A 223257-nucleotide genomic window follows, 5' to 3' on the forward strand; every position below is an offset into this window, starting at 1 on the left:
GAATATTTTCTAGTAGTGCATCCCACTTCCAAAACTTATTTCCCACCATTAACCTACTTAGAACCAATAGAAAAGCCTTGAATCCCCCCCATCCCAGTGACATCAGAAGAAGGAGGGCGCTGGGCTATTGATCTGTTTCTTTAGCATTGCTATTAGTGAGTCCAATGTGACCATGATGGCACTTGGCAGACTTGCCTGTCGTCAGTCGTGTCCCTCCCCTGTAGATGTGTGATGCCCTGTCCTCCCCATCACACAGGCGGCCTCAGTGCGCAGGCACCAGGCTGGAGATAATACGTGTGTGTGAGGCTGGAGAGCTCAGAGGGATGGGACCCGGGCGAGGACAGACCTGCAGCTAGCAGCACAGCTCCGCCGGCACAGCAGGTCCCAGGAAAGGTAACCAGCAGGGCAGGGGGGAGCACGGACCACCCTGCGCTTACAGATGCCGGCAGCAGCTCATCGCGCTCATGCATCGCGCCAGCTGCCGACAATAGTGCATAGCAGATAGTGCATGCAGGAAAAGTTGCATATACGGAGTCTATATAATGGGTAGGTGCGATATATAGAGGTCACTGTGGAGGGTCTGTGTGTAGCGGGTGCACAGATGGTGGCAGTGGCGTCATCACTTGCGTGCACCGAGCTGGATATCAGCACCATGGAGAGCAACAGGACAGCAGCGAAGGACAAACCTGGGAGGAAGGGACAGAGGAGTTGTCCTTCCAGACGTGATGGAGGGGAGGCATTAATATGGTTATCAGATGATACAATCCAGATGCATCAGGCTGTCCACCCTGACATACCTGCAGATCTGTCATGTTACATGATGTCTGTATGACATTGCCATTTACAGATGGAGCAGTCATCATTTGTGTATTATAATCTCTAAAAACCATAGATTAGACATAAGGTGCTAGCAGACAAACTCAGCTCTGCTACCTCTATAGGAGAATGAGATTTTTAAAAAACCTATGTGGAAGGTATACTGTATTTGGGAGCAGTTCTGCAGATTACAAGCTGTCGGAATTGTGTCTGTCGCATTTATGAGAGATTTGGGCAAAGATATTTGATTTTAGGGCGTAATTAAAATCAGTGAAGAAGCATAACATGGAGCGAGCAAGGAGCTCAGGATGTGTTTTATTTAGGCCAGGGCCTAATCTATAATAGCATGTGGGCCATCTTGGGCAGTCATGTCAAGTTTCCTTAGATGCAGCAGAACTAAAAGTGGATTATTTTTTTTTGTGGATTTACAGAAGACTACAGTTAAAACAGTACATTATCTCATTAGAGAATTCTCAAACAGTGCAATGCCAGTTTCATGGCTACATTTAACATAGTAACATAGTACGTTAGGTTGAAAACAAGACATATGTCCATCCAGTTCAGCCTATGCCCCCCCCCCCCCCCCCCATATCGATGGGTTCGCCATACTTAACATGTATCTGTGTATAATTCTTTGTGATGGCAACCCAAACTGAATAAAGAGGATGTGACTCCAGTCTGTGTATATTTAAAGCTCCTATGAGTTAATTTGCGCACAGATGTCACAATCTGACTTCTTAGCACCCTGTAATACTATAGTGGAAAATGGGCTCTGGCAGTTTGTTATTTATTTGCAAGGAATACTGACTTCTGTGCTAACCTTATTTGCCTGCCTAATTTCTATGCTTATTAGCGTTCCCAGCTTACAGTCTTTAGTTGCTAAGGAGCAGAATGATCAGTGCTAAACCTATATGACTGGATGTTGGGGGAGGAGTGACACAAATGTTAGCTTTCCACCCACCACTTCCTCCTGGCAGATCTGTTTTCCACTGACTATCTCCCCACATCCCTCTGTCTTTGATTTGACTTTCTCTTTGTGTCTGCAGCTTACTATCATTTCTATTGTTTTGCACAATATGAGAAACATTGTATCCAGCAGTTTTTGTTCATCGGCGTGAAGAATAAAATCTCATGGCCTCACAGTGACATTGAGAAATAATAATCGCAGCAGCTGACATTGGGTATATGCCAAGCTAGAGAAGCTGCTTTCATGCACTAAACATTTTATACACTTCAGTGAAAATGCTTGCCTGGAATATTATGGGAATTAGAGGGCTGTTTTCTATATTGTTCCTTCTGTTGCATCTACTTTTCCACAGTTTTCATTGTGACGTGGAGTGAAAATGTCATTTCAATCTAGGATACTTAAAGGAGGTTTGCAGAGGTTGTAAGAAAAGTTCAGAAGTGCCAAACTTCATGATACAGTCCCTTTATTGAAATCTATGATTTCTGACATGTGCATCACAGTTTAGTATATGTCTTCTGCTGAGTATAGTCTCTGATTGCTTGATCCCAAGGACCACACTTTATAGTAATCTGTATGTGTTTGTAACAGTTAGCCAACGCCAGTGTGCCATGCCATGATTGGCCAACCCTGCCTGCTGACCACATGGTCCTCACTATTGATAACCACACTGCATTGCTATCTTCTTTATTCATGATGTCCGAGATCAGAACTAAGAAGAAGAAAGGAAGGGAGTGAAGGAAACCCAAAAATGTCAGAGACTTGAGTCTGAGGTGTATGACCACACCTCAAACAATCTTGAGGAGGGTTATGAATAGCCATAGTGAATTAGAATCATAGAATGATAAAGTTGAAAGGGACTATCAGGGTCATCGGGTCCAACCCCCTGCAGGATTTACTAAATCATCCCAGACAGGTGTCTGTCCAGCCTTTGTTTGAAGACTTCCATCGAAGGAGAACTCACCACCTCCCTTGGCATCCTGTTCCACTCATTCATCACCCTCACTGTCAGAAAGTTTTTTCTAATATCTAATTTGTGTCTCCTCCCTTTCAGTTTCATCCCATTGCTTCTAATCTTTCCTTGTACAAATAATAGGGCTGATCCCTCTGCACTGTGACAGCCCTTCAGATATTTGTAGACAGCTATTAAGTCTCCTCTCAGCCTTCTTTTTTGCAAGCTAAACATTCCCAGATCCTTTAACCGTTCCTCATAGGACATGATTTGCAGACCACTCACTGTCTTGGTAGTTCTCTGAACTTGCTCCGGTTTGCCTATGTCTTTTTTAGATAGCATTGCTACCTTTTGTACTCATGGTGGCCGAGATCAGAACTAAAACTCTCATAACAAAGGCCATATGTGTAATCAGCGGGCTGTGACTCCGGACAGGACGAATTTCTGCACAGATCTACTTTTTCCAATCTCTTCCAGTATAAATTGACATACAAAATGAGTAAGTTTACAAGCACTTCGCTAGACTTATTTTCCCCTTTCTATTCATATCAAAATTAGTTTTTTCTTAAGAGATAAAGTAACATTTCTGCCAATTGCACCACCTGAAATTTGAGTCACTTGACCCAGTAGCTGAGCTCTTACTGCATATTTGTTATCTCAGGCCTTACAATACATTATATTCATTGTAAAAGCGGAATACCGCTGTGGATGTCAGAAGCTTTTGTGACAAAACTATGCTAAAATATAATTCAAAAATGGACTTTCCCCTTAAATCTGCTCTGTATTTCATTAAAAAGTCCTTCAGGAATTGATGCGTGCTACCCCAGGGCAATAGACAACAGCATCTATTGCCAAGTTTTAGCTGCAACTGGTGTATACTCTTTTGCATAGATATTCTGTGCATGAAATGTATCAAGTAGATCAGTAATTTGTAACCCTTTTACTAAAGAAGAACTAGAAAACCTGTTATCCTTTCCCAGAAAATGCTACCTCTGCTTCAGTAAACCTTGATGGGGGCGTTCGGAGTATTCTATAATTGTCAACCAGTGCTGTGTTTTGGCCAAGATTTGTTGTGCGCTTTGCTTGCCTTCATGCCAAACCTTTTGGAGCAGCCTGGAATCAGTCTACCAGCCCTAATGCAAAAGTGGCAGCTGCTGCCGTGTTCTTAGGAACCCTGGTTGGGAAACTGCTGTATACTAACAGCTGCGTACTATTACAGCGCTATCATCAGGAACGTTTGCTCATTGTATCTTATCATCATCTCATAAATATGTTGGATGGGTCCATGTAATATAAATTGCAATCAGTGCAATAATATTAAGTTCATATTTTAGTTGTCAATGATTGACAGCTGTGTCTGACAGCGGTAATTGTCAATCACTGATAGCTCCGCCCATTGGACTGTTCAGCCCAGAATGCGCAGAGATATAAATGAATAAAATACAAGTTCTACTGAATCTTTCCCCATAAAACTATATATCAATCCGATCATCTCTTTGCTCTATAACATGATGCCGGCAGTTTGTACAGCATGTTCTAGCTGACAGATTCTGTTTAATTACTAATATAGAAGAATAAAGAAAAGTTAACAAAGTTTTCAACTCTAGTGTATTTCTTGCATATCGACAGAATATGACAGACAGGTCTCACCCCTGCACTAATGCTTCATCCATAGAATTCAATGGATGGGTGGCTCTGATTGTGTATGGCCCTCATTGAAGCCTATGGAAGTTACATAAAGTGTAAGCAGCTCTTTCATTATCTCCTATAGATTTCAACAGAGAGGTCAGAAGTGGGATTTGCATCTATTAGGCATTAATTTCATCTATCGTTTCCATAAATGCTGCAGATGTGAATTCTCTTTCATATACATTACATTAGGCAATGCCTTATAGGCATTCCAACTGAGATGCAAAAGAACAAACTTTCCTGTATGTTTTTTTTAAGATGACATTATGATTCTGTTTATAGGACTACCTATAAAAGTAATAAATATTTTCATAAAACTATGTTATTATAGAGAAGGTTCACTTTAAAACTGACGCTTATAGTCTACTTCCTATAGTCCTATATGTGTTTTGCTACTGATAAAATATAAGTTTCTGCTATATAACCAACTACTAGACGAAAAACTAGGCGACCATCGCCCCAGGTGGGTGGGGGCGTGGGAAGAGGCGCTAGGCCGGCCGGTCCCAGAGGAGCTCTGGTCCAGGGCTTTTCTGCTCACACATAAGATGTCCATCGCGAGCAGAATCCAGGAGCTAAACTTCAAAATTTTATCTAGATGGTACATGACTCCGGAAAGATTGCATACCATCTTCCCATCAACCTCGAGCACCTGCTGGCGCTGCAAAGCAGAGACCGGCTCGATGCTTCACATTTGGTGGGAATGCCCCATGGTCGCACCCATCTGGCACCAAATGAAAAACCTGTATGCGAGTACGTGCAGGGAGACTCTGGACATGACACCGGAGCTGGCGCTTTTGTCGATTGCCCCCAACACCCTGTCCCTCAAAAAAGGCCTCTTAAAATTCTTCATTTTGGCAACCCGCCTGTCAATCCCCAGGTTCTGCAAACAGGACAGGGAGGTTCCCAGACACGCGTGGGTGGGGGGCAATGGACGAAATAGCCCGGATGGAGAGACTGAGGCTAACTGATGACCCCCAGGGCTATGATAATTTCTATAAGACCTGGCCATTGTGGATAGATATACAGGAGACACCCTCATTCACCAGATGGCTACAAACAGGTTCTTGCACATAAAACCAAACGACCAAGGCTGGCCTCCATACCATTGTACCCAATACCTGGACCCCCCCTCTTCCCACTTCTCCCTCCCCCCCTGGTCCCAAACCCCTGTCTTGTCATATGTTACTGTTTACGAGATGACAAATTACAAGCAAAACGCATCTTTGTTTGAATAGGAATTTATTGCAATAAGATTCATAGGGCCATGAGTGCTCTGTCCATGTTTAATATCATTTACGTGTCAATGTAACTGTTTTGCCTTAAGGTTAAAATCCAATAAAATTTATTGAACAAAAATATAAGTTTCTGACAAACTACTTCACAGATACAGAACCAGTCAAAAGTTTGGACACAGTTTTTCATTCGATGGTTTTTCTAGATTTTTGTCATACCTTGTAGATTCATATCAAAACTATGAAGGGACACATATGGCATTAAGTAGCAAATAAACAAGTGTTACACCAAAATATGTTTTATATTTTAGATTCTTCAAAGTAGCTCCCTTTTGCCTTATTGACAGCTTTGCACACTCTTGACATTCTCTTAATCAGCTTCATGAGGTTGTCACCTGGAATGGATTTCAATTAAGAGACATGCTTTATCAAGAGTTAATTTGTGAAATGTTTTGCCTTCTGCCTTCTTAATGTATTTGAGACCATCCATTGTGTTATGCAGAGGTCGGGTTGGTAGACAGTTCTATAAGATGTTTAACGCTATTCAGCTACTGTTCTAATCCCCAATATGGCAAGAACAACTCAACTAAGTAAAGAGAAACGACAGTCCATCGTTACTTTAAGACATGAAAGTCAGTCCGGAAAATATCAAGAACTTTGAAGATATCCTCAAGTGTCCCCATGAAAACCATCAAACACTATGACGAAACTGGCTCTCATGAGACCCGCCCCAGGAAAGGAAGACTAAAAGTTACCTCCGCTGCAGAGGATATGTGCATTAGGTTTACTGGCCTCAGAAACCACAAATGAACGGCACCTCAGGCTAGAGACCACATAAATGCCCCACAGAGATCGACTACCAGACACATCAGCTGTTCAGAGGAGATCCATCTCCTCAGGCCTTTATGGCCAAATTGCTACATAGAAGCCACTACTGAGAAACATCAACAAGAAAAAGACAATTACTTGGGCCAAGAAACACAAGGAATGGACATTAGCCCAGTAAAAATCTGTACTTTGGTCTGATGAGTCAAAATTAGAAATTTTTGGTTCCAACTGCCATGCCTTTATAAGGTGCAGAAAAAGTGAATGGATGTTTTTTACATGCATGGCTCCCATTGTGAGGCTCGAAAAACGAGCTGTGATTGTGCAGAGGTGCTTTGCTGGTAACACTGTTGGGGATCTATTCAAAATTTAACCATCATGGCTACTACAGTATTCTGCAGCGACATGCCATCTCATCTGGTTTGCGCTTAGTAGGACCACTCTTTTTTTTTCAATCAGGCAATGACCCCAAATACACATCCAGGCTATGATGACATACATGATGGCTATTCGACCAGGAAGGAAAGTGATGGAGTGCTGCGTCAGATGACATGGCCTCCACAATCAACCTTAAAGGGGTTGTCCCGTGCCGAAACGGGTTTGTTTTTTTTCAATAGCCCCCCCGTTCGGCGAGAGACAAACCCGATGCAGGAATAAAAAAAAAAAAACCGCCAGTACTTACCCGAATCCCCGCGCTCCGGCGACTTCTTACTTACCTAAGTAAGATGGCCGCCGGGATCTTCACCCACGGTGCACCATGCGGTGCACCGTGCAGTCCATTGCCGATTCCAGCCTCCTGATTGGCTGGAATTGGCACACGTGACGGGGCGGAGCTACGAGGAGCCACTCTCCGGCACGAGCGGCCCCATTCAGAAAGGAAGAAGACCGGACTGCGCAAGCGCGTCTAATCGGGCGATTAGACGCTGAAAATTAGACGGCACCATGGAGACGAGGACGCCAGCAACGGAGCAGGTAAGTGTATAACTTCTGTATGGCTCATATTTAATGCACGATGTATATTACAAAGTGCATTAATATGGCCATACAGAAGTGTATACCCCCACTTTGTTTCGCGGGACAACCCCTTTAACCCAATTGAAATAGTTTGGAATAAGTGAATAAAAAGCAGTGAACAAGTGCTCAGCACCTCTGCAAACTCTTCAAGACTGTTGGAAAGCAGTGACGACCCCATGAAGCTGTTTAAGAGAATACCAAGAGTGCGCAAAGCTGTAATCGAAGCAAAGGGGGGATGCTTTGAAGAATCTAAACTATAAAACATATTCTGTTTGTTTAACCCTTTCCAATCCACTGCCTGACGTCTGCAGACATTATGATTTAAGGCTGTACAGCTCCGATGGTGGAAGACATCCAGCGGGGTTCTCTTACTGTATATTGCCAGCCTCTCTGCTGTCGGAGCCTATCCAACGTGTCACCTCATGCAGTACTGGCTTTAGCCAGCATATAGCGCCGTTGTATAATGGCAGAAAAAGAGTAAGCCCCCTAGGAAAACCAGGATACAAATTGGATTGGAGAGGGTTAACACATTTTTACTTACTATCTTATTCATCGTATATGTGTTTCATAGTTTTCATGTCATCAATATAGATGTGCAATGCAGAAAAAAACTGGAAAGCTTCTTTCCAAACTTTTGACTGGTGCTGTACATAAGGCAGATATGTCGCAGTAAGCAGCATACTTGTCACTGTCTTGCGCTGGCTTCAGAGAAAGCACCTTAAAGGTGGTGACAGAATCCCTTTAAAACTTCTAAAGGAATCTTACAAATATGTCTATCTTTAGGTTTACATGTTACCTATGAAAAGTCAACCTTTTCTAATGTCAGATGTGTGCAGGACTTGTATGGTGTGGGTTAAGGAGATAAGCCCACTCCATACACTACAGGTGTTGGCTGTCACACTGACACCCTGCCCCATTGGCCACAATTGGAGATAACTGTAATCATGGCCATTAACCATTTAGATACTACTGGCAATTCGGATAACGGCATTTAAATGGCCTGACAGATGGAGAGCGCTCCCTTTGTCACTTGAACAACTCACTCACGATGAGATTCTGGGCAGCCGCTCATTTGTCATGACAACCTGGGAGCTTGTTAAAATCCCTAAGGCTGCCATTGATGTTTGTTTTTTTTAAGTTCTCGCCGTGGCAGGGCTTAACAGAATGTTTGCCAGAAAACAATACACTGCAATACCGAAATACTGTAGTATATTTGTATAAGCTATCAAACGATTAAGTAAAATAAAGTAAAATGAATATTTTTCTAATTATTGCAAAAAATAAAAAATATTAAAAGTTTTTGAAAAACCCTCTTCCCATTTGTGACATAAAAAGTAATACAATAAAGGCAATAAATATATTTGGTATTACTAGGTCTGTAAAAGGCAGGGCTATTAATAAAACAAATTATTTATGTTGCTTGGTGAACACAGTAAGGCAAAAATATAGAACGGCAGAATTTCACTTTTTTGGTCACTAATGTCTCCAAGAAAAGTTTTAGAAAACGTGATCAAAAAATCAAATGTACCCCAAAATGGCATGGACATAGACTCCAGGTCATCCTGCAAAAACTAAGCCTCTACACAACCCCATCAACAGAAAAATAAAGTTATGATGGTCAGAAGATGGTGACAGAAAGCAATTTTTAAAAAAAAACATTTTTTTAAAAAGTAGTACAACAAAAAAACGCTATAAATTTGGTATCGCTGTAATCATACTGACCCAGAGAATAAAGTTAAAATGTCATTTTGGCTGCAGACCATAACAATAACCCCCGCACACAAAAAAAACACGGGTTGTGTTTATTTCCATTTCACCCTACTTAGAAATTTTGAAAGTTTTTCAGCAGTTTATATGATACATTAAAAAGTACCGCTAGAACGCACAACTCATCTCACCAAAAAAAATAATCTCTCATATGCTTATGTTGACGAAAAAGTTAAAACGTGATGATTTTCTGAAGACAGGGAGGTAAAAAACAAAAAGCAAAAATGGTTTGGTGCCTTAGGGGTTATAGGGAACCCGTCACCACTATTCTACCCCTAAGGCCACTTTCTGATGACAGTATTATAACACGTCCAATGAAAAATCAATGACTTCTATTTTCATAATGAGCCCATGTGCCTCTGCAATTAGGCTCTTAAATTATCCCATTCTGTATGCAACTCAGCAGAGAAGAGTCATCTGGCCAAGAAGAGTCACTTTGATTCATGAGCTGCCAAGCAAACACTGCCCCCTTTGTCTTGATAGACAGCTTGTCACATCTCCTGCTACGCAAGAAACGTTGTCTATCAAGAGAAAGCTGGCATAGTTAGCATGATAGCTCATGAATCAGCGGAAATCTCCTTGGCAAAGTGACTTTTCTCTGCTTATTTGCACATGGGGCGCGGAAACTTTTGAATCTAATTGCCAAGGTACATGAGTCTATTAGAGAAAGAGATTGCATTAGTAGTCACTGATCTTTCACTCTCTGTTGGCCAGCGGTCACTTTTAGGGGTGAACCGATGGTGATAGGTTCCTTTTAAGTAACATTCACTTTGGGGAACCCTTAACCCTTTCCAATCCACTGTCTGAAGTCTAAAGACATTCTAATTAAGGGGGTGTACAGCTCCGATGTCAGAAGATGTCTCGCAGGGTATTCTTAGTGCATATTACTGGCCGCTCTGTTGTCGGGGGCCTCTCCAGCATGTCACATACTGCTGCACTGGTTCTAGCTAGCAGATGGCGCCATTGCATAATGACAGAAAGAGAAAACCCCCTAGGAAACCCTGAATCCAAAATTGGATTGCAAAGGGTTAAGCCTGTTTTGTAGAACCCCAGGGATCTTTGGTACCCAGCCTGCGAAACACTGGTTTATTTTAAAACTGCAAAGGAACAAAAAAAGTTTCATTTAGTTATGATCACCGGCCCTATGAAAAGGTAAAAGCTCTGTGTTAACATTAGAGCACATGGAAATATGGTCTTCTCATAGAGAAGCTGTAATTTTGACAATGGATTAGATTTTACATCAATCACATTTATCCACTTAGTTGCACCACTGTACAACATTATGTGTGCCAATGCATGTCACTAGTACAACATAAGCACAGAACTAAACTTAGATTGCCCATACTTAAGCCATTAATGCATTACTGATTCTAATGTTCTGTCTACACCTAAAACCTATATGTGAATAGTCCAACAGCTTTTGCCATTCGATATTTCATAAATGTTTGTCATTTCAGGTTACAAGGATGAGTTCGTGCGCTGACATCTGTGGGTCCAAGCAGTCCCAAAATACTCCCGAAGGAGCTTACCATCGCTATGGAGTTCGGTCCTATCTGCACCAATTCTATGAGGACTGCACAGCTTCAATATGGGAATATGATGATGATTTTCAGATACAGAGATCGCCTAGTAGGTGGAGCTCAATTATCTGGAAGGTAAGTAGTCCTCATTACCTATTATTATTTTACAATGAAAAACACACTCTGCACATATGGTTACTGATGCCCCAGATCATGGGTATGTTTTTGGCCAAAAATAAGAAATATTTAGTTACATTTTGTATTTTTTTCTTTATGACAGTTATTCTGTTTTTCAATCTTCCAGAAAGCATGCAGTATTTCAAAGGATCAAGATTAGAGATGAGCGGGCGTACTCGGTTCGGGTGTTTTTGCACTGGAGCACCGCTTTTCCAAGTAACTGACTACTTGGACGAAAAGATTCGGGGGGCGCCGGGGGGGCGGGGGGCGGCGTGGTGGAGCGAGGGGTAGCAGTAGGAACAGGGGGGAGCTCTCTCTCTCCCCCCCCCCCCACTCCCCTCTGCAACCCCCCGCTCCAGCACGCCGCCCCCCGCCCCCTGGCGCCCCACGAATCTTTTCGTCCAAGTAGTCTCCCTCATCTCTAAACAAGATATGGTGGGCACTCTGAACATGGTAGAGTACTCATTCATTATTAAACATCTACCAAGTATTAGACCTACAGTTTTTATTAGCCATATGAGAATCCAGAAAATTTTTATTTCTAATGATGTAATAAAAGTTCAATTGTTTAGGAAGAATATTGACTTTGCATCGATATCTACACTGCAAAATACAAAGTTCCAGAAGGGAAGCTGGCCAAATAGTATGCATTGATAATAGGTTTACTAGGCAGGATAGCTGAAGTCAAGGTGACTGCCCCACCGGCTTCAAACATTCCTTCAGAGTTCAATCCAGGGTGATAAAAGAAGAAGCATATGTGGAAAACGCTATTCATGTTGCAACACATGGATGGATTGAGGAGTCTAATTGTCAGATAGCCCTAAATTTTACTAAGTACGGCACATGGCTCAACGTGAAGCCACTCACACAAGTAAGATCACTCATGTTGTGTGTTGGAAGTGTGGCATGTTCTGCAATGTCAGCAGGCCTATCGCTAAATCTTGAAAATCTCCAAATCAGCATCACAATATGACTACCGGTAGTAATTATTAGGCAATTATAGTACCAGTGTTTCTGGTGGCACAATGCACCACACAGCTATACTATATGCATGTCACACACACAGCACTGCTACATACATTTAAATCCCATACAACAGGGATCAGAAGCAGCAAAGCACTGGAGATGAAGGACCTGTGATGACGACACCATCATGTTCTGGCCCCTGATCACATCACAGTGACATCATCAAAGGTCCTTCACCGCTAGTGCAGGAGTTACATGCTCCACCCCTTATCATATCATGGTGACATCATCAAAGGTCCTGCATCCGTGTACAGATTACTGCCGGACTATAATCCCCTGGCAGCCTCAGTTGCTATGGAATACTAATGAACACCTAGCCGGAGAGCAGCTATGTGCATACAGGACCTGTAATGATGTCACCGTCCTGTGATCAGCAGCACAGCATGTAACTCCCTCAATGGGGATAAAGAACCTTAGGTGACATCACCGTCATATGACCAGGGGTGGAGCATGTAAGTCACTCACAAACCCACTCACGCATTGACGGACAGGTTGTTGTTAGTAGTTTGATTACAATCAGGCTTGTGATCAATGACTACCTGGCATTTATATGATACTGAAATAACATGGTCTGCACAAAATGGATAGAGACATACATGTACACAAACCGGAGCCTTGTCCCTGCTCCTCATCCCTTATGCTGTTCTCATCAGTCTTTCTTTCTTCTTCGTTTTCCAAACTGGTGGCAGAAGTGATTTTGAACTTATGGATGACTACTTCCTGATGGTTAACCAAATGCAGGTTTTATATACTGTATGTATATATATATATATATATATATATATATATATATATATATATATATATATATATAACCTGTGACTATTCAGAAGTGCAAGTGTGAATGAAGCTCCAGTACGTTCTTTTACTTGCTTTTGTTTTTTGGTGGGGGGGGGTGTCCATTATAATAGTTTTTGGCCATTTATATTAATTTCTACGAGATCCTCTTTTTATTTATTTATTTTTGCTTATTTAAAAGTACGATTTTAAAAAATGCTAGTCTATTCAAAGAAAATACGGACTTTAAAACTGATGACACAACAAGATACCTATAATGTGACATCCTGTTGCTATAGATTTGGATTGTAAAAAGCTGATCCAATATTTTCAAAGGGACAGAAGACTAAAGCAGTGTCTACTTGTTTATCTTCTTAGAAAAAGGAAATTGCCAGAAACTTGACAGATGTAGACAAACGAATACTTTTAAACATGATGGAAGCCCTATTGAAAATTTAATGATCCGTTCACAAATCTTGTAAAAAAAAAAAAAATCAAACAGATGTTATGACGGGATAGCCAAATGTGATATGAACAGGTCCTAAGTGAGTGCAGCTTGCGGAAAATTAAAATATGTGGACTAAAGGCACAAGTCTTTTAGCCAAGAAAATCACTGAAACAAGGAAATTAACTCAATTCTTCTTTATTGATTTACTAAAAACAGACAATTTAATGTGTTTCGGGGACGCAGCCCCTTCCTCAGAAACGGCTGTGTATAATACTATAATAACCAGTAAGAAGATGTAAGAATCAAGAGTAAAGAAACAGTAAGGGAAGGGGATAGAGAAAAACATAAAAAGGGCAAAACATCAATGAAAGTAAAAACGGAATAATATTTTCTTTACACATATGAAATGTACAAAATTGATGTGTAATCATCCTATTTTTAGGGTAATTTCCTTGTTCCAATGAGTTTCTTGGCCAAAAGACGTGCGCTTTTAGTCCGCATATTTTAATTTTTCCCAAACTAAATTATTACGACCCGTTTCACACGGTGGCGAATAATGAAAAGGTAGCACCTTAATTCCCCCCTGCCCCCCCCCCAAAATTTTTATTTAATTCACACTCCCAGTAGACGTTGCTCCGCCCCTTTGTTCTTCTTCAGTAAGTGCAGGATCTTGTGAGCATGCACTAGTCTATAGTGTGCAGTGTTGTGAGTTGTGGTTCGGTGACTTGAGATAAAAGGGACCTTGGATGGTAGCTGTTATTTGTGGGTTGCTTTTTTAAATTTGTGCTTACTGTGTTTTACACCGCTGTTGGAGATCTGCATCAGTTGTCAATGTTACCCAATGTGCATCCTTTGGCATGTACAATATGCTCTCCTGAAACCTCCGGTTAAAGGGGCATACTGTGAGAGAATTGCTCATGCGGAGGCCCCAATTCTGGATCTAAATTATCAACATTCACACTATGTGCAATTAACAGCGTGGTGATGAGTTTGCAGCTCGATGAGCAGGCTCACTGGGGTATATAGGGCTAGGGATGGAAGCATAGAGGTGCAGGATGCTAAGGCAGCTGCCTGGGTGACAGATAGAAGGTGGGGTAGAGAGACGAGTGTCAGGCAGACTAGTCCTGATCTGGAACACCCAAATACTTCCATAGATGCTCAAGTCATCCCAGCCAATCACATCACAGCAAGGGAGGAGGGAAGTGTTTGAAGGGGAAGAGTGGGCCAACCATATGGCTCCTGCTGTGTTGCGTGCCAGGAACTGTAGTTTTCTCGCATAAAAGAAAGATAAAGATCACGTACTATATACACACTGAGGCAAAATATCTGAACATTAATGTAGCAATATACAATATATATATAAAAGATTAGGTACAAAATAATGTATCAAGCAGCGTTATAAACAACTGGGACTAAATTCCCACTGAACCACGGGGATGAAAACGGGGATGAGGTGAGAGAACCCCATGGGTATCCCCCCGCTGTGACTTCTTCAGTCATCCCTAACACATAATGGTGCACTTTGTTGATATTCGATATGCACAACAGTGTTTTTAAGTGTTTTTAATACTGTCTATGGTATAAAAAGAAAAGATATTACTTTTTCCTATATTTATGTTCAGATATTTTTGCAGTAGTAGCTACATGATCCTTTTCTCTGTTCTGAACAATTCTTGTGCATATGGTGTGCCTACATTAGTTAGGTAGTGCCAGTCATTTGTTTATTTTTGACCACAAATTGTAGTTTTTAGCATCATGCTGAAACTACCAAGATGCTACCCATAGGAATACTGGGAAGGAGTGCTGATCAAAAGCATGAGATCTGGGCTGACTTTGCTGACCAGAATCAAAACTCCATAGCTTGAAAAGCTATATAAATATATGTACTAACCATCTATTGGAAAGAGCCAAGTGCTATTTTTTTAGCTCTCATCAAAGTGAACGGGGAGAGCACAGCATGCTACACTGTTTCTGCAGCTCCCATTCACTTCAACAAGAGCGACGGAAACTCTAAGCTCTTGGCTTTTTTCGCGACCCGGTGACCAGTAACCATGGCAGCAGTTTCCCATCTCGGCTATAAAAAGCCAAGATGGGAATATCCCTCTAAGGCACCACCTATTTTTAACCTCTTAAGTCTCCATGATATAGATTAACATCATAGACTGGCTCTATGATGATCTTTTATTATAGGTCCTGCACCCGCATGATTACGGCAAGAGCTATGTGCTGACTGACAGCCAGGCTTTCACTGTAATGGCCAGGATCAAAGCAGAATGAGATCCCAGTCACTTATCTCCCTAGATACCATGGCCAATAGTGACTATCTAGATGGTTAGACAGAGGGAGGAGGCTCCCTTTATTCCCATCAGCCCCCCACAAAGGCAATCACAGTATGTCAATGGGTGATCATGGCAGCTAGTGGCCTAGGGAAGGCCTCCAGGTATCCTACAGCTGGATGCCTGTTAGGCTGCGCCATCAGTAAAGCCTACTAGGTTGTTTTGCATTTTTAGACTTGCAAGGAATAATTATTTGCTTTACTGAGTTTACCAAAGCATAATAAACGCGATCAAATGATCACATTGTGACTTCCCTGGTGGGACTAAATAATGTAACTAGCAGGACAAATATTAATAAAGTATATTAAAAAAAAAAAAAAAAACGTATACAATTAAAATTACTTTTGCAAAAGTGAAAAAAAGGCAATCTTTATGACCCTTATAAATACTTCCATACTGTCACTGTGCAAAGCCAACTATACCAAGACCAGTATTTGACTATATTTGAGCCAGATAAAACCGTCACACCATTAACACATATAACGATCACATAGCAATTAATACCAACATACTGTTACTGAATAAAGACCGCAGCAAAGATCAATATTACCAACATCACTATATGAAGGCCAAATAATTCTCCAGACTGTGACCACATAACACCACTGGTGTTACTGAAAAAAACACTGTACTAAGACCAATATTACCCTATACAGTGACCATATACCAGTACATACCAGCTCTATATAGGCGCTAGAAGACTACATAAGTGATTACAGTACCATTATATAAAGTGATTACAGATGATATCCTCACTGACTGGAGTCATTCACTTTCCCTTTTCTTCTCCTTCTGGCCCAGATGCCTAGATATTTTCTCCCCATCACAACTTATCTGCAGAATTAACACACAGACATCTTTGACTCCTTAATTTTTTAGCCATGTGGCTGTGTTTTCCCAAACTTCTACACAATTTTCCCATCCATAGTGCTACACTCAGTAATAATGCCCCTCATAGCTCGCACTACATATTAATGCCCCTCATGGCCAAAATTACAGTACTTATGGCCCTCATGGCCTCCATTTAAAATTAATTTCCTTCATGGTATAAATAAAGTAATCATGCCACTTACAGCCTCCAAAAATAAAAAGTAAATGCCCCTTATTGCCTAAATTAAAATAATAATGCCCCTTGTGGCATAAATTAAATAATAATATCATTTATGGTATGAATTAAATAGTAATGCCCCCTCGCTGCATACGTTTAGTAAAAATGCCCCTCAGGGTCTAAATTAATATTGTTCCTTGTTATGTACATTAAATAATAACACTCATAACCTAAATTAAATAATAACGCCCCTGTGGCCTTCAATAAAGTAATAATGTCCCTTGTTGCCTCCAATCTGTAGTAGTGCTCATTATTAGGGATGAGCGAGCATGCGGGGGGAGTGGCAGGGGCCAGCAGGGGGGAGAGAGACCCCCACCCCTCCCTATGCCCCCCCATTGCAAACAGCTGGAAGGGACGAGAGAGGGGAAGAGAAGAGGGAGGGAGTTTAGCAGTCATGGAGAAACAATTCTTAAAGGAATTGATCAAAAATTCCTTACCTACAGTGTTGCTATTGAGGGACGTTTCATTATTTTTAATATTTAGGCAATATTTACATTGTCTATTCGTAGATTTAAAAGACCCCTTAAATGGGTAAACAATAGGTTCCTCCCATTATGTGTTTGGTGTCCTTTTTAAAGTTTCCTGGGGCCAGTAACACTGAATATTACAATCTCATTCATACCCATCCCCCGCAGTTCTGGATAATTCCAGTACCTTCTTTGACCCAGCTTTCCATGACCAGATAGTCACCAAGAAGGGGAGGAATTTTATCATTATCTCCAACCTTTGTTTTCCAATTTTCTATTATTTACCAAAAATCCACAAAAATCTAGATAATATAGCAGGCAGACCCATCATTTCTGGCATTAAAGGGAGTCTGGCGCCTCGAACTTGCTGTCCAAACTGCCGGCATGATGTTATAGAGCAGGAGGAGCGGAGCAGATGGATATATAGTTTTATAGGGAAAAATTCATTATAACTTGTAATTTATTCATCACATCAAGCAAAAACCTTGCAAAAAGCAACAAGGGAGATACAGACACGTGCAACAGGACAGCTGTTTCACATGACACCACGCTTCTTCAAGCTTGTTGCACGTGTCGGTCTTTCCCCCGGTAGCTTTTTGCATTTATGAAATAAAGAAAACCACATTTTAAAATAACCAGTGAGTGCTGCTTTTTGCATTATTTGATGCGATGTTTGAACTGTCTGAACCTAAAGCTGAGCAGCATCCCTAATAAACCAAGTGGATGTTTGCACATGCAGTGCTGGCACTGATTTTTCTTTTTGTTGGACTTATTGTACTTTATTCATTTAAATGTCTGCACATTCTGAGGTGAACAGTCCAATGGGCAGTCCTATCAGTGATTGACAGCTACCCCTGTATGTACAGTCATCCACAGATAGTTGACAATCACTGATAGGACCGCCCATTGGACTGTTCAGCTCAGGATGTGCAGAGATATAAATGAATAAAATATTATACTAAATCTTTCTTCATAAAACTCTACATCAATCTGTTCCACTTCTCCTGATCTATAATATTCTGCCTTCAGTTTAGATAGCGATTTCGAGCTGAGAGATTCCCTTTAATTCATTGACCAGTAATTTATCACAACACATTGACATATGAACACAATGTTATGTGATCAAATTAGAGGTGTGTGCATGAACACTGTCTACCTTCACACAAGATCTCTATAGCTCTCTATTATAGAACTGCAGTCAGTCCATGTTCTGCCATATGGCCTCTAGGCTCACAGAGGTACACCTTGGGCCCATAGGGTGCCATAGTATAGGTAAGCATTATAGGAAACATCTCTAATGGGCCTTCTTTAAAGTCTACAGAATGTGAAGGGTGGAATCAATAAACATGAGTCACAATCATTTTAAGTGGAATTCATTTGTATGTTCTTATCTTTATCTGCAGGGATGTTTTAAAATGTTCTTGAGTCCCGTCGCGGTGCAGGAACTCCATGATCTGAAAGTCAAATGACAGCTCAGATCATAGAACTTTGCCTGGAGACCAATCAGCGTGGTCTGTAGGCATGTGATGGCTGTGACAGCCAATCACAGCCATCACAGTGACAAAGCACTGCTGTTCCCTCTCCCTCCATCTTCGACGTCAGGAAGCTCATCTCATAAGTTAAAGGGGTTGTCCCGCGGCAGCAAGTGGGTCTATACACTTCTGTATGGCCATAATAATGCACTTTGTAATGTACATTGTGCATTAATTATGAGCCATACAGAAGTTATAAAAAGTTTTTCACTTACCTGCTCCGCTGCTGGCGTCCTCGTCTCCATGGAGCCCGCCTAATTTTCGCCGTCTAAAATGGTCGAATGGCCAAATTAGACGCACTTGCGCAGTCCGGGTCTTCTGCTTTCTTCAATGGGGCTCCGTGTAGCTCCGTGTAGCTCCGCCCCATCACGTGCCGATTCCAGCCAATCAGGAGGCTGGAATCGGCAATGGACCGCACAGAAGAGCTGCGGTCCACGGAGGAAGAGGATCCCGGCGGCCATCTTCAGCCGGTAAGTATAGAAGTCACCGGAGCGCGGGGATTAAGGTAAGCGCTGAGCGTTTTTTTTTTTAAGTCCCTGCATCGGGGTTGTCTCGCGCTGAACGGGGGGGGTTGAAAAAAAAAAAATAAACGTTTCGGCGCGGGACAACCCCTTTAAGGAAAGTAAAAAAATGATGCTGAGATAACGTGGACATAGAGTAAATGTCATTTATTAGCTGTCTTGTGTGGTGTAGCTATCCGTATTACAAGCAGAAAGTGTCCTATTTTGGAAAAAAATGCAAATTTTTCCAAATCATAACCAAAATTTACCATGTGTATAAAGTAAAATTTGTCACAAAAACAAGCTCAGAATCATTTGAATAAGTAATAGATAGAGATGAGCGAGCATACTCGTTAACTCGAGAGAGCATAGCCTTTTTCGAGTATCTGCTGGCTCGACCCTGAAGATTCAGGGGGGCTGCAGGTGGCGAGGGGCGGCAGAGGGGAGCGGGCTGGAAAGTGAGAGAGATCTCTCCCTCCCTCCCGATCCCCTCCGCAACCCCCCGCTCACCCCCAAGGCCCCCCCCCCGAATCTTCAGGGATGAGCCAGCAGGTACTCAAAAAACGCGATGCTCTCTCGAGTTACTCACCTTAACGAGTATGCTCGCTCATCTTTAGTAATAGACTTTCCAAAAGTTATTACCAAATAAAGTGAAACATGTCACATTTAAAAAATTGGGCTTGGTCACATAGGCCAAAACTGGCTTGAGTGTCAAGTGGTAAAAAGGCAAAACAATGGACAGCATATGGTACCTCTTAGTATTCTGACCAGTACCACTCACCTTTACCATATGTTTATATATATTCATTGTGTGCTCTGGTGCAAACATTTATTCTGCCTAACTGACCTTGCATTCATTCCTTTCAGGTCGGACTCATATTGGGCGTTGCCCTCATGCTGACAGGTGTAACGGTACTTTCAGTTGGGTTTCTGATGTCACCAAAAGTGGAAGCCTTTGGAGAAGATGATTTTTTTGTGGTGGATAGCCATGCAGTTCAATTCAATGGAGCTCTTGATATTTGTAAATTGGCAGGCGCAATCATGTTTTGCATTGGAGGAACTACATTAGCAGCATGTCTGTTAATGTCTGCTTTTGCTAAAAGTTACTCCAAAGAAGAGAAGTATCTTCAACAAAAATTTAAAGAAAGAATAGCAGACCTTAAAGCTCATGTGCACCCCGTGACGAAAGCCCCGGCTCCTGGAGAATCAAAGATACCTGTCACTCTATCCAAGGTTCAAAATGTCCAACCTTCATCTGAAACCTGACATTTACCCATCATTGTACGCATAATTAAATTGAAAAGGTCAGCTTTTTGTGAGTGTTACAGTCAAGTCTTTTGCCATACAGTCAAACTGTACATGGCTGAAAATAATGAATAGACCAAATAATAGCAAAATGTGAAAAGATCTTGAATTTCTGTGTGTTATTGTTGGGAAGTTTACCTGTCCTAAATGGTAAATCTTCTGAGCTGAACACTGCTGTTAACATTCAGTGTGTCCCATCAATAGTCCCCAGTGGTGGCAAAATAATATTTGTGTTGTGATGTTCTTTTTTACACTCGCTCATTATGTTCTTCTAAAACCTTAAAGTCAATGTCAGTATAGTAATAAGGTAAAATTGATTTCAAGTTTGGAAGAAAAAGGGGACACATATCTTATACGATAAGGTCTTGATGTTAGGTGGCCAAGAAACCATCGAACATCCATTGGCAAAAGTTAAAAGGATTTTCTGAATTTTATGTAAATAAAGATTCCTTTAATGATTAAGGCCAGGATAACAAAGTGAAAAAATTGAGTAAGTTCTCAGTCTACATAGAGCAACTCAAAGAGGTGTTCTCACCTCAGCCAAACATGTCCGAAATGGGAACACTACTCTTTATAAGATGGTTGGGTAATCAGGATTACGGAAACAGAGGAGTGTAGCTGAGCTACACTGTTTACGTACCTACTATAGAAGTCAATAGGAGTTACATAAAAAATCATAGCACAGTGGGCTACGCTGTTTTTCTAACTCGAAGAACACTCAACTGTTATCGTAATTCTGACCACCCATGTAAACCTTGCATAGCCGGATCAGCAGTGGTTGGGAACCAAAGCAGGAGATGGGTGCAAGTCTCATAGGTAGAACCTGCCCTTATCTAACTTTTGCTCTATTTACATCTCATTTGCGGCTCCATCCAGGGGTTCCATCAGGGTGACTGTTTCAAAATCCCCAAAACAAAACCACTCGATATTGCCGGGAAAGAACCTATCTCAGGAATTATTGAAAACTGCTGATTTCCATTCATTTTTGGTGTTTTGTGCCAGAAAGAATAGCGTGGTGGACTGTGCACAAAATGACAGATATGAATGGAGACACCTGAAACAGAGGCCAATTGGTCTTCCTTTCAACAGCTTTCAGTAATGGTCAAGGGGTTCCATTTTTGGGCATTTTGATGGGGCATCCAAACAGGACCCCTGAATGGAAGCAAAACCAAGATGTGAATGGAGTCTTACATGGCATATTCTGTGGATATGCCATACACGTTTGAGACAAAAATACCTCCTATCACGTATGTCACATATCCCATAATTGTTCTTTGTAGAAATCAATATTAGTGCAGTATATATCAGTATTTTCCAAATGGACTAGGCAATGGTGTTTCACGTTTTTAGTATGGGGACTCCTTGCTCTATTAAATCATTCAGCTAAAAGGATTGTCCCGTTAATAATGAATAATTGCGGTGGGGAGGAATTGAGTGGTGGCCGAGTATTGTGCTGCTGCTTCATTTAAGGTCTATGACTCTGAAGGAAACAGCTGAGCTGATGGTCACTTCCACCACCAGCGAGTCTGAAACATTATGAGGGTAGAAGGAGGTCTATACAGCTGTATAATGATTGGAGCCCCAATGGAAGGAAATAGGATCTAGTGTTTAAGGACTTGACAGTGAAGGATAACAGAACAATAGCATTGGATGGAGTTGAGAAAATCATTTGCCTCTAATTCACTGTTTTGCCGATTCACAGATTTGCCAATGCTTAGAATATAATAGAATAATTAATTTACTTGTTATTTTCTTAAATTTCTAAAAAGAAAATATCAAAACTTAACAACTTGATTCTCCAATGCATTCGGTTGGCAGCAAAAACTGTGCATTGTTCCGTGTGTGTTCTCTACTAAGGGTTTAAATAGAGTATAATGAACCAGCATGTACATTTCAATTGTCTGGCTTCTGTTTTTGTGCTTAATTGTTTTATCGTTAGTTTATATTGTGCAGGGTTTTTTATGCTATCTACTTTTTCAGGGATGGAGTTTTACTTTTTGACTCTGTCCTGCTAGAACAAGGAGACCCAGTAGAACATTAACATTGAGTAGCAAATCAAACTACTTTAAACTATCATTTATTAAATTATGGGCTTATAGGACTGGGAATGAGGAGTCTGGGGATGTGCTCTGTATACTTACCCAACTCCCCATTTACCGATAGAAGTCAGTGCTTGATCAGTCAATGCACACACGCTCCCTTAGAGGACAGTGTGTGTGCATGCACTGGCTGATGAAAAGGGTCAACTGACTGACCAAGCGTTGACTTCCACTATGACAGCACAGAAACGGGTCAGTATACAAAGCGCATCCACAGACTGCTCATTATCTGTCCTACAAGCACTATAATTTGGCTTATGGAGCTTATAGGACACAACAGATTCCTTTTGAAATATTTAGGGACATAATGACAAATTTGGCGAATATTTTGAAAAGTTTTTTACTATACATTGGATCCATTATATATAATTGGTCCAATCAGTATGGTAGAATTAGCTTGAATTAAAATGCTCTTGGTTAAAGGGGTTGTATCAGATTAGAGAAATAGTCTGCTTTCTTACCTATCTAGGCAATATGTCTGCTATTGTAGCTCAGCTAGCATTCAAATGAATGGGGATGATCTGCAAAACCAGACAGCCAATGAGCAAGAGGGTCAGTATTTTTAGAGAAGAGAAGACCCTTTCTTTTACTACCATAGAATCCTTTAAATTGTAATGTTAATTAAGTACAGTATCAGACAAGTGATAAGACATATCAGTAGTAATTTGCTATATGAGATACTTTAGACATATATGTCTGATACATTCACACAAGGGAACAAACTTAATGTAAAATAACCATAGAAAAGCTCTATAAAGGGCAGTTTGAAACGAATTTTTTTTTCCAGAAACAGCATTGCTTTTGCATGTGGGTTATGTCTCATATTGTAGCTCGGTTGTATTTTCTTTAGCGGGGCTGAGCCACAATTCTAGACACAGCCTTGAGATCAAGAGTGGTGCCGTTTCTGTAGGTAAAAACGCATTGCTTTTAATCTTAAAGGACAGCTTTAAAGGGGTTGTCCAATAGTAAACTATTGATGGCCAATCCAAAGGGGAGGCTATCAGTAGTAGATTAGTAGTAGTGGATCTGTTGCCTGAGACCTCTGCCAATCAGCTGATCTCTGCTGATTTTTGCAGTGGCTGGACTGGGTATTACAGGCAAAGTTCTCATTGCAATGCGTAGGAGCTTAATTTCATACGAGCGGAAATGAAAGATAATCGTTCTGTGTAAACGCAGCCAACGATTGCATGCTTTTCATTTATTGTTCATTTTATGCAGGCATCTTTGGCTCATTCACTAATCGATCAGTTTAAATACTGATCGTTCAGTTGTTCTCATTCACTTATACAGTGAATGTGAAAGACTGAGCGATTTCTCATTTGAATGAGCCAAAGATGTATCGACATGTATAAACAGTAGAGATGAGTGAACGTACTCGGATAAGCACTACTCGTCCGAGTAATGTGCTTTATCCGAGTACCGCTGTGCTCGTCTTGAAAGATTCGGGGAGCGCCGCTGCTGACAGGTGAGTTGCGGCGGGGAGCAGGGGAGAGCGGACGGGAGAGAAGGAGAGAAAGATCTCCCCTCCGTTCCTCCCGGCTCTCCCCTGCAGCTCCCCGCTCCGTGCCGGCACCCGAACCTTTCAAGACGAGCACAGCGATACTCGGATAAAGCACGTTACTCGGACGAGTAGTGCTTATCCGAGTACGTTGGCTCATCTCTAATAAACAGGCTGCACGAGCGAATTGAGCGAATTCTGATATCATTTGCTTATTCAAACAATAAATTGTTTGATGTAAATGGACCCTTAGCCTACAATACTGAGTCAGGTCATTGCAGTTGGAAAAGAGCTGCCTGCTTCCCGCAGAAATCAGCTCAGTACCTGAGTACACCAGCCCAGCAAACAACTGATCAGTGGAGTCCCAAGTGACAGACCCCTGTTAATCAACTAATGAAAACCTACATACACATGCTTCTTGTGTATATACTGGACCTAGAAAATTCCACCTAAAAGTGGTCAGAATACAGTACATTACAATCAGTGAAGAGACCATGCTGCCTTCAGTAGGAGTGCCACCACAACAAAGATATTATTCCAGGTAGTGTGCATTATTTCTTATTGCTTAGTTATGGTCTAATGTAAATTAGGACTCGCGCATCTAAATAAACTAAGCATTCTCAGGGACATTTATTAAAAGAACATATTGTTAAAACGCTTCTATTAGAGGTTTACGGGAACTATTTTTTCACAATTTTGAATGCATGGACAGAGCAATTTGTTTTAGTTTTTGAGATACAATTATGCAATAATATATACAAATTTAACCTTCTCATATGAGGAAATCTTTCCCTTGCCCAATGATGTTTCTAAGCCTCACAAATATCCTGTGTAATTTGCTGTGTGTGTTAATCTTTCTGTAATACTCATTTACACATATGCCCTTTATCTCTGTTCCTGAATCATAAGCAGATGTTGTATTCTTGACTGTGCAATGATCTGCAAAGATATTTGCAGCACTTTGCACCGTGACTCCAGCACAGTACATGTCTGAGTGTTAGAAACGAAGCATCAAATACAGCTAATGCACTGTTAATGTCTTTGGTTTGATTATTGCTCTTAAGCTGCCTTGGAAGTGCTTCAGTATTGCTCAGTTTACAAAAAAAAAGGCATTTTTATGGTTTATGACAGGGCAAAATGACCTAAAAAATGAGAAAAAAAGGGTTGCTTCAGAAAACTGCGGTGTCTGGTATTGCAGCTTAGCACCATTGAGGTAAGTGGGCAGTTGTAATACTAGACATGGCTTATGGGTGATAGTTTATGGTTTTCAGAACCTAATTTTATTCATATCTTAGTTCACAATAATGCAAACACTGAAGCTGCCACATCTTCTGGTGAAGTAGGCAGCAAGTATTGTACCAATCGTCTACCAAAAAGAAAATTCTGATCACATTCTAGATGCCTTTTGCACTCACAGCACATGGCTAATAAGTTTACTCAGGCTATAAGTCAACAGGGCTGCAGCATCAGAAATTGTGGCACTGCTAGCATAGCCCTTAGCACAAAGTTTCCCAGCCCTACCCCTACCTGCTGAGCCACATCCAACTTTGAGCGAACGTCAAGAGCCACATTCAAGTAAAACATGTAACATATTTAATTGGGGGAAACATATAATAATCACTTTAATTAGCAGATAGATATTTTAGTTTGAAATATGTCACACTAGTTTTACAGTACGTCACCCAAATTGGCACTATTTTGAGGATAGGATATGTCTGTAATAAGTCAGGGTTCTTATGGTGAAGTGAGGGGTGTGAGCCACATATGGCTTCCGAGCCACTGCTTGAGGACTATTGCCTTAGCTAATGCCGTGTTATTTGCAGGCAAGAAAAATGGTTTGAGACAATAACAACAATAGAATGATATATTTAGGGCAGAACAACCCATAATAATGGATGAGACGTCCCGTAGCAGCACTACATGCTGTCCCTATTGTGGCACAAAGATGCTGATATGAAGGCAACTAATGCCAGTTTGTAGCACCAACTTCATACATTGCAATGAAAGCATATCTGTTAGGGTGGTTTTACATCTCCGAGGTTCTGTTGGAGATCCGGCACAAGGTATCGGAAGAAAAAGCACTGTTTGGTTCCGTCATAAGACGGATCGCTTTGGCCAAAGGATTCCCCTTTTCTGTTCCCCAAATGGAGCAGGAAACTAGAACCCCTGAGATGTGAAACCACCTTATTAGTACTTTGCTATATAAATCAGTAGTACATGTGAATACATGAAACATGGAATAACACTACTGGAGTATTGTCTCTTAGAGTATTGTCTCTCTGCATAGAGAGACGTTCCTCCTGGGACTGTCAAAATAAACTTCCAACTGTGTATTACCATTCGCTTGTCAATATGGCGTATCTCTATACACTTTGAGATTGTCAAAACTGATTGGATAATGGCAGATTGTGTAGAAACACATCCTGTTGAGATGAAGAATGGTAATGCCCAAGTGGCAATTTATGCATAATAGGGACAAGCGAACACAAAGTAGAGTTCTAAAAAAAGATGCTCTGGAGTTACTTGAGGAGGAATACCAGTGTTTACTACCACAGACAAGTCAGAAGAGCTGCCGGGTCCTCTTTAAGCTGGGCAGATAAAAAAAATAATGTAGGTGGATCCTCTTGAATTTAGTGGTATCCATTGTCAAATAAATGTCTATAAAGATGTCCAGTGTCTGGAAAACAAGGATCTAAGGAGCTGATTTTTAACATGAGTGACCCTTTAGTTGTTCTAAAGATAGATATCTGATAACTATTTACCCCCCCCCCCTCCCTATTACTGAAATGGGGAATGTGCATGCTTATAAAGTAGTTGAACAATCATAAAACCAACTGCTATCAAATGTCTGAACTTTTAAAGGGACTGTGTAGGTCCGAACTACTGATGACTAATCTTTAGGATAGTTGATTGGGAAATGTTGGGGGAAAAAAATGATCGAGCCGTTGCTTGAAACTTTTTGTTCTCTGGGGATCAGGTTCTCTGTTCTCCCATTCAGAATACATACACACTCTGTCATGCTTGCATGTACATGCAGGGTCAGGAGGAATAGCTGTTCGGCCAACAGCAATGTAAAGTATATGAACAGGCTAAATCCTTTGTATATCCTTAAAGGACGTGTAATTCGTAACTTAGAATTGGTCTAGTAGAGTAATACATACAGTATATGTACCGAGCAGGGAGTGAAATATATATTTGTACATCTTTTATTTTTTATATCCAGTAACTGATCCCTTTCCAGGATATATGATAGATTAGTGCTTTCAATAGCAATTTTTATTGTATGATGGTTACCACCAGGGGCATAACTAGAGAGGATACAGGGGATGCGGTTGCACCCAGGCCCAGGAGCCTTAGAGGGCCCATAAGGTCTCTCTTCTCCATATAGGGAGCCCAGTACTATGAATAAAGCCTTATAGTCGGGGGCCCTGTTACAGGTTTTACATTGGGGCCCAGAAGCTTCAAGTTATATCTCTGTGCAGCATGGTTTAGGTATGGGTACGGGTACAGATACAGATAGAGGGAGGGCCCCAGCTCACATTGTGCATCAGGGCCCCTGAGCCTTTAGTTACGCCCCTGGTTACCACAGTCACCTTGCACCCTCAATGTTTCCCCATGGGGCATGGGACATTGAGCACACCAAAAGAGCCCTAGCCTTCATGAGATGGGACAATTGCTATTTTTGGATTTATTTTTTTTTGCATAGACTTTAAACCTACAGAATATTGAATAAAATAATGGTCTCATCTGCTCATTGAATCCACTAGAGCTATAAATCTGCATTTTCTCACACTAACTGGTTACTGCCTATCACATCAGCTCTTCATTCGTCTTGTCACTCTTGGCAATTATGGAACTAGGCCACAACACAGCAGGAGCTCACATAATCCTTCAGGAGACACAAAATAATTTCTAATTCGACAATATCAGTTGTAGGAAGGAGATATTTGGATTGTTAACTCTAATAGCAAAGATAATTAATATCAAAGGAAAGCTTCATCCTAAAGTGAATTCTCTTGTTGTAAAATTGCCTCTCAGTCAAGTCTGTCTGAACAGTCACACGTTGTGTTTCCTATCATGTGAAGAGTGCCGTCTGGAATATACAGTATTCAAAATCACAATGTTTCTCTGTTGCGTTTCACATAAGTGATCCTTTTTCATTTTTATTGTCTGGAAATAAAAGATCGCAGAGCAAAGAGAAAGAGGATGAATGTGTCAAATGGCTTTCTACGCGTTAACTCCTCTTGACTCGTCTCCATCTGAACCAATGATTTCCCTCTTAGATATTCGATTAAAAAGGTTACAGTAAATGTATATGTAAGCCACACTCTATACCTATATACAACCTAGAAGTCAAGAGGCAATCAACGTTGTATTACAGTAGTGTCAGTACAGTCTTTTTGAAGGAGTCATAAAGATGAAGTCTTTCTTTTTGGGTCGTGTTCACATGGCTGAAACGGACGTTGAATCAATGGAGAATCCACATTAACTCCGTGTAAAGTCTGTGTCCCATGAAAATCTGAGTCACCTCTTGAGGTGGATCCCACATTTGGATATCCATAGGTGATCGGACCCATTGAATGACACTAATTGTCATGCAAATCCACATCATTTATAAAGGCAAAATTGCAGCAGAAATCTGAGGTTCGGCCTCAAATTTCTGCCATGGGTTATGGGACAGATCCGTGTTGGATTTTTTCAATGCAGATTATGTCATGTCAACTTGCCCTTAGTGTTCCAATTCCCCATTTTTCAAGAAGTTATAATTAGTTGTGAATTAGTCTAACGGGTTGGCCTATTGGGCAACATGAAATACTGACAAGTTCCCACATTACAAAGGACTATATGGCAGATTTATTAAGACTGTCATTTTATATACTAGTCTTAAACAATAGTCTGAAGGAGTAAATTAATAGGGGTATTATTGTAGCTTGACGCCACCGGAAGCTAGGGGTTTGACAGGGCTTCCATGGAGGAACACCCCTGTCACACCCCTAGCTTCCGATTGGTGGAATTACTGAAGGTCCTAGCAGCGTATGTATGGCAGGCAATCCACACTGCTAGGATCTTGCCAGCCATCTCACCTAATGTCCCCTGGAGGCTGTAAGTTGTTCCGGCCCTCTGGCCCCTCCATTTGTGCCCTGGAGCCAGTAATGTGTTCCTGTCCTCTCGCCCCTCCATTACTTTGTCCCTGAGCTGCAAGCGGCTTGCCCGGCACGGCCGCAGAAGGTGCCCCCCTCCTTTCTTTCCGCTCTGTCTTACAACGCAGAGGGGGGTCGCCAGCAGGGATAGCAGAGCGCCATGAAGCGGCTTCCCCCAACGCCACAGCGCATTTGCCAGCAGAGAGGCCACAGCAGTAAAGGACACTCATTCACAGCCGGCGACCGCAGACTGCAGCAGGAAGAGAGCAGCGCAGGGGGACATGAAGTGAGTGCCACATGCAACTTACACTGCCGGCGGCCGCACAGTGTAGGAGGACACCAGGGCGGGCCAACTTACATGGAGGCGAGGGAGGAGAGTAACCTGGGTTGCAAAATCCATCCTAGCACCTTCAAGAAACTTCAATAATTCCACCAAGATACAATAATATCATTAGTAGATTTGTGCTTAAATTTGCGCCACTTTTTTGTCTTTAGAATTGATAAATCTATCAATAGGATTCGGACTGTTCTCCCTTTCCATTTAACCCCGCACATTTTTCTTGCCATTTTTAAAAAGTGATAAGAAGGTAAAAAAGTCCAATTTTTACGTACAGAATCTAATTCTCTCACTTTCCAATGTCACAGAAACTTGAAATTTGGCACGAGCATTGATTATGTCATAAATAGGAAAAGCTAATGGGTCCCAACTCGATTATTCAATTCTAAGCGCCAAAGAATTAGCGTCCAAATTTTACGTACGGAATCTAAATTTCTCACTTCCCGATGTCATCTATATTATATATATATATCTATATTATATATATAAATGTATGTCTGTCTGTCTGTCCTTTATGCATTACTACACCATTCATCCAATCGCCATGAAACTTTGGGAAGTTCTTGAGTACACTCCTGGGAAGATTACTGGCATAAATACATCTATCCTACGATAGGTGGCGCGCCTGCGAGCATCGCCGACAGTTATGCCCCCCAGACAAAGATCGTTTCATTTCCATCTCAAGCACAAAAGTAAAAGGCATTACGAGCAACGGGATGCGTGTTCAACTACAAAATGATGCATCCGCTGAACGTTTCGCAAGGCAATTGCTGGATATTGAGAATGCTGAGGTAAAATGAAAGCTGTGCTGTGATTGGTTGCTATTTCTTATACTGCTGAGGTAACATGAAAGTTGTGCTGTGATTGGTTGTTATATATTATACCGCTGAGGTAACATGAAAGCTGCGCTGTGATTGGTTGTTATCTATATATAAAAAAACGAATGTATGTATGTCTGTCTGTCTTCGCAGCAATGCGCGACGGGTAAGCTAGTCCTTTATAAATCTTTTAAGTCTTTCACCAAAAAGAAGACACTCATAATTAAAACATGGCAGGGAGTTCTTTTTGTAGAAAACTAACACAAAGCATAAATTCCCTCCAATGTTTAACTCTCAAATGTTGAAGTGTTTCAGAGAAAACATAGACTTTGTAAAAGTTAAGGGATGGGAACAGTGTCCGCTGAGCAGCAACTCCTCAACTAGGCTTGATAGGTCTCCTATATGCAAATGGAGACCTATTAATTAGGCCACGTCAGACAAAGAGGAGAAAAAGGGAAGTCATTCAGAGGATACTTCTTCCTGTGCCCTGCTGTTTTTCTGAAACGGCATCTCATTTCAGAGTAAAACATTATTCCTTGTAATGAGGGAGCTTGTCGGTATTTCTTGCTGCCTGTGGTTAGGGCAGAATGAATCAACTGACAGATTCCCTTAAAATATGTGGGTAGAGCTTGCAGCCCATGGTCTCTGTTGACAGTGTAAGTCAGGTGATTGCTAGCTGCCAATCAGAGGCCGCAGTGTCACCCTTCCAAAATGCTGGCATCATGGCACCCAGAATGTGGGTGCTGAGACCAGGAGAACTGGTGGTGATACTACGGCTTCTAATTGGCAGGCAATAGTCACCTAACTTCTGCTGTCCACAGAGACCGGGAGAACCGTGGGGCTGGCATGCTGAATCGTCAGGGCTAAGGATGAGTAAGTTTTGCTGTTTTTGGTATTTTCTCACATCTGTACCTGATATTACAATTTCAGAATGTAATGTGACAACATTTTTAATGTGCATGGGGGCCAATGTCAGATGTCAAAGAAAAGGGTCAGGCATGTTAAATTTAAATACCACCAATCATAGGAATGAAGAAGCCATGGTCCTTTAGACTTATTGCCTGCAGAATGGTGCTTCATGCCTCCTGCTGTGCAATAAATGACCAGGAGTGTGACTGTGCAAGGAAAATCTATTCAGTTGCAGCAGCACTCGCTGAAGGAAACTTTGCTGGGTCTTCATCCTCGAACGTCTGCCATTGGAGGATAGCTGCCGTTGTACCAATATCCAAGAAGGGTAAAAAGATGGAATCATGCAAGTATTGTCCAGTAAGTTTCACATCTATGGTATGTAAAATACCATAATAACCTTGTGGATGGGATTGAAAGTAAAGTGTTAATTTTTGTTGATGATCCAAACCTTGAAGGATTCTTAAAATATTACAGAAGAACCTGGATAAGCTCTCAACACTCGCAGGACCATGGCAGATGAATTTTAATATTGAGGAGTGTAAAGTGATACACTTGCAGAAGTCATATTAAGGGCTTCTTCACACGGATGTATGTTCAACTACATTCACTGCTATGGTTAAAGGATCTGGGAATGATTCAATTGCAAAAAAGAAGACTGAGAGGAGACCTTATAGCTGTCTACAAAAATCTGAAGGGCTGTCACAGTGCAGAGGGATCTATGATTAAGCATAACCCATTATCCCAATGTAATATCACCCATTTATAGGCCCCATGTAAAATCACATCTCCAGTATGGGATTCTGTTATGGGCTCCATGTTTTGAAAAAAATCTAGGAGAGGTGGAGACGTTTTAAAGGCAAGAAACTAGATTAATAAATGGTATGGGTGGTCCCTCTTCATTATAATGAAAGGCTATAAAAAATGGGCTTGTTCAACTTGAAAAATTATTCACAGCGGTATTTCAAGAGTTAACAGCTCTGATGAGCAGCGCAGCTTATCGGAGCTGTTGCAGGCGGGCGTCAGCTGTAAGAAACAGCCTGCACTTGATGTTGTATGGAGCGGGATCCACCCGCGATCCCCTCCAAACAACCATTTGTTCGGACATACGAACAAATGCACTTACGAACAGCTTCCTGGAACAGAACCTGTTTGTAAGTAGGGAACTATCTGTATAAAAAGGGGTATGGCATCTTGGGAGAGGTTGTGGCTTCATTGGGAAAGAGATGCGGCCTAAGGGCATCATTATGTGCCAAAAATGTGTCAAAATTTTGGTGCAAAAATGGGCATAAGACTAAGCTGAATAATAGCCGGTATAAACTTAGACTAGACTGTCTAAAGATATGACAAACTTATCATCCAGCGTGAGCCACAGTGATAAACCCGGCGCATTTTAAAATAGTCTAAATTGGCACTGCTAGACTACTAATCTATTAGTAAGTAATAGTAAATCTGCCTCATTTTTTAAGGAAGGCGGGGAATATATGTCTTAGATGTTTTAAGGCCCTTCTGACTGCTATTGCTGCATAAAGGAGTCACCTAAGATATCCAGCGATGCAGAATGTTCTGGGCAGACCAGGGCTAAGATCCACGAAGAGTAGTTGCAAGGGGGCGCAAAGTGAATTTTTGCACCAGAGTCCATGAATACGTTCCTGACCATTACTGCAATTTCTGAGCATCTCTTCTGGCTAGCAGATGGGAAATTGCAGCTTAGAAAGCAGCCAAATCAACACCCCAGGGTTCCCTCTGCAAACCTGATGGACCAAAGAGAGAAGCAAGACTGAACTTTGTTGACCTCCTCAGAACATTTACAGAGTTGACACAGAAAGGTTATTCAATAGATCCAGCAGGTGACAATTTTCTAACATTATCTGGGGAGATAAGCATTTTTTTTAGTAAGCATAAATACAAAAAAATGTTTATAATTATGGGCTGGATTTAACAATATTCTTCAGGAGACAACCCCGTTAAATGGTAATGTTACTCAGTTACAATACATATAAATGTAGCTTGCTTCGGTTTAATCACAATCAGAGCATTAGGCATGAAAAAAAGATCAGCGGATGAACTAACTGGAAACTAAGGCAGGCAAAACATACACATTGAAGGTCACTGCCTGATTAGCAATGCCACCTACAGCTCCTATCAATAGAACATGATGACGCCGGCATCTTGCTTATTATATGACTCAGACTTGGCTTGCTGTGAGAATTAAGGAAAAGCACCATTTTCTATAGGTTTCCAATATAAATTATAGTACAGATTTAGAAAGAACATATGTAATAGCATAAATATTACTTAATAATGGGATTAAAATGAACATTAATGTCAAGAACAACCAGACATCCATGAATTTCTTACGAGAGAGCAAAGTCTGTGTGGTACTTGTGAAGTCAACTAAAGCCTCGAATAGATATTATTATCAATCAGATACATCAACAATAAAAATGTATCCCCGGTGTTATGTCCCAGCTCACACAACTAGTGTTGTCACATCACAGCATGGGTGAAGTGACATTGTGGAGCGGTCAAGCATAGAATAACAAACACGATGCCAGCTAGTAGACTTTAGTAATTACATAACACAAGCGCAGTCAACTGGAACCAGAATCAGTGGATCCAACCTGGAATCATAGAAAAAAAATGTGACAGCACCCAGGATGAAAATATCAAAAAGTCTTTACTCTTCCAAAGACAAAGCAGTGTTTGGACCAAAGGGTCTTCGTCATGCATATAGATACACATGTGTGTCTCATATATATAGTAACCCAAAATATTAGACAAACATACCACGTCCCATAAAGAACCAGATGTACTTACACCATTGCACATCAGTCTTCACTCCCACGTGCATAACAAACATGGCGCCATCCATTCCTATTAGCATCATTGTTCTATAATCATACAAGTGCGAGAAATCAATCACGAGACTCTGCAAAATTGTGGTTGTTGAGGCACTCCAACATGGCGCAAAGCAACTTCACCAAAGACTAGTTACACTATCAATCGCACATGCACGGAATGCATTCACAATATCGTGGGATCAATGAACTGCAATACCATGCAAAAGAGCTCTATTAGAGATGAGCGAGCATGCTCGGATGAGTCAGTTGCTCGAGCGAGGATCGCTCTTCTTGAGTAACTGCATTCTTGTCCGAGCGTGCTTGGGGGTGGCAGGGGAGAGAGTGAGAGAGAGCTCTCTCTCCCACCCGCTACCCCCCCGCCGCTCACCCCCTCCCCCGAGAACGATCGAACAAGAATGCAGTTACTCGAGAAGAGCGAGGCTTGCTCGAGTAACTGACTAATCCGAGCGTGCTCGCTCATTTCTAATCTCTATCAATGTATACAACCTTGCGAGATCAATCGAATGCAATCCCGCAATAATTAAAAAGCGCTTCCAAGACAATTGGTCTAAAAAAGACCATACAACTAGGGTAGTGTATACTGTTACCGAACTACTCATTCAACATTCTTCAAATAAAGGGCTTCTAAGCCTTAACCCCTTGAGTGGCAGGTTTCTTACCCCTGTCAGACCCACCAGGGCAGGTTTTTTAAATGGTCTAATCATTGAATTTCAACTAATTTTGCAGTCGCGTTCCAAGAGCCATAACTTTTTCATTTTTCCATTGACACGGCCATATGAGGGCTTGTTTTTTGCGGGACAAGTTGTACTTTTTGATGGCATCATGTTTGGGTATATATAATGTATTGCATAACTTTTGTAAAAACATTTGTAGGGAGATTGGGGGGAAAAAAGAAATCCTGCCATTTGTTTTTTGGATTTCATTTTTACGGTGTTCAATGTGCAGAATAAATAGTGTGATAACATTATTCTCTGAGTCACATGATTCCGGCGATACCAAGTTTATACAGTTTTTATGTTTCGCTATTTTTGTACATTTTAAGCATTTTTTTTTTAAAGGTTTGCTTTTGTGTCGCCACATTCCAAGAGCCGTATTAATTTTATTTCCCATTCCCAGAGCCCTAGAAGGGCTTGTTTTTTGCAGGATGAACTCCAGTCTTCATTTATCTATTTTTTTGGAACATGTAAAATTTTGATCGCTTTTTATTCCATTTTTTCTAGTGGCAAGATTAACAAAATCTGCAATTCTGGCATGTTTTTTATATTTATTTTTCACTGCATTCTCTGAGCCATATAAATAATGTATTAAAGTCATTCTACAGGCCGATACGATTATGCCAATACCACATTGTAATAGTTATTTTTCTTTTTCATGACTTTTTTACACTTTAAAAAAAAAAGTTTAAATCGCCCTCCTTTTGCCATATCTATAATAAAAAAATCTAAATCCTAAAAGAAAAATACAAATTTGGTATCGCCGTGTCCATAAATGTCTGATCTATCAAAGTAGCACATTATTAACCAGCACAGTGGTCCGGAAAAAAAATAAAGAACGCCACAAATGCACTTTTTCAGTCACCCTGTTCCCCAGAAAAAATGCAATATAAAGCGAACAAAAAGTCGTATGTATTCTGGATTGGTACCAACATAAACTACAGGACATCCCGCAAAAAATGAGCCCTCACTTAACTATGTCGACGGAAAAATAAAAAAGTTATTGCGCGCAGAATATGCAGCAGAAAATAATTTAAAAAAATTAAATGTCTTTGAAAAAGTACTGCAGCAAAAAAACTATACAAGTTTGATATCGTAGTAATCATACTGACCCATAGAATAAAGTTATCATGTCATTTTTGTTGCAGTTTGTGTGCCATAGAAACAAGACGCACTGAAAGATGGCGGAATGTCATTTTTTTTTTCATTTTACTCCACTTATAATTTTGTAAAAGTTTTTCAGTACACTATATGGTTCATTAAATAGCATCATTGAAAAGTACAACTTGTCCCGCAAAAAGCAAGCCCTCATACAGCGATGGCAATGGATAAATAAAGGAGTTATGATTTTTTAAATGGGGGAATGAAAAAATGGGGGAAAAAGAAAAAAAGGGGCCATGTCATTAAGGGGTTAAATAAAGTACCAACTTCCTTCTCTGGGTCATTATGACGCACTGATACCACATGTGTGATTTTATTTTACATTTTTTACAAAGTAAAGGGAGACAAGTGTTTTTATTTTTTTATAATTTTTTAACTTTTTTTTAATTTTTGTCCCTTTAGGGGACTTCCACAGGACCTATCAGGACCCCCTGATTACTTTCTGGGGGTCCGATGGTGACAACCCTTTACATGCTGCAGTCACATAGACTGCAGCATGTAAAGGGTTAACACAGCAGAGATCAGAGGTTTTCTCTGATCTCTGCTGTAAGAGCTGGTGCCTGGCAGTCCTCTGACAGCCAGGCACCAGCTCTCCCTGCCACAGAGACTGCGGCTTGCTTCTGACAAGCCGATGGTCTCTATGGCAACCTATAAACAAAGCAGGAGACTCAGAAGCAGGAGATTGCCGGCAGATCGGCAATATCTTCTGCTTCTGTTGTTCAAAGCTCTTGCTTTGTTCTCTCTGGGTCTGTGCAGGCAGAGCACACTGCCACAGCTTGTGGCATTGTGCTCTGCAGCTCCCATAGTGATACATAGCCCGGAAATCTTCCGGGCTATATCACTATCCGCAGTGGAGCTCATCCCGGAAAATTTCTGGGCGTGCCACTCAAGGGGTTAAATGGTAATCAACCTCATCAAACCCCTCCAAATAAGATCTATAATCTAAAAAGAACAATCAGGGCAACCACAATCAAAATGCATGGCCAAAGATTTTTTATAGGAATTATCAATCAATGAATATAAATATATCCCAACACAAAATCAGTGACCTCATCTTATTCTCCATGGTTGCCATGTAAATATGCACAGGGAATCCAGCTGGCCATCACATAAAACTAAAAAAAAAAAAAATAAGAAAAAAAATTAAAAATAAGACACTATTAAAAATACATATACAGGTGTAATGGCTCAAGAAACCCCAGACCTCATATAGGATGATGATTAACCATTCAGTCGTTGACGACTCTGGGTCACCCTATGGATTACCTCTCGCCATTTTCGTCTACAAAGTACAGCTTCTTTTAACTGGCAAATCGTCATGCCAGTGTCTGCCACGATTGTGTCTGACCAGTGAGTTGACAGCCTGTTCTTCGTGAACCACTAACAAACCCCAGCATAATATCCTTCTCCTGTCCATTTGCTCGCATGAGGTGTCCAAAATAAGATAGCTTTTGTTTTGAAATCTTCGCCTCTAGGGCTGTTTTGGGCTTGACCTTCATGGTGGTTATACCATTTCATTGTCTTTTTGATGTTTAAGCTCACTTCTTTTTTTGACTGCCTTTATTAACTGTTCTTGACGTTGCAAGAAGGGCGGTATCATCAACATATTGCAGATTGTTTATGTTCTGATCTGCTATTTTCACACCAGTTTCTGACTCAGTCAAGCCGATTTTCCTCATAACTGCCTCAGCGTACATGTGGTGCATTGTGCATCAATGTGCTGAATGCTGCATTCCGCAAAGTATCGGGCACTGCGCTCACTCCGGGAAGATACATCTAAGACATGTCAGCACAGTACCAAGGAGCATCAGGCACGATACTTTACCAGATACTGGATTCAGCATGTCAAATACACGATGCTCCACTGAAGTTAAGGTGTAGACACATCTTCCACACCTCCATCGCCTTTCTCAGCCATTGATGTCAAGGCATGCCACGGTGCGATTCCACACTTACACTGTGTGGCCCTCTTTAGACATGTGCCAGCAAAGTCAAAGAGTGAGGTAGTGCAGCACAGCTCAAACACGAGATTTCACATCGGCTTGCATTGACGTCAGCGGCAGAGCTATGACTCGGGGCTCATGTGGCCCACCTCCGTGACTCAAGGCGGGTCAGTTACCATATAGCGCAGAAGAATATAAACTTTTCTGCTGACATGATTATTCTGCTCTTAATTACAAACACATGTTCAGGTTCTGTCACATGTGGCAGGTAGTGCTATGGTGACACCTTAGTAACAGAAATTCTGATGACAGTGTTTTTTTAATCCATAAATGTGTACAGACCTCCAATCAGGTAATTAAGATTTATCTTGTTAAACAAAACTTAAAGGGATTTTCCTGGACTATCCTCAGGACAGGCCATCAATATCCAAATGATGAGAGGCCACCATTCAACTGAAGAGGTCTTGGTGCTCAGGAGAGCATCCCAACTTCTTCACTGTATATCAGGCACAGCGTTGTATATTTCCTAATGATCGTGCTTCATATAGCAGCCCAATCCCATTCCTTTGAATTAATTTGAGCTGCTCTCGGGCCACATGACGAATGAACATGACAACATTGGCCTGAGAAGAGGTTGCGCCTTGGTCTCTTCAAATAGCTGATCTGATTGGCAGGGTTCCTGAGCAACAGATCCATACTAATTGGATATTGATGACCTATTCTAAGAAAAGGTCATCAATATTGGAGTCCCAGAAAACTCCTTAAAATTGTTTCACAGCCACTCTGTACCTCCTGGTTGCTGCTGACCAGGACCTATGACAGCTGCAGCCAATCATTGGCCACAGTAGTGACCTTCTACAGCGAGTGATTGGCTGCAGCAGTCACATGTCCTGGTCAGCAGCTATCAGGAGGTACAGAGTGGCTGTGAAACAATCTTAGGTAGTGAGTAGAGATGAGCGAGCGTACTCGGATAAGCACTACTCGCTCGAGTAATTTGCTTTATCCGAGTATTGCTGTGCTCGGGTCTGAAGATTCGGGTGCCGCTGCGGCTGACAGGTGAGTTGCAGCGGGGAGCAGGGGAGAGCGGGCGGGAGAGAAGGAGAGAAAGATCTCCCCTCCGTTCCTCCCCGCTCTCCCCTGCAGCTCCCCGCTCCGTGCCGACACCCGAATCTTCAGGGACGAGCACAGCGATACTCGGATAAAGCAAATTACTCAAGCGAGTAGTGCTTTTCCAAGTACGCTCGCTCATCTCTAGTAGTGAGAAAACCTCTGTAAGTGTTTCAGCATTGGATCGAATATGCCTTTATATGTCATGTAAATAATTTTATGATTTTAGGGTCATTCATTTTAAATCTGGAGATGAGAAAAAAATAATGTAATTAGCATTTTTGTTGCAGCAACTTCTTTTTTATTTTCAAAAACTTTTCTCAGGCAGCCATATAGAAGGGTGTGTGTGCTTCATGGCAGCTTCAATGAATTGACCGAAAGAAACTCACAAATGATCATATTACAGTCTTCAAGAATGTGTGTATATAGTGCTGCTGGTCCACCTTATCTAGGCCTCCAACAGTACCAGAGAGCTGTCATTAATTGCCCACCATCATAATGATACTGAGATGATTGTGGGCATTATTTTATAGCTGATATAGCAAACTTGACTGATAAGTCAGTAACATAAAACAAGAGGTGTCGGACCATCATGGCTGCTCTCTGTTTATAATAAAAATGTGATTTGATTGATGTTATTTCCTTATGATAAAGTTCAGTATATTAAAGGGAACCTCTCACCAAGTTTTTCTGGTTAAGACCTGTTGGCAGCAGTATATCAGTCAGAAAAAAAGCAAAACCGTCTCTTTTAACCCTTTGCAATCCAATTTTGTATTCGGGTTTCCTAGGGGGCTTTCTCTTTCTGCCATTATACAATGGCGCCATCTGCTGGCTAGAGCCAGTACTACAGTATGTGACATGCTGGAGAGACCCCCCGACAACAGAGCGGCCAGTAATCTACAGTAAGAATACCCTGCCGGATGTCTTCCGACTAAAGATGAGCGAGCACCAAAATGCTCGGGTGCTTGTTACTCAAGACGAACTTTTCGCGATGCTCGAGGGTTCGTTTCGAGTAACGAACCCCATTGAAGTCAATGGGCGACCCGAGCATTTTTGTATATCGCCGATGCTCACTAAGGTTTTCGTTTGTGAAAATCTGGGCAATTCAAGAAAGTGATGGGAACGACACAGCAACAGATAGGGCAGGCGAGGGGCTACATGTTGGGCTGCATCTCAAGTTCCCAGGTCCCACTATTAAGCCACAATAGCGGCAAGAGTGAGACCCCCCTCCCAACAACTTTTACTTTTGAAAAGCCCTCATTAGCAATGCATACCTTAGCTAAGCACCACACTACCTCCAACAAAGCACAATCACTGCCTGCATGACACTCCGCTGCCACTTCTCCTGGGTTACATGCTGCCCAACACCCCCCCACGACCCAGTGTCCACAGCGCACACCAAACTGTCCCTGCCCAGCCTTCAGCTGCCCTCATGCCACGCCACCCTCATGTCTATTTATAAGTGCGTCTGCCAGAGGAAAAGCAGGCACACACTGCAGAGGGTTGGCACGGCTAGGCAGCGACCCTCTTTAAAAGGGGCGGGGCGATAGTCCACAATGCTGTACAGAAGCAATGAGAAATCCAATCCTGTGCCACCTCCATCTGGAGCTGCACACGTGGGCATAGCAATGGGGAACCTATGTGCCACACACTATTCATTCTGTCAAGGTGTCTGCATGCCCCAGTCAGACCGTGTTTTTTTATAAATAGTCACAGGCAGGTACAACTCCGCAATGGGAATTCCGTGTGCACCCACAGCATGGGTGGCTCCCTGGAACCCACCGGCTGTACATAAATGTATCCCATTGCAGTGCCCTGGACAGCAGAGCTAACGTCAGATTAAATGCAGGTGGGCTTCGGCCCACACTGCATGCCCCAACCTGACCGGGGTTTTTAATTCATAGACACAGGCAGGTACAACTCCCTATTGTGAAGTCCCTGTGGACCGACAGCATGGGTGGGTGCCAGGAAGCCACCGGCGGTACATAAATATATCCCATTGCATTGCCCATCACAGCTGAGGTAATGTCATGTTTAATGCAGGTGGGCTTCGGCCCACACTGCATGCCCCAGTCAGACTGGGGTTCTTTAGAAGTGGACACATGCAGTTACAACTCCCTGTGGACCCACAGAATGGGTGGCTCCCTCGAACCCACCGGCGGTACATAAATATATCCCATTGCATTGCCCATCACAGCTGAGGTAATGTCATGTTTAATGCAGGTGGGCTTCGGCCCACACTGCATGCCCCAGTCAGACTGGGGTTCTTTAGAAGTGGACACATGCAGTTACAACTCCCTGTGGACCCACAGCATGGGTGACTCCCTGGAACCCACCGGCGGTACATAAATATATCCCATTGCAGTGCCCAACACAGCGGATGTAACGTCAGCTGTAATGCAGGTGGGCTAAAAATTAATTTGATTACATTGTAGGCGAGGGCCCCCAAAAATTGGTGTACCAACAGTACTAATGTACGTCAGAAAAATTGCCCATGCCCAACCAAGAGGGCAGGTGAAACCCTTTAATTGCTTTGCTTAATGTGGCTTAATTGGTAACTAGGCCTGGAGGCAGCCCAGTTAAAATAAAAATTGGTTGAGGTGAAAGTTTCAACGCTTTAATGAGCATTGAAACGTATAAAAATTGTTTACAAAAATTATATGACTGAGCCTTGTGGGCCTAAGAAAAATTGCCCGTTCGGCGTGATTATGTGAGGTTTCAGGAGGAGGAGCAGGAGGAGGAGGAGGAATATTATACACAGATTGATGAAGCAAAAAGGTCCCCGTTTTTGATGGTGATAGAGAACGATGCTTCCATCCGCGGGTGCAGCCTACGTATTGCTTAGGTATCGCTGCTGTCCGCTGGTGGAGAAGAGAAGTCTGGGGAAATCCAGGCTTTGTTCATCTTGATGAGTGTAAGCCTGTCGGCACTGTCGGTTGACAGGCGGGTGCTCTTATCTGTGATGATTCCCCCAGCCGCACTAAACACCCTCTCTGACAAGACGCTAGCCGCAGGACAAGCAAGCACCTCCAGGGCATACAGCGCGAGTTCAGGCCACGTGTCCAGCTTCGACACCCAATAGTTGTAGGGAACAGAGGCGTCACGGAAGACGGTCGTGCGATCGGCTACGTACTCCCTCACCATCCTTTTACAGTGCTCACGCCGACTCAGCCTTGACTGGGGAGCGGTGACACAGTCTTGCTGGGGAGCAATAAAGCTGTCAAGGGCCTTAGAGAGTGTTCCCCTGCCTGTGCTGTACATGCTGCCTGATCTCCGCACCTCCCCTGCTACCTTGCCCTCGGTACTGCGCCTTCGGCCACTAGCGCTGTCGGATGGGAATTTTACCATCAGTTTGTCCGCCAGGGTCCTGTGGTATAGCATCACTCTCGAACCCCTTTCCTCTTCGGGTATGAGAGTGGAAAGGTTCTCCTTATACCGTGGCTCAAGCAGTGTGTACACCCAGTAATCCGTAGTGGCCAGAATGCGTGTAACGCGAGGGTCACGAGAAAGGCATCCTAACATGAAGTCAGTCATGTATGCCAGGGTACCTGTACGCAACACATGGCTGTCCTCACTAGGAAGATCACTTTCAGGATCCTCCTCCTCCTCCTCAGGCCATACACGCTGAAAGGATGACAGGCAAGCAGCATGTGTACCCTCAGCAGTGGGCCAAGCTGTCTCTTCCTCCTCCTCCTCATCCTCCTTCTCCTCCTCCTCCTCCTCACCGTGCTGAGATATAAACAGGAGGGTGCTCTGACTATCCAGCGACATACTGTCTTCCCCCGGCTCTGTTTCTGAGCACAAAGCGTCTGCCTTTATGCTTTGCAGGGAACTTCTCAAGAGGCATAGCAGAGGAATGCTGACGCTAATGATTGCAGCATCGCCGCTCACCACCTGGGTAGACTCCTCAAACTTTCCAAGGACCTGGCAGATGTCTGCCAACCAGGCCCACTCTTCTGAAAATAATTGAGGAGGCTGACTCCCACTGCGCCGCCCATGTTGGAGTTGGTATTCCACTATAGCTCTACGCTGCTCATAGAGCCTGGCCAACATGTGGAGCGCAGAGTTCCACCGTGTGGGCACGTCGCACAGCAGTCGGTGCACTGGCAGATGAAACCGATGTTGCAGGGTGCGCAGGGTGGCAGCGTGCGTGTGGGACTTGCGGAAATGTGCGCAGAGCCGGCGCACCTTTCCGAGCAGGTCTGACAAGCGTGGGTAGCTTTTCAGAAAGCGCTGAACCACCAAATTAAAGACGTGGGCCAGGCATGACACGTGCGTGAGGCTGCCGAGCTGCAGAGCCGCCACCAGGTTACGGCCGTTGTCACACACGACCATGCCCGGTTGGAGGCTCAGCGGTGCAAGCCAGCGGTCGGTCTGCTCTGTCAGACCCTGCAGCAGTTCGTGGGCCGTGTGCCTCTTATCTCCTAAGCTGAGTAGTTTCAGCACGGCCTGCTGACGCTTGCCCACCGCTGTGCTGCCACGCCGCGCGACACCGACTGCTGGCGACGTGCTGCTGCTGACACATCTTGATTGCGAGACAGAGGTTGCGTTGGAGGAGGAGGAGGAGGAGGGTGGTTTAGTGGAGGAAGCATACACCGCCGCAGATAGCACCACCGAGCTGGGGCCCGCAATTCTGGGGGTGGGTAGGACGTGAGCGGTCCCAGGCTCTGACTCTGTCCCAGCCTCCACTAAATTCACCCAATGTGCCGTCAGGGAGATATAGTGGCCCTGTCCGCCTGTGCTTGTCCACGTGTCTGTTGTTAAGTGGACCTTGGCAGTAACCGCATTGGTGAGGGCGCGTACAATGTTGCGGGAGACGTGGTCATGCAGGGCTGGGACAGCACATCGGGAAAAGTAGTGGCGACTGGGAACTGAGTAGCGCGGGGCCGCCGCCGCCATCATACTTTTGAAGGACTCCGTTTCCACAACCCTATACGGCAGCATCTCCAGGCTGATAAATTTGGCTATGTGCACGTTTAACGCTTGAGCGTGCGGGTGCGTGGCGGCGTACTTGCGCTTGCGCTCAAACACTTGCGCTAGCGACGGCTGGACGGTGCGCTGAGAGACATTGCTGGATGGGGCCGAGGACAGCGGAGGTGAGGGTGTGGGTGCAGGTCAGGAGATGGTAGTGCCTGTGCCCTGAGAGGGGGGTTGGATCTCAGTGGCAGGTTGGGGCACAGGGGCAGAGGACCCATTAATTGTGCGATGAATGTGGGGACGCCAGAAACGTGCCTCTCTCCTAATCCCGTAATCCCGCAGCAGTCGGCTGCGATACACCTGGATCAGGAGCTCAGCCTGTGCCCACACCCTGACTTGGGCCTCCGCGTCCTCGGACGCGTCCACGTCCTCTAGGCCTACCCCTACCCCTCAGCATGCTGTATTACCAGTAATGCAGAAACAGAACGCTGTAATTAAATGTGCCGCTTATTGGCCTGTGGTTGGAGGCTGACTTCGCTTACGGAACGCCAGGAAATAATTTTGCGCAAGCCTCCTGTAACACTTAGCTGGCTGCGTATGAATTTGGAGAACTACTACACCCAGCACAGACCCAGAATACTGAGGACAGTGACAGGCAGCCCAAATAGATTTTTTTCCCCAAATTTTTTTGCAAAGGCCCACTGCCTATATTCAATCAATATGTCTTCTGTCCCTGCCTAAGCGCTTCTGGCCCTGCACTATGTCAAAGAACTGCAAAGTGTTGCACTGTGGACTGCAATACAGCGGTGATTTCACAGCCCAGACAGAGCCAGGAAATAATTTTGCGCAAGCCTGCTGTAACACTTAGCTGGCTGCGTATGAATTTGGGGAACTACTACACCCAGCACAGACCCAGAACACTGAGCACAGTGACAGGCAGCCCAAATAGATTTTTTTCCCCAAATTTTTTTTGCAAAGGCCCACTGCCTATATTCAATCAATATGTCTTCTGTCCCTGCCTAAGCGCTTCTGGCCCTGTAGTATTACTGCAGGGCGCAATGCTCTGCACGGCCGATATACCAAAAAAAAAAAAGTGCAACACTGCAAAAAGCAGCCTCCACAGTACTGCACACGGTTAGATGTGGCCCTAAGAAGGACCGTTGGGGCTCTTGAAGCCTAAAATACTCCTAACGCTCTCCCTATAGCAGCTCCACCAAGATAGCACTTTCCCTAAAGTATGTCAGAACGCATCTGTGGCGAGCCGCGGGAGGGGCCGATTTATATACTCGGGCGACATCTGATCTCCCCAGCCACTCACTGCAGGGGGGTGGTATAGGGCTTGAACGTTGCAGGGGGAAGTTGTAATGCCTTCCCTGTCTTTCTATTGGCCAGAAAAGCGCGCTAACATCTCAGAGATGAAAGTGAAAGTAACCCGAACATCGCGTGGTACTCGTTACGAGTAATGAGCATCTCGAACACGCTAATACTCGAACGAGTATCAAGCTCGGACGAGTACGTTCGCTCATCTCTACTTCCGACATCGGAGCTGTACAGCCATCAATCAGAATGTCTTTAGACGTCAGACAGTGGATTGGAAAGGGTTAATGTTCATAAGCCCCAAATACCTCTAGAAAAGCGGTCTTTAAAATTCTCACACCATATGTTAATTAGTTCCAAACGGTCCCATGGGCATTCTTGGACTGTTCTAGCCAACTGCGGCCTCCTCCATACTCATGGCTATCCTGCCTGCATGGGTCAATATTCGCACCAAACTATTTTAACACTTAGGCCTCATGTCCACGGGCAAAAGAAGATTTTACATCCGCAGCGGATCACCCACACGCGGATCCGCACCCCATAGGGATGCATTGACCACCCGCGGGTAGATAAATACCCGCAGATGGTCAATAAAAGTTAATTTTAAAAAATCCTGGAGCCTATGGAAGCTGTCCGGATCCGCAGGAGACCCGCGCCTGAATTAAACTCACCTGCTCCGGGTGATGCAGATCTTCCTTCCTTCGCGGCAGGATCTTCTTTCTTCGGCCCGGGGGATGTGCCCGGCGCATGCGTGCGGCACGCAGCCGGCGTGCCGAGCACATCCGCCGGGCCGAAGGAAGAAGATCCGGCCGCGAAGAAGAGAAGACCTGCATGGTCCGCTACAGGTAAGTTTATTCTTATTTTCAGCGCTCATGTCCGCGGGGCAGGAGGGACCCGCTACAGATTCTCCATGGAGAATCCGTAGCAGGCCTGATTTTCCCCGTGGACATGAGGCCTTAGTGGAATTGATGCCATAACGAATTCCTAAAGGCCAGAAGAGGTCAAAAGTGTTACTAGATGGGCATCTCTAATCAACTGCCCATTTAGGGTTTTATCAATGATCTGTTGATCTCAAGGCTTTGTGGACTCCAGTAACGTGCGTCGAGACAGATGTAATGTAGATATCCGTTTATTTGTTACACAATATATAGCTTTCATGTCATATTTTTGCATATATCAGATTGCAGCTTCAGAATTTGTCTGGAAAAATAGCATTCTATATTATATATGTAATATGTCAGTATAAGAAATAAACAAGTCAGGCTACAGCATATCATCCATAGCATACTGACTCCCTTCAGTCTTGACTACATCAGTCATTTTTATGAACATACTTAAAAACGCCCGCATCTACGGGGATAATCTGCAAATTGTGCATGCCTAAAAACTATTTATATCACTTGAGCTCTCAGCCGCTACCAAAATGGGTCAGATTATATCTGCCCAGATGGGTTCAAATTGTTTCTTTGTATTCACAACTGAGGTTTTGGGATAATCTGTCCGTGTGCATTATCTCCATTTCATCAAAAGAGCTACGGTATGTAATATTCGGTTAACTTGTATAACGAGGACATGTTTTTAGTGAAGACCCAATACCCTCCGCCCTGCCCGGCATTCGGCTTCCTTCTCCGCCTCTGTGTATGGAAGGATCTCTATTTAATGACAATGACATTTTACACCTTACAAGGACACACTGTGTAAATGTTAGTGCATCTCAAGCTGGTGATCACAGTAAACATGCAGAATGAGACATAGGTCATTATTTCTAAACCGTTGTCAAGATTCCCCCGAGTCTATGCTCAACAGCAGACATCACCGGCTATTAGGCAGAGCCTATGAAATCTTTACATGCACAATGTAAATTACTGTCAACGGCTGCCACATGCTATTGTATAATGTACTATAGCGATTGAAGAGGTTGTCTAATTAGCCTCTAAGAAGGAAGCCTATAACAAGAACCTGACTTGTCTTACTCGTATGTTCATTGCCTGATTGAAGACCAAATACGGACTACTATGCATTATAATTACGTTACCTAAAACTTTATTACACATATTGGAATATACGTCTATCTGGAGGATAGGTAAATAAGAAAACGAGATGTGACACGTAGCAACTAATGGAATTATACCCTCTTGTAGAACAAGTTAGAAAACTAAAGATTGGCTGCCGTTATGTTGCTTTCTTATTTGCCATTGACCCAATGTAATAAAAGAAACAAGCAATGACTGTATAGAAAGACTGGGACTAGTGCAATGGTATTGGTAATGTCATATGGCTTCACAAAAAGTTCAAATTAGGATTACAAAAACATCTGCCGGTATAAAAAGTAGCCTAATAAATAGATAGGATTGATATCCTTGAGAATAAAAAAAAATTAACCTGCCTTACTGAACAGTGCATATTGTGATATGAGGGTGTGTATAGAGGTTTACACACTTCTACAAATGCATTATAATCCTCCAGATTTGTAATGATACAATAAAACATGCATATTCAAGTATCAAGATAGCATTGTAGAACAGGGTCATCGTCTCCAGGTTAGGCTACAGCAATCTGTTCTTCCTTCTCGCCTTCACTCGGAGTGGGGGCCTTCTCCAGAAGTCTTGATGATGTAGGTCTTGGAATTGAATATTCGGCCTACAAAAAAAAACAGTATGAAAAAAGTTTTGTACTGAAATTAAGTAACCACACACCGGAAACTAGTCTTCAAAATGGACAGATCTATAGTGATTGAACAACTAAGTTACATAAAATGCATATGTACCAAAGTAGTTGAACTCATATTCCATTTTATAGCCATCTATGATCTGCATGTATCCTGACTGAACCAAGTGGTTGGACAACCTAGAAGGTAAAATCTCTTTTGTGTTTGTTGTTATTTTCAGAACATGATCAATGGACGCAAATGGTGTGTAATATGGTGTCTCAGGCTTTTTACGAATATGTTAAGAGAGTAGTTACATTTCTACAGTCTCACAATAACAAACAGCCCTTTGAAGGCAACTGCAATGATGATTGGCCCTTGATAAAAATGAGTGTGACACTCCTGATCTACGTGGCTGCACTAGGGGTTGGACTGGGCTGGAATGATCACCATCCAGGCATGTACTGACAATCTGTCCAGTAGTGATGAGGAGAAAAAATAAATCACACTGAGGCCTCCTTCACACAAGCGACAAAGTTGGCGTTTTGTAGCGTTGCTACAATGCTACAAATCGAAAGTGTAAGAAGCCCATGGTTTCCTATGGGTTCCTTCACATATGAGATGTTTTGCAGCATGCTACAAAACAACACAAAAACCTCATGTGTCCGGCAATATGCGACTTGCGAGGTTTTGTAGCCAATGTTTCCCTATGGAGCCTTCCTCTCTGTTGCATCACATCGCACGAAAACGCAGTTTTCCTGCGATGCGATGCAACTTTGACAGTAGCAAATGCTACTGTCAAAGCTATAATGTAAGCCTTAACTGCAGAAAAAAAATTAAAAACACATATACATCACCTCTCCCATGCTGTCAGCCCGGCCGCATCTTCTCCCTGGATCCCGATACTGATCTTCTCCCTGGATCCCAACACTGATCTTCCCGGCACTAATCAATTACTGTGATTGAACCAATCACAGTCACTCATTGAGTGCTGGCTGTGATTGGCTAAACGTCAGCCAATCACAGCCAGCGCTTCCAGGAGGCAGGGACTTTTGAATCCCCAGCCAGAAAAGAAGAAGAAGATCACTGCCGGGACCCGAGGATAAGATGCGGCCGGGATGACAGCGCGGAAGAGGTGATGTATGTGTATTTTTTTTTTTCTTCTTCAGCTACGCCTTATTTTTGGGAAGGACTTATATTTCAAGCCTCCCCTGAAAATCCTCGCATGTGGTGCTACGAAGACGCGCGACCTTGTAGCACCACATGCGAATTTATAGCACTACAAAATCGCGGTATTGACGCGAGAAGACGCAGCGATATCGCACAGACCAGCGATGCGATATTGCTGTGACTTTCTCGCGGTGATGCCGTGTGAAGGAGGCCTTATACTCATTTTATTTGTCCCATGCGCTCCAGCCTGTCTCCATCTGCTTCCAGGCACTCAGGTCCCGTGTCGTCAAAGCAGCCTCAGCGTTGTGTATCGTACTAATAAGCAGATGGAAGGGGACATTAGCACAAGAGACAAATACAGTCAACATAAGTTTGACGTAGTTTCACACAGCCATATAGTAAAGTACTATGTAAGGCCAAAAAAACACATTTCTCCATCCACTTCAGCCTATTGCCCCCCCCCCACCCACCCACCCAATGTTGATCCAAAGGAAGGCAAAAAAAACCAATGAGGTAGAAGCCAATTTTCCCCATTTAAGGGAAAAAATTTCTTCCTGACTCCAATTGGAATAATCTCTGGATCACTGATCCTTCTGAAGTAATTAGTGACTATAACATGTAATATTATATCATTCAAGAAAGACGTCCAGGACACTCTGAACTCTTCTATCAAATTTGCCATCACCATGTCCTCAGTCAGAGAGTTCCACAGTCTTACTGCTCTTACAGTAAAGATCCCCTTCTATGTCGGTGTATTTATACATAGTTACTGTTACATATCCCCCCCATTGGACATCTCCTTTAAGAACGTGTTCCCATCTCTTTCCATTTATGTGCAGTTGTGGTCTACGTCCTTAATCCCAAAAATGTGACAGACTCCCTGAACATAAGCCATCTCTGCTATTGTACAAATCTGCTAAAAGGGAAAGTAATAAGTCTTTGTTTTGGCAGTTTTCCATTAGTTTCTGACATTTCATGCAGGAAGAAAAAATGTGGATCACCATGTTATTATTTCCAGAACAGAATACCATGCTTGAGATTGGAATACCTTTTTAACCCTTTGCAATCCAATTTTGGATTCAGGGTTTCCTAGGGGGCTTTCTCTTTCGGCCATTATACAATGGCGCCATCTGCTGGCTAGAGCCAGTACTGCGGTATGGGGCATGCTGGAAAGGCCCCTGACAACAGAGCGGCCAGTAATATACAGTAAGAATACCCTGCCGGACGTCTTCCGACATCGGAGCTGTACAGCCTTCGATCAGAATGTCTTCAGACGTCAGGCAGTGGATTGGAAAGGGTTAATAGTTCTGTCTATTTCTTGAAGGCTCTCAGTTTGCCAGACCAGACATCTCCTCTCTACTGCCTTTGCTGCACATGGTTGTCCTAATCAAACACAAGTACTTACTAAGGCCGGATTCACACGAGCGTATTTGCGCACGCAATATGCAGAGAATAGAGCCATTGATTTCAATGGGTTCGCTGACGTGTGCCTATTTTGCGAGTGTATTTCGGTCGTGCTAAAAAATATGCAGCGTGCTCTATTTTTCTGCGCATTCGTACAGGGAAAGAACACATATTGAACTCATTACACTAATTGGCCGTTTCGATGACTGAGAGCATTGTTGCATTTTTGTTGCGCGCACAAATGCGCACGATTTACACGTGCAAAACGTACAGTAAAAAAGAATGTGCAATCATGCAACACCCATTCTACAAAAGTGCAGCGCAAATGCTTATTTAAATACGCATATGCTTGCAAGAATCATGCTTTAAACAGGCGGATCAGGAGTGCTGACGGATGTCTCTGTATCCCCCCTGTGTCTGATCAGTGGTGTATTCTTTTCTGTAGTCTGTAGCATGGTAATACTCTGCAGAGCGTCTGTGTAGACCTGATGGATGACCTCTATACAGTCACTGTACAGTGGTATTATTGCTTATACTGGTGCTTGTACAGCGGTGGCACTGGTGTAACTATAGAGGATGCAGGGGATGCGGTTGCACCCCGGCCCAGAAGCCTTAGGGGGCCCATTAAGCCTCTCCTCTCCATATAGGGAGCACAGTACTATGAATAAAGCATTAGAGTTGGGGGCCCTGTTACCGGTTTTGCATTGGGGCCCAAAAGATTCAAGTTACGCCTTTGTGTTAAGTGGTTAAGAGAAGTTGGGGGGCCCCAAGATGAACTTTTGCACCCCAGCCCATGAGCCTTTAGCTACGCCCCTGAGTGTTGATGGTGCAGCTTACATATGTAACCCCTTTATACTATGGGGTGTACAGTTACACCCTGTGCATGCAGGGTTTGTATAGAATAGGATCGGGAACAAAGTCCTTTTGCAACTCCTGAAACATGTGAGTGACCCTTCTCAGTGGCAGAAACGGGCTGAGTATTCTGGCTTTAAGTTTCCTATTGGTGCATCCCTCATATATCTATCTTACTACAAATAGTACATTCTACACAATGTCTCACGTGATGGGAGTCACAGTTAATGAAACTTTTTACATTGAACTCTTTAATTCCTTGTTTTGTCTGAAAAGTTGCAGTTTTATGGCAAAATTTAGATACACTTTATCTTGAAAGAAAGCCAGAAACTTTTCTAGGTACGACTGGTAAGGAAATATCAGTAGGGGCCAACGTATGGCCAAGAGTCCCACCTCGTCTGTTCACACATTTAATACCCTTTTCTGCTACTTTCTGTACAGTTTTGTCTTGTGATAATACAGACAGATGTTTATAGAATATTTTCTTGTTATCCTCAACAATTCTCCTATAGGAGGTAGAAAATACTGATTCTCTATCCCGCTGTCTTGATATTAACCCTTTCCAATCCAATTTGTATCCTGGTTTTCCTAGGGGTCTTACTCTTTTTCTGCCGTTATACAATGGCGCTATCTGCTGGCTAAAGCCAGTACTGCATGAGGTGACACATTGGACAGGCTCCGACACCAGAGAGGCTGGCAATATACAGTAAGAGAACCCCGACGGACGTCTTCCAACATCGGAGCTGTACAGCCTTAAAGGGGTTGTCCCGCGCCGAAACGGGTTTTTTTTTTTTTTCAACAGCCCCCCCGTTCGGCGCGAGACAAACCCGATGCAGGGACTTAAAAAAAAAACCGCACAGCGCTTACCTGAATCCCCACGCTCCGGTGACTTCTTACTTACCTGGTGAAGATGGCCGCCGGGATCTTCTCCCTCGGTGGACCGCATGGCTTCTGTGCGGTCCATTGCCGATTCCAGCCTCCTGATTGGCTGGAATCGGCACGTGACGGGGCGGAGCTACCAGGAGCCGCTCTCCGGCACGAGCGGCCCCATTCAGAAAAGAAGAAGACCGGACTGCGCAAGCGCGTCTAATCCGGCGATTAGACGCTGAAAATTAGACGGCACCATGGAGACGGGGACGCCAGCAACGGAACAGGTAAGTGAATAACTTCTGATAACTTCTGTATGGCTCATAATTAATGCACAATGTACATTACAAAGTGCATTAATATGGCCATACAGAAGTGTATAGACCCACTTGCTTTCGCGGGACAACCCCTTTAAATCATAACGTCTTCAGAGGTCAGACAGTGGATTGGAAAGGATTAAACGCTGAGAGTCCTCCCTAGGCATCAAACGTTCCTCCCTAGATTGGTATTCTAGTTTTTCGTACCTTTCTCCAACATCCATTTTTAATGCTGTGTGGATCACATTTTAATGACTTTTAACACTATTTAATAAAGACGTTTCGGAAGTGCTGGATATTTGCTTTTTGTCTAAGCCTTAGTGCAGGTGACCATCAGTGATGAGAATGGAAGCTTGGGATTTTCTGTTACATCATTGGGGGCTTATTTAATATTACAAATACTATTGCAAATTGCGCCAGAAAACTGTCAGATACGCTTTTCATCAGGTTTACTTTGTGTTTAGATACTTTGTTTTGCTGTGTTCGATAAAAGGGGCTTCCTTAGAAATATTAAAAAAAGGGGGTGTGGCTTAAATTGCACCAAATTGCAGAAGACTCTTTGCATCGTTTTTGGCGTAAACTAAGTCAACTAAAAGGTGGTCTGAACTTAAACTAAACATTCTTAAAATTTACGCGTTACGATAAGCTTGTCTGAAACCCGTTTAAGGTCCCTTGTTGGGCGCCTACGTAAGTGCTGGAAAGCCATCCGGAGGCAGAGCGAGCCAGAGATCTCTTCCAGCCATCCGCCACCATTCACAGTAAACAGGCAGTCACTCACAGATTGAGTGATTCCTGTTTACACAGGCTGAGAGTCGCTTGTCTTGTATGTGTCCTAAAAACCAAGCTACCCCAACAAATGAGCGTTTTCAGTGCCCCGTCAGCGGCTACTCGTCCACCGGATGACCATCCCCCGAATTCACATTTTTCAGGTAGTATTTGCGCGATAATCACCCCATTACCTTTAAACAGTATTAGTAAATAACCCCAATGTTTAACACCTTCTGGTACCTTCTGTAGCTCCCAACCATTAGTTAGGTCTCAATATTAAGAACTCAACTTGAAAATAAGATCGTCTGCTCACACTTAATCCTAGTTCCTGTTCTTAGCGAGAGACACGATCTTCTTAATACTGACTGCAGATGTGTCCTCATTATTCTACATTTTCTTCAAAGTTAAAGTCCCCGAATGCGACCTACTGTACTAATTTTTCAGAGACATGCCAATGTAAAGCTGTCAAGGTATATGTTACCGAACTAATTATCACATTAAGACTAGAAATGACTGTGTAACATATAATTAAGCCTAATCATTATCTCAGCGCCTCAGCCCTGCATGCGCTCGTTTTCCTTGTTCTACTGGACTAAATCTTTAATTCCATTTAATGAAACAGTTAACTTCATTAAGGAATCTGGACAGGCTGAATGCACATTCCTTCTGCACGGCTGACACCTACTGGCCCGCGGACGGGTTTCATATTGCCTCTCCTCGTGTCCTGATCTCCAGCATGTCATATTGTCACATCTCAGCAGAGCCGTAGCGCTCTGTCACCTCCGTCAGCTCAGAAAGCGCCTCTGGTTATTGCTAGTATTATTATTGGGGGAGCGATGGATTCTTGGTATGTAAAGTTACTCTCCCGGAGAGGAAAGGCGACACACAGTCTTTAATGGCATCCCACATGCACTGAGATTGCTACCGGAGGGATTCCGCTGCAGCCATCGCTCTCAGTACCCTCTTAAGGGCAACACGGATTCCAACAAGCACATTACCAAGTGCCTCATTGTGTACGCTCTATATTAGAAGTGCCAGGACTGACAACAACCATCTCCACTCTGTTAACCTCTTAATGACCTGAGGGTTTCGGCCCTAAACGACTGTGCACTTTTTAAGCAATTTTATGAATGTGCTCCTTATTTATTCTTGGGCTACCAAAATTATTGCATTTTTTTTCATGACATAAAAGGGATGTGTATAAAAAAAAAAAATTATAGATATAAAATTAGTATATTTGCGTATAGTCTCGATTACAGGGTTGCTCTTGCCACGGTTTAGGTCGGCGTGGGTAGCTGGTTTCTCTCTTTTTGAACTTACATTTGTATTTTATTCAATTTGTTTCTTCTTTTTGTATATTTTTTAACATGTATGTCCCCCATGATGACATATAAGACCTCTGGGGACATTCACAATGTCTTTTTTTTATTTCACACTTTTTACCACTGCAGCTGCGGCAGCCATAAGAGCTCCAGTAACAGGAGAAAGCTGGGGTCGGTTAAGACTCAGCAGCTCTATCATGCTGGGGGGGGGGGCACCAGCGATCACATGGTCATCGGGTCCAAAAGAGGTAAAGGCACTGCCGCTTCCTCTTTTTGCTACATAGTACTCATTGAGTGCTGTGAGGCTGAGAAAGAGAAGGTAGAAGGTAATATAAACTCCTTCTGTGTACTCCTTGAGATCCCCGATTGTCAGAGCAGCACCTGATATGCTCCCTGCTAGACTGCAGGGGCTTTAAGCCCGACCCATAATCAAGTTAAATATTGGAAGTGACTGATGGCAGGTCAGATAGTCAACACTAGAGATGAGCGAGCATACTCGCTAAGGGCAATTGCTTGAGCGAGGGAGAGAGAGATCTCCCCTCTGTTCTTCCCTGCTCTCCCTCGCCGCTCCCTGCCCGCCGCCAGCATCCGAACCTCTTCTCTCCAGCGGGCAGGTACTCGCTGAGGGCAATGCTCACTTGAGTAATTGCCCTTAGCGAGTATGCTCGCTCATCACTAGTCAACACCTCAAGTGCATAATAATTGTCCGTACATTGAAATAAATAATCCTTTTTATGAAAGATGGTTTTTTCCCACGTAAGGCGAATACTTCCCTTATAGCCAATTCCAATTCAGATAATTGGTAGCAGCAAAAACAGCAGAGTACCAATAGCATGTACTCACTAGGAAATATTATTGCAATAAATGAAGACTGATTGCCGAAGTCACACCGTAGCGACTTGTGTTCGCTTATTGTTCTGCAGATGCACTTTTAATGGAGGAGGTTGACCTACAACAAGCCCACGGTTATACTTAGTGGTTAGTTTATTATGACTAGTAGGATCTTCTATGTGAAGTAGTTATTATGCAGATCCTGCTCATATCAGATCACTGAGAGTTATAAGAAGGTGGGCATAGAAGGGTTTTGTAACTCCTACACCATTTGCTGCAAGACATGATGGGTGAGCAACACGATCTTACAAATCTTGAACGTAGACTGATTGTTGAGGAAGCAAAATAGATGAACTTGGAAACTGCTGGAAAGCAGGAGTTATTCAATTTGTCAGAAGGTGGAGAATAAAGGTCCTTTAAGGGTGGCTTTACACAAGACAACGATCGTCTGAGTCGTCACTCATAATACTGGCTACAGTGAGTTGTTAGCATAAGGGCGACTGCAGTTTGTGTGCTCCCCTTCACCTCCGAAGTCATTAGGCTCTCGGCACTTCCTTCACTAGGCACTCTAGTGAGCACAACGCCGATGGTCAGGTGATGCAGAAGCGGCCAGCAGAGCAGTGCTCACTAGTGTAAGGGTGACTGCTGTTTGTGTGCTCCCCTTCACCTCCGAAGTCATTAGGCTCTCGGCACTTTCTTCACTGGGTACTCTAGTGAGCACAACGCCGATGGTCAGGTGATGCGGAAGCGGCCAGCAGAGCAGTGCTCACTAGTGTAAGGGTGACTGCAGTTTGTGTGCTCTCCTTCACCTCCAAAGTCATTAGGCTCTCGGCACTTCCTTCACTAGGCACTCTAGTGAGCACAACGCCGATGGTCAGGTGATGCAGAAGCGGCCAGCAGGGCAGTGCTCACTAGTGTAAGGGTGACTGCAGTTTGTGTGCTCCCCTTCACCTCCGAAGTCATTAGGCTCTCGGCACTTCCTTCACTGGGTACTCTAGTGAGCACAACGCCGATGGTCAGGTGATGTGGAAGCAGCCAGCAGAGCAGTGCTCACTAGTGTAAGGGTGACTGCAGTTTGTGTGCTCTCCTTCACCTCCGAAGTCATTAGGCTCTCGGCACTTCCTTTACTGGGTACTCTAGTGAGCACAACGCCGATGGTCAGGTGATGCAGAAGCGGCCAGCAGAGCAGTGCTCACTAGTGTAAGGGCGACTGCAGTTTGTGTGCTCCCCTTCACCTCCGAAGTCATTAGGCTCTCGGCACTTCCTTCACTAGGCACTCTAGTGAGCACAACGCCGATGGTCAGGTGATGCGGAAGCGGCCAGCAGAGCAGTGCTCACTAGTGTAAGGGTGACTGCAGTTTGTGTGCTCTCCTTCACCTCCGAAGTCATTAGGCTCTCGGCACTTCCTTTACTGGGCACTCTAGTGAGCACAACGCCGATGGTCAGGTGATGCGGAAGCGGCCAGCAGAGCAGTGCTCACTAGTGTAAGGGTGACTGCTGTTTGTGTGCTCTCCTTCACCTCCGAAGTCATTAGGCTCTCGGCACTTCCTTCACTAGGCACTCTAGTGAGCACAACGCCGATGGTCAGGTGATGCGGAAGCGGCCAGCAGAGCAGTGCTCACTAGAGGCCACCAGGTGTCCGTTGAAGGAAGCGCAGAGAGCTCAAATACTTTGGGCGTGAGGGGGGGCGCGGTACATTCTGAAATCAGTTGTGAAAATGCAGCTGATTTTGAGTCAAAATCTAGACTATAGTCACTTCTCGTGTCCTAATCTCTGTATTTGCTCTGGTCCAGCATGTCATATTGTCACATCTCAGCAGAGCCGTAGCACTCTGTCATCTCCGTCAGCTCAGGAAGCGCCTCTGGTTATTTGCTAGTATTATTATTGAGGACGATTTTGACTCTGTTTTGGATGCGGAAATTTCTACTGCGGAAGTTCCGCCACATTTCTGTTATGTGTAAACATACCCTTGACATAGTCAACGCTCATTCTCTCCATGAACATGGGCAGATTATCTACTCTACAGGAACGACTGATCATTCACATGATCGTTCGTCCCCATACAGCTGTCATTGACTGGCTTCCCATCTCACCTTGCTTTACTATTAGTTGTAATAATACAGTAGGATGACAGTCAGAAGAAATTGACCATATTAGTTAGTAAATCTGTAGTCTAACGACTATTACCTCTTGTCTGCTGATGGAATTTGAGTTCCCCACATCCTGGATCAGTATTACTAGAATGCTCCCGCTTGTAAAGGAAGCTATCCCCATAATAATGCTATATGAGAGGATTTACATACACGTGTATGGGTTACTCATATAAATTAGTGCGAGGTGAATGTCCATACTTTGTACTAACTATTCTGGACACCCGACTGCAGATTGTTCATCAATATGACCCTCAATGTTGTAGATCTCCAATAATTAAAAAAATATGCTAAAAATTGTCTGATATTCGTCATGATCTTACAGCTGTGCCTGACTCCGGCCATTTGTGTTCCCATCATGGCCTTTATCTTCATCTTCTTCTCTCCCATAAATATCACCGTTAATTTGCCCAACGCCCTCACCATGTGTGTCTACTGAATTTAAATGCTGATCTTCTTTCCAATGTCCATCTCCATTATTATCAATCCCATTGTGTATCTTCCCATGATTTGCTTCGACTTCATGACTTACCATACTATGCTCCTCATTTTCACCTGTTTGTTCTTCAGAGATGTGATCTTCTTCACCGTTATTAAGGTCTTCTTCACCGTTATTAAGGTCTTCACCGTTATTAAGGTCTTCTTCCTGTTCTTCCGCTTTTTCCACAGCCTCATCATCATCTTGACCCTCATTATTTCTTACTTCTTCTTCAACTGTTTCGGCTACTCTCTGTAATAATTGAAGATGCATTAAAGACAACAGCTGCAGAGTCACCAGTTGATGATCATTTCTGTAAAGTCTATATAAAGCTTTGATTATGAGAAAATGATCCTAATTAAATTATTTTAATCTACAGACATACAGTGCAACCTGCATTACTGACCTTTCAAGGGGTTCATATGTTGTACAATTACTTGCTTATTGAAGCCATGGGTAATAGAAGTTTATGAGATACTTATGCATACTTACACTTCAACTGCCAAACATGAAGACAGCTCTTGAGTTAGATAAGGGCAGGGGCATAGCTATAGGGGGTGCAGGGGTTGCAGTTGTTACCGGGCCTTGAGCCGTAGGGGGCCCAAAGGCCCCTCTATTACATGAGAAGTCACCAGCACATGGTAGGTAAGGGGCCCCGTTACAGATTTTGTATCGGGACCCAAGAGCTTGTATGTATGCCTCTGATAAAGGTATAGTTTATCTGATTGTTTGGCGAAACAACACTTTTTGGTTAAACTGAAGCACTATGTTCACTGCTTTATATCTCAGGGAGTCCTTGAATTAACAAAAGTATGAACTTTTGGAAAGTCTGCAGCAGGTGTTTATTTCACCCTTAGCAAATCTATAAAGACTAAAATATGCATCAGAACAAGCCTACAACAGGTAGAATAAAGCATTCAGACACAATGTATGTGTATTTCATTCTGCCATCAAATAGTCAACTCTGACTCTTGTCTTTCCAGACAGTGCGTAGATATAAAAGAACTAACATGTTTAAAAGACATTGCTTCTAAAATATGTATATAAAATGGCAACGCTCCTTTCGTGTAGCTTGTAATTTATAATGAATGGCAGCATCGAACGAAAGCTTCTTTGAAAAAAAGGTGATAAAGTCGAAAAGTTTCTTCTTGAAAACTTGTATCTGCATGCCAGTCTTCTAGTAAAAGTGACCGAGGATCATCAATAACTTTATGATCCCCTAGGGTCAGTCCTTTACATGCTGGCAGAAATGAAGCACATCCTATAGATTTTGTTACAGAAAAGGCACTTAAAAAGTAACTGCACTTTTCGAAAACTTCTTACATGTCATAGCAACAGGTCAAAAGTTGTGATTTGTGAGGATCCAGATGCTGAGACTCCCACTGATTGCTAAAACAAAGGGGCAGAAGTACTTGGTTGAGAATGGTGACCCTTCGGCTGAGATTGTCACAGCTCATTAGCTGAGGCTACTCAAGAAGAGGTAGACTGGGAGCTTATGGGTCTCATAGCAGCTACATGTGGTGCCTATGTGTTAAAGGGGTTGTCCCGCGCCGAAACGTTTTTTGTTTTTTTTCAACCCCCCCCCCCCCCCCCGTTCGGCGCGAGACAACCCCGATGCAGGGGTTAAAAAAGATCACCGGAGAGTGCTTACCTGAATCCCCGCGCTCCGGTGACTTCTTACTTACCTGATGAAGATGGCCGTGGGGATCTTCTCACTCGGTGGACCGCAGGGCTTCTGTGCGGTCCATTGCTGATTCCAGCCTCCTGATTGGCTGGAATCGGCACGTGACGGGGCGGAGCTACACGGAGCCCCATTCAGAAAAGAAGAAGACCCGGACTGCGCAAGCGCGGCTAATTTGGCCATTAGACGGCGAAAATTAGTCGGCTCCATGGAAAAGAGGACGCTAGCAACGGAGCAGGTAAGTGAAAAACTTATTATAACTTCTGTATGGCTCATAATTAATGCACAATGTACATTACAAAGTGCATTAATATGGCCATACAGAAGTGTATAGACCCACTTGCTGCCGCGGGACAACCCCTTTAAGTACTTCCTTAAAGGGGTTTTGTCATTTTAATAAAAAAAATCTATACTTACCTATTCCTTCCCAGTCAGTTTCCTTAGCACATCCTCTCCTAGCTGAGCTTTTGCAGTGACCCGGGCCACCTCACTGCAGGCTGGGACCAGCTTGTTAGGAGGGCTGGTTATCACAAATTCCTTCCTGCTGGGTCAGTGAAGGTCACATCCCTGTGCTGTAGATTCACTGCCTAGGAAGGAATTGTAATCTATTTCAGAGACAGCTCGCATGAGCAATCTCTGAAGAAGATAGGCAGTCCTTCTGCTGGCCTGTGAGCTGTGACTGTAACATACATTGGCTGGCAGGCAGGAGACTGCCAACCAAATGTACGTAACCTCACAGGAAGGAGAAGAATCAGGCAGCTAAAGATGAAGTGACTCCTCGGACTGCAGGAGACAGGAGAAGATGGGGGAGGTGAAGATCTGGTAAGTAGACTAACGGGGGAGGAATAGGTAAGTATAGAATTTTTCTTTTTTAGTGACAGAACCCCTTTAATACTTTGAATGTGGGCTTTATACCAAGTGTTACAGCTTTCCTTATTTTATTAACAAACACAATATAAGAAAGAGAATCCAGAGTTCAAATAAATGTGAAATATATGTCTTAATTTATCAGTGAGCAATTACAGAAAGTCTACTGTGACATTTAGGTCCAATCCTGGACCTTTCTCAAACATCAACTATGGAAGATAAGCAAATACAGTATATATGGGTTAAATGTAGATAACGGTAGGATCACGGCAAGAGCCGCATGAGGGAAAGCCCTATTGGCATGATCCTAGTGTGGGCTACACTTATACTACGTATGTTTGCTTCTCTTTCACAGTTGACGTTTGAGAAAGGTCGAGGATTGGACCTAAATGTAACATAAGACTTAGTGATTTCTCACTGATCGAGTAATCAATATATTTCACATTTATTTGAATGCTGGATTCTCTTTTTTTATATTGCTATGATGTGGGATCCTATCCATGCACCACTGCCTGCGATGGGGATTCCAGTTTCCGGGAAGCAGGAAAGGATGATCCTTTTGCCGAATGGCTCTGTCTCAGGATGGAACCAAACAGCATCGAACAGACCCCATTGACTATAATGGGGTCCATTTGCTTCCTGGCTTTTTGCATGCAGCGCCTTTTCTTCTGGTATTTTGTGTCGGATCTGCGACGAAACCTCCGACCGGAGTTACTGATTAGAGTTGAGCGAACATACTCTGCCGAGCTTGATGCTCGTTCAAGTATTAGCGTACTTGATGGTGCTCATTACTCGAACGAGCATCAAGCTGTTAGAGATGAGCGAGCGTACTCGGAAAAGCACTACTCGCTCGAGTAATGTGCTTTATCCGAGTATCGCTGTGCTCGGGTCTGAAGATTCGGGTGCCGCTGCGGCTGACAGGTGAGTCGCAGCGGGGAGCAGGGGAGAGCGGGCGGGAGAGAGGGAGAGAAACATCTTACCTCCGTTCCTCCCCGCTCTCCCCTGCAGCTCCCCGCTCCGTGCCGGCACCCGAATCTTCAGACCCGAGCACAGCGATACTCGGATAAAGCAAATTACTCGAGCGAGTAGTGCTTTTCCGAGTACGCTCGCTCATCTCTACAAGCTGTGTTCGACCCTGCCCCAGTTTTTGGCTCCTCCCCGCTGTGACGTGCCTGTTTTGGCCCTTCCCCGCCGCGACGCAGCGCGCATCATTGGCAAATTTTTTGTCTGGTAGGCAGGGGAGAGGGAGAGAGAGAGAGGAAGAGAGAGAGAGGAAGAGAGAGAGAGGAAGGGAGAGAGAGGAAGGGAGAGAGAGGAAGGGAGAGAGAGGAAGGGAGAGAGAGGAAGGGAGAGAGAGGAAGGGAGAGAGAGGAAGGGAGAGAGAGGAAGGGAGAGAGAGGAAGGGAGAGAGAGGAAGGGAGAGAGAGGAAGGGAGAGAGAGGAAGGGAGAGAGAGAGGGAGAGAGAGAGGGAGAGAGAGAGGGAGAGAGAGAGGGAGAGTGAGAGGGAGAGAGAGAGAGAGACGAACCTAGGAGAGAAAAAAACCTCGCCACCCGGCGTCCCACATACAAAAATGTCCCAAGTCTCCCATTGTAGTCAATGGGGTTTGTTACTCGAGTAGAGCTCTCGAATTTTACAAAAAGCTCGACTCGAATAATGCGGACCCGAGCATTTGGGTGCTCGCTCATCTCTATTACCGACACAGATGTGAAACCACCTTTATTGCTAGTTTGTGCCTACTTATCCTAATATATAGTTTCATATTTGATCACTCTCTGCTGCAATATGAAAAGTGTTATGTATTGCACTACATAAAAGCGTTTCCAGCTCCAACCTGCTATTTAGAGATTCCTGGAGTGTATTTGCCCTAGAGTTAGTTGAAAAATGAAATAATTAGTTATGGCCAGAGAATGATGATGATCGGCTTCAAACGCAGCTTTCACTTTGGACACTGCATGCATTATTGGTATTCCCTTTAATGTCTGCCTGGCACTGTCTGAACTATGTGACCCTTTACTAATTTGCTTACTTGGAAATCATCTCACAGTGCATTTAGTGTACAGAAAAAATACTGAATTTAATGCAAGTTAATGAGCTAATTACAAGAGATACTGGAACTTGTCTGCTGTAATATTAGCAGTCAGGAACCTGATGGTGGTAGTATTACCCTTTATCTCTTCTGCACACGATAAGGAGGCATCCCGAATATTCGCATCATAATGGTTTTATAAAGGTGTAATGGAATTTACCAAACCTCCACTACAAACGTAATTAATGCTGGGATTGTATAAATTCTAATTGATAATTAAAGGAAAGCTCTAGACTCCCTGCCTCTTCTGTATCGTAATCTATTGTGTCCCCTGTACCTGAATATTGATGCCGTATCTCCATTATCTGCTTTTATAGTTTCTAATAGGAAGATGGAACAATACCTCTTCCACCTATTGGAAGACAGCATTCCTGCAAGTCAATGTTAGAGTTTTTAAACAAGTCTTGTAACAATGACTGGGAATTATGAGCCAAAGCCAGAAAAACCATACACAGACAGCTGTTTCGGGGTGATTGCCCCTCATTAGTGTGCAGTAGGTTTCTGGCTTGCTAGTGAGATGCCTATAGACATCAGTCAGGAAGGGCATTGTTTCTCCTTAAGGCCTCGGTCAGACGACCGTTTTTTGCCGCGATTTGCGGATCGCATGATGGATGCGCATCCGCAAATCGCGTGACCGGGCCGACGATTCGCCGAACAATCTGCAGCTAGCAGCGTTTTCAGCGAAACGCGCCCGATCAAAGGAGCACTGTCCAACCCATTGAAATTCAATGGAGCCGGCAATACAGCCGGCACCATTGAAAGCAATGGGCTGCCGGCGAGCGCTGGATGAATTTTCGGGAAGGGCTCAAAAATATAAGCCCTTCCCTGAAAAACATCCAAAAATGTGTAAAAATAAAAAAAATATATATACTCACCTTGTCCCTGCAGCCGGAGTTCAGCCGCGGCCGGCCGGCAGTTCTCCTGGACTGCTCTGTGTAGTATTCAGCAGGCGGGGATTTAAAATCCCCGCCTGCTGAATGGGCTGCCTCTGATTGGTCACAGCCCTCATCAATCAGAGGCCCCATTGAGCGCATATATAGAACACAAGGAATCGCAGAACGCAGATAGGCGCGATCTGCGATTCCTCGTGTCCTATAATTTATCGGACATCCGCATAAAAAGCGGCCATGTGACCGATCCCACTGCAAAGCAATAGTTCTATATATGCGCAGATCGCATGTGCAAATCGCGCGAAAAAACGCCTGTCTGACCGAGGCCTAAGGCTGCAGTCACATGAAATGGAAATACAGCGGAATGTCCGCAGTGGGACCGCACGGAAGTTCGCAAGGTTTCCGCAGCTTGAAGTCTCGTGGGTTTTGGCGCAGGTTTTCAAGCGGCTTATTCCGCTGTGGCCAGCTCTTCCCTATAGAGAGGAGAGATGCCCGCAGCGGAAACGGCGATAAAATTGACATGCCACGGCTTTGAATTCCACGTGGCATGGCAATTTCAGTGCGGATTGGCCACAGCGTAGATGAGATTTTCGCAAATCACATCCACTTTGCTGCTTTACCCTGGGATAAAAATTGCTGTTGGAATTTCCGTACAGAAAGTCTGCACGGAAATTCCGCGGCAATTCCGCCCTGTGTGAACCCAGCCTAAGGAGAGCAACTTGAAAGTGTGAGAGTAGACTTATAAGGCCATCAATGCTGCTCTGCGAAATATGCAAATAGGAAGATGAAACAATACCTCTGCAGCGCCACCTATTGGAAAGCAGCATTCCTGCAAGTCAATGTTTTATATATTATATATGTTTTCTATATACTGTAATTGGAGGTGATCATATAGCTACAGTCCTTATGACAGCTCCAGAGATCACCTCTGTGCTTAGGTTTCAGTGTAACGTAGTTGTCACTTAGCTAGAGGGAGTCATTCCGTCTGGTCTCTCCTGTGGGATACATCAAGCTGCAGCTTGTTTTATTTATTTGCACAGCACTAAGCACTGGAATGCCAGTAAGCAATAAAAGCAGGGATTTCATCATAGAGAAGGCAGTGAGAAAAAAAAAAACCAAGGTTGCTGGGCTCAGAAACCAAATGTTGAATGTTTCAGAAAGTACTGTAAGTGTATCAAAAAGTAACTGGCAGAATTATGGGGCAAAGTAAGGTGAATGTTCAGTCTGATAAAGTGTACCTGTACTTTCAGATGACTTTCCAGAATGAACTGCCATGGTTGTGTACTTGAGGAGTAACATTATATTTAGCCACTATTTGACTTGCATCCTGCATTTTCCATTAGATTTTCCCTCTGAAAGCTGCATCTCTAATTTTCAATTCTCTCTGAGCTGGTGGGAGGAGTAACTGATATGATGGCTTTATGCTCTGTACATGGAGAAAACAGCAGATTCTGCTCTCTAACTCCCAATAGCACAGGCACCTAAAAACAGCTTCCTAAAACAAAGTGTACTGAACAGTGTAGATGTGATTTCAATAGCAAATTGCTCACTATTAGCTGCAGCAGCTTGTGACAGCACGCCCCCACCTCCTGTTACCCATCTTTTTATGACTATTACTATAGACAAATCTCCCTTATAGGCACTGGACCGCAAATTAGAAGGCAGACCCACAGTTGCCAGCACTTTAAAGGAATTTTTCAGCACAAAAGTATCATTTTGAATAAAACAAATATGATCTGCAGCTTTGCTAGTTATCATATTGGCTATCATATTAACACAAGTGCAGTAACGATTTAAGCATGGACCATTTATTTTTTTTTCATTTTTAAAGAGTTGTACGTTTTTAAGGAGGTGCTAAAAAAGAAAAAATGATCAATTATGACATTTTTTTAAACCTAAAAAATGGAAAGATGCTATAACCAAAACTCTTTTAGTAACCTTAGTCTATCGTTACTGTATATGACATATGTGATTTTTGCAACAGCCTGTGCAGGTAGCCACAGTGTATTTTCCCAATATAATATATGTAAAATATTATGTACTGCGTGGCTACAAAACCCCGTAGATAGCAAGCTGTGATGCACTGTGTGTTCTGGCACTTTTCTATCATAATCAGTATTCACTTTTTTTAAGCATTTTCTGCTACAGCAGAAGTTATGTTTCTTCAGACAAGACGGGCTAGCTTTTGCTCTCCACACATGGGGCGCCCATGATCCTGTTGCCATTTCACTGGATCTCCTTCTATGTACCATTGTAGGTAGATACTGATCACTGCTTACCAGAAACACTCCACAAGACCTGTTATTTTGGAAATGCTCTAACCCACCAGTCTAACCATTACAATTTGACCCTCGTCAAAGTTACCCAGATCCTCACACTGGCCAACTTTTTACTGCTTGCAACACATCAACTTCAAAAACTGACTGATCCATTGCTACCTTATAGACCACTTGCCATGACAGGTGCCACTGCCAGAAGATAATCATTGCAATTATCTTCACCTGTTAAAGTGCTTTTATATAGAACGACTATCGTTCAGATTCCCACGATCCAGAAAGAATCTGAAGGGTTACCCTTCAGTGTAAATGTTTGCTTCTGGTTCGTCGTTCAGTTTTTGAATTCAGAAAACTAGACAATGTATCATTCTGTATAAACACGCAGTATCACTTATGAACAACTACCTGCTTACTGTGAGTGGTGGCCGGCGGGCTGGAACGATCCCCGAACCCCTCCGCCTCCGTTCAGTCAGGTTATCGTTGGGACAACCCATCGGGCATCTGTTGCCCAACAGATAGTCCCGTATAAAAGCAGCCAAGGCCAATTTAGCTCCAACGATTCTCGCTTAAAATTCGCTCAAAGCCATCTTTTGAGCGAGAATCGTTAGGTCTAGATGCATGGACATTGTGCAGTTTTCGTGCACGATTCGTTCCTCGCTCGATTCTAGTTTTCTAGAATTGAGCGATGAACTCTTATCAGCGGTGCAAGTCGGCAGGGCTGATAAGATTCTTTCAGCTCGTGTCCCGCTGGTAGTTCACAGCGGGATTCATGCTGTAATCACGGAGAACAATACAGCTGTTTGCCTTTGCAAAACAGCGGTATTGCTCGCACAGCGATAGTGGCAGTGTCCCGCTCCACCCGAATAGCTCCTAAGTAGCTACATAGCTACTATAAACTATGCAAAGGTAATCGCTCAAAACTGTCAATTGAGTGACTTTTGAGCGATCATCTGTCAGTGTAAATGGGGTCTTAAAGCTGATGATCGATCATGTAACTTAGGTACTGGCTGTGCAAGTGCTATGTTTACTAGAAGGTTCATAAGGAAAGACTAACTTCCATGTGCCGTGTGATGTGAGGATGAGTATAAAAAAAGGTGACTTCAAAGTACTTACTGTCCAATTAGTGCGGCATACATAATTATACATTCGGAGGTATTTAAGAGAGCTATAAAGCATGTACCATCAGAGCTATAAGGATCAGCTCAAATGTAATCTTGCCAAATCTAGAGACCTACTTTGAAGCTTCTCTTAAGGCCAGATTTATAAAAGGTTACCTAAGGCAAAGTCAACTTTATGCAAATCCTCCCTTAAAAATAGTAACATTTACCAATCTATAACTCTTAAAAAAATAGCCCGAAAATACTTTGAATGCTTCAAATTAAAAGCACTCGACTGCATTTTCCACTTTAATTAGCTGCCGGAATATGAGCTTTAAAATGAGCCCTTTATAGCTTTCCAGCCTCAGCTGCTGGTGTTGAGCGGGCGAACAATTTGTATTATTTTTCTTTTTCTCATTACCATTTGATGGCTTACAAGCTGTAAGGCAAATTACCTGATCAACCGGAACCTCCACTTTAGTGTTTTCATCTTCCTGAACTTCTGATGCCCCCCACATTTCTGATCTGTCTTCACCAGCTTTGAAAATGCCATCATCTGCACAAAAAAGCAAGAGAGAAAATATGGTTTTACTCAAATATGGCTCGATTCTGGCCCTCTGTGGTGGAAAAACACAACTACAGCTGCTGGACTGATCATTCAGCAAAATAAAGGGCAATTCTAGTGATCATACAGTCATCTGGGATTCAGCAATCATCAGTAAGTAACATGAATACATGATAACATCCAGCACTTTACAGGGTATGAATTTTATTAGGCTTCACACTGAGAATGCATCATTTGAAGGATATTTATAATACTGTATTTTTTGGACTAGAAGACTCACTTTTTATCAAGAGAAAAAAGAATCTTGCTAAAAAGTTCCTGCGGTTTATACTCCAGATTCAGGGGGATGTGACATTGCCAGACCCCCATGACCACTTCCTTATTGTTTGGGCAAAGCATTCACAGAACATTTTGTCTGCCACAGGAAACCAGAACTGCTTCTATAACTCTTAGGTCACTGTCACACACACTGCTTTTTTTCAGCATTTTAAATACAGTGGCAAACATAGCAAAACTCCTACATTCATTTCAAAGGGGGTTTCTCAGACGCCATGTTTTTCGAGCGCTGTCTGTTCTATTTTCGGGCGTTTCGGTGTTTTTAAATGTGATGTGTAGCGCATTGAAATGAATGGGGAGCATTTTCTGCGCTGTTAAAAACACAGTAAATGCTGCGTTGCAAGTTCCTGAAGCCACTCTCACACAAAGTCAGCATAACGCAGCGATTTTACCAATGTTTTCAGACGACAGCTGTTTTTAACACACCCCACCATCGTGGTAAAATAGAGCAGACATTGCTCGAAAATGGCAGTGCTAGAAAGCAGCGCATCCGAGCGCATGTCTGTGAGGCCCCATTGAAATCAATGGAAGCGTTATATTATTCAAAATGCGCTGATAATCACGGTAAAAAAAACGGATGTGTGAGATTGGCCTTACTCTATTGGCAATCCGTTTATTAAAACACTACCCAAACTCCCAATCAGCCAGAAAAGCCTCCCTGGACCAAGACCATCCTGCCCCAAATTCTTCTTGAGCTCCTTAAGCAGAAGCAAGAGGACAACCAAAGGTGCTGCTGTTTCAAATGGTCGCCCTGTGGGTAAGTCCCTTGCTCTCATGTAACCAGCATTGAATGACCCATTGCCCCATAGCATATTAATGAGCAATACGAAGGCAGCACTGGCCTCCAGGCTTCCCTAATACTTGTCAACCTAGGAGGTCCGCCTGGACCGAAGGCTATTTTATATAGGTTATTTATACGTTTTCATAACTTTATCATTATCAGACCTCCCCATAAGGTTCCTCCAGGGTTCTTACTACTTTGTCACTAAATATATAATAATTCCACATTCTAACTTCTCCGTTTGTAGTGTCCTGCCCTTTAGAACCCCATGCTTGCCATTGCATGGGACTCCGGATTTGGACCACGAGATCAAAGTTAGGCTGTCGTCATACACAGCCCAAGTAGTGACGGAAACAGCCAGTCAGATGAGCCCTTCTGCCTCTTGGCAGTCTGTGGGGGTCTCAGTACCCGGACTCCACTGATCAAAACTTCTGAAACTTCTTATGTCACTATATGTCAGAAGTTTTAAAAACGTTTTGTTCCACCTTAATTCATCTAACACTGAACAAACACTGGTTATTGAACGCCCTCTGGGAAACAAGGATTTGTCTATGAACACTTCTGAGGGTTCTCCAAAAGTCCCATAAATAAATGGAGTGATACTGTGCAGGAAGGACCACTGCTTTATTAATACAGGGACACTCGGGACCCCAATTCTTTTTGATTGGATGGGGCTCTCAATGGTCAGGTCTCTGCTGAACAGACACGTATCACCTTTCCTGTGGATAGGTGATAAGTGATAACTGTTTTGGTGAGACAACCCCATTAACAGAAAAATATGACAAATAGTTGGGTTCCCCAACCAGTGGCACAAGGAGTATATGTGACTCTCTTGCTCTCAGCATGCATCTCCCTAGCTGATGGCAACTACAGATACTATAATACAGCAGCAGAGGTGAATGTAGAGGTAAAGGGACTCCTATCGGGGGCAGGTTAACACTTAAACACCTGAGACAGGAAGATATGGTACTTATTTGCCCAATTTCCTTTCCAGGATCCCCTACACCCTTACTTGTCAACATTGTTGAGCCACTCCTTGGGGGAGTCCTGCTCACGTTCCCACCCCCCATTAACATAAGAGAGGCAGCTAGCCAGGAATTGGACCTCTCTCTAGGGGACTCATAGAATCTTCCTGACTCTTTAGTACATACAATATGGTCATATGTGCATCAGTTGTATCAAGGACATCCTAATATTTCTGAAACAGGTCATCAGGGTCAGAACCATACTTCGGGAGAACTGAACCTTGCATCCATACAACATCACTGCACCTGAGATAAGAAGACTCAGCACCACTTGTTATACTTAGACATTACTCACAAGCTAATAATGTGTGGAAAAAATCAAGAGAGGCTACTATTAAAATGTAACCTTTATTCAATAAATCTTAAAAATCTCCTTAAGCCTCAAAAAGAAATAAAGGCAAAAAAGAGAAAATTGACATCAGTCTGATGCAAGTAATTATTTCATGGCTGATATATGGTGCAAATATAGACAGAGAACCCAGAGCCGATATAAACCTAACACTAATATCACTGGCATCCATGCCGAACAGGCAGAACATCCACCCTGAAAAGAGCAACCCTGTAGACATAAACTTCATGATAATTCCCTAATATACCCTGATGCAGCATAGAATTAGGGCAGAAGGTCAAATAATAATGAATATCTCATAATGCAGCCATATCAATACATATGTTTGGCCCTTGCAAAAAAAAAGTTAGCATATAGGCGACAACTCTTATAACACAGGAGACTCAGATACAGTGGCTTAGCTCTAGTATACCTCTAAATAATGCAGTTGCCAAATAACAGATATCAGCTCTAAACAGTGATAGTGATTACAGTGCAGTTACCTCCAGTGATCACAAGTGCCTTCTTCTGTTTAGTTGTTTATTTTAATTTTTCTTTCTATCCATACCCAGACTGCCATGAAGTCTTCTAGCCACAATTCATCTCGGCAAAAAAACCTCCCCATTCTCCTGCTACCTCCACCCTTGTCTGTGCTATCTATACAGTAATAGCACCTCCCTTTGTGCCCACAGTAAAGTGTCCCCTTTTGCGCCCAATAAACTGAGAGATGACACAATAATAATTGCCCCATAGTTCCGACCACCATACAGAATGCCTCCTTTATGCCTCAAACAATAACTTCTCTTTGTGCTCCCCACAAAGTAACAATGCCCACTTTGTGCCATTGAAAAGTAATGGTACCCCCTCTGTGGCTCCTAGTAATTGTATTCTCTGTGCCCCCAAAGTAATTGTGCCCTCTCTGTACACTTGCAAAGTCGCAGTTCCACCACAAAGTCACTGTATACCCTCGGTGCCCTCACAAAGTCTCTATGCTCTCAAAAACTCGCTGTCTTATCTCTGCGCTTCTGCAGTTGTGAGTCACCACAGGCCAGTGGTAGGTGCAGCGGAAAGTATATTGCTCCTATAGCCGCTGCTACCTAACATAGCACAGCTTCATGCATGGTCCAACTCTTGCCCTCGTCTCCTGCTCCATGTGGACGGACTCTTAATGTTCATAAATATCTTCACTGCCTGTTACCGCAACGTGACTACATCCATTTACGTAAACGGCTAGTACTGAAGATGGTCGAATCAATTCACTAGATTCAGGACTTGCTAAAAACTGAACGAAGAAAAATATTTTTAAGGGTTCCCTCATCTCTGAAAATGTTCTCCATAAGGTCTCCTTCGCACGGATGATAAAGTCGCACGATTTTCAGGTGTTGCGACAATGCTACAAATCGCATGTATGAGAAGCCCATGCTTTCCTATGGGTTCCTTCACACAAGCGATGTTTTGTAGCATGCAACATCCTGACATAAAAACTTCACGGGTCCAGCGGTATGACTCGCAAGGTTTTGTAGCCCATGTTTCTCTATGGAGCGGTTTTCGTGCGGCGTGATGCAACTTTGACAGTAGGAAATCCTACTGTCAAAGCCTAATCTAAGCCCTAGCTACAGGGAAAATATTTTAAAAAACCACATACATCACTTTAGAAGAGCTCTCTGACACCGCTGCAGCTTCTCCCCGGGTCCCGGCACGTTTTTTTTTTCATCATCTTCTGGTCGGGGATTGAAAAATCCCCACCTTCTGGAAGCGCTGGCTGTGATTGGCTGATGCTTAGCCAATCACAGTCAGTGTTCGATGAATGACTGTGATTGAACCTATCACAGTCATTCATTAAGTGCTGGCTGTGATTGGCGAAGTGTCAGCCAATCACAGCCAGAGCTTCCCTGGCCAGAAGATGATGAAGGGACCAAGAAGAAGCTGCAGCGGCACCCCGGACAGTGTGAGAGAGGTAATCTACACTTATTTTTTAATTCTTTTCTTCGGCTACAGCTTATTTGCGGGGTAGGGCTTATATTTCAAGCCCCCACCCCCCTGAAAATCCTTGCATGTGATGCTACAAAGTCGTGCGACTTTGTAGCACCACATGCAACTTTGTATAGCTACAAAATCACGGTATTGCCGCGAGAAGATGCAGCGATATTGCTGCGATGCCATGTGAAGGAGGCCTAAAACGCAGACTCTGAACCAGCTACCTGTTAACCGATCTTGACTTCCAACAGATGGACGAGTCTTAAAACATTGAACTCTTAAAAAATTCAACATCTGACATGACCAAAAAGGCACATATGAATAAAAAATGAACCAGCACTCTGACTTGACGGTCTTCATTATTTCCTTGCTCTCCTCGCACATGCATATGCATGCAAACATGTCTTACACAACCCGTGACAGAAGAGTTTATCACAGATAACGCTACCACATATGGTTATTATGGTGTCTGGCTGAATCGGAGAGAAAATTTGTGCTCTGTTTTTTAATGTCATTTTTTTTATGTTGGCCCTAAATATCAGCTCCACTTAGAACGCAGCCCGTGTCAGCATCTGCCATGCCTTTGTATATGGGAAGAGAAATAGAAAAAAAAATCCTGAAGCTTTTGTTCCTTTTTTTTCCGAAGGGCCTTGAGCTAAATGTTACATAGCGATATATCTGAGTTAGTCTCCTTTTTGTAATCCGAACACGTGTAAGTCCTTTAGCGTCCCGGATAATCTATGCATACGGCTTCGCAGCTGAGGAAACTACATACAATAAAGTTGGGAAACCATTGTGTTTAAGAAATAAATAAAATGAAATAAAAGCCATACAGCGGGCATTACATCATCTTTATCTGAATCTCACAGAACATTGGGATTGTTTGTAGTCCCTGATATAAAAGGGAGTCGAAATGAATAGAACCATCTGCACCTGGAGAACTGTCCCGCCCGTCCACGGCAGCCTCGTCTTACAGCTTCTCTTTTATTTGACAGCAGGCTAGAATTATAAAATATGTCATTTCATTCTATACGGCGCAAATCCAGAAGAACATTCTCCCAAGAGTTCGAGTCTGAAAAGTCTAAAATGAGCTGCGAGCGGCCGGTGGTATCCCGACAGTTATATAAGATCTTAGCGTGGCGCGTACGGCGCTTTGATGGGTTTTCCGTGGCATTTTTCACTGTATTTGTTTTCTTGATCACAAATACTGTGCGAAATTTTACTTTCGGGTGAAATTACGAAAGGCGTAATTTTACACCACAGACAAATCTACAGGAAATTGTGTGTGTCTTAGGGCTTATTCCCACGAGCATTTATCGGACGGCGTTTTCACAGCCGGCTGATATACGCTTCGATCTGAGCAGCCCCCCCCCTTCACCGGCACTCTGCTTCTCCCCTCCCGGCGATTTGCAATGAGAGTGGGCAGGACAGGGGTAGGCTAAGCTTGATCATGGCTTTTCTTCATTCATGTGATTTTTGGCTGCGATGCGGCCAGCGTGAGGACGCCTGCGCTCATGTGAAGTTGAAGATTTACTGTGGATTTGGAAATGGCAAAATATGCAGCGCTTCTGTGCCTAATCCGCATAAACCAATATCCTAATATAAGTTCACAGTGGTTGCAGCGCCACTTTTCTGATACAGAGTTCCAAATATCCTACATAACCACAGATTTAACCCCTTAAAGACCAGCCACTTTTTGGGTTCTTCAATCCCGCATTTCTAGAGCTCTAACTCCCCCCTCCCCCCATAAAACAGCCATGTGATGGTTTGATTTTCGTAGGATGAGTTGTTCTTTTTATTAGTATTATTAAGAGTTCCATGTATTGTATGGAAAAGCCTTTAAAAATGGGGTGAAATGGAAAATAGCACAATAGTGTCATTTTATGGTGGCTGGGAGGTCTTGCTTTGACGTAAATGGTGTGGTAAAAATGACGTTAACGCTATTCTGTGGATCAGGACGATTACGGAGATAATACATTCATATAGTTCTTATTATGTACTACTGTATACCTATAGTCTTTACCTTATTTAGATGAAGGTACAGCTTAGTGATACTTATACTGTCTTGAGCCCATTGTGTTCTAAACGTTATCTTACAGAACATGCAATTTTTTTAGGGTAAACCCAGGTGGAATAAGAGCGGTAAAATCCCATGCAGTGTTAATCCACATCCCCAATATCTGAGAGATATCCGATTAGCTCAAAGCTTGGGTATTACTACCAGGGTAAAAGGCACCCAGCTGTTATTAGGTGTGAGGCCCAATAAGGCCCACATCTACTCAGGATTGGGATCATTAGTAAGTGTGCAGTAGAATCAGTGGAACATAGAAGGTGTTGAAGATTTGACAAACATGGCTGCTGTGTTCCAAATACAGTATACCACACTATAGGTTGTGTGTGGTATTGCAGCTCATCCCAATGCAGAGCTGGGCTGCAAAACCAGAAAACCGCCATGGATTGGTGCGGTTTTTGGAATACAGCAATCATATTTAAATGCTGGACAACTTCTTTAAATGCAGATGACTTGGAGAGTAAGAAAGTGGAAAAAAAGAAACATGGAGGACCAAAATAACCATAACGTCTTCAGATGTTGAACCTTGCTGCAGTTGGTGTTCATGGTTGAGTGATGCCCCAATTAAAAGGAACCTGTCACTGGGTTCATGCTTTTCGAACCACGGGCAGCATGAAACTGGGACAGGTATGCACTGTGAGCAATGTAAGTGTTATTCTGAAATGCTGGGGCGTTTCAAAATGAACACACTTCGAAGTTTGCCTATTTGATTCAGGAAGAGAGCTCTCGAGTCAAAGAGGCAGACTTCGCCCACCTCTTCCCGCCCTCAGCATGCAGACTTACGGCTCGCTCCCTGCCTGTGTATAGGGAAAGCGCTGTCAGTCAACATGCTGCTGCGGGCGCAGAGAGGCTGGTGCGGCCCGCCCCTTTGACTCAAGAGCTCTGTTCCTGAGTCCAACAGCCGAGCTTCAAAGTGTGTTTATTCGTGGTTCGGAAAGCTTGAACCTGATGACAGGTTACCTTCAAAGGGATTCTGTCACCAGGTTTGGGCAGCATGACCCCAGGACAGATATGCTCATTACTCCTGGGTAAGTTTTATTCTGAAATACTGTGCTAATTCAGAATAAACACTCTAAGTTTGACTCAGAGCTGAGCTGACTCATGGAGGCGGGCCGCACCAGCCCCTTCCCACCTATACTATGTTAGTGGCAGCTCTCTCCCCTTTTGTGTATAGGGAGAGAGCTGTCACAGTTTTTTAGAATAAAATATACCCAGAGGTAATGAGCATATCTGTACTGGGCTCATGCTGCTTGGAGCATGAAGCTGGTGACAGAATCCCTTGATATATGTCCCAATGATAGAGTATATCCACTATATAAGGCAGGTCTCACATGTAATACTGTGTACAGTTCAGGAAAGATGTCACAGTGCTTGAGAGGGTTCAAAGAAGGGCAACTAAACTAATACATGGAATGTAGGGACTGGAATACCCAGAGAGGCTATCCAAATTGGGATTATTCACCCTGGAAAAAAGACGGTTAAGGGGCGATCAAATAACTATGTATAAATACATGAGGGGACAATACAAGGATCTCTCCCAGGATCTGTTTATACCCAGGACTGCGACGGTAACAAGAGGGCATCCGCTACGTCTAGAAGAAAGCAGGTTTCATCACCAACATGGAAGAGGGTTCATTACTGTAAGAGCCGTGAGACTGTGGAACTCTCTGCCTGAGGACGTGGTGATGGCAAAATCCATAGAGGAGTTTAAAAGGGGACTAGACGTCTTTTTAGAGCGCTATGATATAACAGGATATAGACATTAAATAACCAGCGGGGTTGTTGATCCGGGCCTTGGATACAGGTAGGACCTTTCAAACATTGATCCTGGGTAGAGATGAGCGAACGTACTCGTTACGAGTACTTACGCACCCGAGTACCGCCATTTTCGAGTACTTCAGTACTCGCGCGCAAAGATTCGGGGGGCGCCGGGGAGAGGCGTGGCGGTGCGGGGGGGTAGCAGCGGGGAACAGGGGGGAGCCCTCTCTCTCTCCCTCTCCCCCCCACTCCCCACTGCTACCCCCCGTGCCGCCACGGCGCCCCCCGAATTTTTTCGCCCGAGTACGGAAGTACTTGGAATTCGCGGTATTCGGGCGAAAAAGGGGCGTGGCCGAGCACGTTCGCTCATCTCTAATCCTGGGATTATTCTGACTGCCATAATGGAGTTGGGAAGGCTTTTTCTCCCCAAATGGGCTAAACTGGCTTCTGCCTCATTTAGTTTTTTTTGCCTTCCTCTGGATCAACAAGGGGTAGGGATGGAAACAGGCTGAACTAGATGGACATGGTCTCCCTTCAACCTAGCATACTATGTTACTATGATATATCCAATGCAGTTTTTTTTTAATACAAGTGTATACAAAAAGATGCACACCCCATTGCATATATTGTTTTTTAATAGCAGACATGTTGCATAGTGACTCACATACATAACCCTGAACCGATTCTGGTGTACGCCAATAATGAACACAGTGTGAATTGCTACAGTCTGGCATATCTTTTTGTTTTTGCATTAATGTGAAAATACAAGCCCATTCTAATCAACATTAATTCCATATTAATACATGTGATGCCGGAATGCCTAAGAGATTGTTTACAATTCATGTCATGGCGATAATGCAGAACTGGCCATTAATACGGCTGCTAACCATTTGGTAACAAAAAAAACAGTCTTATTCAACAAATAAAAGAGATAAACGGCGAAGCGGATCACTATTCAGAATGCTTTCAGCCGATTTACGTAGAAAACAACCGGAATCGGAAAACTGTCAGGAGAGCTCATTATTTCCCAGTAGCATCACCAAAGTCCTTTTGTACACTCTGCTAAACAAGAAAATGACATGCAAGCGCTAAATAGCAAATGAGTTATAAATCCAAATAACGAGTACAAAATCAATATATTTTAAATAATTAAGCTTGCCAATTAATACCTTTAGCCCGCGCTTCCTCTCCATCCACGGACGACTATAAAAAAAATGTATTGTTGCACAAATGATAACATTACGCACGGCCGTTTAATGCATTTCAAATCTAAAACTGATTGAAGTTTAGCAGTGGGGATAAAAAAAAATCATTGTAATAATGGTCTGCGCTGAATATTTTATGGAAATCAGTGTCATTTATTAACTGTAAGCTCTGTATGTAAGCAAGAAAGTTAATGTGACCATAAACATTTTTAATGTGATTTACCACGGAGGCTGCCTCATAAAAATGCAGAATCAAATTAAAAACAAAATGTAAAAATCTTTGCCTCATTAAATCCCAGGGATCGCTGTGAGGGATGGAAAAGGACACATGAGTTGAGGATTTGCTGTCGATAATATAATTTGCTGCAAAGTGAAAAAAGAAAAGGGAAATGCTGATGATATTAGCGAAGGTATATTTCAATTAAAAAAATTAAGAAGACAAATAACAGTCTCTGTTTAATAAAAAAACCCATAAAGTCAACGGCATCTGTCAGGGCTAATGCCCCCGCCTAAAAAATGCAGACTCATTTCCTTCACTGTCTTCTTCATCTAAGGGACCATTGCCTTATGCAACGGGTCTGGATATCCGTTTTCAGGATTCACATTGTTGCTTATCTTATGTAAGGGCTCCCCAAAGGAAAATTAGAGTAGTAAACTTAAAAATGAAGAATAAGAATAACTTTACATGGGTGTGAATTTTGCCCCATATTGCGCTCCCCATCCTGTAAATAATTCCCCGGGGGTGCGAGGCGTTTTCAGGTTAAAACAGCCTTCGGGGAAGAAGCGATCCTCTGCTGCAGCTGTCAGCCGCAGCAGGGGTATTGCAGAGTTTCTCCTATTGTTTTTAATGGGAGACCTTACATAGTGTTGCGTGCGCCTAGCACATGGCATGATGCTGCCACCTGTACTATTGAAAACAATGGGCGCTGTGATGCAAGAGCATGATAGAGCATTTGATGCTATGCGGGAAACAAATTGCAGCATCGCAGTGCCATGAGGGAAAACACCACTCATGTGTATGACCCCATTTAAAAGAATGGGATTCATATTTGTGCCTCTCGCAACGCACAAATCTTGCACGATTACATCGCCTAAGGAATACGCAGAAAATCCAGCAGACTGAATCTTAACTCCTTAATGACATGGCCTATTTTGGCCATAAGGACACAACGTTTTTTTTTTTACAGGATTAACCATGCAGCATAAATGACAGGATAATTTTTTTCTGCGGATCGATCCGATTACGGCGATACCAAATTTAGTATTTTTCTTATTAGGTTTTTCCACTTTTGTACAATTAATACCCCACTTTTTTTTACATTGTTGCATTCAAAGTCCCATAACTTTTAGATTTTCACTGATAGTTTTTAATTTACAGTTGTTTTTTTTTTTTAAATTTGTATATTTATGCTAAAAATAAGGTACAGGAATGGGTTCCTCATTTTGATTCGGATGCTCTGATATACGGTTTCTTTAGTTTTGGATGACGGGGTGCATGGTTGGCGATGATTTTGGTTGGTGTTGAGCCATTTCCTTTTTTATTTATATTTTTAAATTTAATTCTGTAATATTTTTTATTTATTTCTGTAACTATTTTTTTTTAATATCTATGTCCCCCATGATGTCCTGTAAGACCTCTTTACTAGAGAGAGAAGAGAGAAGTCAGAGGAGGTAAAAAAACCGAGGACCCGAACTGCTCCTGTTACATTGCAGGAGCTTTAATTCCGTGCCGTATTTTACAATCGGCTGGGATTAAAGCCCAGGACCAAGCCCCGTAAATTTACAGTGCTTCATCCTTAAGGGGTTGAAATCATGTAGAAAAATAGATAAACTGTATAAAATAATGCATTTTATCAAGTAGAAAATCATTTTCCGCATACTTTTTTCAATTACAAAATATAAAAACGAGATACCTATTCAAGAATTAGTGCATGCCGACGAAGTAGATGAAGAGGCGATTAGATGGAAAGTTTTAGAAGTACAACATAATTTCTCCAGGCATTTCCTTGTTTGTCCACTTAACCCATTTCAGTACTTTAATCTCTAGTGAAATCCTTGGGTCTCTGGTCACTAGCTGATTCATATACTTAATTGGTTGTGACTGGGAAAAAAAATGACACATGATAGAAAGTGAATGCGCCGGCATCAACACGCATAGTTCCCTCCAGCAACTTGTAACCTTTCTTTGCCTTCTTACATCAAACATAGATGATAAGGCTCCACAATGAAATGGCTACAGCAGATTTTAATTTAGCTATCTGCAGGAAACCAAGTAGAACAATATTTTCGATGAAGAGCTACACAGGACTGGACTCATAAACTGCATTATGGTAATGTTTTAGGGGATTTACAGAAAAGTAATTGTTTATGTAATGGGCCAAATACACATATTCTGACTTTGGGATAGGCAGCACATTCAGTGTCACATTACCATCAATATTAAAGAGGCTTCTATGGAAATCAGAATACATTAAGGAGAAATGGAAAACTATGTGTCTTAGATCTTGTCAAATGAAAGAAGTAGAAGGAATGGTGAACGGTTTGGCGCACATACAGTAGCACTGCAGGGGGAAAGGACACTGGTAGGCATAGCTAAGGAATCAGTGTATCTGAATATAGCGGCAAACATCTTATTTCATAATGGGAGTTATTGAATACACACAACACAAACTGAAGTACGGGTTTGCCTCCCTGGTTACAATGTGACTTACTACACATATGTATAGACAAATCCTCAAAATGTTACTGTCAGCACACAATCCTCCAAACTAGTTGGCATTACAGTATCTCATTGCCAAGCTGCTATTGAAAAGAATTCAGAAGACACGTCAAGAGCGGATACTACTAGATGGTTCTAGGGGACAATATCCTCATTACAGGTATTTTAGAATGTCAGATCTATGAAGTTCAAAGTGAAATGAGAGAGAATTGCAGTAAAGAGTACTTCCCTAATATACTCTGTAGTTATCAAGAAATGACTGATTTTTCTGATACATATCATAGATCTCATTAGAAACAACATCTTTCAGTTTACAGATTGCGGGGGGCGCAGCTCTTAGCTCTCCAGGCAGACTGCTAAGGGAAAGCCAGAGGACAACCAGGCATTTCCCCAATCTGTTCTGGCTTAGCCCCTTAAGGACCAAGCTGTTTTGTACCTTAAAGGGGTTCTGACACAAATAATGTTTTTATGCGTTAGCAGCCATTGTTCCCTGGTGTGCCTAATGGACACTAATGGTTTAATGGCTGCTAAAGCATAAAAAGATAATACTTACCTGTTCTCCTGTTGTTGTTGACATCGGGGGGTCATCTCCCGGCAGGCGCTGCTCTTCCTCTTCTTCCTCTAGGAGCCGCGCCGCTCCGGGATCGCGCACATGCGCAGTGGAGAGGTGCCCTCTGACAGGAGTCAGGACGGGCTGCGTCTTCACTGCGTATGCGCAGCACTCCGGAGTTCAGCAGGATGGACGGGCCGCCCACAGCAAGCACTGCTTGTGACGTGCTTGCTGTGGGCGGTCTGTCCGTTCACCTCGGAAGTGCCTGACGGACGGACCAGAGCAGGAAGCGGTCTTTTTGATCACTCCTGCTCTGCTTTAAAGGCACAGAAGAAGATGCCGGCTGGAGGGGACATGCCTGGCGATCGGGCCAGGCCAGGCAAGGTGAGTACAAATTTTTTTTTTTGAGGTCAGAACCCCTTTAAGGACCAGACACTTTTTAGGGATTTTACCCATGTGGCGGTTTTACTGCACTATTTTTTTTTCCTTTAGCTATCGAAATTATTTTTGCTGTGTTTTTTCTTCGTGACATATAAGGCGGTTTTTTTAATATCTTTTTTACAGACTTTTTTCCCCCCGTTTTTTAGTTTTATTGGGGGGTAAAAAGCTAAAAAATGATTTTTTTTTAACATTTCTAGTTTTTTTTAAAGTAGTATATTTACACTAAAATAAAGTATGGCAACGGATTCCTCATTTTATTTCAGACGTTTTGATATATAGTATGTATGGTTTTGGATTACAGGGCACTTATAGTGGCATTTTAGGTTAGTGTCGGCTTTGTGTTATTTTCTTTCTTATGTATGTATTGTTGTTTTATTTTGGAATTTTGTATTACTGTTGCATGTAATTATGTTTTTTACTATCTATGTCGTTCATGATGTCATGTAAGACCTCTGAGGGACATTCACAGGTTTTTTTTAATTTCTTTATTTGACACTTTCCCACAGTAGCTGGGGCATCCATAGGAGCCCCAGTTACAGGGGAAAACAACCCCTGCAGTGATATTAGCCACTGGCAGCGCTGGCCAGGGTCTAGTATGACCCTCCAGCTCTGCTGTAGCAGGAAAACCCGGCGTTCCATGACCCCCCGGCTCCCAGAGTGAAAGTTATACTTTACTTTCACTTTCCAGTACACAGCGCTCATTAAGCACTGTGTACATGGGGAAGCAGAAGGCAGAAAGGGTTAAATACCTCTCCTGCCTTTTCCTCTGGGTTATCAGCTATCACTAACAGCTGCAACCCGTTCCTGCCTCTGACTGATTGCAGAGCCAGGAGGCTTAAAGCGCCAACGTAATTGTACATACGGCTAAGCTTTAAGCCTAGGACCAGGCAGTGCCTGGTCCTAAATAGGTTAATGAAGGGGCCTGAGCAGGGACCCTCTCTACGATGGGCATATACCCTAAAAGGTCATATTAACAAGGATTGTATTCATTTGATAAACTCTTTAAAGGGGTTGTCCCGCGCCGAAACGGGTTTTTCTTTTTTTCAATAGCCCCCCCGTTCGGCGCGAGACAAACCCGATGCAGACAAACCCGATGCAAAAAAAAAAACGGATAGTACTTACTCGAATCCCCGCGCTCCGGTGACTTCTTACTTACCTTGCGAAGATGGCCGCCGGGATCTTCACCCTCGGTGGACCGCAGGTCTTCTGTGCGGTCCATTGCCGATTCCAGCCTCCTGATTGGCTGGAATCGGCACACGTGATGGGGCGGAGCTACGAGGAGCAGCTCTCTGGCACGAGCGGCCCCATTCAGAAGGGAGAAGACCGGACTGCGCAAGCGCATCTAATCGGGCGATTAGACGCTGAAAATTAGACGGCACCATGGAGACGAGGACGCTAGCAACGGAACAGGTAAGTGAATAACTTCTGTATGGCTCATAATTAATGCACAATGTACATTACAAAGTGCATTAATATGGCCACACAGAAGTGTATACCCCCACTTTGTTTCGCGGGACAACCCCTATAAGTGTAATAATGCTCTTTTTGACATTCCTAATATAAAAAAGGAAAACTGTATCATAAGTAGGTAAGTGTGCATGAGATGTAGTTGTGAACATGTCTACTTTTTAGATAACTTTTTAAGTCACCTGCTCTGCTCTAGTAATCTTGCAAATTCACTTGATTTTCACACATACTTAAAGGGGTTGTCTCGCGCCGAAACGGTTTTTTTTTCCATAGGCCCCCCGTTCGGCGCAGGACAACCCCAAAGGATGTGTTAAAAAAAAAAAATTTATTACTTACCCGAATCCCCGCTCTGCGACGTCTTCCTTCTTCTTCCTTCACCAAGATGGCCGCCGGGATCTTCACCCACGATGCACCGTTGGTCTTCTCCCATGGTGCACCGTGGGCTCTGTGCGGTCCATTGCCGATTCCAGCCTCCTGATTGGCTGGAATCGGCACACGTGACGGGGCGGAGCTACGAGGACCAGCTCTCCGGCACGAGCGGCCCCATTCACCAGGAAGAAGACCGCACAGCGCAAGCGCGTCTAAAAAAGCAAGAAGACATCAGAATTAGACGGGTCCATGGCGACGGGGACGCTAGCAACGGAGCAGGTAAGTGAATAACTTCTGTATGGCTCATATTTAATGCACGATGTACATTACAAAGTGCATTAATATGGCCATACAGAAGTGTATAACCCCACTTGCTGCCTCGAGACAACCCCTTTAAGGGCTTTTCCATGGAGGTGTGATTGGTCATGACTGCCTAATCATCATTCCTGTGTGAATATGCTCAGGATTGGATTTGATCTCTTACACGAGTATAGAGAGGTTTGCTCATCAGCAGGATTTCTCCCCATGTAAACGGGGGATGTGCTGCCAACAAATGATCGGCACCCACTGAAGTGGCCGTAACAGAGATTGATGCAGTCTGTATGGCGGACGAGAGATCATTCATGCAATAGCTCACCCCCCTACACTTTCATCGATGCTGGTAGCACATCTACACCGTTTGCTTGTTTGTCCACTGATCAATACCCTGTTTACGTGGGGCAATGATCACGTCAACAAGCATACTAAAACATTCCTTCACGATCACTGGCCAATGTAAAAGGGATTCTACGGGGCTCTAGATGGTCACCAATGCACCCAAGATTTTGCATGTGGCAAGTAGCTCCATTGCAGAGAGGTTGTAATGAAATGTGCTGCATGCTAGGCATGGCTACTAGAAGGCCATGCCTGACGACAGGCTGCCTAAATGGATGAGAAGTCCACATCTGAGATGCCGATCCCTCCAGGTTCTACTCGCTGCTGCCTAAGTACTTGTCAGTTATCTGAGGTCCCTGGCTCATTGAATGGGATTCTGGATGGGGGCAGCAGACTCCGTCTTTTTGATGGGGAGTGGTTGGGTTGCATGCCTATTTTCATGTGATTGGGATACGAGAGGCTCATCTGGTTCATTTAAAGTGATTAGGGCTGATGTTAACATGATTGGGGAGGCAGGATCGCCTGACTCATATGAATGTGATTGGGGTGTGCACCTGACTCATATTTTAAGATGATTGTAGGGCGGGGACTGCTTCATGTTAATGTTATTGTTGGACAGTGGGGTTATGAGTGGGTGCGAATCTTATTAATGGGGGTAAGGGGACCTCTGAATTTAATCCTATGTGGTGGACAGTCTTGAATGTGTTTTATCATCTTGGACACCAAGAGCGGGCATGTTATCTTGCAAGGAATTCTGGATGTGATTATGATACCGCGAGCAGGGAAGTTTTGAAAGTGACTATACTGCGGGAGAGATGTGTATGGATGTGTGCTGGGTGTTTATAGTAGGGCGCGGCACTGTGTATATTATACTTGGAGAGGCACCTTAATATGGAAGTGTGGATGGTTACAGGAAGGAGAGCTTTGAATTATTTATGTGGATTCTACTGGAGAATGGCACTTTGGGTGTGAATATGAAACTTAGAGCCCAGTATAAGCCTTTATTTTAACACTATGCATGTACCGTATTTTTCAGATTATAGGACACATTTTTTCCCCATCTGTTTCGTGTCCAGCCCAGCCTGGCTCCTCCCTCATAGACCTCCTGCAGCCAACTGAGCTTTCACTTTGTGTAACCCTTGAGTGACTGATCCTAGCCCACTGCAGCTGCAGGAGCTGCCTGAACTCTTCTCTCCATCTTGTTTCTTATTCCTCTCTCCTCATTCAGCCTTCTGAACCTTGTGTCCGTCCCCAGCACACAGGCAATGTGCGACAGCAAGATGAAGCTGAACTGATAGAGCATTTAAGTGATGAGAGAAAGCCATTCTGCTTCATAACGTGCAGTCATTGGAGCTGAAGCATTATTGAAGAAGGGGTTAAGTACTAAGAGATGATGTTCAAGTGAATGGAGAGTAAATGGACAGAGGACAACACTGCTACAGTAAGGCCGCCTGCACACGAGCGTTCCGGATTCCGCTAGCGGATTTTCACGCGCGTATGGTACCTAAATGTGCTTGTGGATAGGTGCGGATGCGTGAAAAATCACGTGCGGATATAGGCGGATGTGTTGCGGAAAAAAACGCGCAGACACCCCTTATTGTAAACCCAACCCCTAGAAAACTGCCCATTCCTTGGAAAACAGCTTAAGGCCGGCTTCACACGAGCGTGACGGGCTCCGCCGCGGAATATTCCGCGAGGAAGCCCGTCACGGCGCCCCCCAGAGACCCCATACTTACCAGCGGAAGATAGCGTGAAGACGCTTCCCCGCCCACCGCCGCCGCGTCATGTGACACGCCCACCGCGTCACATGACGCGACCGGCCGTGTCACGTGACATGCCAACCGCGTTATATGACGCGGCGGCGGTGGGCGGGGAAGCGTTTTCATGCTATCTTTCGCTGTGTTACAGCAGGAGATAGCGTGAACGGACGGCTTCCATTGACTGCAATGGAAGCCGTCAGCGCGTACACCCATGGCAAATAGAGCATGCCGCGGGTGAGGACGGGAGATTTCACGGTGCGAAATTCCGCGGTGGAATTTCGCATCGTGAGTATTGTGCTATTAGGTTCAATAGAACCTAATAGCAGCGGGCAACACAGCGGATTTTCGCCGCGAATTACGCGGCGTAAATCCGTTCGCGGGAAGGAGGCCTTAAAACCAACACCCAGACTCCGTTTTGTCCCTCTTGCTTGTGCGAGCACCGTTAAATTATTGATGTCTTTGTGGGCATGGTTGATCCATGTAACTTTTTTCAGGCGCTTCTCCAGCGTGACTTTATTTCAGTCACTGCAAAAAAATTCACAAGAGGAATTCATTACTACAGATTCTGCATTCTTACATCCTGCATTGGCAAGAAATACTACCTATCTCCCTCTACAAATTTGCCTGTGAAGCTCTGTGCTGTGTGTTGGGACGCCTCCTACCATGCCTACTTCCTGTAGTCATAGCAACCAGTGACTCCATCTGCAGCTGCACTCCGGATGTACTGCGTGAAAAAACGCACCCATTCACTTGTATTGGAGGCTTCACGCGCAGAATCCGACCCAAATTAGAACAGGTCGCAGATTTTTTCACGCGCGTGAAAAAACGCGATACAAATCCGTCCGTCTGGGGACAACTGCGGATCCTCATAGGAGTATATTGGCTGCGGTCTGGGGCAGATAATTTGCCTAAAATAACGCGCTGGAAATTCCGTTCGTGTGCAGGCACCCTAAGTGAGGAATGCAAGTGTCCAAGCTCACAGTGAACTCTCAGTGCACAGAGATGGCAGGAGTGAATGTACTGGCATGCAAGAAGATATATACCAGTATGTGGTCCTCGAGCACCATTGAAGTTGACAAACAATCATTTATTTGAACATCTGGCTGAAAATATTAGGACTGACATCCAAAGAGAAAATCCATGTACACACTTCATTAGTGCTGGAGAACTGTATGGGACTCATTCAGATAGGTGTTCTGTTGTGCCACTCCCAAACCCTTTATTATTTCCGATTATACTACCATTAAAATAAAATATTAACCCTCTTATAACACCAAAAAGGACACTTCTTTAGACAAGTTAGTGACATTAGTATAACATATTTTTTTCCTATTTTCTTCTGTCTAAAGTCTGAGTGTGTCCTATAGTCTGGTAGGTTTAATAGTGTATTTAAATTTGGTGATTAAAAAGTTTATTTGGCTCTTAAATTTTTTTTTCATTTAATTTTTAGCTTGTTAACCTGGAGAACTGCTTTAGGCCATGGTCGTGACGAACAAATTTTTCACGCATGTAGAGGCACGCTTAAAAATTGGCTCTATTAAAGCCAATGATTTCTAATGGCAGCGGTCACGTCCGCTTTTTAGAAGCGTAAAAAAAAAAAACGCACTGATTTGTACCCAGCTTTTCCAGGCTTCTGCACGCATGCAAAATGAAAGCTCAAATCACCACCTGATTTGGTCTAAAGTCTCCAGCACTCTACAATACTCACACACTACCGCTGCCAACACCAGCTTGTATGTCACCGGTAAGCTGGAACCTGAACTATGAATTATGAACACAATTTTCGGAGTTATAGTTCATTTTAAAACGGACAAGGCTTGATTAATAAATTGCAGATTTATTCTAAAAAAGACTAGCAGTGCAAACATATATATATATATATATATATATATATATATAATATGCAAACGATATACAAAAAAGTTATTACAGGGGAGTATAAGGGTATACAGGCAGGCACACAAACAGTATTTTAAAATAAACAGTAAGAAAATAAAAGAAAGACACCAGGTTTGGGATAGCCGGCCCAAGGTTCTGATTCGTTCAGAGTCACTGAAGCAAACGGGAACAGCCTTACATCGAGGCGTATCTCTGAAGTCTGTACATCTATCTTTCTGAACCCCTGGTTCTTAAAGGTTTCCCCCAAATACACCTCCCCCGCCCTCTCTGAGGTCATTCAGAGAAGGGAGGGGTGTATGTGTCGGGGTTGTGGAAAAACCATAATTCCCCATTTCGGTCATATCTCTGCCGTAGATTCTCTAATCAGGAATATATGGCTGGCATATTTCTGATCATGATTTTATTTACGCAGCGATACCAAGCATGACCTGAAAATTATACTCAGGTACGCGGATACACCATTTGGGAGTGTTCTGGGGCCAATACTTCAATGTGTGTAGATGCGTTTTAATTGGCTAGCCCGCCCTATTCCGAAAATATAATTAATATCAGGCTAGGACCTTTGCACGATCAATATAATCCTTACTACAAGATTTCCTTCTGATGTGAATCTTGCAGTCAGGATGTCTATGGGAAATATCCAAGGTGTCGATCTTCACCATCAGGGGGTAATTTGCAACCCCCCTGTCACTAGCTAACTTTATTGCCATCAGAATAAAAGACTTCCTAATGCAGATCAAAGGTCAGGCAGTTGTGAGGGAGGGGAGAGACAAGGGGGGTGGGGGTGGCAGTTCAACTTTCCTAGTATTCTGAACGGCAACTGTTGATGCATCAATCCTTATACCACATGAAGCATCAACAGACCAGTCGTTTACTGTATGATAAATCTTTGAATCTCGATGAATTAGAGATAAGCGAGCGTACTCACTAAGGCAAACTACTCGAGCGAGTAGTGCCTTATGCGAGTACCTGCCCGCTCGTCTCTAAAGATTTGGGTTCCGGAGGGGGCGGGGAGCGGCGGGGGAGAGTGGGGGGAGATCTCTCACTCTCTTCCCACCCCCCACCCCCCCCGCTCCTCCCTGCTCACTCCTGCAACTCACCACTCTCCCGCGCCGGCACCCGAATCTTTAGAGACGAGAGGGCAGGTACTCGCATAAGGCACTACTCGCTCGAGTAGTTTGCCTTAGCGAGTACGCTCGCTCATCTTTATGGATGATGTGTTTACCGGAATACATGATGTTATTTCTATGTTACAGAAAGGTACAAGAGCAAAATCAGCGGTACACCATGATGATCTTATAGATCATATGGATATCAACTTCCTTAGACTTCCATAGATGTGATTATGGAAGGTGTGGAATATTGGGGTTAACTGCGGTTACCCTTAAACTTCCAGGTTTTGGGTGGTGCTGGTCTGTAATGCAGCTACTGTATATTAATAAACTCTAAAGCAAAGGGCTGGCCCTACCACACTTCTATTATTACTACCTGGCCAGCCAGCTGGTGTACGCGGGATGGTGGCTATCCTCGTCAAATTACAACCAAGCAGTGGGCCTTGAACGTAGAATGGTGGACCCTGCCCAGAACCTACGGGGGCTGCTGCTGAGCGGCCCCTCATCCTCGGTCGCTCCTCTGCCCACTCCCATGTTGGTGACACTGGAGACCTGGCAACGGGTCACGAGACTGTCCACTGCAGAGGAGACTGCGCGATCCCCACATACTCCCTTCTGGAATAACCCCAGACTGCCACATTTCCAGCGCTTCCCGGAGTCTGCCTTCCGGAGACGTTGGGGCGTCAATGCCCTCTCTCATATAGTCAGCGAGGGCACGCTTTGCACCTTTCTGCAGCTGCGGATAGCCCACGGCCTGCCCGAAAACTCCTACTTTAGATACTACCAATTGCGAGATGTGGCCAGGGCTCAGTTTGGAGGTCTATCTATCCCACTATCCATGACACGACTGGAGAGCCTGGCGCAGATGTGCAATCTTGTCAAACCATTGTCGAGTTTCTATGCCCATATAGCGCAGCACCTGGCCCCACTGGGCGAGAGGGCCGTGCAGAGATGGGAGGGGGACATCCCTGACCTGACCTCAGGGGAGGATGAGGATATATTTGACGGATCTGGTCCCCCCCTGGTTAGCGCTAGAGACAAGATCATCCAAGTTAAGTTCCTGCACCGTATATACTATACCCCTTCCAGGTTGTGCACTATGGGCCTGCTCTCTACTGCAACGTGCCCGCGATGCCTGGCGGCGGATGGGATGGTCATGCACATGTTCTGGGAGTGCGCGGTCCTACAGGACTACTAGAGAGATGTACTTGTCTTCATGTAAACGCATCTAGGGGCACCGATGATCATGCATCCTGGGATGTGCCTCTTTGGGCTTGTGGGAGACCTGCCGGTGGCCGCAGCAACACGTATATTGTACAAGCTGTTACTTTTCTATGCAAAAAAAGTGATCCTACTCAACTGGAAACACCCCGGGAGGCCGACCAGGAGCGCATGGGTCCGGATCGTCAACGCTGAAATCCCAATGTACAAACTGACGTACATGGCCAGGGGGTGCCCTGAAACATTTGATAAGATCTGGGGTGGCTGGGTGAGTTGCCCTGCAACGGCGTTGGGAGAGCCAAGCTAGGTGGTAGTGGGGGGGTGAGGGAGAGGGAAGGACAAAAAGAGGGACACCTTGCTCTCTACGTCGAAAACCCTTGCTCAGAAAACCAATTTTTTCTCCTCTATTCCCACAGTTCTCCTTAAAAGAGTCGCGCGGGGGAGGGGGTCTAAGGTTAAGTCTTTGTTTTTTCTCCTGATTGATCACAGCTGATCCATTCAAAGGTTAAACTGCTGTTTAGTAATAACCAATAAAGTTAGAGTTAAAATGGGGGGGGGGGGACAAAACAAAACAAAAAAAAGTACTAGCCAGGTATTATGTGTCAAGAAGAAATATGTGTACATACGCAGGTAAAGACTATCTCTACCCTGCCTTTCATGCAATGTATTATCTGCTGAACCTGACACCTGCGGTGCCAGTTACTCACATTTATATGCTTGTTAATTTCTGGCTAAATAAAATTCCTTTTAAAAAAAACAAACTCTAAAGCAAAACTGTCATTATTATAGAATTTGTTGTATGCCAAAGTACAAGGAAAATATTGAAGAATAAGTTACCAGCGATACATACAAATGCCCTATTCCAACACATATCATTAGTGGGATTCTTGCTGCTGCAACCTACTGGTGTAGAAGAGATCAGACCGCATCAGACTGATGATGATTTATTGTCAGGAAAGTCTCATTATTAACAGTTTCAGAGGCTCGTTGTTTACACTACATTTAACAGCAGTTTAACAATGAGCAATCCCTTGGTGAGTAATCTGTGGTTTGTGTTGTACTCATTTACCATACAGAATGATATTGTCAGTACGAATGCAAATAAATGTTCTTTAATGTAGGCAAAATATTTACTTCTAAAGGTTGGGAACCTCTTGTAGCATCATAGGATATATGCCAATCTGACTGGAGGGCAGGTCAGCGGGGCAGGAGGGTTCCATCACACAAGACATCCAACCCTGGGATGACCTGGTCACTCCGGTATACATCTCCGCTGCCCAAATAATGGTACTACCCCAACAATACATTGCCCATACTCATGTGTGTGTTAGTGCAGGGGCACAAATACTGGGAGGGAATAATCATGGAGTCACTATACATGAAGATTACCTTCCAGTATATGTACCATTAAACAGGGGTTAGGTACAATCTGGCTGTGTGAGTGGGAGACAACTACAATGTATGATTATTACATTGTGGGTAATCCAACTGGCCCATGAAAATGCCCTAATCCCTGGGGAGTCAAATGTTAATGCCAGGGAGCAACAATCCCTCTACCTCCTGCCGTGTATCAGTAATCTGGGCAAAATTCTGTATATGAAATCAGTTCTTGTACTAGTCTGCCCAGTATCCATCAGGACTATACATCCTGTCAACTGTCAATAAGATAATACAGACTTTCTGCATCCGAATGTTGGTTTTTATCTAGGTCACCCACAATAGCATGACTACTAAACGGAAGTTAGGTTTCCTTCACATCTGCAGCGGTGATTTCGTTTTCCTGCTCCATTTGGAGAGCAGGAAACGGGAGTCCCGTGCCCGGTCGGCTCTGTGTTATGAGGGAACGGAACAGCGGCGAACGGACCCCATTGAATATAATGGTGTTCATTCGGCTTCCACTCAGCTGCCCGACATGTAATCAGAAGATAAAGTGCTGCGTTCAGCGCTATTTCCTCCGGTATTTGTGCCAGATCTGTGATGGAATCTCCCACCGGAGGTTCTAGCGCAGACATAAAGCAGCCTAAAATGCATAGAAATAATAGTTATCAAACCCAATAACAAAAACAAGAATAGCCCTTCACAATATAAGGAAAATAAGAGTGTGCCTCTTAAGGAATTTAGGACTAAAAACTGGCAGTGGAGAAGGTGCAACACTCCGGGTTAAAGCAGGTAGGAAGTGACCAGAGGTGCAAAACATCTCCTTTTATTCAATAAAGTACGTGATCAGCTTATGAAAACGCGTTTCGGGGATAACCCCTTCATTAGTTGAGGCTGGTGTTTAAAATATACAAGCTATTGGTGGGTCCCACCTTCTCCTGTCCTGCCCTGGCTGACCCTCACTACACAGCCAAACAGGATCTCATTATTAACCATTTTTGGAACCCACCAATTACTTGTATATTTTAAACACCAGCCGAACTGACGAAGGGGTTATCCCCGAAACGCGTTTTCGTAAGCTGATCACGTACTTTGTTAAATAAAAGGAGAAGTTTTGCACACCTTTGGTCAATTCCTACATGCTTCAACCTGGAGTGTTGTGCCTTCTCTACTGCTAGTTTTTAGTCCTATCCTCTTGCTCTGTCACGCCCACCCAGGTGGGGCGTCATCTGGTCAGGCAGCACCTCCACCATTGACGTTACCACTCCACTCTCTTCACCACGTATGTAGTATCATTGTTCACAACAAACGCGACTGTACGGGTTTTGCTCCTCCCCTCTCTTTCTTCCTTGTCCACATCTTAATGAATTTGGTGCATCTTGGCCTATTATACAGCCAGAAACTTTAATCCCAGCCTTAGCTTTGCATTGCCTTTTGCACTATTTTACTGCTCTAAACTTAATACATGTGTTTGACTGATGTGGACCAAGCCCCTCCTTCAAAATTCCACCAAATGTTCTCCCCATTTTTGAAAAGTGGCTAGTGTAAAGAAAAGTTGCACATTTTAGCATAATTATGATGAGAGCATATGTACAGCGCAAATGGAAGCGATTCTTCCTGCACACAGGTGGAAACCAATTGCGGTTTCCGCTCATGGGGGGAAAAAAATCACAGCATGCTCCATACTCCTGCGGTGTCCGCATTGACGGCTCCCGTTGAAGTCAATGGAAGCTTTCCGACCCACGGCCTGTCAGTAATTGACATTGTGGACGGGCCGTGGAACAGCAGCAGTTTAAAAAAAAATCTGTACTGTGCATGTCTGACAGCGGCTCGCCGCGACCATCCGTAGTACTGAAAAGAAGAATGACAGATACGAAGGGTCGCCGGCCGTGGTCAGACGAATCTGCATGCCGAATCTGGCTCTGCCGTGCGCAGGCGGCCTAAGGGCTCTCTTACACAATCCAATATTATCATTTGTTGAGTGCCGATAATCTAGATCCTTTTACACAAGCCAAATGAGACTTTATAAACATTTTTGCATTAAGGCGGTATGCACACGGGTGGGTCGGATTCTGCATGCGGGAGCCTGTAGTGGAATCTGACTCTGTGCCCTGCTGACATCCGCACGTACCTGTATTATCTTCTTTTCTGTACTGCAGACACACGCAGTAAAGATTTTTTTTTAAACTCCTGCTTTTACCGCAGAATCCGTGGCCCACCAGCAATGTCAATTGCGGACGAGCTGCGTGTTGGACAGCTTCCATTAACTTCATTGGAAGCCGTCCGTGTGGTAAGCGCAAGAAAATAGAGCATGCTGTGATTTTTTTATCCGCGAGCGGTAACCGCAATTTGTTTCTACTCGTGTGCACGAAGAGTAATTTTCCATAGCATGCTATGGAGGGCTATTGCTGCGGAATACGGAGGCAGACGCCCGCTCCGGATTCCGCAGCAAAAGTCCATCCGTGGACATGAGGCCTTACACTTATTTAAAAAAAAAACTTTCTATCCATGGATAGTCCAGGACTAATGTTAGAATAGCGCCATCAGCTGTTTCTATTCTGTGTCCAGCTTGATAATTGTTCCAAGGTGGTCTCACATGCTCAGTCTTGCTTCCCTCTGGGCTCCGCTGGACATGTGGATGGATGCCCGGTGTGATGAACGGCTACTTGGGAAGATGCAGAGTCTTCTCTGGTGTAAGAAGAGATGCTGAGCAAGTGAAACAGCGTTACTGCAGAGAAGCAGGACTGAGAAGCTGTGACCACCTTGGAACGGTTACTGAGGTAGACCAGACAAAGAAAGCATCTTCAATACATGCAGCAAGTGGCGCTGTTCTAACATTAATCCTAGAATATCTGAGGATAGAAACATTTGTTTTAATAAGTGTAAATATAAAAAAATTTAGTGTATTTACCTATAAACAATATTTTTGTGTGATATTCCCTTTAAAGGGGTTGTCCCGCGCCGAAACGGGTTTTTTTTTTTTTTTTAACCCCCCCCCCCCGTTCGGCGCGAGACAACCCCGATGCAGGGGTTAAAAAAACAACCCGCACAGCGTTTACCTGAGTCCCGGCGGTCCGGCGTCTTCATACTCACCTGCTGAAGATGGCCGCCGGGATCCTCTGTCTCCGTGGACCGCAGGGCTTCTGTGCGGTCCATTGCCGATTCCAGCCTCCTGATTGGCTGGAATCGGCACGTGACGGGGCGGAGCTACACGGAGCCGGCATTCTGCACGAGCGGCCCCATAGAAGACTGCAGAAGACCCGGACTGCGCAAGCGCGGCTAATTTGGCCATCGGAGGCCGAAAATTAGTCGGCACCATGGAGACGAGGACGCCAGCAACGGAGCAGGTAAGTATAAAACTTTTGATAACTTCTGTATGGCTCATAATTAATGCACAATGTACATTACAAAGTGCATTAATATGGCCATACAGAAGTGTATAGACCCACTTGCTGCCGCAGGACAACCCCTTTAAAGGAGATGTCCCGCGCCGAAACGGGTTTTTTTTTTTTTAAACCCCCCCCCCCGTTCGGCGCGAGACAACCCCGATGCAGGGGTTAAAAAAACCACCCGCACAGCGCTTACCTGAATCCCGGCGGTCCGGCGTCTTCATACTCACCTGCTGAAGATGGCCGCCGGGATCCTCTGTCTTCATGGACCGCAGGGCTTCTGTGCGGTCCATTGCCGATTCCAGCCTCCTGATTGGCTGGAATCGGCACGTGATGGGGCGGAGCTACACGGAGCTACACGGAGCCCCATAGAGAAGAGGAGAAGACCCGGACTGCGCAAGCGCGGCTAATTTGGCCATCGGAGGGCGAAAATTAGTCGGCACCATGGAGACGAGGACGCCAGCAACGGAGCAGGTAAGTATAAAACTTTTTATAACTTCTGTATGGCTCATAATTAATGCACAATGTACATTACAAAGTGCATTATTATGGCCATGCAGAAGTGTATAGACCCACTTGCTGCCTCGGGACAACCCCTTTAAGTCTGGAACACTTGCTATAGGCAAGGACTGAACAGCTGACGTGGTGAGCCATCTGAAAACAGCATTAGCACCACACCAGGAAGGGCATGTCCACTTGGCATACACATGTTAAGCACAACTTCTGCCCATACCACATCTATTGTAAATCTACAGCTTCTGAAAAAGGGATTGTGATTTGTTCTCAGTAACAAGTATTTTAGGCCAAACTCAACGACTGGATTTGAATTGCGGATTCCACGAGCGTTTGATCCACGGTAATACGCGGTTCAATCAAATGCATTGAATTATACAGTTTCGCTCACAATAGCGTGTCGGAATGGCAAAATCTCCTCCTGGAAAATAGAATGCACCAATGTTCTGTATGGTCCTGGATATATCCGCAGCCCATACACAAGTCATCGCTAAGCAGCTGTACTGTGCCTTCGGTGAGTACGCGGTCATGTGCAGTACAGTACGCGTCCGTATGCATTTTGCTGCAGGATTCCACTTATGGCCCTGTGAGTCCGGTCTTACAGTGGTATCACAGTTTTAGCAAATAAATATGGAAAAATGATATAACTTTGCAATCATATTTACTGTTTCAATTCCTCAAGATCTCTGCTTTCTGTAATTCAAAAGGAACCTTCATTATTTATTTTCAGGACATTAAAAAATCAGTTCTGGTCAAGTGAGAATTCCACATGTTCAGGACTGATTACATATCCCATAAGAGTACATAATGAAGGCCCCTACTGGATGAACTGAAAGGATATTTGAGAGTACTGTAGCTTAACCCTTTCCAATGCAATTTGTATCCTTGTTTTCCTAGGGAGCTTACTCTTTTTCTGTTATACAACAGCGCTATATGCTGGCTAAAGCCAGTACTGCATGAGGTGACACATTGGATAGGCTCCGACAGCAGAGAGGCTGGCAATATACAGTAAGAGAACTCCGACGGACATCTTCTAATATCGGAGCTGTACAGCCTTAAATCATAAAGTATTCAGACGTCAGACAGTGGATTGGAAAAGGTTAACTATATGTTTTTGCAGTGGTAACATGTATTTGCAAAAATACCCTTAAAAAAGTAATCATGAAGCAATGACCCCCACCATGACGTACGTTCAGGACATAGGGTATACTAACTATGTCTCTAGTCTTGCATTGTATCATTTCCTGCCCTTCTTGACATCCCATCTCAAGGACTACGTCTCACTAATTACTACATCCGTATTACCTACAGCAGGGAAGAAGTGCGATCGGATACAGAAGAATGCGTTACCTAATCGCTGTATATTATGGGATAATACAACTAGCAGTTTACCTTATTTCATGCCAGATTTATTCGCAAGTACTAAAGTCGCCCTGTTGCATCCAAAGAAAAAGCCTAATGGTGGCAACTTTTAATTAAACACATAAAACGTGTAAACCGCTACCCTGGTAATTTTGAGCATCAGCCATGGAAACATTTGTTCCTCCTTCAGGGGATAGGTCTGCTGCTATACGCAATGGTACACTTAATTTTCAGTGCGACATGTTACAAAGTAAGAGATAAGCAAAATCGTGCCTCTACATACAGACAGTGTTAGACTTCACCTTCCATTACTTGCTGAGACAGTTTAATGCCTGAAGAGCTGCTGAGCCTGTAACTAAGAATCACAATAGTTTGTGTTTTACAGTTTGATCTATCCTCCAGACTAAGGCAGCCCGCTCCGGAGAGGTCACTTGTTGTCTTATCAAGGACACTGGCTGTAGAAAGAAATTAGCAGGAGGTGTATGTTACTAGATTAACAGGGGTTCCAGAGACAAATCAACTATTCTCTACTGTAACCATTCGTATGCACAAGACATATCTACAATGTTGCAACTAATTTAAAATATATTTTTTAATCGGATAACATTGTGTATACAGCTCTCATGCGGGCAAATAAATGTATTGATACAGATTAGGACTTGTTATTTGTATAGCATCAACTTATTCTGCAGCGCTAGCAGGTAATTTATTTTACCGACTCATTTTACCGTAGGATGGAAGGCTGAGTCAACCTTGAGCCGGCTACCTGAAGCATACGGGGATTGAACCTGCAACCTTCAGGTCGTGAGCGAGAGCTTAGGACTGCATACGGCTGCCTTAACACTCTGCACCACACGAGGCCCCTACATATAAATCCTGCGCATCTTAAGGTGCTTCTACACGGAACAATTATCGTTCGGATTTTCGCGATGCAGCAACAATCTAACTAATTATTGTTCGGTGTATTTGCATGCACCGACTAAACGACAAGTTGTTCCCTTCTCATTCGCCGCTCAGTCTCTGCATGCAGAAAAGTGCGCGATGAATCAGCCCGTGTGAACAGGCAGTCGTTCATTTATCCCTGAGCCACTCCGCCTCCATTCACTAAGGATAATCATTTCTATGTAGAAGCACAGGAACGATTCAGTGGGATGACCTATCGGGCATCTTGTACCCGACGAATGGTCCCGTGTAAAAGCACCCTTAGTCAATTCCATGAGCCCCTCTATTCTCTGTATCAAGAACTCTGTTTGTACTCTAGGCTTATAGCTCTGCAGAAAAGCTGTATACATGACACATTAAGAAATTCTTAAAGGGAACCGGTCACCATGATCTCACTCTTAAAATTGGCAACAGGGGATGAAAAGCTATCACTTCTAATGCCCTCTCTTTTCCTAATGAGTCTATGTAATTAGGTTCCAAATTGATCCCACTCTGCATGCAAGTCAGCAGTCATCCTCTGATTTGTGAGCAGCTGCGCTAACCACACCCCTTTTTCTCTTGATCAACGGCTTGTTGCATCCTGTTAGAAAGGGATCTAGAGAAAGGGGGCGTGGTTAGTGAAGCAGTGTGACTCTTCTCTGCCAGTCTCTTCTCTGATTTGCATACCACACAGAATAACTTTGGAATCTGAATGCAGAGGTACATGGAGTCATCAGGAAAAGAGAGGGCATTAGTAGAGATAGATTCTTAATCCCCTGCTGGCCAGTGCAGTCAGTTTTAGGGGTGAGAGGATGATACCAGGTTCCCTTTAAGCAAGACTACCTAAAAGTTTCTTCCATTTTCCTGGTTGAATTATTTAGGGCTATACAAAATTCTATTTTTCACATGACATATCTGCTAGTTTCTAACCTGATGAATATGTAGGTAGGTTACTGGACTTTCAAGTTGATGGCAGATTAATCACAAAAGAGTGCCTAGCTTGCATTGCAATGAGAAAACTCGGAATAATTTGCTGAATGGCATTATTTACTTCGGTGACAATTTACAGTTCTCACGATGATATGAGCTGCTTGATTTGTGTAACGACTGTGCAATTTCTCCATAGTGATTTCCTCAACGTAAATCCCATGCATAGTCAATGAATAGATGACTCCAGAGCTCACGAAGGACGCGCTACTATGTCTCCTTCTAAAGGACTGTGGGCTTATAATATAAAAGCAATATATTCCGCTAACAGCTACATCTCATGAAACACCTTAGTACCCATATGATCCTTGACCTGTAATGGCTAAGACCAAGTAAACCTACCTCCAACCACTAGTAATCATTAAAGAGTACCTTCACTTTCACTTCAGAGCACTTCTGCTTGGTTGGTCATTTTCAGCTCCTTCCAGCAGCTGAAGACACCCCATATAGTAACATAGTATGCTGGGCTGAAGAAAGACAACTGTCCATTTAGTTCAGCCTGTTTCCAACCCCCTCCCCCTTGTTGATCCAGAGGAAGGCAAAAAAAAAAAAGAACAGCGAGGCAAAAGCGAATTTGCACCCATTCTGGACTTCCCGGCTCCATAATGCCAGTCAGAATAATTCCTGGAACATTTGAGATAAAAAACCCTTCTGGTTATTTAATGTCTATATCTTGTAAGATTATAGCGCTCTAAAAAGACATCTAGCCCCCTCTTAAACTCCTCTATCGATTTTGTCATTACCACATCCTCAGGTAGAAAGTTCCACAGTCTCACTGCTCTTACAGTAAAGAACCACGTTCTGTGTTGGTGATGAAACCTTCTTTCCTCTAGATCAGGGGTCCCCAACCACTGGTCCGTGGACCGGGGCCGGGCCATTAGGTGCTTAGCGCCGGTCTGCGGCACCACCAGGAACTTTTGTTCTAAACACAAGGCCGCGGGCCGAATCCGGCCCGCAGCCTCGTGTTATGTGGCCCGCGGCGTGCTGACGCCGCTCACCGCTGAAGCGATTACCAGCTGGGGTGCCGCGGCTCCCCGCTGGTAATCACGCTGTTCCCACTGATCCCAGCGCACACTGACGTCAGTGTGCAGCCAGGATCCTCCTCCCCGAGTGCCCTGCTCATTAGTTCCGCAGGAGAGGACTCCGGGAGGAAGCGTGCTGGGCTCAGGTCAAGCAGAGAGGGAGCGACGCTGACAGCAGGGAGGAGGTAAGTATATGGGTTGGGTGGTGGCTGCCTATTACTGGGGCAGGGGGGGGGGTTGCTGCTTATTACTGGGGGGGCTGGCTATTACTGGGGGGGCTGGTTATTACTGTGGGGGGCTGCCTATTACACGGGGGGCTGCTTACTTCTGAGGGGGGCTGCTTACCACTGGGGAGGGGAGCTGCTAATTACTGTGGAGGGGGCTGGCTATTACTGGGGGGAGGCTGCTTATTACTGAGGGGCGGTGGCTGCCTATTACTGGGGGGGGGGGGGATAAATTATATGCTGCCCTATGTGTGTGCTGGGGAGGGCGCGGGGGGGGGGGGGGGGAAATAGATTATATACTGCCCTATGTGTGTGCTGCCAGGCGGAGGGGGGGGGGGATATATTATACTGCCCTATGTGTGTGCTGCCTGGACATTCTAAATGTCATAATTAAATAAGTATGCACTAAACTCCAACCCCCTTCATAACCCGGCCCCATATAACCAAAGCCCCGCCCATGTCCCGCCCCACCCTGCCTGGCCTTGTAAAAATGGTCTTGCTTGAAGCCGGTCCCTGGTGCCAAAAAGGTTGGGGACCACTGATCTAGATGTAGCGGATGCCCTCTTGTTACCGTCGCAGTCCTGGGTATAAACAGATCATGGAAGAGATCCTTGTAGTGTCCCCTAATGTATTTATACGTAGTTATTTGGTTGCCCCTTAGCCATCTTTTTTTTTAGGGTGAATAATCCCAATTTTGATAGCCTCTGGGTATTCTAGTCCTTCCTATGTAAGCACTATGTGTACTAATTAGAGATGAGCGAGCGTACTCGCTAAGGGCAATTACTCAAGCGAGTATTGCCTTTTGCGAGTACCTGACCACTCGTCTCAAAAGATTCAGGTGCCCGCGGGGGGCGGGACGAGGCGGGGAGGAATCTTTTGAGACGAGCGGGCAGGTACTCGCAAAAGGCAATACTCGCTCAAGTAATTGCCCTTAGCAAATACGCTCGCTCATCTCTAGTACTAATGCTTAAATAGGGAGGCACTAGCTATGTAAACACAATATTGGGTTGTATAGGGCCGTCCTCCACTGCTGAAAAAAAGGTGAAAACGTCTGATGGAGAAGAAGCGCTCTGAAGTGAAAGTGCAGATACTCTTCAAACATTACCAGATATGTCCTAACCTAAAATTACAATGGCCCTCTGGCAACATTTACAAAGATCCAAAAATCATAATAATAGTTAAGGGTATGAATCAAACTGGTTTATCCTTTTACCCAATTTGAAGACAAACACATAGGGGGAGATTAATCAAATATTTTTTGGCATACAAAACTTTGTGACTTTGATAGCTATACCGCTCTATGCCATTTTTCTGAAAAAGGGTGTGACTTGTCGGGAGGAGGCGTGGCCGCCCGGACCAATACATTGATGTATCCCTCTCTCCCAAACGCTTTTCTTTTCTGAGTCTTTCATTTTTAGATGACAATCTCTGGCCTGATGAATGTATTATCAGTTAGCTGTAATAGTACAGGCATCGTCATCGACAACATCCTTTTATATAAGTACTTATTGAGTATCTGGTTGCAAATGTAATTATTGACCATTAATGACTTAGTAGAGTTTGAGATAGAACTTCCCCATGCCGTCAGATTGTGGAAAGCAGAATAGAATGTAGTAGAAGCAAAAGTGGCCAGGACAGTAAAAAGAATTAAAGGAAAGCAATTAATACCCAGTGACTATCTGACCTTAAAGGGGTTGTCCCGAGAAAGCAAGTGGGGGTAAGCACTTCTGTGTGGCCATATTAATGCACTTTGTAATATACATCGTGCATTAAATATGAGCCATACAGAAGTTATTCACTTACCTGCTCCGTTGCTGGCGTCCCCGTCTCCATGGTGCCATCTAACTTCAGCGTCTAATCGCCCGATTAGACGCGCTTGCGCAGAAGGGTCTTCTCCCTTCTCTTGGGTCTCGGCACGAGCGGAGTTCTGGCTCCGCCCCCTTCTACGCGTCATCGCGTAGCTCCGCCCCGTCACGTGTGCTGATTCCAGACAATCAGGAGGCTGGAATCGGCAATGGACCGCACAGAGCCCACGGTGCACCATGGGAGAAGACCCGCGGTGCATCATGGGTGAAGATCTCGGCGGCCATCTTGGTAAGGTAAGTAAGAAGTCGCCGCAGAGCGGGGATTCGGGTAAGTACTAAACTTTTTTTTTTTTTAACCCATCCCTTGTGTTTGTCTCGCGCCGAACGGGGGGCCTATTGAGAAAAAAAAAAGCCGTTTCGGCGCGGGACAACCCCTTTAATTATAAAGGAATGAGATTTGTATCCTCTTCTCCTAGTATCACGAGAAAGACTTACGGACTACCTTGACAAATATCACATAGGTTGGCAAGCAGAAATAAAAGAAACCTTTAAATGTATTCAACATTTTTTTCTCTTTTTAGTGCAAAACATGATGGGTCAAATTTTTGAAGACTGTTCACCCACAGGATATTCCATGCCAGGTAGAAGATTTTTGGCCGCTGCAGTATCCATACAGTCCAATGAAGTGGCTTGCGGATGGGCCTCTCCACTGAAGTTTATAGGGGTTTTGGAAAGAGCCAAGCAAACAGCTCTAATTGCAGAAAAACTAGTATGAGACCAATGTAAAGCTTCTATTTCCTTGCTAAAAGTAATTAATTGTTATACATTCTTGGGTGCCAATTACCCTCAAATTCTGCCTATGCCATAGCTAAGGGCCTATTGGAAGGATCAGATTTCATAAAAATGCAAAAATGACTTGACTCTTACTAAGAGAATAAGACAAAAAACTGGCAGTGGAGAAGTCGTAACACTCCATGTTAAAGCAGGTAGGAAGTGACCAAAGGTGTGGAAAACTGTTATTTAATAAAGTACATGATCAGCATATGACAACGCGTTTTGGGGATAAGCCCTTCATCAGTTCACTAGTGTTCAAAATATACAAGCAATTTGTGGGTCCCAACTTCTCCTGTCCTGCCCTGGCTGACCCTCACCACACAGGCAAACAGGATCTCATTATTTACCCTTTTTTGGACCCGCCAATTGCTTGTATATTTTGAACACCAGTGAACTGATGAAGGGCTTATCCCTGAAACGCGTCGTCATATGCTGATGAAGTATTTTATTAAATAAAAGGAGAAGTTTTCCACATCTTTGGTCACTTCCTACTTGCTTCAACCTGGAGTGTTGCACCTTCTCCACTGCCAGTTGTTAGTCCTATTCTCTTGCTCTCTCACGCCCACCCAGGTGGTGAGTCATCTGGTCAGGCAGCACCACCACCATTGAAGATACCACTCTACTTTTCACTACGTATGTAGTTTCATCCTTCACAATAAACACGACTGTACGGGTTTTGCTCCACCCCTCTGTTCTTTCCTCCTCGTCCACATTGACTCGAAGGCCGGGCTCACACACCTGTATAGTAATATTCTGCGTAAAAATCACAGCATTTTACCGGCGTAGGGAACTACCTATCCATGCGGATTGTCATGTTTTTGCATGTATATGCCTGCGCATGAACAGCATATTTTAAGCACGCTGTCCTGTACTGGCTCCCTGGTTTCTTCTTCTTTCTTTTTTTTACTTTTTTCTCATGTTTCCTAGCAACATGCGTAAAAATGCCGTACATACACAATGTAATTGTGTAAATACTGTATTCTAAACGCACCCATAAAAAACAATAGGGCTGTACGAGTGTAATACGTAGTAAAATATACACAACTAATATACATAAGTGTGAAAGGAACAGTGAAAATCAATGTATTTTAGTGGACGCCATTCACTGCAAGCGTACACTGCGTGTGTGATACGCAATTCAAATACGTTCGCGTGATCCCGGCTATAAGGTTTACGTTTATTTTTTTAGTATAAAAAGAACTAATCTAAATAACCAGTTGTGTAACTTTGTAAACACATTGCATTACTTACCTTGAATTAAAACCAGACAGTATTATAGCCTAGAGCTGAATTCATAATTCTGCTGGTTGCTAATGAAAACCTTCAATAAGATTACTGATAGACACCTTCTAACAGTTTAGCTGAGCTCCTATAATTCAGTGGAGTTAAGGCCCATTTACACAGGACGAATGTCGGGCAAACGATGCCTGACACTCTTTCCTGCACATACTCGCTCCCATGCTGCACAGGAGCGAGTATCGCTGGCTCTCTGACAGAGCGGCGAGCAAGGGACCGGGGTGGCAGGAGGAGATTTCACTCCTCGCTCTCCCCCATCCTTTTCCATTCTCTTAACACAGCGGCTGTTCAGTATTGAACAGCTGCTGTTTTCACTGAACGATCAGGGATCTATCTGCTCATCGTCCATCGTTTAGGCTGCATAAATGATGAATGATGAGCTGAACAATGATCATTCAGTATAAACAGCAGCTGTTCAGTACTGAACAGCCGCTGTGTTAAGAGAATGGAGAGGGGCGGGGGAGAGCGAGGAGTAAAATCTCTACCCCCCCCCCCCCCCACCCGCTGCGAGCCAACGATACTCGCTCCTGTGCAACAGCATGGGAGCGAGTACATACGAGGACGAGTGTCAGGCATCGTTTGTCCGACAGTCATCCCATGTAAATGGGGCTTTAGTTTTCCCTCCCTCAGATAAGTACCTTATCTTCTGTACACCCCTTCATGAAAGGTAAATATCCAAAACACAAAGGAAATTTCAGCACTGAAGCCTGCAGAATTGTGAATGCAACCATGGACAATAATACATTCTGCACTTGGGACCAGTAATGTACAGTATTGTACAAAGTTCTCAGCTTCTTGATTCTATATCTAAAAAGGTATATAATACTTTCCGTACGCGTTAAAGTATTTTATAAAAGGTTTTTAGCGTAAGTTGCCTGGGTATCATATTTGGTATTTATCAAAGAGAGGTTTATGTATGATGGATAACAATTCTAATTTGGCCCAAAGTTGCCTGGGCATAGAAGCCCCATAAATGTCTGCCTTAGGCTACTGTAATTTGCAGTTATGGGTTCTGTCAGGAAGGGATAATTTATAAGCATGTTGCAAGGAATGATATATTTTCCATCTGTAACAAATGGATGTGCACTAATGGTTACGGGGGAGAAGGCTGAAATTGAAATGTCTAGCAGTATGCAAACCACAATTTGTTTTTTTTACAGCTATACATGAATTCCCTTAAGGATCATTTGTTTTCTTAACCACCACCTGATAAGGACAGCCGAGCGGGAATATCTTAATGATATCTTCATGGGATGGATACTAGTATATCAATGAAAAGCCGGTTGGCAGTAGCATATACAAAGTAGGCATCACTTCACAGCGGAGACTGAGTATTACTCTTCCAGATCGCTACCATGCCTCTACCGGGAGGCGAATCCGAAGATGCCTCCAAGAACTCCCGAGTGGGATTATTCTCCACAGCAATTGGCTAATTGGAGTTCTCACTTTCTTTGCTTTCAAATGGCCACATTTTTTGTTATTGAAGCCGAATCTGAAAAGCTACGATGTGTCTTCCGGGATGAGCTGGCACACTCTGAATAGACCAAGCAGATTTTGTAAGACAGATCCAAACTGTGACAAATTGATTCTGTCAAAGTATTTTCGAAGAAGGGTATGTAAGCCAAACATAAATCGGAGCCAAAACCGAAATTCTGGAGTGCTGTAATTACAACCATATTGGGAATCAACCTTTGCTAAGCAGAACACCTGTAACACGGCTCTTACAAAAGAAACGGAATAAAGGCTAGAACAAAGGCACTGGGAAACAAGGAAGAAACATGACTTGAGACAAAACTACTCGTGTCTAGTAAGGCATCATAGCAAAATACAGATCTTTTTGATTTCTTCTAGAAAAAGTTGGTCAGATAGTTTAAAGCACTCCCGCACTTTCAGATGACTTTTTATAGTAAGCTCCCGTGAGTGGTCATGAAGAAACAAAATATATTCAGATATTATACTATATGACTGGTATCCTGCATTTTTCATTTTCATGTTTTCCACTCTGCAGGTTTTATATCTAATTCTCTGTTTTCTCTGAGCTGGTCGGTGGAGACAAGCTGCTATGATGTCTCTATAAAGTGCACATAGAGAAGATAGCATATTCTGTTCTTTAAAAAGGTTTTATGGAACTTTAAGGGATTGTCCACTTTCTGCTGTTTTTACTGCATTTCTTTCTTTAGTTATAGGATAGGAAAGCACACAATTTTCTAGTATACATGTATTTAAGAGTCTGCTCACATACCGTTTTTATGCCAGTGCAGTGGCCTAAATTTGCACCATTTGCTTATAGTCATGGACGTGAGTCATGTGGTCCATCAAACAGGTCATGTGACGCGGTTCAAATGGCATTGATCAGGCGTGTAGGAGGTGCACAGCAGAAACAGAACTCATACAGTATTACTACAGCAGTATTGCATCGCCTTGTTTTTTGAAGATAAGGTTGGCTGTTTTCTGTGTTCACCTTATTTATGGAGGGGTAGTAAAACTTTTCAGCCTGAGTTAGGTGTCGGGGCACTGTATATGTTATGCAATGAAGTGGGAATATAGTGTTAGGAAATAGAGCAATAGTTACAGTTGAGCTTTTATTAATAAACTATTAAAATAAGAGTTTTTTTGGTTGCATTAAACAAAATATCACCATCTGGATAATGATTCCAAAAAAATTTAAAAATGCCCCTGCGCTGTCTCAAAACAACCATCCGGGTGGTAACAAATGCAATATCGTCCAAAGAATTTATTAGTACAACGCGTTTCGTCGCATGCAAGCGACTTTATCAAGTACACGAACCTTCATATAACATTGCATCCTTATATCCATATGAAGGTTCGTGTACTTGAGAAAGTCGCTTGCATGCGACGAAACGCGTTGTACTAATAAATTCTTTGGACGATATTGCATTTGTTACCACCCGGATGGTTGTTTTGAGACAGCGCAGGAGCATTTTTACATTTTTTTGGATTCCTTTTCACTGCATTGTGGGTCTGGTCTAGCACCAGACACAGAAGCCCTGCAGCAGACTCCAACCACCAGGGGCACGGATCGACATCGTTGGATAAAGATCTTATACAGATCTGATAAGCGGACCGGGACAAGGAGGTGTTGGAGAGACTCTTCTCCACAGGAGTCCTCACCAAACACCGGGTAAGTCCCAACCATTTTTTATGTTCTTATTCATTTCTCAACACTAGAGATGAGCGAGCGTACTCGGAAAAGCACTACTCGCTCGAGTAATTTGCTTTATCCGAGTATCGCTGTGCTCGTCCCTGAAGATTCGGGTGCCGGCACGGAGCGGGGAGCTGCAGGGGAGAGCGGGGAGGAACGGAGGTAAGATCTTTCTCTCCCTCTCTCCCGCCCGCTCTCCCCTGCTCCCTGCTGCGACTCACCTGTCAGCCGCAGCGGCACCCGAATCTTCAGGGACGAGCACAGCGATACTCGGATAAAGCAAATTACTCGAGCGAGTAGTGCTTTTCCGAGTACGCTCGCTCATCTCTACTAAACACCTAATTTGTTCTCCACGGTAGCCATTGGAAGCGCCTCCCTGACAATTTTTTATGTTACCATCTGGATAATGGCTTTACTTTTATAATAGCCCCAGAGACAAGGGAGCTGGTTGTCCCCCCGTTTTTTTTTTACTAATTCCTGCCACAATATTTAGGGTATTGAATTTTACTGTCTATTGTAAAGGTATATAATGGTTAGTTTATGTTACATTAGGCCAGGCTCACATGGGCCGCATGTGGGAGACCCACAGCGGATTCCGGCTGTGAGTCCGGCCGGCAACCCTGTGTACATGAATAATCTGTAATGTGGATGACCGTGGCGGCTCGCTGGTGGTGATGTGCAGTACAGCATTCTTTTTTCCAACATTTGTATTTCCCTCACCATCATTTAGCGATGGAGCAATTACCCGCGCCCCATATGCAATGTTAACCCCTTAGTGACGGAGCTTTTTTGCTTTTTTCCATTTTTGTTTTTTCCTCCTCCCTTTGAAAAAAATCGTAGCTCCTTTATTTATCCATCGATGTCGCTGTATGAGGGCTTGTTTTTTGCGTGATTTGTATTTTTTAATGGTGCTATTTAATGTACCATATAATGTACTGAAAAACTTTTTAAAAATTCTAAGTGGAGAGAAATGGGAATAAAAACGACATTCCGCCAACTTTCGGCGCGTCCTGTTTCTACGGCACACAAAGTGCAACAAAAATGACCCGATAACTTTATTCTATGGGTCGGTACGATTACTACGATACCAAACTTATATCGTTTTTTTTGCTGTACTACTTTTTTTTTTAAGATATTTAATTTTTTTAAATTATTTTCTGCGTCCATTTTCTGCGCACAATAACTTTTTTATTCTTCTGTTGACATAGTTATGTGAGGGCTCATTTTGTGCGATATGTCCTGTCGTTTCCGTTGGTACCATTTTCGCATACAATTGACTTTTTGATTGCTTTTTATTACATTTTTTTTCGGAGATAGGGTGACCAAAAAAGTGCATTTCTGGCGTTCTTTATTTTTCTTTCGAACCACGTTCACCGTGTGGAGTAAATAATACATTACATTCATAGATCGGACTGTTACGGACGCAGCGATACTAAACACGCATTTTTGGTTTAATATTTTGATTTTTTTTATTGCAAATATGGCAAAAGGTTTGTTTTTTTTTTAACTTTTATTACTTTTTTTTTTAACAATTACTAAAACTTTATTGATCTTATTTTTACACTTTCTTTTAGTCCTCCTAGAGGACCACAACTAGCGATGCTTTGATCGCTCCTGCAGTAAAACGCAATGCTATAGCATTACGTCATACTGCTTTTTGACAGGCAGTCTATCAAGCCACCCCACAGGGATGGCTTGATAGGCAGTCTCCTTAAGGCAGCCCTGGGGCCTTTCAGAAGGCCCCCGGCTGCCATGACACCTGCACGGCTCCCCTGATCTCACCGCGGGGGGCCGTACGGGACCCCCCAACATTGTTCGGGGGATTTAAATGCCACTTTTAGAATTTACAGCAGCATTTAAAGGGTTAATAGCCGCGATCGGCCGATTGCAGCTATTGCGCGCGGATGTCAGCTGTAATAAACAGCTGTCGCCCGCACTGTATAGAGGGTGATAGCAGCGCTATCTGCCTCCATACACGTCCTTCAACAGCAGGATGTAAAAACACTATAGGGCCGTCACTAAGGGGTTAATTTTGTATGGGCTGCGGGTCAGATGGCCACTATTGACTTCAATAGAGGCTGTTCTCGGAGTCCACAGCAAAATAGAACATGCTGTGATTTTCCCTCTACTCGCAGAGTACGCAATTCGTATCCGCGAGTGTGAGCAGAAAAAGCTAAAGTACATGCCTTTGAATGGCTGCGTATCTTCCGCGCGGACGTCGATCGCAGATTCCGCTATTGGAATCGGCCCGTGTGAGCCAGGCCTTAGTTATGCTGCAATGTGATCAGGTCCCATGGGTGACAGGAGAGATAATTCCTCTATATTACAACATTCCTCTCAAATAAGACATTTTTGCGTCCCACCTGAAAAAAATCCATGTCAAAAATGTGCGACAAACCACCCCCTCTTAAAAAAAAAAAAACGAATGCCGCGATGACGCGGAATCCTCAGCCTTTCTGCGGCCATTCCGCAGCCGTTCCGCAATGTGATTGCGGAAGGGCTGTGGATCGGACGGCTTCCCTTGACCTCAATGAAAGCAGTCAGTGCGGAATCCGCACAAAAATGGAGCGTGCTGCGATTTTTCCTCTGCTTGCAAAAAACGCAATTGGTTTCTGCAAGTCTGCAGGAAGAATCGGTTTTCCATAGCATGCAATGGGCGCTATTTGCTGTGGATGCGTGGTGCGGACACCAACCGTGGATTTCGCAGCGAATATCCGTCCGTGGGCAACAGCGCTAAAAAATAGGATTTGAATTTCATGGTGGTGTTTTTTTTTACAAGCCTAAAAACTTCCACAAAAAGTGTTTATTCACAAAGCCCCACAATGCTTCCTATGTAGGCATCTCCTTCCTTCCAGCTGTGATCCAGGACCGCGCTCCTCAGCCACCCGTCCCTGAACGTCTGTCTATTGACAGTATGGGAGTTCACGCTATTTAGCATAATTTGGCATAAAGCAGGACGTACAGTATTGAATCGGAGACGGCGATGCAATTAAATCCACGGTTGACAGGTGAGCCGATGCTTTTCATTCCAGTTGAGGTAGCAGCATACTGTAAAGGTCTCTTTAAGTGGCCCGGAATCAAGGACATGGAGACGTATGCGGAAGAGAATTCACATCACATTGAAGACAAAGTTCTGAAATATGCTACTAAATGCTGAGCGGTAATAAGACCCCCCCCCCCCCCCCCCCCCCCATCTAGAGAGGTAATAAAGTACAGATTCTGCAATTGATATGACATATGGAGGGGATGTCCACCAGTGATTAATTAGAGCAATTAGTAGTAAAGCTGAAGGAGTAGCTGATGATCGCAGTATTTCTGCATCACTGTTTACACCTTGGTTGCCCAAGGTTCACTAAGTCACAGTGTAATAGAAGACTTTGCAGCATATCCAGGATCCATCGCCTCACTGTACCTTATAGAATACCGCATGGAGAGACATTAGTAGAAAACTAAGTTGTTTCAACAGGAATGAACTAAAACGGCTTAATTCATGAATGTCCTTACTATAATTAGAAATCTTTCACATTCAGGCCTCTTTCACAAGAGCATTGCGATTTCCGTCTGCCCACATCGTGGCCGAAAATTGCATGAACAGGAGAAAGCAGGGACCAAATCACGGCTAAATCTCCTGCTTTCTTGCCCGTTCACATGCACGGGCTGCGGAGTATATACGGAATTCCGTGGGCCGGCTCTTAGCGGCAATAGAAGCTCCCATGGAAGCCTAGGGGAGCTGCGGGCAAGGGGAGGAACTTTACCAACGCTTGCCACTGCTAAACTCCCTACTCCTTCCCTTTTCTGCTGGCTCTCATAGGCTCCCATAGGAGCACACTGATTTCAGCGCCCTGTCATTTATACCAATCGCATTAGTCGTTTGGAAAATATTAAATTATGAAACTCTGCAAGAGGAGTCCAATGAAGCTCATGTACATTCATATATGCACACCTGTCCTCCCTCCAAAGCTGATTGGTCGGCCCTTCTGTGTGTACAGTAATACGGAGGGATCTGCCAATCAGCATCTGGAGGAGAAGGGCGGGGGAAGTGTACATATATTAATTTGTATGAGCTTCATTGGACAGTGTATACAAAGCCGGAAGCTGATAGCGCTGTACACATTGCAGTGGCCCAGGCTGGTATTGCAGGCACTGTTTCCATCAATGAGAACAGTGTTCACAAAACCAACCATGAGCTGCCGCTATGTGTATTTAATTTCTGTTACCATTTGGAAAATTATTAACAAAATTAATAGCGACTCTCCAATATGACCCATTGCGGTTTTTATTAAAATTATTCGTACTGCAATACCAGGCACAACCAATGAACAGCCCTGTTTCTGGAGGAAAGCAGTTATACTTCTTTAATCTTGTACAACCTGATTAGCCCTCTTTCAGTTTTTCATTTTTGTCGCTACCTTCCCAGAGCCATAACTTTTAGTTTTCAGTTATTATAGCTGTATGTTAGCGGGTTGAGTTGTATTTTCTAATGGTGCCATTTAATGCACTGAATTAATTGTAAAAAAAAATCTAAGATGAGTGAAATGAAAACTAAATGCAGTTGTAGCACTTTTTGGGGTGGCGGGGGGAGGTCATTTTTACAGCGCTCATGGTGTGGTTAGAACAGCACGTTCACTTTATTCTGATGCTCAGTATTACTGCAGATATAAACTTTCTTTTGTAATTGACTTCCCCATCACCGTATTCTGAGATCCAGAACAGTTTTACTTCTCCATGGACACGGCTGTTTTTGCGGAGTGAGACGTAGTTTTCATTCGTACCATACTGGAAGAAGATACACCTTTTTGATTGGCTTTCATTCAGTTTTCAAGAGATTTCTTTTCTTATGGCGTTCATAATATGGGATAAATAATGCAATATTTTAGTCATTTGGACTTTCATGGACACAAAAATATCAATTATGTTTTTTATTGTTTAGATTTCTTATTGGGAAAAGTGGGTTCTTGAGCTTTAATATTTTTTTAAATATCTTTAAAAAATGAAAAAAAAGTTTTTTTAAGTCCCACTAGGGATCGTCAACCTGCAATCACTTAACTACTTGTACCATATACAGCAATATTTGTATATACTATACTTGCATATCTATCTATCTAAAGATGAAAGCTCTCACTGACTGACTCAATGACTGACTCACTCACTGAGTGACTGACTCACCACTAATTCTCTAACTTCCCCATGTTGTACAAACATGAAGTTTGGCACAACCATTCTTTAGGTTCTAAATAAGAAAAGAAAAGGGGTCACAACTGGAAAATTTAATGCTAATTGCAAAAGTATTGGCACCCCTATGTAATGTACCTAACCTAATTTATTAACTTTCCAGTGTCGTACAAATATGAAATTTGGCATGACCATTCTTTTAGGTCCTGGATAGGAAAAGCAAAGTGATCACAACACGATTATTCAATGCTAAGTGCAAAAGTATTGGCACTCCCATGTAATGTGACTAATCTAATTCTCTAACTTCCTGGTGTCGTACAAACATGAAATTTAGCACATCAGTTTGTCATACAAACATGAAATCATTCTTTAGGTCCTAAATGGGAAAAGTAAATGGGTCACAACTTGATTATTCAATGCTAATTGAAAAAGTAAGTGCTAGGTCCTAAATGAGGAGAGTGGGTGAGGTGGCACATATTGCAGAGGGACATTGGTACATGCAGCCTGAAGAGAATCTAATGCTCCTCTATGTGTATACATATTTTATTCCCCGGTTCCTCTAAAGTAACCTTGACTTCATAAAATTTTCCGTGTGAACAACACGTAAACACCTGTATCAAGTTAACACGGGTGAAGCCGGGTATATTAGCTTGTAGTACTATAAAGTATAGCATATAGCACTTTTGTATTGCAGTATACAGTACTTTTAATTGTTGCCTATAAAGCCCTGCCATCTAAGTTAGCTTTGATCACGACCATTACCATCGTCTGTCAGCTATTGCAAGGTATGGAGCTCCATACTCCTCCCGCACCCTCAAGCTTTAATCACATGAATATTTATCACTGCTATTTTGGCGTCACGACCGCCGGGCAAAAATCGCGATGATCTGAAGCATTGGATTTCAATGCACTTGTTCAGATGGGCAATTTTTTTTGTGCGTAAAATCGAGCGACCGTAAAAGATAACGCAAGCAATGCACATTCCGGCCGGCCTCTTTTACACTGACCTGAAAAGATCAGTTTGGACCTATCTTTTGCCGGAAAATGCTGACTAGTCCCGTAGACTCCTATGGCAGCCTATGAGAGCTGCCGGAAAAGGGAGGTGGGAGGGAGTTTAGCTCACCGTATCTGCGCTAAGCTTCTGCCCCTTCCCCTTGTAGCCTGCAAGGGGCAAAAAGGGGGGCAGGAGTTTAACACACTAGCTCATGCCCCTTCTTCTGCAGGCAACTGGCAAGAGGCGGAGAGGGGGGGGAAGGGGTAGGGGAGTTTAGCAGCGCTAAACTCTCTCTCCCCGCCCAACGGTATTCTGGGCTGCGGCGTATACACACCGCAGCCCAGAAGTACGAATAGCCGTTAAAACGGGAGATGCTGCCTCTCGTCCATGCGATTTTCGGCCGAGACACAGGTGGCCGAATATTGCAGCGCCCGTGTGAAGGAGCCTTCATGATTTCTATTTACCTTATGTGGTTGTGAAGAGGTTAATGAAAAGTAGAGCTTCTCTTTAAATAAACAACTTAATGTTAGGTATTTGCTAATCATTTTGGTATGGTTTTACTTATTTTTGGGGATAAATCAAAGTCTATTTTCAGCATATTTTGCAGTTTTTGTAACCAATGAGTTGAATAATTGGCTAATTATGATGTAAAACATGTAGCGCTCGTTACTCAATGGGGACTGCTTCAATTTCTGCTTTATTGTTTAATGTTATAAAGCGCATTAATACTTCTTGAGAGGTGGTTGAAGAACGTATTTGTGTATTCTTCCCATTGTTTTACATTCCCCCCAACTGTACTTTAGATGCAGCAGCGTATTCACAGTAATGACGAGACAGAACAGTAAGAAGTACAATACGGTCTGACTGCTTATTGCCAAATGAGGGAATTCTATCTCAAGCATAAATGTAATTGAACAGTGCTAAAGTTTTACTCAACTTTCCAGCTGTGACGGGGATCAAGTCTAAAGTGATGGCCGTGAAGAAGGATAGATTGTAACTCCCTGTGCTGTTATAGATTCCAGTCCACAAGCCCCATACACCATTAACATACAGCCATGAAAGAAGTCAGACGGACATGACTACCGTCTTCTCTTGAAGATGTACATGCCTGCTTTATGCAGGACAGTGTAACACAACCGGCACATTTAAATACCCATTGAGTTCACTTTCCTGAAGGGCTCCTTCACAACGCTGTGTTTTTTTGCTACCGAAAACCCCAATTGGCTGTGCTTTTCAGTCATTCCTGCGGTTTTTATCCACATAAATATGCAGCATTTTTTTGCGCACAAAAAAAACCGTAGAAGGGCTTATTGATTTGCTGCGCAACTATGCAGTGAATACGCAGGTTTCACTGCAATCTGCACTGGCCCATTCACTTCAATGGTCTAATTGGTCTGTAATACGTACCAAAGTAGGACGTGCTGCATTTTTTTTAACGCGACCGAATATCGCCTTGAAAAATACGCAAATGTGAATGAACCCCTTGAATTTAATGGGTTCCATTCAGGGCGTATTGTAAATGTAATATACTGGACAAATATACTTATGTGTACAAACCCTTCCGCAGCAAAATAACATTTAAAATCCAGAGTGGATCACCCGCACGCGTGATCCGCGCCCCATAGGGATGCATTGGACACTCGCAGGTAATTAAATACCTGCAGATGTCATTTTTCCTTGAGGCGCGGATTGCGTGTGCGGAAAAAAACCCCGCGGCATGATCCATTTTAGTGTGGGTCTCCCGTGGGGACAGCTCCTGCAGGCTTCTATGGAAGCCGTCCTGATCCGCGGCACACCCGCAGCTTAACTTCTGCTCTCCGGCGCGGGAGTGCGGTAGAGCAGGAGTTCGAAAAAAAAAAATAGAGTGCACGGCGCATGCGCGCGGCATGCTGCCAGCGCGCTGAGCACATCTGCCGGGCCGAAGAAAGAAGATCCAGCCTCGACGGAGGGAAGATCCGCAGCGTCCAGACAGGTAAGTAATTCTTCTTTTTAGGCCTCGTGTTCGCGGGAAAGGAGGGACCCACTGCGGGATTCTGCATGAAGAATCCGCGGCGGGCCTGATTTTCCCCGTGGACATGAGGCCTTAAGATTAGAGATGAACGAGTGTACTCAGTAAGGACAGATACTTGAGCGAGTCTTGTCCTTTTCGAGTACTAGCCTGCTATCCCGCAAAGATTTGGGTGCCGGCGGGGGCAGCAGAGGAAAGCGGGGGGGGAAAGGGTGGTGGGAGATCTATCTCGCTCTCTCTCTCTCTCTCCCCCCCCCCCTCCGCTCCCTCCTGCGCACTCCCGCAACACAGCGCTCACCCCCGCCGGCACCCGAATCTTTGCGGGCGAGCAGGCAGGTACTCATAAAGGACGATACTTGCTTGAGTATCTGTCCTTACCGAGTACGCTCATCTCTACTTAAGATACAGAGTATCCAATACGTTTCCTAACACTCCGACATTGCTGCTGTTAATATGCATGGCGCTGAAGTACTATATTCTGTAACTGAACAGCAAATACCCCGTCCGCATCCATTAAATTACAGTGGCATGGTATATAACACATATTCATGTTATAATTGCCTGTGCCCCTATCCGTCTGTAAACCTGTTTTTATTGCAGTATGCAGAGTATGTTAATCATGTTCCAGGATTCACCGGGGCAAAGCTAAAGGGATCTCAAGTCATGGAGTCATTGCTTGCACAGTGCCAAGTCACAAGTATAGGGGGTGTCAATCAAGGAGGACTGGGCACCATCCAAGTAATGACTCCATGAAGGCTTTAGCTCCGCCCTGCTGACTCCAGGAATGCAATTAGCATATGGTGCATGCTGCAATAAAAGTAAGTTATCTGCCCATCTATAAAGTAATCCTGAAAACCCCTTTGACTTAAAATAGCTTCTGACAAGAGAGGATATGCTGGTAGGAGTGCGAAGGGGCTCCCAAATAATACCTCATACAGTCGGCAGCATTTAAACTACTTCCCATTATCTCACAAATCCTTTTTTCAAGGGCAATGTGTTAGTTTGTATGTCTTCAGAGAATACTCCTGGGACTGTATAATTGGTTGTCTATGATGAACGCCTTCCTGGTGCTTGCTATGCTTTGTTTCATGCAACATATGTTACATGGCATGTAGACAGCGTATGTCAAACCTCAAGGTTATTTTTTCTCCTTCTAGTCTGTTGTATTAAATTATACATGGCTCCAACTAAATATAAAACAATGGACATAAGGAATAAAAGTATTAAAAATGTATATACTGTCCTTATGGAAATGACCATCAGATCATTGGGATCTTTCAAACCAAAAACTGTTCATCAGGATTGGAAAAGCCGAACAACACAAAAGGGAACATTAGTTATGTGACCATTATTCTATTTATGCCTTGCGTGTCTCCCTTATCTGTACCCAAAATGAAAGTCATCCATCCCATGGAGGTACAGTACACCCATGTTATATGGCCTGTGAGGTTATGCCGGCTCCTGTAACAGAATAGGAATAGAACTTATGAAACGTCGGGCTGTTACCTGGACATCCATCATCTACAATGGAGAGAGGTGCATGCATTGTCTTCTCCTCTCTGCAGTGCTAATTAGGGGGAAGGTGACCACCATTCTTAGAGTAGGTGGGAGTTCTAGAAGTGGAACTTACTTTAATTTATTATGGCATTTACTTAGGATATACCATAAATGTCTCAGATGGGAATACCTTTCTTGGAAGTGGTTCAGTATGGCAATGTGGCCCTCAGACCAACAAAGGTTGTGGACCCCTAAACTAGACCATCAATATGTCGTCAGTGTTTTTGACTCACTGTACACTGCACGTTTCATGCTAATTTGTAGCAGATTTCGGTGTGGATTTGTCATAGATTTCCCCTCATGTATTGCACAGGGTGAAATCTACAGCAAAAATCCACAGCAGAAATCAAAATGCTGCTGATCAGAGATTGATGCTGTAGGAGCAGTCAATGCCAGTCAGCTGTTGCAAAAGCAAATAGAGTCTTGGGGTGCATTAAAAGAGGTATAGGGGCGAGGGATGAGAACATTATTCTCCCACTATATAAGGCACTTGTCAGGCCTCACATGGAATACTGCACACAGTTCTGGTCACCGGTGCTCAGGAAAGATGTTGCAGTGCTTGAGGGTGTCCAAAGAAGGGCAACTAAACTAATACATGGAATGACGGGACTGGAATACCCAGATAGGCTCTACGATTAGAGGAACGCAAGTTTCATCACCAACATAGAAGGGGGTTCTTTACTGTAAGAGCAGTTAGACTGTGGAACTCTCTGCCTGAGGACGTGGTGATGGCAAAATCCATAGAGGAGTTTAAAAGGGGACTTGATGTCTTCTTAGAGCTCTATGACATTACAGGTTATGGACATTAAATAACCAGAAGGGTTGTTGATCTGGGGACCTTCCGATTGCCAATCTCAGATAGAAACTTTTTAAACATTGATCCAGGGCTTATTGTGATTGCTATTATGGAGTCAGGAAGGAAAATTTCCCCCCAAAACGGGGTAAATTGGCTTCTGCCTCCTTGAGGGTTTTTTGCCTTCCTCTGGATTAACAAGGCAGGAGGGGGTGGGTGAGGGGTGGAAACAGGCTGAACTGGATGGACACTTGTCTTTTTTCAGCCTATCATAGTATGTCCCTTATCTCATCCAGACACTTTTCACAGTGTATGGATGAGCTTTAGTAACATTGTAAATACTTTGGGTTTTCTGCATGTAGTCCCACTGATGTCACGGCCTATTTAGAGGTACTCTAATGCAGAAAATGGGGATTAGGGAACATATTAATTGTCTCTAAAGTGGATGGATTAGACAGACAGATAATGTTACAGATAAATCTCAGTGTTGCCTCATGGGTAAGTTCATCTTGGAGTTTCAGCTTATTCTACTGACACATTTTATAGAGAAATATGTGGACTAAAACTTTTTCATTTTGTTAGAAAAGGGGGAATATCATTTTTCTTGGTCGCTCCCATCTGTACTCTAAAGTGCTTCACATTTAATCCACCAAAACAAATAGAAAAAGCAAGGAGGGAGGTTGTAATTAGAGGATACAATGCAGAGCACCCACCCCCGGGGGCGAGGTATTTGTAAGGGAAGCTGAGGCGTGTGGGAGCCCCGGCATGTGAGATCAGGCCACAGAGACGCTGGAGATAAGAGGCTGACAGCTCTACTGCTCACCACATCCCTTCTCTCCCAAGTGCAGGAAGCTCATGCATCAAGAAGCCAACTCCAACGTCTGCTAATTCTCTGAAACCGCCTCCGGGGAGCCACAAATCAGACGCACGATACAAAGCTGAACTTTATAGAACGTCGAGGCCCACAGAGACTGACAGCCTCAGATGTAGGAAAGTACACCAATCAGTAATAGTGGGGCAGACCCGTCTAACCTGGGGAATTGGTTGGATGCCTGGATATTTTTACTAATATTTTTACTATTTTTCTCTAATCTGTTTGTATTTTCTGATTTTTTATTCTATTGTCTGTACATGACCATGGGGCGGCCATCTTGCCTAAGCTGCAGAGAGATGCTTTACGGCAGAAGTCATTGGCCAATCACAGTGCACAGAATGGGACTATTGTGCACCACAAATTTTGGGAACGCTGTGAGCTGTGTGCCATTAATTTGTGGAATCCGCGTGGGTTACCCGTGTGGAAGATCCGCAAATCAAGCCGCCCATAGGGAAACATGGGCGTCCGCAAGTAAAATAAAGCATGCAGACTAGATTTGCGGGCCTTTTAGTCCAGAGAGAAAAATGGCAGGATGCTCTACTTCACTGTGGATCCCGCACAGACGGCTTCCATTGAAGGCTAATTCCACATGGGCGATCAGCAAAATCGCGGCAAAATCGTATCTTTATTCACTGCAATTTGTGAGCTTCAGCGATGCTTTTTGTGAACAATAATCTCGCATCGCTGCCGCCCACCGTGAAATTGCGCAATTTTTTGTATCGCAAAAGGCAATGGGACTTTGTAATGTTAAAATAGCATCATATCGCAACACACGTATGTAGCGTTGTGATGCGGTAAAAAGGCTCCATAGGAATATATGGGAGATTAAAAAAAAAAAAAAAAAATGCGCAATTTTCAATATCATGGGCGGCAGTGATGCGATGCAAGATTGTTCACCAAAAAAGCAGCGCTGCTGCTCACAAAGCACAGTGAATAAAGATGCGATCGCCCGTGTGGAATTAGCCGAAGGCCGGCTTCACGTGAGCGCCGCAAATTTATGCAACAAATATTGCTTTTGTGCACGCATCAGCGTATTTTACAGTACTTTTTCTGCACGTAAGGCATGTGCATTTGCACACGCCAAAAAAAAAAAGCACTGATGCTCCCAGCCGCTGAAATGGCTAATTAGTCTAATGAGCTGCAGAGGTGTTCTTTTTTTGCTGCACAATCACGCAGTGTTTCACGCATCTCCTAGTGTATTGCGCGCACATTTACGCATCTCCATTGACTTCTGTCGGGACTTTTGGTGTGCAGAGAAAAAAAACATGCTGTGTGTTTTTTAGCATGACCAAAATGCGCATAAAAAATACTCTTTTTGAATGAACTCGTTAAAATCAGTGAGATCTATTCATTGTGTATTGCATGCGCAGATACGCCCGTGTTAAGCTGGCTTTATACATACCATAGGACAATCGCTTTTTGCATATGTCAGGACCATTGTCGGCTATAGGTATGTTCACCATGCTGTAAACACCACATGGCTGTATGCGGAATCCCTGCGCACGGCCGCGTAATGTACTGCATATGACCGCGTACTCAAGCTGGCAGTCATGTGCAGTAAGGCCCCCTGTCCACGGCAGTGTACTCGCCGGCGGTTTACATGCCGGCCGATGCTTTCCATAGCATTGCTATGGAAAGCGCCAGCCCCTGTCCACGAGCGGAGAATCATTGCAATTCTCCGCTCGCGGTGAGCAATTCTCCGATATCAGATAGGCCTGACCGGTGGAGATTCGGCAGCGGCTCCTGCTCCCATGCGGCGGCTCCCGCGGCGGAGATCTGCCGCGGGACTTCGCAACGCCCGTGGACAGGGGGCCTTTACCTTTTTATTGGCTTGTTTATATTTCCTGCGCCATCGCTTAGTGATGTTATTGCATATGGGCCGTGGGTATATCTGCGACCCTAGAGAACAGGGGGCTCTATGTCGCGGATATCCGCAATAAAATAAAACATGCTGCATTCTATTTTATGTGAGCGGATTAGGCAATTCCAAATCGCTAATCTGAGCGGAATGCTGTAATCCAATGCATTCAACTGGTCCGCGTATTACCGTGGATTAAAAGTTTGCGGAATCCGCATTTCCTATCCGGTCGTGTGAGACAATAATGAGTGTGACAGAGTGTTCCACTGCGGTATTATAATATAAGTTGCTATTCTTAGACTTTTAACATAATTTGTCTGGGGCACAAATCGTCCCCTACATCCGATAAACAAAGTACAACAATTCCAAAAACTTTGTCCTTCATGTAGGCCACAACAAGTGCACACAGTCTACTGGAGCAATGCTTCAGCTCCAGCACATATGGGCCTTCCTCAAGCTCAGGGACAACTGTGCGGTCTACCCATTCCCAGCCCAACCGCTGCTGATATACTGTATACTCACCATGAGAGCAAACGTTTCGATAAGAATACAATGCCGCCATCAAAGGAAATGGCAGAAACAAAAAATAAAGAAGAATGAAGTTGGTCATGAGTGAAGGAGTCCTGACTCCGCAGTAGATGATGAGAAAATGTGATTTATGGCAGAATAGAGAAAATAGTCAGAAATACCAATGCCGGTCTCGTGGGAAAAACACATGTATGATCCACAAACAATTAAGGAAGATGGAACAATACCTCTGCAGCGCCACCTATTGGGGGGCAGTTGTCCTGCAAACCAATGTTAGCCTCTTTATACAAGTCTTCTAACAATGACTGGGAATTGAAACCCAAAAAGCCAGAAAACCAAAAATCAGGCTCCCGTATTTTCCCACTATGGCGTGTTTTTGTGCGCACGCAAAACAGAACACACAAAGTAGGAATTGATTTTGTGAGTAAATTCGAAGATTTCCTGAATATTTACACACACCCTTCATTTCAGTGGGCTTTTACGGTGTGTAATACGCACCAATATAGGACATGCAACGTATTTTTTCACGCAATGTGTCAAGGAATATACTCATGTGAACGAATCCACTGAAATCAATGGGTTCTATTCACGGCGTATCAGGCGTGCAAAAGTTGCGCGGTAGCACACGGTGCAAATATGCTTATGTGAACAAGCCCTAGCATACTGTGTAAGTTACTATAAGCTGTAGAAGTGCCAGCAGGCCGTGGCTAGTAATTTGAAGTAAGCAAATGCATAAAATGTATTCAGTACTACATTATAAGTGGCTAGACCAACTGATAAAGTTCAGTTGTTTTTAAATATTAGATTGCGGGGACCCCTCGGCCCCCAGGTGGTGAAGGCCCCAAGGCATTTGCCCCATCTGCCTTCCCTATAATGAAGCCCTGAATATGCAGCTATGAAATACGAAATTTTGCTCCAAGCCCCATCCAGCTGCTATAGCTGTCACTTGCTACACCAGTGGACCAAGAATACACTGAATGCAATGGTATTGCAGTGTATGCTCTAAGTTAGGTGAATTTACTATCCACGCTGGTCCATTTAAGCTAAAAACATTGAATACATTTGATGTTCCTAAAAGGCTCACAGCCAAAAGTATGCATTTATTTCATTCTCCTTCTTATTATAGAAAGTACACCCCAATATACGAGACAAGTATCTCAGCTGATGCCCAAATAGATGTAAAAACATAATCACACCCAACTTTATCAATCACGTCACATCTCACATAATATCTTGGGTGCCAAGAGAAAATAGGATGTTTCCCTGAAGAAATAGCTCATTGCTTCTTCCTGTCTTCATTAGAAGTTTATGAGAGTCTAATGGTGTCATACTGCCATCTAGTGGCAATAATCGGGACTTCATTTTAACCTGTATTGTTTTCAAGTCAATTGGCTATGAGTATGTCTTGGACATTTTGTTTAGTTTTATCTGTTTGTAAACAACAAGCAGTAAAGTAAACATGAAATACCAATTTATAACAGTAAGGCCTCCTTCCCACGAACGGATTTACGCCGCGTAAATTCGCGGCAAAAATCCGCTGCGTTGCCCCCTGCCATTAGGCTCTATTGAACCTAATAGCTCAATGCTCACGATGCGGAATTCCACTGCGGAATTTCGCACCGTGAAATCTCCCGTCCTCACCCGCAGCATGCTCTATTTGCCGCGGGTGTACGCGCTGACGGCTTCCATTGCAGTCAATGGAAGCCGTCCCTTCACGCTATCTCCCGCTGTAACACAGCGGAAGATAGCATGAAAATGCTTTCCCGCCTACCGCCGCCACGTCATATGACGTGGCCGGCGCGTCACGTAACACGGCCGGCCGCGTCATGTCACGCGGTGGGCGTGTCACATGACGCGACGGCGGTGGGCGGGGAAGCATCTTGACGCTATCTTCCGCTGGTAAGTATGGGGTCTCTGGGGGGCGCCGTGACGGGCTTCACTGCGGAATATTCCGCGGCGGAGCCCGTCACGCTCATGTGCAGCCGGCCTAAAGACACTTTCTTGAAAGACATTTCTAGGACTTCCAGACCTCATTTAGATTTTCCAAACCCAACGTCGCATTGTAGTAAAATGGGTTACAGATACGGGAAAGCAAAGTGCTAAAAAGATGCATTTAAGGACAAAAACATCATTTTTTTCCCCAGCAAATACTGTGTTAGGCGAGTTTCTGAGCGGTTTTGGGATGCTTTTTGGAAGAAGGGGGACAGGATGTAAGCTGCCCGGGATGTGGCATTCATATGTTGGGAAGCATGTGACTATTCATAGGAAAAGAATAATAAATGGTACAGGCTTCACAATGGAGATGAGAGCCCACATATTGGGCAATGCTCACATCTGTGTTGGAGGCTCAGTTCAGGGCCTCAGATGCAGATCCGGCAAACCAAGTACCCTGTTTCCCCGAAAACAAGACGTGTCTTATATTAATTTTTGCTCCCAAATATGCGCTACATCTTATTTTCAGGGGATGTCTTACTTTTCAATGAAGAAGAATTCACATTTATTATTTAATAGAGTTGAGCGAGCACCAAAATGCTCGGGTGCTCGTTACTCGAGTCGAACTTTCAGTGATGCTCGAGAGTTCGTTTTGAGTAATGAACCCCATTGAAGTCAATGGGCGACCCGAGCATTTTTGTATTTCGCCGATGCTCGCTAAGGTTTCCATTTGTGATCAAATCTGGGCAATTCAAGAAAGTGATGGGAACGACACAGGAACGGATAGGGCAGGCTGTATTGCCGGCTCCATTGAATTCAATGGGCTAACATCGTTCTGCCGGGACAAGGTGAGGATTTTTTATTTTTTTTTTACACATTTTAGGATGATTTTCAGGTAAGGGCTTATATTTTTAAGCCCTTCCCGAAAATTCATCCCGCGCTCACCGGCAGCCCATTGCTTTCAATGGAGCCGGCTGTATTGCCGGCTCCATTGAATTCAATGGGCTAACATCGTTCTTCTCTGCCACAGCTGTTACAGAGGAGAACGATCTTAACGCTGACATAATTTTTTTATTTTTATTTTTTTACACATTTTAGCATGATTTTCAGGTAAGGGCTTATATTTTTAAGCCCTTCCCGAAAATTCATCCCGTGCTCGCCGGCAGCCCATTGCTTTCAATGGAACCGGCTGTATTGCCGGCTCCATTGAATTCAATGGGCTAACATCGCTCTGCCGGGACAAGGTGAGTATTTTTTTTTTTTTTTTACACATTTTAGGATGATTTTCAGGTAAGGGCTTATATTTTTAAGCCCTTCCCGAAAATTCATCCCGCGCTAGCCGGCAGCCCATTGCTTTCAATGGAGCCGGCTGTATTGCCGGCTCCATTGAATTCAATGGTTAGTGCTCGTTTAATCGAGACGAGCACCGCGTGGTGCTCGTCTCGAGTAACGAGCATCTCGAGCACCCTAATACTCGAACGAGCATCAAGCTCGGACGAGTATGCTCGCTGATCTCTATTATTTAACAAAAAAAATGAACACTTGTAATCAGGGATAGTATTGCAGCTTCCGGCCACCAGGGGGAGATCATCACAGCAGACGTGTACAGCAGAAACAGAATGTACAGTATGGCATTTTCCGGCCAGCAGGGGGAGCTCAGGACACCACACTTGTACAGCACAGCAAGGACAGGATACTGCGGCAGGAGAAGCGGTAACGGCAGACTGTCTGCAGATCTACCAATACATCTGGCAGTAGGAGACAACGGGGATGGCAGCAGGGGACGAGCCTCTTGACATGCCTGCACATTTACAAGTGATGGCCGCAGAAGGGAACATCAGGATCGGCGGCAGGTGACTGTCTTCATGTCTTGCATGCAGCTGCTCCGCAACGGACGGTGAAGGTAGGGGACAGCGGCGGCGGGCTAAAAAGCATCACAGCTGCATGCTCTGGTGTTCTGTTCGGCGGGCATGCTTACATACAAACACACTGTACTATGCCTTACTATCGGGGGGGTGCCTTATATTTGGGCCTTCTTCAAATGTCTTACTATGTCTTACTTTCAGGGGGTGCCCTATTTTCGTGGAAACACGGTAGCAAAGCATGCTGCCAATACCAGCGGGCATCCCGGAGGCCGGCAGATGCTCCTCAGGTGAAAGGGGTCTGTTGGACGCTATTCATGTGCCGGATCTGAAAAGACCCCATACTCACCTCTCCGGATCTGCCGCACAGTGAAGCGCTATGACGTAGCGGCGCTGGGCGGTGACGCGTATTCCCGTAATACTTCTGCTGTGCTCACAGCGGAAGTATCACTGGATGAGCAGCGGAAGCCGTCTGTGTGTAAAACCACGCTTAATAGAGCATGCCGCGATTTTTTTCACGCTGCGGAAATCCGCGGTGGAACTCCGCAACTTGAAAATTGTAGGCAGAAAAGCTATTCGGTTCAATAGAACCCAATAGCTGTAAGATTCAGCCGCAGGAAACGCGGCAGAAATCCGTTCGTGAGAATTAGCCCTTTGAAGTCATTCCGAGGATTTCTGCCACCCGAGGGATTTCTGCGCTGCAGCATATTTTTTCACTGATACGCCACAGCCGCCCATGAGAATGGAACGAGAAAACGCTAATTAAGATCGGGACTCCATAATGGCTATTATTCATGTGTTGTTTTTAGCCGCGATTGGCTTAGCGTAAAAACGCACACGGTCGTGTGAAAGAGGCCTTAGGCTGATACTTCCTGCTTTAACCCATTAAGGACCAGGATGTTGTAGTCTACAAGGGTCAGGCACTTTTTAGGGATGTTACCCATTTGCTGGTTTTACGGCCATATTTTCTCTTTTTTTCTTCAGCGCCCAAAATCATTTTTGCAGTATTTTTTTTCTGTGACATATACGGCAATTTTTTTACATTTATAGTTCTTTTTAAAATTAGCATATTTACGCTAAAATAAAGTACAGAAACGGGTTCTTCATTTTGTTTTGGACGTTTCTGATGTATAATTTGTATATTCTCGGATTACAGGGCGCACATGGCGACGGTTCAGGCTGGAGTCGGCAGTGGGTTTTCTTTTTTATATATATAGATTTTAATTTTATTCTGTAATTTTTTTACTTATTGTTGTAACTATTTTTTAGCATCTAATGTCCCCCATGGCATCATATAAGACCGCTGACGGACATTCCCATTATAATGTTTTTTAAATTGCACACTTTTCCACTGTACCTGGAACATCCACAGGCGCCCCAGCTACAGGGGAAAACCTCTCCCTGTAGTAACAGTAGTCACTAACAGAGCTGATTTGGGTCTGCTAGGACCCTACAGCTCTACAATGGCAGGGGGCACCCTGCGGTCACGTGATCGACGGGGTCAAATAGCGGAAGTGACACTTCTGCTTTCTCTATTCACTACATAGCGCTCATTGAGTGCAAGAGAGTACCCAACCCGCTCCTGCTACATTGCAAGAGCTATAATCCCACGCCGTATTTTTTACCATCGGCTGGGATTAAAGCCCAGGACCAAGCATAAAAAATTCACAATGCTTTGGCCTTATTGGGTTAAACAGCAAAAAATAAAAATATCATGAGAGAAAAGTAAAGTGATAGCTCCCCTTATAATGCAACTTTAAAGTGTACCTACATTTTCAGATGAGTTTTCAGAATAAATTGTTGTGTGCATAGGAACATTATTTCTGGCCTTTGCAGGGTCCATCTCTAATTTTCAGCTTCCATAGCCTCCCTCCATGCTTTACACTGCAGCTCTGTAATCTCATAATGGCTGCTATGCATAAGCCCATGCACATATGATGAGCTTGTGCCTATACATAGTTGTTGTAAGCCGTTTAGACGTCCACGACCCTATAGGCTCCCTCCCTTCATGTTTTTCGGATTTACATAGTAAGTGCATATTAAGGCGAGTTTACCTACAGAAGGGACAGAATGCTTCTAAACTACAAGCGGTGATGTCACCAGAGAGACAAGAAGCTGATCAGATAGATGACAGTAAGGGGCACGGAGTTCTGATTTAATAATATACAAAACCGGTTATATTTTCCACCCTTGTTTATCCTACAGGTAGAATGGATTCCTTCTTATTGGTAAATGTACGTTGTGGTATATGTGATATATACCCTTTCAGTGATGTCATTATTCAGTATAAGCCAGAACATACTTGTGTTGAGAAATTGGACATGACCAAGCCAGCGCAGAGTGCCCTATGTGAGCGTATGTGCCCGCTGATAATGTCATTTCACTACTCGGATATTACCAGGTAACCCATCTCATCACCTAATTACCTGCTTAATTAAACCATTTATCATCTAGTTATGCTTCATAAAAACAGCGTGCCTGCAATAACATATGTGACATTTGTTGTATTTTAATTAAAAGCTGGAAATCGGGTCAGTAATACCTTATATAATGAATGTGTGACCCATCAGCAGCACTAGCATACAAAAATAGATAAAAGCCAAATGGAACATGACATGTCTGCTTGTATCACCTATGCATCTTCAGATTAAAGGGTTAACCCAGTCGGAATGGTCGTAGTGAGGTTCATGATCTCAGAACTCTACAGGTTTCCAGAAGGAGCAATAATCCCCATTTGGCAACATTCAGACACAACAGTCTAACATGAAAGTAGTTACAAACTGTATAAAAGGGGGTGGGGCACGTTGACTTTACCCCCCTGATGGGGCATTACGGCACTGCTGCCACACCCCTCCGATAGGAGCATGGGTAATGGATTACTACGGTATTACTTTATTGCACCACTTGTACTTCAGGGCTTCCTTTTCACGCTGCCGCATCGCCACCAAAAAGTGCGTAAATAAATAGCCGCGATCGAGTCCCAAGAGTCCGTCACGGTTTCTTGTCCATTCACAGGGGCGGCGTATTAGCGAAAATATAAACTACAGTGCGTGAATACCTTTGGTTGGCAGAAATCCTTGGAATGACTGCTAATGTTTAATCTTCTCCCAGTGTTGGATGCAGGTAACCCCCCCCCCCCCCTTTTTTTTTCAGCTCACATAGAAGTCTATGGGAGCTTTCAGCATACCTCGGCAAAAAGATAGGGCAACATCTATCAATTCAGGCTGTGTATAAAATCAGTGGCCGTTTTCAGTCGCCGATGCCACACTATTATTCCTGGCGCGGCGTTTTTACATGGCTAAAAATCGCTTATCTGAATGAATCCTTCAAATAGTTGCGATTTTTTTATCGAGGCTAAAGTAGGCACGTAAAAAGGCTTGTGTGAATAAGGCCTTAGGTATGCAGTGCATATTACAAGGGGTACAATGGGTATTATGATTAATTCCAGGGGTTCGTTAGGGGCCCGCAGTTCACACTTGCTGGGTTCGTTAGGGGCCCGCAGTTCACACTTGCTGGGTTCGTTACGGGCCCGCAGTTCACACTTGCTGGGTTCGTTACGGGCCCGCAGTTCACACTTGCTGGGTTCGTTAGGGGCCCGCAGTTCACACTTGCTGGGTTCGTTACGGGCCCGCAGTTCACACTTGCTGGGTTCGTTACGGGCCCGCAGTTCACACTTGCTGGGTTCGTTACGGGCCCGCAGTTCACACTTGCTGGGTTCGTTACGGGCCCGCAGTTCACACTTGCTGGGTTCGTTACGGGCCCGCAGTTCACACTTGCTGGGTTCGTTACGGGCCCGCAGTTCACACTTGCTGGGTTCGTTACGGGCCCGCAGTTCACACTTGCTGGGTTCGTTACGGGCCCGCAGTTCACACTTGCTGGGTTCGTTAGGGGCCCGCAGTTCACACTTGCTGGGTTCGTTAGGGGCCCGCAGTTCACACTTGCTGGGTTCGTTAGGGGCCCGCAGTTCACACTTGCTGGGTTCGTTAGGGGCCCGCAGTTCACACTTGCTGGGTTCGTTAGGGGCCCGCAGTTCACACTTGCTGGGTTCGTTAGGGGCCCGCAGTTCACACTTGCTGGGTTCGTTAGGGGCCCGCAGTTCACACTTGCTGGGTTCGTTAGGGGCCCGCAGTTCACACTTGCTGGGTTCGTTAGGGGCCCGCAGTTCACACTTGCTGGGTTCGTTAGGGGCCCGCAGTTCACACTTGCTGGGTTCGTTAGGGGCCCGCAGTTCACACTTGCTGGGTTCGTTAGGGGCCCGCAGCTCACACTTGCTGGGTTCGTTAGGGGCCCGCAGCTCACACTTGCTGGGTTCGTTACGGGCCCGCAGCTCACACTTGCTGGGTTCGTTACGGGCCCGCAGCTCACACTTGCTGGGTTCGTTACGGGCCCGCAGTTCACACTTGCTGGGTTCGTTACGGGCCCGCAGTTCACACTTGCTGGGTTCGTTAGGGGCCCGCAGTTCACACTTGCTGGGTTCGTTAGGGGCCCGCAGTTCACACTTGCTGGGTTCGTTAGGGGCCCGCAGTTCACACTTGCTGGGTTCGTTAGGGGCCCGCAGTTCACACTTGCTGGGTTCGTTAGGGGCCCGCAGTTCACACTTGCTGGGTTCGTTAGGGGCCCGCAGTTCACACTTGCTGGGTTCGTTAGGGGCCCGCAGTTCACACTTGCTGGGTTCGTTAGGGGCCCGCAGTTCACACTTGCTGGGTTCGTTAGGGGCCCGCAGTTCACACTTGCTGGGTTCGTTAGGGGCCCGCAGTTCACACTTGCTGGGTTCGTTAGGGGCCCGCAGTTCACACTTGCTGGGTTCGTTAGGGGCCCGCAGTTCACACTTGCTGGGTTCGTTAGGGGCCCGCAGTTCACACTTGCTGGGTTCGTTAGGGGCCCGCAGTTCACACTTGCTGGGTTCGTTAGGGGCCCGCAGTTCACACTTGCTGGGTTCGTTAGGGGCCCGCAGTTCACACTTGCTGGGTTCGTTAGGGGCCCGCAGTTCACACTTGCTGGGTTCGTTAGGGGCCCGCAGTTCACACTTGCTGGGTTCGTTAGGGGCCCGCAGTTCACACTTGCTGGGTTCGTTACGATGATACCAAATATGTGGGTTTTATTTATTTTTTAAATGTATGTAGAGGGCAAAGTGTACAAAAAAGGGATTTTTTAACATGTCTTTTTGCACACTTTTTGTGTATTTCTTTTACATTTTTAGGCCTCGTTCTAGCGCTTGAGAGGCACATGAAAAGAGTACTTCTATAGGAACTAATGGGTTCCTATAGAAGTGTTCACATGAGCGCTTGTTAGACGCATTGAATCAGCGCATCTAACACAGATTGGACATGTGAGTGCAAACTGACATGTCGGCTTCGTGGTGTGCGCAAAGATAGGACCTGTCCTAGCATTGCTGGATACTTTTCATGGGCTCCTATGGGAGCTGGAAAGAAGCAGCACGCACCTCGGATTGTGTGAACAGGCTACTTCAAATTAGCATGAAGTAGCCCATTCACGCGACCTTTACAGCACTGTAACAGCGCCCTTTTCTCGCTGCTAACCGCGAAAACAGCGCTTTCCTGAACGAGGCCTTAGAGATAGATACTAGAAAGGAGATAAGCCAACTGATAATAAATAAAAGATACTAGTCATATAATGATCAAAAATAATGGTATTTCTCATCCACACATGGCAGCTTATTCTAAACAATCTGTATAGTCGTCTGAAAGTGCGAGTAGATGTTAAATATACAGAATATGTATTTAAATATATCCTTAGATATCACAAAAACGCTTATGTTTCTGCAACCATTCTTGGTGGTAAGAACATGGGATTATTAGCAATGTCTTACGTCTTACCCTACCTCTCTGATGAATCACGATTAGAGATGAGCGAGCGTACTCGGATAAGCGGTACTCGCTCGAGTAATTGGCTTTATCCGAGTACCGCTATGCTCGGGGCTAAGGATTCGGGTACCGGCACGGAGCGGGGAGCTGCAGGGGAGAGCGGGGAGGAACAGAGGTAAGATCTTTCTCTCCCTCTCTCCCGCCCGCTCTCCCCTGCTCCCCGCTGCGACTCACCTGTCAGCCGCAGCGGCACCCGAATCTTCAGACCCGAGCACAGCGATACTTGGATAAAGCAAATTACTTGAGCGAGTACCGCTTATCCGAGTACGCTCGCTCATCTCTAATCACGATATGTCCTGATTCTTTGTACTCTAGTTGCATCTTTCAGGGTATAGTTATGCAAGAACCATGGAAGTGAAAGGAATGGTGGTCACATACACCGCCGCTCCATTCACATGGGGCATTTAGGGTGTATCATTCTATTAAACACTGGGGTTCCCAGACCCCCCAGCGGTCAGACGTTCATCATCTGTCCTGTAAACAGTTGAAAAACGTCTTTAGTGGGAAAGCCCCTTTAGGGTACGTTCATACATGGCTGATTTCACCCCTTTAATTCAACTGAAATGATAAAATCTTGTGCAGATTCGCAACAAAATCAGCTATGTGTGAACGTACCCTTAAGGTCAGAAGGAAGAATCAGCACAGAAGGCCCGGGCTAAAGCAGCTAGTGGCTGGAAAACACTTGGGCGAAATTTACTAAAACCAGCATTATAACAGCAGCCTTTGTATAATTTTCCCTGGCGCATGATGCGCCTAATACATAAAGAGGTGCATGCGCCTACAAGGAAAGGTCCAATCTGGTGTACATTTCTGGCATCACTTTCACCATTTTATGGCATAAATTATACATTAATCTTGGCTTGCCACGCCTCCACCCAACATGCCCCGCCCATATTTCAGAAAAGTGGCGAGACCGATGCAGAAAGAAGAAAAGTCACAAAATCTTTGTACAAGTGGGTCTAGCGCAAAACTTTACAACTTCTCTGCGCCAGAATTACGCCAGATGTAAAGCCGTTAACAAATGTCCCCTTTGGTTTATATAGATTATCTGACTGGTGGAGTATTTAAAGGAAGCCAGTGACCAACATTTACCATATCGAAGTAATCCTAGTATATGGTGTGCCAACAACAGATAAATCTAACTAGAACTTGTTTCCTTCCTTAGTGTTTCCAATGCCCACAAAATAAGATTTTCCACATTTCCCACACAGTATGGTAATCGCGCTATAGGCAGATCCTCTGCTGAACTTGCCTGGGCTGCACGCGCATGTGCCAAAGGTGTGGCCCTGGCACAATCTCTCTGGAAGGCATTGGATATGGTAAACACAGATGACGAGCGCCCAATCAGATAATATTCTGCTCCAGGTAAGTATTGCAGCATTACAGCCGTATTCTCAAAATTGGTGTAAAATTAACTCACATAACTATAAATGCTTTGTATTCTAAATAATCCAAAGGGTGAGATAAATAGATCAAAAGTTAAAAATGCTAAAAGATATAAAGCCAATAAAAGTATAACATAAGAGCTGCTTTAGAATCGTCATAAAATGATGAAACAGAAATAAAGATGAAGCTCTAAGAGCGCCCCGCGGAGATTGTATCCAACATCTTACTGTGCAAAGTGTATTAGCCTGTAGAGCCGATCTTAGAAAGCTGTACTAATAACCGGCACTGGGTGGCGCCACAGGAATAGCAGCTTCATGTGTGTCTCCGACTTCAAGAATATTGGCCACAGGAGAGCGCCTCCACTTTTTAAATATCAGCCAGCGCCATCTATAGCTGTATAAGGAGTAGATACACAGAACATACGTATACATGGCAGCTCACGGCTCTTTTACGAGTAGATCTTGCTCATCTTTTGCCCTTTACATTCACTGAAGTTTTAACCATTTTAACTGGTTTAATCAAATAAAAAGTGTAAAAATGATGTTACTGTATTGTGTTTGCTTTGGAGTTTCTGACTTCTTATTGGCTTACGGAATGATAGTCCAAGCTTTCATACAAGTTTCTTAAAACAGACCTTTGCTTTCTTTGTATGTAAAGCATGTGTTCTCGCTGCTATGAAAGTGGCTCTTAGGCTTTTTGCTTACTGCAAGTCTTGAATTCTTTAATTAGATGATTCCATCTGGTCTACAGCCTTGGTAATGGTCAACCCTGTCCTAGCAGATGCCACATAATAACTATAAAAACCCATAACTGAAAACTTGGAAGCAGAGGCGTAACTATAGAGGATGCAGGGGGTGCAGTTGCACCCGGGCCCTGGAGCCTTAGGGGGCCCATAAGGCCTGTCTTCTCCATATAGGGAGCCCAGTACTATGAATAGAGCATTATAGATGAGGGCCCTGTTACAAGTTTTGCATCAGGGCCCGGGAGCTTCAAGTTATACGCCTCTGCTTGGAAGCATTAAGATATTCCACCAAACTACCAAAAGTAACTGGACAACTGAGCAAGAAATAAAAGTACTATTTATTTACATATATAAATACTTAGTTGGGTCTTCTTTGGCCTTAATAACACTGTATACTCTCTATGGTATACTTTCGACTAACATCTAATACAATTCAGCTGATATTTCCCTCAATTCATCCTGCAAATATCTGGTAAATATTCTCAAAGAAAATGGACACTGTTCATATTTCCTGACCTAACATTCCAGTTCATTCCAAAAGATGTTCAATAGGGCTCAGGTCGGGTTTCTGTACAGGCCAGTCCAATTGCAGATCATTCACATCCTCGAACCAACATAAAACAGAGTTGGATTTGTGACAAGGCGTCTTGTCTCATTGGAACCGTACTGAACTGTAGTCACAACACAGCCAAGCAAAAGTCGTTTCCCACGAATCTTCCACACCTAGGTACATCCATCTGATTTAAAGATGGAGTACTGTGATTCGTCACTCCATAGAATGATATTCTATTACTCAACTGTCCAACGAAGACATTCCTTGCACCACTGTAGAGGGGCCAATGTATCTTCTTTCAGAGAACTCGCCAGATGTTTACAGGATGAATGGAGGGAAATACCAGCTGAAGTGTATCAGACTGTAGAAGAAGATATGCCACAGGGAGTATCTGATGTCATTAGTGTCAAAGGATGCCTTTCGCATGTAAATACATACTACTTTTGATTTTTGCTCAGTTGTCCATTTACTTTTGGCAAGATAACGTATATTCAAAATATTCAAATTATTACACAATAGGGGACTGAACTCCCCGGTGTCTTTATTACTTACCATTTTCTTGATACACAACATTATTATTATTAATTTCGTTCTTCTGTTTCACACGAACAGGTTTGTTCGGTTCCGGATTTCTCTTTCCTTTTGTCTTGAGATCTTTTTGACTCGAGTCTTGTGGTGGTTGAGGAGATGCCAGATTATTCACAGTATCAGCGGAACCTCCAGTAGATTTAGTCTGACGCTCATTCCTCTGTCAACAAAATCATGTGGTTACCCCATGTCTTATGTCCATACCATTCTCTAAAAGTATAAATGCTTGAGTAATAAAAGATCCGGAGGATAAGGCAGCTTTAGATGTCAACAAACACTCATTTTCCAACCAGCCTTGCATTCGTCAATTGCCAATGAACAGATCATTATTACATTTTTTTGCTTGAAGATGACGGGCAACTATTGTGGCATTGTAATGATCGTTGGCATAGCTGTGTGAGGGCTTTTTTGTGGGAAAAGGACAAGTTGTATATTTCAATGGCACCGCTCTGGGTTACATATAGTGTAGCGCTTTTTCTTCTAAAAGTTGGGCAGCTGAGCGGATACCGAATGGACGCCATTATAGTCAATGGGGTCTGTTCAGCGCTATTCGGTTCTGTCCTGAGATGGAGCCGTTCGGCCATGGGGATTCCCCTTTCCTGCTTCCGGAACGGAGCAGGAAAGCAGAATCCTGAGCGCAGATGTGAAACCACCATAAGACCAACACACCTCTACGATCCAATTCCATTGGGCAAAAATTTATCAAGTTTAAAAAGTTTTTCCTTGTGGAGAGCGACAAGTTGAAGGAATTGTGAAGGTACTTTACTGACCCCTATTTGCAAACTTTTTTTTTATAGATAGAGAGATATGAGATAGATATGAGATAGATATAAGATAGATAGATATGAGATAGATAGAAAGATATGAGATAGATGGATAGAAAGATATGAGATAGATGGATAGATAGATAATGAGATAGATAGATATGAGATAGATAGAAAGATATGAGATAGATGGATAGAAAGATATGAGATAGATGGATAGATAGATAATGAGATAGATAGATATGAGATAGATAGAAAGATATGAGATAGATGGATAGAAAGATATGAGATAGATGGATAGATAGATAATGAGATAGATAGATATGAGATAGATAGATAGATAGATAGATAGGATAATGAGATAGATAGATAGATAGATAGATAGATAGATAGATAGATAGATAGATAGATAGATAGATAGATAGATAGGATAATGAGATAGATAGGATAATGAGATAGATAGGATAATGAGATAGATAGATAGATAGATAGATAGATAGATAGATAGATAGATAGATAGATAGATAGATAGATAGATAGATAGATAGGATAATGAGATAGATAGGATAATGAGATAGATAGATAGATAGATAGATATGAGATAGATAGATAGATATGAGATAGATAGATAGATATGAGATAGATAGATAGGTATGAGATAGATAGATAGATATGAGATAGATAGATAGATATGAGATAGATAGATAGGTATGAGATAGATAGATAGATATGAGATAGATGGATAGATAGATAATGAGATAGATAGATATGAGATAGATAGGATAATGAGATAGATAGATAGATAGATAGATAGATAGATAGATAGATAGATAGATAGATAGATAGATAGATAGATAGGATAATGAGATAGATAGGATAATGAGATAGATAGGATAATGAGATAGATAGGATAATGAGATAGATAGGATAATGAGATAGATAGGATAATGAGATAGATAGGATAATGAGATAGATAGGATAATGAGATAGATAGGATAATGAGATAGATAGGATAATGAGATAGATAGATAGATAGATAGATAGATAGATAGGATAATGAGATAGATAGGATAATGAGATAGATAGATAGATAGATAGATAGATAGATAGATATGAGATAGATAGATAGATATGAGATAGATAGATAGATATGAGATAGATAGATAGGTATGAGATAGATAGATAGATATGAGATAGATAGATAGATAGATATGAGATAGATAGATAGGTATGAGATAGATAGATAGATATGAGATAGTAGATAGATAGATATGAGATAGATAGATAGATAGATAGATAGATAGATAGATAGATAGATAGATAGATAGATAATAGAAATGCTTAGCTAAAGAGTTGTTTACAGTACACCTTATACTGGTTCTCAAACACCTTTGGTCCCCAATGACAAAGTCCCAGTTCCTAAGGAACATATTTCTAAGGCCAGAATGGCCTAAAGGGAACATGCCCTTGAAGTTGTGCTGTGAGTTTCCTTAGTAGCAGAACACATCTCACTTCTTGTCTACAACAACTTGCCTAATTACCTCCCATTATCTGCTGTATAAAACAAGTCCCTCGGCTTCTACAGTCTCTCTGGTAACAACATAAATAAATACATTCCAGAAAAGTATCTCAGCTGAAACAGTCCTTGGGATCAAATAAGGTCTAAAATAAATGTACGCTGTGTACAGAAACAATTACTGGAATATTCATTGTAAACCAGCACTGAGTGATCGTTCATGGTATATGAAAGGACGCTGACCATGGTTTCTTCACAAAGACACTCGGTATCCGTTACTCGTGTCTTCCTTTAAGCAGTATAGAAATGGGATTGTTGGTCTAGTTACAACTATGTCACATAGTAGCAGAATAACAATGCTGTTTACACATAATCAATGTCATTGTCCCCAATTCATCACACACTTCATAGTGACTAAGTTAGTAACACAAGATGACCGCAAAAGTTTTGATAAGCAAAAGTTGACCGCAAGAATTACAGATCAGCCAAAGATTCACGTCAACTGGAGGCCGCAGAATTAAGGTGCTTTTACACTAAATCATTATCATTCGGATTCCCGTGATCCCGCGAGAAACTGAATGATTATCATTCAATGTAAATGCATGGAGTGAATAACCAACAAACGGGCAGCCATTCACTTCTCGTTCAGTTTCTGCATGCAAAAAATCTGAAAGGCGCATCATTCCGTGTAAACAGGTAGTCAACTTATGAACTGCCGCCTGCTTACTGCTAATGGAGAGGGGTGGGCTGGAATGATCTCCAGCCCCCTCCACGCCCAGTCAGTGATGTAAAAGCAGCCTTATTCATGAATGAATAGCTAAGCGCTGTCTGTAATTGGCTGAGTGCTCAGCCAATCAGCACAGCCCTTTCAGGAGGCGGGGATTTTTAAATCCCCGCCTGCTGAAAGTGCTGGATAGCAGTGCAGGGAAGCCAGACAGAGGATGAGTCTGAGCGGCGGAGAGGTGCGTAAAGTTTTTTTTTTGTTTGTTTTTTTAACCAGCTAGGGATGCTTTTCAGGGAAGGGCTTATATTTCAAGCCCTTCCACGACAATCACGCTGTGGGGGTTGCCATAAACCACTGCTTTTAATCAACCGTAAGCAGCGCCAACCCCATTGAAAGCAATGGGATAGCATGCTGGACTTCTGCAACAGCTGTCACAGCTGTGGCAGAAGTCCGGGATATTCTCCCTATGTTTTCAAAGGGGCTAGCGCTGCTGCTGGCCTCATTGAAAACACTAGCGATATCACAGTGTTTTTCTTGCGCTGCGAGGCGAGTGTTTTCACTTGCTCTCGCAACGCAAGAAAAAAAAAAGCCAGGTGGTGTGAGCCCTCAGTCATGGTGAATAAAACATTTTTCGCCATTTATTGTGAGAACAACATAATAATTGAGTAGGGATGCAAGAACATCCCGAAAGCATGATGAAAAAAATTTCTGAAGGAATTTTCCAAGATGCTGTATAAATGAATAGCGCATCTCTAGGATATCTTATCAATTGTTTCATTAGCGGAAGTCTGATGAGTGGGACCCCCCAATTACAGCAAGAGCTAAATTCAAATTCCATTTATTCAGTATCTGACACTCCAGAATTTCTGGGACTTATTTCTGAGAAAGATCTACAAAGTAATCTAGACTATAACAAAACCAGCGGTAGAAGACTAAGCAAATGTAATATGTTAGTATCAGAGGCCTACTCACCCTGGGATCGGACCACACCACTGCCACGGTGGTGATAGTAGGCTTAACTCTTGCTTCTTGACAATAGCATTAGGAATGCAGTGAAGAGAGATTTCTTACAACTTTCATTACTTATATTTCTGCACGGAATTCACCCCCTCATTGAGAAAAGGTGGATTCCGCAGCGGAAACAGCGATAAAATTGACATGTTGCGGAATTTAATTCCGCACCCCATGTTAATTGTCACATGGGTTTTCGCAGCTTGTGGACAACATTTTCAAAATCTCATCTACTTTGCTGATACTTTAAGTGCAGCTAAATTTCCATGCAGAGGGTCCACAGGGAAATTCCATGGCAAATCCACCCCATCTGGACCCCCCTAAGAGATTTAAACTAACATATTATTTTAAACTTTGGATATTTTATTAAAATATCAACCCTTTTCAGTCCAACTTGTATTCTGGTTTTCCGAGGGGGGCTTACTCTTTTTCTGCCGTTATACAACGGCACTATCTGCTGGCTAAAGCCAGTACTGCATGAGGTGACACGTTGGATAGGCTCCGACAGCAGAGAGGCTGGCAATATACAGTAAGAGAACCCTGACGGACATCTTCCAACATCAGAGCTGAACAGCCTTAAATCATAATGTCTTCAGAGGTCAGACAGTGGATTGGAAAGGGTTAATCCCTTCTACAAACTACCAGAAGAAAGCAAACTTATTAAGCTGGTGACCACCATACTTCTCTAACCCTCATCCCTGAGCTGACCATGCAGCTACGGGAGGTTGACAATGGAGCCATTCAAAAAGAGAAATATTTACCAGGAGCAGCTATAATAATTGTTCTCTGGACGCAGGGCAGAGAGCCGTTTAATGAGTGACTAGACCCCACTGCCTAGACTTAACCTAACAGAACTTCATTGACTCATGGCTGACCTCAAAATGTGCCTTGAATATGATGATAAAGAGAGAATACAAGACCGCACAATCAATACTAAAGCAACAACAAACATAGAGTCAATGATACAATATATCACATGCAAAACTGGTGTAATAGTCCTCGGACCATGGTGCATGAAGTCACACCTAGTAAACTGTATCCAGATCCGGCTCGGTCACATCAGCGTTACAATTTGCATTTTGCACAGATACATTTTTTTTTTACATGGAACGGATAGAAAAATGGAATTCAAATGGAAACAAATGGAAACCCTAGTTTTTGTTTTTTAACCCTTTCCAATCCAATTAGTATCCTGGTTTTCCTAGGGGGCTTACTCTTTTTCTGCTGTTATACAACAGCGCTATCTGCTGGCTACAGCTAGTACTGCATGAGATGACATGTTGGATAGTCTCCGACAGCAGAGAGGCTGGCAATATACAGTAAGAGAACCCCGACGGGCATCTTCTAACATCGGAGCTGTACAGCCTTAAATCATAATGTCTTCAGACATCAGACAGTGGATTGGAAAGGGTTAATGGATCCAGTAGACAGATCTGCTAAAGAAAACTGATAGCCTCTATAACTTTGTTTCCGTTTACATTGATTTTTATTGGCTCCGTCTTGTATTCCTTTGTCTTTTTAACTGTCTGTGCGTTCTCATTTAAAAATGGATCTGTTGAATGGACATCAAAACCGGAACCAGATGGAAACCTTTCTGTTCAGTTCCGTCATCCATTGACTATAATGTAACAAAACAGAAGTGTCCTTTTTATCTGATTTCTGCGTTATTTCGTGGAAACAGTAAAGCAGAAATCAAATGGAACAGAAGGCAAACTGAGCTGAGCTGAGGCCCTTCAATTCCAATGAAATCAATGGGAACTTTAACCAACCGTTGTTTGCCACTTGGCTGCCTCAAACAGAAGAGCTAAATGTAACAGCGCAGATGTGAACAAGCCCTTAACCGCAGCTCAGTTCTTATACTAAACATAATAGGCTATGTGCACATGTGTAACCCATTTTTATTCCCCCAATGCATCTATAATAAAATTTAAAAAAACACTGCTTTGCAAGCAGCCTAGATTAAAACGAGAATTTCTAACTATCTTGTGTATACAGCTCCTATGAAGACCTATGTGTCTCCATGGTAACAAATAGAGATGAGCGAGCACCCAAATGCTCGGGTCCGCGTTATTCGAGTCGAGCTTTTCGTAAAATTCGAGAGCTCTACTCGAGTAACAAACCCCATTGACTACAATAGGAGACTCGAGCATTTTTGTATGTGGGACGCCGGGTGCCGAGCTTTTTTTTTTGTTTTTTTCTTGGTTCGTCTGTCTCTCTCCCCCTCCCTCTCCCCCTCCCTTCCCCCCTCTTCCCCCCCCTCCCCCCCCCCTCTCTCCCCCTCCCCCCCCCCTCTCTCCCCCTCCCCCCCCCTCTCTCCCTTCCCCTTCCCGCCAGACCAAAAATTTTCAAATGACGCACGCTGTGTCGCGGCAGGGAGGGGCCAAAACAGGCACGTCACAGTGGGGAGGAGCTAAAAGCTGGGGCGGGGTCGAACGCGATTTGATGCTCGTTTCAGTAAGGAGCACCATCGAGTACACTAATACTCGAACGAGCATCAAGCTCGGCAGAGTATGTTCGCTCAACTCTAGTAACAAACTACAAAGAAACTAAGTGTAGTCTGATCTTGCACTTCTGTATTTATTCATCCCATCTGCCCCTCTTGTGCTGCCCGTAGGTTAATAAGAGGCATTGGGTCACAAGAATGAAAGTGACTGCAGGACAATACACGGGGCAAGCCTGCAGTCTGTAACCGTAGGGACACATAGGTCAAAATGAGAGCTGCAGATAAGAAAAAAAATGACCTACTGTTTTGTTTTTTTTAATTAACACTATTTGCAAATTTGAACAATAAAAAGTTGACTGCAAAAATGTATAGTATGTTCAGCAGCAGTCACATCTGGAGCTTCATGCTGTTGTGGATATCAATTATGCATTTTTTTTTACAAAGAAATAAATGTGCAAAACCCTTTATTAATTATTTTTTACTGCCAGGATATTTTTCTTAAATTTTCATTTTTTTTTTACTTTTCTTCTATGTCACATGCAATCTTATCATTTTTCAGATAACACACTGCAACACTTATGTATTGTAGTGTATTATCGATATTCTTTGGACAAGCATGACGGGCCTGGAGGTCACGGTTAGGCCTCCAGCTGCTGTGGGAACCTATCAGCTCTCCGTGAATTTATCATGGGGGCGACTGATGTAGTCATAGAGGGAGCCCCTCCCCCACTGATGCCTTAGGATTAGAGTTGAGCGAACATATTCTGCCGAGCGTGATGCTCGTTCGAGTATTAGCATACTCGATGGTCCTCCTTTTCTCAAACGAGCATCAAATTGTGTTCGACCCCGCCCTGAACCAAGAAAAAAAAAAAAAAAGCTCGGGACCCGGCGTCCCACATACAAAAATGCTCGAGTCTCCCATTGTAGTCAATGAGGTTCGTTACTCAAGTAGAGCTCTCGAATTTTACAAAAAGCTTGACTCAAATAACGCGGACCCGAGCATTTGGGTGCTCGCTCATCTCTAGTTAGGATGACTTCATACACAGCAATTTTGGGGGAAACACACTTGCAGTTATTGAGTCAAAGCCAGAAATGGACCCAGCAGGAAGGAGAAGTAGAAGTCCTTCCTTTATAGTTCTCATTTTTTTTATTTCCCTTCTGGCTTTTGCTCAAAATAGTGCATCAAAACCTGCAAGTGCGTTTTCCAAAAAATGCTGTGTGTGATGCCACCCGTAGGTGTCCTGGTCAGCACTGACCACGGCATCTGAAGGGGTAAATGGCTGGTAACGGAGTCATCTCCTATCCTGGCAGTTAGTGCCGGATGTATAATACAGATGGCATTGACAAGTGGTGGTAGAGGTACAACTACCCAGCTTGTGTCATCATAGTACAAGAGCTCATGTTAAGCCTAGGTAAGCTGCAACGTACTACTACCATGCAGGGAGGGAGGGGGTTAATCAGTATACATTATATAATTAGAACAGTAGTAGTAGTATTACATTGATGGAGGCTTCTGATTGCTTAGGGACCTTACACATGTGCAGAACACAGCGGCACTAGAGATTTACTCTGTTCTGTTTTTGGAGCGCAGAAATGGAAATCAAACGGGAATTAAAAGTTTCCATTTCGTTCCCCATTGAATTCAATGTTTTTTCTTACAAAAATGAAAAAAAAAAAACGCCATTTAATTCCGTTCCCTTTAACTTCAGTTTTTCAAAAGCGCAGTGGATATCTGTTCCATAACAGGCATGTATGCATGTGGATTTGGTGCAGAATTTTCTGCATCTCCATGGAGAATCTGTAGCGGGTCCCTCCTGCCCCACGGACATGAGCGCTGAAAAGGAGAATTAATAAGAATTAACTTACCCGCAGCGGACCGGGCACCTCTTCTCTTCTTCATGGCCGGATCTTCTTTCTTCAGCCGGCGGATGTACTCGGCACGTCGGCTTCGTGCTGCGCGCATGCGCCGTGCACATCCGCCGGGCCGAAGCAAGAAGATCCGGCCGTGAGGAAGAGAAGACGTGCCTGGTCCGCTGCAGGTAAGTTATTCTTATTTTAGGTCTCCCGCGGATTCGGACGGCTTCCATAGGCTTCAATAGAAGCCCGCGGGAGACCCGCACGAAAATGGAGCATGTCGCTTTTTTTTTTACATGCTCCATTTTTGTTTATTCCCTTTTATTTACCATCCGCGGGTATTTATCTACCACAGTAGTAAGCAAAAGACCACGGCACTTTACACATGCGGAACATGGACTCCATACCTTGTTTCATCTGTTTTTTGGCTTGAAAAAGACCTTTACAGGTCGAAACGTCGCCTAATTTTTAAACTATGAAACAATAAAGCATGTTCCTTTAGACAAGGAGTTTTTTTTGTGCATCACTATATGCTGCCACCTTTTCTGCTATAGGTATTTATCTACCCACGGGTGGTCAATGCATCCCTATGGGGTGCGGATCCGCGTGCGGGAGAAGAGTTAAAATCCGCTGCGGATTTTAATTCTTCTTTTGCCCGTGGACATGAGGCCTTAGGGTCGTCTTGCAAAAATATTTCACACCTGTGAAAGGTCCCTTAACTAACATTTTTAATAACCATCTGATCATATCACTCATACACCCCCTTATATACATAAAACATCTGTAGATGAGATATAATCTAACCCCGTTATAGCCTGAGTATTTATTCATGAGGGACGGTGACAGCGGCCTAATAAGATGTGCAGCCAACTGTATTGAACTCTGTTAAAGTTTGACGGCTTGCTCTCCATGCTGACTCACTACATATAGGTCACTTCTAAGCATAGGATTGTCGGTACCAATGATTAACTCGTGTCACAAATCCCGGGCAGGTGTACAAATTATTCATGAATTTTGAAGTTCATTAATAATAGTTATTTCATTATTAGTTTAATATAATTTAAAGTGACCCTCCAGTTTTGGAACAAAATTTTGTCCCGGGACAGGAAGTATATTACCTACAGTTGTTCTTCTCTGCCGTCTCTCCGACCCGCTAGTTTAGGGCCTCGGTTTCACCCATCCATGATGGCCGCAGGAACTTTCGAATTACCTAATGCACACTGTGTACTGTTTTCTGATTGGACAATGCTGATCACATGAGCAGATCTGGCTAATCAGAGAACAGGTGCAACTGTTCAAACACTACCAATGCAATGTGGAGGTTAGGTAGTCTGAAAATTGTGTTGGGTATCTTGGAGGCCCAAAAATATGTCCCGAAACCGGCAGATCAGAGGAATGACTGAGGAGAACAATTGCAGGTTATATACTCCCCCCCCCCCCCCCCTCAGGGACATCATTTCTTTTCCTGAAGTCGGAGGATTGTTTAATTCCCAGGAATTGTTTTATTCTTGCCTTACAACATTTCCCCTCTCATTATGTTTTTAGTTCTATGTCTACGTAAGTTAGTGCAGATATTTAGCCATCATTTTGATGTATATATGCGTTAATGTTTTACTTTAAAGAAGACCTCCAACAGAAACACAACTTTCCATCACGACACCCACACACGATTGTCTATGGCTCTGCACTGCTGTAATGTATATTGTACTGACTTTCCAGGACTGGTCAAACACCATCAGGATGATTAGATCTCACTCCGATTTCTCTTCTTCTACACTATGCTATCAATCCCATGATGTCTCAAGACAACATCCCATGGGCAGCTAGAGCCAGTAGCATCTCTACTAGCCGGTATACGGTCAGGGAGGCTGAACTGTTCTCTTCATTATAACTGAGTGTGAAGAGCTGTTTAAGCATAAGAACAGTTTAACAGTGGAACAGTTTATGCAATTTAAACATACAGGAAGTTTTAATGGCTGAGATGGTGACCCCTGGGAGAACAGGAAGACAATGAAAGGGACGTTGCAGGAAAGGTCATCAAAATTGATTGGTTGGGTCCACTGCTAGGGATCCCTGCCAATCCACTGATTGAAGAGATCTGCAGTGTCATGTTCATTCATCACAAGGCCTAAGGGCAGCTAAAACCCATTCAAGTGAAAGGGACTAAGCTGCAATAAAAGAGACAGCTGCTACAATGTACGGTGCTGTGCCTGGAATGGACTGAAGTGACAGTGACGCTCAACTGAGTACCGCTGTTACTTCAATCAGCTGATCGGCAAGGATCTTGAGCAGCAGATCTCTGCCAATCAACTATTGATAACCTATCCCAAGGATAGATATAATCATAGAATGGTAGAGTTGGAAGGGCCCTCCAGGGTCATCGGGGTCCAACGCCCTGCTCAGTGCAGGATCACCAAATCATCCCAGATAGATGTCTGTCCAGCCGCTGTTTGAAGACTTCCGTTGAAGGAGAACTCACCATCTCCCGTGGCAACCTGTTCCACTCATTGATAACCCTCACTGTCTAATATCTAATCTGTGTTTCCTTCCTTCCAGTTTCATCCCATTGCTTCTAGTCTTTCCTTGTACAAATGAGAATAGGGCTGATCCTTCTGCACTGCGACAGCCCTTCAGATATTTGTAGACCGCTATTAAGTCTCCTCTCTGCCTTTTTTTTTTGCAAGCTAAACTCATCAATAGCTTACTCCTGGAAACCCCCTTTAATATACAGGGAGTCACTATGAGATCACGTGACCCAAAGGTAGAGAAGAATTTGATGAATTTTCAAAAAGAAGGGCCTGGCACTGCGCTCAGCATAGGGCACCACTAGATGACTTTGAATACCAGTCCAATTGCAACATGATACCTCTTTCTCCTAAGGTTCAAATAGTCGACATTATTCAGGTGATAAGCCTGGAGAGAACCACCTCACCTTCAACTCTAAGGCTGGGTTCCCATGGGACGGAAATCCTGCGGCTTGGCCGCAAGATTTCCGCGGTTCGGCAGCCGGCATTCCATTGCAGCTTTCTCTCCTCATAGATAGGAGTGAGGCCAAAATGGAAAAAAAAAAAAAAGAATTGACATGCTGCGGCGGTCAAGTTCGCGCCGTATCGCCGGTTCTGCCCGATTTTGCAGTGACAGATTGGCTGCCCATGTGGACGAGATCTTTGCAAAATCGCGTCCCGATGGCTGGCTTATCCCAAGATTAGGAGCCGCGGGTGGATTTGCCGTGCAGAAATTCTGCACGGAATTTCCACGGCAAATCTGTCCTGTGTGAACCCAGCCTTAGAATTAACATTCTAACCAAAGTCTATTGCAAATACATTACTTTTAATACATTTATTGTTTGTGATATATATAAAAAGGTATTCAGAATTATAGAAAACATAATGAGTGAATCCAGTATGCCATACAGAAACATCCATAACGTGAGTAAGAGCAGCGCTGTAAGAGCACTTTTATAGTTCATTGCTTATGTCTATTCTGCTAAAGTTAGCGGCTAAGAGTCTCTAGGGATCAGCGTTCCAGATGATGAGAGTGGGAGTTCCCCTGGGACCGCATTATTACATACTTTAAATAGCAATCACACAAACGTTATTTCAGTTACAATTCATCCACACATAAGTCTTCTTATTTAAGCCAGTTACTTACATTCTCCTTGGACTTTCTATATCCGTTTATAGGAGGCAATGAAGATGCTTTAGAACTAATAGATTGGTGGATATGGAAAAAGAAAACAAATATTAATTCTTAATACCTAAAACATACAAGTACATTGGGCGTATACTACTGTGGAGGAAAACAGAAGGGTGATTGTGGCAATTATATTAGAGAGCAGTCACAGGCTGATAAGCAATTACCATATATACTCGAGTATAGCGCTGTGCAAGTAAGCGCTGTGATTGGATCGAGTGACGGCTGTGATTGGCTGGCGCTCAATCCAATCACAGCGCTTACTTACACAGCACTGACAGAGATGACAGAGCCGAGCAGAGAGGACGGCGGTGATAATTCATACAGGTTGCTGCACAGACACAGACGCCGGCTGGGAGGGGAGTATGGAGTTTTTTTTTTTACCTAGTATATACTCTAGTATATCTCGGCTTATACTCGAGTCAATAAGTTTTCCCAGTTTTTTGTGGTAAAACTTATTGACTCGGGTCGGCTAATACTCGAGTATATACGGTAAAATGGCTACATATTTAGTTAATTAACATTTTAACTTTTGATTTATGGCATTATGATGGACAGAAATACCAGGACTTATGGTATAATAAATACCTAGACACCTATAGAGCATAAGGAATATATAAAGACAATAAGGAACATCAATATAATAGTTTAGGCTTACCCTTGTGCCCTTCTAACAGATGACTTAGTGAATATCAGATCGTTGTATGGCAACTTTTTGAATTTGTCTCTGCCAACTGCAACATAAAACTGACCATTTTCTAATTCAGAGCCATCATTAATGGGAATTCCTTCTAATGAATATAATCTAAAGCGAATGATCAGAAATAAAACATTTATTAGATCAGTTCATTACTTAGGTGTTTTCTACACAGATTTCATAAAATAGCTGAAAGGTAAGTCCTATCTAAAAAAAAAAACAACAGGTTGTATGTGTTTAAAAGGAAAGTGTCATTAAAAAATGAACTTTGGTATAAATTAAAGTTTTATTTTTGGTGATTTTTTTTTTTGTGTGTTGATTTCACAATCTATATTAAGAAAATCTCAAAATCATGCAGTTTTCAGATTGACCAATAAGCCTAATAGTAGTCTGATATCTCAGGTTTAAGAAGGACCACTGACTTCACTATCCATATTGAACCACATATATCCTATATAATTTGGATATTCATCCATTTCTAATACTGCAAGATGACTCACTAGGCCATTTACTATATCACTTATATGCTAGCTTGAACATGGCCTTCTCCTAAGTCAAGTTTCGGTATATACTGTACATCTAGTTGTGAAGGTTTGGAAGTTCTAGGTCTAATTAGAATTTTATAACGAATGTCTTCAGAGTAGACAGATTTTCTAGGTTGCTACAAGGGCACTAGAACTGAGAAGTAGGGTTGAAGTAACTAGAAGTCTGTAGACCAGTAGATGTAGATACCTATAGAGAGACGTATAGATGTAGAGACATATACCTATGTACAGCTCCATTCCGGAGTTTCACTTTGTCTGTAACCATTGCCAGGACAAGTTCCCACTGATCCAGGACTTTTCTAGGTATCAATAAACGCACCACTGGGTTCATGATGTCTCCATTAGCAATAAGGCTGGTGAAAAGAAAGAGGGTCATAGTAAATATGAGTGGCCTTCAATATAAAATCATCATAATGGTTGTGACGAGATTACTCACAAGACCGTACACGGCTCTTGAAAATTTTTCCTAAATCTTGCCGATACATTGATTCTGCTGTGGGACACCGGTTTTACCTGCAAAAGATAGGTAACAACTTATTTGTACAGAGTATTACAATAAAACATAGTTTCATAGCAAAAAAAAAAGGGCCATCTTATGGCTCCAGCTGTAGGTCTGTAGTTTTGTTCATATTCGTGACTGAATGTAGCGTTGGGGTAAGACCTGTGTAACAGAAGTTGAAGGAAACTTTTCTATGACCTAGTGAGAACGACTTTCACTGAAGACATGGACATAAAGAACATCGGAAGAAGATGGATTCCTCCTACAGCAAGTTAGAAAAATTCCATATTGCCCATTTCTCTAAATTCTACACCCCCCAGGATGGTTAATGCTGCATAAGGACCACACAGGAGAGTACTACTCTCGAAATGACTTGGACAGTAGTGAATATCAGGATGGACAACAATTCACCAGTAGCTTGTCAAGTTGTTGCCGGCTTCAATTAATATATGGCTTGCTCACTTTTTTTTTTGCTTAGCGTATGTGGCGAGAAAACTCCTGATGTAAAAGTTAAAAGGAAGACATGACAGATGCCTAAACAGGTACATCCAGCATTCATAGGCCATTATGGTATCAATTTAACATATGTGATCTTTTCATGATCGATGCGTTAAAGGAATGCCATTATAGCCTATGGTCAATGGATAGTACTGTTAGGCATATGTCACAGGCATCCATCGATTATAGGCCAAAATGGTATCTGTTAACCCTTTCCAATCCACTGTCTGACGTCTGAAGACATTCTGATTGAAGGCTGTACAGCTCTGATGCCAGAGGACGTCCGGCAGGGTATTCTTACTGTGTATTACTGTCCACTCTGTTGTTGGGGGGCCTCTCCGGCATGTCACATACCACAGTACTAGCTCTAGCCAGCAGACGGTGCAATTGTATAATGGCAGAAAGAGAAAGCCCCCTAGGAAACCCTGAATCAGAAATTGGATCGCAAAGGGTTAAAAGTATACATTACAATAAGCTCATGTTGTTTACATTTAACAGAGGTCAGTATGGCATCTCTCACTTATAGGCTTCCATGTTAAAAAAATAAAAGTATACTGTGCGATATATGTTTTTTTACTGGATTCCAGTGGCTGTATAGAGTAGTCTATTATACTATTCCATTCAGAGGCGTAACTTGAAGCTCCTGGGCCCCAATACAAAACCTGGAACGGGGCCCCCAACTATAATGCTTTATTCATAGTACTGGGCTTCATATATAGAGAAGAGAGACCTTATGGGCCCCCCAAGGCTCCGGGGCCCGGGTGCAACCGCATCCCCTGCATCTTCTATAGTTACGCCCCCTGATTCCATTCCTCCTTATAATGATGTACATCAACCAGGCAGAGGCCAAAAGGACCATCTTTTGGCATGTCTGACTAAACCACCCCTATGGACATGCTTAGTCTGTATGTCATTTCTTAGCTTGGCCTGTACGTTGTTTCTTTGCATAAGTACTGAACATATGGCAAAAATGGGATGTGTGTGGGGCATAAGAAATAAGAGGCATTCTGCAACTTTATTACCCTCAAGTTCATTTAGTTAACTTGTTCGGCTACGTAACCCTAAAGTTAAATGCTACTTCTTTTTTTTCCTTACATTGGGTGGTGAGTGAGCATGTGAGTTTCCGGTTAGGTCGGCGTCCTTGTGTTAAAGGGAAAAAGAAAAAAAGATTGATATTGTGTTAGCCAGTGGACTAAAATGTGATTGTTCTAAGTAAGAGAAACCAAGTAATCTTGTAGATATGATACCTTTTAATGGCTAACAAAAAGACATGACATTTTAGCGAGCTTTTGAACCTCCTTAGGGTTCTTCCTCAAGCTTAATGGAATAGATCCGAAGAAATATTTTATAATTATATATATATATATATATTATATATACACACACATATACACACATACCAAGACACATACATGGTGTGATTGATTTGCACTTAAAACAATACCAGAACAGGATGAGTAGAAGAGTAAATAATTAGTCCACTGATAATATATATGCCTCTTCGAATCTATTGCATAAGCTTGAAGAAGAACCCTAAGTAGGTTGGAAAGCTTGCTATAACATCATGTGTTTCTGTTAGCCATTAAAAGGTATCATATCTACAAGATTACTTGGTTTCTCTTAATGAGAACAATCATATGTTAAAGGAAGTGATGGGATATAATGAAGATGGGATAATTTGCTAGCTATAGGGCTAACCTTTTAGCTGATTGAAGGTATTTCTGTAATTAATGACACTCCTGAACTATGTAGACATTGACCTTCACATGGTTATTCGGAAATTTCACAATTTGGAAAATTTAAAATTAGAGAAGCACTACCACATCTCTATACTCTAACAGTTTGGGACCTAATGTTCCAAAATTTCAAACACTTTTACAAGAATCCAACCTTTATTTGTATTCAGATACAAGAATCTTACATTAATCTCCTTCAAAGTAGTCCCCGTGGGCAGCCATACACTTCTCCCAATGCTTCTGCCACTGTCGGAAGCAGTGCTGAAACGCCTCTTTTGAGATGGCGTGTAGCTGGTCTCTCGCATTCTGTATGATGTCTTCTCTGGACAAAAATCTGGTTCCTTTCAGAGGAATTTTCAGCTTGGGGAAAAGCCAAAAGTCACATGGAGCCATGTCGAGAGAGTAGGAAGCCTGACAAAGCACAGGTGTGTTGTGTTTGGCCAGGAAACTCTGTATCAAATGTGAAGAATGGGCAGGTGCATTATCGCGATGGAGCTGCTAATTGCCCACTGCCTACAGGTCCGGTTGTTTGCATCTCACAACGTTATGAAGGCGACACAGAACCTCTTGGTAGTACTCCTTGGTGATAGTTGTACCGTGAGGTGCGTACTTGTGATGAACCACGCCAGTGGAGTCAAAGAAGATGGTCAGCATGACTTTGACATTGCTGCAAAACTACCTTCCTTTTTTGGCATGAGGGATGTTGGATGCTTCCCTTGTGATGACTACAACTTGGTCTCTGGGTGGTACCCAGGACTCATCGCTAGTGATCACTGTGTTGAGGAATTTGGGATCACGGTTCACAGTCTGCAGTATGTCCTGTTTGAACTCCAAACAGTTGCTTCGGCTCGATCGTTAGCAGCTTTGGCACAAAGTTTGCTGAGACTCTCCTTAAGCCCAAATCCTCAGTCAAAATGCAATAAACAGATCCAACGCTGATGCTGCAAGTTCTCTGATCGTGATTCGACATCACCAGGGTCCTCACTTGGTCAATGACTATCTCATTTCTGGATGTTGAAGGCCTACCAGAACGTGCTTCACTCTATACTGATGTGCGCAGTTGTTCCACTCCGTTATCTGTGTGGTGCCCATTGCTTTCTCCCCGAAGGCCTTTCGAATCCTGCGGATCGCTTCCTCTTGGGAATCCCCCCCCCCTCCTCATCCCCGTTGAGAGCAGTCTCGCGATAGTTGCAGCCTTATCCCCCCCCCCCGCCCCCCGATCGCCATGCTTTACTCAAAATTTAATGCAGTAGCGTTGTTCAAGTTTTTCTGCCATTTTGTCAAAAAAGAAAGTCAGACTGCGCTCACTTACACTTCCTCACTCATCGGCTGTCTGCCGGCTATTGACAGCTTCTGCAGGCAGGAAAAAAATCCAAGCATGCCCATTAGGATTGCCTAAATACTTGCACCAAACCACGCCGCCCTAGCTTCATTTGTTTACGCACAAAAAAATTAAGGTTGGATATATTTTGAACACACCTCCTACATATATTGCACTAAATTGGAGAAAAGGTGTTTGAAATTTTTACCATAGTCCAGGAGGTCCACAACTGTTGACGTGCAGAGATGTGGCAGTACTTCTCTAATGTGTGTAATTATATACATATACATACATATAGACACATACATATACAAGCACAAACACTGGCTCACAGAGAAGATGCCACACCATGAAGATTTTGTAGCAGCATTATGCAATTTTTAGGGTATGATCAGACAAACAAGTTATGCAAATTGATGCATTTTTGGCCAATCATGTGATCAGGCAGTGTGATAAAAGGTGAAAACCAATCAGAAAATAATTACCAGCAGCACATATAATAAACCACAGTTATGGGAAGACCTTTAAGTGATGCAGCAGCCACCTGGAACCAAACTTCATCCATAGTGTTTGTAAAAATGAAAAAACGTGGCAGCATCCATGGATGTGAAGAATTTACAAAAAGTACTTTATTCTCCCATAGCATCAACAGAAAAAGGTGGCATTTCGGCCCCCAATTGGGCCTTTGTCAAGCTTGGATGCTGCCACGGTTTTTTTTTACAAAAGGTGAAAAACAGTCTGCGAAGCTAACTTTGAAAATGCTTTGTGTCGTTTTTTTGCATCTGGATAAAGATTAGGGAGTGAAGATGCCTCTATGATGAAGTCAAGAGTAATTCATCAAACAGACGATCTTACTAGAGGTTTCCCTCTACATACAGCCAGCTGGTCTTGGCAACACACCATCACACCACAGCCGAAACTCAACAGGATGCCCAAATAGGGTTAGAACAAAATGTGCATTGTCCTAGCAGGACTGGAGCGTTGAGTGTTATGCAGGGGCATAACAAAAGGCTCAGGGGCCCTGATCCAAAAGGTGAGCTGGGCTCCCCCCCCTCTATCTGTATCTGTACCCGTACCCATACCTGAACCATGCTGCACAGAGGCATAACTTGAAGCTTCTGGGCCCCAATGCAAAACCTGTAACAGGGCCTCCAACTATAATGCTTTATTCATAGTACTGGGCTCTATATATGGAGAAGAGAGACCTTATGGGCCCCCTAAGGCTTCTGGGCCCGGGTGCAACCGTGTCTCCTGCACCCTCTATAGTTACGCCCCTGGTGTTATGCTATGGCGGCTCTAATATCCTCAGCTGGTGAATTTCTATGGAGCACATGGACAGATTTGGTTACTCCAATATTAACAATGATTATTCCTCGAAGTTTGGCTGAGGGAGGTTTGCAGTCAACCAGTCGTTTGCAAAGACATCTCCTGACTCCGCACCACTTTCATAAATGCTTGCAGTGGTGTCGCTCCAGAGCTACCATGACGAATATCAGTGTGGTGTTCAGCGACGAATGGAGATTATGTCTTAGCAATGATGATCATCAAGCAGGAGCAGCATGGCATTTTTGAGCACCACACAGCTCATCAACATGGAGTGATGGCTTGGGGTGACATCAGCATCAACAGAACACGTCAGGGGCACATTCTTGGCATGACGTTATGCTGAAGACACACTGCAGCCCGACTCACTACTATCGCTTCAGGGCAATCTCAATACCATTTTCCAGCAGAATATTGCAGGGCCCCACAGAGAGATCAGCAACATGCATGCTTTGTCAGCTGTCCAGGTGATTCCTTGGCCAGCAAGATCCCTAGATTTCTCCCCCCAATCGTGAATCTGTGGGACACAATTGAACATTGAGTGCTCTCCTACAGCCTCGTAATGAAGAGGAACTGTGGACTATGGTCAATACCCTATGGTTAACACTACTATCCCAAGACAGTGTTCAAGCACTCAATGAATCAATGCCATGTTGCATTAACAACTGTATCGTTCAACATGGCGGCCCCGCTAGTTACTGATCATCTGATTTACTGGGCCGATGTGTAATTGCAATTAAAATCGATTGTTCAGAACTTAATTCTTTATCTGTTGAGCTTCAGCTCATTTCGAGCAGGTCTTCATGGTTTGGCATTCTCTTCGAGACAGTGCATATATAGATAGACAGACAGTCAGTAAATGTATTGCCACATATTGTACTTACAGCATCAACTCTTCACTATAAAGACACTTACACTACCGTTCAAAAGTTTGGGGTCACCCAAACAATTTTGTGTTTTCCATGAAAAGTCACACTTATTCACCACCATGCGTTGTGAAAGGAATAGAAAATAGAGTCAAGACATTGACAAGGTTAGAAATAATGATTTGTATTTGAAATAACATTGTTTTTACATCAAACTTTGCTTTTGTCAAAGAATCCTCCTTTTGCAGCAATTACAGCATTGCACACCTTTGACATTCTAGCTGTTAATTTGTTGAGGTAAGCTTGTGAAATTGCACCCCACGCTTCTAGAAGCATCTCCCACAAGTTGGATTGGTTGGATGGGCACTTCTGGCGTACCATACGGTCAAGCTGCTCCCACAACAGCCCAATGGGGTTCAGATCTGGTGACTGCGCTGGCCACTCCATTACCGATAGAATACCAGCTGCCTGCTTCTGCTGTAAATAGTTCTTGCACAATTTGGAGGTGTGTTTAGGGTCATTGTCCTGTTGTAGGATGAAATTGGTTCCAATCAAGCGCTGTCCACTGGGTATGGCATGGCGTTGCAAAATGGAGTGATAGCCTTCCTTATTCAGAATCCCTTTTACCCTGTACAAATCTCCCACCTTACCAGCACCAAAGCAACCCCAGACCATCACATTACCTCCACCATGCTTAACAGATGGCGTCAGGCATTCTTCCAGCATCTTTTCATTTGTTCTGCGTCTCACAAACGTTCTTCTTTGTGATCCAAACACCTCAAACTTGGATTCATCCGTCCAGAACACTTTTTTCCAGTCTTCCTCTGTCCAATGTCTATGTTCTTTTGCCCATCTTAATCTTTTTCTTTTATTGGCCAGTCTCAGATATGGCTTTTTCTTTGCCACTCTGCCCTGCAAGCCCAAAATCCCGCAGCCGCCTCTTCACTGTAGATGTTGACACTGGTGTTTTGCGGGTACTATTTAATGAAGATGCCAGTTGGGTACCTGTGAGGCATCTGTTTCTCAAACTAGAGACTCTAATGTGCTTATCTTCTTGCATAGTTGTGCAACGCGGCCTCCCACTTCTTTTTCTACTCTGGTTAGAGCCTGTTTGTGCTGTCCTCTGAAGGAAGTAGTACACACCGTTGTAGGAAATCTTCAATTTCTTAGCAATTTCTCGCATGGAATAGCCTTCATTTCTAAGAACAAGAATAGACTGTCGAGTTTCAGATGAAAGTTCTCTTTTTCTGGCCATTTTGAGCGTTTAATTGACCCCACAAATGTGATGCTCCAGAAACTCAATCTGCTCACAGGAAGGTCAGTTTTGTAGCTTCTGTAACGAGCTAGACTGTTTTCAGATGTGTAAACATGATTGCACAAGGGTTTTCTAATCATCAATTAGCCTTCTGAGCCAATGAGCAAACACATTGTACCATTAGAACACTGGAGTGATAGTTGCTGGAAATGGGCCTCTATACACCTTTGTAGATATTGCACAAAAAAACAGACATTTGCAGCTAGAATAGTCATTTACCACATTAGCAATGTATAGAGTGCATTTGTTTAAAGTTAGGACTAGTTTAAAGTTATCTTCATTGAAAAGTACAGTGCTTTTCCTTCAAAAATAAGGACATTTCAATGTGACCCCAAACTTTTGAACGGTAGTGTAGGTATAGCAGTATCCAATCATATTTCCAGTAAATCTATTGACGCTGATAGCGTACAAAAGTGTCAGTGGAGAGATACAATTTTTCCTCTAGACTATTTGCCCTAATGGTTCTGAAATACATTTTATTGACCGATCCAACACCAAGGACAAGTGTTGTAATGATCCCCCCATATTTTTGAACAAAGCTTATAATTTGTGTCATTTTGAGGCAATTTAATACAATGATTTCTATTTTCATACATAACATGAACATTTGTTAGTATCTTCTAAACTAATATTACCCCCACACTACTAAGTATAATATTGAGGCTGTCATACTTAAGATACTACAAGCAGTACCGAGAGGCAAGCTACAGCTATAGTTACATTTTGGACACATAAAGGAAGATTTCATGCATGAACCATACAACATGGAAGAAACATGCTAACAGTTCTAACAGTAAATACTGTATGTAGAAAAAGCCCATAACATATTTGTCAAAAAATTAGATTGCTGTTAAAGGGGTTATCCTGCCCTCACAAATTTTTTTTGAAACTTGTGCCTAGTGCCCCACTGCTCTCTGCTTCCTGCTGCAGCTATGACATCACCGACACAAGGGACATGTGACTGCTGCAGCCAATCATAGGCTGACTTCGGCTGGTGATTAGCTGCAGTGGTCACATGTCCCTGTGTCAGATGATAGATCACAGCAGAGGGCTGTAGTGATTGGGCACCGGCAGGAGATTAGATATTGGGAGTATGCTTTCTTTTATATTTTCCCACCACCCTCAGCAAATTATAAGAATGAGGGGTGATTGGGGTGGAGTGGAGAATCCCTTTAAATTTCTATGATGAGATTCAGTCATGATTCTTATAAACAGTTAAACCTCTTTGAGGCGACCACCCGAAATGGCATTGAAAAGTAATCTTCTAAGGGGGATGTCGTGTCAGAGATGGCTAGTATGCATAATATATGATGGAATTAAAAATGTGATACAGGAAAGCTGGTCTGGATGAGAGTGTGGTCTTCCCAAACATGTGGTTAGTTCCATATTGTGACACAGGTAACAGCAGAAGACATCCAATGACTGTTCATCATTTTTCCATATGAATTCTATGGACTATATCAATAGATGCACTTGAGATAATATAGTATATATAGACACTTCCCTTTCACTACTGCTACTTTAGCTCATGCAGGTCCTATGATTAGGGATATAGTAATTGCAGGTATATCCTATAAATCAGGCTCATTAACCTTTCAGCACCTGGAAAGGTCTAGATTGGTCAGCAAAGACTGATGTGATTGGCTGATCCATTGAATCCGGTTTAATCAGTCTTTATATTTAATAAAGACTATCCCCAATTATAGGTAATATTTGCATATTTTTGATTACCAGTACTAAAGCATTTAATACTTACGTCCTCTGTGGGGGACTATTGGCAAATAACAGAATGACAAAATATTTTAATTAGTAGATACTCAACCATCTTATGAAGCAAAAAAATAAAGAAATGTATCAACCTCGTTAGTATAAGAAATTACTCAGCTTTAATGTAATTACAAATTAAATGAGATTCCAGATACCTCTACAAGAGAAGGGGCCTATGGTCTTCAGTGGTTATATCACTGCACAACGTTTAAAGGGGTATTACAGTTTTAGCATGTCAAGGTTATTTCTGATAAGGGAGATGGAACAATACCTTTGCAGCGCCACCTATTGGAAGGCAGGTTATTTCTTGTATGCTTAAAGGTTTTAGAATTTCCCAATATACTTTCTGCATCAAGTTTTCAAGAACTCTTCTTGTTGACATTCAATACATCTTTAATGTTTATTTCCAGTGTACAGAGCTGTAGTGCACATAGGGAGCTTTCATGCATGCCATCCTTGTGCCGAGAAGCCAATGACTGCTCCATAGGTTTTATTACAACTTGATGGGAGTTTTACAAGGAGGTTAATGGCCACATGGTTTCTACAAGTAAAAGAAGTGCAATTCGGCCTGTGTAAAGGCATCCTTAACACGTGCCAAGTCTTGTAAAGAGGCGTGCATCCGTGTTTTTTGTCACATGTCCAGAACAGATTCTTTATACCATGGAAAAAAACTGTAAAGCCTCCAACTGAATGATTGTAAGCAGAGATCTTGAACACCGTGAGAAATTGATACTGAAAGTGTACTAGAAAATGAATAGCATTTCTATTGTGCCTTTTAAAAATACAATACGAAAGCATTCTTCCTCGTCTGCCTGAGCAAAACAAATATGTGGATATGCCATGAATGTACATTTTGTGAATACGTCTTTCAGAAGTGAATTTGCTTAAAATGTTGACCTATTTCGATTAAAACAGGAAATGGGGTTCAAAGTCAGGGATCCACTTTAAAACTGTGCTGAACAGTCTGTGGTGGATCCCTACCCCAAATTTCTTCATTCTATCCACCTACCGCACCTACTATATCCAGACAACTAGCAAGTGTTTCTTAACCTAGTAAGTAAAAGTTGGGGGTTGATGTCCAGCTGTACTATACACATTTATTAGGAAATGAGAAGTCATCACATCATTGTTAGCTTTGTCACAAAGTACCTTCCAGTTTTCTGTCTAAATAATACAATTCGTTTAAAAAATAAATAAATAAAAAATATCGCTGGATCGTTTAAATTTGGATGATACAAAAAAAAGGTTTGGTACCGTGTTAGCCAATAGAGTAAACTGTGATTGTTCTCCGTAAGAACAATTGTTCTCTTACAGAGAACAATCCTGTGTTCTGCTCTATGAAGCTTCTGTATTATCAGAATATATGAGTGCTGGCTGTGGATCTATCAGCGTTATAAACACTAGAAATTACTACACAATTGCACTGTATACAATATAAACATTATGGCCCCTTGTACAAGGTTTTTAAGAGATGGGGGAGAATTTAGAGACCATACAAATCAGAGGGATTGGCGTAAGCAGCAGCACATGTGAAAAAGACTTCGGTGTACTAATAGATCATAGACTGAACTTGAGCAAACAATGTGATGCAGCAGCCAAAAAGGCAAACACAATTCTGGGATGCATTAAGAGAAGCATAAAGTCTAGATCATGTGAGGTAATTATCGCCTTCTACTCTTCCTTAGTCAGACCTCATCTGGAATACTGTGTCCAGTTCTGGGCACCCCACTTTAAAAAAGACAGACAAACTGGAGCAAGTTCAGAGAAGAGTTACCAAGATGGTGAGCGGTCTGCAAATCATGTCCTATGAAGAACATTTAAAGGATCTGGGAATGTTTAGCTTGCGAAAAACAAGGCTGAGAGGAGACTTAATAGCTGTCTACAATTATCTGAAGGGCTGTCACAGTGCAGAGGGATCAGCCCTATTCTCATTTGCACAAGGAAAGACTAGAAGCAATGGGATGAAACTAGAAGGGAGGAGACACAAATTAGATATTAGAACAAAACTTTCTGCCAGTGAGGGTGATCAATGAGTGGAACAGGTTACCACAGGAGGTGGTGAGCTCTCCTTCAATGGAAATGTTCAAACAAAGGTTGGACAAATATCTGTCTGGGATGACTTAGTGATCCTGCACTTAGCAGGGGGTTGGACCAGATGACCCTGGTTCTAAGATTCTATGACTATTTTATCTATATGGAATCTGATTGGCTGTTGGGCCTCATCTGGCGTCTAATGGCTGCATTAGACACCAGATGAGGTCACGGAATGTTTTGGTTGTTGGCTCCTCCCCCTTATATTATCACACTCTCACAGGTTAAATAAGGAGCTGCAGCGCCAACATTCCATTGAGGGTTGTAATTGGTGTTGGAAGTACGTATCCTGTATGTGGAGCTCCTGTTGTGTCCTTCACTATCTTCTATCATGTCTGCTCTTCTTCATTTCTAATCAATTCTTCCGGCACACTGCAATTGGTTTTCACAAACGGAGGAAAAAGTTCAGCATGCTTCATTTTTGGGGGGATTCCGCGTGGATGGCATCCATTGAAGTCAATGGAAGCCATCCAATCCGTCGCCCTTTCGCAATCACACTGCGGAAAGGTCACAGATTCTGCATCAACGCTAGACGATGACACGGGAAAAGCAGACGGTTTTTTTTAAAAATTCTGTACTGCGCATATCCAACGGCTCACCATGCAGACCAATCCGAGGTGCAGAAGAAAAAGAAACTCAACAGGTAAGTGCGGACGCCGCTGCTAACAGAACGGAATTCTGCATGTCCCGCAAAACATGAGCCCTCGCACAACAATGTCAACAGAAAAATAAAAAAGTTATGGCTGTTAGAAAATAGCGTCAGAAAATAATTTAAAAAAATTAAATACTTGGAAAAAATCAAAGTAGTACAGCAAATAAAACCTATACAAGTTTGGTATCGTAGTAATCGTACTGACCCATAGAATAAAGTTATCAGGTCATTTTTATTACAGTGTGTGCGCCATAGAAACAAGATCCCCCTCAAAGATGGCAGAATTTAGTTTTTTTCTATTTAACTCCACTGTGACTAACTCCAATCTTAGTTAGGACCATCGAAAAATATAACTCATCCTGCCAAAAACAAACCTTCAGACATCTACGTTGATGGTTAAATAAAAGACTTATGGTTCTTTAAAAGGAAGGCGTAAAAACCGAAAATGTAAAAAAAAAAAATTTAAAAAAGGGCCACGTCCTTAACCCCTTAACGCCACAGGACGTAAGGTTATATTATGGCAGCAAGGTACTTAACGCAATATGACATAACCTTACATCATATGGATGGCGCAGGATTAGAAGTGAGCGGGGCCGGCTGTTACATCACAAAAACAAAATGTAACAAGGTGCAACGAACTCATTACAGAAAACAAGATAATGGAGTCAAAAATAAAGCATCCATAAGGATGGTCCTGGCGCCCGCGCCAAAGTGACCAACATGCAACAAATGTTATTACAGTCATACTAAACTAGTATAAGATATGAGACAGATGATAGATAGATAGATATGAGATAGATAGATATGGGATAGATAGATATGGGATAGATAGATATGGGATAGATAGATATGGGATAGATAGATATGGGATAGATAGATATGGGATAGATAGATATGGGATAGATAGATATGGGATAGATAGATATGGGATAGATAGATATGGGATAGATAGATATGGGATAGATAGATATGGGATAGATAGATAGATAGATAGATAGATAGATAGATAGATAGATAGATAGATAGATAGATAGATATGGGATAGATAGATAGATAGATATGGGATAGATAGATATGGGATAGATAGATAGATAGATAGATAGATAGATAGATAGATAGATAGATAGATAGATAGATAGATAGATATGGGATAGATAGATATATATGAGATAGATAGATAGATAGATATGAGATAGATAGATATGAGATAGATAGATAGATATGGGATAGATAGATATGGGATAGATAGATATGGGATAGATAGATAGATATGGGATAGATAGATAGATATGGGATAGATAGATAGATATGGGATAGATAGATAGATATGGGATAGATAGATAGATATGGGATAGATAGATAGATATGGGATAGATAGATAGATATGGGATAGATAGATAGATATGGGATAGATAGATAGATATGGGATAGATAGATAGATATGGGATAGATAGATAGATATGGGATAGATAGATAGATATGGGATAGATAGATAGATATGGGATAGATAGATAGATATGGGATAGATAGATAGATATGGGATAGATAGATAGATATGGGATAGATAGATAGATAGATAGATAGATAGATAGATAGATAGATAGATAGATATGAGATAGATAGATAGATATGAGATAGATAGATAGATAGATAGATATGAGATAGATAGATATGAGATAGATAGATATGAGATAGATAGATATGAGATAGATAGATATGAGATAGATAGATATGAGATAGATAGATATGAGATAGATAGATATGAGATAGATAGATATGAGATAGATAGATATGAGATAGATAGATATGAGATAGATAGATATGAGATAGATAGATATGAGATAGATAGATATGAGATAGATAGATATGAGATAGATAGATATGAGATAGATAGAGAGATATGAGATAGATAGAGAGATATGAGATAGATAGAGAGATATGAGATAGAGAGATATGAGATAGATAGATATGAGATAGATAGATAGATATGAGATAGATAGATAGATATGAGATAGATAGATAGATATGAGATAGATAGATAGATATGAGATAGATAGATATGAGATAGATAGATAGATAGATAGATATGAGATAGATAGATATGAGATAGATAGATAGATATTAGATAGATAGATATGAGATAGATAGATAGATATGAGATAGATAGATAGATATGAGATAGATAGATAGATAGATAGATAGATAGATAGATGGATATGAGATAGATAGATGGATAGATAGATAGATAGAGAGATAGATATGAGATAGATAGATATGAGATAGATAGATATGGGATAGATAGATATGGGATAGATAGATATGGGATAGATAGATATGGGATAGATAGATATGGGATAGATAGATATGGGATAGATAGATAGATAGATAGATAGATAGATAGATAGATAGATAGATAGATAGATAGATAGATAGATAGATAGATAGATAGATATGGGATGGATAGATAGATAGATAGATAGATATGGGATAGATAGATAGATATGGGATAGATAGATATATATGAGATAGATAGATAGATATGAGATAGATAGATAGATAGATATGAGATAGATAGATATGAGATAGATAGATAGATATGGGATAGATAGATATGGGATAGATAGATAGATATGGGATAGATAGATAGATATGGGATAGATAGATAGATAGATATGGGATAGATAGATAGATAGATAGATAGATAGATATGGGATAGATAGATATGGGATAGATAGATAGATAGATATGAGATAGATAGATATGAGATAGATAGATATGAGATAGATAGATAGATATGAGATAGATAGATAGATAGATATGAGATAGATAGATAGATATGAGATAGATAGATAGATAGATATGAGATAGATATGAGATAGATAGATATTAGATAGATAGATAGATAGATATGAGATAGATAGATATTAGATAGATAGATAGATAGATATGGGATAGATAGATAGATATGGGATAGATAGATGGATAGATAGATGGATATGAGATAGATAGATGGATCGATAGATAGATAGATAGAGAGATAGATATGAGATAGATAGATATGAGATAGATAGATATGAGATAGATAGATATGAGATAGATAGATATGAGATAGATAGAGAGATATGAGATAGATAGAGAGATATGAGATAGATAGAGAGATATGAGATAGATAGAGAGATATGAGATAGAGAGATATGAGATAGATAGATAGATATGAGATAGATAGATAGATATGAGATAGATAGATAGATATGAGATAGATAGATATGAGATAGATAGATATGAGATAGATAGATAGATATGAGATAGATAGATAGATATGAGATAGATAGATAGATATGAGATAGATAGATATGAGATAGATAGATAGATATGAGATAGATAGATAGATATGAGATAGATAGATAGATAGATATGAGATAGATAGATAGATAGATATGAGATAGATAGATAGATAGATATGAGATAGATAGATAGATAGATATGAGATAGATAGATAGATAGATAGATAGATAGATAGATAGATAGATAGATAGATAGATAGATAGATAGATAGATAGATAGATAGATATTTGCAATAGGGAAAAACAGCTGATTGCGCTCGTGGGATTAAAGATTTTTTTATTATTGTTATAACAGAGCGACGAGTTTCGGCGGACAATATCGCCTTTATCAAGCTCAGTATACCATTATTATAGAGAGATATGAGACAGATAGCTGGATAGATAGATACGAGATTTTTTTTTTAAAAATCAGTACTGCGTATGACCCACGACAAACATCCGCAGTCACCTGCAATACAGAGTCTGCAGGTATGTGGAGTCACTGGCCGGGGACACAGACAAATTCCACTGCGGGTTCCCGCATATGGAATCTGGATTGTTTGTGTGCAGCCAGTCTTAATTGGTTTACACTAAAGGAGGATGAAATGTACTTATTTGTGGGCATCTATTGGCCATGGAGGGGGAAAAGTACAATGCGGCCCTATGATATGTACGATTGTGGTTACCGGTCTGATTACTATTAAGGGAGGGTCCAGATAGGGCAGGTTTGCCGTGAAATTTCGGTGCGGATCCTCCACCCATGCACTATATGTTCCATCTGACAGTATACACTCTACCCCTCTATGGTAGACACCTCCAGGTTGTTCCTCAATGCTGCACTGTCCTAGTTGTCAGCAGTCTCACTCATGGCTCTCCCAGCTCCTGTGCTGTCACTAGAGACAGGCTGCTGTGGGAGGAGCCTCGCTCTGGAGCTACGAGAGCTTTGAGTGATACTGCTGACAAGAAGTACCGTAGTACAGTGCTACACCGCGAATAAGCAGAAGTGAAGGGGCAATCACACAGATGCCTTCCATGGGAGGGGAGCAAGCAGACTCTGCCTAGAAAGGGGCAACTGTCCCTATCACCCCCTCAATCCACCAGCGCTTCGGATGCCAACTTCAATGCATACAGTACCGTAATTCAAGGGGTGATAAAAGTAGAAAATACATTAGAGCTGGCTGAAGTTTATTTAAAACATGCTATTGAGACTCGCTAATGTTGACTCTAAATGTTCCCGGTGAAAGGTACTTTAGATGTGTTCCCAGTATCCTGATTAATGTCATGGCTACAATTAGCTACTGTCACTGATAGGCGCCAGATCAGATAATTGCGCTACGGAATGTTCAAAATGAGAAGTGAACATTCTTACTATTAATGTCAAAACTAATGATTAACCTGCAAAGTTAAAAATAAACTTGTTTTCCCAGAATGCTTACAAGGTTGCCGATGAGTTATGTGCTTGTATTGGTGATGCAGTAATCCGGTGGGACTCCGGGAATGCTGTGACCGGGGGTCAGTAATGTCTACAGAATGGGCGTCATTGTGCTGGCAGGAAAGGTGTCTGCAGCATCGGGTTATTATTTAAGCCCAGAAGCCAGAGGTGACCAACACTCCGAAAGCCAGCAGCAAATCCACATGCACCCCCGTAGGGTTAAGGTCTTATTCACATCTGGGTTTTGGCTCCGTTAAGGGCTTTCCGTTAATCCATTCCAATTTTGAAACAGAAAAATTGAAGTTAAAGGAGATGTCCCGAGGCAGCAAGTGGGTCTATACACTTCTGTATGGCCATAATAATGCACTTTGTAATGTACATTGTGCATTAATTATGAGCCATACAGAAGTTATAAAAAGTTTTTTACTTACCTGCTCCGTTGCTGGCGTCCTCGTCTCCATGGTGCCGACTAATTTTCGCCCTCCGATGGCCAAATTAGCCGCGCTTGCGCAGTCCGGGTCTTCTCCTCTTCTCTATGGGGCTCCGTGTAGCTCCGCCCCGTCACGTGCCGATTCCAGCCAATCAGGAGGCTGGAATCGGCAATGGACCGCACAGAAGCCCTGCGGTCCATGAAGACAGAGGATCCCGGCGGTCATCTTCAGCAGGTGAGTATGAAGACGCCGGACCGCCGGGATTCAGGTAAGCGCTGTGCGGGTGGTTTTTTTAACCCCTGCATCGGGGTTGTCTCGCGCCGAACGGGGGGGGGGTTTAAAAAAAAAAAAACCCGTTTCGGCGCGGGACATCTCCTTTAAACTCAATTCAGACAAGTTTTTTTTCCCATTGAAATCAATGATAGAGAAAAAAACAAAAATGTTTCTATTTGTCTTTTGTTTTATTACAGAAGCAAAAAGTGCAGTCTGCCGCGCTATAGGCCGTCGAAAAAACGGAAATCAGATAGAACGGAAATGAAAAAATGTGGTTTTTTTCTCTAGCATTGATTTTTAATGGGAAAAAACAGATCCCTTTAAATTCCGTTTAAGTGCAGTTTCTCTGTACTAAAAGCGGAAGAGAGAAATGGAAAGCCCTAATAGAGATGTGAATGGGGTCTGATTCATACAATTAGACGGTTTTGCTTTGTAAGCATGTACTTACCCTTTTTACCTGAAAATAAGATCTACTATGAAAATAAGCCCTACCTGGATTTTCAAGGAGGCTTGAAATATAAGTCCTACCTCAAAAATAAGCCCTAACTTTGTGGAGGCGGGATTTATGAATTGGCCAAACAATGTCGCGGCTCAGCCAATTTATAAATCCTGCCTCCACAACGTGATGGCTGTTACTAGTTCTCAGCCAATCAATGCAGCGCTAGATGAACCAATCACAGCCATCCCATTGGTTCATCGAGTGCTGCATTGATTACCTGAGCAGCGCTCGATAAACCAATCACAGCCATCCCTTCCTGGAGGTGGGAACTGGAAACGGCCGAGGACTACAAGAAGTGGAGAGCAGCGGGAGGTACCAGGACCAAACCTGATGGGTAAGACATCCCCTGAAAATAAGACCTAGTGCCTCTTTTATGGCAAAAATTAATATAAAAGACAGGGTCTTATTTTTAGGGAAACACGGTACTGTATGTGGCACACTTGTAATGAAAACCAACATTTTCAGATTTGCAGCTTGGGAGGCTTGAGTTATTTTCAGGACTTATTTCTCTGAAGAGGGCTCACTCACAGAGGCGTTTGGGGCTGCATATTATGCGCATGTTTGTCACGCACTTAATACTCAGTACAGAGTTAAATATACAGGTATATTTGTATTTATTACGTATTTAAGGGCTTCTTCAGATTTTGCAAAAGTGACAAAACGAAACCATTGATTTTAATGGTTTCGTTTTGACTTGGGGGGATTCCCGTGCGTTAATACTACACGCGAGTAAAGATAGCACTTGGCTTATTTCTCACATGTAGCTTTTCTATGTGCGAGAAAGATAGGGCAGGATCTATCTTCCTGATTTTTTTATTTTTTAACTCGTGCGCAATAGCATGGAGTTTGAATAGTCAAAAAAAATCACTAGTTTATGCGCAAATAGACTCCGTAGGGGCGTGTGTGTTGGCACATGCACCCATGTGTTGAAGTCCCTAAACCCCCGTAGCCTGTAATACACACCAAGAGAGGACATGCTGCTTTTTTTTCATGCGCGCAATATGCGTGTGTGAAATAACGATGTCGGAATGATGCAATGTAAATCAATGGGCTGTTCGGTCTGCATATAAGGGGTCTTTTCCACTGGCGAGAGCAATATTACTCTCGCAATCCTTCTGAAAACCCTGGATGCGAGGCGTATTCGCAGGGAACAACCTCACATCACAACAGGGCTGAAGGAATCTCCTGCTGTGGCTGTCGAAGCTGCAGCAGGGGATCATGATGTTCTCCAATTGTTTTCAATGGGGTGGTGGCAGTGGTTCCGGCCCCACTGAAATCAATGGGAAAAGATCACAATCCTGTGCGACTGCTGTGACAGGGCATTCCTTCATCCCCGCGGGGAGTCCCCTCATCACTGAACACTGTAACAGTGCTGTCACAGTGTTCAGTGATGAGGGGACTCCCCGTGGGGATGAAGGAATCCTTTGTCACTGCTGTGACAGCAGTGACAGAGAAGCGGGATGTTCTCCATATGTTTTCAATAGGGGTGAGCGCTGCTGCTGCCGGCCCCTTGTGACAACAAGGTGAAGCCCCTGGATGTGACAGCATCCAGGGGTTTCACATCCAAGGAATCCCCTGCTGCAGCTGTCACAGCCACCGCAAGGTATCCCGATCCTTTCCCATTGCTTTCTATGGGGCTGGCGCTGCTGCTGCAGGCCCCATTGAGTACAATGGGCGATATCGCAAGAAGAATGGGCATGCTGCAATTTTTTTTTTTCACGCAGCATGGCTGGAGTGAAAACATCGCATGAAAAACATGTGGTTTCCTTGCCAGTGGAAAGGGGTCCTAAGGGTGGCCAATGGCACAGAACCCGTGCGTTCTTCTTGACTCAGTAATTACAGCCTCCCACTAACCTGCCATGTTGGCCACAGTGTACAATATGCACAAGCGCCAGCACACATTTTAGTAAATATACACCAATATGCATGAAAAAACCCTCAGCGCGTAACCCGTTTGCCCATCGTAAACTTTGGCCCGGACATGGCTAGTGATTGCTGTTCTATTTAATCTCAAATGCATTCAATGAGGTAAGGTTTTCCAACACCAAAATGGCCGTACCATTTTTTTATTAACCTCACTTTCAGCATGGCAGCACAGAAAAAAAGTCTTCACCAAACCGTTATCAAGAATTATAAAGCAATATTATTCCCTAGTGCAGTGGTGGCGAACCTATGGCACGCGTGCCATAGGCGGGATGCAGGGCCCTCCCTGCTGGCACACGCCGCCATCGGCCGCTCACCACTTGTGAATACCGGCAGGGGCCACGGCTCCCCTGCTGGCATTCACTCAGCTGATCCCAGAGTACACTGTGATGTTAGTGTGTAGTGTGCAGCCGGGATCCTCCTCCCCGATGTCTCCTACTACTTGGTTCTGCGAGAGCAGGGGGAGGAGGCGTCCCGCAGCACACTGACGTCACAGTGTGCACCAGGATCAGTGCCAGCAGCAACGCCAAGCAGAGGAGGAGCGAAGCTTCCACAAGGAGGAGGGGGTAAGTATATGGGTCTCGGGGAAGGGGGTGGGGGGTGTCACTATGATACAGGGGCCACTGTGGGGTGTCACTATGATACAGGGGCCACTGTGGGGTGTCACTATTACACTGGGGGGCCACTGTGGGATGTCGCTATTACTACTGGAGCCGCTGTGGGATGTCACTATTACTACTGGAGCCGCTGTGGGGTGTCACTATTACTACTGGGGGCTGCTGTTGGGTGTCACTATTATCGTTGGGGCCGCCGTGGGGGGGGGGGTCACTTTTATTGCTGGGGCCGCTGGGGTGGACACTATTACCACTGGGTTAAGTTTACATGTGGCAGAAATGGGCAATGCTGTTTCAAAATAGACAGCGTACAGATTTTGACTGCTTTTTGGATGCGGAAATAATTCAGAATTTTCCACAGAAATTTCCGCTGAGGACATTCTGCAGTATTTCCGCATCCAAAAAGCAGTCAAAATCTGCACCCTGCCTATTTTAAAGCGGCCCTGTCCTTTTTAGAACGACGGGGGTAAAATCATACGTTGTGATAAGCCCTGCTCCCCGACATGTTGGCACTTTGCCATAAATATGTGAGTTTTGGGTTGCAGTTTGGGCACTTGGTCAAGCAAATTACTAGAGGACGTATCCTATGGCAACCTGCTGCAAGAAACAGCAAGATTGAGAATGCTGCAATACAGAGTATTGAAGATAATTACCTATTTTATCAATTTTTTATGTACCACAAATTAAGATATGAACTTCATAATGGGAATGTATTGGTCCAGACCTATAGGCCACTTTAGAATGTCTTTCATGTTTGTTCTGTGCATTTGCATTGTCAGCAACTTTTGTATGCATGAAGTGTATATGGTGCACCTCTGCAGTGCTAAAAGGGTTAATGTCTGCAAATGAGCTGTGTCTGCCTGGAAATGTATCCTTTTGCATTGTGAGTCTGTGGTCACCTGACCATGCTTTATATTAATGTTTGCAGAGTGAGTGTAAGTAGTAGAGTAGAGAGTGCGTGTGTTGTCTAGGAGAGTCTAGTCAGTCAGACTGCAAGGAGTCTGGTCAGTTGGAGAGTCAAAACACTTGGAATATTTGCAATGTGTCTTTGAAGCATTGTGCAAGTGAGAATAGAAGAAGCCGAAAGGTATCACCCGTCTCCCTTGGACATATCTGATCTCAGGAGACTTCGGGAAAACTACAAGCCCCTGTGAGAAAGAGGAGTTCACCATGCAGCATTGGGAGGCGTCTGAACAAGCGAGTGTTGATAGGTTGAGAGTCCGGAGAGAAAAGAAGTGTGTTGTTTTCCAGGAGCGGAGCTGCACAGATAACTAGGACTGTGGGTCCGATATTCATCCTGTGTTCTGCCTCCCTGTCTCACTACCAACTCTGCCTATACCCGTGCTGTGCTTTGGCCTATGTACTGTTGAGTATTGGCATTCCAAGTAAAGCAACATTGCCCACCATTCCCGGTTTTTTTTTCAACTATACTCTGTGTGTGTGAACTATCATTTCATCATCCAGCTTCACCGCAGAGGAAGGAATGGTGGCGTCACCCGTGACAACCCAAAGTAAGAACCAAGGTAACTCAGTCCCCGATTACCCACTACTTCAATCGCCTGCCCAAGGCCCTGTTGGACGTGTCCCTGGCTACCCTCCGGGTGGGAGACAGTAGTGCTGCCATGAAAAGGCCTACAACTCATCCCCGCTGTCTCCTAGGCTAGGGTCTGCTCCTCGGACGCTGCAGGAATACCCCTTTAACTATCAAGCGACAGCTGCAGTCTAATGGAATAAACTGCATGAAATCTTGTCACTACAGCAGTCACGCCACAGTTAAAATCAATCAGTAGTGCTACAAAAATCACTATGAGGCCGACCTCATGGAGTAAGCATGCCTGGACATGTTCACAAGATGTGTTGATCCTTGAAAGCTAACAAGGAATTCTTGACTGAAAAGAGTCCAAAATACATCTGTAAAGCTATATATTTGAGCCCAATATAGTAATTTCAGTCCTTTATATAAAATGTACAAAATTATAATAGAATCCTGGGAAAACATGGTGGAAACTTCTAAAGAATCATCAACTAACAGGTCAAAGACGACTTGGGAAACTAAATTGTTTCAGATTAGCTTCAAGTTACTATTCATGTAAAAGTATAAGACTGCTTACACTCCTGCGTTGGGGATTCCATTTTCCCACTCCGTTCGGGGAGCAGGAAAAGGAATTCCCCTGGTCGAAAGGGTCCGTCTTATGACAGAACCGAATAGTGCCGAACGAACCCATTGACTATAATAGAGTCCATTTGGTTTCCGATCAGCCGCCTAACATGTTAATAGAAGAAAAAGTTGTACATGCACCGCTATTATATTTCTTCAAAGTCTGAATTCTAGGTTGGATTTGGCGTTGGATTAGACAAAATTGCTATTTCTCCTTGCTTGGGGGTCTTATGATCGAGTGAGGAAAGCTCCGGTGAAATTCACTTCTGCGTTTTAGAAGACAGAAAAGCAAAACATGTAGACAAGGGGCCTCGTAAGGCGCAGAATGCAGCCCTAAACTCTCGCTCACAACCTGAAGGTTGCGGGTTCAATCCCTGCATGGTTCCAGGTTGACACCCTCCGAGGTCGGTAAAATGAGTACCCAGCTTTCCCCACCAGGGGTAATAAACAAAATTACTTGAAAGCGCTACGGAATAAGTTGGCGCTATACAAATAACAAGTCCCCCCTTTCCCTAGACCGGGCCGCACAACATACGGCCCACGGAGGACTATAGCCATGTCACAGTCCGCAGCTTCTAGTGGTAAAGTCTAGGGCAGCTAGCATGACATGACTTTGCAGGCCATCTTTTATTAAAGGAGCAGCAAGTGGCTGGTCACATGACTGTCATTCAATTCAGGGAAAAAAAATTTCATAACGAACGTTGGGAGCTGCCAGAGGTGAGGGGAACGCTATATCTTCTGAAATCAGATACGGATATGGAATGGTTTTGGAAATGCTGTGGAATTTGCCACTGTGGAAATTCAGCAGCATTTCCGCTACATGTCTATTAGCAACATTGTGTATAAACGCCATAAATACGCAATTTAATTGCATATATAGAACGTGGGGCTCTAACACGCGTAATACGCGATGAAATAGAATTTACTAAGTTCTCTCTTAAAAATGAAGAGCTGAGGTGAGAATACACCTTTAAGAGAGTTGTGCATAAATGAATGCCCACAACCCTCAGTGAATAGAAGCAACATTGTAAAGAAGAGTGGGCCAAACGTTCTCCAGAACCATGTGAGAGACTGATAGTCATACAGAAAACAATTCCTTTAAATTACTGCTGTTAAAGGTGGTTCTACAAACTAATGATGCACGGTGCATAGTTAATTTTTCACACACTGCTTCTGCATTTTGGCTTAGCTTTATTATAAAAATAATGACAAGGTATAATTTGTCATGTGTTGCTGTTCATCTAAGGTTGTATTTACCTAACTGTAAGACCTTCTAAGGACCAGATGTTTTTTATTATGTCTTGATACGTAAAACCATAGAATTCAAAGAGGGTGTACTTAGTTTTTCTCATGACTATATATGTATATATGAAAGAGTTGCATGCATGGTACATGAGCTCAGAGGAACATACAGATAGACTTGCTGATGGAGCTAGGAGAGTTATAGAAGCAATTTATACATTATGGCATGACCCATGACTCAGTATTAAAATCATTGCTACAACAATCACTGAAAATGAAATCACTAGAGCCCATTGTGCTACTTTATTGTGATCATCCCACTCTGCATGAGTAATATAGAATTACTATACAATATAATACAAATATAGGATTCGTTTCCAAAGATGCACACAAATAATCTAGGATATAATATTGTATGTAGTGTAATATACAGCAGGAATACATACAGCTCATACATTGGGTACTGGTGTACCTTGACGCCACCGCAAACTAGGGGTTTGACAGGGAAGAACGCCCCTGTCACACCCCTAGCTCCTGATTGGCTGCATAATGTCTGAGTACCGTAGCTGCTGGGGTAGTATAAACAATAGCTGGAAGCACTGTCCCTGCGACCATGTTCCCTCTGCTGCCCTCTACACTCCGTTCCCCCTACTGCACTCCTCGGCCCCCGCACATGTGGCATGTAGTTCCTGGTGTGCTGCAACAGTTCGTTCCCCCTGATGCCTTGCTACAGTCCTCGGCACCCACACAAGTGCCATGTAGCCCCTGCTGCCCTGCTACAGTCCTGGGCCCCCTCATTCACTGGATGACAAGCACTGTCCTTGGGGTCCTTCACTGTTAAGTCACGCAGGACTCGTCCATGCCGAAGGGGGCGGTTCCTGCGGTGTCTGCTGCGCTGTTGGCTCCTGCGCACTCCCCGCTGTGCTGCCTAGGGAGGCCGACGCATGCTCACCGCTCAGCTGACCAGGCACCCCACCGTCGGTACTACACAGCAGCTCCCAGCGGAATGGCCGTGCTGCCGGAGCACCCCGCCGCCGGCACAACACAGCAGAAGCCACAGCAGGCGAGGGAACACCACAAATAGGCGCCACAGCAGCAGTCGATGGAGCAGCCGGGTGGTGAGTTACCCAGCTGGGGGGACGGAACAGCACACTCAGAAACAGCCAACTGGAAGCTTGGGGTATGACAGGGCCGTACCTCTACCAAAGCGCTCTCACACCCCAAGCTTCCGGTGGCGTCAGGGCACACCAGTACCCATACATTGTACAGAGGCTATATGCCATAATAGCAAATCAGTCATTAGAAAGCTGTAGGATAACTATGTAACAAGGATACAGAGGAACACAATATGCAAGCTTTCTAGAGGCCAAGTACTATTACCATAATCGAGTGTAATTCCATATACTGGGTTGTGCAGCGAATTATAGCAATACATAATCCTGAATGATAAGCAATATAAAAGGTGGCAACATTCATTCCTAATTTATATCGGGAATTCAAGGTCGCGTACAAAAGTGCAGAGGTCACAAGCTACCGATACCGAATGTTTTTAATGAAAGGAGTTGTACAGAAACAGAGAAACATGGCAGCTTTCTTCCACAGGTTGCGGCACTTCAGTACCGGACACGACGCGTGGCCAGGTGTGGCACGATTACTGAAACTAAGTAGCCATGTTTTTTTGTTAAACTTCTTTAATACCCCCTCCAGTCGGGCGTATTAGTTTCTGCGTGTTCAGGAGCGCTGTGTATTTGTGGAATAAACTATGCTTTTTTGAGCGTGAATCAACGTGCTTTACTGTACTTTTTACGCATGCAAGGAATGTTCATTTGCGTGACAAACTAAGAATGGACGATGATTCTGTTAGCTTGGATTGGCTGCAGCAGTCACGTGACTTACCGGATGGAGAAGAGCGGCGAATATTGCTTCTTCTGTAGGTCATGGCTTGCTGTTTAAAGGCTTTTTTTTTTAAAGTGGGCTACCTGCAAACGGGCGAGTGTGATATTGGGCCGAGAACATTGGCCCGATATCACGCTGGTCAAAGTACGTTTTACCCACAGATGCCAGGCGATTTTTCCGGTAAAAACGCCTTACACTGCTTCTGCGAATTTCCAATCCCTTAGGGCGAGTTTCACGAGCAATAGTGGATGGGAAGTATTTCTTATTGATTTCAATGGGAATCAGGACATCGCACGGCATCCAAGAGCCATGCGATGTATTTAGGGTCCCATTGGGGTGTTGAGCCAAGTTAAGAACACAAGCTGAACATGTAACAAGCATGAATGTGAATCCACAACAAGGAGGTATACTGCTGTAATGGATACATTGCGTCACGAGCGACTAATAAATATTCTGTTAAATTAACTACAAGGCAGTCTTATCCAAGTCATGTCAAGTGCTGAGTGGTCTGTCAGGTCTTCTAAGGAGCTACAAAAACACTCCCAAAACAAAGGGAAGAAAACAAAACGGAGGAAGGGATCTAAGCCAAACGAAAGAAACCCAGACCTGAACTTCCCAAGCCATAATAAAGTGAGCTGATGATCCGTGAAGCCACACGGACTACAGTACTCCCTCCAGAGCTAATACACAGGTCACCGATCCCAAGTTGGTATTTGATGTAGTAATTTCTCGGTGGCATTACTAATACATACTTTTCTTACATTGTGTTTTTTTATTGCCAAATACAAAGATTTCACTACCAAAAAAGCGAGTGATGAACACAGCAACAAAGTAATCGTTGTTTCAGCTGTGGGAAAGTCACAAAAGTCCACAGACTTTCTCCACTTCAAATTCATGCTCAGAACCTACAAGCTAGCCCTCCATCATGCCAAACAAGTCTCCTTCACCTCTCTGGCCTCCTCACAGTCTCACAACCCTAAACGACTCTTTGACACTTTTCACTCCCTTCTCACCTTCTCAGCCCTAAATTGCAGCCTACCAACCTCTTCGCCCCATCGGCCTAAAGGACACTGTCCTCTGCTGGTTCTCCGCCTACCTATCTGACCGCTCATTCAGCGTATCCTTTGCAGACTGTACCTCCCCTCCTCTTCCCCTTGCTGTTGGGGTCCCCCAGGGCTCAGTCCTTGGTCCCCTCCTCTTCTCCATCTACACAGTCCCTATTGGACAAACCTTCAGGAGATTTGACTTTCAGTACCATCTCTATACTCCTCTTCCCGCGACATCACAGCACCATTCCTCCAGAACGCCACCGACTATGCGCTGTCTCTAACACTATGTCCGCATCCTTCGCTCTGCTTACAAAATCAGATTAAGTGCCCCTTTAACCTGAACCTCTCATTCCCGCCTCAAAGACTTCTTCAGAGCAGCACCAGTCCTCTAGAATGCCCTACCTAAAACTATCCAGGCAATCCCTGACTCGCAGAACTTCAGGCATGCTCTAAAAATGCACCTCTTCAGGGAGGCATACCATATCCCCTAAACCAAACCCTCTGTACTCCACGTGATAACATGCTTCCTGTCCTACTGAATGCAATCCCTGCTAGCCAAAATCAGCCGCCCCCTGCAGTCATACCGATTCGGCCACTATACGGCTCAATTTGACCATCGTCTATGTGTATAGCATCCCTCACTCTCTACCCCCCCATACCGTGCACATCTCCAGCCCCTTTACCTTTTGTATCACCCCATTATTTGTAGTATGTAAGCTCGTTGGAGCAGGACTCTCACCCCTGCTGTCTCCATCAACTGATTACTACATGTAACTGTGGTTTTGTTTATGTTCTCCCCCTAGAGGTGCGATAGGTGGGAGGGTCTGGGGAGATGTTAGGGTGCCTGATGGAGAAGGAGAGGAGGTTGTAATTGGAGAGTGGGAGAGGGGAGTTTACCAAGTGGAAGGCAGAGCAGAGGGGGAGGAAAATTAGGTAGCGAGTGTTGCCGTATCTGTGAGTGGGGAAGTCTGAGAGTTGTGATAGGATGAGGAAGTGTTAAAAGCTGGGAGGTGGATGGGGAGACGGGGTCATTCATGGGGAAATTGAAGTAATCGAGAATGAGGGTTGGGATTTCATAGGATGGGAAGTGGGGAAGCAAGGCGGCAAAATGATTGAGGAATAGGCAGGAGGGACCCAGGGGCCAGTAGATAACAGCGACGCGCAGGGACAGGGGACGGAAGAGTCGTACGGTTAGGACCTTGAACGACGGGAAGGTGAGCGAGGAAGTCAGGGGGGAAATGACCTGGAAGATGCAGTTCAGCGAGAGGAAAATGCCTCCTCCTCTGCCACGCCTATCATCCAATCTGGGGGTGTGGGACAACTGCAGGCTATCATAGAACAATGCAGGAGGACGAGCAGGTTGAGATGTTTGGTAGTGAAGTCGTGGATAGTAGGGAGTTTATTGCACACGGACTGGGAGTTCCATAGGACGCATTTGAACGAGGTGGAGGGACGCGTGGGCTAATGGTTGGGCTAGGGGGTGGTTTGATATGATAGGGGAGAGATTTTGATAGGGAGCAGTACAGGGTGGGGTAGATGTCCCCTGCAGCCAGGAGTAATAGGGTAGGTAGCGAGGGTGAGCAGGTGATTGGTGAGGGTGGCAATGGTGTTTATTGATGGTGTGAGGGAATAAAGAGGCATTTGAGGAAGATAAGGAGTGTGTGGGAGCTGTGCATGGGGAAGGAGAGGAGGGAGGGGCTAATGTGGATGGAGTGTATTGGGAGTTGGCGTAGGACGAGAGTGTTAAGGCTGGCAGTGAGGATGGCGATGGACGCTATAGCAGAGAGGAGGTTGTTGAGGTGCAGGGTGTTAGTGGAGTCTACCTGTCTTTTTGTAAAGACCCTAACTTATAGCCAAAGAAGTAGGTCCAGGCGGGCGATTCTCCCCTGTGTTTATATGTAATAATAGGGTATATAAAAAGGAGGAAACATTTCCAATGCAAGTATTTAGTAGGTATTCTTAAGGTGTTTTTACACAGAACGATTATCGTTCAAACGAGTGAAAAGGAACGTTAACCACTCGGTCTAAACGCAGCCAATGATGAATGATAAGCATTTGCTTTTTTTTTCGTCATTCATTTTTCCTGGCATATAAATCATTGTTGACTCGTACACTTATTGTTCGGTTTAAACAGCAATCTTTCAGTCCTTCTCATTTGCTCATACAGTGAATGTGAATGACCGAACGATTCTGAATGATTCTCGTTTGAGCGAGCCAACGATGTATCTGACAGTCTAAACTGGCTTCACAAGAGCAAATGACGTCACTTGCTCGTTCAAACGAGAATCAGCTTTTTTAAAAGGACCCTTAAACATTAGTCATGGAATACCCCTTTAATGAGGAAGACGTCATGGGTAAACACGATAGTGAAGATACAGGGTGGGTCACGGAATGATACGTAGTGGCCCACCTCTAGTCCTGGCACCCTACTCTTTGAAGGAGGCCATAACCCTTTCATTTTCCCGCAGCAGTAGAAATAAACTAAGAAATAAAAGCTGGATTGTGATTGGTTGCTATGGCAACAAAGACAGACTTTCTTTTAACCAACTTTCATAAATTTGCCCCGTGGTGTTCTTCTTGCAACAGTGAATAGTTATGGAAGAGTCAGGTTTATGCTGCTTGGATCTCTAGTAATATGGGTTTCTAGCAGCACACCTCCACAGGTGTGGCATAATTGTGCTGGCAGGGTGTGGTGTTCTCTAGCCAATCTCCACTGGTCTGCTGCATATACCAGTCCCTCTACAAAAGGAAGCTGCTATCCCTTCACTCTAGGGTTTGGGTTTTTGTATGTGTTGTGTGTATATGTGTGAACAGTATCATGTTCAGGGTCTGTGCAGGTTGCCGGACATCAGGTGTGAATAGGCATTTTCAGTGTATATGTGTGTGAACAGTGATCTTTTCTGTGGGTCTGTGCAGGTGGACAGACATTAGTTATAAACTGTCCTGTTCTTTGTTGCATGCTATCCCTAATGTATTGGTGTAAACTGTGTCCTTCCTGCTGTGGATTGTTTAGCATCTCTGGGCGAGTTAGGTCTTTAGGTTCCAATGCGGGGCCATCCTTATCAGGGCGATCACCCTGCTAGCAGGCAGGTTTCCTGAGGTTAGTTGTCTTGTTAGAGTAGGGACCCGTGAGACAACAGGGACCTGTGATGTGGGCTTAATTGACTTGGCCAATTTCTGAACCAATACCTCAAAGAAATGATAGCTATTCCATCAAGTTATGTGTGTAGGTATGCAAGGTAAGTGTTTTGAGTGTTTGTCAGTCTTTGTGTTATGTCTGCCCATTAGTCCAGTACACAGTTCACTATCCCTTTGGTGTTCCAGTCAGTGAGTCCACTTTCCCATACGCAGTTGCGCAGGATTTCCGGTTTCTGAACTAGTGTGTCAATTCTGAGGCGTGGTGCGCCCAGCGGACACAACAGAAAGGCTGTGTGTGATACGGATCGATTAAAGAAACACAAGAGGCCTTCACCGACAAGTACCCAGGCACAAAACCACCCACGAAACGTCATGTTCAGAGCCTGTTTCAGAAGTGGAGCCAAACTGGGTCTGTGGCAAACATGAAGAAAACGAGGCCTCTGTCAGTTCATATATCCAAAGTCGTCCATGACATTTAGCAGTGAATTGTAAATTGTCCCTGAAAATCAATTCAGAGACTATCCCAGCAAGTTGGTGTATCACGAAAGAAGTTGGTGACTACTGAGATCTCTGAACCTAAAGCCATATTGAATAATGTGTGTGCAAGAACTGAAAGACCTTAAGTAAATTACTGTACATGGTTGCTGACTGATTGCTTGAGGAGTTTTGGGCCCGTCGGTGTATGATGGACGAAGCTTGGTTTTATTTATCAAGTCACAAATTCGTGGAATACAAGGTATTGGTGGTCTACTGTAAATCTCCATCTCACTCATGAAACACTACTGTACGACCTGAAAATTGGCATTCTGTGCGCAGTGTCAGGACCAAGAATAGTAGACCCAATTTTCTTCAAATCAGCTGTGCATACTATGTTTTATCTGGACATTTTGGAATAGTTTTATAACCAACTATCACCAAAAGTAAAGAATATATTGCTTTTGCTAAGAAGCTGGGGCAACATGCCATACCTCCCACGACTTACTGACACTGGTTCACGCATGGTTTACAAAAGAGCAAACTGTGGGCAAGAGGTTAAGGCCACCCTGTTCCCCAAACTTGTCTACATGCGATTTTTATCTGTTTGGAAATGTAAACATAAAGTGTAGGCCAATAATTCATATATTCTTGATAAACTCAAGGAAAACATCGCGCAGCATCACCGTTGAAGAGCTGCAGAAAGTATCAGCCAACGTATTGTGATATGCCCACAGGTACATAGAAGTGAATGCGTATCACTTCTAGCCTTCGTTGTAAATGTGAGTAAATCAATAAAGCTTTTGAAAAACAATCTACTTGCTTGTTCTTCCTGTAGCAGTATTGTCAGAGGTGGGCTACCTTTCCATGGCCCACCCTGTTGTAGTTTTATTTTTTTTTTTAACTACATAAGAAAATAAGAAGCTTCAATCCAATTTAGTTTACATAGCGCTGGCACAAACGTATTATTTAACCTGAAATTAAAGGCAAGAGTAGACTGAAAAGGGCAAATGAATAAATAAGACAAGGCTGTATTCCAGAGGAATGATCTTGCCGCCTGGGGACTCTACTGAGCTTTTGTATGGTGATTGTTGCTACTTCTCAGTTCCCATTAGGCTTATCTGCATTGAACAACATTCAGAATGGTTTATGTACACAACCACCTCTGGGGATACAGTTTCACATTACTGTACCCAAAAAAACAATGGTGTTTGTTCATCAGCTATGCCAAGTTTATTCCTCATGGTCAAGTTGCCACTTGTGCCTATGGGGCAGAAATGGCAGCAGTCCACATGCATACTATATTTATAAAATCCCCAAACTCATTGCATAGTTGAGTATTATGTAAAAGTCCTGCAGAGGGGAGAACGGGGAACAAATATCTTAACTAGTAGGAAAGAGAGATGCCAATACATGGTTCCACACGCGATCATGTACATACGTGTTACACAAGTATGCAGGATAATGAATGTGAGGCTCCGACATGGAAGTACATAAATGTAGAAATTGGCGGGGAACTGACTAACAAGGAATTAAAGTAAAAAGTAGACAATGTATGTAGAAGAATACGATAATTACATGTCCTGATGTTCTGGTCCCCAAACAAGTGACTGTTTGGACACAAATCCCTTTCTTTATATAGTACATGTATAATTAGCAGCACCATCCATCTCTACAGTCATCATTGGTGTAACATTTGGAAGACTTACTATGACAACGCTGGCACCTAGTAAACAATTGTAGCGGCATCCAGAAACTGCCCTCTAAGGACCCAACAATACAAGAATTGGGTGACTTTTGCTGGTGCGCCCGCTCCTGGTGGCCAAGTGAATTTCACATATAAGCAAAGTCGTCAGAAGACTAACGGTGGTTTCACAGTTGCGTCACAGATTCCTCTTTCCTGCACCGTTCGAGGGAGCGGCAAAGGGGAATCCCTGAGGCCAAACAGTTCCATCTGTGGACGGAACTGAAAAATTGAGTTCGTCCGCTTTCCGCCCAGCTGACCAGTTTTTGGTTGGAATAACAAAGTGCGGTGCTTCTTCTTTCAGTATTTTCATCTAGATTGGCTAGTAGAAAAACTGCAGTCCGCGGCAGCATGGATAGATGCAGCAAAATATGAAACTTTTATTCCTCCATTATATAAAGGCTGCAACATTTCGACCTTCAGCTAGGTCTATGTTCATCTAGATTTGCGATGGAACCTCCAACGGAATGTTCGCATCGGGCATTCTACAGCAGATCAGCAGCGGAAGCCGGCCTCCAAATCCGCATGGGAATTTTGAGGAGGGTTTTATCGCGTAGTTCTGTATGGAGAAGAGGTGAATTCCACAGCGGAAACGGCAATAAGGTTAACATGCTACATTCCATACATGTCACTACATTCCACGAGAGCACGAACCTAGAAAGAAAAAAAAAGCTCGGGACCCGGTGTCCCACATACAAAAATGCTCGAGTCTCCTATTGTTGCTGATGGGGTTCGGTACTCGAGTAGAGCTCTCGAATTTTACGAAAAGCTCGACTCGAATAACGCGGACCGCGGACCGGTGCTCGCTCATCTCTAGCTGCTAATATAAATGCCTTGAACCCTCCATGGCACATCCACCCCATCTGGACCCCCTAACTCTTCTTTTACAAATGCTTTTTCAGTTTGGCCCCTAAAAAACAAACATAAAAAACCTGCGATTTTTAGAACTGGTAAATGTATTTTTATCCGTATTTTTGTGCAGAATTTTTTTTCAATACACACATTTTTTATATGTGCTTTTTTCCCTGGCGTTATTTATTTTAGGCTACCTTCATACAATAAACTCGTCACAATATTGCGCTCAGCAATGTGCCTTTTACCCATGGATGTGAGGCGAAATCTGTGGCGTTGCTGTAATTTTTAAGGCAGAATCTTCGCAGAAAAATCTGCATCATATCCTGCCGTGTGAACATACCCTCACACAGCCTCTGGAGGAGCTCTTCCCTGTATAGACCTGCTGGCAGAATGCTGAGGATTGTGTGAGATCTCTTAGATGCTGATTATGTGATCCCTCCCCCCGCAGACTCTTCCCCCCTCTAACTACTTGTTCTGCAATGTACAACTTCCTCCCTCTCCCTGCTGATGTGACGAATGCTGGCCACATACTTCATGCCCTAATCTTGTTCTGCCAACAGCTTTTCGCCCCGACCCTCCATACACACAGGAGAGGGAAGTAAGCTGCTACCAGACTGCTATGGTGACTGCTTATCTCCCTGAGAGCAAAAGAATTGTGTTGCACTTAGGAAGCAAATAAACAATAACAAAAACAGTAGAAAATGTCCACAAACTTAAGGGGCTCATGGGCGGATATTTGCTGCGGAATCCGCAATCAGCGTCCACACCACGAATCCACAGGAAATATCGCCCATTACATCCTATGGAGATCAGCTGCTTCCTACCCACGAGCGGAAAGCAATTCCTACTCCACTCACGGAGGAAAAAAATTCACAGCATGCTCCATTTTCATGCAGATTCCACACGGACAGCTTCCATTGAAGTCAATGGAAGCTGTCCAACCCGCGGCCTGTCTGCAATGAAAATTGCGGACAGGTCGCAGATTCTGCGCCATCATCTAGCGATGGCGTGGGGAAAGAATTTTTGAAAAAAAAAATTAGTACTGCAAATGCACGATGGCGAGCCACCGGGTCCATCCACAGTACAAAAAAAGACATCTGAATGAAGCAGATGCCGCTGTTGCTGCTGTGTGCAGGAGGCCTAAAGTGATACCTAAAGGAGTTATGTGCTTCAATTACTTTAAAGTCGCCCTAATAATAATTCCACAAATGATGAAATATAAAACAGCATTTCCTGCTCCTATTTTATTAGCACAGTCCTGTACAACATACGACTCGGGGGCCACATGCCGCCAGCAGAGGATTTCTGGTGGCCCGCGGACTGTGACATGACTATAATGCCAAGAAGCTAGTTGCTGGCCTCTTGACACCATAGTCACGTCACAGTCCACGGCACAGTCATGTCATACAAGCCGCTGCTTACGGTAAAGCCCAATCTTTACTGCAGCAGTAGCAGCCAGTGTGACATGACTGTGCAGGGTAAGGGACATTCAGTGAATGGGTCATGTGACCAGCCACACTGAGCAGCGCACGGAGTGTCACATGACTGTCACTCAGGTCCAGGAAGGTCCTGTAGCCCCGGGAGTGGCAGAATCTCTCAGCCGGTCCTACAGTATTTGGAGCCGTGTTTACGCTGCAGTAAGTGCATTGCAGCGGAAAACGTTTTATGCATTTCTGCTTGGATTTTTTCTTACGTTCCCGAGTATATATAGTGCAGCAGTCGGTACAATTACAGCTTTCTAAAAAACTTGCACACGCATTCTGTGTCTACATACCGTGTTTCCCTGAAAATAGGTCCTACCCCAATAATAAGACCTACCCTGGTTTTCGGAGGAGGCTGGAAATATAAGGCCTCCCCGCAAAAATAAGACCTAGCTAACCTGCATTAAAAAAATAATAATCAATACTCACCTGGTCCGCGGTGTCCCGATGGTCTCCGGTGGCGCTGCAGCAAACTGCAGTGTCCTCCCCGCCTGCCATCTCAGCTTCTTTCTGGTGATGGGGCTGTGAATACCCTGCCTCCAGCAAAGCGAGCGTTGTGATTGGATAATCGAGCACCAGAAGCCAATCACAGCTGGCGCTCAATGAGCCAATCACAGCCATTCAGTGCTGTCATTCAGATAGCAGACGGGGAGGGCACTGCAGTTTGCTGCAGCGCTGCCGGAGACCATCGCGAGGCATTGGGACGCCATGGACCAGGGGAGTATAAGGCCCTTCCCCCGAAAATAAGATACTGTGCCTCTTTTGGGGCAAAAATTAATATGAGACAGTGTCTTATTTTGGGGGAAACACGGTAGCAGCACTATCTGAGGTCTGGGCTCATCTAGTCACTGGCAGACAGCATCCTAGGTTTTTAGTGACTTTCTTACAAAATGAGCCACTCAAGACTTGTCTGCGGCCCCAAGAGGTTTGCCAATTTTTATTTTGGCCCCAACCTACTGCCACGTTGGGCAGGCCTGTACTAGGAATTAATCCCATCCACAAATAAAAAATTGTGACCTTGGTGCCAGAGACCGCCCAAGATCACCATACCTCTAAACCGAAATACAACACATTTTTCATATATTTGCCTAACAACACAACAACCAACATATACAACATCTGAGCTGCCCGCGGCTTGTATAACCCAGAAGGTTAATAATGCACTACCATGGCGTTACCTGGCTCAGAGGGTCCACCGGCTTCTTCTTGTTCTCTCCAATATGCAAGTAGCTGAAAAATAAGAAGAAAGTATTATAGTGATTTGTCTACCAGCAGACTTACTCCAACATACAGTATATAGTACAGATGTACTAGTCAGGGAGCCAAAGCCTGCTACTGCACATACAATATCGGCATCTGCCGGAAACTACCAACATCCACCAGCCATCATGTTATAGTGACTTGTCTACCAGCAGACTTACTCCAACATACAGTATATAGTACAGATCTACTAGTCAGGGAGCCAAAGCCTGCTACTGCACATACAATACCGGCATCTGCCAGAAACTACCAATATCCACCAGCCATCATGTTACATGTTACTTTAATGGCAGGCATATACGTTTCCAAACTTTTGCAGCTGGATGTTTGGCCCTTCTAAAAAGTAATGTGACAAGCGTGAAATGAGCCAACACTACGATATGGGCCAGTCTCTCGCCGACGCCGTGGTGCCACATTTCACAAGAGGGCACAGGTCTTATTGATGATCCTGACACAGTGAGAGAAGCCCAGGTTGTACCTGCCGTTATACACGTTTGTATTATATAGGTGATTGTTTATGGCTTCAGAGGGTCACCTATCTGTTTAGCTGGCGATGCCACACTTTAGCCAGTTGATGCGGCTTTCACATCGCCTTCGGGGGCTCCGTTTTCATCCTCCGATATGGGAGCAGAAAAGGAAAATCCGCTGGCCGAACAAATCAGTCTTATCATAAAATCATAGCATCATAGAGTTGAAAGGGACCTCCAGGGTCATCTGGTCCAACCCCCTGCTCAGTGCAGGATTCACTAAATCATCCCAGACAGATATTTTTTCCAGCTTTTGTTTGATCACTTCCATTGAAGGGAAACTCACCACCTCCCATGGTAACCTGTTCCACTCATTGATCGCCCTCACTGTCTAATATCAAATTAGTGTCTCCTCCCTTTCAGTTTCATCCCATTTCTTCTAGTCTTTTCTGGTGCAAATGAGAATAGGGCTGATCCCTCTGCACTGTGACAACCCTTCAGATATTTGTAGACGGCTATTAAGTCTCCCCTCAGCCTTCTTTTTTGCAAGTCAAACATTCCCAGATCCTTTAACCGTTCCTTATAGGACATGATTTGCAGACCGCTCACCATCTTGGTAACTCTTCTCTGAACTTGCTCCAGTTTGTCTATATCTTTTTTAAAGTGGGGTGCCCAGAACTGGACACAGTATTCCAGATGAGGTCTGACTAAGGAAGAGTAGAAGGCGATAATGACCTCACGTGATCTATACTCTATGCTTCTCTTAATACATCCCAGAATTGTGTTTGCCCTTTTGGCTGCTGCATCACATTGTTGACTCATGTTCAGTCTATGATCTATTAGTATACCCAAGTCTTTTTCACATGTGCTGCTGCTTAGGCCAATTCCTCCCATTCTGTATGTTCTTTTTTCATTTTTCTTGCCCAGATGTAGGACTTAGCATTTCTCCCTGTTAAATTCCATTCTGTTAGTCACTGCCCACTGTGAAAGCTTTTCTACGGTAGATCTTTTTCAATACTCTCTCTTCCCTAGTGTTAGCTATCCCTCATAGCTTTGCGTCATCAGCAAATTTAATCATTTTCCTATCAATTCCCTCCTCCAGATCATTTATAAAAATGTTGAAAAATACTGGGCCTTGGACAGATCCTTGTGGTACCCTCCTTGATACATTCTTACACTTGGATGTGCAGCCATTTATGACCACTCTTTGAGTATGATCACTCAGCCAGTTGTGAATCCACCTAACAGTTGCCTTGTCAATCCCATATTTGGTCATTTTTTTCAAAAAGCGTGGTATGAGATACTTTGTCAAATGCTTTACTAAAGTCAAAATAAACTATATCCACCACATTTCCCTGATTAACCCAGTCGATGATTCTGTCATAGAAGTAAATTAGATTCATCCGGCATGACTTGTTTGTTACAAACCCATGATAGCGCTGGTTAATTACTCCATTTTTATCCAAGTACTTGCATACATGCCGTTTAATAATTTGTTCAAAGATCTTTCCCGGTATAGAAGTCAGGCTCACAGGCCTGTAGTTTCCTGAATCCACCTTCTTCCCTTTTTTAAAGATAGGGACAACATTTGCCATTTTCCAATCTTCTGAGATTTCTGTTCTCCAGGAATTTTCAAGGATTATGGCAAGTGGTTCAGCAACTACCTCCGCTGCTTCCTTTAGTATCCTAGGATGGAATTCATCTGGACCTTGAGACTTAAATTTATTTAAGTTAGCTAAGTGTTCCCTCACCATCCCTCTGCTTATAGATAGCCTGCATTAATTTATTTTCCCAATAGCACAGAGAAGATCAGTTGATGTTCCATCTACTTTCTGAGAGAAAACAGATACAAAATAGGAATTTAAAAGTTCTGCCTTCTCAACATCATTTTTAAGCAATTCACCATTTTTTATCTTGCAAGCATCCTATAGCATCTTTGATTTTTCGTTTACTTTTTTATTGCTTTTGGCCTCTGTTGCAAGCCTCAATTCATTATAAGCTTTACCTTTTCTGACACTTGCCCTACAGTTTCTGCAGACCGCATTATATTCTTCTTTAGATATTTCCCCCTCTTTCCATTTGATAAACATATTTTTCTTTGTTTTTAACATGTGTACGAGTTATGTGTTCATCCATCCTGGTCTCTTTAAATGCTTCCCATTCTTCCTTCTTTTAGGGATTGTTAACAATTGTGCTTTGAGAATCTCATTTCGATATATTTCCCAACCTTCTTGGCCATTTCTGTCGTTAAGAACATCCGGCCATTGGATTCTTCCTATCCTCTTTTTGAGTTCATTGAAATCTGCCTTTCTGAAATCCGACCTTGAGGTTGACGTCTTACCAGGTCTTCCTCTCCTTTTTATCCAAAATTCAAGGATAGCATGATCACTGCTTCCTAAGGTCCCAGCCACCCTTACTTCCTCAACCATCCCCTCCCTGTTAGTAAGAATTAGGTCCAAGATAGTAGATCCCCTTGTTTTCTCTTCTACCTTGCATTGCATATGTGCAGTGTTTATATGCCAAGCCGCTAACCGTGAACATACCCTTAGGGTACTTTCACACCGTGAAATTGCTACAGTATTTCCCATAGCAAATTCTACCTCTAAAAAGCAAGTCCAAATCTGTGGCTTGTGGATTTTGCGCTGCCAATGAGCAACATCTGCATGTGGAATTTTGAAACAAAAACAAATGTTTTTGTGACATGTGGCTTTTTAATGTGGAAACTCAATTTTCCGGGTCGGAATTCCGCACGGCAGGGCAATATCCGCTTGCAGGTCTGCGCCATGTTACAGGCAACCTCCAAATTTGAGGAACTTTATAATCAGGAGTGCATTGCCCTCCGGCACACAGAAAGGATCTTATCCCTGTAATGTAAGGAGCTGTAAGACCTGCTCACATGTACGGACCGCGGACAGGATACTGATCCCCAACACACAGCAGGAATATAAGATCCCGGGGACATTCACATGTTCCATGTCTCACATTGTATACCTGATCCTGTGCAGTAAATGTCCTGTTGGGGGGCTTTATGTTGGAGAAACAGGACAAAAACTAAACAGGAGGATGAGATTTAATTGTCGCACAATTAAAGAGAGAAAGCAGAATTACTTGCGGCCGAGTATTTCTCTAGTCCCGGACACAAGATAGAAGATATGAAAGTTATCACACTGAAACGTGACTTCCTTAAATACACAGCGCTCATGGGAAGGGGCCTTAGTCTGTATTACGGACCGAAACCGTCCATCACAGTCAGTGCGATCACGTAAACACACGGTGAATACACACGATGCAGGTGAATTCACTGCGTATTTACACATCAAATCAATGGGGACGTTTTGTGCTTTTTTTGTACAAGTCAAAAAAATAATGAATACAAGCCAAAAAGAACAAAGGCAGTAAGCAGGGAATACGCACGGCTTCAGTCCGTGAACACTGCGTATTTTACTAATGGTAATTGAACACGCCAGTGTAAAGGAGCCCTGAGACAACCGTGATAAAGAACTTTGTGCCCCCCATGACAGGACACCTTGTACAGGGTATGTGTGCCAGCCCAGTACCAGCTCACAGCAGCCCACCTGGCACCAGGAGCATCCCTACAGTCTCCTCCTGTGTGCCTACTTAGTAAACTCTACAAGTGCCACCGTGTGATCACAGTCCATCCTGTCACATGTCACATATGCCACCCTGTCACATGCCACACTCCATCCTGTGACCACATGTCACAAGTGCCACCCTGTCACCACATGCCTCACTCCATCCTGTCCCCACATGCCACAAATGTCACCCTGTAACCACATGTCACAAGTGCCACCCTGTCACCATATGCCTCACTCTATCCTGTCACCACATGCCATACATGGCACCGCGTTACAGCATCCCACAAGTGCCACCCTGTAATCACATACCACACTCCAACCTGTCACCACATGCAACAAGTGACAGCTTGTCATCACATGCCACACTCCATCTTGTCCCCACACTCTATCCTGTCACCACATGCGACACTCCATCCTGTCACCACACTTCATCCTATCACCACATGCCACAAGTGCCACCCTGTCACCACATGCCACACTCCATCCTGTCATCACTTTCCACAAGTGCCACCCTGTAACCATTGGCCACACTCCATCCTTCCACATATGCCACCTCGTCACCATATGCCACACTCAATCCTGTCACCATACTTCATCCTATCACTTGCCACAAGTGCCACCCTGTCACCACATACCACACTCCATCCTGTCACCACATGCCATACATGATACTCTGTCACCTCATGCCACACTCCATCCTGTCATCACATGCCACAAGTGCCACTATGTCACCACATGCCACACTCCAAATCATCACATGCAACAAGTGCCAGCTTGTAACCACATGCCACACTCCATCCTGTTACCACACGCCACAAATGCCTCCTTGTCACTACATGCTGCACTACATCTTGTCAGCACAAACCGCAAGTGCCAACCTGTCACCACATGCCACACTCCATCCTGTCACATGTGCCACGTTGTCACCACATGCCACACTCCATTCAGTCATCACACGCAGCAAGTGCCAGTTTGTTAACCTATGCCACACTCCATCCTGTCACCATACTTCATCCTGTCACCACATGCCACAAGTGCCATCCGTCACAACATGCCACACGCCATCCTGTCATCACATTCCACAAGTGCCACCCTGTAACCATTTGCCATACTCCATCCTGTCACAAGTGCCACCTCGTCAACACTTGCCACACTCCATCCTGTCACCACTTGCCACAAGTGCCACCCTGTCACACCATGCCACACTGTTACCTGTCACCACACTCCATCCTATCACATGCCATACGTGGTGCGCTGTCACCTCATACCACACTCCATCCTGTCACCACACTCCATCCTGTCACCACATGTCACAAGTGCCACGCTGTCACCACATGCCACACTCTATTCTGTCACCCCATGCAGCAAGTGCCAGCTTGTCACCAAATGCCACACTCCATCCTATCACCATACTCCATTCTGTTACCACACGCAGCAAGTGCCAGCTTGTCACCACATGCCACACTCCAATCCTGTCACCATACTCTAGCCTGTCACCACATGACACAAGTGCCACTATGTCACCACATGCCACACTCCATCAAATCATCACATGCAACAAGTGCCAGCTTGTAGCCACATGCCACACTCTATCCTATTGCCACATGCCACAAATGCCACGCTGTCACCACATGCCACACTCCATTCTGTCATCACACGCAGCAAGTGCCAGCTTGTCACCCCATGCCACACTCCATCCTGTCACCATACTTTATCCTGTCACCACTACAAGTGCCATCCGTCACAACATGCCACACTCCATCCTGTCATCACATTCCACAAGCGCAACCCTGTAACCATTTGCCACACTCCATCCTGTCGCAAATGCCACCTAGTCACCACATGCCACACTCCATCCTGTCACTACTTGCCACAAGTGCCACCCTGTCACCACATGCCACACTCCATCCTGTCACAAGTGCCACCCTCAATAAGTAAAGGAATGTCAGGCAGCAGGTTTTTCAGTGCAGTGTATTTTTCTGTATCCATAGGAGTACAAGGTAAATGCTTCTGCATCACACAGGAATAGTGCTGGTCTTTGTCCAATACACTGCACTGAAAAACCTGCTGCCTGACGTTCCTTTACGTATTGACTGCATCTGTTGGGATTTGTATCTAATCCCGATCTAGGTGTGCAGACGACGTGCTTAATAGAAGGACCCCCGGATTGGTGGTGGTGAGTGCTGTTGGTTTCCTATTTTCACAAGTGCCACCCTGTCACACCATGCCACACTGTTACCTGTCACCACACTCCATCCTATCACCACATGCCATACGTGGTGCGCTGTCACCACATCCCACACTCCATGAAACCACCACACGCAACAAGTGCCAGCTTGTAAGCACATGCACACTCCATCCTGTTACCACACGCCACAAATGCCACCTTGTCACCACATGCCACACTCCATCCTGTCCCCACATACCACAAGTGCCAACTTGCCCCCTCATGCCACACTCCATCCTGTCAGTACAAGCCACAAGTGCCCCCTCCCCCCGTCCCCACATGCCTCACTCCATCCTGCCCCCACAAGTGCCCCCCGTCCCCACATGCCGCACTCCATCCTGTCCCCACAAGTGCCCCCCGTCCCCACATGCCTCACTCCATCCTGCCCCCACAAGTGCCCCCGTCCCCACATGCCTCACTCCATCCTGCCCCCACAAGTGCCCCCGTCCCCACATGCCGCACTCCATCCTGCCCCCACAAGTGCCCCCGTCTCCACATGCCGCACTCCATCCTGCCCCCACAAGTGCCCCCGTCTCCACATGCCGCAGCCCATCCTGCCCCCACAAGTGCCACCCTGCCATCACATGCCATACTCCATCCTGTCCCCACAAGTGCCCCCCATCCCCACATGCCTCACTCCATCCTGCCCCCACAAGTGCCCCCCGTCCCCACATGCCTCACTCCATCCTGCCCCCACAAGTGCCCCCCGTCCCCACATGCCTCACTCCATCCTGCCCCCACAAGTGCCCCCGTCCCCACATGCCGCACTCCATCCTGCCCCCACAAGTGCCCCCGTCTCCACATGCCGCACTCCATCCTGCCCCCACAAGTGCCCCCGTCTCCACATGCCGCAGCCCATCCTGCCCCCACAAGTGCCACCCTGCCATCACATGCCATACTCCATCCTGTCCCCACAAGTGCCCCCCATCCCCACATGCCTCACTCCATCCTGCCCCCACAAGTGCCCCCCGTCCCCACATGCCTCACTCCATCCTGCCCCCACAAGTGCCCCCGTCCCCTCGGCGCTCCGCACTTACTCCAGCTTCTTGAAGTTCTCCCTCCCGCCGGCCACGTAGCTCTCCCCGGGCTGCAGCTCCTCCAGCTCAGTGACCCGGTGCCCGTGCCTCGGGGTGTAGATGTTCCTCACTGCTCCGAAGGGCGCCTGGACCCGGCTGGTGACGTCCTTTAGGAAGATGTCAAAGGAGCCCACCCGCTTCTCGTGGATGAGCATGCGGCGGCCCCGGTAGAAAGGGTCCCCGTTCCGGTACACGTGCACGGCTTTCACTGCAGGCTGCTGGGCGAGGGGGGCTAGATTGCGCCCCCCGCCGTTAACGGCAGCAGGTGGTGGCTGCATGATCCCGGGCGGTGAGTGGGAGACTGCTGTGTAGCGGCTGTGTGCAGTCTGTCCACCTGTCACCTGCACAGGTAGCCACTGCCCATCGAACAGCGCCACCTGCCGGTCGCACATACATTTCTAGCGGGAGGGCTTTCATCAAGCTTCCCGTCGTCGCCACGGCAACCGCACAAAACTGAGCACGTGACGCGCTGCTGGTTTCGCCTCCTGCCACGTGCTCCCACCCCACAGTGAGGACTGCGGTGTGATGTGGAGCCCGAGCAGCGCTAGTCTGCGGTCACACCTGCGTGGTGCGGGAGTCTGCGTCTCCCTGCTGCGTTTATGGAGGAGACAAACTGATGGAAAACAGAAGAAAACACCCTTTTTTTTCCCCCATTGACTTTAATGGTGGTGGTGTGGGGGTTCAAATACCAAAAAGCCTTTAGTTTGCTTCCATTCCGTCAGGTTTGGGTTTTTTTCACAGAGAAGTAACGTTGCAGACTGCACTAAATAGGGGAAAAAATTAAAAAATTTTTCTTCCATTTTATTTCAATTTCTCCCCTCGAAAAACGGAGCAGAGAGATAGAAACCGCGAACCGCCCCCAACGCCAGTGTGCGAGCGGCATGAGGGCGGACACAGATGGGCGTGTCTTAGTCCCGTTATGCTGATGTCATAATGACGGCTGCATGACCGGACAAAAGGAAACCATTGATTTCAATGATTCCGTTTTCACGATTGGGATTCCCGCTTGTGGTCGGACAGGACCGATCTTCACGGTTTTTGTTTTTCTTCAAATTTGCGCACATTCGCACAGATTTTTAATAGTTAGAAGAAAAATAACCCGGTTCATGCACTAATTCACGCGCAATTTTTGCACCGTGAGAAAATGGCAGCGATATCGCATTGGTCTTCTGTTTTATATCGCTGCGTTTTTTCACGGCGATATCACGATTTTGTGTCGCTACAAAGTCGCGCGACTTTGCTGGGGTTGGGCTTGAAATATAAACTCCCAAAATAAGCCCTACCTGCATTTAAAAATATACATGACCTAACAGCCGCTGTCCGCTCCGCCGCACGACTTCTCTGCAGGTCTCGTCTTCAGGCAAGGCTTCCTGGTCAGGAGTTTGAAAAAGCCCGCCTCCAGGAAGTGATGCCTCTGATTGTTTCTCAAGGGCCACGCTCAGCCAATCAGAGCCAGTGCTCAATGAACTAATCATAGCCATTCAATAAATGGCTGTGATTGGTTCATCAAGCGCTGGCTCTCATTGGCTGAACGCCGTGGCATTCAGCCAATCAGAGGCAAGACTTCATGGAGTTGCGTTTTTTCAAAAGCCTAATTAGGAAACTGGCGGAGAACTTCAATCAAATGCCGGAGAGCTTCGGTAGGCGTGCAGCGGAGTGAAGTTTTTTTGTTTCATGCAGCTAGGGCTTATTTTAGCGAAACAGTAGGATTTCCTAAAGTTGCATCGCACTGCACAAACATCGCACACACAGGAAGGCTCCATAGGGAAACGTGGGCTACGAAACAGCGCAAATCGCGGCAATATTCAGCAACCCGTGATTTTTTTCTGGCAATGTAGCAGCCTACAAAACATCGCTAATGTGAAGGAATCCGTATAGGAAAGCATCGGCTTCACATGCATGCGACTTGTAGCGCTGTCGCATTGCGAGAAAATCGCGTGATTTTGTCACCCGTGTGAAACCGTCCCAATACCCAGTGAATAAGCCCCGGTAACCTCAATGGGTTCGCTCACTTGGGTGTATTATTCAATGTGACGACTGATCGCATAACGAAATAAGCGGAATGTTCTATTTTGGTGTCTGTTACGCATCATAGAAGCCCAATGAAATCAATGGGCGTGCGGAAATACACGCAAAATACGAAGGGAACCTACATATTTATGCACAATCAGTGCGGTTTCGTGTGTTCTTTTAACCCTTTCCAATCCACTGTCTGACGTCTGAAGACATTATGATTGAAGGCTGTACAGCTCCAATGTCGGAAGACGTACAGTATTCTTACTGTATATTGTTGGCCACTTTGTTGTTGGGGGCCTCTCCAGCATGTCCCATACTGCAGTACTGGCTCTAGCCAGCAGATGGCGCCATTGTATAATGGCAGAAAGAGAAAGCCCCCTAGGAAACCCTGAATCCAAAATTGGATTGCAAAGGGTTAATGCTTGTAAATACGCTGCGTATCTACGTGAGTAAAAAGACTGCCAATGGGCAGAACAGCGGTTATCTCTGCTGTAGTCTTATTACCGCTGTCATTAGTAGCAGCAGTCCTGTTAGCAGTATTATTTCTATATAGGGGTGAATGCAGACGGCCACATGGAAGCGGATGCACTTGGGTTTACTGCAGAACCGTCCACAGATTTAGCCCTTTTGAAAGGGACAAAGCCGCATGCAGACTTGCATGAATGTCATGCAGAATGCACATCCAGCAGTGACAGGTCTCTTCTTTTCCTGCATGTGGATTTACATTACAGTCAATGGAGGATTTTAGGACGCAGATTGGCTACATATTTATTGCAGAATCCACACAGTTTCCGCTTTAAGGGCGGCTTCACACGAGTCTATGCGCCAAACTGCTTACTGCAGCGCAGTGTATTTGTGCATGAACGAGGCTTGAAGAGATACATAATCTGCGGGTTGCCCGCGTCTGCACATAGTACTGTACTTTTTGCGCACACAGCGCCGGTTCACGTGCGTGCATAGCATACAACCCTTTCCGTGGATTTCAAGGCTATTCAAGCCTAATGAGCCGCAGATAGTTATTTCCCCCGTGTTTCGCGCAGTGTCACACCCTTCTCCTTGTGTATGTTTGCACCTCCCATAGACTTCTATGGGATTTTTGCTGCGCAAAATGAAATTAGAGCAGGTCCATATTCTTGCATGCGCCCTAAATGCACATGTAAAGCGTGCCTATGAGAACAAACCCAATCAATGGGTTCCAAGCTCTGTGTTTAGCGCATGCAGACTTTGCGTGTGCCATTACCTGCGCAAACACGGTTTTGCGGAAAAGCCCTACATCCACAGTAAAATCCACAATGTGAACATGGCCTAGGGAGTAGTTTTGGAATTGCCCACATTGTTATATAACTGTATCTCAGTAAAACAATGAAAGCTGTAAGACTTTTCTCACTCTACTGCACATTAGATTTTCCGTATATTTAGTTGTTTTACTAATAAGAACTTGCTCTTTGTAACTAACAGCCTCTGGAATGTCTACAAAACACACAATGATGCATCCAGCAGACCAACGGACATAACCGGACGGCAGCTACAAAGCCCCCCACTGAGTTCAATAGCAGAAGGTTAAACATTAAATAGGACCTGCTTACAGCTGCACATTACACTGTAATAGGCGGCCCCGCTGAAGATTACCACAGGGTCAGTCATGTGTTCACACAGTCTTATAGTAGATATTATATCAATACAACTAAACCTTTACTACATAATCTTGGTTAGTTTATCTCACTTTCTATTTTATTTCATCAAAATATTTCATATTAAAGGGGTTATCCAACCTTTTACAATTGATAGGCCATCAATATCTGATCGCTGGGAGTCCACCGCCTGGGAGGTCCGACAATCAGCTGATTGAATTACGTTGAATTATTTTTATTAGAGGTAGAGAGCTAAAAAAAAATGATTTTTCTTTTCAATTTAGAGTTGTTTATTTTTTTAGTTATTATTAGTATATTACACTAAAATAAAGTATGGGAGCGGGTTCCTCGTTTTGATATATAATTTGTATAGTTTTGGATTACAGGGCGCACATGGTGATGGTTTTGGTTGGTCTTGGCGGTGGGTCATTTTCTTTTTTATACATGTATTTTTATTTTATTCAGTAATTTTTGTAAAGCTGTATTTTTGTTCCTTCTTTTTATATGCTGGATAGGATACATAAGGACCTTCATAATCCACCTGGCAGGCACGTATATTGATTTTTTTTCCTATAGGCCTATGGTCCTTCAATTGCCTTTATACCTTTGTAATTCCATACATTTATTAAAACTACTGGAGATTTTGGACTTGCCTACAAATACCTTATTGGTCACATGTGATACAGAGTCTTTATACTCCAACATTTCCCACAATGGCATAGCAGCAAATCCCTACTTTCTGGATCTCCATACAAGCACAGATTGCCTACATGACTCTTTCTTTGATTGATTTATTGGATGTTAAGACACAATTATTTTGTCTTTGACCGTTCTAATTTTTTGTCAGGTTTCAGGTACCGCGATGGGTGCGCATTGTGCTCCTGCTTACATCAACCTCTTTTTAGGTTAGTGGGAGTCGAAGTACATGTATCTATTGTGAGCATTTCAGGAGGATGTTATTAGATGGTTTGGATTCATCAATGCCATTTTTTGGGCAAGATACCAGAGAGGATTGTGAGAAGTTTGTTGCCTCATTAATCAGTAATGTTCAGTTGGCTTGCTCTATTTTAGATAATGTGAGGGATTTTTGGATTTGATTGAAAACCTGATTCGTTCCTCTTTATTCCGTAAACCTACGACTAACAACAGCCTTCTTGATTTTTCAGGTTTTCACTCACAGCACATTGCTGAGAATTAAGTGGAACTGCTCTACTATGGCAGGTTTTCATGTGCAATCAAGTGAGCTTTCCAGACATTTTTTGGCTTGGGTATATCCTCATTCGGTCATTTTGAAATCATACCAGGTTGCTAGAAGAGCTCATTATTGAAGCCCCAAATGAGAAGGGATGACAATGGAATTTGTTTTATCACCCTGTTCCATAACCATTTGAGCAGATATGGTCTTTTTTGAATTCCAATTAGCATATCCTTAATTCAGATATGATGATATGGAAAATTCTATCCAAAAGAGCCCCTAGTTAGAAGGATCATTTGGTGAGAAGTCTTTTTACTTGACCCAGCATAGGCTTGGGCAGTAGCTCTAAGATCTGTATGTCAATTCTAGTAATACTGTTTATTTTTCTTTCAAGGACTTTATTAATTGCAAAACCAGGGTTGTTGTGTAAGCTTTGATTTGCCCCTGTGCACCGATATATGTTGGCCAAACAACGCAGGAAGTAAGAAAGAGGATCCTCAAACATCTTTTGACAGCTGCTCTTACACAAGGAAATGAATAACAGGGCAAGAAACTTACATTTGTAGTGACTCGCTTTTTGACGTTCCACCAAGCTGAATCTACGAGCCGAGGATTGTTGGTCTAGTAAGAATCAACATGAATATTTGAGGAGGAGACATGACTCCGACATTGTAAAAACAGGAATCTGGATGAATTTTCAATCTTGATTGTGTTTCACCATGTGAACTTAAAGGGGTTGTCCCGCGCCGAAACGGGTTTTTTTTTTTTTCAATAGCCCCCCCGTTCGGCGCGAGACAAACCCGATGCAGGGGTTTAAAAAAAAAAAACGGATAGTACTTACCCGAATCCCCGCGCTCCGGTGACTTCTTACTTACCTTGCGAAGATGGCCGCCGGGATCTTCACCCACGGTGGACCGCAGGTCTTCTCCCATGGTGCACCGTGGGCTCTGTGCGTTCCATTGCCGATTCCAGCCTCCTGATTGGCTGGAATCGGCACACGTGACGGGGCGGAGCTACGAGGAGCAGCTCTCCGGCACGAGCGGCCCCATTCAGAAGGGAGAAGACCGGACTGCGCAAGCGCGTCTAATCGGGCGGTTAGACGCTGAAATTAGACGGCTCCATGGAGACGAGGACGCTAGCAACGGAACAGGTAAGTGAATAACTTCTGTATGGCTCATAATTAATGCACGATGTACATTACAAAGTGCATTAATATGGCCATACAGAAGTGTATAACCCCACTTGCTTTCGCGGGACAACCCCTTTAATAACAAATTACTTTTTACTGGCATCCTTTGATTGCAATGAATTGGTGTATGTGATATTTTTTTCCCTCTTGGCTGTGCTCCAATATTAATATATTTTTGTGTAAGCGATGTTGGGTATTTTGTGTAGTCATGACTCCATCTACTAGTTTGCATATGCTTACAAGCAGTTACACATGTGCTGCATCTTACTGTACTGGTAATATTGGAGGTATTTGTATACTCAAAACATATCCCATGACTAAGTAGGTGTTATATAGATTGTACACTTTAATATATTATAATACCATAACATTTTTTTCTCTTTGTTCTGTCACTCAACCTATATTGTTTGACTGCGTTTATGCTCTCAGAATACATCTATGTGACACATATATGTTAAGGCCCATTTACACCAGCCGATGATTGCTGAAAAATCGCTAATTGGCGATTGTTTTAGCGATAATCGGAGCGTCTAAACGCGAGCCCATCGTGCGCTTTTCGTGCACTGCTAGCTGATCATTAAATTCAGTCTAACCTAAAAATCATCCTTTACTCTTATCAGCTCTTCTCCACGGGGAGTGCTGATAGCATTGTTTTCCGGAGAGAACAAAGGAACTGAAAGCAGATAAGAGCCCTCTGGCTATTAACTGCATTTAGCTAAGGCTTCATTTTCACACTTAATTGGTACTTAAGTAGCTGAGTAGCTTTTTGAAAGTTTATGCAAAATGATTGCTCAAAGCTGTCACTCAAAATATCGTTTGAGTGATCTTTGAGCAATCATCTGCTGGTGTAAATGGGCCTTTAGTGTAGTGATATTTGAAATATATGTAATCATATTTTCTGCCTTGTAGTCACTGTGCTTTTCTGGTATGGGATTGTTATAATATTTTTCATAGGGGGTTTGTGTAATCAATAAACACTTTATGATCAGCCTAAGACCCAATGTTCCGGCTGGATCTTCTTTCTCCACGGCGGATGTGTGTAAGCGTGCTGGCCAACATGCCCCACACATGCGCAGTCCTTTTTTTTTTACAAAATCTCCTGCTTTCCCATTGATCTGCGGCACGTCCACAGTGTCAGCTGCAGATGTGCCACGGATCGGACAACTTCCATTGACTTCAGTGGAAGCCGTCCGAGCAGTGATCCCCCGAAAATGAAGAATGCCGCGATTTTCTCCTACGCTTTGGAGATACAGTGACATGTCATTTTTTAGAGTTTACATTTTTATTTTGTGTGAATTTTTTTTTTTTGGGGGGGGGGGAGTTGTCACACCTCTCAACTGACATAACACAACGTTCTCCATATCTTTGTAGGTTATAAACATAATAAATGTTGCTATGACTGAGTTTCATAGTGTTTCTGTTTTTCTTTGTTTCAGAATTTCTGGTTTTGGAGTGCTTTTGAAGTGTAAAATGTGCTATATCAAAATACCATGAAAATGTGTAAATTTAATGAATAAATTTTTTTTACATTTGTGGTGAAATAACATTTTTGTCAGAGAAACGCAATCCGACGGCTATTGTGAAGACCGCCTGTCATCATTATTTTGGTATGAAGGTAGGGGACCAGGATAAGTCATGGGCTCCACATATATGTTGCAACTCTTGTTCAGTTAAATTATGAGAATGGCTGAAAAATAAAAACAATCTGTGGCTTTTGCTGTGCCTATGGTTTGGCGGGAGCCAACAAACCATACAAATGACTGCTATTACTGTTTGACTCCGCCTATAAAGGCAGGATTGTCAATGAAGAAAACAGGAACAGTTCACTACCTGAATCTTCCATCTGCTATTCGACCTATTCCACATGTAGATAGTTTACCAGTTCCAACTTCACCTCAACATTATAAGCTTGAAGTAGAAAACGAAGTGTGGAAAAAGAAGAACCCAACAAGCCTTCTACATCCCATGACCCTGACTTTGAGGTAAAAGATGGTACACCGCACAGACTGAGTTAAGCAGAAATGAGTGATCTCATTTGAGACTTTGACTTGTCAAAGGAAAAGGCGGAACTTCTAGGGTCAAGACAACAGCAATGGAATCTTCTCCAACGTGATGTCAGGGTCTCCACAGTACAGAGGGATCCGCTTCCTTTTGTTGAGAAGAAAAACAATCTGGTTGTTTGCTGTGACGTTAATGGCTTGATGAAATGTTTGAATTTGAACCATGATCCAACTGAATGGAGGCTATTCCTAGACTCCTCCAAGCTTAGTTTGAAAGCTGTATTACTTCACAATGGCAACCGTCTTCCTTCTATTCCTGTTGGTCATGCAGTTCACATGAAGGAGACCTATGCAAACATGACAGCCCTCCTCAACTCAATCAAATATGCTGAACACAATTGGAAAATCTGTGGTGATCTAAAAGTCATCGCTGCACTCTTAGGAATGCTACTGGGGTATACTAAATACTCTTGCTTGTTATGTACGTGGGACAGTAGAGATAGGAAATCACATTATATTCAAGCAGACTGGCCTGCAAGAAATCTTGACTACCGAGAAAAATGTCGTTGCCGAGCCTCTCGTGGACCCAAAAGACGTTCTTCCACCCATTCATATAAAGCTGGGTTAATGAAACATTTTGTCAAAGGTAAGAACCAGGAAGGACAGGTATATAAGTACTTAAGAGACTAATTTCCTAGATCGAGTGATGCAAAGGTTAAGGAAGGTATTTTTGTTGGGCCACAAATTCGACAACTTGTAAAGGATCCTGCGTTTGACCAAGTTTTGGAGGGAAAGAAAAGGAAGTTTGGCAAGCCTGAAAGGGAGTTATTCATGGATTCTTAGGCAACAAAAGAGATGATAACTACACTCAGTTGGTGACAGGACTTCTGGAAAAACACCATCAACTCCGATGCAACATGTCCCTTAAAATCCATTTTCCCCACCCCCACCTAGACTTTTTCCCCTCGTAGTTGTGGAGCTGTCAGTGATGAACACGGAGAAAGATTCCACCAGGATATTTCTGTAATGGAACAAAGATATCAGGGCCGTTGGAATGAAGCATTGCTTGAGGATTACTGCTGGTCTGTATGTAGGGATGCCCCGGGACTCACTTACAAGAGGCAAGCCAAAAGAAAACCATCTCATGAAGTCACCACATGATTCTCTTCACACCGAAACCCCTGCCAGGAATCTAAACCTTCCATCAATTTAGAACTCTTAGAATGTAATTGTCATAAAAAAAAAATTTCTAATGCACTTTCAATGTTGTTAGCATATGTAATTAAAATGTATCATTTTCTCTTAATCCGTTAAAATAACATACGTGAAAATAACCAACTGTATATCACAGAAACTAGAGCTAATAAAAAAATTTCTTTGTCATATTCATTTTTTACAACCCCAAATTAATAGGATTTGACTAGAGATGAGCGAATATACTCGTTTCGAGTAATTACTTGATCGAGCACCACGATTCCGTACTTCGGGTGAAAAGATTCGGGGGGCGCCGGGGAGATTCGTGGCGGAGCGGGGAGTAGCATCGGGGAACAGGGGGGAGCTCTCTCTCCCCCCCCCCCCACTCCCCGCTGCAACCCCCCACTCACCCACGGCGCCCCCCGAATCTTTTCACCCAAGTATGGAAGTACTCGAAAATCGCGGCGCTCGGGCGAAAAAGGGGCGTGTCCGAGTAGGTTCGCTCATCTCTAGATTTGACTCATGAAGTTAAGGAAACTTTCCAAAATATTTTTTTGTTGGCCAGTGTTATTGGCCATGTTCTAGCATGTCATTGTAAACAGAGTATCCAGGAGTTTCTTTATCGTATAACGTTTGCCGCCTCTACTTCTCCTCCTCCTTACCTTTACGTTAGGGGTTCCTCAGGACTCAGTCCTCTCCCCTTTTTCATCTACACAGCCCCCTGTTGGGCAAACCATCAGCAGATTCGGCTTTTGGTTCTGTTTCTTTACTATTCTACTCTGTTTCTATACACTCAATTATATACTTCTTCCTGTGACATCGCTCCTTTACTACTACAAAACGCCAGCGATTGTCTATCCACTGCCTCTAACACCATGTGCTCTCTTGTGCTTCCACCATCTACTTACTGACCTAAATCTGCCATTTACATCTCAGTCTTTAGTCCCACCATAACTCCTCGGCAGCATGCCCGCTGTCGTGGGGGTCATACTTGACTTCAATGTTTCTCTTACTCCATATGTGTGCTCCAGGTATTGTTAATGCTAGGCCATTCCAACCAGCCAATGTCGGTGACCCACAGTCACTGCTAGTTGATAAGTGGCAGGCTCCTGATGCATGTTCAGGGCAGACAGCACCTGACCCCAATTACACAGGCCCAAGCCTTCCTGCCGTTTCATGCGCCACCGATCAGGCATAAGGCCTTCCCCATAAGCATTCCCCAACCGGCAAGAACTGAAACAACTTACCTGCCTACCTACCTATTCCTCTCCATGGAAGAATTGCACCTATCTTTTTTTTTTTTCAAATGCCACAGCGACCAATTAGATTTTTGTAGGCCGCTGCCTACCCCTTGTGGGCTGTTAAAAAGACAGATTATTCAGCTCCTGTGGTTTCTCCGGGGAGATAGAGGAGGAAACATCTGCCCACTTCCAGCTGCAGCGGAGACTGACTTAAGATGGCCGCCAAGCTCTTAAGTCTCAACTGCCAAACAGCTGGGCTCATTAGCATACAGTGTGTAAGTATGAATGTATGTAAGTGTATGTATATCTATCAATACATATATTTTATAATCAATATAGATTATAGAATCTACATATTTGTAATCTATATGTATCTATAAAATCTATAATCTATAAACTATATCCCTAAAATCTATATATAGAGACCGACAGACAAACACTTAGATAGATAGATAGATAGATAGATAGATAGATAGAGAGATAGATAGATAGATAGATAGATAGATAGATAGACATGAGATAGATAGATAGATATAGATAGGAGATAGATAGATAGATAGGAGATAGATAGATATGAGATAGATAGATAAGATATGTTATCTATGTGTGGTAGAGCGTGCTAATGCAGCTGAAATGCAGTCCTAAGCTCTAGCTTGTGACCTGAAAGTTGCAAGTTCAATCGCTGCCTGGTTCAGGTAGTTGGGTCAAGGTTCCAAGGTTGGAAAATGTTTAAAATTAAAAAAGGGAAAATGGCCAGGCGCTCCAGTGGAAGAAATCTCTCAGAGAAACTAAAGATCAATTTATGATCTTTAATATAAAGAAAAAAAATACAATACAATGCGTTTCGTTGCGATAACCGCGACTTTTTCAAGTATAATATACAATTACTGCATCATTATATATACAGGTAAAAGATAAATCTTACATTTTGAATGCACCAATCAGTAAAGGTTGAAACCGACCTGCACATGTGTGCGCGCTCATTCTGGTGTCTGATGCGGTGTATGTCGGGCCGGACGATCACTTCCGGGCGATCACTTCGTCAGGTGGACACGTGGGCACAGGGAGTATGACCACTTCCGGGAGCCATCCCCGCTGTATGACGTGGACACGTTCATCCGGAACGCACGTCTTCGCCGGAATGCAATGCAAACATCTGAAAGACGGAATATCACATCAAAGCCTTCCTCTCGCTATAGTTCGGCATTCATTCAAACAGAGACATATTCCTTTTTATTACCATTGATTGTCTAACAATAAAACTATCATAATAAAACCAATGCTGGTAAATGTTTAGTATGTAAACCTCTTAGGCCGGCTGCACACGGCCGTGACGGGCTCCGCCGCAGAATTCCTCGGCGAAGCCCGTCACGGCGCCCCCCAGAGACCCCATACTTACCTGCGGATCCGGCGTCCTGGGTCCCGCATGACGCTTCGGCGTGACGCGGCGCAGCTTCATGTGACACGCCGGCCACGTCACATGACACGCCCACAGAGTCACATGACGCTGCCGGCCGTGTCATATGACGCGGCGGCGGTAGGTGGAGAGGCAATTTCATGCTATCTTCTGCTGTGCTACAGCGGAAGACAGCGTGAACGGACGGCTTCCATTGACTGCAATGGAAGCCGTCCGCACATACACCCGCGGCAAATAGAGCATGCCGCAGGTGAGGACGGGAGATTTCACTGTGCGGAATTCCGCACCGTGAGCCCTGAGCTATTAGGTTCAATAGAACCTAATAGCAGCGGGCAACACAGCGGATTTCCGCCAATCCGTCCGTGGGAAGGAGCCCTTATATATACGAGCATAATAACCATGCATTAAAATGGCATATGTTAATACCCCACTGCCCTAAAATGTATCATTTAAAAGTATATATATATAACTTAATTTAACATTTCTCAAGGACCTCATTTAGTCCATGGGGCACTAACGTATTCAGTTTAAAAATCCAATATATCTCTTTTGTGCGCAAATTGATGTTTATAGATCTGGTACAAATACTATCCAATGGGGTTACCGTCAGGCCAGAGGGTCACAATTGTGATGCAAGCTAACTTCTTTTCATTTTTTGGACAGAATGGAGCCAGGATGTTTTTCAGCGTTTTATTTTTCCTGAAAACAGTTCCTGTATACAGTTCACAGCATAGTAAAATCAAGACTATAACTTAAAAGAATTGGGCCATTTTAAAGAATGATCCCTTTTGGGGAGAAAATCTAGAGAGAAAACCGAAAAAATGAAGTTAGAATATGATTATAAACAAAATTGTGAAAAGAAAGGAGCCTATAAATGTGGCATAAAAGGTGCAGAAGTTGTGTACATATAGTGAGCGCCACGAAAGAAGTAGAAACAGATGAGAAAGAAAATTCCAATTAAACAATATCTGTTTCTCACTAATATAGAAAAACTGCATTGGCTGAAATATAAAGGGTTCTACAGGTGCGGCAATTCAAGATGCACTGTCTGTCATTTAGCTGTCAAGAAGGAAAGCTTTTTTGACAGTAATCACATGAAAGAGTACAAAATGAGGAGTTATATTAATTGCAGTACTACTAATGTGGTCTACATAATCCGCTGCAATGAATGCAATGTAGACTATATAGGATGCACCACACGAAAATTAAAAACTCGGATTAGTGAACATATCCGCAATAGTAAAAAAGGTAATACAAGCAGCTCAGGTGCAGCTAAACATTTTTGTGAAAAACATGCAGGGATGATAGACAATTTTTCATTATTTGGGATAGAAAAGGTAACAAATAAAAAGAAAGGTGCAGTTAGTCCGGAGAAAGTTTTCAAAAGGGAAGCCTTTTGGATCCTAAATTTAAATACCAGATACCCAAAAGGGATGAATTATAGAACAGATCTTATGTACATATATTAGTTCCAACAAAAACATTAACAATTTCTTGTTTTTTCTTTTGTGTTTCTTTTGCGTTTTTTTTGCGTTTTTCTTGCGTTTTTCTTGTGTTTTTTTTTTCATATGTTTATGTAATAATATTTACAACATACCAAATGAATAACCTTATCCTGTTATGTTAAGTCGGTGCATGATATGAGGATCCATAAACATTGTTCTTTCCTCAAAGTATGTTATCCTTACATATATTAATATGCTACCACATAAATTGTCTGTGGTTTATATATGGATCAACAAGGAAATTGCCTTAAAATCCTTTAAAACTCTGATCCTTTCATTACAGTGTCCATCAAGTCTATTTAAATATTCATTTTTTGTCCTACAATATATATTATTTACTATATACTATATATTCTATATGCAAATAGACGTGTGTCAGTTCCTGCAGGAGGAACTGACCATGACAACAAGGTTGAGATAATCAATGCAGGGGTTAACTACATGTGTTTTTAATTCACTAATTATATGTTAAGCCTTTTAAAAGTCCATGTAATGTCTGTCAGTTAGAGGTGAGCAAGGTTCTGCGAACCGAAACGCGTACTCTGTTTGTCTGTATGAGCACGAAGTTATTGGAATAAAAGCAAGGTTCTTCACAATAGCCGGACTCCTGCATTTGAAATATATGTGTCTAACATAATTGTGACCCTCTGGCCTGAAGGTAACCCAATCTTCACCTACCCGGTAGTTCAACACAGTGGTTCCACATCCACAGTCCTTACACCGCATCCTGGCTTCTCCTCACCACATCTCTTACTATTCTCCCTCTTACTGCAGATACATTTGCTCTCCCTAAATGGACCGGGCCCCCAGTCCTCTGCACGCTTCCGGTCTTCCTGTTTGGGATCTTTTCTTCTCTCCCTCTCTGACCAATGACAGGCTCGCTCTCTCTGTCACATCACTGTCTATCAGCTAATCCCAAATACTTCTCATAGGGCAGACGGACCCATGAGAAATGGGGCTACCAGCAATCATTACCAAAGGTCTACCGGACCCTGTTGCTATTCCGATTTCCCTTCGCTTAATGGCGCTACATTTAAACCATTGTGGGATGTAAGTGAATGCCTGAACCACCTCACCTCACCACAGCGACAGCTTTGTGTAGTACCCTTCTGGGTCACTACAGTGGTAACTCTACAGTGCTACTTTTCAACTTTGCCATTGGATTTTACTTTCTCTCTTACAGCAGTGGCATAGCGAGGTCAGGTGGTACCCGGTCCAGAAACCTTTTTGTCACCGTTTTGAATTATTAAAAGGAAAAACGAGATACTTACAATTGTAAGTGTAATTTTCTTTAATATTGTGAGCATAAACACTTAAAACTTTTGTCTCGTGCCATTCGGGCCTCGTGTGGTGCAGAGTGTTAAGGCAGTAGAATGCTCTCACTTATGGCCTGAAGGTTGCAGCTTCAATCCTCACATGGTTCAGGTAGCTGGATCAAGGTTGACTCAGCAGCCTTCCATCCTTCTGAGGTTAGTAAAACGAGTGAGCAAAAAAATTACCTGAAAGCACTACAGAATAAGTTGGAGCTATACAGGGGCCTACCTAAAGGCTCAGGGGCCCGGGTGCAAAGGTTCACCCACCGTCCCCATACCTAGATCGTGCTGCAAACAGCTACAAAACTAATTTCCATACATAATCTAGCCCCTTTGGCGTAATCTTTCCAAATATGACTCATTTCACTCCATGGAAATTTGTCTGCAGCCCCTCAGGCCACACTCATACACACACTGCTTTTTACCGCTATTAGTATGGCGTCCTGAGCGCCGTACTAACCGTGGTACAATGCTCCTATTGATTTTAATGGGGTTACTCAAACCTGCGCTCGAACGCTGTGTTCCTTAACGCTACGATTTGTGAGAGCGGTATGATCTATTTTCATCCACAGGAGGTAAATTTATGACCTGTTGCATTAATTACCGCCCTGTTGGAGACCTAAACTTAACCCCTTAGTGACCAAGCCTATTTGTGCCTTAATGACCAAGCCAAATTTTGGAAATCTGACATGTGTCAGTTTGACATAGAATAACTCTGTAAAGGTTTTGCATATCCAAGTGATTCTGACAGTCTTTTTTCACCACATATTGTACTTCATTTAACTGGTAAAAATAGACCAATAGAATTTGTGTATTTATTTATTAACAGCGCCAAAACTGGGAAAAGTTTTGAAAAAATTATTTTTTCACTTTTTCAACTGTAATATCTCAAATATGTGCAAACATACTGTACAAATTTTTGATAGGATATATATTTCCATCTGTTTACTTTATTCTGAATACACATTTGAAAAACGTTAGTTTTTTTAACCATTTAGGAGACGTACAAATTTAACATTACTTATCAACATTTTGAGGAGCACTCTGTTTTCCTACACCAAGCCAAGATTGCAAAGGCTCATAGGTGTCAGAATGATAGATACCCCCACAAGTGACCCCATTTTAAAAGCTACACCCCTTAATGTATACACTGAGGGGGTCAGGAGTATTTTGACCCCACAGTTTCTTTTCAGGAATTAATGCAATTTAGAGGAGAAAAAATAAAATTTCATATTTTTGCAAATATGTCATTTTAAAGAGATTTTTTTTCTTTAGTGCACATGAAAATTAGGATTTGCACCCTAAAATGGATCCCCCTGTTTGTCCTGTGCTCAGAGACATACCCATTGTGGCCCTAATCTTATGTCTCTATACACAACAGGGCCCAAACCGAAAGGAGTAGTCGGTGTCTTTCAGAACAGACATTTTGCTTGAAGGTATTTTAGGCCCCATAGTACATTTGTAGAGCTCTTGAGCGGCCAAAACCAAAGAGAACCCCCACAAATTACCCCATTTTGAAAACTAGACCCCTTAACAAATTCCTCTAGGGGTGTACTGCGTATTTTGAATCCACTTTTTTTTTTGGAACTAATCTAAGCAAAGCAGAGGAAAAAATTTAAAGTTTTATTTTTTTGGCAATTGTCATTTTAAAAACTTTTTTTTGTACAGCACCCGTATCAATGAAGACTTTCACCCCAAAATTGATACCCCTGTTTGTCCCGTGTTCAGAAACATATCCATTGTGGCCCTAATATTATGTCCGTACGCACAACGGGGTCAAAACTGAAGGGTGCATTAAACTTTAACTGTTTTTTAACTTTTACGTCATCGCCATTATCCGTTGGATAACGGCAATCACGTCACTGGGGACCGCTTCCTGTGACCCGCGGTCACTGCTCCAGGCTCTCTGCTATCTTTAATAAAATCCGCACCAACAGTACATTTTTTGGATGCATAAATGCTGCAAAATTTGCTCCCTGACTTTTTTCGAACCGGCGCTGTACTTTTTAGAACGACGGAGGTAAAGTCATACATCGTGATAAGCCCCGCCTCCTTGCCACATAGGTCATCAATAGTATTCTCCCTGGATAACAATGCTGTATTTTATATCTTATTCTGTGTACCTTACTTCCAAATTGTAAAGCGCTGTTGATACTATCCAAAAATTATTATTTAATTAATACCTTTTCTTTATTCTTTTTAATATGTCCCCAATTACAATATGAAATCTAATGTATAACTTTGTCCCATTAACAATCATCAACTCTATAGGGAACATCAATTATCTTGTCACTGGCGGCTCCAATCTAAAATAGTCTCTGACAAAATGGCTTCCACAGAGGACATAAAATGTGAAGCCGAGTTTCCCCCTAGCGGTGACGTCATCAGAGAGCGCTCTAGCATCACTTCCGCTTGTGAGACCCATGTGTAGTCTTGGAGAGCGGCTGGCCGTGTACGGGGCCCGAGGAGGGTCATGTGCTAGAACGCGTTCTCGCAGTTATCGGCGTGAAGCCGGGTTATGGATGTGGTGAGAACGCTGCACAGGCTGGCGGCGGCCGGCAGGAGGGTGCAGCAGTGCTGTGTCCCCCTCCCGAGGACCTTCACCAGCGGCTGTGCAGGTGACAAGCGGTGGACGGCCGGTCCTGCTAGAAGTCTATACCGGCGGAGCCCTCCGCACGGCAGTGAGTATAGTCACAGAGTTGTACTGTCTGTGGGCTCCTGATGGGGGCGCTGAGCCTGAAGTATCTCCTGCATTTACCTAAAGGTTATTTTAGGAGACTTTTGCAGTGCTGCTATGTGTGTTCTGTTGCTCTCTGGTATCAGCCAGCACAAGTTAGTTCAGCTGGCTTCACAGGGATGACTTTGCATACGTGATACGCAGAATCCCCTGATGTCAGTGGGCTGTAAACCTTTCTATTCTATTTGCGTATGGTCCCCATAGAAGTCAATGCAGGTGCGCAAATGTCCGCGCAAATGTGTGAAACACTGCGGAGCTCTGCTGGGAAAAGGACACGTCTGCAACACATTAGCGGAACTGGCCGCTTCAGTTGGCGTGTGCCTCGTGTGCTAAAAACATGTCTGGCGGCAGAAAAAGTGCAGTAAAATATACCGACGTGCAAAAAAAAGCCTCGTTCAGAGTCAAAATGATGCACTAATGCGCGCTGATGGTGCATACCCTCGTGTGAGGCCGGGCATAGAGAACTGTCCGACTACAGGACCCCCTCAGCCGGGTGGTGGGGAGCTGTGCCGCTCCTGCCTATACTAGGGGGTCCATAGTAACCTCGGGGGGCTTCTCTGCACCCACATTTAGGCAGGGCTCACACGGGCGGACCCGAGTCCCGCAGCGGAGTCTGGCTGTAGCGCCCGGTGACCCTGCGTACCTTATTTTCTTGTATTGACTGTCATGCACAGGTTTGTATTCCCCACGATGCCACGGGTACCCACGGCCTGTATATAATGTGATGTATAGGCTGCAGCAAAATAGAGCATGCAGCAATTTTTTGCTGCGGATGTCAATCACGGGTTCCGCAATTGGAATCCACTTGTGTGAGCCCAGCCGTAGGACTTATTCACACATCTGTATATCAGCCCGGCCGATATATGGTGCCTTTCAGCAGGGGGAGGGGACGAACAGAACAGGGAGCAGTGCACTGAGCTCCTGCCACCTCTCCACCCCTCGCCACTATTTGCAACTGAGCTCCCACCTCGTTCCACCCTCCCATTGCAAACAGAGGGGGCTGGAGCTCAGTGCACTGCTCCCTGCCCTGTTCGCCTCCTCCCCCTGCAGAAAGGGACACTGTATATCAGCCGTGAAAATCCATAGTCTGTGAAGACCACAACCCGCAAAGAAGGGAAAGGGACTGTATTTGTGTAGCGCCAACTTATTCTGCAGGGCTTTCAGGTAATTTTGTTTCTTACCCCCCAGCAAGCTGGGTGCTCATTTTACCGACCTCGGAAGGTTGGAAGGCTGAGTCAACCTTGAGCAAGCTAACTGCGGGGATTGAACCCACAACCTTCAGGTCGTGAGCGAGAGCTTAGGACTGCATACTGCTGACTTAATACCCTGCGCCAATTGAGGCTAACTCCGGTGGGGAGGCACAGTAGAGATGCTTGAGCATAGGACCATAAAGAATATTGAGAGAAGAGGAAAAACAAATATAACATCAGGGCTAACCTAGAAAAGTAACCACCTCCTTACCTACGTAGATGCCACCAACAGGCAACGCCAAGGGGAGGTCCGCACTATTACCATGCCAATTCTATAAAGACACATTCATATGTTTAGGGAGCCTCAACAGAAGGGCAAGGATATGGCCTACTGTTCCTCTGGAGACAGCAGAGAGATTTGGGGAGACCCTCTATCCCTGCACAGGAGCGACAAGGTCTAGATGCAAATCTCCAAAGGGGTTGTTGGGGTAAAGAAGGTTCCTGGGCAGGGGGGAGCAGAAAGACTGGCCAGTCCCATAGCTGCAGCTCCACTAAATCCAGGGATTGAGCCAAAGTTGGAGCGGAATCCGGGGAGTGCAGAATGAATGAAGAACCGTTCTTACGAATAGTAGGGTGGAATGGATGACCCGTCTGTAAGTCGGCTTCAGTGATGGCTTCAGATGGTGCACGCCTGGACACATCAGGAAACAGTTGGGCAGACATTTTTTGGAAAGGGAGAGGACCATGCCTACTTGGAATTGAGGAGTCCAGACGATGGGGTCCAGCATCTCCGTGAAAACCATCAGTTGGGATCTCCATGGATTCAGGAAGGAGGAATCGGTTCAGGGATACCTTGTGCTATAACACAACGCCGTCCACCTCTGTTTCCTGGTCACCAACCTGCAGCAGAAGACCTCCGTTAAGGCGGCTTCACACGGGCCAGATTTGTGCGTTGCAAGATGTGCAAATATGAACCCGGTTCTCTTGCATGGGGTCATACGCCCGAGCGAAGTTTTCCTGCATGGGAATGCAGTGCAGGAAACAAATCGCGGCATGTCCCATCTCTGTGTGCCCTCTCATTGCTGAGCCCATATCTGCAATGGGACCGGCAGCATCGCACAGAGTTGCCAGTTGCACACGATGCGTGGTTTCCCATTGAAAACAGTGGGAGAAACTGAGAGCCGCCATGGAGGACCGCAGCTTCCCTGCAGTGATGCGACGCTGTTTTGACATTAAAACGCCTCGCCTCCGCAGGGAAGTCACATGGTAGGGGGAGTGATATCAGGGCGTAAATCACTGCCCCATATCGCACTCACCTATGTGAAGTTGGCATTAAGCACCCGTTGCGCTGACAATGACCTCAAATTTCGTTAAGCGGGAGTTGAAGGACAATGAAACGCTTTCCTATGCAGACCTACACGAGGGCTCTGCAGGGCTCTGCTGTAAAGGGGGATTCCGGATTTTTTTCCAACTAGTTCCGTCCGATCTGTCTAACAGGGAGTGTTCTAGAAGCCTGCAGTATTTTCCATCCTTGGTGATTTCCATTCCTCGTTTTCTAGGTACAATATGCCGCCATACACAGTCGGACACGTCTCAGGCCACCTTAGCCAGCGTTGCTCCGGTATTCTCTGTGGTGAGTATCAAAAGAACATTTATATGATATGAGCACTTAAAATCTGGTTTAAGATGGGGGATCAGAAAAAGTGCAATTCTGGCATTACATTTTTTTTGTGTGACCAAGTTCACCATGCAGTATAAATAATGTGCTACTTTCATCGATCAGACTCTTATGGACTTGTAGGTGTTTGTTTTCATTTTTTATTATAATTGTTAGAAAGTTTTTAGTGTTTTTTGTTTTTTTAACTTTAAGGCTGGGGTCACACAGGGCGGATTTGCCGCGGTTTTGCCGCGGATTGCCGTTGCATATCCGCACTGCGGCAAAACCGCTGCGTTTGCAGTGCAATGCAGCACAAATGAGATTTGCCAAAAAGTTGCTCTCACAGGGCGGATTTTTTCTGCACAGCCGCAGTGCGGAAATGCAACTGCGGCGCGGTTTTAAAAGATGCAGCATGTTCATTCTATGGTCTTTTCCTCAGTGCTTTTTTGTCCATAGACCTCTGTGGACGCAGCCAAAACCGCACCAAATACGCGGCAAAATGTAAAAAAGCACTGCGGAAAAAAACGCTTGCGGATTTTTCCGCAGCAAAATCCGCAAGCCCAAATTAACCTTTGAAGCGGTTTTGCCGCAGAAGCAGCTCTTCTGCAGCAAAACCGCAACGGAAAAACCGCAGCAAATCCGTCCTGGGTGAACCCTGCCTAAATACATTAGTTTTTTTCTAATTTAATAAAAGGTTTTTAAATTCTTTTTTTACTTTTGTGTTTTAATCCCTATTGGGGACTTGAACTTAAAGTTGCTTGATCGCTCATAGAGTATAATGTAGTACCATAGTATTGCATTATATTGCGTTCTTACAGGCTCACAAGATCCCAGACTGCCATGGCAATTTAATAACCCCTTTCGATCACATGGCGGGGTTGGGGGCATTCAGGGCCCTAGAAGACCGATTGGGGCATTTAACGGTTTAACAGCTGTGATCAGCGTTCCTGGTGATCGCAGCTGTTGTAGGCAGGTGTCAGCTTTCAAACACAGCCAGCACCCTCCATGTGTGGAGCAGGAACGTACAGCCTGGACAATGCAACCGTTGGGCCCCGTCTAGACATGTTGGATTTGTTGCAGATTTTTAGTCCTCGTTAAAGAGAATTTTTTCACCATGAAAAACAGCCCTGAAAGCCTGAAGTGATACAAATTCCAACTGAGTAATTATCTCTGAACCAACTTTCAGTTCTTGCACATGGCCCATGCTTTGTATGTTAATGAAGCATTTAGGGGTCCCAATGTAGTGTTTGTCAGAGCTTAAGGCCCATTTACATGGGACGAATGTCGGGCAAACGATGCCCTGCACTCATCCTCGCATACATTCGCTCCTGTGCTGTTGCACGGGAGTTAGTAGCGCTGGCTCACTCACAGACGGCCAGCAGGGAGGCAGGGCAGCTGCAGGAGATTTCTCTCCTCGCTCTCCTCCTCCCCTCTCCATTGAGATAAGACAGCAGCTGTTCAATACTGAACAGCCGCTGTTTACACTGAATGATGATCGTTTAGTACTGAATGGCCTCTATGTTAAGGCAATGGAGAGGGGCGGGAAAGTGCGAGGAGAGAAATCTCCTGCGGCCACCCCGCTGTGAGCCAGCGATACTAGTTCCTGTGCAGCAGCACGAGAGCGAGTATTTGCCCCCGACATTCATCCTGTCTAAATGGAGCGTTAGAAGTCTAGGGGATTTACTATGCAGGGTATGGACCATTTGTAGGCTCACTGCAGAGGGAAAGTGAGTTCAGAGATAATGACATCATCAGCATCTGTGCTTCATTAGCTACGTATACATTATAGTAGGTCAGGGCCGTTCTCGTATCCTCAGCACGCATGGAAATCAGCGGCACTGGAAATCATTCGCAAAGTCTGAACATAATCTTAGGGCTTTATGGGAAAAGTATGATGTTTTTTCTGAACTATCGGTGAGTTATGACTGTAAATGACTTTTCCTTCAAATATTATATTGTGATTCTTATTTGCAGATGAAGTTTGATAAAGAAGGAAACATACTGTCCTTTGGTAAGTGCCAGAGTACATAGCTGCTTACTCTAGTTTACAGTCTGCATACTGAGCGCATTAACCCTTAAAATAAAAAACTGCATTGTAGTCCCTGCCTAAAGCGGGTGGTCCATGAGTGTCCCATACATGTAAAAAGCCCTGTAGTGGTAATATGAAGGATAGGGGACCGCTCACAGCGTTTGGGGGAATAAGTGGAAATCAGTTTTATTGATTTTGTAATTTTTGCAATATAAGGATCGGGAGGCATAAATATGGCTGTCATCTCTGATCGCGGGGCCCACCGCATAGTCCTGTACTGTGAGAGCAAAGACTACGGAACGTCTGTCGCTGAACAACTGCACGAGCCGCTGACGTCACTGCTGAGGATGGCCCTCCTGCTGAACGTTTAGACAGGCAGATCACTGCTGAAGTATCGTCACTTCTCACTCAGCACTTCACTTTCTGTATGAAGCGGGGAGCGTTTAGACGCATCGAGAAATGAGCGAATCAGCAATGATTTTTATACTGTTTGGAAGCTAGCGACAAACAAAAAGTAAACGATGGCTGTGCATTTAGACGTAACGATTATTGGGCATTTTAGTTCGTTTGAATGAATTTTGAGCGATCGTCATCCCCTGTCATTAAAAAAAAAAATTCAACCTTATTCCTCCTCCCCCCCCCCCTCCCCCGCCAGTCTCCTTCCTGCCAGCCAATGTACGTTACGTTACGTCACAGTCCAGCAAGGGGAGTGGCGATCTTCTTCAGAGGCTGCTTATGCGAGCTGTTTCGGCAATAGATCAGCATTCCTTCCTAGGCAGTGAACGCTAAGTCACAGGGATGTGGCCTTCACTGACACGGCCGGAAGGAATGTGAGGAATGCAGCCTTCATACCAAGCCGGCCGGTGTGTGGTGAGGTGACCCCGAGGGCACTGCAGAAGCTCGGTAAGGAGACTGACGGGAGAGGAATAGGGGAGTATAGAATTTTTTTTTTGTTTTCAATGACAGAACCCCTTTAACACAAAGGGAAGACTTCTCACTAGCGGTACGCCACTTACACAATGCGTCAGCCTCTCCCACAATTCTGTCCCCTTACTTTTTTAAGCACATTTTTTTGCTTGTATGCCATAAAGTTGTCATGAAAGTTAGATGAACACAATGATAAATCTGCCCCAGTAAGTACAGCCGCACAGGAATAGAACATAAAGTCTGCAAAGATCTGGGCTCATCTTTCATGAGTGTCATTTTCTACGGACAGAAAGAAAGAAAACCGAATTATATCAGGAGTTGGGACTCCAAGCACGAGATCTGAGGTTCCAGCATCTAGTGAGCATCAGCAGAAGAAACAACAAGATTATTCTACGAATGGAGGTAATATCTACCATATACAGTCTGTCGGAAAGTTTCCAAACAGCCAGTTGTCAATGTAGAGGGGGGGACAAAAATATGGAAACGCCAAAGCTGTAGTCTGCTTATTTTTCATCATACGCAATGATTGTCTGTCACGCAACACACACTTCCATCCACGTTGGTATTTTTTGGATGCATTTCTTTCCCCTTCTTACTGTGCTGCCATGATCTTGGCTATTGTGCCATGTGATACAGCAAAAACTATATCTGTTTCTGTAAAAGGCCCTTTAGATAAGGAACTGTGTGATTGTCATGTGTAGCACATCATGAAGCTGCCTTCATTGAAAAGCAAAATTGGCTTTGCAGTAGACGTTTTCTCAGTATGCAGTCCAATAGCAAGAAAACTGTCAATCATGGCAGGTGGGTGGGGCTAGCGGCGTCTTGTGAATAAGCCAGTCTGATGTCTTGCTGTGATTCCCTATGGAAGTGCTTAGAATTTATTAAACATTACTGCATGAGGTCATTCTCGCACAGCCGAAAATCCACAAGACGTACAAATATGAACTCCATTCCTTTAAATGGGGTCATACACATGACCTTTTTTTTTTTCCTACCCACCAAATCTCGGCATGTCCTATCTTTGGCCGTGCCCTTGCATCGGATCGCCCATTGTTCTAAATGGAGCTGGTGGCAGCATTGCACCATGTGCTAGGTGCCACTGAAATCTGCGTGTATGTGGCAGATGCCCTTTAATGACAGGTACCCTTTAATGTTTCAGTATGGCATCTTATGATGTAGCTTGAAGTTTAGAAGCAGAGCTTTTTAGTTTTCTTTCCTCTTCTGTTTTACAGTTTGTAAAAGCTGTTATCACTTCGGAGTATCTCCTAATATTGGATTATCGGAACCTGCACCTAGAGCAGTGGTTCCTCCGGGAGCTGGCACCTCAGCTGGCGGGAGAAGGACAATTAGTCACATTTTCTTTACCTTTTGAGTTTAGAGCTTTGGAAGCAATCCTGCAACATCGGGTAAGACTTCATAACTGTTCAGTCAAAGTGGATATGAGCAGATCTTGGGTAAGAGCTTCAGACTGAAGAGCCAAGGGGAACTGTCCTGAGGGCGGTGGCTGCTCAGACACATTGGTCCTAATAAAGATTTGGCCACAGATACCGCCTCTAATTTGGTTAAGGAATGCAATTTTTTATGAGACGAATTCAAACACAATATCGTTATTATTGCTAACAAAACCCTTGAATCTTGTAATTCACAACACAACCACTATAGGATAGACATCTTATGACAGAAGATCACAAAATCATGCTGTTTGGGAAAGCTGATGATGCACTTTGAATAGATCTAGTTTAGAGAAAAGGAAAACGAGGGATAAATCTGTTTGTTGTTCAACACGTAGAATTGTAAAAACTTGTACAAAAATCCATCATTAAATTGGCTTCTTGTCTGCTTTATGTAAATCTTGCAAAAAAATAAAAGATCTATTAGTAACGTTCCTCTTCTAGAGCCACTTTACTGTATTATGGAACCACCCAACCAGAAACTCCATAAAGTGTTTACTAAAATAATCAGAAACTGTTAGAGGGAAGGAGAGTCTGATCCACGGGGCGACAGGGAGTTTAAAGGGAACCTGTCACCTGACTAAAGCACCATAAACTAATTTATGTCCCGTGCGCACGCACTTCTATACAAGTCCATGGAAGAGCGCTTGCATGGGACTCTGAAAAAAGTCCTGACTTATGCCAGAACTGACACCAGTTTTCGACATAAGTTACGGTAAATAAGTGGCGCTACAATTGGCAACTTTTTGATGCTAGAAAATGATCATCCGTGCGTTGATAAATCGGGGCCAGCGTGTCTTGTGCGAGTGAGAGCACCAGGAATCTAAGACGCCCTTCTCTAGGGCTTCATTCAAATCAGTTTAGCGTGCTAAATTTTCTGATGATATGCCAGATGCCATGACCGTTCAGCACCGTTGGTGTCCGGGATAAGTAGGGAGCTGGCACTGCCAATACTTTCATCACTCTACTGCTACAATGGAGCAGAAGAGAAGCCAAAAAGGGTGATGTGAATGAGGCCTGAAGTCCGGTGAGGTAAAAGTTATTGTCTTGGAAGTAGGAATATGTGTTTCAGTGGATTGCCTAGTAGGTGTAATACACGTCACACACTTGTGTAAGTCTAATGCCAATGTTTTTCTCCAGATAAGCACTCTACAAGGTAGACTTCAGTTTTTACAACCTCGTATCCTAGAAATTTTGGAAGCGTTAGTGGACCCCAAGCTTCTATCTATAGATCGAAGTAAACTGCATGTTCTGCTGCAAAATGGGAAAACGTAAGTATGTTCTATTGGGTAATGAGAGAACTCGTTGCCTTCTGCATTGGATAGGTGGAGTTTTTCTGTGCACTTATTGCAGATTTATTTTACAGTCTGTCTGAACTGGAAACTGATATAAAAGTTTTCAAAGAAGCAATTTTGGAAATCTTGGATGAAGATGAGCTTATAGAAGAGTTGTGTCTGACCAAGCTCTCTACCCCCCAAATGCCGTATGTATTAACCTAACAAAATGCTTGGGGTGGGAGACTAATTTATGGCTAGATCAATATACATGAAAGTTGGAGGGAGCACATTACCTGTAGTTCATTGTGTTGGCCGTTGTTTAGATCCACCGCCTCCTGGTGCAGTTTTGAGGTGGCCAAGATGGCTGCTATTTTCTAATTGCACTATGCACGGTTCTGTGAGTAGTCTAACACTACCAATGTGCTATGGACCATTTGGTAGTCTAAAGATGGTAGTGGCCATCTTGGCCGCCCAAAAAAGAGAGATCTCCCCTCTGTTCCTCCCTGCCGCTCCTCGCTCCCTGCCGGCCCCCGAATCTTTAGAGACGAGCGGGCAGGTACTCGAATAAGGCACTACTCACTCGAGTACTTTGCCTTATCAAGTATGCTCGCTCATCTCTATTCCTGAGTGTCTGTGTAGTGTACACAGGCAGTGTGCTGTACAGTAATTACTCATCGGATTGCAGACTCTTTGACACGTGAGACCTGTTCACACACAGTACAGACAGTACAAATGTCTGCCAGGGTCATTGATCTACTTCATATTACTTGATCGCAGAAGAATCGATGTAAGAAGGTGGTGTGAAGCAGCTTGCATTACAGTTCTTTTGCCAACCTGTCCAATGGCAAAAGAACTGTAATGCAAGATGCTCTCAATAAAGCACTTTCCTCCTTTAACCAAGTGGTGGAGGATGCTGTAAAGACAGTGAACCAAGTGGTGGAGGATGCTGTAAAGACAGTGAACCAAGTGGTGGAGGATGCTGTAAAGACAGTGAACCAAGTGGTGGAGGATGGTGTAAAGAGCTCCCTGTCATCAGCAGACAAAGTGAATCAGAATCTGTTTAGAAAGGACTTTCCTTGTTGAATCCAGTGGTGCCAGTTGACAGTGATTCGTCATTACCTCTATTGTGGGAGACACCTTGATTAAGACCCCTGTGTTGCTGATTAACTCCTGGAAGATTCAAAAAACCAAGCACCACCACCTCTGACAACAGGCTCAACCACAGTGATACCCCAAATGGAGGTACAGGGTTTCTTACTGTCCTGACCACTGTTAAATGGGGAAAACTGGCTTCTCCATCATTGTTCTGTCGTTACGTTTTTTTTGTTTTGTTTTGCCTTCCTCTGGATCAACATTGGGGGGTAATAGGTTGAACTATATGGACATATGTCTTTTCGGCCTTAGATACTATGTCACATCCTGTTCTGTAAAGATCAATCATATTCAAAAAGCCGCTTCCTATGTAGCGAGGAGGCAGGTCCCAACTTTATTAATCAGCTGCATAGCTGGGTATACGGTAGCCACGCCATGAGCCCAAGTCATCTGCAGCGGGAGCCAGCTGTGGCTCCATAGGGTGGGCACGGGTTAAAGGACTGATGGCAATATATTTAATGTATTTTCACAGCACATTAACCGTGTAATGCCAATTAACGTTTTCATTTGCAGAGAAGAGAATGCCTCTCGGATAGACGACACCGAGGAAATGGAGCTGCTTCTGGAGAATTACTACAGGCAAGCAGAAGACCTGGCGAATGTTGCCAGAGAGTTGCGTGTGCTGATTGATGACTCTGAAAGTGTGATTTTCATTAACCTGGACAGGTCAGTTTTTCTGTTATTATCTTACGTATGTGATGTGTGCACAATTAAATTGTAGATTACTTTCTCAGAATTATCTTACTATTAAATGGGCTCAGAATAAATAACATTATTTAAAGCAAGGGGTTCTTTCTGTGTTTTAAAGCGCTGCGGAATAAGTTGGCGCTATACAAATAAAGATTATTATTATTATTATTATTATCATAAATTTATAAAGAACATCTATAAGCGGTGCCTTATAGCCAATGCTTAAAATAACATTTATCTATCTATGGTGGAATCTTATACTAATACACGCTATTCACATTGTTGGCTCCTCTGATTAGTATTCGGGGTTGGAACACCTTTGAAAGCTTTGCCTGCGTTTTTGTCTTTCAGTCATCGGAATGTAATGATGAGACTCAATTTGCAGCTGACGATGGGAACCTTCTCCCTTTCTCTCTTTGGTCTAATTGGGGTGGCCTTCGGGATGAACTTGGAGTCTACTTTTGAAGAGGTTTGTTCCGTTTTCTTTTTTTGCACCATAGTTTATCCATATCTTTTTTTTTTTTTTTTTTTCTACAGTTTTTGACATCAACATGAACATTTCTACAAAGACAATTGGTTTATTGTAATATCTGACTTTGGGCTTTACATTTATGTATGTTTCAATTAAATTGAGTTTGCTATTGAATTTACCTCTACCTTTCCCTGTGTTTTTGTTTTTTTTTCCATTTTAGGATCCCCAAGTGTTTTGGTTCATTACGGGAGTTATGTTCCTAGGAAGTGGCCTGATCTGGAGACGTTTGCTCTACTTTCTTGGAAGAAATCTGGAACCATCAAAGTCACCTTCGGTATAGTAAAGTCTATTATTAAGTATTGTGTTGTAGTAATGTATTTTATACATTTGTAAGTGGACAGTAAGCAGTTCAGAGCATGAAGATATAGATCTATAGATAGATATATTTATATATAAAATCATTTTCAAAGATGCTCATAGAAGATGTCGATATACATCGTGAGACTTGTAGAAATATACAGATGTAGACAGGTCGCTTTAACAGGAGTGTAATACTGGGCCCAATTACAGGTATACTAGCTCAAGCTCGCAGCAGCATAGATGCGTATGATGCCGAGAGTTCAGATCCGTAGACCCGCAGTTGAGTTTGAAGAGAAGTAAAACAGGTGGGCTGAGGGCGCAATACTTGTAGCCAACAGAGATGTTCCAAAGAGGGAATTATCTGGTGGCTCCTTATTAGTTTTGTTAAAAACAGCCAGCCTTTATGCGTTTTTTGGACGCAGTCCCTTCTTCAGAAAGTGCTTTAAAAGTGCGGTACCTGTATGGGCAAGTCTGTGAAGACCCATCGCTGGGAAGACCCATCACGTCCCCGAAATGTATAAAGAGTGGCTTTTTTTAACAAAACTAATTTAAAAAAAAAACGGGTAATTCCCTCGTTGTAAGATCTTTTTTAGCTAGGAGAGTTGCTCCCTCAGCCTACCTGTTTTTACTTCTCTTCAAACTGAACTACCACACCCCAATTACATGGCTGGCGGTCAGTGGGCAGTCAGTTTCCAGTATACAAAGAAAAATCCCTTATCCAAAGTTCTAGTAGAAGTTGCTCCACCCTTTTTCCCCTCTTACTATTTAGACCAGCAGTTGGGCTTTAACACTCCTCTGTAATAGGGGTGCATAAATGAGCTTGTATAACGCTCTTGTGAAAGCAGACTTGAGGTACGTTCACATGTAGTGGAAATGGTGCAGAGTTTCCACAGCGGAAGATTTGCATGAAATTCCACAGCACAATCTGCCCCATTTCATTCAGATTTTGTCTTTTGCTGCGGATCAGCAGCAGATTTCACTCCTTCAACTGAAAAGGGTGAAATCTGCTGGGAATCTGTTTCCAAATCGGCATCAACTGGTGCAAAATGGGGTGCAGAATTTGCCCCGGATCTGCACTAAAGTGCACAATATGTGAACGCACCCTCAAGATGGATAGTTGGAAATGTATCAATATATTGCAGCTCGATGTAAGTTTCCATATGTACCGTATATACCGGCGTATAAGGCGACGGGGCGTATAAGACGACCCCCCAACTTTCACCTTATACGCCGGTATTACAGTGGAGAAAAAAAAAATCTGTACTCACCTCCCCCGGCGTTCTGTCGCGCTCCAGCAGGATGTCGCTCGCTCCTCGTCCCCGGCGCAGCATTGCTTTCTGAATGCGGGGCTTGAAATCCCCGCCTCCAGAAAGCTAATACACACGCCGTCAGCCAGTTACAGCCATTCAATGACAGCATTGAATGGCTGTGATTTGGCTGAAGGCGCACGTGGCTTCAGCCAATCACACTATTCAATGACATCATTGAATGGGTGTGATTGGCTGAAGCCACGTGCGCCTTCAGCCAATCACAGCCATTCAATGCTCTCATTGAATAGCTGTACCGGCTGACGGCGTGTGTATTAGCTTTCTGGAAGCGGGGATTTCAAGCCCCGCATTCAGAAAGCAATGCTGCGCCGGGGACGAGGAGCGAGCGACATCCTGCCGGAGCGCGACAGAACGCCGGGGGAGGTGAGTAATGATTTTTTTTTTTTTACACTTTTTTTTTTTTGTATTACCGGCGCATAAGACGACCCCCGACTGCAGAGCAGATTTTTCGGGGTTCAAAAGTCGTCTTATACACCGGTATATACGGTAGATCACATTCAGGCTTTTCCAATCTATTCTTTTTCAGTGTTTTATTTTTTCAAAAATGTCTTGTTTCTTTTTAATGTGTTGTGATGTTTTTTGTTTTTTCATTATAAAGATCTGGAAAAGGGCATTTCCCCTTAATGGAAGAACGGCTACTACAAATGGGCAGAAAGTGTAATTCTCTGAGTCAGAAGCCCATGGACTGCGCTGCTACTGATCTGTGTGACTGTTACAATGCAGATTTGCTAAAGGCTTACAGCTCAGGGATATAGAAAACATGTTGGGTGTATGAATGTTATGAAGATCTTCTGTGGACACCATAAAGCAGAGTAACCTCCCTGTGCAAACCCATTTACCTAGAGGACATCCTTTCACCTAAACGTCCTTTATTTGCATCTTACAATATTTTTGGAAGTCTGTCTTCTGTATCGTCCGGACGGTATTTGTAGAAGATAATATATAATTAAAACAGGAAGTACAACATGTAAGTCTTCTTAACAGAATTTAAACTACACTGAGCAGTTAATGATGACTTCTCGTGGGTTAGTCTTTCACCACAGTGCCTTAAGGATGCCAGTCCTCCACTTCATGTAGCAAATTGCCATTGTTCTGGACTATGCTGCTGTTAGTCTGAAACAAATATTATCTACATCTATTTATTGTATGCGGGTATGGTGTCGCATCATCCCGTGCCTTACTTGTTTCTGACAATATCTTGCACGCATGTTCCGACGATTATCAGTTGATCTTGGGGAGAATTTTTGAGATCGGAGGTGAGGCTAGATTAGCGTTAAGGTTAGCCTCTATCATCATCCTTACTGCTAGCCGTAACGATTTCTTCCTACGCCCACCCCCAATACACTCCATCAAATCAGCCCCTCCCTCACCCATGCAGGCTCACACGCTCTCACCTTCCTCAAATGCCTCCATCCCCATCATACAGCCAAGAAGCACCATAGTCTGTTTCAGAAATCCCCCAATCATCTGCTCACCCTCGCTACCCAATTACTTCTAGCTGTAGGGGAAATATTCCCCCCACCCCACCTTTCAAGCCCAACCACAAGCCCACTCACCCCACTCCCTGCCCTGTCCCATTCATTTGCGCCCTGTGGAATTCCCAATCCACGTGCAATAAACTCCCAACCACCCACAACCTTTTCACCACTAAACGTCTCAACCTGCTTGCCTCCACCGAAATGTGGATACAGCAGTCCGATTCCATCTCCCCTGCTGCACTGTCCTATAATGGCCTGCAGTTCTCTCACACCTCTGGATCGGACAACAGCCACGGCGCAGGAGTAGGTGTTCTCTTGCCGAACTACACCTTCTAGGTCATTCCCCCGATTCCCTCACCCACCTTTCTGTCGTTCGAAGTCTATACCCTACGACTCTATCCACTGCCCTGGCAGTTAGCAGTGGCCTACTGGCCTCCTATTTCTGGACCACTTCGCTGTCTGGCTTCCCTATTTCTTATCCTCTGAAATCCCAACCCTCATCATGACTTCAGCATCCTCACTAATGACCCAATCTTCCCGTCTGCCTCCCAGCTTTTAACTCTCACCTCCTCCCTAGACCTATGACAACTCTCAGACTCCCCCACTCACAGAGATGGCAATACTCTCTACCTAATTTTCCTCCAGCTCTGCTCTGCCTCCCACTTCACTAATTCTGCACCCAACCCCAGACCGATCGCACCCAACAGTTTGAGACCTTAGTCTTCCCTGTCCCTCATTTCTCTCCTCTCATGCCCCAATGTGGCTGCCAAACACTACTCCACCACCCTCAGATGCACTCTGGATGAAGCCGCACAGCCGTGACCCAAGGAGTCCACCGCAGCGGCGCTCGTGATCCAATCACTGCACTCGTTTGCTGGAGGCAGGGTATTCATAGCCCCGTCACCAGAAAGAGAGTGCTATGTCAACACTGGGGACACGGCAGCCTGCCGCAGCATCGGAGACCAGCGTGAGGGACCCAGGTACTGCCGGCTAGGTGAGTATTGCTGGGGGTTTTTTTTAATGTAGTTTAGCCAGGGCTTATTTTAAGGGAAGGTTTATATTTTTGTGCAAGCTGAAACTGGGTGACAAATGAAAAGCGATCGAAGAGTTGTGACGGCTCGCATTTAGACGGAACTATTATTGTGCACTTTTGTTTGTTTGAACTAATTTTGAGCGACAATCTTTGCGTAACGAGGCATGTTTTGTGTAAAAGGATTATGTATTGTTCCAGTCAACAAGAAGTAATTGTACAATAATCAGTACTGCCACTCACTCTGTAAACCGTATGCAGTTGTTACTTTACAGAGGGTTATGGGATCTAGTGAGCATCAGCAGCGTTACTGATAATGGATCAGTGCTGCCATGTAAAGTATCTATTGTACAGACTTTTACATATGAATATATTTTAGTAGTGTTTGTACTCTCCTGATTGTATTCAAATGTGTATATTTATTAGATTTAAAGAAAAGTTTTATGTAAATAGTATTTTATTACATTTTTCTCAATAACAAATATATGATGCATTATGAACAATAAAGTAAACCATGACAGAGCACAATGAAAACTGTACTTATTAGCAGAAGTAAAGCTAAGAAAGGAAAACGGGATGTTTAGTTTGTGGAATAAAATGTCCTCATATGTATATACACACACTCCTGCTTTTGCTATTGGCTGTGTCTGGTATTTCAGATGACCCCTCTTTAAGTGAGAGGTGAAGCTGCAATACCAGACATGGCCAATACACAAGAATAGCGCTATTTCTGGGAAAATGTTTGTGTGGTTTGTTTTTTTTCTTTTATTTCCAGTGCTTTAGGCTACAGTTATGTTTCATCCACAGTGACATGCCAGCAGATGGAAGATAAATAATGGTTTTCTTTCTCCAAATTCCCACCATCACTAAAGTTTGACATGTCGGTGAGAGTAAAATAAAAAGTGCTTTGATCACTCGCAAGGCTTTCTGCCCCATCTCTGCCCTTTGTTGTGTCCCATACGTGACCTTAAGAGGTGAATAGTCGGACTATTTGAAAAAATATTTAGTTTCTAGGACCATACAGAGAGATCTCAATTTTTTTTTTTTTTTTTTTTTTTAAATGGTCAACAGGCAGTAAGACTGTACGTTGCAACCTGGTTTGTCCCAAATAACACAGCTGTTCATCTCAAGGACACATTGGCAGTGCCTCATACAGAAGAGAAAAGCAGCTTGGCAACAGTCCGACCTTTTGATTCCTTGTGAAGGCTTCCTTTAGGCCTCATGTCCACGGGGAAAATCAGGCCCGCTCTGGATTCTCCATGGAGAATCCCGCAGCGGTCCCTCCTGCCCCGCGGACATGAGCGCTGAAAATGAGAATAAATATGAATAAACTTACCTCCCGCCCGCTCCGGATCTCCTTTTCGCCGCGGCGTCATCTTCTCTCCATCGCGGCCGGATCTTCTTTTTTCGGCTCGGCGGATGCGCAGGATGACGTCGGTGACGTGCCCTGTGCATGCGCCG

At 43.7% G+C, this 223257-nt stretch overlaps 3 protein-coding genes across 3 annotated transcripts; 2 read left to right on the forward strand and 1 right to left on the reverse strand.

Annotated features, from left to right (window-relative positions):
* Positions 1–208: 208 nt before the first annotated feature.
* NRSN1 (neurensin 1) lies at positions 209–23914 on the forward strand. The gene is made up of 3 exons (XM_066579427.1): positions 209–393; positions 10717–10914; positions 20018–23914. Exons 2-3 carry the CDS (start codon positions 10726–10728, stop codon positions 20414–20416), a joined length of 588 nt encoding a protein of 195 aa, XP_066435524.1. The 5' UTR covers positions 209–393; positions 10717–10725; the 3' UTR covers positions 20417–23914.
* Positions 23915–46389: 22475 nt separating this feature from the next.
* On the reverse strand, positions 46390–189659 carry DCDC2 (doublecortin domain containing 2). The gene is made up of 10 exons (XM_066579429.1): positions 189279–189659; positions 181870–181921; positions 146528–146604; positions 146313–146444; positions 145508–145654; positions 144808–144862; positions 132809–133004; positions 67437–67537; positions 58137–58334; positions 46390–47916 (listed from the first exon to the last, which is right to left on the reverse strand). The coding sequence occupies exons 1-10, from the start codon at positions 189593–189595 to the stop codon at positions 47818–47820; spliced, it is 1374 nt and encodes a 457-aa protein (XP_066435526.1). The 5' UTR covers positions 189596–189659; the 3' UTR covers positions 46390–47817.
* A 16785-nt stretch (positions 189660–206444) lies between these two features.
* On the forward strand, positions 206445–222337 carry MRS2 (magnesium transporter MRS2). The gene is made up of 11 exons (XM_066579430.1): positions 206445–206699; positions 209505–209578; positions 211577–211613; positions 212848–212960; positions 213791–213964; positions 215150–215280; positions 215376–215492; positions 216952–217104; positions 217480–217597; positions 217821–217934; positions 219887–222337. Exons 1-11 carry the CDS (start codon positions 206537–206539, stop codon positions 219947–219949), a joined length of 1257 nt encoding a protein of 418 aa, XP_066435527.1. The 5' UTR covers positions 206445–206536; the 3' UTR covers positions 219950–222337.
* The last annotated feature ends 920 nt before the right edge of the window (positions 222338–223257 follow it).

The sequence above is a fragment of the Eleutherodactylus coqui genome, chromosome 9 (genome assembly GCF_035609145.1).
Source record: "Eleutherodactylus coqui strain aEleCoq1 chromosome 9, aEleCoq1.hap1, whole genome shotgun sequence".
In the NCBI taxonomy this organism is placed as follows: Eukaryota; Metazoa; Chordata; class Amphibia; order Anura; family Eleutherodactylidae; genus Eleutherodactylus; species Eleutherodactylus coqui.

Coding starts and splice junctions, on each gene's coding strand:
- NRSN1 (XM_066579427.1), top strand. CDS start 10,726: ATGAGTTCGTGCGCTGACATCTGTGGGTCCAAGCAGTCCCAAAATACT. Junction 10,915..20,017: donor GGAGCTCAATTATCTGGAAG/GTAAGTAGTCCT, acceptor CATTCCTTTCAG/GTCGGACTCATATTGGGCGT.
- DCDC2 (XM_066579429.1), bottom strand. CDS start 189,595: ATGCAGCCACCACCTGCTGCCGTTAACGGCGGGGGGCGCAATCTAGCC. Junction 146,605..181,869: donor CGGTGGACCCTCTGAGCCAG/GTAACGCCATGG, acceptor TATCTTTTGCAG/GTAAAACCGGTGTCCCACAG. Junction 144,863..145,507: donor TCTGTTAGAAGGGCACAAGG/GTAAGCCTAAAC, acceptor CCAATCTATTAG/TTCTAAAGCATCTTCATTGC.
- MRS2 (XM_066579430.1), top strand. CDS start 206,537: ATGGATGTGGTGAGAACGCTGCACAGGCTGGCGGCGGCCGGCAGGAGG. Junction 217,598..217,820: donor TGGAGTCTACTTTTGAAGAG/GTTTGTTCCGTT, acceptor TTTCCATTTTAG/GATCCCCAAGTGTTTTGGTT. Junction 217,935..219,886: donor AACCATCAAAGTCACCTTCG/GTATAGTAAAGT, acceptor TTCATTATAAAG/ATCTGGAAAAGGGCATTTCC.